This window comes from Anas acuta, chromosome 1, assembly GCF_963932015.1.
Source record: "Anas acuta chromosome 1, bAnaAcu1.1, whole genome shotgun sequence".
Lineage (NCBI taxonomy): Eukaryota > Metazoa > Chordata > Aves > Anseriformes > Anatidae > Anas > Anas acuta.
In genome coordinates this window covers 204,593,808-204,874,538 of record NC_088979.1, presented here as the reverse complement: position 1 = coordinate 204,874,538, position 280,731 = coordinate 204,593,808, and the positions used below count along the sequence as shown (strand labels likewise).

General features: G+C 50.2%; 9 protein-coding genes and 2 long non-coding RNA genes across 26 annotated transcripts in view; 4 read left to right on the top strand and 7 right to left on the bottom strand.

Moving 5' to 3' along the window:
• Positions 1-32,414: 32,414 nt before the first annotated feature.
• LOC137850017 (uncharacterized) lies at positions 32,415-35,404 on the bottom strand. The gene is made up of 2 exons (XR_011092221.1): positions 33,724-35,404; positions 32,415-32,839 (listed from the first exon to the last, which is right to left on the bottom strand). It is a non-coding gene; the product is annotated as an uncharacterized lncRNA (long non-coding RNA).
• An 83-nt stretch (positions 35,405-35,487) lies between these two features.
• LOC137850016 (uncharacterized) lies at positions 35,488-38,712 on the bottom strand. The gene is made up of 2 exons (XR_011092220.1): positions 38,651-38,712; positions 35,488-38,490 (listed from the first exon to the last, which is right to left on the bottom strand). It is a non-coding gene; the product is annotated as an uncharacterized lncRNA (long non-coding RNA).
• A 14,895-nt stretch (positions 38,713-53,607) lies between these two features.
• Positions 53,608-59,551, bottom strand: LOC137850347 (guanylyl cyclase-activating protein 1-like). Its single transcript, XM_068670376.1, has 4 exons — positions 59,354-59,551; positions 56,966-57,115; positions 55,474-55,564; positions 53,608-54,451 (listed from the first exon to the last, which is right to left on the bottom strand). Exons 1-4 carry the CDS (start codon positions 59,549-59,551, stop codon positions 54,324-54,326), a joined length of 567 nt encoding a protein of 188 aa, XP_068526477.1. The 3' UTR covers positions 53,608-54,323.
• Positions 59,552-64,263: 4,712 nt separating this feature from the next.
• Positions 64,264-125,961, top strand: GOLGB1 (golgin B1). 7 transcript variants are annotated; one of them, XM_068670249.1, is made up of 24 exons: positions 64,264-64,515; positions 69,143-69,289; positions 74,386-74,482; positions 75,078-75,230; positions 75,681-75,833; positions 79,206-79,358; positions 81,456-81,578; positions 82,031-82,144; positions 87,540-87,948; positions 88,146-88,237; positions 88,536-88,635; positions 93,883-93,956; positions 96,108-96,198; positions 97,764-97,831; positions 99,189-104,224; positions 108,327-110,277; positions 112,364-112,542; positions 114,263-114,428; positions 115,557-115,688; positions 117,251-117,409; positions 117,538-117,632; positions 118,291-118,425; positions 123,233-123,338; positions 124,591-125,961. In XM_068670249.1, the coding sequence occupies exons 3-24, from the start codon at positions 74,393-74,395 to the stop codon at positions 124,723-124,725; spliced, it is 9,714 nt and encodes a 3,237-aa protein (XP_068526350.1). In that variant the 5' UTR covers positions 64,264-64,515; positions 69,143-69,289; positions 74,386-74,392; the 3' UTR covers positions 124,726-125,961. The 7 variants fall into 7 exon arrangements, with proteins under 7 accessions (XP_068526350.1, XP_068526346.1, XP_068526352.1 ...); XM_068670245.1 differs by lacking the exon at positions 64,264-64,515 and adding an exon at positions 64,532-64,635; XM_068670246.1 differs by lacking the exon at positions 64,264-64,515 and adding an exon at positions 64,546-64,639.
• Positions 125,962-127,629: 1,668 nt separating this feature from the next.
• LOC137850014 (hematopoietic lineage cell-specific protein-like) lies at positions 127,630-142,732 on the top strand. Of its 4 annotated transcripts, none has more exons than XM_068670254.1 (15): positions 127,631-127,785; positions 129,974-130,057; positions 131,546-131,619; positions 132,679-132,808; positions 133,562-133,672; positions 134,356-134,410; positions 136,225-136,335; positions 136,723-136,833; positions 137,547-137,602; positions 138,603-138,672; positions 139,121-139,254; positions 139,874-139,984; positions 140,475-140,778; positions 141,562-141,633; positions 142,020-142,732. In XM_068670254.1, exons 2-15 carry the CDS (start codon positions 129,974-129,976, stop codon positions 142,154-142,156), a joined length of 1,560 nt encoding a protein of 519 aa, XP_068526355.1. In that variant the 5' UTR covers positions 127,631-127,785; the 3' UTR covers positions 142,157-142,732. The 4 variants fall into 4 exon arrangements, with proteins under 4 accessions (XP_068526357.1, XP_068526355.1, XP_068526356.1 ...); XM_068670255.1 differs by having other exon boundaries at positions 139,118-139,254; positions 139,877-139,984; XM_068670253.1 differs by having other exon boundaries at positions 139,118-139,254.
• Positions 142,733-145,024: 2,292 nt separating this feature from the next.
• On the bottom strand, positions 145,025-148,062 carry LOC137850015 (olfactory receptor 5AP2-like). Its single transcript, XM_068670258.1, has one exon. It carries the CDS (start codon positions 146,263-146,265, stop codon positions 145,276-145,278), a length of 990 nt encoding a protein of 329 aa, XP_068526359.1. The 5' UTR covers positions 146,266-148,062; the 3' UTR covers positions 145,025-145,275.
• A 19,576-nt stretch (positions 148,063-167,638) lies between these two features.
• NME6 (NME/NM23 nucleoside diphosphate kinase 6) lies at positions 167,639-170,999 on the bottom strand. 2 transcript variants are annotated; one of them, XM_068670244.1, is made up of 6 exons: positions 170,829-170,998; positions 170,634-170,736; positions 170,503-170,542; positions 169,919-170,079; positions 169,476-169,653; positions 167,639-167,926 (listed from the first exon to the last, which is right to left on the bottom strand). In XM_068670244.1, exons 1-5 carry the CDS (start codon positions 170,916-170,918, stop codon positions 169,487-169,489), a joined length of 561 nt encoding a protein of 186 aa, XP_068526345.1. In that variant the 5' UTR covers positions 170,919-170,998; the 3' UTR covers positions 167,639-167,926; positions 169,476-169,486. The 2 variants fall into 2 exon arrangements, with proteins under 2 accessions (XP_068526345.1, XP_068526344.1); XM_068670243.1 differs by having other exon boundaries at positions 167,639-169,653; positions 170,829-170,999.
• RABL2B (RAB, member of RAS oncogene family like 2B) lies at positions 170,962-180,848 on the top strand. 2 transcript variants are annotated; one of them, XM_068670241.1, is made up of 8 exons: positions 170,962-171,168; positions 171,260-171,289; positions 171,503-171,582; positions 176,573-176,652; positions 177,623-177,734; positions 179,667-179,764; positions 180,027-180,110; positions 180,404-180,848. In XM_068670241.1, the coding sequence occupies exons 1-8, from the start codon at positions 171,062-171,064 to the stop codon at positions 180,482-180,484; spliced, it is 672 nt and encodes a 223-aa protein (XP_068526342.1). In that variant the 5' UTR covers positions 170,962-171,061; the 3' UTR covers positions 180,485-180,848. The 2 variants fall into 2 exon arrangements, with proteins under 2 accessions (XP_068526342.1, XP_068526343.1); XM_068670242.1 differs by having other exon boundaries at positions 170,992-171,158.
• A 1,115-nt stretch (positions 180,849-181,963) lies between these two features.
• On the bottom strand, positions 181,964-199,797 carry ACR (acrosin). Its single transcript, XM_068670352.1, has 10 exons — positions 199,213-199,797; positions 198,715-198,912; positions 198,185-198,450; positions 197,756-197,901; positions 196,934-197,287; positions 184,417-184,892; positions 183,912-184,109; positions 183,377-183,642; positions 182,952-183,097; positions 181,964-182,497 (listed from the first exon to the last, which is right to left on the bottom strand). Exons 1-10 carry the CDS (start codon positions 199,587-199,589, stop codon positions 182,153-182,155), a joined length of 2,772 nt encoding a protein of 923 aa, XP_068526453.1. The 5' UTR covers positions 199,590-199,797; the 3' UTR covers positions 181,964-182,152.
• Positions 188,104-192,750, bottom strand: ARSA (arylsulfatase A). The gene is made up of 8 exons (XM_068670240.1): positions 192,491-192,750; positions 191,973-192,213; positions 191,262-191,480; positions 190,598-190,767; positions 190,025-190,149; positions 189,721-189,848; positions 189,194-189,296; positions 188,104-189,098 (listed from the first exon to the last, which is right to left on the bottom strand). Exons 1-8 carry the CDS (start codon positions 192,727-192,729, stop codon positions 188,797-188,799), a joined length of 1,527 nt encoding a protein of 508 aa, XP_068526341.1. The 5' UTR covers positions 192,730-192,750; the 3' UTR covers positions 188,104-188,796.
• Positions 199,798-220,676: 20,879 nt separating the features above from the next.
• The window catches only part of SHANK3 (SH3 and multiple ankyrin repeat domains 3), a 371,832-nt gene continuing 311,777 nt past the window's right edge, over positions 220,677-280,731 (top strand). For 2 of the 5 annotated variants that reach the window (XM_068670236.1, XM_068670235.1), the window contains exons 1-2: positions 237,286-237,348; positions 243,647-243,946. In XM_068670236.1, the coding sequence (XP_068526337.1) occupies positions 237,301-237,348; positions 243,647-243,946 (348 nt within the window). In that variant the 5' untranslated portion in view covers positions 237,286-237,300. Of the gene's footprint in view, positions 220,898-221,724; positions 221,851-223,318; positions 223,339-230,368; positions 230,419-237,285; positions 237,349-243,646; positions 243,947-280,731 lie in introns of those variants that run through there. The other 3 variants (XM_068670237.1, XM_068670238.1, XM_068670239.1) reach the window with 3 other exon arrangements.

Here is a 280,731-nt window from a genome sequence, read left to right as displayed (position 1 = left end):
GCCGCCTGCAGTACTCGTTTTCCACCAGCAGGTGGCGGCAGAGGGGCGCCCTCGGGCGTCACCGGGCATGAGCTCCCCTCGGCCGCCTGCAGTACCCCTTTTCCACCAGCAGGTGGCGGCAGAGGAGCGCCCTCGGGCGGCACCGGGCATGAGCTCCCCTCGGCCGCCTGCAGTACTCGTTTTCCACCAGCAGGTGGCGGCAGAGGGGCGCCCTCGGGCGTCACCGGGCATGAGCACCCTCGGCCGCCTGCAGTACCCCTTTTCCACCAGCAGGTGGCGGCAGAGGGGCGCCTTTGGGCGTCACTTGGCATGAGCTCTCCTCGGCCGCCTGCAGTACCCCTTTTCCACCAGCAGGTGGCGGCAGAGGGGCGCCCTCAGGCGTCACCGGGCATGAGCTCCCCTCGGCCGCCTGCAGTATCCCTTTTCCACCAGCAGGTGGCGGCAGAGGGGCGCCCTCGGGCGGCACCGGGCATGAGCTCCCCTCGGCCGCCTGCAGTACCCCTTTTCCACCAGCAGGTGGCGGCAGAGGGGCGCCCTCGGGCGCCACCGGGCATGAGCTCCCCTCGGCCGCCTGCAGTACCCCTTTTCCACCAGCAGGGGGCGGCCTAACCCTAACCCTAACCTAACCCGAACCCCAACTCCAACCCCAACCCTTACCCTAATGGCGTCCCCCCGGCAACCGCACCCCGCACACTTGGTTCCCCCCTCATTTTAGTTCCCCCCGGTGCGCCCCACAAAAGTGTCCCCCCAGAACCCGCACCCCGCACACTTGTTTCCCCCCTCCTTTTGGTTCCCCCTGGTGCGCCCCGCAAATTTGTCCCCCCGGAACCCGAACCCCACACACTTGGTTCCCCCCTCATTTTGGTTCCCCCCCCGGTGCGCCCCGCAAATGTGTCCCCCCGGAACCCGAACCCCGCACACTTGGTTCCCCCCTCACTTTGGTTCCCCCCCCGGTGCGCCTGGCAACTGTGTCCCCCCGGAATCCGCACCCCGCACACTTGGTTCCCCCCTCATTTTGGTTCCCCCCCCCTTGGGGTCCCCCCAAGCCCCATGGACCCCCCCCCCTTGGTGCCCCACCCCCCGTCCTACCCGTGCCCGCAGCAGCCGCTCGCGCTCCGCCAGCGCCTCCCGCACCCGACGCTGCATCTCGGCCAGGTGGAGGCAGGCGCTGGGGGGGGGGAATAAATTGGAGGGGGGTCTGGGGGCGCATTTAGGGGGCGGAGGGGACTGGTTCTCACCTGTAGAACTCGGCGTCGAGCCCCCCCGGGGGCAGCTGCAGGGCCAGGATGCCTGGGGGGGTGCGGGGAGGACATGTTAGCACCGGGCATGAGCTCCCCTCGGCCGCCTGCAGTACCCCTTTTCCACCAGCAGGTGGCGGCAGAGGGGCGCCCTCGGGCGGCACCGGGCATGAGCTCCCCTCAGCCGCCTGCAGTACCCCTTTTCCACCAGCAGGTGGCGGCAGAGGGGCGCCCTCTGGCGTCACCAGGCATGAGCTCCCCTCGGCCCCCTGCAGTACTCGTTTTCCACCAGCAGGTGGCGGCAGAGGGGCGCCCTCGGGCGGCACCGGGCATGAGCTCCCCTCGGCCGCCTGCAGTACCCCTTTTCCACCAGCAGGTGGCGGCAGAGGGGCGCCCTCGGGCGTCACCGGGCATGAGCTCCCCTCGGCCGCCTGCAGTACCCCTTTTCCACCAGCAGGGGGCGGCCTAACCCTAACCCTAACCTAACCCGAACCCCAACTCCAACCCCAACCCTAACCCTAATGGCGTCCCCCCGGCAACCGCACCCCGCACACTTGGTTCCCCCCTCATTTTAGTTCCCCCCGGTGCGCCCCACAAAAGTGTCCCCCCAGAACCCGCACCCCGCACACTTGGTTCCCCCCTCCTTTTGGTTCCCCCTGGTGCGCCCCGCAAATTTGTCCCCCCGGAACCCGAACCCCACACACTTGGTTCCCCCCTCATTTTGGTTCCCCCCCCCGGTGCGCCCCGCAAATGTGTCCCCCCGGAACCCGAACCCCGCACACTTGGTTCCCCCCTCATTTTGGTTCCCCCCCCCTTGGGGTCCCATCAAGCCCCATGGACCCCCCCCCCTTGGTGCCCCACCCCCCGTCCTACCCGTGCCCGCAGAAGCCACTCGCGCTCCGCCAGCGCCTCCCGCACCCGACGCTGCATCTCGGCCAGGTGGAGGCAGGCGCTGGGGGGGGGGAATAAATTGGGGGGGGTCTGGGGGCGCATTTAGGGGGCGGAGGGGACTGGTTCTCACCTGTAGAACTCGGCGTCGAGCCCCCCCGGGGGCAGCTGCAGGGCCAGGATGCCTGGGGGGGTGCGGGGGGGACATGTTAGCACCGGGCATGAGCTCCCCTCGGCCGCCTGCAGTACCCCTTTTCCACCAGCAGGTGGCGGCAGAGGGGCGCCCTCGGGCGTCACCGGGCATGAGCTCCCCTCGGCCGCCTGCAGTACCCCTTTTCCACCAGCAGGTGGCGGCAGAGGGGCGCCCTCGGGCGTCACCGGGCATGAGCTCCCCTCGGCCGCCTGCAGTACCCCTTTTCCACCAGCAGGTGGCGGCAGAGGGGCGCCCTCGGGCGTCACCGGGCATGAGCTCCCCTCGGCCGCCTGCAGTACCCCTTTTCCACCAGCAGGTGGCGGCAGAGGGGCGCCCTCGGGCGTCACCGGGCATGAGCTCCCCTCGGCCGCCTGCAGTACCCCTTTTCCACCAGCAGGTGGCGGCAGAGGGGCGCCTTCGGGCGTCACCGGGCATGAGCTCCCCTCGGCCGCCTGCAGTACTCGTTTTCCACCAGCAGGTGGCGGCAGAGGGGCGCCCTCGGGCGGCACCGGGCATGAGCTCCCCTCGGCCGCCTGCAGTACCCGTTTTCCACCAGCAGGTGGCGGCAGAGGGGCGCCATCGGGCGTCACCGGGCATGAGCTCCCCTCGGCCGCCTGCAGTACCCCTTTTCCACCAGCAGGTGGCGGCAGAGGGGCGCCCTCGGGCGTCACCGGGCATGAGCTCCCCTCGGCCGCCTGCAGTACTCGTTTTCCACCAGCAGGTGGCGGAAGAGGGGCGCCCTCGGGCGTCACCGGGCATGAGCTCCCCTCGGCCGCCTGCAGTACCCCTTTTCCACCAGCAGGTGGCGGCAGAGGGGCGCCCTCGGGCGTCACCGGGCATGAGCTCCCCTCGGCCGCCTGCAGGACCCCTTTTCCACCAGCAGGTGGCGGCAGAGGGGCGCCCTCGGGCGTCACCGGGCATGAGCTCCCCTCGGCCGCCTGCAGTACCCCTTTTCCACCAGCAGGTGGCGGCAGAGGGGCGCCCTCGGGCGGCACCGGGCATGAGCTCCCCTCGGCCGCCTGCAGTACCCCTTTTCCACCAGCAGGTGGCGGCAGAGGGGCGCCCTCGGGCGTCACCGGGCATGAGCTCCCCTCGGCCGCCTGCAGGACCCCTTTTCCACCAGCAGGTGGCGGCAGAGGGGCGCCCTCGGGCGTTACCGGGCATGAGCTCCTCCCGGCCGCCTGCAGTACCCCTTTTCCACCAGCAGGGGGCGGCCTAACCCTAACCCTAACCTAACCCGAACCCCAACTCCAACCCCAACCCGAACCCTAATGGCGTCCCCCCGGCAACCGCACCCCGCACACTTGGTTCTCCCGTCATTTTAGTTCCCCCCGGTGCGCCCCACAAAAGTGTCCCCCCAGAACCCGCACCCCGCACACTTGGTTCCCCCCTCCTTTTGGTTCCCCCTGGTGCGCCCCGCAAATTTGTCCCCCCGGAACCCGAACCCCGCACACTTGGTTCCCCCCTCATTTTGGTTCCCCCCCGGTGCGCCCCGCAAATGTGTCCCCCCGGAACCCGAACCCCGCACACTTGGTTCCCCCCTCACTTTGGTTCCCCCCCGGTGCGCCTGGCAAGTGTGTCCCCCCGGAACCCGCACCCCTCACACTTGGTTCCCCCCTCATTTTGGTTCCCCCCCCCCTTGGGGTCCCCCCAAGCCCCATGGACCCCCCCCCCTTGGTGCCCCACCCCCCGTCCTACCCGTGCCCGCAGCAGCCGCTCGCGCTCCGCCAGCGCCTCCCGCACCCGACGCTGCATCTCGGCCAGGTGGAGGCAGGCGCTGGGGGGGGGGAATAAATTGGAGGGGGGTCTGGGGGCGCATTTAGGGGGCGGAGGGGACTGGTTCTCACCTGTAGAACTCGGCGTCGAGCCCCCCCGGGGGCAGCTGCAGGGCCAGGATGCCTGGGGGGGTGCGGGGAGGACATGTTAGCACCGGGCATGAGCTCCCCTCGGCCGCCTGCAGTACCCCTTTTCCACCAGCAGGTGGCGGCAGAGGGGCACCCTCGGGCGTCACCGGGCATGAGCTCCCCTCGGCCGCCTGCAGTACCCCTTTTCCACCAGCAGGTGGCGGCAGAGGGGCGCCCTCGGGCGTCAGCGGGCATGAGCTCCCCTCGGCCGCCTGCAGTACTCGTGTTCCACCAGCAGGTGGCGGCAGAGGGGCGCCTTCGGGCGTCACCGGGCATGAGCTCCCCTCGGCCGCCTGCAGTACTCGTTTTCCACCAGCAGGTGGCGGCAGAGGGGCGCCCTCGGGCGGCACCGGGCATGAGCTCCCCTCGGCCGCCTGCAGTACCCCTTTTCCACCAGCAGGTGGCGGCAGAGGGGCGCCTTCGGGCGTCACCGGGCATGAGCTCCCCTCGGCCGCCTGCAGTACTCGTTTTCCACCAGCAGGTGGCGGCAGAGGGGCGCCCTCGGGCGTCACTGGTCATGAGCTCCCCTCGGCCGCCTGCAGTACCCCTTTTCCACCAGCAGGTGGCGGCAGAGGGGCGCCCTCGGGCGTCACCGGGCATGAGCTCCCCTCGGCCGCCTGCAGTACCCCTTTTCCACCAGCAGGTGGCGGCAGAGGGGCGCCTTTGGGCGTCACTTGGCATGAGCTCCCCTCGGCCGCCTGCAGTACCCCTTTTCCACCAGCAGGTGGCGGCAGAGGGGCGCCCTCAGGCGTCACCGGGCATGAGCTCCCCTCGGCCGCCTGCAGTACCCCTTTTCCACCAGCAGGTGGCGGCAGAGGGGCGCCCTCGGGCGTCACCGGACATGAGCTCCCCTCGGCCGCCTGCAGTACCCCTTTTCCACCAGCAGGTGGCGGCAGAGGGGCGCCCTCGGGCGGCACCGGGCATGAGCTCCCCTCGGCCGCCTGCAGTACCCCTTTTCCACCAGCAGATGGCGGCAGAGAGGCGCCTTCGGGCGTCACCGGGCATGAGCTCCCCTCGGCCGCCTGTAGTACTCGTTTTCCACCAGCAGGTGGCGGCAGAGGGGCGCCCTCGAGCGTCAGCGGGCATGAGCTCCCCTCGGCCGCCTGAAGTACCCCTTTTCCACCAGCAGGTGGCGGCAGAGGGGCGCCCTCGGGCGGCACCGGGCATGAGCTCCCCTCGGCCGCCTGCAGAACCCCTTTTCCACCAGCAGGGGGCGGCAGAGGGGCGCCCTCGGGCGGCAAAGGGCATGAGCTCCCCTCGGCCGCCTGCGGTACCCCTTTTCCACCAGCAGGTGGCGGCAGAGGGGCGCCCTCGGGCGTCACCGGGCATGAGCCCCCCTCGGCCGCCTGCAGTAACCCTTTTCCACCAGCAGGTGGCGGCAGAGGGGCGCCCTCGGGCGTCACCGGGCATGAGCTCCCCTCGGCCGCCTGCAGTACCCCTTTTCCACTAGCAGGTGGCGGCAGAGGGGCGCCCTCGGGCGTCACCGGGCATGAGCTCCCCTCGGCCGCCTGCGGTACCCCTTTTCCACCAGCAGGTGGCGGCAGAGGGGCGCCCTCGGGCGTCACCGGGCATGAGCTCCCCTCGGCCGCCTGCAGTACCCCTTTTCCACCAGCAGGTGGCGGCAGAGGGGCGCCCTCGGGCGTCACCGGGCATGAGCTCCCCTCGGCCGCCTGCAGGACCCCTTTTCCACCAGCAGGTGGCGGCAGAGGGGCGCCCTCGGGCGTCACCGGGCATGAGCTCCCCTCGGCCGCCTGCAGTACCCCTTTTCCACCAGCAGGTGGCGGCAGAGGGGCGCCCTCGGGCGTCACCGGGCATGAGCTCCCCTCGGCCGCCTGCAGTACCCCTTTTCCACCAGCAGGTGGCGGCAGAGGGGCGCCCTCGGGTGTCACCGGGCATGAGCTCCCCTCGGCCGCCTGCAGGACCCCTTTTCCACCAGCAGGTGGCGGCAGAGGGGTGCCCTCGGGCGTTACCGGGCATGAGCTCCTCCCGGCCGCCTGCAGTACCCCTTTTCCACCAGCAGGGGGCGGCCTAACCCTAACCCTAACCTAACCCGAACCCCAACTCCAACCCCAACCCGAACCCTAATGGCGTCCCCCCGGCAACCGCACCCCGCACACTTGGTTCTCCCCTCATTTTAGTTCCCCCCGGTGCGCCCCACAAAAGTGTCCCCCCAGAACCCGCACCCCGCACACTTGGTTCCCCCCTCCTTTTGGTTCCCCCTGGTGCGCCCCGCAAATTTGTCCCCCCGGAACCCGAACCCCGCACACTTGGTTCCCCCCTCATTTTGGTTCCCCCCCCGGTGCGCCCCGCAAATGTGTCCCCCCGGAACCCGAACCCCGCACACTTGGTTCCCCCCTCACTTTGGTTCCCCCCCCCGGTGCGCCTGGCAAGTGTGTCCCCCCGGAACCCGCACCCCTCACACTTGGTTCCCCCCTCATTTTGGTTCCCCCCCCCCTTGGGGTCCCCCCAAGCCCCATGGACCCCCCCCCCTTGGTGCCCCACCCCCCGTCCTACCCGTGCCCGCAGCAGCCGCTCGCGCTCCGCCAGCGCCTCCCGCACCCGACGCTGCATCTCGGCCAGGTGGAGGCAGGCGCTGGGGGGGGGGAATAAATTGGAGGGGGGTCTGGGGGCGCATTTAGGGGGCGGAGGGGACTGGTTCTCACCTGTAGAACTCGGCGTCGAGCCCCCCCGGGGGCAGCTGCAGGGCCAGGATGCCTGGGGGGGTGCGGGGAGGACATGTTAGCACCGGGCATGAGCTCCCCTCGGCCGCCTGCGGTACCCCTTTTCAACCAGCAGGTGGCGGCAGAGGGGCGCCTTCGGGCGTCACCGGGCATGAGCTCCCCTCGGCCGCCTGTAGTACTCGTTTTCCACCAGCAGGTGGCGGCAGAGGGGCGCCCTCGGGCGTCACCGGGCATGAGCTCCCCTCGGCCGCCTGCAGTACCCCTTTTCCACCAGCAGCTGGCGGCAGAGGGGCGCCTTTGGGCGTCACTTGGCATGAGCTAACCTCGTCCGCCTGCAGTACTCGTTTTCCACCAGCAGGTGCCGGCAGAGGGGCGCCCTCGGGCGTCACCGGGCATGAGCTCCCCTCGGCCGCCTGCAGTACCCCTTTTCCACCAGCAGGTGGCGGCAGAGGGGCGCCTTTGGGCGTCACTTGGCATGAGCTCCCCTCGGCCGCCTGCAGTACCCCTTTTCCACCAGCAGGTGGCGGCAGAGGGGCGCCCTCAGGCGTCACCGGGCATGAGCTCCCCTCGGCCGCCTGCAGTACCCCTTTTCCAGCAGCAGGTGGCGGCAGAGGGGCGCCCTCGGGCGTCACCGGGCATGAGCTCCCCTCGGCCGCCTGCAGTACCCCTTTTCCACCAGCAGGTGGCGGCAGAGGGGCGCCCTCGGGCGGCACCGGGCATGAGCTCCCCTCGGCCGCCTGCAGTACCCCTTTTCCACCAGCAGATGGCGGCAGAGAGGCGCCTTCGGGCGTCACCGGGCATGAGCTCCCCTCGGCCGCCTGTAGTACTCGTTTTCCACCAGCAGGTGGCGGCAGAGGGGCGCCCTCGAGCGTCAGCGGGCATGAGCTCCCCTCGGCCGCCTGAAGTACCCCTTTTCCACCAGCAGGTGGCGGCAGAGGGGCGCCCTCGGGCGGCACCGGGCATGAGCTTCCCTCGGCCGCCTGCAGAACCCCTTTTCCACCAGCAGGGGGCGGCAGAGGGGCGCCCTCGGGCGTCACCGGGCATGAGCTCCCCTCGGCCGCCTGCAGTAACCCTTTTCCACCAGCAGGTGGCGGCAGAGGGGCGCCCTCGGGCGTCACCGGGCATGAGCTCCCCTCGGCCGCCTGCAGTACCCCTTTTCCACTAGCAGGTGGCGGCAGAGGGGCGCCCTCGGGCGTCACCGGGCATGAGCTCCCCTCGGCCGCCTGCGGTACCCCTTTTCCACCATCAGGTGGCGGCAGAGGGGCGCCCTCGGGCGGCACCGGGCATGAGCTCCCCTCGGCCGCCTGCAGTACCCCTTTTCCACCAGCAGGTGGCGGCAGAGGGGCGCCCTCGGGCGTCACCGGGCATGAGCTCCCCTCGGCCGCCTGCAGGACCCCTTTTCCACCAGCAGGTGGCGGCAGAGGGGCGCCCTCGGGCGGCACCGGGCATGAGCTCCCCTCGGCCGCCTGCAGTACCCCTTTTCCACCAGCAGGTGGCGGCAGAGGGGCGCCCTCGGACGTCACCGGGCATGAGCTCCCCTCGGCCGCCTGCAGTACCCCTTTTCCACCAGCAGGGGGCGGCCTAACCCTAACCCTAACCTAACCCGAACCCCAACTCCAACCCCAACCCGAACCCTAATGGCGTCCCCCCGGCAACCGCACCCCGCACACTTGGTTCTCCCCTCATTTTTGTTCCCCCCGGTGCGCCCCACAAAAGTGTCCCCCCAGAACCCGCACCCCGCACACTTGGTTCCCCCCTCCTTTTGGTTCCCACTGGTGCGCCCCGCAAATTTGTCCCCCCGGAACCCGAACCCCGCACACTTGGTTCCCCCCTCATTTTGGTTCCCCCCCCGGTGCGCCCCGCAAATGTGTCCCCCCGGAACCCGAACCCCGCACACTTGGTTCCCCCCTCACTTTGGTTCCCCCCCCCGGTGCGCCTGGCAAGTGTGTCCCCCCGGAACCCGCACCCCTCACACTTGGTTCCCCCCTCATTTTGGTTCCCCCCCCCCTTGGGGTCCCCCCAAGCCCCATGGACCCCCCCCCCTTGGTGCCCCACCCCCCGTCCTACCCGTGCCCGCAGCAGCCGCTCGCGCTCCGCCAGCGCCTCCCGCACCCGACGCTGCATCTCGGCCAGGTGGAGGCAGGCGCTGGGGGGGGGGAATAAATTGGAGGGGGGTCTGGGGGCGCATTTAGGGGGCGGAGGGGACTGGTTCTCACCTGTAGAACTCGGCGTCGAGCCCCCCCGGGGGCAGCTGCAGGGCCAGGATGCCTGGGGGGGTGCGGGGAGGACATGTTAGCACCGGGCATGAGCTCCCCTCGGCCGCCTGCAGTACCCCTTTTCCACCAGCAGGTGGCGGCAGAGGGGCACCCTCGGGCGTCACCGGGCATGAGCTCCCCTCGGCCGCCTGCAGTACCCCTTTTCCACCAGCAGGTGGCGGCAGAGGGGCGCCCTCGGGCCTCACCGGGCATGAGCTCCCCTCGGCCGCCTGCAGTACCCCTTTTCCACCAGCAGGTGGCGGCAGAGGGGCGCCCTCGGGCGTCACCGGGCATGAGCTCCCCTCGGCCGCCTGCAGTACTCGTGTTCCACCAGCAGGTGGCGGCAGAGGGGCGCCTTCGGGCGTCACCGGGCATGAGCTCCCCTCGGCCGCCTGCAGTACCCCTTTTCCACCAGCAGGTGGCGGCAGAGGGGCGCCTTCGGGCGTCACCGGGCATGAGCTCCCCTCAGCCGCCTGCAGTACTCGTTTTCCACCAGCAGGTGGCGGCAGAGGGGCGCCCTCGGGCGGCACCGGGCAGGAGCTCCCCTCGGCCGCCTGCAGTACCCCTTTTCCACCAGCAGGTGGCGGCAGAGGGGCGCCCTCGGGCGGCACCGGGCATGAGCTCCCCTCGGCCGCCTGCAGTACCCCTTTTCCACCAGCAGCTGGCGGCAGAGGGGCGCCTTCGGGCGTCACCGGGCATGAGCTCCCCTCGGCCGCCTGCAGTACTCGTTTTCCACCAGCAGGTGGCGGCAGAGGGGCGCCCTCGGGCGTCACCGGGCATGAGCTCCCCTCGGCCGCCTGCAGTACTCGTTTTCCACCAGCAGGTGGCGGCAGAGGGGCGCCTTCGGGCGTCACCGGGCATGAGCTCCCCTCGGCCGCCTGCAGTACCCCTTTTCCACCAGCAGGTGGCGGCAGAGGGGCGCCCTCGGGCGTCACCGGGCATGAGCTCCCCTCGGCCGCCTGCAGTACCCCTTTTCCACCAGCAGGTGGCGGCAGAGGGGCTCCCTCGGGCGTCACCGGGCATGAGCTCCCCTCGGCCGCCTGCAGTACTCGTTTTCCACCAGCAGGTGGCGGCAGAGGGGCGCCCTCGGGCGTCACCGGGCATGAGCTCCCCTCGGCCGCCTGCAGTTACCCTTTTCCACCAGCAGGTGGCAGCAGAGGGGCGCCCTCGGGCGGCACAGAGCATGAGCTCCCCTCGGCCAGCTGCAGTACCCCTTTTCCACCAACAGGTGTCGGCAGAGGGGCGCCCTCGGGCGTCACCGGTCATGAGCTCCCCTCGGCCGCCTGCAGTACCCCTTTTCCACCAGCAGGTGGCGGCAGAGGGGCGCCCTCGGGCGTCACCGGGCAGGAGCTCCCCTCGGCCGCCTGCAGTACCCGTTTTCCACCAGCAGGTGGCGGCAGAGGGGGCCCTCGGGCGTCACCGGGCATGAGCTTTCCTCGGCCGCCTGCAGTACCCCTTTTCCACCAGCAGGTGGCGGCAGAGGGGCGCCCTCGGGCGTCACCGGGCATGAGCTCCCCTCGGCCGCCTGCAGTACCACTTTTCCACCAGCAGGTGGCGGCAGAGGGGCGCCCTCGGGCGTCACCGGGCATGAGCTCCCCCCTGGCCGCCTGCAGTACCCGTTTTCCACCAGCAGGTGGCGGCAGAGGGGCGCCCTCGGGCGTCACCGGGCATGAGCTCCCCTCGGCCGCCTGCAGTACCCCTTTTCCACCAGCAGGTGGCGGCAGAGGGGCGCCCTCGGGCGTCACCGGGCATGAGCTCCCCTCGGCCGCCTGCAGTACCCCTTTTCCACCAGCAGGTGGCGGCAGAGGGGCGCCCTCGGGCGTCACCGGGCATGAGCTCCCCTCGGCCGCCTGCAGTACCCCTTTTCCACCAGCAGGTGGCGGCAGAGGGGCGCCCTCGGGCGTCACCGGGCATGAGCTCCCCTCGGCCGCCTGCAGTACCCCTTTTCCACCAGCAGGTGGCGGCAGAGGGGCGCCCTCGGGCGTCACCGGGCATGAGCTCCCCTCGGCCGCCTGCAGTACCACTTTTCCACCAGCAGGTGGCGGCAGAGGGGCGCCCTCGGGCGTCACCGGGCATGAGCTCCCCTCGGCCGCCTGCAGTACCCCTTTTCCACCAGCAGGTGGTGGCAGAGGGGCGCCCTCGGGCGTCACCGGGCATGAGCTCCCCTCGGCCGCCTGCAGTACTCGTTTTCCACCAGCAGGTGGCGGCAGAGGGGCGCCCTCGGGCGGCACCGGGCATGAGCTCCCCTCGGCCGCCTGCAGTACCCCTTTTCCACCAGCAGGTGGCGGCAGAGGGGCGCCCTCGGGCGTCACCGGGCATGAGCTCCCCTCGGCCGCCTGCAGGACCCCTTTTCCACCAGCAGGTGGCGGCAGAGGGGCGCCCTCGGGCGTCACCGGGCATGAGCTCCCCCCTGGCCGCCTGCAGTACCCCTTTTCCACCAGCAGGTGGCGGCAGAGGGGCGCCATCGGGCGTCACCGGGCATGAGCTCCCCTCGGCCGCCTGCAGTACCCCTTTTCCACCAGCAGGTGGCGGCAGAGGGGCGCCCTCGGGCGTCACCGGGCATGAGCTCCCCTCGGCCGCCTGCAGTACCCCTTTTCCACCAGCAGGTGGCGGCAGAGGGGCGCCCTCGGGCGTCACCGGGCATGAGCTCCCCTCGGCCGCCTGCAGTACCCCTTTTCCACCAGCAGGTGGCGGCAGAGGGGCGCCCTCGGGCGTCACCGGGCATGAGCTCCCCTCGGCCGCCTGCAGTACTCGTTTTCCACCAGCAGGTGGCGGCAGAGGGGCGCCCTCGGGCGTCACCGGGCATGAGCTCCCCTCGGCCGCCTGCAGTACCCCTTTTCCACCAGCAGGTGGCGGCAGAGGGGCGCCTTCGGGCGTCACCGGGCATGAGCTCCCCTCGGCCGCCTGCAGTACCCTTTTTCCACCAGCAGGTGGCGGCAGAGGGGCGCCCTCGGGCGTCACCGGGCATGAGCTCCCCTCGGCCGCCTGCAGTACCCCTTTTCCACCAGCAGGTGGCGGCAGAGGGGCGCCTTCGGGCGTCACCGGGCATGAGCTCCCCTCGGCCGCCTGCAGTACTCGTTTTACACCAGCAGGTGGCGGCAGAGGGGCGCCCTCGGGCGTCACCAGGCATGAGCTCCCCTCGGCCGCCTGCAGTACCCCTTTTCCACCAGCAGGTGGCGGCAGAGGGGCGCCCTCGGGCGTCACCGGGCATGAGCTCCCCTCGGCCGCCTGCAGTACCCCTTTTCCACCAGCAGGTGGCGGCAGAGGGGCGCCCTCGGGCGTCACCGGGCATGAGCTCCCCTCGGCCGCCTGCAGAACCCCTTTTCCACCAGCAGGTGGCGGCAGAGGGGCGCCCTCGGGCGTCACCGGGCATGAGCTCCCCTCGGCCGCCTGCAGTACCCCTTTTCCACCAGCAGGTGGCGGCAGAGGGGCGCCCTCGGGCGTCACCGGGCATGAGCTCCCCTCGGCCGCCTGCAGTACCCCTTTTCCACCAGCAGGTGGCGGCAGAGGGGCGCCCTCGGGCGGCACCGGGCATGAGCTCCCCTCGGCCGCCTGCAGTAACCCTTTACCACCAGCAGGTGGCGGCAGAGGGGCGCCCTCGGGCATCACCGGGCATGAGCTCCCCTCGGCCGCCTGCAGGACCCCTTTTCCACCAGCAGGTGGCGGCAGAGGGGCGCCCTCGGGCGTCACCGGGCATGAGCTCCCCCCTGGCCGCCTGCAGTACCCCTTTTCCACCAGCAGGTGGCGGCAGAGGGGCGCCCTCGGGCGTCACCGGGCATGAGCTCCCCCCGGCCGCCTGCAGTACCCCTTTTTCTACCAGCAGGTGGCGGCAGAGGGGAGCCCTCGGGCGTCACCGGGCATGAGCTCCCCTCGGCCGCCTGCAGTACCCCTTTTCCACCAGCAGGTGGCGGCAGAGGGGCGCCCTCGGGCGTCACCGGGCATGAGCTCCCCTCGGCCGCCTGCAGTACTCGTTTTCCACCAGCAGGTGGCGGCAGAGGGGCGCCTTCGGGCGTCACCGGGCATGAGCTCCCCTCGGCCGCCTGCAGTACCCCTTTCCCACCAGCAGGTGGCGGCAGAGGGGCGCCCTCGGGCGTCACCGGGCATGAGCTCCCCTCGGCCGCCTGCAGTACCCCTTTTCCACCAGCAGGTGGCGGCAGAGGGGCGCCCTCGGGCGTCACCGGGCATGAGCTCCCCTCGGCCGCCTGCAGTACCCCTTTTCCACCAGCAGGTGGCGGCAGAGGGGCGCCCTCGGGCGTCACCGGGCATGAGCTCCCCTCGGCCGCCTGCAGTACCCCTTTTCCACCAGCAGGTGGCGGCAGAGGGGCGCCCTCGGGCGTCACCGGGCATGAGCTCCCCTCGGCCAGCTGCAGTACCCCTTTTCCACCAGCAGGTGGCGGCAGAGGGGCGCCCTCGGGCGTCACCGGGCATGAGCTCCCCTCGGCCGCCTGCAGTACCCCTTTTCCACCAGCAGGTGGCGGCAGAGGGGCGCCCTCGGGCGTCACCGGGCATGAGCTCCCCTCGGCCGCCTGCAGTACCCGTTTTCCACCAGCAGGTGGCGCAGAGGGGGCCCTCGGGCGTCACCGGGCATGAGCTTTCCTCGGCCGCCTGCAGTACCACTTTTCCACCAGCAGGTGGCGGCAGAGGGGCGCCCTCGGGCGTCACCGGGCATGAGCTCCCCTCGGCCGCCTGCAGTACCCCTTTTCCACCAGCAGGTGGCGGCAGAGGGGCGCCTTCGGGCGTCACCGGGCATGAGCTCCCCTCGGCCGCCTGCAGTACCCCTTTTCCACCAGCAGGTGGCGGCAGAGGGGCGCCCTCGGGCGGCACCGGGCATGAGCTCCCCTCGGCCGCCTGCAGTACCCCTTTTCCACCAGCAGGTGGCGGCAGAGGGGCGCCCTCGGGCGTCACCGGGCATGAGCTCCCCCCTGGCCACCTGCAGTACCCGTTTTCCACCAGCAGGTGGCGGCAGAGGGGCGCCCTCGGGCGTCACCGGGCATGAGCTCCCCTCGGCCGCCTGCAGTACTCGTTTTCCACCAGCAGGTGGCGGCAGAGGGGCGCCTTCGGGCGTCACCGGGCATGAGCTCCACTCGGCCGCCTGCAGTACCCCTTTTCCACCAGCAGGTGGCGGCAGAGGGGCGCCCTCGGGCGGCACCGGGCATGAGCTCCCCTCGGCCGCCTGCAGTACCACTTTTCCACCAGCAGGTGGCGGCAGAGGGGCGCCCTCGGACGTCACCGGGCATGAGCTCCCCTCGGCCGCCTGCAGTACCCCTTTTCCACCAGCAGGTGGCGGCAGAGGGGCGCCCTCGGGCGTTACCGGGCATGAGCTCCTCCCGGCCGCCTGCAGTACCCCTTTTCCACCAGCAGGGGGCGGCCTAACCCTAACCCTAACCTAACCCGAACCCCAACTCCAACCCCAACCCTAACCCTAATGGCGTCCCCCCGGCAACCGCACCCCGCACACTTGGTTCCCCCCTCATTTTAGTTCCCCCCGGTGCGCCCCACAAAAGTGTCCCCCCAGAACCCGCACCCCGCACACTTGGTTCCCCCCTCCTTTTGGTTCCCCCTGGTGCGCCCCGCAAATGTGTCCCACCGGAACCCGAACCCCGCACACTTGGTTCCCCCCTCACTTTGGTTCCCCCCCCCGGTGCGCCTGGCAAGTGTGTCCCCCCGGAACCCGCACCCCTCACACTTGGTTCCCCCCTCATTTTGGTTCCCCCCCCCCTTGGGGTCCCCCCAAGCCCCATGGACCCCCCCCCCTTGGTGCCCCACCCCCCGTCCTACCCGTGCCCGCAGCAGCCGCTCGCGCTCCGCCAGCGCCTCCCGCACCCGACGCTGCATCTCGGCCAGGTGGAGGCAGGCGCTGGGGGGGGGGAATAAATTGGAGGGGGGTCTGGGGGCGCATTTAGGGGGCGGAGGGGACTGGTTCTCACCTGTAGAACTCGGCGTCGAGCCCCCCCGGGGGCAGCTGCAGGGCCAGGATGCCTGGGGGGGTGCGGGGAGGACATGTTAGCACCGGGCATGAGCTCCCCTCGGCCGCCTGCAGTACCCCTTTTCCACCAGCAGGTGGCGGCAGAGGGGCACCCTCGGGCGTCACCGGGCATGAGCTCCCCTCGGCCGCCTGCAGTACCCCTTTTCCACCAGCAGGTGGCGGCAGAGGGGCGCCCTCGGGCGTCACCGGGCATGAGCTCCCCTCGGCCGCCTGCAGTACCCGTTTTCCACCAGCAGGTGGCGGCAGAGGGGCGCCCTCGGGCGTCACCGGGCATGAGCTCCCCTCGGCCGCCTGCAGTACTCGTGTTCCACCAGCAGGTGGCGGCAGAGGGGCGCCTTCGGGCGTCACCGGGCATGAGCTCCCCTCGGCCGCCTGCAGTACTCGTTTTCCACCAGCAGGTGGCGGCAGAGGGGCGCCCTCGGGCGGCACCGGGCATGAGCTCCCCTCGGCCGCCTGCAGTACCCCTTTTCCACCAGCAGGTGGCGGCAGAGGGGCGCACTCGGGCGGCACCGGGCATGAGCTCCCCTCGGCCGCCAGCAGTACCCCTTTTCCACCAGCAGCTGGCGGCAGAGGGGCGCCTTCGGGCGTCACCGGGCATGAGCTCCCCTCGGCCGCCTGCAGTACTCGTTTTCCACCAGCAGGTGGCGGCAGAGGGGCGCCCTCGGGCGTCACCGGGCATGAGCTCCCCTCGGCCGCCTGCAGTACCCCTTTCCCACCAGCAGGTGGCGGCAGAGGGGAGCCCTCGGGCGGCACCGGGCATGAGCTCCCCTCGGCCGCCTGCAGTACCCCTTTTCCACCAGCAGCTGGCGGCAGAGGGGCGCCCTCGGGCATCACCGGGCATGAGCTCCCCTCGGCCGCCTGCAGTACCCCTTTTCCACCAGCAGGTGGCGGCAGAGGGGCGCCCTCGGGCGTCACCGGGCATGAGCTCCCCTCGGCCGCCTGCAGTACCCCTTTTCCACCAGCAGGTGGCGGCAGAGGGGCGCCCTCGGGCCTCACCGGGCATGAGCTCCCCTCGGCCGCCTGCAGTACTCGTGTTCCACCAGCAGGTGGCGGCAGAGGGGCGCCTTCGGGCGTCACCGGGCATGAGCTCCCCTCGGCCGCCTGCAGTACTCGTTTTCCACCAGCAGGTGGCGGCAGAGGGGCGCCCTCGGGCGGCACCGGGCATGAGCTCCCCTCGGCCGCCTGCAGTACCCCTTTTCCACCAGCAGGTGGCGGCAGAGGGGCGCCCTCGGGCGGCACCGGGCATGAGCTCCCCTCGGCCGCCTGCAGTACCCCTTTTCCACCAGCAGCTGGCGGCAGAGGGGCGCCTTCGGGCGTCACCGGGCATGAGCTCCCCTCGGCCGCCTGCAGTACTCGTTTTCCACCAGCAGGTGGCTGCAGAGGGGCGCCCTCGGGCGGCACCGGGCATGAGCTCCCCTCGGCCGCCTGCAGTACCCCTTTCCCACCAGCAGGTGGCGGCAGAGGGGAGCCCTCGGGCGGCACCGGGCATGAGCTCCCCTCGGCCGCCTGCAGTACCCCTTTTCCACCAGCAGGTGGCGGCAGAGGGGCGCCCTCGGGCATCACCGGGCATGAGCTCCCCTCGGCCGCCTGCAGTACCCCTTTTCCACCAGCAGGTGGCGGCAGAGGGGCGCCCTCGGGCGTCACCGGGCATGAGCTCCCCTCGGCCGCCTGCAGTACCCCTTTTCCACCAGCAGGTGGCGGCAGAGGGGCGCCCTCGGGCGTCACCGGGCATGAGCTCCCCTCGGCCGCCTGCAGTACCCCTTTTCCACCAGCAGGTGGCGGCAGAGGGGCGCCCTCGGGCGTCACCGGGCATGAGCTCCCCTCGGCCGCCTGCAGTACCCCTTTTCCACCAGCAGGTGGCGGCAGAGGGGCGCCTTGGGGCGTCACCGGGCATGAGCTCCCCTCGGCCGCCTGCAGTACTCGTTTTCCACCAGCAGGTGGCGGCAGAGGGGCGCCTTGGGGCGTCACCGGGCATGAGCTCCCCTCGGCCGCCTGCAGTACTCGTTTTCCACCAGCAGGTGGCGGCAGAGGGGCGCCCTCGGGCGTCACCGAGCATGAGCTCCCCTCGGACGCCTGCAGTACTCGTTTTCCACCAGCAGGTGGCGGCAGAGGGGCGCCCTCGGGCGGCACCGGGCATGAGCTCCCCTCGGCCGCCTGCAGTACTCGTTTTCCACCAGCAGGTGGCGGCAGAGGGGCGCCCTCGGGCGGCACCGGGCATGAGCTCCCCCCGGCCGCCTGCAGTACCCCTTTTCCACCAGCAGGGGGCGGCCTAACACTAACCCTAACCTAACCCGAACCCCAACTCCAACCCCAACCCTAACCCTAATGGCGTCCCCCCGGCAACCGCACCCCGCACACTTGGTTCCCCCCTCATTTTAGTTCCCCCCGGTGCGCCCCACAAAAGTGTTCCCCCAGAACCCGCACCCCGCACACTTGGTTCCCCCCTCCTTTTGGTTCCCCCTGGTGCGCCCCGCAAATTTGTCCCCCCGGAACCCGAACCCCGCACACTTGGTTCCCCCCTCATTTTGGTTCCCCCCCCGGTGCGCCCCGCAAATGTGTCCCACCGGAACCCGAACCCCGCACACTTGGTTCCCCCCTCACTTTGGTTCCCCCCCCGGTGCGCCTGGCAAGTGTGTCCCCCCGGAACCCGCACCCCGCACACTTGGTTCCCCCCTCATTTTGGTTCCCCCCCCCTTGGGGTCCCCCCAAGCCGCATGGACCCTCCCCCGTTGGTGCCCCACCCCCCGTCCTACCCGTGCCCGCAGCAGCCGCTCGCGCTCCGCCAGCGCCTCCCGCACCCGACACTGAATCTCGGCCAGGTGGAGGCAGGCGCTGGGGGGGGGGAATAAATTGGGGGGGGGTCTGGGGGTGCATTTAGGGGGCGGAGGGGACTGGTTCTCACCTGTAGAACTCGGCGTCGAGCCCCCCCGGGGGCACCTGCAGGGCCAGGATGCCTGGGGGGGTGCGGGGGGGACATGTTAGCACCGGGCATGAGCTCCCCTCGGCCGCCTGCAGTACCCCTTTTCCACCAGCAGGTGGCGGCAGAGGGGCGCCCTCGGGCGTCACCGGGCATGAGCTCCCCTCGGCCGCCTGCAGTACCCCTTTTCCACCAGCAGGTGGCGGCAGAGGGGCGCCCTCGGGCGTCACCGGGCATGAGCTCCCCTCGGCCGCCTGCAGTACCCCTTTTCCACCAGCAGGTGGCGGCAGAGGGGCGCCTTCGGGCGTCACCGGGCATGAGCTCCCCTCGGCCGCCTGCAGTACCCCTTTTCCACCAGCAGGTGGCGGCAGAGGGGCGCCCTCGGGCGTCACCGGGCATGAGCTCCCCTCGGCCGCTTGCAGTACTCGTTTTCCACCAGCAGGTGGCGGCAGAGGGGCGCCCTCGGGCGGCACCGGGCATGAGCTCCCCTCGGCCGCCTGCAGTACCCCTTTTCCACCAGCAGGTGGCGGCAGAGGGGCGCCCTCGGGCGTCACCGGGCATGAGCTCCCCTCGGCCGCCTGCAGTACCCCTTTTCCACCAGCAGGTGGCGGCAGAGGGGCGCCCCTGGGCGTCACCGGTCAAGAGCTCCCCTCGGCCGCCTGCAGTACTCGTTTTCCACCAGCAGGTGGCGGCAGAGGGGCGCCCTCGGGCGTCACCGGGCATGAGCTCCCCTCGGCCGCCTGCAGTACTCGTTGTCCACCAGCAGGTGGCGGCAGAGGGGCGCCCTCCGGCGTCACCGGGCATGAGCTCCCCTCGGCCGCCTGCAGTACCCCTTTTCCACCAGCAGGTCGCGGCAGAGGGGCGCCCTCGGGCGTCACCGGGCATGAGCTCCCCTCGGCCGCCTGCAGTACTCGTTTTCCACCTGCAGGTGGCGACAGAGTGGCGCCCTCGGGCGTCACCGGGCATGAGCTCCCCTCGGCCGCCTGCAGTACCCCTTTTCCACCAGCAGCTGGCGGCAGAGGGGCGCCCTCGGGCGTCACCGGGCATGAGCTCCCCTCGGCCGCCTGCAGTACCCCTTTTCCACCAGCAGGTGGCGGCAGAGGGGCGCCCCCGGGCGTCACCGGTCAAGAGCTCCCCTCGGCCGCCTGCAGTACTCGTTTTCCACCAGCAGGTGGCGGCAGAGGGGCGCCCTCGGGCGTCACCGGGCATGAGCTCCCCTCGGCCGCCTGCAGTACTCGTTTTCCACCAGCAGGTGGCGGCAGAGGGGCGCCCTCGGGCGTCACCGGGCATGAGCTCCCCTCGGCCGCCCGCAGTACCCCTTTTCCACCAGCAGGTCGCGGCAGAGGGGCGCCCTCGGGCGGCACCGGGCATGAGCTCCCCTCGGCCGCCTGCAGTACTCGTTTTCCACCAGCAGGTGGCGGCAGAGGGGCGCCCTCGGGGGGCACCGGGCATAAGCTCCCCTCGGCCGCCTGCAGTACCCCTTTTCCACCAGCAGGTGGCGGCAGAGGGGCGCCCTCGGGCGGCACCGGGCATGAGCTCCCCTCGGCCGCCTGCAGTACCCCTTTTCCACCAGCAGGTGGAGGCAGATGGGCGCCCTCGGGCGGCACCGGGCATGAGCTCCCCTCGGCCGCCTGCAGTACCCATTTTCCACCAGCAGGTGGCGGCAGAGGGGCGCCCTCGGGCGTCACCGGGCATGAGCTCCCCTCGGCCGCCTGCAGTACCCCTTTTCCACCAGCAGGTGGCGGCAGAGGGGCGCCCTCGGGCGTCACCGGGCATGAGCTCCCCTCGGCCGCCTGCAGTACCCCTTTTCCACCAGCAGGTGGCGGCAGAGCGGCGCCCTCGGGCATCACCGGTCAAGAGATCCCCTAGGCCGCCTGCAGTACTCGTTTTCCACCAGCAGGTGGCGGCAGAGGGGCGCCCTCGGGCGTCACCAGGCATGAGCTCCCCTCGGCCGCCTGCAATACCCCTTTTCCACCAGCAGGTGGCGGCAGAGGGGCGCCTTCGGTCGTCACCGGGCATGAGCTCCCCTCGGCCGCCCGCAGTACCCCTTTTCCACCAGCAGGTGGCGGCAGAGGGGCGCCCTCGGGCGTCACCGGGCATGAGCTCCCCTCGGCCGCCTGCAGTACTCGTTTTCCACCAGCAGGTGGCGGCAGAGGGGCGCCCTCGGGCGTCACCGGGCATGAGCTCCCCCCGGCCGCCTGCAGTACCCCTTTTCCACCAGCAGGTGGCGGCAGAGGGGCGCCCTCGGGCGTCACCGGGCATGAGCTCCCCTCGGCCACCTGCAGTACCCCTTTTCCACCAGCATGTGGCGGCAGAGGGGCGCCCTCGGGCGGCACCGGGCATGAGCTCCCCTCGGCCGCCTGCAGTACCCCTTTTCCACCAGCAGGTGGCGGCAGAGGGGCGCCTTTGGGCGTCACCGGGCATGAGCTCCCCTCGGCCGCCTGCAGTACTCGTTTTGCACCAGCAGGTGGCGGCAGAGGGGCGCCCTCGGGCGTCACCGGGCATGAGCTCCCCTCGGCCGCCTGCAGTACCCCTTTTCCACCAGCAGGTGGCGGCAGAGGGGCGCCCTCGGGCGTCACCGGGCATGAGCTCCCCTCGGCCGCCTGCAGTACTCGTTTTCCACCAGCAGGTGGCGGCAGAGGGGCGCCCTCGGGCGTCACCGGGCATGAGCTCCCCTCGGCCGCCTGCAGTACCCCTTTTCCACCAGCAGGTGGCGGCAGAGGGGCGCCTTGGGTCGTCACCGGGCATGAGCTCCCCTCGGCCGCCTGCAGTACCCCTTTTCCACCAGCAGGTGGCGGCAGAGGGGCGCCCTCGGGCGGCACCGGGCATGAGCTCCCCTCGGCCGCCTGCAGTACCCCTTTTCCACCAGCAGGTGGCGGCAGAGGGGCGCCCTCGGGCGGCACCGGGCATGAGCTCCCCTCGGCCGCCTGCAGTACTCGTTTTCCACCAGCAGGTGGCGGAAGAGGGGCGCCCTCGGGCGGCACCGGGCATGAGCTCCCCCCGGCCGCCTGCAGTACCCCTTTTCCACCAGCAGGGGGCGGCCTAACCCTAACCCTAACCTAACCCGAACCCCAACTCCAACCCCAACCCTAACCCTAATGGCTTCCCCCCGGCAACCGCACCCCGCAAACTTGGTTCCCCCCTCATTTTAGTTCCCCCCGGTGCGCCCCACAAAAGTGTCCCCCCAGAACCCGCACCCCGCACACTTGGTTCCCCCCTCCTTTTGGTTCCCCCTGGTGCGCCCCGCAAATTTGTCCCCCCGGAACCCTAACCCCGCACACTTGGTTCCCCCCTCATTTTGGTTCCCCCTGGTGCGCCCCGCAAATTTGTCCCCCCGGAACCCTAACCCCGCACACTTGGTTCCCCCCACATTTTGGTTCCCCCCCCGGTGCGCCCCGCAAATGTGTCCCCCCGGAACCCGAACCCCGCACACTTGGTTCCCCCCTCACTTTGGTTCCCCCCCCGGTGCGCCTGGCAAGTGTGTCCCCCCAGAACACGCACCCCGCACACTTGGTTCCCCCCTCATTTTGGTTCCCCCCCCCCTTGAGGTCCACCCAAGCCCCATGGACCCCCCCCCCTTGGTGCCCCACCCCCCGTCCTACCCGTGCCCGCAGCAGCCGCTCGCGCTCCGCCAGCGCCTCCCGCACCCGACGCTGCATCTCGGACAGGTGGAGGCAGGCGCTGGGGGGGGGGAATAAATTGGGGGGGGATCTCGGGGTGCATTTAGGGGGCGGAGGGGACTGGTTCTCACCTGTAGAACTCGGCGTCGAGCCCCCCCGGGGGCAGCTGCAGGGCCAGGATGCCTGGGGGGGTGCGGGGAGGACATGTTAGCACCGGGCATGAGCTCCCCTCGGCCGCCTGCAGTACCCCTTTTCCACCAGCAGGTGGCGGCAGAGGGGCGCCCTCGGGCGTCACCGGGCATGAGCTCCCCTCGGCCGCCTGCAGTACCCCTTTTCCACCAGCAGGTGGCGGCAGAGGGGCGCCCTCGGGCGTCACCGGGCATGAGCTCCCCTCGGCCTCCTGCAATACCCCTTTTCCACCAGCAGGTGGCGGCAGAGGGGCGCCCTCGGGCGTCACCGGGCATGAGCTCCCCTCGGCCGCCTGCAGTACCCCTTTTCCACCAGCAGGTGGCGGCAGAGGGGCGCCTTGGGGCGTCACCGGGCATGAGCTCCCCTCGGCCGCCTGCAGTACCCCTTTTCCACCAGCAGGTGGCGGCAGAGGGGCGCCCTCGGGCGGCACCGGGCATGAGCTCCCCTCGGCCGCCTGCAGTACCCCTTTTCCACCAGCAGGTGGCGGCAGAGGGGCGCCCTCGGGCGGCACCGGGCATGAGCTCCCCTCGGCCGCCTGCAGTACTCGTTTTCCACCAGCAGGTGGCGGCAGAGGGGCGCCCTCGGGCGGCACCGGGCATGAGCTCCCCCCGGCCGCCTGCAGTACCCCTTTTCCACCAGCAGGTGGCGGCAGAGGGGCGCCCTCGGGCGTCACCGGGCATGAGCTCCCCTCGGCCACCTGCAGTACCCCTTTTCCACCAGCATGTGGCGGCAGAGGGGCGCCCTCGGGCGGCACCGGGCATGAGCTCCCCTCGGCCGCCTGCAGTACCCCTTTTCCACCAGCAGGTGGCGGCAGAGGGGCGCCTTTGGGCGTCACCGGGCATGAGCTCCCCTCGGCCGCCTGCAGTACTCGTCTTCCACCAGGAGGTGGCGGCAGAGGGGCGCCCTCGGGCGTCACCGGGCATGAGCTCCCCTCGGCCTCCTGCAATACCCCTTTTCCACCAGCAGGTGGCGGCAGAGGGGCGCCCTCGGGCGTCACCGGGCATGAGCTCCCCTCGGCCGCCTGCAGTACCCCTTTTACACCAGCAGGTGGCGGCAGAGGGGCGCCTTGGGGCGTCACCGGGCATGAGCTCCCCTCGGCCGCCTGCAGTACCCCTTTTCCACCAGCAGTGGCGGCAGAGGGGCGCCCTCGGGCGGCACCGGGCATGAGCTCCCCTCGGCCGCCTGCAGTACCCCTTTTCCACCAGCAGGTGGCGGCAGAGGGGGCCCTCGGGCGGCACCGGGCATGAGCTCCCCTCGGCCGCCTGCAGTACTCGTTTCCACCAGCAGGTGGCGGCAGAGGGGCGCCTCGGGCGGCACCGGGCATGAGCTCCCCCCGGCCGCCTGCAGTACCCCTTTTCCACCAGCAGGGGGCGGCCTAACCCTAACCCTAACCTAACCCGAACCCCAACTCCAACCCCAACCCTAACCCTAATGCGTCCCCCCGGCAAACCGCACCCCGCAAACTTGGTTCCCCCCTCATTTTAGTTCCCCCGGTGCGCCCCACAAAAGTGTCCCCCCAGAACCCGCACCCCGCACACTTGGTTCCCCCCTCCTTTTGGTTCCCCCTGGTGCGCCCTGCAAATTTGTCCCCCGGAACCCTAACCCGCACACTTGGTTCCCCCCTCATTTTGGTTCCCCCTGGTGCGCCCCGCAAATTTGTCCCCCCGGAACCCTAACCCCGCACACTTGGTTCCCCCACATTTTGGTTCCCCCCCCGGTGCGCCCCGCAAATGTGTCCCCCCGGAACCCGAACCCCGCACCACTTGGTTCCCCCCTCACTTTGGTTCCCCCCCGGTGCGCCTGGCAAGTGTGTCCCCCAGAACACGCACCCCGCACACTTGGTTCCCCCTCATTTTGGTTCCCCCCCCCTTGAGGTCCACCCAAGCCCCATGGACCCCCCCCCCCTTGGTGCCCACCCCCCGTCCTACCGTGCCCGCAGCAGCCGCTCGCCGCTCCGCCAGCGCCTCCCGCACCCGACGCTGCATCTCGGACAGGTGGAGGCAGGCGCTGGGGGGGGGGAATAAATTGGGGGGGGATCTCGGGGTGCATTTAGGGGGCGGAGGGGACTGGTTCTCACCTGTAGAACTCGGCGTCGAGCCCCCCCGGGGGCAGCTGCAGGGCCAGGATGCCTGGGGGGGTGGCGGGTGGGACATGTTAGCACCGGGCATGAGCTCCCCTCGGCCGCCTGCAGTACCCCTTTTTTCCACCAGCAGGTGGCGGCAGAGGGGCGCCCTCGGGCGTCACCGGGCATGAGCTCCCCTCGGCCGCCTGCAGTACCCCTTTTACACCAGCAGGTGGCGGCAGAGGGGCGCCCTCGGGCGTCACCGGTCAAGAGCTCCCCTCGGCCGCCTGCAGTACCCCTTTTCCACCAGCAGGTGGCGGCAGAGGGGCGCCCTCGGGCGGCACCGGGCATGAGCTCCCCTCGGCCGCCTGCAGTACCCCTTTTCCACCAGCAGGTGGCGGCAGAGGGGCGCCCTCGGGCGGCACCGGGCATGAGCTCCCCTCGGCCGCCTGCAGTACCCCTTTTCCACCAGCAGGTCGCGGCAGAGAGGCGCCTTCGGGCGTCACCGGGCATGAGCTCCCCTCGGCCGCCTGCAGTACTCGTTTTCCACCAGCAGGTGGCGGCAGAGGGGTGCCCTCGGGCGTCACCGGGCATGAGCTCCCCTCGGCCGCCTGCAGGACTCGTTTTCCACCAGCAGGTGGCGGCAGAGGGGCGCCCTCGGGCGACACCGGGCATGAGCTCCCCTCGGCCGCCTGCAGTACTCGTTTTCCACCAGCAGGTGGCGGCAGAGGGGCGCCCTCGGGCGTCACCGGGCATGAGCTCCCCCCGGCCGCCTGCAGTACCCCTTTTCCACCAGCAGGTGGCGGCCTAACTCTAACCCTAACCTAACCCGAACCCCAACTCCAAACCCAACCCTAACCCTAATGGCGTCCCCCCGGCAACCGCACCCCGCACACTTGGTTCCCCCCTCATTTTAGTTCCCCCCGGTGCGCCCCACAAAAGTGTCCCCCCAGAACCCGCACCCCGCACACTTGGTTCCCCCCTCCTTTTGGTTCCCCCTGGTGCGCCCCGCAAATTTGTCCCCCCGGAACCCGATCCCCGCACACTTGGTTCCCCCCTCATTTTGGTTCCCCCCCCCGGTGCGCCCCGCAAATGTGTCCCCCCGGAACCCGAACCCCGCACACTTGGTTCCCCCCTCACTTTGGTTCCCCCCCCCGGTGCGCCTGGCAAGTGTGTCCCCCGGGAACCCGCACCCCGCACACTTGGTTCCCCCCTCATTTTGGTTCCCCCCCCCTTGGGGTCCCCCCAAGCCGCATGGACCCTCCCCCCTTGGTGCCCCACCCCCCCTCCTACCCGTGCCCGCAGCAGCCGCTCGCGCTCCGCCAGCGCCTCCCGCACCCGACGCTGCATCTCGGCCAGGTGGAGGCAGGCGCTGGGGGGGGGGAATAAATTGGGGGGGGGTCTGGGGGTGCATTTAGGGGGCGGAGGGGACTGGTTCTCACCTGTAGAACTCGGCGTCGAGCCCCCCCGGGGGCAGCTGCAGGGCCAGGATGCCTGGGGGGGTGCGGGGGGGACATGTTAGCACCGGCATGAGCTCCCCTCGGCCGCCTGCAGTACCCCTTTTCCACCAGCAGGTGGCGGCAGAGGGGCGCCCTCGGGGCGTCACCCGGGCATGAGCTCCCCTCGGCCTCCTGCAATACCCCTTTTCCACCAGCAGGTGGCGGCAGAGGGGCGCCCTCGGGCGTCACCGGGCATGAGCTCCCCTCGGCCGCCTGCAGTACCCCTTTTCCACCAGCAGGTGGCGGCAGAGGGGCGCCTTGGGGCGTCACCGGGCATGAGCTCCCCTCGGCCGCCTGCAGTACCCCTTTTCCACCAGCAGGTGGCGGCAGAGGGGCGCCCTCGGGCGGCACCGGGCATGAGCTCCCCTCGGCCGCCTGCAGTACTCGTTTTCCACCAGCAGGTGGCGGCAGAGGGGCGCCCTCGGGCGTCACCGGGCATGAGCTCCCCCCGGCCGCCTGCAGTACCCCTTTTCCACCAGCAGGGGGCGGCCTAACCCTAACCCTAACCTAACCCGAACCCCAACTCCAACCCCAACCCTAACCCTAATGGCTTCCCCCCGGCAACCGCACCTTGCACACTTGGTTCCCCCCTCATTTTAGTTCCCCCCGGTGCGCCCCACAAAAGTGTCCCCCTAGAACCCGCACCCCGCACACTTGGTTCCCCCCTCCTTTTGGTTCCCCCTGGTGCGCCCCGCAAATTTGTCCCCCCGGAACCCTAACCCCGCACACTTGGTTCCCCCCTCATTTTGGTTCCCCCTGGTGCGCCCCGCAAATTTGTCCCCCCGGAACCCGAACCCCGCACACTTGGTTCCCCCCTCATTTTGGTTCCCCCCCGGTGCGCCCCGCAAATGTGTCCCCCCGGAACCCGAACCCCGCACACTTGGTTCCCCCCTCACTTTGGTTCCGCCCCCGGTGCGCCTGGCAAGTGTGTCCCCCCAGAACACGCACCCCGCACACTTGGTTCCCCCCTCATTTTGGTTCCCCCCCCCCTTGAGGTCCACCCAAGCCCCATGGACCCCCCCCCCTTGGTGCCCCACCCCCCGTCCTACCCGTGCCCGCAGCAGCCGCTCGCGCTCCGCCAGCGCCTCCCGCACCCGACGCTGCATCTCGGACAGGTGGAGGCAGGCGCTGGGGGGGGGGAATAAATTGGGGGGGGATCTCGGGGTGCATTTAGGGGGCGGAGGGGACTGGTTCTCACCTGTAGAACTCGGCGTCGAGCCCCCCCAGGGGCAGCTGCAGGGCCAGGATGCCTGGGGGGGTACGGGTGGGACATGTTAGCACCGGGCATGAGCTCCCCTCGGCCGCCTGCAGTACCCCTTTTCCACCAGCAGGTGGCGGCAGAGGGGCGCCCTCGGGCGTCACCGGGCATGAGCTCCCCTCGGCCGCCTGCAGTACCCCTTTTACACCAGCAGGTGGCGGCAGAGGGGCGCCCTCGGGCGTCACCGGTCAAGAGCTCCCCTCGGCCGCCTGCAGTACCCCTTTTCCACCAGCAGGTGGCGGCAGAGGGGCGCCCTCGGGCGGCACCGGGCATGAGTTCCCCTCGGCCGCCTGCAGTACCCCTTTTCCACCAGCAGGTGGCGGCAGAGGGGCGCCCTCGGGCGGCACCGGGCATGAGCTCCCCTCGGCCGCCTGCAGTACCCCTTTTCCACCAGCAGGTCGCGGCAGAGAGGCGCCTTCGGGCGTCACCGGGCATGAGCTCCCCTCGGCCGCCTGCAGTACTCGTTTTCCACCAGCAGGTGGCGGCAGAGGGGCGCCTTCGGGCATCACCGGGCATGAGCTCCCCTCGGCCGCCTGCAGGACTCGTTTTCCACCAGCAGGTGGCGGCAGAGGGGCGCCCTCGGGCGGCACCGGGCATGAGCTCCCCTCGGCCGCCTGCAGTACTCGTTTTCCACCAGCAGGTGGCGGCAGAGGGGCGCCCTCGGGCGTCACCGGGCATGAGCTCCCCCCGGCCGCCTGCAGTACTCGTTTTCCACCAGCAGGTGGCGGCCTAACCCTAACCCTAACCTAACCCGAACCCCAACTCCAAACCCAACCCTAACCCTAATGGCGTCCCCCCGGCAACCGCACCCCGCACACTTGGTTCCCCCCTCATTTTAGTTCCCCCCGGTGCGCCCCACAAAAGTGTCCCCCCAGAACCCGCACCCCGCACACTTGGTTCCCCCCTCATTTTGGTTCCCCCTGGTGCGCCCCGCAAATTTGTCCCCCCGGAACCCGAACCCCGCACACTTGGTTCCCCCCTCATTTTGGTTCCCCCCCCGGTGCGCCCCGCAAATGTGTCCCCCCGGAACCCGAACCCCGCACACTTGGTTCCCCCCTCACTTTGGTTCCGCCCCCGGTGCGCCTGGCAAGTGTGTCCCCCGGGAACCCGCACCCCGCACACTTGGTTCCCCCCTCATTTTGGTTCCCCCCCCCTTGGGGTCCCCCCAAGCCGCATGGACCCTCCCCCCTTGGTGCCCCACCCCCCGTCCTACCCGTGCCCGCAGCAGCCGCTCGCGCTCCGCCAGCGCCTCCCGCACCCGACGCTGCATCTCGGCCAGGTGGAGGCAGGCGCTGGGGGGGGGGAATAAATTGGGGGGGGGTCTGGGGGTGCATTTAGGGGGCGGAGGGGACTGGTTCTCACCTGTAGAACTCGGCGTCGAGTCCCCCCGGGGGCAGCTGCAGGGCCAGGATGCCTGGGGGGGTGCGGGGTGGACATGTTAGCACCTGGCATGAGCTCCCCTCGGCCGCCTGCAGTACCCCTTTTCCACCAGCAGGTGGCGGCAGAGGGGCGCCCTCGGGCGTCACCGGGCATGAGCTCCCCTCGGCCGCCTGCAGTACTCGTCTTCCACCAGCAGGTGGCGGCAGAGGGGCGCCTTCGGGCGGCACCGGGCATGAGCTCCCCTCGGCCGCCTGCAGTACTCGTCTTCCACCAGCAGGTGGCGGCAGAGTTGCGCCCTCGGGCGTCACCGGGCATGAGCTCCCCTCGGCCGCCTGCAGTACCCCTTTTCCACCAGCAGGTGGCGGCAGAGGGGCGCCCTCGTGGGGCTCCGGGCATGAGCTCCCCTCGGCCGCCTGCAGTACCCCTTTTCCACCAGCAGGTGGCGGCAGAGGGGCGCCCTCGGGCGGCACCGGGCATGAGCTCCCCTCGGCCGCCTGCAGTACCCCTTTTCCACCAGCAGCTGGCGGCAGAGGGGCGCCCTCGGGCGGCACCGGGCATGAGCTCCCCTCGGCCGCCTGCAGTACCCCTTTTCCACCAGCAGGTGGCGGCAGATGGGCGCCCTCGGGCGTCACCGGGCATGAGCTCCCCTCGGCCGCCTGCAGTACCCCTTTTCCACCAGCAGGTGGCGGCAGAGGGGCGCCCTCGGGCGTCACCGGTCAAGAGCTCCCCTCGGCCGCCTGCAGTACTCGTTTTCCACTAGCAGGTGGCGGCAGAGGGGCGCCCTCGGGCGGCACCGGGCATGAGCTCCCCTCGGCCGCCTGCAGTACCCCTTTTCCACCAGCAGGTCGCGGCAGATGGGCGCCCTCGGGCGTCACCGGGCATGAGCTCCCCTCGCCCGCCTGCAGTACTCCTTTTCCACCAGCAGGTGGCGGCAGAGGGGCGCCTTCGGGCGTCACCGGGCATGAGCTCCCCTCGGCCGCCTGCAGTACCCCTTTTCCACCAGCAGGTGGCGGCAGAGGGGCGCCCTCGGGCGGCACCGGGCATGAGCTCCCCTCGGCCGCCTGCAGTACCCCTTTTCCACCAGCAGGTGGCGGCAGAGGGGCGCCCTCGGGCGTCACCGGGCATGAGCTCCCCTCGGCCGCCTGCAGTACCCCTTTTCCACCAGCAGGTGGCGGCAGAGGGGCGCCCTCGGGCGTCACCGGGCATGAGCTCCCCTCGGCCGCCTGCAGTACCCCTTTTCCACCAGCAGGTGGCGGCAGAGGGGCGCCCTCGGGCGTCACCGGGCATGAGCTCCCCTCGGCCGCCTGCAGTACCCCTTTTCCACCAGCAGATGGCGGCAGAGGGGCGCCCTCGGGCGTCACCGGGCATGAGCTCCCCTCGGCCGCCTGCAGTACTCGTTTTCCACCAGCAGGTGGCGGCAGAGGGGCGCCCTCGGGCGGCACCGGGCATGAGCTCCCCTCGGCCGCCTGCAGTACCCCTTTTCCACCAGCAGGTGGCGGCAGAGGAGCGCCCTCGGGCGTCACCGGGCATGAGCTCCCCTCGGCCGCCTGCAGTACCCCTTTTCCACCAGCAGGTGGCGGCAGAGGGGCGCCCTCGGGCGTCACCGGGCATGAGCTCCCCTCGGCCGCCTGCAGTACCCCTTTTCCACCAGCAGGTGGCGGCAGAGGGGCGCCCACGGGCGTCACCGGTCAAGAGCTCCCATCGGACGCCTGCAGTACCCCTTTTCCACCAGCAGGTCGCGGCAGAGAGGCGCCTTCGGGCGTCACCGGGCATGAGCTCCCCTCGGCCGCCTGCAGTACCCCTTTTCCACCAGCAGGTGGCGGCAGAGGGGCGCCCTCGGGCGGCACCGGGCATGAGCTCCCCTCGGCCGCCTGCAGTACCCCTTTTCCACCAGCAGGTGGCGGCAGAGGGGCGCCCTCGGGCGGCACCGGGCATGAGCTCCCCTCGGCCGCCTGCAGTACCCCTTTTCCACCAGGAGGGGGCGGCCTATCCCTAACCCTAACCTAACCCGAACCCCAACCCCAACCCTAACCCTAATGGCATCCCCCCGACAACCTCACCCTGCACATATGGTTCCCCCCTCATTTTGGTTACCCCCGGTGCGCCCCGCAAATGCGTCTCCCCAGAACCCGCACCCCGCACATTTGGTTCCCCCCTTCTTTTTGTTCCCTCCGGTGCGCCCCGCAAATTTGTCCCCCCGGAAACCGAACCCCACACACTTGGTTCCCCCCTCATTTTAGTTCCCCCCCCCGGTGCGCCCCACAAAAGTGTCTCCCCAGAACCCGCACCCCGCACATTTGGTTCCCCCCTTCTTTTGGTTCCCCCCGGTGCACCCCGCAAATTTGTCCCCCCGGCACCCAAACCCCGCACACTTGGTTCCCCCCTCATTTTGGATCCCCCCCCCGGTGCGCCCCGCAAGTGTGTCCCCCCGGAACACGCACCCCGCACATATGGTTCCCCCCTCATTTTGGTTCCCCCACCCGGTGCACCCCGCATATGCGTCCCCCCGGCAAACGCACCCCGCACACTTGGTTCCCCCCTCATTTTGGTCCCCCCCCCCTTGGGGTCCCCCCAAGCCCAATGGACCCCCCCCCCCTCTTGGCGCCCCCCCCCCCCCCCCCGTCCTACCCATGCCCGCAGCAGCCGCTCGCGCTCCGCCAGCGCCTCCCGCACCCGACGCTGCATCTCGGCCAGGTGGAGGCAGGCGCTGGGGGGGGGGAATAAATTGGGGGGGGGTCAATTTGGGGGGGTCTGGGGGCGCATTTAGGGGGCAAAGGGGACTGGTTCTCACCTGTAGAACTCGGCGTCGAGCCCCCCCGGGGGCAGCTGCAGGGCCAGGATGCCTGGGGGGGGTGCGGGGGGGGACATGTCAGCACCCCCCAGACCGAAACCCCAAAACCGCCGCCGTTGACCCCAAGGTGGCCGCTGGTGACACTGGTAGGGCCACCGGGCGCCCCGCGGGCCACTGGGAGCGGAAGACGGGCATGAAGCTGCCGGTGGACGGCGGCCACGCTAAAATGCTAGGTCAGCCGCGGGTTGGGGCTCTGGGGGGGGCACCCCATAGGGTCACAACCCCCCCAAAACCCCCCGGCCCCACAGAGACCCCCCCCCCCCAGCCACACAGATCCCACCCCAAACCCTGTAGGTGCTCCCCCAAACCCTACAGGCACCTTCTCCAGATGTTCCCCACAACCTCCCAGCCCCACAAGTACCCCCCCCTTGGCCCCATACAGCCCCCCCCGGCCCCATATGGCCCCCCCACCTTGCAGGCCGCCCGCCCGTGGTCGTAGTACACCTCCTCTATGGCCTGGAAGTAGAGGACGCCCTTCAGCTTCGTCTCCTCCTTGTCTGGGGGGGGGGACAGAGATAGGGGGGTCACCCCATGGAACCACCTAACCCCCGACCACCCAACCCTGACCCCCCAACCCTAACAGATATAACCCCCACCTTAACCCCCGACCCCCTTACCCCCCAACCCCCACCCGGCATGCTCTGGGCACCAAACATGGCCTCCCGGAAGCCCAGTGCCAGAAAACTATGCCTACCAGCATTCCCCAGGCAGCTGGCTTGACCAATCACAGGCCCAGTGTTCGAGAAATACATTTACCAGCACTCACTGGAACCCAAGCACTTACTGCCCTTTCAAAATAGACTCAAGCCCTAACACTAAAAAACTTCGAAACCCCTACAGGCCTAATCCAAACTGTTTACCACACTAAACCCCTGAAGTCCTATGCCTAAAAGCCCTTAGGACACTTAGGACGCTCAAAACCCAAACCCAAAACAATAGGATTCTCAAAGCCCTAAACAACAAGATTAGGACGCTTAAAGCCGTAACCCCAAAATTAAGATGCTCAAAACACAAAGCCAACCCAAAACACTAGGATGCTCAAAACCCTTACTCAAAACATCAGGACGCGCAAAACTCTAACCCAAAAATTCAGATGCTTAACACCCAAAGCCCTAACACAAAACATTAGGACGCTCAACACCGTAACCCAAAAAATTAGGACGCTCGAAACTCTAACCCTGGAGAACCTAACCTGAAAAAAAAAAAAAAAAAAAGGATCTTAACACACTAACCCTAAATAACTGACCAAAAATAAAACCCTAGGACCCTAACCCTAAAAAACATAGCGACACTCCATCCCAAAAAAAACTCTAAAACCCTAACACGCTAACCCTGAAACCCTTAAAACCCTGTTAAAACTCCAACCCAGTTATACACCAGTTACCTCCCTTAAAGGATATAGAGGAGCTCTCTCAGATACGGCAGTCCTACTTCTCATGAATGCATCCTTTAGGTGAGGAGGGGGAGAAGTAAAGCAAAGAACAACTCACGGGTTGAGATCAGGATAATTTAATTAAATGGAAATAATTATAATAATTAAATAAAGACTACCATGAACTAAACAATTTAACTAAGGGGAAATAAAAAGGGAAAGGGGAAAAGGGAAAATAAAAAGAAGGGACGAAAACAAATAAACAAAATAAATGACAGCTATATGGAAGTGCAGAGGAAAGAAATTGCTCTCTACTTCCCACAAATGAGCGATGATTGACCACGTCCTTGATGCAAGGCCTCAACGCACGCAGCCGGTGTTCGAGAGGAGGACCGACGTCTTCTCAACGAGAGCCCACCCCTCCCCTCTTCTTCCTGTTTCCACCTTTTATTGCTGAGTGTGACATCCCATGGTATGGAATATCCCTTGGATTGGTTTAGGTCAGCTGCCCTAGTGATGTTTCTCTCCTCGCTTTTTGCCCATCCCCTAGGAGGGTTAGAGAAAGGCCCAATGCTGTGCCACTGCTGCTCAGCAGTAGACACAACACTGGTGTGATAACACTGCTGTTCCAGCTACAACTGCAGAGTACGGCACTGTATGGGCTGCTGCTGGGAAAGTTAACATTCCAGCCAGACCCAGCACACCACCAGAGGTGGATTGTTACGATATGGAGATGGTAGGTTATCCAACGGCTCCCGTTTATTATCTTTTTATTTTTCCTGTTCTTCTTCTTCTTCAAAATTTCTTACCTGCTTTTAGTGTAAATATTAAGGCTGTAAAAGGACATGAAGTCCTCCTGATCCATAATCCTGCATCATCACTTTCTTCCCGGCAGAAAGGTTCCTCCGAATTAACATGTGTATTTAAGGCCTGACAAATACAGTCTTCAAAGGATCCAAAAACGGGCCCAAAGACATGCGGTCTTAAAGGCTCCTTTGGCCATTCTATCACACAAGACTGAACCATTTTTTATTTACTTTTTACGTTACTGGGGCCTCTCTCGTTCCAGTTTCTAACTGTTATTCCTAATGGACTTTCTGGTGGTATGTCTGGTAATTTGCTCCCTTTCTTCTGGTCCCTGGTCTTCGGTTTTGTCTCACCCATCTAGGAATGTTACTCTGGCAATTCCCACAGCCCTTGGTTACCTTAATAAGAGTGTCTTAAAGAGGATTTAAGATCTATCACCCACCCACAAATCCTTTGGGAATCCCTTCGGTCCTTCACCGGCCAAGTCCCTCGCGGGAGATTGGAACCGTGGTAAAGAAGACCTCCACAATCGCTTCGGAACTAAATTCCGTCTCAGTCACACTCTTACACACACAGGCAACCAAACCCCATCCAACAGAACAGTATACGCTTTAAACACTTACGACTCCGTTGTCTTCATTCAGATCTTCACACGCAGAATTACGGGCAAAATATACTGCTGCAGCCAGCAAGGGAGCTGAAAAAAAATCAAAACCTTAGCTTACCTGTATTCAGGTTCGAGATGCCATTAGTCCCGACCAGACTCGAACAGCAACCACCAAATGCTGGGGCACCTCTCCTACATCAAATAAGATTCCAAGAACCAAAGCCCTCCTGGACAAGCCCCCTGGTGTCATACATGACTGGGTCCCAAACTGGATTGCAATTAAATTTTACAGTTTTTTAAATAAATAGAGGTAAACGAGAAGTTGCTCGCAAACAGATATACTGTGCCAGATGTCCTTCAGCAAGTGCCCAGAGGCAGACCGGATGTCTTTGCCAACACAGTCCCATCAATGTATTAGTACACCCATGCACTGCCACGTTAACTGCCATCACTAACTGCCAGGCAGGACAGCTCCAGACCAAACACATACACACACAGGCACGCCACAAACACTACAAACAAAACACACAACACAAGGCACAAGAAAAAGTGACCCCCAAAAAGAAAGCCCTACAGCAACAGCAAGTCAGAACAGGTGCTCTGCACCAGACCCTACGAGAGACTAAAATGTCACGACACGTGACTGGAAGCAACTGCCAGAACTGGGATGATGGAGGCCTAAAAAGCCTGCCTTCAAGACAAGAGACCAGAAGGATGGGGACTGAAAACCCCCTAAGACAACTCTCAGGAAATCAATTCCCAAGCAAGAACTCCTGATGCGGCCCAGATGACTTCTGCAAGAGTGAGGATGGAAACAGACGCGATCTCAAACCGAGTATGATACACAAGACCTGAAACAGATCTGTATTTCAAGCAGCGACTGCAATACAAGAAGTGCTCGGATCAGAGTCATGATGACAAAACAAGCATTGAGGCCCTTCAGCACAGCTACCGAGTCGCCTGCCTGGTCAGTCCAGTGTCAAAAGCCAGGAGGATATCAAGACCCGAGAAGCACAGAACAGACACTGCAGAAGCAACACTACAGGACAGACAAACTGAAGGAAACTGTCCTGCCTGGCACACGCACTCACGCTACAAAATAATCCCGCTGCTCCTGTTAGCCTGGTGACCCAGCCACAAGCAGCCTGAACGTGACTCAGCCTCAACCACCCTCACAGTGGCACCAAGTCTATTCAGCCAGCAGGCACCACGCTGCTCTGGCTCACAGCTCCCATTAGCCACCCCAGATATGCAAATACCAGGTGCCCCCCAACTTAGCTCTCAGGTTGCTGCATGGTAAAGTCCCTCTGCCTCAAGAAATACACAGGCACCGATTGTCATCTTAGTCAACTGAAGGCTCATCATCAGCTGCAAAAACAGAGTACCAGCATTCACTAGCACACCGGCCACGATGCCCACCTTCTCCACGATGCTGACTACTGCTGATGCAACATACAGTTCTGCTCACCTCTTCCTCTCCGAATCCAAGCTCCAACAGTGCAGCCAGTATCATCCACACCACCTGGGAAAACAAAGGGATTAAATGTTCGTTGCATTCACAACAAGTCTACCAATGGTGTTTTATTTTGTTCTTCATTTGTGTGTGTGTGTGTTTGTTTTTTTTTTTTTTGTTTACCTGTTTCTTTTTTTTGGGGGGATCTGCTTTAGCTCAACAGAATGCAGAGTGCAGATGAGACCTGAGGTGTTTCTAAAAGCAACAGTCCCCATGCTTTCGCTGAAGCTTTGAATATTAAAAGGACAATACAACCCAGCAAGTAACTGAAACTTTCTTAACTGGAATTAGCTCAAATTTTATTATTTTTTTTAAACTTAGAAAGAAAAATCCAAGAGCAGAACAGATTATACACCAACAAAATCAATTCCATTCCATCCCCAGAAAAAAATCACATACTCTCATCCCCTCCTGTACCTCAGCCGCTTGCCTGCCCCACGTGGCACATGCTTCCATCTCTTCTCCTTACCCACTTATAGCACCTCTAAAAGGCAAACTGGAGTTTTACTCTATTGGATGTAGGAAAATAACTGCAGTGACAACCACACCCCAAAAACAACAGTTACCTCTGCTCATCACACACCAGAGTCACTGCAGAGGCAGCTTGGGTCGAGACGTCCTGCACTGCGAACTGCACGCTGCATTTCAGCCTGAACAAGGGAAAGACACAGTGTCGTGGTTTAACTCGGCCGGCAGCTAAACACCACGCAGCCGTTCGCTCACCCTCCCCCCTCCCTCTCTGGGACGGGGGAGAGAAATGGAAAGTGAAGCCCGTGAGTTGAGATAAAGACAGTTTAATAAGACAGGAAAATAATAATAACAAAAATAATAATAACAATAATAATAATAATGATACAATAGTGATAATATGAAAGTGATAATAGTATGTACAAACAAGTGATGCACAATGCAATTGCTCACCACCCGCTGACCGATGATGCCCAGCCTAACCCCGAGCAGTCCGGCCCCCTCCCCCCGGCTAGCCACCCCTATATATTGTTTAGCATGACGTCAGATGGTATGGAATACCCCTTTGGCTAGTTTGGGTCACCTGTCCTGGGTCTGTCCCCTCCCAGCTCTTACTGCACCCCCAGCCTGCCCATTGGCAGGACAGAGCAAAAGGCTGAAATGTCCTTGGCTTAGTATAAGCACTGCTCTGCAACAATTAAAGCATTGGGGTGTTATCAGCACTCTTCTCATCCTAAGCCAAAACACAGCATTCCACCAGCTACTAGGAAGAAAATTAATTCTGTTCTAACTGAAACCAGGACATCTATCCACCCCTTATTCCATACCATTTATGTCATGCTCAGGTTACACTCTTTTCCATACATTCTAATTAGTCACCTATAGTAATCATGGTAGTGATAACATATAGTATAATATACTAATTAACATGGTACAATTCAGTTCATGGGCTATTCTCACCCAGTATTAAATCTCCTTGAGGTACACACCGGACCTCTCCGTTCTTTTGCATCACCCACCAAGTGTATCCAGGTCCCTGAGCGAAAACAATTCCACGAATAGGTTTGCCTTTTCCTGAGGCAGGAGAAGCCCAGACTGTTTTACCCAGCATATTTTTTACATGCACTACAGGAACTTTATCCCCATCTACAGTACGTAACAGGTTTGATTGTGCAGGTCCAGCTCGGTTGGTAGATCCCCTAGTATTGACTAACCAGGTGGCCTTTGCCAAATGCGTATCCCAGTTTTTGAGGATTTTGCCATTGTTCAGGGGTGAATTTCCAACACACTGGGGGTGCCAACTGCTCTAGATGCCTGCCCATATCCACCCATACTCCCTGCCACCCACAACTATACTGCCTCCGGGCAGATCTCCGGATGAGCTTCCCAAGTAGTTGTTTAACTTTAAGCAGAACCTGAAGTGCATTCATGAGGCAGAACAACAAGACTATGGTATTCTGAGTATTCCAAAAATATTCAATATCTTGGAGAGCTATTGTGACAAGCTCAGGGGATAAGAGGGTGGTGAAGGAGGAAGGCAGAGTGATCCAGGAGGATACAGGGGTGGTGAAGGAGAAAGGGAGAGTAAGCAAGTAAGGAAAAATATCTTCCCCTTTCCCCTCCACAGATTGACTCTCTAACGGAGAAAAACAATAGGTATAATTGCTAATAGTTCCCAAGATACTGTTTCCAAAGTACAGAGTCCACGATGTTACTGAGTACAAATACCAAGTTAGAGTCATGACCAGATATCTTATCGTCTCATAGGCCATTGCTATAACACTCAGTACCATAATGATCTGAAACCAGGGCCCGGAGAGGATAAACAACACTACAGAGAGCAAATACGGAAAATAATGTACTATAATACTTAATTTGGAAAACAGGCGCAGCAGAGTTGAGATTAAAGCAATCAGCATCATGACAGGTGACTATTAAGCAGGTCTAATCCTTACACCAATTTTAGTTTAACACACTCTGATCAGATCTGCCGTTATCTCAACCTTTCTTGCCCCACGTTGGGCGCCAAAAAGGACTGTCGTGGTTTAACCCGGCCGGCAGCTAAACACCACGCAGCCGTTCGCTCACCCTCCCCCCTCCCTCTCTGGGACGGGGGAGAGAAATGGAAAGTGAAGCCCGTGAGTTGAGATAAAGACAGTTTAATAAGACAGGAAAATAATAATAACAAAAATAATAATAACAATAATAATAATAATGATACAATAGTGATAATATGAAAGTGATAATAGTATGTACAAACAAGTGATGCACAATGCAATTGCTCACCACCCGCTGACCGATGATGCCCAGCCTAACCCCGAGCAGTCCGGCCCCCTCCCCCCGGCTAGCCACCCCTATATATTGTTTAGCATGACGTCAGATGGTATGGAATACCCCTTTGGCTAGTTTGGGTCACCTGTCCTGGGTCTGTCCCCTCCCAGCTCTTACTGCACCCCCAGCCTGCCCATTGGCAGGACAGAGCAAAAGGCTGAAATGTCCTTGGCTTAGTATAAGCACTGCTCTGCAACAATTAAAGCATTGGGGTGTTATCAGCACTCTTCTCATCCTAAGCCAAAACACAGCATTCCACCAGCTACTAGGAAGAAAATTAATTCTGTTCTAACTGAAACCAGGACACACAGGCAGAAGATAAACATTCAGCTGCCAGCAGTAGCACCCATCCCTCAACAACATAAGCAACCCCATCTTTACTTTTATCCTTTCAAAACAGCACTCCACTTGCCTCTGGACCTGCAAATTAGGTCCAAGCTTGAAAGGAGCGGCCAGCATCACCCACGCCACCTGGGAACACAAAAGGATACAATGACAACTGTGCTTGCAAGAACCCACCTGCCACACTGCTCCTCTATCCCAATCAGCCTCACCTCGGACCCTCACAGGGAAACACCTGAGCGTCTTCCCTTTGCTTCGGATAAGGCATGACCAGGCTGACACCACTCACCTTCCCTCAGAACTTCCTGACATGAAGATTTCCCTTCCCTCTCCACAACTGCACAAAGCACCTGCAGAGACAAGGGAAAAGCACACTCTGAGGCGCCTCACAGCCACAGCGTACCTGCTGCAAGACCTCTCTCTTCCCAGCTCCGGTACTTCAGCTGCTCACCAGCTCTGAGATTGTTCACTCACAAGACCACAGCAAGCTGCACCCGGGCCACACAACACACACTACACAAGCTACATTGCTTAAGACATATGAGCTGGAACGTTCCCACCCAACAATCAGTCGCATCACACAGGAAGGATGCCGCACACTCCTAGAAACCAAACCTACCAGTCCTGAGCAGCTCCCCACCTCCTCCTGCCAACCACGCTCAGCACACACACTATTTACTGCTCAGAAAAACAGAAAGTTAAAACATACACACAAAAAAAAAAAAACAACCGAGCTCCACAAATGCCAAAAAGACATGCACACACAGCAGCCTCGGCAGGGGTAGTCGCAGACTTACCCTTTGCAGATGAAAGAGGTGACTCTGATACAACTCTGCTCAGTGTCTTGGTAACGCTGCATCTACGCTGCCAAGCCATATGTAGCATTCAATCAAGCTGGTTTTAGTCCTCTGGAGAGTTACACAAGTGGGTTTATACATCTAGAGATTAAAACATAGCTCAAAAACAGAAGAGTATCCCACCATCCCAAAAAAAAACAGTGAGCCAGCAGCCCCTACTAAACATCCCGCTACTGAGTGAATTCCAAGCACTTAAAATCCAGAAATCCATAGGCTCCAGTCTGCCTAGAGAACCCTGCAACTGACTGAAGGAAAACCAAAGCACTTACCCCAAAGAGCAGCCCAAGCACAAGGAGCTCTCTGATAGCATGCCTGGGGCTCATATAGCATTCAGCCCCGCCCAGCACCCAAACCCAATCACCTGGGAAAGGGGAGGGGCAAAGCACAAGAAAGTAGGAAGAGAGCAAAAGAAGCAGCTGTGTTTTTTTTTTTTCCTTTGTTTTTTAAAATCTGGTTTATCTCAAAAACATTCCGAGAGCAGACAAGAGACCTGTGGTGTTTCTAGAAGCAAAACTCCCCTTTTGCTTTTGCTGCAGCTTTTAATGTTGAACTGATAATGTCACCAAGCAAGTAACTGAAACTTCTTCAACTGGAATTAGTTTACACACGCTCACCGTCATCTGCAAACACAGAGAACCAGCATTCACTAGCCCTAACCCCAACCCTCACCCTAAGCTCTAACCCTAGCCCCAGCCCTAGTCCCCGAGAACTGCATTTCCCGGTGTGCTCTGGGCACCCAACATGGCCTCCCGGAAGTTCGGAGTCCCAGAACTACATTTCCCGGTATGCTCTGGGCACCCAACATGGCCTCCCGGAAGTCCGGAGTCCCAGAACTACATTTCCCGGCATGCTCATGGCACTCAACGCAGCCTACTGGAAGCCTTGTGCCGGAAAACTACACCTACCAGCATTCCCTGGGCAGCCGGCACGGCCAATCAGAGGCCGAGTTGTCGAGAACTCCATTTAACAGCACTCCCTGGAACCCTAGCCCTTACCGCCCTTACACAAAAAAGCCGCAAGCCCTAACCCTAAAAATCCTCGAAACCCCTACAGACCTAACCCAAACCATCCACCACACTAAACCCCTGAAGTCCTATGCCTAAAAGCCCTAACCCAAACACTTAAGACGCTCAAATCCCACACCCACAAAATTAAGATGCTCAAATCCCAAACCCCAAAAAATAGGACGCTCAAATCCCAAACCCCCTTCCGAAAAAGAAAATAAGAAAAATAAATCAAACAAAACAAAAACAACAAAAGGGGTAGACCTGGTGGCATCTGCCCTATAACCCTGCAAAAAGCATGAGGGACATAGAACAACAAAGCAAACACACAAAATAACATTGACATCCTATCCATAAAAGTGCTATAACAATTAATCACCTCCAAAGAGCTTCATGCAATAAATGCACGCACTACTAGATTGGTTTCCTCTAAAATATCGTACAAGACTCTGACCCACGAAAAGAACCCTGCATGTAGCTAACAGAAGAATAAACAAAGCTCCGACCCCAAAGAGCAGCCCACGCAGAAGGAGCTCTCTGATAGAACGCCTAGGGCTCGTATAACATTTGGCCCCGCCCAGCACCCAAACCCAATCACCTGGGAAAGAGGAGGGGGCAAAGCACAAGAAAGAGAGCAGAAGCAGCAGCTGTGTTCATTTATTTATTTTTTTATTTATTTGTCACCTATCCCTAGTTTACAGCATGCGGAGTGCAGACAAAAGAACTGCGGTGTTTCTAGAAGCAAAATTTACCCTATTTTTGCCTCAGCTTTGAACATAGAAAGGACAATACAACCAAGAAAGTAAATGAAATATTTTCAACGGGAATTAGCACGAACCTTTCATTTACATATGAAGAAAAATCTAGGAGCGTAGGAAATTACACATCAAAAAAAAAAAAAGACGTAATAAGCAACGCGCGTGCACGGCCCCTGGCCGCCTACAGTACTCGTTTTCCACCAGCAGGTGGCGGCAGAGGGGCGCCCTCGGGCGTCACCGGGCATGAGCTCCCCTCGGCCGCCTGCAGTACCCCTTTTCCACCAGCAGGTGGCGGCAGAGGTCGCATGCGGGGAAAGCACAAAAAAGCAAAAAGAGGAGCAGCAGCAGCTCTGGTTTATTTACTTATTTATAAGGCTTAGCTCAACAGCATGCAGAGTGCAGACAGGAGAACTGGGGTGTTTCTAGAAGCAAAACTCCCCTTTTGCTTTTGCTGCAGCTTTTAATGTTGAACTGATAATGTCACCAAGCAAGTAACTGAAACTTCTTCAACTGGAATTAGTTTACACACGCTCACCGTCATCTGCAAACACAGAGAACCAGCATTCACTAGCCCTAACCCTAACCCCAACCCTCACCCTAAGCTCTAACCCTAGCCCCAGCCCTAGTCCCCGAGAACTGCATTTCCCGGTGTGCTCTGGGCACCCAACATGGCCTCCCGGAAGTTCGGAGTCCCAGAACTACATTTCCCGGTATGCTCTGGGCACCCAACATGGCCTCCCGGAAGTCCGGAGTCCCAGAACTACATTTCCCGGCATGCTCTGGGCACTCAACGCGGCCTACCGGAAAGCCTTGTGCCGGAAAACTACACCTACCAGCATTCCCTGGGCAGCCGGCACGGCCAATCAGAGGCCGAGTTGTCGAGAACTCCATTTAACAGCACTCCCTGGAACCCTAGCCCTTACCGCCCTTACACAAAAAAGCCGCAAGCCCTAACCCTAAAAATCCTCGAAACCCCTACAGACCTAACCCAAACTATCCACCACACTAAACCCCTGAAGACCTATGCCTAAAAGCCCTATCCCAAACACTTAAGACGCTCACAACGCCCAAGCCCACAAAATTAAGACGCTCAAATCCCAAACCCCCCAAAAATAGGACGCTCAAATCCCAAACCCAAACCCAAAATATTAAGACGCTCAAAACCCTAACCCAGGAGATCCTAACCTGAAAAAAAAATAAGATCTTAAAACCCTAACCGTAAATAACTGACCAAAAATAAAACCCAAAGAACCTAACCCTAAAAAAACTATCAACACTACAACCCAAAAAACTCTAAAACCCTAACACGCTAACCCTGAAACCCTTAAAACCCTAACCCTCAAATCCCTAAAATCCTAACCGTTAAAACTCCAACCCTAAAACTAAAAACCTTAAAATCCTAAACATAAACCCTGAGAACGCTTACCCTGAAACCTTAAAACCGTGAATCAATCTTTGGGAAATAACATAGGCTCAGGAGAGGATCTCAATACAGTAGCATTTTTATTTGAGATTACAATGGCGGGTGTCCCGCGAGCAGGAGGGCACCTACCGATTCCATACACAGTTTATATACCTTTTTTTTTTTTTTCCCCTCCCAAGGACCAGGACCCTCCCGTTTCCCCATTAACTGTGCAATCCAGGTTCATACTCTACCTGGTGCTTCACCGAAAACACACAGCTGCTGGCCTGTTACAAGTCACATTTCTTTTGAGGCGGTAATGTTTCTTACACCGTGATTTCCACTTAATTGTTGTAAGGATTCTGGTTGTCTGCATTTTACAAGGTTGTCTGTTGTAATAAATGACTAAGTCCCAAATAGGATTACAATCAAAGTTTATAATTTATTAAATGAATAGAGGTAAGCAAACAGCACTGGGTGCGCCGGGAGTCTCTGCTCCACCGAGACGCACACAAGTCACAGCAGGCGGCTGGTTTTTATGCTCCTAGGCTAATACATATTCATTACTACTTCTAGAAAAGGCAAGGTTATTATAACTAGTTCCTGGAATCCGAACCCGCCCACTGGCGCATGTGTTATCAGTCTCTGGTGGTCCCTCTGCGGGTCTCTCATACCGAAGGCTCACAGTCTTCCTCCCAGGCTTTTCCCTTGTCCTTCTCCTTTGTCCATCTTGGCTGGATGTCAGAGACTTGCATAGTGCCCCATGCAATAGTCATAACAGTTAGCAGTTATTCCGAAACCCCTTTGTTCTCTTGTCCCCTATTAACCCGAATTGCTGGACCATTCCTCTGCAAGATGAGAAGAGGTAAAGAGAGCAGGAGGAACAGCAGCCCTGTTTTTGGTCTGGCTTAGTTCAACAGGGTGCAGCACAAGCAACCAGGCTGTTTCTCTTTAAAGACTTGCCTTAGCATTAGTGAAGGAAACTGACCCGGCTGACAACCCTCTTACCTGTGGAGGAATGGGTAAGTGAAGTAGGTCATGTGGATGTTGAGCAGCTAGGAGGCCGCGAGTTAACAAAGTATCGAACACAGCTCAAATGAGCCTGAGAAAATACGTAAATGCAGCCTGGGAAGGAATGTAAGTTCTGGGAGGTTTTAGGGAGGTTTCAGGGAGGTTTCAGGTACAAGAACGTGATATCTGTTGGTATGCTGGGAAAGTACTAACTGTGTTATTTTGGTGGGAAACTAGCTGATAGAATAGAGAAATGCACTAACCAATCATGAGCTTAGCTTTTGCAATATGTATGAGCTAATTATATTGAATTAGATAAAAGACGACTGAGCTATCCAATAAATCGAAGTTCACTGATCACTCATATTGAGCGTCTGTGTCTTCCTTCCATCGACAACAAATGGTTTCGCAACACTTACCTTTTTGCACCACTCCACACCATGGGGACTTCATCTCTCCAAGGCTGCACGAGGGAAGGGCGGAAACGAGAAAAAAAGCACATCCTGAGGCACCTCATAACCACAGCCTACCTACTGCAATACTTGTGTCTCTCTTCCCAGCTGCTTCATCTCTGTGGCTCTCCATCTCCAAACCACATTCTTTTTAACTGCCATGCAGAGTGGCAGTCCTCCGGGCGCCATAGAGCAGCACCATATTCTTTATTTTTTTTATTAGTATTTTTTAATTTCAAAACAGCAGTCCGCTTCCCTCTGGAGATGGACAGTAGGTCCAGCCAGTCACCGAGTTGCCAACACAGAGCGTCACAGTTCCAGAAGGCGCTCTTTCCTTTGACCGATTTCTTATAAATGTTATCTACCACTGGCAAAAGCAATAAACAGACTGCAAACATGCACTGCCATCTTTGACAAACTTTATGTTTTCAATTTTATTATTTCAAAGAGAGCAGTCTACTTGCCTCTCCATCTGTGAAGTAGATCAAACCAGTCACTACGTTGCCGAACAAGAACTTGACGGTTCCAGAAAGCGCTGTTACCTTTGACCGGTTCCTCCTAATGTTTACCTACTGCTGGTTTATACATTTAGAGATTAAAATATAGCTCAAAAACAGAAGAGCAACCCACCATCCCAAAAAACAGTGAGCCAGAAACCTCTATTAAACATCCCTCTCCTAAGTGAATTCCAAGCACTTAAAAAATTCTAGAAATCTATAAACTCCAGCCTGCCTAGAGAACCCTGCAACTGACTAAAGGAAAAACAAAGCACTTACCCCAAGGAGCAGCCCAGGCAGAAGGAGCTCTCTGATAGCATGCCTGGGGCTCATATACCATTCGGCCCCGCCCAGCACCCAAACCCAATCACCTGGAAAAGGGGAGGGGCAAAGCACAAGGAAGTAGAAAGAAAGCAGGAGCAGCAGCAGCAGCTGTTTTTTATTTTTTTTTCATTATTATTTTATTTTAAGATCTGCTTTACTTGAAAAACACGCAGAGAGCAGACAGGTGACCTGTGGTGTTTCTAGAAGCAACAATCCCCATGCTTTTGCTGCAGCTTTTAACATTGAAAGGACGACACGACCAGGCCAGTAACTGGAACTTTTTCAAATGGAATTACGTCAAACAGGTTCATCATCACTTGCAAAAACAGAGAACCAGCATTCACTAGCACGCCAGCCCTGACACCCACCTCCTCCGCAACGCTGACTACTACTGATGCAACATGCTACTGTGCAATACCTCTCTGTTCCCAGCTCCTTTACCTCAGCTGCTCACTACATTTACCTGAGAAGTGTGCCCGAACAGACTCATTCTGCAGAGATGAAGAAGGTGGTCCTGCTCACTCTCTTGGCACTACTGCACTTATGCACTCAAGGAACCATACCCCACAGTTTCCCAAGAACAACGTACCTGGCAACCCCTCATAAACGTACTTCTAGTACGTAAATTCAAGGACATAAAGCCTAGAAGGCTTTATGGTCTAAAGACTCGACAGACAGAAAACACACAGGCAAAAGCTCCAGAAATATAACAAACTGTCCCTAAACTTGAAACAGACTACCCCTTACGTGCCCACTGCTGCCATTTTCAGACACATGCTCACACAGGGAGCTTCCATGATACATTTCAACTAAACCCTGCTCCATCACTTTAACAGCAAGGTTGTAACTTTGATAAGATTTGACATACAGGCAAAGAATCACAAAAAGCCCCGTAATTCTGCAAAAATCAGAAGGGACCCAGAACCACAAAGCAAACACACAAAGTAACATCACCATACCATCCGTAAAACTGCCATAACAACTACTCACCTGAGGAAGAGCTGCGTGCAATACAGGCACCTACTACTAGATTGCTTTACAGTGACAGATCCTACCAGTTACCAACTCAAAAAGATATGCGTACCGGTTTCTACTGGAAAACGCATCAGTCCATAGACTCTGACCCACCTAAAGAACCCTGCAACCGACTGAAGGAAAAACAAAGCGCTTACCCCAAAAAGCAGCCCAGGCAGAATGAGCTCTGTCATGGAATACCTGCAACTCAGTCACCACTAGGTCCCACCTGGAACCTGAAGCTAATCACCTGGGAAAGTGCAAGGGGGAAAGCACAAAAAAAAAAAAAATCAGAAAGGAGCAGTAGCTGTGGTTTCTTTACTCATTTATATGGCTTAGCTCAACAGCATGCAGAGTGCAGACAGGAGAGCTAGGGTGTTTCTAGAAACAAAAATCCCCATGCTTTTGCTGCAGCTTTGAATATTAAAAGGACAAACCGACCAAGAAAGTAACTGATTTTTTTTTCCATCTGGAATTAGCTCAATCTTTTATTTACATGAAAAGAAAAATCTAGGAGCAGAACTGACTACACGCCAAAAAAAATAAAAAAAATTCATTCCATTCCACTCGCAGGAAAAATCACTTACTTCAGTAAGCTACCTGAGAACCAAAAGGCTATGCTGATGGGTCAAAACACACTACAGGACACTGGGGCCAGGCCCTCCACTGCACCCACTTAAAACCCATCCCTACACTCACCAAGGTGCAACCCCAACACAAAAAAAAACAGACACAGCATTTCAGCACCTGCTTTGTTCCGATTCTAAAGACTAACATCACAGCCCACATTGCCTGGGACACCTGATAAACAGAAGAGAAAGCAGCCATACCGTTTTCAAGCCATCCCTGCACGTGTCGCTCCTTGATCATCTGCAACCTCTTCTCCAATCCTCAACCGCTTCTGCGGAGAGCCTGCCATGGCACCTGCAAAGCAAGATGGATACCCTTCGCACTCACCTCGTGCTACTCGGCAGTTCTGCTCCAATCCAGCTCACAACCAGCCCGCCCTTCTCGTGCTGCTCTTCAGAGTGCAGCTTGGCCCCACTCAGCCTGTGTGAGACAAATGTGAAACAAAAAGAAAAGCACAGGCTGAAGCAGCATCCAAAGACACAGCACAGCTGGGACAGTTACTCTCATCTGCTGCCTTACCTCCGTGCCCTCCCCTCCCCTCGAGGCAGACGCTTCCATCTGCTCTCTTAGGCCAGCTACAACACCCCTGAAATATAAACAGGATTTTTACTGTACTTTGTGTAGTTAAGTAACTGCAGTGACAACTGCACCCCTAAATTACCTTCTATATCTGTTCATCGCTCACCTTGCCAAAAGCAGGTCTGGTCGTCAAGTCCCGTGTTGTACACTGTGTTTCAGCTTTAACAAATGAAAACAGTCACAAGAGAATCAATCATTCAGCTGCCAGCATTAGCACCCATCCCTCAACAACACAAAAGGGACCCCATTTACAATACTATCCTTTCAAAACAGCAGCCCCCTTGCCTCAGCACCTCAGAAGTAGATCAAGCCAGTCACCGAGTTGCCTACCGAGTGCTGAACAGTTCCAGAAGGAGCTCTTTCCTGTGACAGGTTCCTCCAAAGGTTTTCGCTCTACTGGGGACAGGAAAGAAATAAAAATAAAAAATTCAAAACCCCATATCTGTAAGCTTTCAAGATTCGACAGACCTCCTCAAGCACACCGTTCGAGTGCTATGCGAGCAGTTGCTCGCAAGCAGCTCAACTCTCCCCCCTCCAGTATGCCAAACACCACAGAGATGACTGTGCCAGCTGCCCTTCAGTACGTGCCCAGAGGCAGACTGGATATCTTTACCAAAACAGTCCAGACGATGTATTAGTACACCCATGCACTGCCACGTTAGCTGTCATCACTAACTGCCAGGCAGGACAGCTCCAGACCAAACACGTACACACACACAGGCACGCCACAAACACTACAAACAAAACACGCAACACAAGGCACAAGAAAAAGTGACCCCCAAAAAGAAAGCCCTACAGCAACAGCAAGTCAGAACAGGTGCTCTGCACCAGACCCTACGAGAGACTCAAATGTCACGACACGTGACTGGAAGCAACTGCCAGAACTGGGATGATGGAGGCCTAAAAAGCCTGCCTTCAAGACAAGAGACCAGAAGGATGGGGACTGAAAACCCCCTAAGACAACTCTCAGGAAATCAATTCCCAAGCAAGAGCTCCTGATGCGGCCCAGATGACTTCTGCAAGAGTGAGGATGGAAACAGACGCGATCTCAAACCGAATATGATGCACAAGACCTGAAACAGATCTGCACCCATGCTTTTGCTGCATTTTTTTTAATATTAAAAAGGACGATACTTGCTGGGTCGTAACTGGAACATTCCTAACTGGAATTGGCTCAAACTTTTATTTACAATGAATGAAAGATCTAGGAGCAAAACAGACTATACAGCAAAACAATCAATTCCATTCCACCCCCAGGAAAAAATCACATACTCTCATCCCCTCCTGTACCTCAGCCGCTTGCCTGCCCCACGTGGCACATGCTTCCATCTCTTCTCTTTACCCACTTATAGCACCTCTAAAAGGCAAACTGGAATTTTACTCTACTGGATGTAGGAAAATAACTGCAGTGACAACCACACCCCCAAAATTAACAGCTACCTCTGCTCATCACGTACCAGAGTCACTGCAGAGGCAGCTGGTTGAGACATCCTGCACTGCACACTGCATTTCAGCCTAATGAAAGGCAAAACCCAGGCAGAAGATAAACATTCAGTTGCCAGCAGTAGCACCCATCCCTCAACAACATAAGCGACCCCAGCTTTACTTTTATCCTTTCAAAACAGCACTCCACTTGCCTCTGGACCTGCAAATTAGGTCCAAGCTTGAAAGGAGCGGCCAGCATCATCCACACCACCGGGGAACACAAAAGGACAAAAGAACCACTGTGCTTGCAAGCACCCACCTGCCACGCTGCTCCTCTATCCCAATCAGCCTCACCTCGGACCCTCTGAGGGAAACACCTGAGTGTCTTCCCTTCGCTTCAGATAAGGGATGACCAGGCTGACAACACTCACCTTCCCTCACTGATGCATGACATGTGGATTTGCCTTCCCTGTCCACGACTGCACACAAAGCACCTGCAGAGACAAGAAAAAAGCACACTCAGAGACACCTCACAGCCACAGCGTACCTGCTGCAAGACCTCTCTCTTCCCAGCTCCGTTACTTCAGCTGCTCACCAACTCTAACTGAGATTCTTCACTCACAGTGCCACAGCAAACTATGCCTGCACCACACAACACACACTACATAGGCTACATTGTTTAAGACACATGAGCTGGAATATTCCTGCCCAATAATCAGTCGCATCACACAGGAAGGATGCCACACACTCCTAGAAACCAAACCTAGCAGTCCTGAGCAGCTCCCCACCTCCTCCTGCCAACCACGCTCAGCACACACACTATTTGCCCCTCAAAAAAACAAAGTTAGAACATACACACACACACACCAAAAAAAAAAAACAAAAAAAAACTGAGCTCTGCACATGCACACACAGCAGCCTCAGCACAGGTAATCCATGACTTACCCTTTGCAGATGAAAGGGGTAAATTGGTGAAAAGTGGTGGAGTTGAACTAAGTGAGATGGTTTAGTGGAGGACTTGTTAGTGTTAGGTCAGAGGTTGGGCTTGATGATCACAGAATCACAGAATTGTCTAGGTTGAAAGAGACCTCAAGATCGAGTCCAACCTCTGACCTAACACTATCGCTAAGTTCAACATTTAAACATCTTTTAAAGACCTCCAGGGATGGTGACTCCACCACTTCCCTGGGCAGCCCATTCCAATGCCTCACAACCCTCTCAGTAAAGAAGTTCTTCCTAATATCCAACCTAAACCTCCCCTGGCACAATTTTAGCCTGTTCCCCCTTGTCCTGTCATCAGGCACATGGAAGAACCCCCACCTCACTACAGCCTCCTTTAATGTACTTATAAAGAACAATAAGGTCGCCCCTGAGCCTCCTTTTCTCCAGGCTGAACAAACCCAGCTCCCTCAGCCACTCCTCGTAGGACTTGTTCTCCAGACCCCTCACCAGCTTCGTCGCCCTTCTCTGGACTCTCTCGAGCACCTCCATGTCCTTCTTGTAGCGAGGGGCCCAAAACTGAACACAGTACTCGAGGTGCGGCCTCACCAGAGCTGAGTACAAGGGGACAATCACTTCCCTAGCCCTGCTGGCCACACTGCTTCTTATACAAGTCAGGATGCTGTTGTCCTTCTTGGCCACCCGAGCACACTGCTGGCTCCTATTCAGCCGACTGTCCACCATCACTCCCAGGTCCTTCTCCGCCAGGCAGCTTTCCAACCACTCATCTCCCAGCCTGTAGCTCTGCTTGGGGTTATTGCGCCCCAGGTGCAGGACCCGGCACTTCGCCTTGTTGAACTTCATACAGTTGACCTCAGCCCATCGTCCAGCCTATCCAGATCCTCCTGCAGAGCCTTCCTACCCTCGAGCAGATCAACACACGCACCTAACTTGGTGTCATCTGTAAGCTTACTAAGGTTGCACTCAATACCTCATCCAGAACATTGATAAAGATATTAAAGAGGACTGGCCCCAGTATCAAGCCCTGGGGAACGCCACTAGTGACTGGCCTCCAACTGAATTTGACTCCATTCACCACAACTATTTGGGCCCAGCCATCCACCTCAGACTGCTTCTTCCGAGCTCAAGATCAGAGCATCCCAACCCGTAGGAAGTCAAGAAAGGGAGCCAGGAGACCTGCATGGTTAAACAGGGAACTGTTGGGCAAAGTCCAGTGCTTCTTTGTCTCTGTCTATACTGCTGGAGGCTTTCCTAAAGAGCCCCAAACCCCTGAGTCCCCAGAGGTAGCCAGGATAAAGGAGGAGTTTGCCTTGGTTGATGAGGACCAATTAAGTAATCTGGGCTTCCATAAATCCATGGTCCTGATAGGATGCACCTGTAGTTGCTGAGGGAGATGGCAGAAGTCATTGTTAGGCCACTCTCCATCATCTTTGGTAAGTCATAGGGAATGGGAGAGGTGCCTGAGTACTGGAGGAAAGCAAATGTCACTCTTTTCAGTCTTCAAAAAGGGCAAGAAGGAGGACTCAGGTAACTATAGACCAGACAGCCTCACTTCTATCCCTGGAAAGATGATGGAATAACTTATCCTTGGCACTGTCTTTAGACATATCAAGGATAGAGGGTCATTATGGGCAGTCAACATGACTTCACCAAGGGGAAGTCATACTTAACCAACCTGAGCACCTTTTATGAAGACATAACCAGGTGGATAGATGATGGTAAAGCAATGGGTGTGGTCTATCTTGATTTCAGTAAAGCATTTGATGCCACCTCCCATAGCATCCTCTCACCTAAACTGAGGAAGCATGGTCTGGACGATCGGGTGGTGAGGTGGACTGTGAACTGGCTGAAGGAAAGAAAACAGAGAGTTGTGATCAGTAGAATAGAGTCTAGTTGTAGGCCTGTATCTAGTGGAGTCCCTCAAGGGTCAGTACGGGAACGAGTACTATTCAATATATTCATCAACAACTTGGATGAGGGAATAGAGCTCACTGTCAGCAAGTTTGCTGATGACACTAAACTGGGAGGAGTGGCCGACACACCAGAAGGTTGCACTGCCATCCAGCGAGACCTAGACAGGCTGGAAAAGTGGGCAAGGAGAAATTTAATGAAATACAACAAGGGCAAGTGTAGAGTCCTGCATCTGGGAAAGAACAACCCCAGATATCAGTATAAGTTAAGGACTGACCTTAGGGAAAAGGGACCTGGGGGTCCTGGTGGACAGCAGGATGACCACGAGCCAGCACGCACCCTTGTGGCCAAGAAGGCCAGTGGCTTCCTGGGGTGTATCAGAAGGGCTATGGTTAGTAGGTTGAGAGAGGTTCTTCTCCCCCTCTACTGTGCCCTGCTGAGACCACATCTAGAATATTGTGTCCAGTTCTGGGACCCTCAGTTCAAGAAGTACAGGGAACTGCTTGAGAGAATCCAGCGCAGAGCCACAAGGATGATTAAGGGAGTGAAGCATCTCCCTTACGAGGAAAGGCTGAGGGAACTGGGTCTCTAGATTGGAGAAGAGGAGGCTGAGGGGTGACATCATCAATGATTATAAATACATAAATGTGAGTGTCAGAAGAATGGATCCAAGCTCTTCTCAGTGATATGCAATGATAAGACAAGGGGCAATGGGTTCAAGCTGGAACATAGGCAGTTCCACTTAAATAAGAGAAGAAACTTCTTCTCAGTGAGGGTGACAGAACACTGGAACAGGCTGCCCAGAGAAGTTGTGGAGTCTCTTTCTCTGGAGATATTCAAAACCCATCTGGATGCATTCCTGTGTGACCTGATCTAGGTATTCCTGCTCTGGCAGGGGGATTGGACTAGATGATCTTTTCAAGGTCCCTTTCAATCCCTAACCTTCTGTGATTTTGTGATTCTGCAATTCTGTGATTCTATTCTTCTAACAAAGGTAACAGTTCCAAGATAGATTTATTGTTGTGGGTTTTTTTGTTTGTTTGTTTGGTTGGTTGGTTTTTTTAATCCTTTATATACAAAGAAAGACAAATAGGTTAGAAAACAACCGTCGTCCCCTTTACAGAGATTTCCTCTCTCCCACACCCTCAGTTTTCTTCCCTGTAGGTTCTGACAAAGGCACATACACTGTCAGAATTGTCTCACAAAAAAATATGCTTGCTGCAAAGCCAAAAATAAGTGAAATCATCCAGTAACAGAAGGACATAAAAACCGAGAAATTGAGAACACAGTGCATGTCTGCAGCTGAGTGTAATGATAACATATTGGACATTTTTTTGTGTCTATTACAAATAAACTTACAAAAATTCTTTTCTTTCCTAAGAACTAAAATTAGATTTTTTTTCTGTATGTCAGATGATACTAAAAATGCAGTTTTACATGTAGCTAAGTGACAAAGGTACAATAGAGCGAGTAATTGTAACAGGTACAGGACATGTTTAATAGAGGTGCTTTTTTTTCTTTCTTTTTTTTAAAAAAAAAAAAAAAAAGTCTGCCTTTCTTAGTACAAAGGGACAGCAGAATCCAACAGCATATGTTCATAATAATCCTCTGGACAACTGAACAATGTTTGCCAATATGCAGGTTGTGATTCTTCTCAGCAGTTCTAAGACTGCAGATGGGTACATGCCACTGGGACCCAGAGTGTGAGCCCCCTTGGCAAAATATTGGCACGTAGGCTAAAAATGATCAGTCACACTCTCAAGCTCTAATGACAATACTGACTAAATCTTCCTTGACTCAGGTGAAAGCTTAGACACTTTGCTCAGTATATATCGGTACATCACGGAAGCTAAAATATATGCAAGATGAATCCCCCTCCTAATGTCTAAAGACTTCTTGTTATAGATCTGCAACTTCTTCCTTCTGCACAGGAATCACATAAACAACTGTGGCATAGGCACTCTGCTGAACTTTTCCTGCATTCTCTTACCTTCTATCTCTCTCTCCAGATTCAAAGGAGCCTCTGATTCTGACCTTACCTAACATTAGTGAACAGGAAAGAGTTGGCTCAGTTTCTATCCATGCTACATGGCTCAGCTTCTATCCATGCTACATTACTCATCCCACCATCTACAAAGACACATAGTCATTCGTGGCAACACTGATCTATAGTATGAACTTCAACAATTGCATGAACAGCAGAATTCACAAGTCACCTTACCGAGTTGCCTTTTGCTTCTCAGGTTTTCTCCCCAAGAATAAAAAAAAAATGACCGATAAGGATGTGTGAAGGAACAATACTTAGGATCATCTTCACATACTTCATTTATTCAGTTGTACGAGAGAAGAGTAGTAGGAATTACAAGGAATGCAAAAAATGATCTGATATCTCAGGTAATTCTTTTTCTCTGAGAACATAACTGCCATGTTTTCTCTGATTACTGAAGTTGCTCCTAAACGATTGACTAGTTTGGTAAAGAGTACTTTTATCAAAAAAAGCTGCAAATGGCAGCATTACTGACAGTGCAGCTGGGAACAGAATAGTCATTATGAGCCTTAAAGACTGATGTTTCTTCCAGCTGTCAAGCTCTTATTAATAAAGCTACCAAGGCTATCAGAGACTACCAAATATGAGCAAATCCAGAACAGACAAGCCTGCTGGTGTTTATGATCTAATATCATGACAAGAACAGGGGATGTTACAATGTATTGACAGTTCTTTCCATTGACAACAATTTGTAGCTCTTGTTTTGTATACATCTGATTTTTCACAGCCCATCACTCCTTTCTCCCAGTGCTCTTTGCAAATTTAGGATTACCTTTAGTCCATTGCAAAGTGACAATCTGGGGCACAGAAGGAAGTAATTTGTGTCTTGAAACTTGCCCTTTAGCATTTAGGAAGTCATGTTGAATACTGCTACACAGACCCAGTTTTTCTGAACCTCCCCTGCATATGTGTGTCTGTTTCAACACTTGTCCAAGAACATGGACTCAGGTACACACATATAACAGTTTCTTTCTGTTCCTACTTCCATATGTATGCTTATGGAAATTTTGTTTGTTTTTTAAAAACTTCTGTCCTTCCTGGTGTGTGTACACTCTTCAGTCTATTGGCACACCATTTTCTCCCAGATTGATTTATACACTATGCCGACGGTTGTTGATCATGGCCACAATGTGTGACAGATCCAAACTTTTCATCATAACCTCCATGAACTCCTCGTCTTTCCTTGCTCCTTCCACAAATTCATCCAGAGAAAGTTCACCTGTGTCAGGCACAAACAGAAGACCTCAGAATCATGCCGATCCACATTTGAACAGTAAAAAAAAGTACAGTAATCTGACATTAGGGACAACATGGTATACATACACTGTTCTCAAGCACCAAGAGGCCTGAGAGTCATTTTAATTTTATTTGAAACTTAGCCAATATCCAGGAACTCCAACTCTCACGTTTGTCCCTTCCAAGGGAAATATTTTGTACATTCAAGGGAATAATTTTATACATTACAAGAAATACAAGAAGTCTATGGCTAAGGAACAGGGTCATAGATTCCTATTTATAAGGCTGGATTAGTATACTTCTTTTTGGTGTAACCTGTCATACTGCTAAACCTGTCCCATAATTGCTGTTTTTCATGAAAAAGTGAAGTGACAGTAGGAAATTGTGCCAGTCAGAAATAGGTTTTCTGCCCTAGACCAATAAGACCTTGTTAAGGGAAGCAGCTCAGCAGAATTCTTCTGGAATAACAAGAACATATGATAAGATAAGCACATGAAGTAGCAAGGAAAGAAGTACCTCTCAGAGACATGCAACGATTACAGTGCCACTGAGTATCTTTTGGCTGACTGGTCCATAGCACTTAAAGTACTTGCTGTACAGCCTGTAACAGTCTCAGGGAAGGAATTCAGAACTTCAACATTAAATTCCAGTTCTTCCTTCTCCTGTTGCTGAAAGAGTTAGGAGCAGCTGGGAACACCTGATAGCCCAGCCCACTTCTACTTCTGACATAAGTTACACAGAAATGTACAAAAAGGAAAGAAAAAACAAACCCTACAAAACTATTGTGGAGAAAATGTAGCTAAGAATTAGTACCAGGGAACAAATTCTATAGTAGTGATTATGTATGATTCAAGGAGAAAAGTGTCTTAGCAAAATTCATGAAAACTGGATTAATGTAACAAGCAAATATAAAATGAAGAACCATAAAGTTCAAGAAAGAAAACATGGATCTCTCTCTTTAGCACTGAGACTATCTAAGTAGGATGACAGACATAGCATTCTCACCATCTCCGTTCACATCAATTTTGTTGAAGACTCTGTTGGTGAACTCTTCTGCACTAGTTTCATGGTCACCACCATTGATAGCCCGAATAGCCTAAAAGAAAAAAGCAAGAATGGGAAGCTGCCTATTGACTCCCAGAACAATAGACTACTTCATTGCAGCCTGTCGGCATAGATTCAGAACAAGGTAGTCATGCATGGTACCTTTCCATGCCATAATCATAGGAAAAACACAGCAGAAATCATTTGGCCTTATGGTTTGCACTGAAGGGTATGAAAGAAGAGTGCTTCTGGAGCATGTAATGAGCAGTTAAAACCAGAGGACTGCCCTAAATCTGCTTAGGTAGAGCTTAGGCACTGCAGATATGGCAGAATCAGGATCACGGCCACTTACCCAGACACACCTAACTTAAGCCACCTATATTCACAGATATAAGATGACCATCTGTGCTACCTCTCAACAAAATAAGAATATTGATAGACACATTTCTGGAGACCAATTTACTCTGTACTGAGAACTATTAGATGGATATCGTGAATGTCTCTCTACAGATGCCCATTTCAATGCATCCACTGCAGCCAAACCGTGCCAGATCTAAAACTAGATTATCATTTTTCAGGTGTGAAGTGAAGATGGAATAAATTACCCCTTCAGAATCTGACAGGTTAAAAGCAAAACATTCAAATCTATCTGTGAAGCACTGGATATAAAAAGATCACTCGCAGCCCTTTGGGATTTCATACTCCACACAGAAAATCTTGCTAACAGTTCATATTATCTAGTATCATTGCGAATGCTATGCATTTTTTAAGTATTCCACACATTAATTGATTGAGAAAAAGCATGAAAATACTCTATTTTCTGTGTGAATCTTCCTAGATTCCTCTGTAGTTAAACATGATACAAAGACACAATTTAACTTCCTTACATGCCTTGTTCTTTTGATAATCCACCTTCTAGTACCCTATGGTGCACTAAGCTCAATAAACACTGTCAAACATTCTTTGCATTTGACATTCTGAAATTCTTTACTATGAGGGCAGTAAGAGAGGTTGCCCAGAGAAGTTGTGGATGCCCTGCCTCTGGAAGTATTTATGTCCAGGTTGGATGGGCCTTTGAGCAATCTGGTCTGGTGGAAGGTGTCCCTGGCCATGGCAGGGGGGTTGAAATTTGATGATCTTTAAAGTCCCTTCCAAACCAAGACATTCTATGATGCTATGCAGTAATGTGGTAAAGAAGACTGCTAAGTCTGCTTATTGGACTATGAGATTGTAGGGAAATCTGCTAAAAAAATGCTTTTATAGAAGATGTCAACCATGATCATCCATGTGAGGAATGTCAGAAGTCCTACTTGTGTGGTGGAACTTCTCTTGGAGGGGAAGGGAGGGGAGGGGAGGGGAGGGGAGGGAAGGGGAGGGGAGGGGAGGGGAGGGGAGGGGAGGGGAGGGGAGGGGAGGGGAGGGGAGGGGAGGGGAGGGACCGCTGGAGACTCACCTTAATGATGTTCAGCAATTCATGTCGATCAATGCAGCCATTGCCATCTACATCATACAGTTTGAAATACCACCGCAATTTCTGTTCCATCTTCCCACGGAGAACAAGGCTGAGGGCAGCCACATATTCCATGAAGTCAATATATCCATCCTGTGGCAAAACAAAAACCAAGTTGTGACAGGAACAGGGGGAGTTGTGTCTCTGGAGCTGCTTTACCTTATTCCTGTGTAGATTTACAGCTAAAAGAGAATAACAAATGTCACAGAAACGCATATGTATGTACAAGCTTTAGAACAAGTATATGTACACACACTTATTTTCTGGTCGCCTTTAAGATGTCCTAAACATCTGGATTCCTGTACTTATGATCTATTACATGTCTAGGATACTCTGTCATCACCAATTGCAGATAGAACATGTCATTCCTTGTGGCCAGTGCTCTTTTTACAGTAAGGGTTCGTAATCCCTAGATTTTACACTGACTAAAATTTATATTAGTTAAGACAGAAAAAAATAAAGTGCATATGTTCCTCAGTTCTGAGTAACTACTTCAACACATTGCAAAAGAAAAAAATGAAACTTTTATTTACTGAGGTATTTAGGCAAAGTCAGATGCCTTTCTGGAATACATGTAAATATATGTAAAATGCAAATGTAGGTAGACTAGCAGAGCACTACTGTTTTACAGCAAGGACCACAATATTTTAGAATATTCATTCAGGATCATTGCCATATACCCATTACATGAGTTTTTCATAACTTCATTGAGCAAAATAACAGAAAACACAGATAACCAACTTTCAATATGGGAAGGAGAGGATAATTGTAATTTACAAAATAGCTCAGTTGAAAATTTTTATTCTTTGCCCTCAGCAGAGTTCTCAGAATCTGAATGTCCATGTAGGTGATTTCATCCAGTGTCGATATCTGTATTACTGCAGGGTGGCTCTTCCCCTGGGTGCTTTTGTTCCTTGACATTGATTATAAAATGAAGTTAGATTAAAAGGCTTTTAACAAGCTAAGATTAACTGATTTAGGTCCATCCCCCCTGGTTGTCACACTCCTATTTCATTCCCCTTGAAATCATTTTCTTCGGATGATAGCTCTTTATCTTGATATGATCTCATTTGAATTTGAAACTTTTATTAAAACATTGTTCAGTGCCTAACTTGGAGCTCATGAGGAACTTTGAACAGTGCAACATTTTTGAACAAATATTCAAATCCTTAAACTTCTCAAGAAATGACAGAGGTAAAGGGAAAAGCTTGTGCAAGAACTGTAAATGTGTTGGTTTAGTTTATAAAACTGCTTCTCATCACTATCCTGGGCACTGAGAACATTAGAATGAGAAAGAATATTATTTGATGTCTGCAGTCACTTGCAGTCATTACATCCACCACAATATCTCAGCAATCCTAATGGAGTCTAGCTGCTCCTCTCTTACCTTTCTGTAGTAATTTTCCAATATTCTTTAGCATTCCTTAACTCCATATGCCTTCTTACATTGTCCAAACTGCCATTCCTTCCTCAGTCCCCAGCCTTTCCTTCTTCAAAATTTACCCTGAGATTTACCACCTGTTTCACATGTCTCAGCACCCAGTTCCTCCTTGATTTGGGCTATTTCAGAATGTTGGAACAAGGAGCAGAGCTGAATTTTCCTGTGTTGCTGTATGAGCAAATTTATCTGCCATTGAGATTGCAGGCCTGCAAGCACAGGATGAAGTACATACAGATAAAAAAAAAAAAAAAGGCAAAAATAAGGGACATTTAATGATTAAAGACATTATGGGAGCTACTGTTTTTTACATGAGACAGCCAGAGGTCACCTGTCACAGTGAGAAATTCTACCTGCCTCCTAGCTGCTGCTATGTGCTCTACCTCCTACTGCTGAGGAGAGCCATTGAGACAGATTGTCTCCCCGTGCAAGACTTATTTCATCTGTGAAATAACTGGAAATTACTTCCTCTACAAATGTTATAAAGATTTCTATTGTCTTTGAATCATGTAGTCTCTACTATCTAACATGCATATTTTTGAAGAATAGTAAAAGGCTTTAAAAGCTCTAGATTTCAGCATCATCTCTTTCTATTAGCATTTTGCTAGTCAAACAAGGCCAAACCAATTAAAACACTATAAGGAATTCTTAAAATTCAAAGGTGAACTTGAACAAGGCAGTTAGATAATGCGGTGCTATTACCTATGGTTGTTATCTATGCCATTATCTATACATGTTAACTTGCCCCTTACATTCTGCTACTTTACATTGACATCCCTCAGCAGTTTTGAAAAAATAAAAAATAAAAAAAAACACAGGGACTCCCAAAATTTGCAGGACTTGCTTTACTTTAATCAGTACAAGGCATTTCATTTTCTTGCTATGTAACTCACCTTATTCATATCAAATGTGCGAAACATCTGCTCAATGTATTCATTGGCCTGTGGATCCAGCCCTCGAAGCCCAAAGAACTGTTTAAATTCATGCTCTGTCAGCTGTCCAGAAGGACACTCCGTCATGAACTTTTTGTACCAGTGGTGGATCTCAACAGCCTGCAGATCATCCACTGTGGAGCTGCTATTGTTCCCCATATGTACGTGTGTTCAGAAGAATGGATGTTATAGGAATGATCCTCTTCGTCCTGTAGCTCTCACAGCAATGCCCGTTTGCTCCTTTCCACATTCAACATTAGACTTAGATAAGTAAAGATCTAACCTTCCCCAAGCCAATTATAAATGTTAATCTTCTTAAATGCTGATTTACAAACCTGAAAGTTTCAATGATACAAACAGTCTTCTTAGAATGGAAAGAAGGTGTGAGATAATCTAGTAAATCACTGCTATTTCAGGAGACAAATCAGAAGGGGTGAGAAGGTTAAGCAGATACATCAGGAGCTATACTGGTTTTGTACACTACCCTATTTTTAACATTAATATAAGTACACATGAAGATGAGAGGAAAAAGCTACAAGATGGGGGGTTTGATGTGAAGATCTGCTCCTCTAAGTGAATTTGAGAGTCTTCTCAGCTAGAGAACTTGAATAATTTAGAGTATAGGACCAAAACAATTCACATAAATGTCTCCTCATAAGAATTAGGCTATGTGGGAAAAATAACTCATCTCCACACACATGAAGGGGCACAGAAGAACAACAGCAGGTGAGGGAACCAAAATAATCTGATCTGGCTAGCCCCAGAAACACTACAGAGCGGCAATCAACCCATAAAAGACTCAACTGCACAAACAAGAAGGAGCAAAATGAGACAATAACAGGGAGGGAACCCCATTAACCTAGTAAGAGAAAATAAGCCCCTGCCTCAGCTTCTCCTAAGGCTGTCATAGGGTTCCCATCAGTCCCATCAGCCTGAAGGTGACACCCCTCACCATGAGTCAATTGTCAGAGTACCTTGCTGACTGGAGAGTTACTGCACAGGAGCATAGAAAACATTGTGGGTTGCATGGCAAGCACACTGGGGGGATTGCACAAGACTATGAGATGGTTAGGGGAGGAACCAAGGGTAGGGAAAGGGATGGGTCTAGGTGGTCTGGGAAGGAACAAGCATGGCAAAATAGTAGGAAAATGGACTAAAGGGGCTGGTTGAATGTAAACATTGCTGTTTAGTATGCATGCCCTGCACCAGATCAGCACAGTCTTTCCTGACTTCTTATTGAACTCTAGAGTTCTAGGGATGCTTGAAGACTCTTGTCTTCTAATTAAACATTCAGGGATCTTGGAGTGCTAGCTGACAGCAGGCTCAACATGAGCAAGCAGAGTGCTCTGGCAGCCAGAGCACTCAGTTGGGCCTAGGAGCATGGAGCTGTAGCAGCCTCACTTCTATCAGGACAGGAGATCTGACAGCTCCTAGCAATAGCACAGAAGAATCAGAGACAATTACCTGCTTTACTTAGGAATGGTTGCAATTCCAAGTTTTTTCCTCAAAAACTGGTTTCTGTTAAAACACAGTAATAGTTTATTTTTATAGTGTAATTTCCTAACAAACAACTCCTCAAACATAAAGACTTTTTAATAAAACACAGAGAAGTAATTTTAGATGATGAAACAATTAACAGTACTAAACAATCCATGTACTTATCTTTTATGGCTAGTATTGTATAACAATGTAAGTAGTACATAAATTCACTTTCTCAGTGTAGTGGGTTTACGTGGCAAGGTTTTGGTAGCAGGGGGCCATAGGGGTGGTTTCTGTGAGAAGGATCTAGAAGCTGCCCCATGTTTGGGAAGGGCCCCACTGTTTTCCAGAGCTGAGCCAATAAGCGATGTTGTTTCGTGCCTCTGTGAGAGCATATTTAAGACAGGGAAAAAAAAAACGCTGCGCCACACAGCAGATGGGAGAGTGAAAGTGAGGAACGGCCTTGCAGGCACCAAGGTCAGTGTAGAAGGAGGGGGAGAGGTGCTCCAGGAGCCGGAGCAGAAGTCCCCTGCGGCCTGTGGTGAGGACCATGGTGAAGCAGGATGTCCCCCTGCAGCCCATGGAGTACCACGATGGAGCAGGGTTCCACGCTGCAGCCCGTGGAGGAGACCACGGTGGAGCAGGTGGCCCTGCACCGATGGAGGCTGCCGCCTGCGGAAGACCCCTGCCGGAGCAGATTCCAGGCCGGACCTGTAGCCCGTGGGGAGGAGACCACGCAGGAGCAGGTGACCTGGCAGGAGCTGCTGCCCGTAGGGGAGCCAGGTTGGAGCAGTTTTCTCCTGAGGGATGGACCCTGTTATAAGTTGCCCCCTTAATTAATTTTCAGAGAGCATTGCATTAATAATAGAAAGGAATTTATTGAGTAAGCAACAGCAAGCAAAACAGCGCTGGGCGGCCGGGGAGTCTCGGCTCCGCCAACGGCGCGCACCTCACCCCCGCCAGGGTCCCTTTTTATATCTTGGTAATTCCAGGATTATGCAGCACATCCTGGTATATTCTGCGACTGCGCGCGCTGTTGCTATGGGGTCGTCTCAGTCCCTCTGGTGGTCGTGAAGATGAAGGCCATAGTCTTCCTCGGCGTTGTGGTTCAACTTCTTTTTTTTATTTGGTCATGTTGGCCCAGCGTGAGACAGGAAGGCAGGATGTTGATACACTAGGTTAGCAACTTATCAGGAGATGGTTACATGAGCTTTGCAGCAGTGTCTTTAAACAAAAGAGGCAACTGAGATGCAGAAGGAGAAAAGAGGGGGCGGTTCTCTTTTTTGTTACATTAAGCAAAAGAATTTTCATAGTGTCTAGCCAAGCATTATACAGCTCCTTACTTCAGCAGGGAGTTTTCACAACTCCTCTTCCTCAAACAGAACTCCTTGTTTTTATAATACAAAAGACAATGAACAAACATTTATTGTGTATTACAGACCCCGTGGTACGAACCCATATCTGGAGCAGTTCTGGAAGAGCTGCTGCCTGTGGGAAGCCCATGCAGGATCAGTTCATCAAGGACTGCATCCCGTGGGTGGGACCCCACAGCACAGGGGACGAGAGTGACCGAGAAGGAGTGTCAGAGAAGTGCTGTAGACTGACCATAACCCCCATTCCCCTGTTCCCCTGCACCACTTGGGGGGAGGAGATGGAAGAGGGTGGATGGGGGGGGGGGGAAGGTGCTTTTGGTTTCTTTCCTTTGTTTCTCACTTCTCTAGCTTGTTAGTAATACACAATAAATCTTACTATCTCCTTATGCCAAGTCTGTTTTGCCCATTACAATAATTACTGCATGATTTTCTCGTCCTTATCTCAACCTTTGAGCCCTTTTCACTTATTTTCTCCCCATTCCTCATTGAGGAGGGGGAGTGAGAGAGCAGCTGTGGTGGAGCTTGGCTGCCCACTCGAGCGGAACCACAACACTCAGGAGCGTATTAAATCAATGCAACAAAACTATGCATAACAAATGTTTCAGTTATTTACACTGAAGCATTATATAATTAAAAAAAAAGAAAAACACCACAACATCATTGTGACCGTTCAAAAATGTTGGTGTTAGTGAATGTAGCGAGATACTATTGGAACTGAGCCCTGAAAAATATCAATGGTAATTCATGTAAGACAAACATAAGTACATGAAGAAGATAGCTTCTGTCTCTGTTAGAAAACATTACTAAACATTCTTAAACTTAGACTGCAGTGTCACATTCAAAATCTTGTTTATGGGCAAAGAGGAAGAACACTTTATGTAAGTATGTAAAGCCAATAATTTATTATTAGTGTAATGGAAATTTTAATAGTTTAATTCAAGAATCGTCGTAACTCTAGATCTAAATACAGAAAAAAAATAATATAATGTTTGAGTACTTATACTCAGGTAAAAGTTGTACTAATAGCAATGATACAATCAATATTGCAAAACACACATATGGTTTCAACAATATTTCTGGTTTTACATTCACCAGACCACTGCTCTGGGTCCTAAGGTCTGCGGTTCACTGTAGTGTTAGCGGTGGGGAGGTGTCATGGTCAGTTGTCAGCATCTTGAGCCCTTCACTGGGAGGAATATGATATCCTTGTTGATGGTTTCCTTCACCTTTTTTCCCTTTCTTCTCTTTCCTTCCCCTTAGGCTTACTTATCTACATTTTGGAACCTACATTACACCTTTCTTCACTGATCCACAGCTCCACTACATCTGAATTTATTTGGTATGGTGCCCTGCACACGTATCAAAACCTGTTTTGTCCAGCTGTACATTTTTAAACTAATCATTAGTTACTTGTTTATAGACAAGGAGTCTCCAGCACTGGAGCCTGAGCCATACCTCTTGTTATCCTGCACCTGTTCTCTACACCAAATACTGTCTCTACTTCTCAAGACCTCAGCTGGTGTACCAGACCTGTATTTCTCTACTCTGCATCTAACGTTAAGAGTTTTAAATATCTTTCTAGAATAACTGCTTGTTATTACTACCTATATGAAACTATAATTATAACCCACAAAGACAAACAAAAGTAAAACAAATTAGCCACAGACACCTGATAATTATAGAAATTGCTCTCACATCTTAACAAAGTGAAACAAAACCAAAGGCAGACCGCAAAGGTTCAGACAAGCCTCAGTCCTGCAGCCTGATGAGCTCAATACAGAGCCTGTGCTCTGTTCCTAGCTATAGCAATGCCCTGTTACATCGTGGTCACATCGGCAGCAGAAACACCAGCGTGTTCGAGCGTCTCCCCTAACACAGCCGGCAATCAGCGCCGAGCCTGAGCCGCCCCTCAGCGGTCAGAGCGGGGCTGGCCGGGGGCGGGGCCGCCTGAGGGGGCAGGCCGGGCGCACGGCTGGCCGGGAGCGGCCGGGGTCGGCCGGGGACCGGGCGTCCAAGCGTCGGGGTGGCCCCGCCCCCGCGCGCGGACGAGACGCACAGCCCCGCCCGCCGTCCCACCGCACCCCTCGGCACGCCTCAGAAAGCCCTGGCTAACGGGTTGCTTCCTCGTTACCGGGCGGGCCCGCGAGGCCTCCTCGGGATTGGTGGGTTTGTGCTGTGTGTCAGCGCAACCGCGGCGCCGAGGCGGATCCTTCGCAGCGATTGGCTGAGCGATGTCCTGCGCCCCGCAGCCGATTGGCTGTTCTCCGGCGGGTAGGCGGGGCCGGCCGGGAGGCGGAAGCCACGTCGGAGCGTTCCGGTGCTGAGGTGGCTGGGGGCGGGATCGGTGCTGTGGCGGCTCGGCTGTTCGGGCTCGCTGCGTGCTGGTTGCCGGTAGGTCGGTGCCTTCTGTCTTCTGGTGCCGTCCTGCGGTTGTGTGAGGTCTCGTGGGGCTGTCGCGCGGCTCCCGGTGGCGGACCTGGGCCGGTCACGGCCCGCTGTGCGGCGCTGGGCACCGCTGCCGGCTCTGGCGGGAGCGACCCCGCTGGTGTGTGGGGGGAATTGGGGCGGGATCGCGGCTCCTTGGGGTCCGGGGCAGTGAGGAACGGCCGGGTGGGCTGGGCCGGCGGCCGTCTCCGCCTTCACCGGGCTCTGTGGTCAGGCCCGGTCTCGGTACGCTGGTGCCTGCTCTACGACCGAGCCTCTTTTGTTGGGGGTCTGAGCTCAGTGCCCAGCTTTAACCAGCAGCGGAGCCCTTTCTGGGAAGGTTTCTGCCCTGTGAGCCCCGCCGGAGGCATAGCGGTCACCGTGTCCTCGCCAGTAAGTGCGGGACTGACGGGGCAGCCGGGAGCTCCTGTAGCTGCACCATCGTTGGGGCGCACGGGCGAACCGGCTGGCAGGGGTTGCTGCCGGCTCCTTGATACCTGGAGCTGTGGGCAGGCGGTGGTGGTTGGTGTCTGTTGCAGTCCTTCATTCCATGTTCCTTTTAGGGACCCTCAGCTCAGTGTGAGAGGTTTGTCCCAGGGCTTCTGTACAGCAACAGTGCTTTCAATGCCTGTTTGATTCCCAAAGGAGGGGAAAAAAAAAAAGAAGAATTAAACTTAATTTACATATAATACAGTTACAGTTGAATAAATCAGTTACAAATACTATCAAGGCTTTCATCGTTAGTTGATATGTAGAGGTAGAAATGGATACAACTATGCCTAATATATTGCAAAAATGGAAATCCAAGTCAGTGTGATACCAGAAGAGCAATATGTTTGTCTCTGCCAGCTGTACTGTTTACTTATGTGGGTGAGGCAGTGGAGCACAGAATAACCTGTGTACTTTTGTGCTTGTCTACTGTTTATAAGGAAATTGGCCAGCACTATGTAATGCTTTACTGCTATAAGCCCAGCTTTAGCAAATCATTTGATACAGTTTCCCACAGCATTCTCCTGGAGAAGCTGGTTGTTCATGGCTTGAACAGATGTACTGTTCTCTGGGTAAAAAAAAAAAAAAAATACTGTCTGGATGTCTGGGTCCAAAGGGTCCTTGTGAATGAAGTTAAATCTAGTTGGTGTCTGGTTTTAAGTGGTGTTCTGTTGTGCTCAGTATTGAGGTCAGTTCTGTTTAACATTTTTATTAATGATCTTGATGAAGAGATTGAGTACACCCTCAGCAAATTTGCAGATGATGCCAAGTTGGGTGGGTGTATTGATCTACCTGAGAAAAGGAAGGCTTTGCAGGGGGATCTGGATAGATGAATGCCATACAGTTGGATGTGGCCCAACAAGGCTGAGTACCAGCTGCTGTACGTAGGTCATAGCAACACCAATGCAGCAGTACAGGCTTAGAGAAGAGTGACTGGGAAGCTGTCCAGTAAAAAAGGAACCTGGGGGTGCTGTTCAACAGATGGCTGAACAGGAGCCATTGGTGTGTCCAATAAGGCCAGTGCCATCCTGGCCTGTATCAAAAATGGTGTTGCCAGCAGGACTAGGGAACTAGGGAGGGAAGGAATTGTCCTTCAGGACACAGGACAAGCAAGACTGCATTTCAAGTATTGTATCCAGTTTTGGGCACTTCACTGCAAGAAGGTTATTGTTGAGTCTAGAGTAAAGGCAGCTGAGAGAAAATGTCATCATACAACTACCTGAAAGGTTGCAGCAAAGAGGGTGTCGATCTCTTTTCTCAGATAATAAGTGATAGGACGTGAGGAAACAGTCTTGAGTTGCAGCAAGGAGGTTTAGATGGATACTGGGAAGAATTTCTTCATGGAAGGAGTATTTAGGTATTGGAACAGGCTGCCTGGGGGAGTGGTGGAGTTGCCATCCCTAGAGGTACTTAAGGACATGGTTTAATATGGTTTAATGTTAAGGGACTTCTCCAACCTCAACTATTACATGATTCTAAGTAAATGTGAAGTGTGAGCACCAGGCTATTTCTGCTACAAGTCCGTTGGGCTAACGTAAAGGACAGCTACCAGCTTGTCTGCTGCCTCTTGGCTTTGGGATGGTATTTAACGGTGTTATACTTATTCTTGGATTTAACCACAGGGAGAGAGCGAAGAGGATGAAGCCAAGCTCTCCAGTGGTGAGCAGTGACAGGATAAGAAGCAGAAGGCACAAACTGAAACACAGGAGATTATCTCTGAACATCTGGAAACACTTTTTTTTTTAACTGCATGGGTGACAAAGCAGTAGCACAGGTTTCAAAGACAGACTGCGGAGTTTACCTCCTTGGGAAGTCAACTGGGCATAGTCTGGAGCAATTTTTTCTGAGTGGCCCTGCTTTAGCATTGGAGTTGGACAAGATGACCCTTGGAGGTCCTTTCCAACCTCAGCCATTCTGTGAAAAAGATCCTCCTCTGCTCACTGTTCTCTTAGTTGCTGTATTTGGTCCATCAAGTTCACAGCTTTCTTGTACTGGGGAGACCAGAACTGGACACAGTACTCCAGTTACGGCTCTGCCAGTACTGAGTGGGGGGTAAGGGTAACACCTCACTCCTGGTGACACTCCTGATGCAGCCCAGAATGCTGTTTGTCTTTGTCATGAGGCTACGTTGCTGGCTTATGGTCAACCTGTTGTCCACCATGACCCCCAGGTCCTTCTTTGCAGAGCTGCTTTCCAGCTGGGTGGTCCCTAGCATGTGCCTGCAGTTCTTCCTCCCCAGGTGCAGGACTTTGCATTTCTGTTGGTTGAACTTCATGAGGTTCCTGTCAATGTGTTTCTTCAGCCTTTCCAGATCCCTTTGGATGGCAGCATGACCCTCTGGTATATCAGCACCTCTTCCCCATTGTGTGTTGTGAAAATTTGCTGAGGGTACACTCTGCAGTAGTATCGGCCAGATCATTTTGCACTTGTGGGTACGTTCTTGTGGACTTGTGTATGACCAGTTTGTGCTCCCTAACTTGGTCCTCTTCTGAGTGTAAATCTGCATTGCTCCAGACTTTCAGGCTGTTGTCAGGGGACTGGGATTCCTGAAGGTCTTACCTGTAAATGCCGAGGGGAAGAGGGCATTGAGTACCTCAGCATTTTCCGTGCACTTTGTCATCAGGACATCTGCCACATTTAGCAGTGGGCCCATGTTTTACCTAGGCTTCCTTTTGCTGTTCATGTATTTGCAGAATCCCTTCTTGTTGCTCTTTGCATCCCTTGCCATATTCAACTCGCCTGAGAAAATTATTTAAAAGTGAGTTCAAAAGACATGAATCTTTAAGACTTGAGCTCAGGTTATTAAACTCCGTGTCTATGCAAATAGGTACCAGCTCCTCTGTTTGCATTTTGAGTAGCCCGGTTTTGAGCCAAGTCTGGCAAGGCATATTACCTGTAGTTCAGTATCAGGTTATTTCAGTCAGTCTGGGCATAGGCCAGGGAATATTAAGTTTCTCCTCAAAGTCCATGTACAGATGCTTGAAATTGTAATTCCTGTAGACTGCAGATATGTGTTGAGCCCTGTAACACATTCTGCTTACAACAAATGCCTGCAGATGCCTAGATTTTATGTATTTTCCCCATGTATCTAATAGCACTTCTAATAATTCCTCTTTCAGGTAGCATTTAAGTTCTATCAATCCTGAATCATGTTATATGTTATTTCATGTAACCTCTCAGCTGCATATTGTGTGTTTGTGATTTTGGGATGTGGCTTAATGGTTAGTAGGAAAATCAGAGTCATCCTCTTCAACTATTGGTGATTGTCACCAATAGGCATTTCTGCCTTTGGCTGACATTTTAGAAATATGCTTTTACCGCTGCCAAGAGAGTAGGGCGTGTTCCTCAATGGAGGACGGTGGGGGTGGTGATTTACAAACCACCTTTATTATTTTTATTCTTTAATAGTTTATTGTTCTTATGAACCATCAGTTTCAGGTCTTTAAATGAGTCTTTTGTATTACTGACTTGGTGACCAGTTAATGCTGAAGGAAGAAATGTCTCGGGTAGAAATTATATAGCCTATATTACTTTGGAGTTCTATGACTTAGACTCATGCAGAGCCAGCTAAGATGTGTGCAAAATGCTAGTACTTTTTTTCACTGACTATCATATTGATACAGAACATGTGCAACATATCTTTATGATGATGGTGTCCTTCTCCAGCAGCAGTGCCATCTCCAGAATTCTTTGCAGGAAAGACTGTCTGAGGCCTGGCTCTTTTTTTTTCTTTTTTTTTTTTCTTCAATAACTGCTTCTTAAGTATTTTATTCTGTAGGCTGCAGAGATTAAGTTCATGCCATTAAGCATTAGGAATCAGTGTGTGTTTGCAAGAATGGGAGAAATTGTGTTTTATGAATAAGGAAGACTTTTCACTTCTTACGTTTATTCCAAATGAGTGATTGTAATAATCCAAGAGTGTGCTGTGTAGGATGAATAATGTGCTTATTTCCTTACTGTTAAATTGTTTTCTTCTCTCCCCAAGAATCTTGGCTCCTGCGACCTGTCAGTATCCAAGAGATTTAAAAAAAAAAGATTGGTGTGAAGGACCTGTGCGTGATGAATAGTACTGTCTGGAAGTCTCTTCACTACTGAATAAGCATACCTCCGAGCTACTCAGTGCATGGAAGAGGTTGGTGTTTTTTCTGCAACTGATACTGAAATGTGCATTATTACTTTTTCTGCAACTGATACTGAAATGTGCATTATTACAATGATTCTATGATTTTCTACTTCTGTAAAATCAGGTAATTAAAAGGTGTGACTGCCACAAAAAGTGTCCTTTCAACTGTCAGTATTTCCATGCTTTAAGTGGCAATGTAATATGAAAGATAAGCTTACAAAGATAAATGGGGGCAAGAATGAGTAGATCATTGTAGCCAGCTTTAGAAGCCTACCTCTAGGTAAAACATCTTGTCAAACTAAAAGGTTCTCTATGGTGGAAATAATTATTCTAATATAAACTAGAGTTTATATCTAATGTGATACTCATATGTCTTACAGTTGGTACAGACAGTTTGTGGTTTTTTTTTTTTGAGAGAGAGAAATGTCAGATGTCCCATGTGGCCTGGTTTTCATAGTATGTTAGAATAATTTATGTCATAAGGGACCTTGGGAGTTCATTTGGTTCAACCCTCTGTTTTTAGCCTGGCTAACTTTAAAGTTAGATCAGGTTGCTGTAAGCCTATTCCAGTGTGGTTTTGTGTGTTTTGTTTTCTTTTGTCACCTTTTGCTGTTTGTTTTTTTTTTTTTCTCTGATTGAAATTTCATATACTGCAACTTGTGTGCACTGACTCGTATCCTTTTGCTGTGCACCTTTTAGAAGTGTCTGGCTCTGTCTTCAACTACCTGATGGATAGAAAACACCATTCTGTGAAAATCATAAAATATCCTGAGTTGGAAGGTACCCACAAGGATCATTGAGTCCAACATTTGGCTCTACATAGGACTAACTAAAATCTAAATCATATGTCTGAGAGTGTTGATCAAACAGTTCTTGAACTCCAGCAGGCTTGGTGCTGTGGCCACTTCTCTGGGGAGGCTGTTCCAGTGAGTGATCACCCTATCAGTAAAGAACCTTTTCCTAATACCCAATATGCACCTCACCTGATGTAGCTTCTTGCTGTTCCTTTGGTCCTTTTCTCTTAAAGGGAAGACAATTATCATATGTCCCTTTTTACCCTCTGTTCTCAAAGCTGAACAAACCAGCATTCTCAGCCTCTCTGTGTCTTGAAATCCAGAACCTGATATTCATGGGAGCTTTCTGCTGTGCTTGCTCCACTTCCTTCCTGACCTTTTTTGTGTACCAAGGAGCCTGAAAGTGGACTCTGTACTTTAAATGTAGTCTTACAAGTGCTGAACAGAAAGGATGAATTGCTTCCCTCAGCCTACTTGGTACAGTCTTACTAATACAAATCAGTATGTACTTGGTCTTCTTTACTGCAAGGGCATACTGCTGATTTACCTTAAACTTATCTGCCGGCATCCCCAGTTTGTCTTCTACAGCACAGTTTTACAGCCGGTTGGCCCCTATTTTGTGCTTCTGCATATGTTTATTCTACCCTGTGTGTAGGATTCTATTTGAAGTTGCTGAACTTCATGAGGTCTATTCTTCTGAACTTCATCAGTCTGTTTCTCTAGCGTGCTGACATTCTTCTGATTGTCAGCTCTGTACTCTGGCTTATCAACTGCTCCTCACAATTTGGAGAATTTTTTTGTGGGTGGATTGCATCCCCTTTTCAGGTTATTAATGAAGATCATATTCCGCCACTTATCCCAAGATGGCAGATTGTGTTGCTGGGTGTTACAGCTGCCGTTTTCTCATTCTTCAGCCCCATTTTTGCTTCTGAGTTTCAAGGAAAGGAAAGAAGGTATACTAAGTGTCAGCCAGGGCATATATGCCCTCTCCAGTCTGTATCTCTCTGTCAAGGTCCTGTCATATATGTGTTATGCAAAGGTCTCCTCTTTCTCATGGGACATACCTTCATCAACTTAAACATCAAGACTGAGTTCACCATTCCCACTAATATAACTAGAAAGTTTGTTTTGAAGGTATTGTTGCCCGTATATATGCATGGCCTGGAAAGAAGTGTCTATTCATGTAAGAGTCAGTTATTCTTTTGAATAACTATAATTCAGTAAACTGGAGTTGGTCTCTCTTCAGTTGTGCCCATTCAGAGGACGAGAAGCTAACGGGCACAAACTGAAGCACAGGAAGTTCTGGCTGAATGAGAGGGCATTTCTTTACTGTGAGGGTGACAGAGAACTGGAACAGATTGCCCAGAGAGGTTGTGGAGTCTCCTTCTCTGGAGATATTCAAAACTCGCCTGGATACCATCCTGCACAATGTGCTCCAGGTGATCCTGCTCTGTGGGGGGTTGGACTAGATGATCTTCAGAGGTCTGTTCCAACCTTGTTGATTCTTTGTCTGTGGTTTTGTAATGACATTGTTAAGGAAGATCAAGAAATGAACTATGAGGGTAAATTGAAATCCTGTATAAATTGTATTTTGCAATAATGCATGTACAGTGGTAAAAATATCATCTTGTCTTAACAATACATCTGCTGATGTGTTTAAAGAATCTGTCTTTTCTTGGTTACGTGATCACTTATGTATTCCTGTGGTGGTCTAACACTGACAGCCAGACACCACAACACTGCTTCCTCACTCTCCCTCCTTGGAAGGACAGGCAGAAAAAATACAATGAAAGAAAGCTTGTGGGTTGAAGTGAGGACAGCGAAATTACCCACCAGTTACTGTCACGGGCAAGGCAGACTCAGCATAAGGGAGATGAATATCATTTATTGCCAATTAAAAATGGACTAGAGCAGTGAGAACTAAAAGCAAACTTAAATACTCCTTCACATCCACCTTCTTCTGCCTCCTCCCTCCAAGCAGCATAGGGGTGTGGGGAATGGAAATTATGGTCAGTTTATAAGGCTTCGTCGCTGCCACTCTTTCATCCTCATTCTTTTTCGCTGCTCCAGCATGGGGTCCCTCCCACAGAATGTAGTCCTTCCTGAACTGATTCTACATGGGCTTCCCACAGACTGCAGTTCTCCAGGAGCTGCTCCAACATGAGTCTATACCATGTGGTGCAGTCCTTCAGGATTTGACATACTCCAGCATGGGTCCTTCACAGGCTGCATCTCCTGCCAGACAATCTAGTACAGCATTGGCTTGTCTATAGAGGCTGCAGTTCTGGCCCAGAGTCTGCCTGCGTGGACTGTCCATGGGCTGCAACTTCCTTCAAGCCGTACCTACCTATTCCACTGTGGGCTGGTTCATGGATATTTGCTCTGCTGTGATACACCATGGGCTGCAGGGGGACAGCCTGCTCTACCATGGTTGTCTCTATGGGCTGCAGGTGATCAGTTCCAGTGCCTGGACCACCTACTCCCCCTCGTTCTTCACTGACCTCGGTGTTTCACCCAACATTTTCTCACTCATCTCTTTCAGCTGCTGTTGTACAGCATTTCTTAACCTTAAACATGCTTTCACATAGGTGCAACTAGTGTTGCTCATTGGCTTAGCTTTGGCCCATGGCGGGTCCCTTTTGGAGCTGGACCAGTTTGTTTGGAACTGGCTCTTACCTAACATGGGGAAGCTTCTGGACTTTTCTCACAGAGGCCACCCCTGCAGCCCCTCCCCCTGCTACCAAAACCTTGCCATGTAAACCCAACACAACTCCTGAGGCTTGGCTTTGGCTTTTCTCTCTGTTGTGGTTTAACCCCAGTTGGCAGCTAAGTACCACATAGTCTCTTGTTCACTCTCCCCATGTGGTATGGGGGAGAAAATTGGAAAGGTAAGTGTGACAACTCATGGTTGAGGTAAAGACAGCTTACTAAATAAAGCAAAACTTTTGTGCACAAGCAAAGTAGAACAAGAAATCAATTTGCTACTTTCCATCAGCATGTTCACCCACTTCCAGGAAAGCAGAGCTCATCACACAGGGAAAACAAACACCATCGCTCCAAACATCTCTGCTGTCCTCCTTGGACAGGCTGAAGAAGTGCGCCCATGAGAACCCAGTGAGGTTCAGCAAAGCCAGGTGCAAGGTGTTGCACTTGAGCTGGGGCAATCCAAGGTATTTATATAGACTGGGAGAAGAGGAACATGAGAGCAACCTTGCGGAGAAGGACTTGGGAGTCCTGATGGACGAGAAGCTGGACATGAGCTGGCAGTGCGCACTTGCAGCCCGAAAGGCCAACTGTGTCCTGGGCTGCATGAAAAAAGGGGTGGCCAGCAGGGAGAGGGAGGTGATTGTCCCCCTCTACTTTGTTCTTGTGAGATCCCACCTGGAATACTGTGTGCAGGCCTGGGGCCCCTAGCACAAGGATATGGAACTCTTGGAACGGGTCCAGAAGAGGGCCACTAAGATGATCAGAGGGCTGGATCACCTCTCCTATGCAGAAAGGTTGAGGGAACTGGGCTTGTGTAGCTTGGAGAAAAGAAGGCTCCAGGAAGACCTCATTGCGGCCTTCCAGTACTTGAAGGGAGCATATAAACAGGAGGGGGTACACCTGTTTACATGTGTTGGTAGTGATAGGACAAAGGGGAATGGTTTTAAACTAAGGCGGGAGATTTAGGTTGGAAATTAGGAGAAAGTTTTTTCATTAAGAGGGTGGTGAGGCCCTGGAACAGGTTGCCTAGGGAGGTTATAGATGCCCCGTCCCTGGAGGCATTCAAGGCCAGGCTTGATGCAACTCTGGGCAGCCTGCTCTAGTGGTTGGCAACCCTGCCCAGATCAGGGGGGTTGAAACTAGATGATCTTTAAGGTTCTTTTCAACCCAGGCCATTCTATGATTCTTTACTCTAGTTTTTATTGCTGAGCATGAAGTCATATAGTAAGGGATATTCCTTTGGTCGTTTCAGGTCAGTTGTCCTAGCTGCATCCTCTCCAGTCTCTTGTGTGCCTCCAGCCTTGTTGCTGGTAGGACAGCATAAGAAACAAGGTCCTTTACTCTATGTAAGCACTACTCTGCAACCATGAAAAGCATTGGTGTGTTACCACCGCTATTTTCATCAAAAATCCAAAACACATTCTCATAGAAGCCTGTACAAAGAAAATTAACTCTGTCCCATCCAAAACCCTCTCTTGGCAGATGAGATGTATTCTCTGTAAGACTGGTTTCCTCTGTAACACTGAAAATCAGCCTGGAGGGATACCTGCTTTATCCTAGTCAGTTTTGACTGCAACTGTATTCTGACTCTTTGTTTTGTTTCAGGCTGAAGATGCTGAGCCGTTTGTCAGGTTTAGCAAATACTGTTCTACAGGAGTTCTCAGGTGATGGTGGAGATGCGGTTACTGAATCCTCTGTGACTGTAAGTATGTTGTAGTGGAAAGGTTTTCACATCTTATTGAGAGTTAGTTGGGGAGTGTAAAGTATTTGGTTTCATTGAAAACCATTTCCTGTTTCTTTGCAGCTGAGTGCTAGACTGAACTGGCATTCCACTCTGTTTCCTGTATTTCTGACCTCTTAAGTCAACACTTCTGCGATGAAGACAATAATCTTAGTTTCAGCATCTCATCTAGAAAAAAAAACTTTCTGAGTGAAGAAAGACTTATAAGAGTGCTAAATATTCTGTATAGTATAAAAGGGAGCTCTGCATAATTGGGTTACAGTGGGAGGGTTGATCTACATGTTGCTCTCTGATACCTGAGACAGTGCAGAACATGCGAGGCATCTTCCCCAAACTGTTTCAGATTTGCTGTTGTGTTTAGCAATTTTTTTTTTCTTGTATATTTTTTGTCAAGGCTATCCCGAACTTTTCTTCTGGTTTCATGTAATTGCATACAGTTCTGTAGGCTGCATGAAAGAGTGCAGCGTTTAGGAATGGCACTGAAGATACCATTTGGATGCTATACTTCAGTCTCTTTAGACTTCTTTCCTCCAGAGCGCTCATTTCACTATTTCAGGTACAAACTTCAGAGTCAGGAGCAGAAAGCGTGGAGGAGGCACCTGGGGAGTTACTGGAGCGCCTAGCTCAAACAGAAAAACTAGTTGTCCAGCTGAAAGATTTGATCCGAGAAAAGGATGCCCTGCTCCAGCAAAAAGAAACCATACTCAAGGTATAATTTCTTTCAGTGGGGACTTGGGAACAAGAGTGAAATTCTGCATCACCTTTCTGTGCGAGTCAGTCTCTGTTTTCTTCCAAGCCTTAGAGATGTCTGCACTACTAAATGCATCAATTTCAGAGAATGATTGAATTCCAAAGAATGTGTGCTAACCAATGAGATGTAGGATTACACTTAGCTTAGGTGTAGTTGCCTTAGAGTAGACACACTGCATGCCATGTATTTTGTCTTGGAGCTCCTCTGTGCCCACATGGAGTCCTCATATATACTTTTATACTAGTATAAAAAAATACTAATGTCTCTTGTGATTTTTTTTTCCACTTCAGAATCTCTGAGACAGAATGGGCTGTATTGCAGCCATCCAGCGGTCCAGTGGTTTTATGGCATTTAACCAAAGATACGTATGTATTTTAAGCATAATCCCTTTGAATCCTTCTTTTACAGGAAGAGCGGGAGGCTGCAGATGCAAAACTGATGAAGCTGAAACTTCAGGCCAAAGCCAAACTGGCATCTCTGAACAAACGCATTGAGGAGTTGACAGAGAAAGGATCACCAATGCCTGCACAGACCTTATCAGAAGAGCAATTGTATTCTAAGGTTGGGAGAACAGCACTACTTAAAAGATGTTAGCCTCTAGATATAGTCTGGTATTCTCCTACGTCTTAGGTCCCAGTGATCTAGTAGGGCCTATCTCTGTTATTAGCAGGTCATTCATAGTTCCAGCAAAGATGTCTGTCCTGTAGGAAGCTGGTCTGTCCAGCTTTCTAGTACTACAGACATCCTTGGGGTGCACAGCTTGATGTCCTCAAGGGTATGGGCCAGTTTCACTTTGCATACCTTTCCCATATCTTTGGTAATCTGTTACAGTTAAGTTTTTCCCTGTAGAAATCACATCTGTGTCTAAGCTGTAAGTTTCAAAAGATTACCTGTCATGTAAGTACAGAAAAGGAAAGATGAGGCTGGCTGGAATACAAGAACAAGAAGGTCATTAAATTTGAAAGGCAGTAACTTAAATGTAAGAAGAAAATATTTCCAAGCCATGTAGCTTGCTGTGCTACCTCAAAGTTCTATGATTAACAAGACCTATTTATATAAAACTGGGTAAAAGTAGGGAGAAAGAGTGTAGAGAGAAATAAACTACAAGCTAGAAAGAAGCTATTAGCTACTAGCTAGAAATTATCATGGGAGTTGGCAATTTTTGAAAAATTTTGAAATCGTTCCGCTGACCACATACTTTTTTCTTTAAAATGTTAATATGACTAGGCAAGGGAAATGTGATAGAAGTCCAAACAGATCACAGGACATTGGAATCATAGAATCATTTAGGCTGGAAAAGACCTCTAAGATCATCAAGTCCAACTGTTAACCACGTACTGTCAAGTCTAGCTCTAAACCATGTCCCTGTACTGTGACGTGCCCATCTACACGTCTTTTGAAGACTTTCAGGGATAGTGACTCAACTACTTCCCTGAAAAATGTGTTCCAATGACTCCCAACCCTTTCAGTGAGGACTTTTTTTTTTTTTTTTTTTCCTAATATCCAGTTTAAACCTGCCCTGGTGCAAGTTAAGGCCATTTCATCTTGTTCTATTGCTTGTTGCCTGGGAGAAGAGACTGAAACCCCCCCCATCCTGCTACAGCCTCCTTTGAGGTAGTTGTAGAGAGCAATAAGGTCTTCTCTGAGCCTCCTTTTCTCTAGACTAAGTAAGCCCAGCTCCCTCAATGGTTCCTTATAAGATTTGTTCTCTAGACTCTTTACCAGCTTTGTTGCCCTTCTTTGGACATACTGCAGTACCTCTATGTCCTTGTTGTGTGTGAGAGACCCAAAACTGAACACAGTGTTTGAGGTGCAGCCTCACCAGAGCTGAGTACAGGGGTTCAATCACTTCCCTAGTCCTGGTGGCTATGCTATTGCTGATGTGAGTCAGGATGCTCTTGGCCTTCTTGACCAAGTGAGCACACTGCTGGCTTACGTTCAGCTGGCTATTGAGCAATACCTCCAGGTTCCTTTTCTGCCAGGCAGTTTTCCATGAACTCTACCCCCAGCCTGTAGTGTTATAGGGGGTTGTAGTGCCCCAAGTGCAGGATCTCACCTTGTTCAACCTCATACAGCTGGCCTCAGCCCATCAATTCAGTCTGTTCAGATCCCTCTGTAGAGCCTTCCTGCCCTCAGGAAGATCAATGCTGCCACCCAACTTGGTGTTGGCTGCAAATTTACTGAGGTTACACTTGATCCCCTTGTCCGTTTCATTGATAAAAATACTAAAGAGAACTGGCTGCAGATGGTGGCTTGATTACACTAGAGAAGATAAGGGCTAATAGAAACGTTGAAAAAAAGATCAAAAGATTATGGAAAATGTTAAAAGGTGAGTGTAAGTGATATTTAATGGTGAACTGTCAGGTAAAGAGTGGCTATTAATTGAAAATAACATGAAATACAATCCAGTCATTGGTCACAGCCAAAACAGATTCACTAGGAGAAGGACCCGTTTAACAAATGTAATTTCCTTTTATGACAAGGTACCCACCTAGCTGACCAAGGGAAGCCAGTTGATGTAATCTTTTTGGATTTCATTATTTGACTCAGAAATAACTTGCCAAATATTTTGTTTTAAGGCTATGCCTACTGAGAAGCTACAGATTCCTTTATAATTATTTACCTAAGAAGATGCTGCCTTGAGTAATGGTGATATTTCCAAGGCAGATATCCTGTTACTTGAAGGAAAAAAAAAAAAAACACATTCAGGTTAGGGTTGCATGTTGTGTTGAACATAAGTGGTTCAACTAGGAAATCATGAGGGATCTACACTGCAAAACTTTTTTTTTTTTTTTTTTTTTGTCTTTTTTCTCCTCTCCATGACAGGGGCTTTCTCCTCCCTGTAATAACCCCAGGCACCAGTACCTGCTGGGGCTACTCAGCTGGAAAGCAGATCTGCAGAAAAGGACCACGGACTTCTGGTAGACACCATAGACACCAAGTTGAACTTGAGTCAGCAATGTGCCCTTGCTTCTAAGAAGGCTAGTGGCTGCATTAGGCAAATTACCACCAGCAGGTCGAGAGAGGTGATCCTTACCCTGTACTCAGTACAAGAGAGACCTAGACATAAAATCACAGAATGGCTTGGGCTGGAAGGGACCTTAAAGAACATCTAGTTCCAAATGCCTGCCATGCACAGAGATGCTGCCCACTAGATGAGGCTGCCCAGGGCATCATCCAACCTGATGTCAAACACCTCCAGGGATGGGGTATGTACAGCTTGCAGATGCAGGACCTTGCGCTTGGCCTTATGAACCTGTACAAACCTTCATGAGGCTCTCAAGCCTCTCATGGTCCCTCTGGATGGCTTCCCTTCCCGCTAGCATGTTGACCACACCATACAGCTTGGTGGTATTGGCAGGCTTGCTTGTGCACTGTCCATTTCAGTGACAAAGAAACTGACACGTGAAGAACATCAGTCATTACTGATCTCCACTTGGACATTGAGCTGTTGACTGCAACACTTTGAGTGCAATCATCCAGCCAATTCATTACCCACCAAGCAGCTCATCTGTCAAATCCATAGCTCTCCAGTTTAGAGACAAGGATATCATGTGGGCCAGTATCCAATTCTTTGCACGAGTCCAGATAGATGATGTCAGTTGCTCTTCCCCTATCTGCTAATGCTGTAACCCAATTGTAGAAGGCCACCAGATTTGTCAATGCAAATACTTAGGAAACACTTCCCAATTAAAGACATCTTGTACATACCTATATAGAAACGAGGAAAAATGTTACTTTATGAAAACTAACTTCATTTTAATAAACAAAGAATAAGTAAAGAAACAAAAAATGATTTATGATTAGGAGTAAAGAGTGATGTAGCGTTTCATGTTCGTTTTCTTTTGTTTATTTTTAAAATTGAGCAGTAATACTAATCAGTTTTCTTTCTTGTGTTTTTTTCTTCTAAATTCTTTCTTCTTGCAATATCAGAGTAATCAAAATACAAATGAAGGGCATAGAGATGAAGCCAGAGGACTAATAGAGCAGCTCAGGACACAAGAGGATACTGTTCAGGATCTGAAGGAACAGCTGGCTCTAGCCAAGATGAATCTTAATGATGCTGAAATCAAGTATGCAACACAGGTACACAAAAAGGCTTTTATTTTTCTGTGTTTCTCACTCCACCACTGACGCTGGCATAATTTAGGATAGTTGTTCCAGAGGGCATGGTGCTGCTTAGGGTATATGGCCAAATATGGCAGTCTTGACAGAAGTGAGGTTACCGTAGCTCCATGATCCCAGGTCCAGCCTGAGAATGCAATTTCTGGCAGAAAATTCCTGACAGACTCGGACTCCCCTGGTCCCTCCAATTGCTAACTCTGTACCTGCCTTGGAGAGGTACAGGCATACTAATGGACATACATAACATACACTAATGCACACCCTGACCAGGACTCTTTTGGTCTTTCCAGTAGCCAGCTCCCTGTCGTCTCACCCTCAGAGACATGCAAATACACAAAGGCAGGTCTTGCTCTTAGAGAACCTCATCAGGACCCAGTGGTGACTCTGGTAGCTAGCTAAAGCTCCCCTGACCATCCAGTTGTCAAGGCTGCTTGTGGTCTTGTCTTTGGGCACCATATACCCTCTGTCCTGGCTCCCAGGCCTCTTCACCTACTTGCCAGATAGTCTGGCTTTGTATTAGCTAGTGAACATACGCTCATTTGCATGCTGACACTTGCTACAGTTGCTGGCACCACAGACACATGGGCCCTTTGACCCACAGTCTGATTCTAGTCACTGGTACTCAGACCTCAGACCTCTCTCCCCCAATACACACACGTGCACACTGGATAGAGGGTGCTTCCCACAGAAGAGAAAAAGAGAAATGGACTTTTATAAGAAGATGAAACAAACTGCTGATCAGGCACAGGGCATGGTGACCTGGTTTCAGTTAGAACAGAATTAATTTTCTTCCTAGTAGCTGGTGGAATGCTGTGTTTTGGCTTAGGATGAGAAGAGTGCTGATAACACCCCAATGCTTTAATTGTTGCAGAGCAGTGCTTATTACTAAGCCAAGGACATCTCAGCCTTTTGCTCTGTCCTGCCAACGGGCAGGCTGGGGGTGCAGTAAGAGTTGGGAGGGGACAGACCCGGGACAGGTGACCCAAACTAGCCAAAGGGGTATTCCATCCCATCTGACGTCATGCTAAACAATATATAGGGGTGGCTAGCCGGGGGGAGGTGGAGGCACCGCAGGTAAGGCGTGTGTGTAAACAGTACACACACAACTGATTTTTATTTTTATATACCTTTACTGCCCTTTTTTTTTCATGCTTGTTCCTCTCCAAATACCCTAGGTCCATCAATTTCCCTGCCCTTGCTTCCTCTTCTAAACATCCCATAATAAGTCTTGCACAATCCCAGAATTGCAGTCCTCTTTGGCTGCTTCCAGTAATACATCCTGTATCCCTAGGCAGTAACCACTGCTAACAGTGCTCTGCTGTTATGTCTCACGCTTGAATAATGGGAGTGATGGCTCTCTGAGGAGGAAGTACTACGGAAGCAGCCCTTGGAAGGGTGTCCCTTACTCTGAGTCAGAATTTGGTTTATTGTCTGCCTGCTGTTGTGCTTCTAGGCTTGTGTAGGTGGGCTTATTGTTGTCCTATGATGGGCTTTGGAGCAGCTGGGACACAGTATTATTTTTGACTCCCACACCTGCCATTGACTCTCTCTGCTCTGCCATGGATGCATAGATAAGCTTTTTATCACATAACTTAACAGCTGTTGCTGCTATTGTATTTATTTATAACATGATTTATGTTAATACTACCGATGTCAGTTTTAGGTTTTGGTGTGTGAAATAGACTGTGTCCTATGCAAATACAAAACCAGAAGTTTTATGAAGTTGCACTTATGTAGAAATTACATCTTTTATAATTCTGTGTAGTTGTAAATGAAAATTCTACATTTTCTGCTTTCTGGAATCTGAAATATCAGTTAATGTATATATATTAGAAGGTTAAAGATACCATGTAACCAAGGTGACATAAAGGATTACCAAGCTGAAGACATCATCACACATACATGTGGTGTTCTGGTGTTGAAAGCTGGCATGCACATTTGTTAAGTTCATAACTTTCTTGTTTGTTTTTGTTGTTGTGCAGGTTTTTGTTTGTTTTTGTCTTTTTTGTTGTTTGTTTATATATATATATATATATATATTGTGTCTTATGTTTTCAGCTGAGTCACTTGCAGAAAGTAATTGAGGAGAAGGAAGCTTTCCTAAAAGAGCAGGTTCAACAGCACCAAGCTGAATTGCTGAAGATAGCAGCTGAGTCAAATCTGGATGTAGAGATGCAGCAGGTATATTTGTCATAATAATCTTATGAAGGTGAAGAGAAAATAAAATAATTTTTATTAGTCTGAGGACTCACTGGGAAGGCAGTTCTCAGCAAAGTAAGTCAGAAGGGACGAGAAGGGGTTTGATTTGATTGTCTGCTTTTCTTGGTTGTTTATTTTTAGGATGCTATCTTTGACTTTCAGAGTTCCAGCTGCAATGTGCTGATTTGCTATAAAACCTTCCCTATCACAGTTAAGAAGTACTCATTTATTGTGCTCTGTTTCCCTATTTGTGAAACAGTGGTGTGCTCTTCTTACTGTACCATGGTTCCAGAATAAATGTCAATAAAGAACAAAGTTATTTAGGCTGTAAAATTAACTGTGTTATGAAAAGTAGGTCTATGGATGAAATAAGGGAATCTAGCCTTCTTATGTTAGCCTCTCAGATTACTGTTACAGTGCTGTCTCTCTTACAGAACCTGCATACACTTCAGAGAAAGCTACAGGAAAAGGAAACAGCTCTGCTAGAACAAACTCAGATGGTAGAATTTCTGCAGCAGGAATTGCATATGGCTGAACAACAAAAACAGGTACTTTTTCATGTTTTGCTTATTATTTGCTTTACTGTCATGTCTCTTTAGTGGAGTCATAGAATCATAGAATGGCTTGGGTTGGAAGGGACCTTAAAGATCATCTGGTTTGAACCGCCTGCCATGCACTGGGATGCCACCCCACTAGATCAAGCTGTCCAGGGCCACATCCACCTCCAGGGATGGGGCATCCACAGCTTCTTTGTGCAACTTGTTGCAGTGCCTCACCACGCTCTGAGTGAAGAATTTTCTCCTAACATCTAATATAATTCCTCCTCTTTTAGTTTAAAGCCATTCACCCTTATCCTATTAGTATCTGCCTGAGCAAAAAGATGCTCTCTACCTTTTTAATAAGCCTCCTTTAAGTATTGGAAAGCTGCAGTGAGGTCTCCTTAGAGCCTTCTCATCCTCAGTTTGAACAGACCTCATTCTCTCAGCCTTTCTTCATAGGGGAAGTGCTCCACTCCAGCCCTCTGATCATCTTTGTGGCCTTTCTCTGGACCTGCTCTAACAGGTGGACATCCTTTTTGTTGTGGGGGTCCCAGACGTGGATGCAGCACTCCAAGTGGGGCTTCAGACAGGCAGAGCAGAGAGGGCCAAATCACCTCCCTTGACCTGCTGGCCCCTCCTCTATTGATACAGCCCAGGATGCAGCTGTTCTGGGCTGCAAGCACACACTGCTGGCTCGTGTCAAACTTTTCGTGCACCAGACTGAACGCGGTGGACTGGACTTTTGTCAGTAGCCAGTTACCAGATCAGCTTATTTCTGACACCAAGTTTCCAGCATGAAATCAAGCTGGCAACTCCCTCAGCTCGGAGAGAAAAAATGTTAATTCTTGGATAAGAGGCAATTTAGTCTGAATGGGGAATCACGTGGTTGTTACCTCAAAATTAAGATACTCCTCCCTTTCAAAGAAGAGGACACATTATTTTTTGGTTCCGGAAAAGAAAACAAAATGATTACTACTATACAGAAAAGATTTCAAAATATTGCTATTAAAAATTACTATACACACTTTCTAACCTTACTTCTGGCTTTATGCTCAGCCTTGTACAGTCTCCCCAAAAGTTAATGGATTCTGCCTGGTTGAGGATAAGGGCTTACAGCAAGTTGACAGCATCACAAATCTCCAAACAGGAGGAATTTTGTGTCCGTGGCTTATTCCTCAATCCAGGATCCACTTGGAGTTATTTTTATGTTTGCTAAAATGGTTTTACACTTTGTTTTGTCTTCATTAGACAACAAGTTCATGCTGCATCTGATTTTACTATACGTGGTGTGTTTTATGTCGTAGAGATAAAATGATATTGTCTACATGTCATGCTTTATGTCATCAAATAGAGTTCTATTTCTTTGTCTATTTTGTTACTACTCTGTCCAATTTTCTCCAGTTCTCAGTGTGCATTTTTTCAACTGACCACTGGTGAAATGTTTATAGCCTTGGGGTCTCCAGTTCCAATGTGTGCCTCACCTTCTGTCATTCCCTGCCTTCACGTACTTCCCTGCATCCCATTCTGTGTTCCTGCTTCTCAATGCCTCTGCTGTCTCACCAGGCCTACACTTTTCTACTCTACACTGTTAGTCATACCTATTTCATTTTACAAAGAGTAGGTCTTTGTAGCTGCTATCTATTACAGAAAAAATAAAAAAGCTGCAATAATACCATATGAAGATAAGTAAAACAAATTTTGCTTATTTACATGGTAAGAAGAAAAATTTTTATAGCTAAACTAAGTAAAATCATTTCCAGGAATTTAAGGCATGGGCAGACAGCAGGCTTGATGAGCCTTGTTCCTGAGGACTTGTAAATACAATGTAAAGCTTTGAGCCCTGTTACTAGTAGTGTCAATGCTATATTATTGGACTACAAGGCTCTGTAACGATTAATCTTGGTCTGTTCTCCCACGTGCCTGGTGACAGGATGAGGGGGAATGGGCTTAAGTTGCGCCAGGGGAGTTTTAGGTTGGATCTTAGGAAGAACTTCTTTACCGAAAGGGTTGTTAGACATTGGACCAGGCTGCCCAGGGAAGTGGTGGAGTCACCATCCCTGTAAGTCTTTAAAAGACGTTTAGATGTAGAGCTTAGGGATATGGTTTAGTGGGGACTGTTAGTGTTAGGTCAGAGGTTGGACTCGATGATCTTGAGGTCTCTTCCAACCTAGAAATTCTGTGATTCTGTGTGATTCTGTGATTCTGTAATCTGGTTTTGTGGCTAGCTATAGATTTTCCAGGTGATAGTTTTTTAGGGGGCTCTAGCCACCACACTAACATGCGCATCTGCACTCAAATTGAACTTTTTCTAAGGCAGGTTTTAGAGCTACAGGTCTCTGTGCGTTGCTTACAGTTGGTCCAGCCAAGCAATAGGGCTAAAGATGCTTCGGAAGACCTCTCTAGCAGTGTCGTTTATGTGCATGTGAACAGGGACAAAATCTAACCACACTGTGCACTGCTGTCTCGTGCATTCAAAGCTGACAAATACACAGTGCTTCACCTAAGACAAAAGTACCTAGCATGGTGCTAATATAGCTACACTGTTCTGGACTACAGTGTCCTGGCCAGATCAAAGGCAGATGTTCTTTGGTGCAACTTCCTAAGGACTTGGTAGTATGACACAGCTTCTGCAATGGTATTGGCTCTTACCTAATCATTTTGGAGTGTGAATAAAATGAGATCAAGTCTCTGCATATATGACTATATATACATATGCCCCTTGAGATGAGATCCCTTAAAAGATTTGTTTGCAGATGTATGATGAGTACCTTTTTTTTCCCCCTCAATAACACAACTTCTGAAAATCTCCACCGTCCAGAATGACCTTCTGCTTTATCAGTCTCGTGGGAGAGTGGTGCAGTACATCAGTTGCGCTTCTGGTCAAACAAGCAGATATTTAACAAACTAATTTTTAAGCTCAAATGCTCATCGTTTCTACATACAAACAAAAGAGACCTCTACTGTTGTCACTGGTTGTGCTGTTCTCCAGTGTCCTTAGTTAATTCAAGCTTTGAACATTAATATTGTTCTTCCTGGAGAAATGATAGATTTTATTATAAATATCCTTGGTCTCAAAGCAATATCTAATTCTACCACCTCTCGTCCTTTATTTATTTATAATTATGCTCTATCAGAACACAACAGGTTGATCTACTTCCAGATCTGTTGGTCAGGCTTTGAAAGGTCTCAAGGTATTTGTAGGAAGCAAATGTGAGCTGATTCATTGTCTTGTACATTTGGAGAGAAGCAGAAAGAAATTGATTTCTAACCAAAATGCTGGAAACTTCTTGAATATTTTGGAAATAGTTTCTTCCTGTTTAGATCTTGAAGACAATGAACAAAGAAGCATGTTTATTTTGGTGATTCTTCTTGGTAATGTACATGTATTTTGTTATTATCATTATTATTACAGAATTTGCATAAGGTGTTTAGTGGATGAAATGTAGTTTTGATGAGGAGGCAAAAAAACACTTTTTGTTCCTTTCATGTATATTGGTTGAAGAGCTCTGATTTTCAATATGTTTTGTAAACGTAATTTGGAGCTCTTTCACAATGGCTTTCTTCTGACCCCTTATAGCCCAGTCCCCAGTGGTAGAGTAATGCTAGATTACAATACAGTTTACAAGTAAGCAAAATGCTATGGACCTCTTCTCATAGGAGTCACCATAATGAATCAGAATTGTAGCCTGCCCAATAATTCCTCCAGCAATGGCCAGGACTCCTGTCTTGCTTCAGTCACATGCCGAGAGAAAATATTTCCTACCTGATACCCAGATGTCCCTGATGGACATCTGTTTTGTAAGCCTTCATAGCTTCTACACACACACACTCCGCAAAGCCTGTCCAGTGCTGAGCCTCATTTTGGAAACTTTTTTCATTTCTTTAAAAGTTTTATGCAGCACTCTATTTTCTTGTTCATGTATCCCAACCAGGCACAGTGGTGGGACCTCTTACTATCAAGAAGAGGTGAGGAACCTCAGTGAACTGACTTGTACTCACTGTTGTTTTTACTGCTTGCCAGAGAGTTTTGTGGAGTGGTAGCATGGATACCTGTCGTGGTTTAACCCGGCCGGCAGCTAAACACCACGCAGCTGTTCGCTCACCCTCCCCCCTCCCTCTCTGGGACGGGGGAGAGAAATGGAAAGTGAAGCCCGTGAGTTGAGATAAAGACAGTTTAATAAGACAGGAAAATAATAATAATAATAATAATAATAATAATAATAATAATAATAATAATAATAATAATAATAATACAATGATGATAATAGTACTACTACTAATAATGTGTACAAACAAGTGATGCACAATGCAATTGCTCACCACTCGCTGACCGATGCCCAGCCTAACCCCGAGCAGTCCGGTGCCCCTCCCCCCAGCTAGCCACCCCTATATATTGTTTAGCATGACGTCAGATGGGATGGAATACCCCTTTGGCCAGTTTGGGTCACCTGTCCTGGGTCTGTCCCCTCTCAGCTCTTACTGCACCCCCAGCCTGCCCGTTGGCAGGACAGAGCAAAAGGCTGAGATGTCCTTGGCTTGTGTAAGCACTGCTCTGCAACAATTAAAACATCGGGGTGTTATCAGCACTCTTCTCATCCTAAGCCAAAACATAGCATTCTACCAACTACTAGGAAGAAAATTAACTCTGTTCTAACTGAAACCAGGACAATATCTTCATGGCACGGTTGTTAGGGTCTCCTGATTCCTCTTCCACGCTCTGAATCCCCTTGTGCCCATTATATGGTCATCAGGAGATCCAGGTATACCTACATCCTAAGGCCATGGGCCATGCGGTGGAAGCTTCTCTTCCTACCCATAGTGTAAAGGGAGCTCCTCATCAACCTCCTCCGGAAACTAAATATGTTGATCATCCATAGGCCCAGGAGAAGGAAATTTGGTGAACTTCCTTCTCTACGCTGGGCATTGTGTAGAGTGCTCTGTCACTTATGGTTTCCTTTTTCAGCATTTTTAACCCAATTTCACATGCACACTTTTGTTCCATTTGTTAATTGTCCTCCTTAATTCTCCTTTTTCTGTTGTCGTGCTTCTTCCCCTTTTTGGGAAGCTTTCTTTCCTCTAAAACAGAATTCATGGTAACCGTTCTACTGTTTTCTTCTTGTCTATTCCCCTGCAGTAAATTTAGATTTTTCTTTTCTTTAGTTTTGGGAGTTGAACTGAAATTGTGAGTTCATGTTTACCCCAGCTTTATGTCCTTTCAAGAAGGATGTAGTAGGGCAGGTTCTCTCTAAGAAACTGAGATTTCTCTCATGTTTATTTCATTTGTTCTGCTACTTAAATATCTGAGGAGGATATAATGGCAATTTTAAGATTTACTTCAGGTATTTTGCTTTGGTGCTGAATTGATCTAGATAAGAGTTAAATTAATTTCCATATCTTTTTACAGATGTTACAAGATCAATGCCAGAAGATGTCAGCGGATCTAAGCTCTCTGAAAGATGTGCTAGATGTAGAGAGACAAGAGTCTCAGAGTCTTAGAGAGAAAATGGAGATGGAACTAGCCGAGAGGAAGCTGTCCTGCCATCACTTGCAGGAGGAGGTACAGTGTCTCTCAGAACAGCTACAAGAGGCAAGAATGGCGCAAGTGGAATTAGAGAGATATAGAGGACTAGAGAAGAAACAAAGGCAGGAGGTGGAAGAGAAAAACCTACAGATCGGTTGTCTTAAGGTGGCTGAACAAGAGCTCCAGTCTAGCTATGCTGCCCTTGTAGCTGAAAATGATAAGCTGAAACAGGATGTTGACCAACTGTTGATGCTGTCTGCTGAAAACAGTACTACAATAAAGAAACTACAGGGTGAGTAAGCATGGTATTTTGGTGAAGCAGATTTTCAAGAACCGAAGGATATCTGGGTTGCCTTCTACTTGACTTTGCTTTTATGATGAGTCATAAGAAAATACAGAGATTCCATGTACTATAGTGCATACATGTAAACTGGGTATATTTCAGCAAAAAAGGTACACCTTAACTCCCTTTTTTCCTTCCTCCTTTAGATGAACTTATACAGAAATCTGAAGAATTTGTATGCTGTCAGAATAAGCTGAAATCCTGGCCAGTGTTGGAGGTCTCTGAATTGAAGAAAGAGGTATGGTATTTTCATAAGTCTTGTAAAATTTTCCCATATGTTGAGGAACTGAAACAGAGTGAAATGTTTAAAATTTCTTTTTAATGTGGTGTTGCTTCAGAAAGATTGTTTTGGGTTCTCTCAGCTCATGGGCAGACATGTTATGACTATAAGATGCTGGGCAAAACTAGGACACAATCTGACTAATTCAGAAGTTGCCAACTGATATGTTAAAGGGCTAACTGAAAAATCAAAGACTAATGCTTTTGTAAAAATTGTATGCAAACTTGTCTCTCTCCTCCATCCTATGTTTAAACAGGATGAAACAACTTCACAGGAAAAAATGATACAGAAGGAAGATGGGACTGAGACTTTACTACTATCCACAGAAAACTTGGAAAGACAGAAGACTGAAGAGGGTATAATTATCCTCCTTCTTATCTATTTTAGAAAAAAACATGTCCACAGTTACTGGTTCAATATGCTTTTGTTGACAAGATCTTAAAAAATGCTAATTCTTTCCGGTTGTTAAAAGTAGAATTTATTAACTCATATACTGAAGGGTTCAGGCAGCACCTCTAGCTAATAGAATTAGAACTAAGATGAATCATAGAATCACAGAATAATTTATGCCGGAAGTTATCTCAGGCAGACTGTAGTCAAGCTTCCTGTTCAAAGCAGGGTCAGCTATGAGATCAGACCAAGTTGCTGAGGCCTTTGTCTAGTCAGGTCTTGAAAACTTCCAGGATGATGACTATACAACCTCCTGGGCAGCCTCTTCTGACACTTCACTGTCCTCATGGAAGAAATGATTTTTATGATATCCAGTTGGAACCTATTTTGTTTCAGCATATGCCTGTTGTCTTACATCCTCGTAACTTGCACCACTCTAAAAACCCTGGCTTTGTCTTCTCAAGAACCTCTTCACAGGTGTTGGAAGGCTTCTTTTAGGTGTCTACAAAGCTGCATCTTATCCAAGCTAAATAAGCCCTGTTGCCTCAGCCTCTCCTCACATGACCATCTCAGTGGTCTTCTAAGCTTGCTTCGGTTTATGTTCTTTATTTCAGAGTGGTTAGGCATTGGAAGGGGTTGCCCAGGGAGGTGGTGAAGTCACCATCCCTGGGGGTGTTTAAGGAAAGGTTCAATGTGGTATTTAGGGACATGGTTTAGTGAGTAACTGAACTGAGTATTCAGTTTTGGGCCCCACTCTACAAGGACATTGGGGTGCTGGAGTGTGTCCAAAGGAGGGCAATGAAGCTGGTGAAGGGTCTAGAAAACAAGCCTTATTAGTAGTGGCTGAAGGAACTAGGGTTGTTTAGCCTAGAGAAAAGAAGGCTAAGGGGAGACCTTATCATACTCTACAATTACCTTAAAGGAGGTTGTAGCGAGGTGGGTATTGGGCACTTCTCCCAAGCACCAAGTGATTAGACAAGGGGAAATGGTCTCAAGTTGAAACAGAGGAGGTTTAGGTTGGATATTAGAATAAATTTATTTACTGAAGGGGTTGTGTGGCATTGGAATAGGCTGCCCAGGGAAGTAGTTGAGACACCACCTGTGAAGGTCTTCCAAAAACGTGTATATTTAGACCTTAGACATGTTTTAGTGGTGGACATTAGTACTAGGTGAACAGTTGGACTAGATGATCTTAGGTCTTTTCCAACCTGAATGATTCTATGATTCTTTCTACCAAGAGGATACATTTTGTGATTTTTCCAAGAGACCAAAGTAAGGCACACCAGCTTGCAGTTTTCCAGATCATCTTTTTGTTCCTTTGTTTGAAGTACTTTGAATGTTGTTTGAAAATACAACATTTGTATTTTTTCAGTTACTGTAGACCCCAGTTTCCATAACTGATCATTGCATCAGTGAACAAGGGAAGAACAACTGTTATCATCTACCTGGATTTCTATAATGCCTTTCTAGTCCCCCACAGCACTCTTGCTTCAAAATTGGGTAGCTAATGGTTTTGATGGACAAACTGATAGATGGATAAGGAATTGACTGGATGACAGCATCCAAGGAGTTACAGTCAATAACCCAGTGTTCAAATGGAAACCAGTAATGAGTGCTGTCTCTTAAGGGTCTGTACTGGGACCAATACAATATAACATTACTAATAAAATCAATAGTGAAATTGAGTGCAACCTCAAAAAGTTTGCGGATGACATCAGGCTGAATGGTGCGGTTGATACACTACTGGGAAGGGATGCCATCCAGAGGGACCTTGACAGGTGTGATAACTGTGCCTATATAAACCTCATGAAGTCCAACAAAGTCAAGTAGAAAGTCCTGCACCTGGATCACAGCAATCCCCAACATCAGCATGGAATGGATGATGAAATGATTGAGAGTAGCCCTGCAAAGAAGGACTTGGGGATACTGGTGTGTCGTGGTTTAACCCGGCCGGCAGCTAAACACCACGCAGCCGTTCGCTCACCCTCCCCCCTCCCTCTCTGGGACGGGGGAGAGAAATGGAAAGTGAAGCCCGTGAGTTGAGATAAAGACAGTTTAATAAGACAGGAAAATAATAATAACAAAATAATAATAAAATAATAACAATAATAATACAATGGTGATAATAGGAAAGTAATAATAGTATGTACAAACAAGTGATGCACAATGCAATTGCTCACCACTCGCTGACCGATGCCCAGCCTAACCCCGAGCAGTCCGGCCCCCTCCCCCCGGCTAGCCACCCCTATATATTGTTTAGCATGACGTCAGATGGTATGGAATACCCCTTTGGCTAGTTTGGGTCACCTGTCCTGGGTCTGTCCCCTCCCAGCTCTTACTGCACCCCCAGCCTGCCCGCTGGCAGGACAGAGCAAAAGGCTGAGATGTCCTTGGCTTAGTATAAGCACTGCTCTGCAACAATTAAAGCATCGGGGTGTTATCAGCACTCTTCTCATCCCAAGCCAAAACACAGCATTCCACCAGCTACTAGGAAGAAAATTAATTCTGTGCTAACTGAAACCAGGACATGGTGGATGAAAAATTGGATATGGGCTTGCAATGTGTGCTTGTAAATTGGAAAACCAGTCATATCCTGGGCTTTGCAAGAAGTGTGGCCAGAGGTCAAGGGTGATTCTCTCCTTCCACTCTGCTGGTGAGACCTCACCTGGAGTACTGTAACTAGCTCTGCAATCACCAGTACGAGGAAGATATGGACCTGTTAAATTAGGTCCAGAGCAGGGCTACTAAAATGTTCAGAGGGTTGGAACACCTCTTCTATGAAGAAAGCTTGACAAAGTTGGTGTTGTTCAACCTGGACAATAATAGAAGCCTCTGAGGAGACCTTTTTGAATTTGTAAAGGGGGCTGATAAAAAAGGCTTTTTTACTGGGGACTGTAGTGACAGGATGAGGGGCAAAGGTTTTAATCTGAAAGAGGGTAGATTTAGATTGGATATAAGGAAGAAATGTTTCATGATGAAGGTTGTGGAACAAGTTGCTCAGAGTAGTTGTGGATGCCCAGTCACTGGAAGTGTTCAAAGTCAGGTTGAATCGTGCTTAGAGTGATGTAATTGTAGTGAAAGACATCCTTGCCCTTGGCACAAGGGTTGGACTAGATGATCTTTAAAGGTGCCTTTCTACCCAAACCATTCTATGATTCTATATGGTACAGGACATGTTTTTGCCTTTCTTTTGCTTTTGAGTATCAGAATGTTTTGAGTATTGTAGAACGGTTAAGGTTGGAAGGGACCTTTGAAGGTAATCTTGTCCATCTCTCCTCCTCAAGAAGGATCACACAGAGCTGCTTATCCAGGACCATGTCCAGCTGTCTTTTAAATATCTCCAAGGGAAATTCCACAGCCTCTCTAGGCAACATGTACCACTGCTCCGTTACCTTCACAGTTAAAAAAAAAAAAAAAATAAAAGGCAGCAAAAAATGTTTTTTTCTGTGTTCAGACAGTGTTTCCTGTGTTTCAAATTTGTGTCCATTGCCTCATGTCTTGTCACTGGGCACCACTGGAAGGAGCCTGACTCCATCTTCTTTGACCCCTCCCCCCCTTCAGGTGTCTAGGCTAAAAAGTCTCAGTTTTCTCAGCCTTTCCTCACAGGAGACATGCTCTAACCCTTTAATCATCTTAGAGGCCTTTGGTGGTCTCCAGATGATTAAGGAAGAGGTTGAACAGCCTTGGACCCAGTATTGACACATTGGCTCTGTGGTTAGTTACTGGCTTCCAGGTAGACTTCATTCTGCTAAAAACCATCTTCTGGGCCTGGCCCATACCTCAAGAGCTTGTCTGTAGGGATTTTATGTTGCTCTGTGGCAGAAGCCTTACTGAAGTATGTGTAGACAATACTTATGCTCTCCCCTTATCTACCAATTCAGTCATTTCATCATATACAGTATAGTGACATACCTATCATGAATGGTGTTTACATGCCAGTTCTCAGAAATAAAAATAAAAATATCCTGAGTCAAACAGCAGATGAATTCTTGTACTGTTCTTGATTTGGACAGTGGCCCTCCAGTGTTTTTATTCTCTCCCAGCTTTGACAATTTCTCTTTCATTTTTATGCTAATGAAATTTGAAGCATTCTGCTACAATAATTCTTTCTTTCCCTTCCTTTTTAAGAATGATTTTCAAAACTTGAAGCTCTATCAGCTATCACAGAATCACAGAATTTCTAGGTTGGAAGAGACCTCAAGATCATCGAGTCCAACCTCTAACCTAACACTAACAGTCCCCACTAAACCATATCCCTAAGCTCTACATCTAAACGTCTTTTAAAGACCTCCAGGGATGGTGACTCCACCACTTCCCTGGGCAGCCTGTTCCAGTGCCTAACGACCCTTTCAGTAAAGAAGTTCTTCCTAACATCCAACCTAAAACTCCCCTGGCGCAACTTTAGCCCATTCCCCCTCGTCCTGTCACCAGGCACGTGGGAGAACAGGCCAACCCCCACCTCACTACAGCCTCCTTTAAGGTATCTGTAGAGAGCGATAAGGTCGCCCCTGAGCCTCCTCTTCTCCAGGCTGAACAAGCCCAGCTCCTTCAGCCGCTCCTCGTAGGACTTGTTCTCCAGGCCCCTCACCAGCTTCGTCGCCCTTCTTTGGACTTTAATTTCAATCTAAATAACAATAGAATAATTCAGTTGGAAAGGACCAACAAAGATCATCAAGTCCACCTGTCTGACCTCTTCAGGGCTAGACCAAAGTTTAAGCATATTATTAAGGACGTTATCCAAATGCCTCTTGAATGTTGACAGCCGTTAGTCGTCAACCACCTTGCTAAGAAGCCTGCTCCAGTGTTTGACCATCCCCACAGTAAAGAAATTTTTCCAAATATCTAGTCTGAATCTTCCCTGGTGCAGCTTTATACCATTCCCACACATTTTGTATCACTGGTTACCAGGGAGAAGAGACCATCACATCTCTCTCTATTTCCCCTCTTCAGGGGAAGGAGAAAGGGAAAAGAACAGCAAGTTTTCTTTTTTTTTTTAAATCATTAATTTATTTTGATAGTTTGTATCTTTCAGGGAAAAAAATCACTAACACATTATCCAATGACAATGTTATGTATCTTCAGTGCAGAAGTGCTGCTTAGAGCCACGTGTCCTGTTCTCTAAAGTTCCTGAAAGTATATCATGTCACTCTCTAAATGAGAGTTTCAATTTTCAAATAAATTGTTTCATGTGCATGCGTTCTTGAATGTTTCAGAGATACCACACTTGCAACTTGTTCTCCAGGAGCCTCAGCAGGAAGCTGCGATGGTTGCAGAAAATTCAAAGGAGGTAATGATTAAGCAGCAAAAATAAGCCAAAACTAAAACAGGTCAAGGACTGGCCTTAAAACAGCTAAGCTGTTATGGCCTTTTTTAACAATCCTCTTTGAAAGGTTATTATTAACCGGATTAATGGCGAAAGACAGAAATAGCTTCCAAATACTGCTTGTCCTGTGTTCTTATCAGACTGTATTTCCCTTTGCTGTCTGTGTGGAATTCTTGTGTCCTTCATTCACCCAATCCATATTCTTGCTATTTTATACCTCTTATGAGTTAGTTCTGCAGCTAAATCATAGGCTAAACTGAGGGAAGTCTCAGGAAACACGATTCCAAAGGTTCAATTGTCATTATAGGATACCTTTCAAACCCTATTTATCCCCGCTGCCCTTTTGGGGATCTGGCAGACTGACTGGAAGAAGCTGAGTTCTCTTTGTCAAACAGGAGACTAGACTATATATTCTTTCACTGTGAACAGGTTTAGGTACAGTTGCAGGTAATCCATTGGTGAGAAGAGTGCAGGATTGCCTGCCTTCTCCTTTGCTTTATACTCAGTCAGCCAGGTGATGGAGATAGCTGCCAATGTATATCTGTAATAAGAATTTGTTGTAGAATTGTTTGTCAGCTTAGGGCATGGTCTGGGCTCTTTCCAGACTGCTGCACTCTGTTCCAGTCTGCCTGCAGGGGGAAAGAAGATGATGCTGTGTTTTATCTAAAACAATCCTCTCCAACTGAGAGAGTTGGCAGTTTGAAGTTTCCAGCTTCTCTCCTTCTCCAGTAATTGTATAGTAAAAGATCAAGCTTCATACATGTATTTATTGAATTTTTTATTAGCTTTTGATTTAAAAATGAGGATGGAAGGTGTTACATATGAAAATGCCAAAGACTGTTTCCTTAAGTTTGTATTGCTATGGAGTAATTAGGGCAAAAGTTGACATTTGGGACTCATGCATTCTGAGTCAGTTCATCCTGCTTGACTTCAGAGCCTTACATTCCAATTGCCTATTTTTGAGGTCTAATCTAGTGGATCAACAGGTATATACACGTGTAAACGCATGCATGTGGTCTTTTCAAGGGCAGCTGTATGCCTCTGAGCTATTTTATAGAGCCCCTTTATAAGCATTGGTGAGACTAGGTGCTTTAGCATATGATTCACCTTGACCAAGGTGGGTGTTTAAAACAGTGGACGAATCCAACTCTGGAAGTGTCCATTTCAGTGCCTTCATACATATATATGCCTATATAAATAGTTTTTATCCAGTGTTCACATTTGGACAGCTGTATCCTGCAACTCACGCTCCTGACCCATTACTTTAGGCAAAGATTAATCCAATTCCAATACATGCAGTTTGTGTTGTGTACACAAATTACTTTAATGCAGCCCGTACATTTCATTTCAATGTGTGCCGCTTGCAAAGGCAAAAGTACTCTAGAACGTGGGTCTGGAGATTGCTTCCGTATGACTGGGTAACCTGTTAGCACCCCATGTACTTATGTTCTAGATAGTTACAGCAAGTGTTAATTCTATTCACTTCATTTTGTTTTATGTCCTTACATTACTGGGATGTTGTTTTTGTCTTTGTTTTTCAAGAGGAGAGAGGAGTAGATTTTTTTAAAGACGTTTTACTCTAGTGTTGCGGGTAAGGTATAGCAGTTAATAGATTCTTGTTGAGTAGTTAATTCATTTACGTTATGTAGCCTAGTATAACTTTCCTTGAGAGACTGCAGGTTCTTTATCTGCTCCAACAGTAAAGCATACAGTGACAAACACGTGATTTCTCACATGCACTGCTTGGGTGGTTCAGTGAAAAGTTAAAAATCTATTGTCAGTTGCTTTGAAGCACTGAAGATGAAAGAGTAAGCAAGGTGGAAAGGAGGTTAATTGCATTCAGTAATATCCTGAACTCATCCCCTAATTCTGATCGGATACCGTAACCTGATGTCTTAGTCTTAGTCTTTCATCTTAGAAAGATGTCTTAGTCTTCCGCTTACCATCATAAATAATCTATTTTTTTTTAATTTTATTTCTGTTAGGCATCAGAAATTGGTCTAAAGTAGGGAATGTCAGTTTTTACTCAAAGCTTGGCAGAACAGCAGCTCAGATAGCTATCTTCCAATGCAAAGATCGTAGCTCAAAACTAAGTATGTTTTCTTCCACCAATAGAACAAAAATGCTGGATCTGAGGTGAAAATGCAAGACTTGCAGACTCTGGAAGATCCAGCCTCTTATGTAGATTGCTCTCCTACACTGAGAGGTAAGGACATAGAATAAATTACATTGACCTTAAAACTGTGGAAATTCGAGAGTCGTCATGGAAAAATCCAAGGTGATTTGGAAAGCAGAGCTTTCAGGTCAGAATCTAAAGATACACAAGAATTAGCAAAGATACACAGGAGTTAGAAGAGAAAACACTATTGCAGGCAAGAAGTAATGCATCAGAAGAGAAGAAAAAAGTAGTCCCTACTACTGTCCCTAATACTGTGAGAAAGGGAGAACGTTTTGAAGGAGGCTATTTGTTGATGCAGAGACTGATGTGTAGTACGTGGAAGAGACTTAAGGTAAGATGAAAGATTGGGTTCCTGTCTTCAAACTAGCAAGTTTTTTTTTTTTTGTCTCTGGTACTACTGCCTTCCCTTCCCACCCTACCTCTAAATTATCAAAAACAAAACAAAACAAACAAAAAAAAAACCACCATTACCACCAACTAAAAATTGTTACCTGGATGGTTGCAGAGTAAGGCTTCTAAAAGTTAGTAATGCTATGATTAAATGCTCATATCTCTACCTTCTTGCACTTCATGAAGAGATGATCACTTGATTAATTGCTTGAAAGCTTAAGCTGTTGCCAACAATCATCGAATCATAGAATAATTAAGGTTGGAAAAGATGTCCAAGATCATCTGGTCCGCCCATCCCCCTGCTACCAATGTCACCCACTAAACCATGTCCATGAGCACCATGTCCAACCTTTCTGTAAACACACCAAGGGACAGTGACTCTATCACCTCCCTGGACAACCCATTCCAATGCCTGACTACTCTTTCTAAGAAGAAATTTCTCCTAATTTCCAACCTAAAGTAACCCTGGTGCAACTTAAGGCCATTCCCTGTAGTCCTGTCACTAGTTATCTGTGAGAAGAGGCTTAACCCCAGCTCCCCACAACTTCCTTTCAGGTAGTTGGAGAGAACAATATGAGCAAAATAGCAAAATCAAACCTGAATGGGCAACTACTATAATCTCTGGTGTTTCTTAGCATTTAAGAGCTTAGATTTACAACCTTGCTTTTCTTAATGCACATATTTATAATTTTCTAGGATTTTTTCGTTTTTGACAACAATAACAAACAAAACAACAAAAAAAAAGAAACAACGCAAAACAAAACAGAAAATGAGGTTTCAGAGGTTTTTTTTAATTGTAGTTCTAGCAGTGTGACAGAGCTAACTTAGCTATCAGAAAAAAAAGTAATTTTCTCAAAGAAGAGGTGTAATTGCAGGGTTCATAATAAAATCCTCTTTTTTTTTTTTTTTTTTTTAAGGGTGCAAGTGTACTGGTTCACTTTTCTCTTTGTCTCTTCATCCTTTTGTAGAGGTTAGATATACTGTAGACTTGGGTGATGCCAGCATGCAGTAAATGCAGTAGTTTTTGCATCTGCAGAGCTTGGGGATGTCTGGACCCAGTCCATAGCTTCAAACTATTGACCTTTTTTATTTCCTACCTTGGAAACTGGAGAAACTCCAGTCCTGTAAATTGTCTGTTTGATTACCTACTGAATTAATGTACAACTCATTTACTTATGGTGACATGTACATTTTATGACTAGGTGTGTCAGGATTGATGGTGAATTCAGAAGTGCAAAAGCCTTTTGATGATACTTCGGTGCTACCTGAGGTACAAATTTTACCCCATACTTTTTACTTTTCAATATTGTATGAATCCATGGATATGGTAACTACTTGTAATTTCAGAAGCCCCAAAGAACAGTTTTTGTTTTTGTTTTAGCATCCCATAATAACAACTAGTTGTTGCAATGGTGTAGTAATCATAATTTAATACATAGCTTTTTTTAATAGTTCCTCATAAATTATTTCTGCCCTCCAACCTGGTAGAATGGACAGTCTTTGTAATACGAGATACTGACTTATTTGTGTACTGGTGATCCATGCTTTATGGCCAGGATTTGTGACTGTTTTTGTCTTGTCATCTGTGTTGGGGGGTAAGAGGAAACTTTAATATTTGGAAAAATTCAAGCACTTTAGACGAGATGTTTTGTTTAGTCTTCATACGTTGGAGATAGACGCATACTGGAATATGTGTTTCTATATTATTTCTTAACCACATTAAATGGGCAAGTAGAATAGGGGACAAAACCTCCTGTTTCGGAGACTATGGATACGGTAGATAAGTCTAGTGGAATACATCTGAGAATCACAGGAGAACTGAGACATTTCAGAATCAGACTGTCCTGTAACCAAGAAAGAATGTGAAATAAGGTAACAGGAAGTTACATTTATGGTTTAATCCTCAAAACAGTCTTTCATGCTGCTGCTTCATAGGATCATAGAATGGCTTGGGTTGGAAGGGACCTTAAAGATCATCTAATTCCAACTCTCCCTCCCCACAATGGGCAAGGACACCTTCCACTAGACCAAGTTACTCAAAGCTCCATCCAACCTGGCCTTAAACAATTCCAGGGATGGGGCATCCACAAATTCTCTGGGCAACCTGTTCCAGTAAACAAATAATGTTTACTATTATCCTCATAGTAAGTAATTTCTTCCCAACACCAAATCTAAATCTACCCACTTTTAGTTTAAAGCCATTAGTCCTTGTCCTATCACTACATTCCCTGATAAAGAGTCCTTCCCCAGCTTTCCTGTAGGCTCTCTTTAAGTTCTGGAAGGCCCTTATAAGGTCTCCCCAGAGCCTTCTCTTCTCCAGGCTGAGCAACCCCACCTCCCTCAGCCTGTCTTCATAGGAAAGGCATGTTCCAGCCCTTTGATCATCCTTGTGGCCCTCCTCTGGACTTTCTCTAATACAACCGTGTCCTTCTTATATTGTCCTTATATATTCAGGAACTGAAATGACCTGAGGAGTCCTCCTGTTTTTAATAAGGGTATTGCACCTGATAGCACAAGAAAGGGTAACCTTAAACTGCAAAATGTGGAACGCAGATACTTTGAGAACAATGAAAAGTGTCCCTTTGACAGGATTCAAAGGAAAATTGAAACCTTTTGTTGTGTTTTAGGCAACAACAGATGGCTTTCCCAGGGGAAGTGAACAGTTTACTGGGGAAAAATGTATGTCTGGAATTCTAGAATATCTTGCTGCAGAGAAACAGAAGGAGCTGTCAGTTTTGCTGCTGGAACTGAAAGAAGCCCAAGAAGAAATAGCATTTCTGAAAGGGCAGCTCAAGGACCCAAACAGTCAAACTTCTACAGTAAATGAAGCAGGAGAAGAAGCTAACCAGCTGGAAGATAATTCCCAGATACAGCATCTTGACGGGGAAGAGCAAAAGGCTTCAGATGCACAAAATAAGTTGATCAATAGCTCATTACTGAGAAAAACAGAAATACAGCAAATTAGTGCACTTCAGGAAAACAAAACCAGTCTTCAAGAAGTGCCCCAGGGGAGTGCTGTTCATGACAGAAGGGAAATGGAAGAATCACAGGTAGTCTCTACAACAGTTTCAGAGCCTGGCACCTCTCAATGTGAAGATCTGATAAAGCTGCAAAATCAAGTTACAGAACTGCAAATAATTCTGCAGAAATCAGAAGAATCCTATAAGAAAGATCTGGGAGAAAGAGATGATGAAATAAATAGGCTAAACCAGTTGGCTGAGGAATACAGAAAAAAGATAGAGGATTCTGAGAGTGCATTTCGTGTTTTGGCTGAAGAAAGAGATCAGCTCCTTTGTCAGGCAAAGGACCTTTCTACCATAACAGAACTGAAGGAGCAAGTGAAGCAACTGGAGGAAAATCTAGCTCTTTCAGAAAAGCAGAGACTGTCAGACAGTCAGAACAGTCTTCTGAGAGAACAAATCCAAAGCCTAAAAAATGAATTTAAATCCAAAGAGATAAAAATTGAAGCTTTGCAAAAAGACTTGGATGAAGCACAACTTCAGCTTTCTGATCAGGACCTGCAACTAAAAGACATGAGAAGCCAGGTCCAGAACAAGGAATGTGAAGTACTTGACCTGGAACAACTTCTGAGGAAAAACACAGCTGAGATAGAAGAGCTTTCCCAAAGCTTAACCTTAAAGGGCCATGAAGCAGCAAGCCTAGAACAGCTTGTTGCTGAACATACCAGGTGTATAGAGACCCTGCAACAAACCTTGTTTGAGAAAGAACAACAGATGACAGAGATCAGTGTCAGCATGTCTGAGAAAATAGTACTGCTGAATGAAGAAAAATTTTCTCTAGAAACTGAGTTAAAGAGTCTCAAAGAGAAAACAAGCCTCTTATTAAAAGCCGAGGAGGAAAAAGACGAAAACATAAAAGCAAAAGATACATACCTGAGCTGTGAATCATCTGAGCAGCAGTATGGGACAGAAGCAGCATGTAAAGAAAGTGAGACATTAGTAAGTGAACTTGAACTTCTGAAAAAAGAAAATGAACAAGTAAAGCGGAAGTTGCAAGCAGCACTTGTTAACAGGAAGGAGCTCCTGAAGAAGGTTAGCAAATTGGAGAACGAATTAGTAGAGCTGAGAAGAGAGGCTGAATCAGAAAACTCAGTGGCTCAAGAAGCTGAAGGAGGAGAAAATATGACAGTTAGAATAAGCCAAGAAGTGAATCTTGAAAGCCAGCCCAGAGAGGAATATCTAATTCAACTGCTTTCTGAAAAGGAATCGGAGTTGCAGAGCATCCGGAAGGACCTGCTGGATAAAGAAACTGCTGAAGCACAGTTACACGCAGTGATTGAGGAAATGAAGCAAAGCTTGCAAGGAAAGACAAACATAGATTCGATTGAAGTTGAAATCATGAAAGGTCAGACAATTGCTGACAAACTAACTGAAACCAATAAAAGCCCAGAAGATTATGAAGAAAATGAAAAAAATTGTTCAGCAGCTACAAATCTTGAAGAAAACCAGAAGTCTGCTCTGGAAGAGAGGATTTCAACTCTTGAACAAGAAAAGGAACAACTTCAAAAAAAACTTCAGGAAGCACTGGTGTCTCGCAAAGACACTATAAAGAAGGCTCAAGAGAAAGACAGGCATCACAGAGAACAGCTTAAACAGCAGAAAGATGATTACAACATCTTACAAGAACAATTTGATATGCAAAGCAAAGAGAAGGAAAGCATCCAAGCTCAGCTCAGACAACTCCAAGAACAGAGAGGATCAAGAGAGAGTATTCCTGAGAATCAAGGTTGGTTGGATTCTTCGTGCTTGGAAGCAGAAAATACTACAAACAGCAAGCTTATACAAGTTGCAGGTGTTTCTGAGGAAGAGTATAAGACAAAAATTGAGAAATTGCAGATGGAAAAAGAGGAATTGGAACATCAGGTCAGCCATATGGAAAGTGAACTAGCTTGCAAATCAGAATTAGTCTTTCGTTTGCAAGAACGCATAGCACAGTTGTTTCCGGAGACAGGACTGACTAGAACCTCCGACCAAGCTGAAGCTGACACAGCAAGACTTCAGATAGAATTGGAGGAAAGTCAAGTAAAAGTTTCTAGAGAAGACAATCTGGAAGACCTGAAAACACTTATGCATCAAAAGGATGAAGAAATTGAATTCCTTAATTTGCAGTTAAGGCAGAAAAGTGAAGCTCTCATTAACGCAGAGGCACAGTTGCTGGAAAAAGAAGATTCGATCAAGAGACTCTGTAGTCAGTTTGAAACTCAAGCTCAGGTACATGAAGAACAAAGCGAGAGATCTCAAACTGAGCAGCCTGAAATTCAGCACAAGCAAGATGACAATGCAGAAGCAGCTAAACAGAAGAATCAAATGCAGAGAAAGTTGCAAGCTGCACTTATTTCTAGAAAAGAAGCATTAAAGGAGAGCAAATCTCTGAAAGAGGAACTGGCAAATGCCAAAACTATTATTGAGAATCTTTCTGTCAAGTTGACAAATATGGAAAGTGAAATATGTGGCCATGTTAAAGAAACAGATAGTTTAACAGAAAAGTTAGTGGGTCTCACTGAAGAGCGAGAAAAACTTATTGCAGAAGTTGATAAGGTAGTTAGAGAAAATCAGAATCTTGATGGATGCTGTAAAAACCTTAAATTGACTCTAGACAGAGTTGTTCTAGAGAAAGAGAAGCAGGAGAAGGAGATGGAATCCTTGAAATGTTTTCAAGCTGCTGAGAGTTCTGAGTGGCGTGAGAAATATAGGGAGCTTCAGAAAGAATATGAAACTCTCCTGCAATCGTATGAAAATGTGAGTAATGAGGCTGAGCGGATTCAGCGTGTTTTGGAAACTGTTAGACAGGAAAAGCAGGAAATTTTCATTAAGCTGAAAAGTGCTGAAGCAAAAAGAGAAGAAACAGATAAGCAGCTGCAGGAAGCTGGGCAGGAAATTGATGGAATGAAGGAGAAAATGAGGAAATTTGCAAAATCAAAGCAACAAAAGATCCTGGAACTAGAGGAGGAGAATGAGAGGCTTAGATCAGAGATACATTCTACAGATGAGGACCTACACAGGACCGGAGATGTATCTTTATTTACAAATATTAGCCTGAAAGAAGATCTGGAGAGCTCTAGGAGGGATTATCAGTCTCTTTCTACTCAGCTTGAAACAGTAATGGCTGAAAAAGAGTCTCTTACTCAAGAGATCACAGACTTAAAGCATCACTTGCAGTTAACAGAATCCAAGCTGAAGGAAAGCAGAGAACTGATAGACAAGTATGCTGCCCAGAAGACAACAGGAGAAGAAACAAATCAGGCAGTTGACATGCCACCACCTATGGAGAGGACTGAAAATCAAGTGGATTTAAGCTTTAGACCAAAATCTCCTAATGCAGAGCTGGAACAAAAAGGTTTTGAAGATAGTAGCTTATCTGAGGATCTTAATATCTATGTAAAAAAGATAGCTGAGCTCACAGAGCGAATCACAGAACTAGAAGATAATAGGAGGGCTTCAGAACAACAGCTGGGTGACATCCGCGTGTGTGTGGAGACTTTAGCAGGTGAGAAAAGGGCTTTAGAGACCCAAATGGAAGTGAAAGTCCATGAACTGAATATTCTCCAGGACACAGTAGCAAAGATGGAGCAAACAGTTCAAAACACAAAAGAAGACCTTATCAGGATGTCTGAACTGAAGGACACTCTAGAGGCTGAGAAGGATGATTTGGAAGAAAGGCTCATGAATCAGCTGGCAGAACTTAATGGGAGTATTGGAAACTATCAGCAAAATGCAACAGACTTCCAAATTGAAAATGAGCAACTGAAACGTGAGCTTCAGAGTTTGCAGAGAATGATACATGAAGTAGAGGAGGAGAAGTGTCAGATGGCAAAGGAGAATAGTAAAACAAGTTCAGAAAAACAAAAGGTAGAAAAGCTAAAGAACACGTGGAGGGGAGACAGTAGCACACATGTAAAGGAGCTTCAGGAATTGCTGAGGCAGAAACAGCAGGAGATTAAGCAGCTGCAGAAAGACTGTATTAAAAGCCAGGAAAAAATCAGTAGTTTAGAAAGAACTGTTAAAGCTCTGGAATTTGTCCAGAGTGAGTCTCAGAAAGATCTAGAAGCAGCCAAAGAGACTTTAGCAAAAGCACTTGAAGACACCAGTAAAGCCCAGAAAGAGCTTGCTCTCTGCAGAGTAGTATTGGATGACACACAGAGTGAGGCAGCAAGGGTTCTAGCAGAGAGTGTCAAAGTAAAAGAAGAGTTACGTGCAAACAAAGAGAATATTCAAATTCAAATGAAGAAAAAAGATGAGGACTTTGAAAGAAGACTGGAACAGGAAAAAAACAAGCACTCAAAGGAAATCAAGAACATGGAAGAAAAGCTGGCAACTTTGCAGAGAGAGAAAGACTATATGGAAACAACTGTTCGTGATGTTCAAGACTCCTTGACAACAAAGGATCAAGAAGCCAAGGAATTGGAAGGCAACCTAAACAAAACACTAGCCCAACTTGCAGCGTTCACCAGGAGCATGTCTTCCCTTCAGGATGACAGGGATAGAGTGATAGATGAATCCAAAACATGGGAGAAGAAATTCACAGAAACTATTCAAAAGAAGGAGGAAGAAATACGTTCAAAAGAGGAAACGTGTGTTATGCTAAAGGACCAGATGAAGCAGATGACTATACATGTGGAAGAACTTCAGATTCATATATCCAGGTAAAGAAGGTGATAATGACTAAGCTGGTATTAATGTATTTCCTTTTAAGAAGCAGCAACCAAAGGTAAGAAAGGACTTCCGCTTCCTTTTGCAACATACTGTAAAGAAAGAATTATGAATACATAAATATGCTAAATGTGACAATTGGCAAAAGTAATGAATGCCTAAGATGGAGAGAAGAATTATTCTTAAACAAAACAAACAAACAAACAAAAAAAAAATTAATTAGGCTTATCTCTTGGATCACTTGCATTTGAGTAGAAAAGAGGTTTGGAGTTAGGCTGCAGGGAGTTAGTATGTATTTGTTGAATGCACAAAGATACAGGGGAATTAACACTGTGAACTATTCCCCCTTCTCATCATGAGAGTACTCCTGTTAGATCTATTCCCTGTAACAGTCAGTAGCCAACTGAGTACTATCCTGAGTCTTTAGTAGTCTGAAATTCAAAATATTCTTTTGCATCAAATTGTTACTCCTAGAGATTAAATTTGGCAAGTCAATAGAGGGTTGGGATACATAATTCCAGTTTAATCCCACATTAGATTTTGAGGGAAAGATGGAGCAAGAGAAATATAATGAAAAGCTATCTTTTATCTTCCAAAATTAAAAACAAACCATTCTTTCATGAGTAAAATTGTTTTACAAAGTTCGCGATCAAAATGCTCTATTTTTGTATGCTGGAAAGTGAAATGAGTATCAAGCAACTGAGAACAGCAACTTCGCTAATTTATATTTCCCAGATAAAATGGGAGAGAAAAAGGAGTATTTTGATGAAAAAGGAGGTGATAATACTCAACATCTAACCTTCACCTTTTTTGACAATATTGACATAAAGATTTATTTCACTGAACACTGCAAAATAATCACAGAATGTTTGAGGTTGGAAAGCACATCTGGCATCTTGTTTTCGAGAAAACTGACTTTGGCTTTTTCAAGGATCTGCTTGGAAGAGTTCTATGGGATAAAGCTCTGGAAGAAAGAGTGGCCCAAGAAAGCTGAACGATATTCAAGGATCACCTCTTTTTGGCTCAAAAGCAGTCCACCCCAATGAATAGAAAGGCAAAAATGCCAGGAGGTGTGTCACGAGTAACCTGGGAAGAATACAGAGACATAGTGAGATGGTTTAGTGGAGGACTGGTTAGTGTTAGGCCAGAGGTTGGACTAGGTGATCTTGGAGGTCTCTTCCAGCATAGACAATTCTGTGATTCTGTGATTGTCTGAGCATGTAGGCATGAAGTCAGAAAAGCTAAAGCCCAAATGGAACTGAGTCTGGCCAAGATCTTTGAAAGGGCTTATATTAATACACCAGTAATAAAAGGAAGACTAAGGAAAATGTGGGTCTGCTGCTGTATGAAATGGGGTACCAGGGTACCGAGGACAGGGTAAAGGTACACAGGCTGAGGTACTCAGATGCATTCTTTGCCTCAGTCTTTACTGGCAAGACTGCCCTTCAGGAATCCCAGGTCCCAGAGACTAGAATGAAAGGCCAGAGCAAGGAAGATGGACCAAGAAAGAGGATCAGATTGTATCAGGTTTAAGCAAACTGGACATTCATGGGGCTCATTCACTGTGGGTCCTGATGGAATACACCTATGAGTGCTGAGGCAGCTGGCAGATGTCATGGCAAGGACACTCTTGATAAACCTTGATTGATCATGGTGAAATGAAGAAGTGCCTGAAGAGTGGAGGAAAGCAAGTATCACTCTTATCTTTAAAAAGAGCAGGGAGGAGGACTCAGGGAACAGGCCTGTCCAGCCTCACCTCAAACCCTAGGAAGATGATAAAGCAGCTAATCCTGGAAGCCATTTTCACGCACATGAGGGACAAGAAAATCATAGAATCATAGATTTGTTAAGGTTGAAAGAGACCTCCAAGATCATCTGGTCTGACCATCCCCCACCACCAATATTATCCATTAAACCACGTCCCAAAGTACCACATCAAACCTTTCCTTAAACACCTCCAGGGATGGTGACTCCACCACCTCCCTGGGCAACCCATTCCAATGCCTAACTATTTCTGAGAAGAAATTTCTCCTAATTTCCAAACTGAACCTTCCGTGGCACAACTTGAGGCCATTCCCTCTGGTCTTATCACTAGCTATCTGCAAGAAGAGGCCAACCCCCAGCTCCTCACACCTTCCTTGCAGGTAGTTGTAAAGAGGAATAAGGTCTCCTGTGAGCCTCTTCTGCTCCAGACTAAACACTTTCAGTTCCCTCGGCAAATCCTCATAGGACTTGCATTCCAGAGCCTTCACCAGTTTTGTAATCATCCTCTGGACATGCTTCAGGGCCTTGATGTCTTTCTTGTAGTGAGGGACCCAAAACTGAACACAGTACTCGAGATGTGGCCTCACCAGAGCAGAATACAAGGGGACGATCACCTCCCTGGTCCTGCTGGCTACACTATTCCTGATACAAGCCAGAATGCCATTAGCCTTCTTGGCCACGTGGGCACACTGTTGGCTCGTGTTCATGAGGAACACTTACCATGGATTTACCAAGGGGAATTCATACTTGACTGATTTTATAAGCTTCTACAAAGAAATGACCAGCCTGGTAGATGAGAGGAGAGCAATGGATATTGTCTACTTTGATTTCGGTAAGGCCTTTGACACTGTCTCCCATAAGATCCTTATAGACAAGCTCTTGATATACAGTCTGGATGAGCAGATAGTGAGGTGGGTTGAAAACTAGCTAAATGGCTGAGCCCAGAGAGTGATAAGCAGTGGCACAAAGTCCAGTTGGAGGACAGTAACTAGTGGTGTAGCGCAAGGGTCAATACTGGGTCCAGTCTTATTTAATATCTTTATTGATGTGCTAGATGATGGGGCAGAGTGTACACTCAACAAGTTTGCAGATGACACAAAACAGGGAGGAGTGGCTGATACTCCTTTTTATGGAGAAAACAAGGGTGTGGGGAGACCTCATTGTTCTCTAAAGCTACCAGAAAGGAGGTTGCAGCAAGGAGAGTGTCAGTCTCATTTATCAGGAGACAAGTGATAGGATGCAAGGAAATGGTCTCAAGTTGCACAAGCGTTAGGTTCTATATCAGGAAAAATTTCTTCATGGAAAAGGAGGCTATGCATTGGAACAGGCTGCCTAAGGAAGTGCTTAAGTAACCATCCCTGGAGGTATTTAAGAGACACATGGATGTGGCACTTAGGGACATGGTTTAGTGGTGGACTTGGTAGTGTTAGGTTGATGATTGGACTTGGTGATCTTAAGGGTCTCTTCCAACATAAATGACTCTAAATGATTCTGTAATTACATTAGCCAAGACACAATAGTCCTCTCTAGACCATGTAAATACTATTCCCTTTTCATTCCAAGCTACAGCTTGTTTCATCTTCAGTCTTTTATAGGAGAAATTCATTTCCATGTGCAGTGAGGCTCAGATTTTGTTTGCTACTTAAGGTGTGTAACATTCTATGATTATGTTTGTCAGAAGGTCATACCGCCATCCAGCAGGACCTGGACAGGCTGATAGAAACCTCATGAATTTCAACAAAGAAAAGTATAAAGTCCTGAACCCAGGCCAGAATGACTTCAGACACCAGAAGATGCTGGAGGGTGCCCAGTGACCGGACAAAAGGCAATGACCACAAACTGGAACACAGGAGGTGCCATCTAAACATCAGGAAACATTTTTTCACTGTGTGGGTGGCCAGGCATTGGCAAAAGCTGCCCAAAAAGGCTGTGGAGTCTCCAACCTTGAAGATCTTCAAAAGCCATCTGGAAATGGCCCTGGGCAATTTGGTCTGGGTGTCCCTGCTTGAGCAGAGGGGACATGAAAATCAAGAGTTGTGAGCTTCCTTTTCTCACCTCTTCCCTGCCCTCAGGATCCTTAATTCCACTGTCTCATGGTCACTGCAGTCAAGGCTGCCTTTGACCATCATATTCCCAACAAGCTGCTTGTTGGTGTGTATGAGGTCCAGAAGAGCGCCTGATAGTTTGAATTTTAGATTGAGGGAAGCTAATAATCTGGATATTTCTAGATAATTTTCTTACAGTAAAACTAATTGTGTATTTTTTCTGTGTGGTTTTGAATACTGAGATACTTCATTGATTTGTGACTGGTTTTCTTTTCTCTGTTTTCAGGCTGGAATGCAGTAAGAAAGACTGGGAATCTGAATATAAGAAAGAAATTCAGCATCATCAAAAGACATGCGAAATACTGCAGGCAGAAAAAAAGGAGCTTTTAACTGAGCTAGAAGGGTCTCAGAAACTGTTCAAGGAGTCTCAGAATGAACAGCAGAAACTGGAGTCAGAAATCCAGAGCCTGAGAGACCAACTTGCTGACTTGCAGAGTTCCTTTGCCAGATGTGAATTGGTCAGAGAAGAGCTGGAGAGTATGGTCAAGCAGCAAGAGACCAGTATCCAGAATTTTAAATTCAGCTGTGAACAGCTTGAGGCTGATCTGCGGGCTTCCAAGGACTTAACAAATAAGCTGCATGAAGAAACCAGTGCCAAAGATCAAAAGATCATTAGTTTGCTGTCTGCCAAGGAAGAAGCAGTTACAGCAGCTCTATCTGAATTACGGCAGCAATATTCTGAAGAAATGACATTGATGGAGGATAGGCTAACAAAGGAGGAAGAAGATAAAAAAGCATTGGAAAATGAGAAGAACAAATTTATTGACAAACTTGATCATCTCACTGAAAAAATTAAGATAATCAGAGAAGAAAATAAGCAGCAGAAGGCGCAATTGGAATCCTTCACCAAATCCATGTCATCTTTGCAAGATGATAGAGATCGTGTACTGAGAGACTACAAGCAACTTGAGGAACGTCATCTTGTTATAATATTGGAAAAAGACCAGCTAATTCAAGAGGCTGCAGCTGAAAATAATAAACTCAAGGAAGAAATCAGAAGTTTTCATAGCCAGATGGATGACCTCAACTCTGAGAATGCCAAGCTGAGTGCAGATTTGGTGCGGTACAGAGAAGATCTGAACCAAGTAATTTCAATAAAGGACTCCCAACAGAAACAACTTCTCAAAACACAGCTTCAGCGGATCCAGACTCTGGAAAAGGAGAAGGCAATAGTAGAAACACAGCTGAAGGAGTCTGAAAATGCTCAGGATAATCTCAGGAAGTGCATGGAAGTCTTGAGAGAGGATAAAGTCAGTATGTCTCAAGAGGTTGAAACCCTTACTTCCTCTCTGTCCCGGGTACAGAGTGAGATGGCATCATTATGTGAGGGGGGTCCTATCATGGAGTGTCAAGCACAACTGAAGGCCAGGGAGGAAGAGGCACAAGAACTCAGTCATAAGCTTGCCCTCTCACAGAAAAGAATAAGGGAACTTGAGGAAGAACTAGTATGTGTTCAAAGGGATGCAGCCAAAAGAGTGGGAGAGGTTGAAGACAGGCTTAAAAAGGAATTAAAGTACCTGCATCATGATGCAGGGATAATGAGGAATGAAACAGAAACAGCAGAGGAGAGAGTAGCAGAGTTGGCACGGGACCTGATGGAAATGGAACAGAAATTCCTTGCAGTTACAGATGAAAACAAAGATCTGAGAGCCCAAATTCAGTCCTTTGGGAAGTCCATGAGCTCTCTTCAAGATAGCAGGGACCAGGCCAATGAAGAGCTTCAAGTTTTGAAACAGAAATACTCCGCAGACTTGGAGGAACAACAGAGTCTAGTGCAGGAGCTTCAGAAAAAGATGGTTCAGTTACAAGAGGAGCAAAATTCTACTGCCAGGGACCGAGACACATTGAGATCTGAGCTGACAGAACTGCAGAAAGCCGCTGATGAAAGAGGTCTCTTGGCCCAGATTGAGAAACTTTATAAGAAGCTCAGAGCCAAAGATGATGAGCTTCTCCATTTGTCTTCAGAACTGGAGAGCTCTTCCAACCAAGTCAGATCTTTCTCCAAGGCTATGGCAAGTCTGCAGGATGAAAGAGACCGTCTGCTGAATGAATTGGACAGCACACGTAAGATTGAAGAAGTGAAGCAGCGAGCAGAAGGGAGCAGTTTGACCAGTCCTTCAGAAGTGCAGAGTCTTAAGAAGGCACTGTCCTCCTTGCAGAATGACAGAGACAGATTAGTACGTCCTTGTTTTCTCTTCTTGCTCTTATTTAAAGCTCCGTAGGAGATTAGGATCTTCAGAATTCATCACATTTAATCTGTCATTCACAGTGTTAAAAATGGATCATTGTCCTTGCAGAACTACAGTATCACTGAGGTTGGAAGGGACCTCTGGAAATCAAGTCCAACACCTCTGCTTAAAGAGGGTCAGCTAGAACAGGTTGCCCAAAACAGTGTCCACTTGAGTTTTGAGTATCTCCAGTGATGGATATTCCACAAGTCCACTGGACAACCTGTTCTTTCTTGTATCTGGAAATGGTTTCAAGGATTTTTTGCTTCATCACCTTCCTAGGGATTGAGGTGAGGGTGACCAGCCTGCAGTTTCCCATATCCTCCTCCTTGCCCTTCTTGAAGGTAGGGATGATACTTCTTCCAGTCTTGAGAAACCTCTGCTGATCACTATGATATTTCAAAGGTAATTGAGAATTGCCAATGACCTCATTGCTTGTGGGTGCACTCCATCGGATCCCATTAAATTAGTATGTGCCATCTATCTTACCCTTTCTGACACAGGGAAACTTATGATTTCATAGTTAACTTTGCAAAGTAATTTCTCTTATTAGTTTCTTTTAAAACATGGAACCATGGAAGTAAGGTATGTGTTCCCTGTTAGTCTTCCATCTGTGGAAGCTCGTGCATTTGTCTTTGCTATAGTCTGCTAGTAATCTAACACAAGAGTTGGTTTCTCCTCGTGATTTCTGATTCTCAAGACAGGTACAAGACATTGCAACTTCATTTTAACATCCTTGCTTGCATACTTATTGTGTCTGTTTTTGTGTATTCTCTGACACAATGCAGCTCGGTTAGACTTCTAGTTGCTGCTCAGATGACAGACTTTTACCATCGTTTTCGACTGATGCTTGGTCTTAGTTTTCTCTTTGTTCTGTTAATTCACCACATACATGTACTTTGTGATACTGTCTTAAACACTTTTTTTTATAGAACCGCAGAATGGCTCAGGTTGGAAGGGACCTTAAAGATCATCTAGTTCCAGCCACCTGCCATGAGCAGGGATGCCTTCCACTAGATCATGTTGCCCAGGGCCTTGTCCAACCTGGTCTTGAACACCTCCAGGGATGGGGCATCCACAACCTCTCTGGGCAACCTGTTCCAGTGCCTTACCACCTTCTGAGTGAAGAACTTCCTCCTAACCTCTAATCTAAATCTCCCCTCTTTTAGTTTAAAACCATTCTCCTTTGTCTTGCCATTATCTGAGCAAAAAGTTTTCCTCCATCTTTTTTATAAGCCCTCCTTAAGTACTGAAAAGCTGCAATGAGGTCAGCCCGGAGCCTTCTCTTCTTCTCTAGGCTGAACATCCCCAGCTCTCTCAGCTTGTCTTCTTTGGAGGAGAGGTGCTCCAGCCTTCTGATCGTCTTCAAGGATCCTCACAAATCCTCACAAAGGACCATTTTTGTCCATTTAATATCTCAGTTACTTGTAGATTTATTTCTCTTCTACTACTGTTTTGTTGAGCTTACATACCTGTGTAGCACTGCTAATACTAAGAGAGAGCCTTAGTAGAGAGATCTGGCTCATTAAGTACTTCTACATGTATGTCTCCAGACTCAGTCATGTCATCTAAACCTCAAAAACTGGTTGCAATGTAATGACAACTTATTCTAATTCCAGTCAGAGTAGACTGTTGGAAGGATTTTAGTTCCTCAGTGCCCTAGTTTATACTAAGTACCATCTTCAGGATTTTTTCTTCACCAGCTCCTTCTATCTCACTTTATGGTTTCCTCTGAATACGTACATTAATGTCATAGTCCAGGGTCTTTTTGTTGATGTGTGTCAAATCTTCATGAAAGGTCTCAAAACTCACTATGCTGTTATTCACAATAGAATTCTCTGATTTTTTATTTTTTTTTCTGAGCATTTCTTAGTAGCCTGTTGTAATCACTGCTGTCAATTTCTAGTTTATCTGTCATTTGAATGTGACTTTTTCTCCAGATGCCACAGTGACAAATGTTCTTAAACGCTTGGAAATAATAAACATAGCTGCTTGCTCAGTTGTCATGCACACTGATATTTCCCTTTAATTAAAGGTAAGAGAGCTGAAGAATCTGCAGCAGCAATACATACTAGTTGGGATAGAATCAGCTGAAAACTCTCGCTTAAAGGCACAAGTACAGGAATATCAGCAAGAAGCAGAAAAACAGCACCATCTCCAAGAGCAGCTGGAGCAAGAAAGTATTTTCTACCAGCAGGAGCTCCAGCAGCTTAGGTGAGAATTATCTTCTTACTGTCTCAGAGATGTTAATGTATCATTTCTTTCTTTCCAAATGCCATTGTGGGCAGAAGGCAAAGAGAGCATTGAGTTCCTCAGCCTTACATGTGTCTACTGCCACGAAATCACCTGCCCTATTCAGGAGTGGGCACACATTTCCCTTGTTCCGCATTTTACTTCAGGCTTAGGGTGGAGATTTACAACCTGACATACTGGAAGGAAGATCCTGTGTGAAATAGTTAATGGCCTTTTAATTTTTATTTCCTTCCTCCAGTGGTGGCCAATGTCATCTGCTTCAGAGGAAACTTAAGCTGTTTCTTATATTGGAATTTATTTATATATAATTATAGCACTCTCTGGTCAAAGCTGATAATAGAATGAACACTCTTTATTATCTTTCTGATATCATTGTATAGAAAATACTCATTCTGTATGACTAATCTTTTGTTTCACTTGCTTTACGTCTTGTATTAATGTCTATAATTTAAGTCTAGTAAGTTGTTGTCTCTCGTTGGACTAAAATTAATCAAATAGGCTCTGTGCTAAAAATGGGGAAAAAAAAGTTTCAGATACTTCAGTGATCCTGAAGAATGACTGCAGGAATGACTGAACCTGGAGTGAAAGGGGAAGGAGGGGGAGGAGCAGGGACAGTTTGTAGAAAGATGTATGGCTTATCTTTGTCCAAAGTTATATAACAGCTTTTAGTGCTCATTTTCCCTTCCCCGCAAATCTGACCTCCAAACTAAACAAATCTCATTAAGCGTGAAGCAGCTTACAAATTTTATGTATCACCTGATAGAAGAAAAGGGTTATTTCTTGGATAGCTTTTACAACACAAGTGATACTAAGGCCTCAAGTCTGCATGTTGTGATCCATGCTGTGGTTCTGGTGCATATGTGACTGAGGCAGTGCTAATGTTATAATGACAAGAGGCATTGTTAATAGCATCCTAGAAAAAAAACTCTTTGTTCAGCAAGAACAAGACAATGTCCTGGAATACGAAAACTATGAGCCTTGAACAATCTGCACTATTGAGCCAAATGGAGAACACTTCCTTAATCACGGAATCACAGAATCATCTAGGTTGGAAGTGACCTCCAAGATCACCAAGTCCAACCTCTGACTTAACACTAACCAGTCCTCCACTGAACCATATCACTGAGCTCTACATCTAAACGTCTTTTAAAGACATCCAGGGACGGTGACTCAGCCACCTCCCTGGGCAACCTATTCCAATGCCTAGCAACTCTTTCAGTAAAGAAGTTCTTCCTAATATCCAACCTAAACCTCCCCTGGTACAACTTTAGCCCATTCCCCCTCGTCCTGCCACGAGGCATGTGGGAGAATAGACCAACCCCCCACCTTGCTACAGCCTCCTTCAAGGTGCCTGTAGAGTGCGATAAGGTTGCCCCTGAGCCTTCTCTTTTCCAGGCTGAACAATCCCAGCTCCCTCAGCCACTCCTTCTAAGACTTGATCTCCAGGCCACTCACCAGCTTCATTGCCCTTCTCTGGACTCGCTTCAGCACTTGCTTTTAAGGTTCTTATACTTCAGTGGTTTTTGTTTCAGTTTGTCTTCATTATAAAACTTCCTATCTGGCATGTAATAGTGGTAGGAAATAGTTATAATCCTTCTTGTCTCATTCTAAGCTGGGTGTCTGGATGTCATAAGCAATACTAGGAACTTCCTGGTAATTTCCTTTGCATGGTGATTTGCAGACAAGAGAAGATTACTTGGGAAAAGCAGATCTGCAGCATCAAAGAGCAGTACCTGATGGTAATAGCAGAAAAAGACAAGCAGCTGAGCCATTTACAAAAGATCGTGCAAGAAATGAGGCTGCCCCTTACCAAGTTTCAAACTGTAGAGGAGCAGTACCAAAAGAAGGTAAGTAGAAATATACAGATTCTGTACTGCATGGAAATGTGAGGTTTGAAATTCAGCCAAAGTAGTGTGTGTTGCTTATATTTAGATCTTGGAGGTCAAACGTTTTCCAGACTATAGTATTGTATTTAGTTATGTGGCCTTCAAGGGCTATACCAATGTTGTAACTTGAATTGTTGAAAACTTTTAGAAAATACTCTTTTACTCTCTTTCTTGAAACATTAGGAAAAGTGAATAATAGGAAGAGCATATATGGTTATGTCAAAGAGATGGGGCTTCATAGGTACCTTTGTTCCCCTGAGCAGTTTGGATCTTCTCAGGTCTTTCAATCTGGCTATTTAGAGTTGCCTCTTGCACTGTTTTTGAGTCTGAAATCTTATTTTCTGTTTTAGTCCTTTGTAGTTTCACATTCTAATTTTTAAGTCTGTTACAGAATTTTTATTGTTGTTTATACTGTGACAGGAATCTACAATCCTTACTCAAGCCCAGAGAGGTTGAGGATTGAATGTTGCACTTTCTGCCTTCTTTTCTTCATATGGCAGTCCTAAGAGCGGAATAAGTTGACTGTTTTGCTTCGTTTAGAAAAAGAGACTTTCCTGCTGCATGTGCAGTACCTTAACATTATGAATAAGGAAACCACTCTCCTGACAATATCTGTAACGATCCAGTGAAAAGCTTTTCTGTTAGTGAAGTAGGGAGGAAACCTTCCTTATCCCTTTGACACACATGCATATATGCGAAGAAAAAGCTAGAACAATGTGCATGTGATTTTTTTTTTCCCCAGGAGAATGCTTCAGTGCTAACCTTTTAGTCTGTGCTGAATGAGAGTAGTCAGGTCATTGCTTTGTGGTTTTTCTTGTTTTCCTGTTCTCTTTCATATAATTTTTTTACTTCCTGTATTGTAGACAACCCTGAGACAGCTTTTGAGAAGGACTCATCCTATGTGCACGTAGAGTGATCGTTCCTAATTGTTTAGCTTTTCAGATGGCTTTTGGGTTATTTCTATTTATTTGCCATTTGCCATCAAGTTCCAGGCCTAGGAATAATGTAGGGCTTTAACCTTGAAGTAGTGAAGAGGACTAATATGAGAATGGATTGGCACAATGTTTTTCATTGTACTTTCCCTGGCAGATTTCTCCAGAAGCTCTGAGAGGGGACTTTTCAAGCCTAGAAACAGAGACAAAACATCTCCAGGCCCAGTTAAGTGACTGCCTGAAAGAACTGCACCAAAAAGAGCTCAGAATTCAGCATTTGAACAGTAAGGTACAAATAATATTTTCTATTCACAGAGTTTGGGCTGAGGAATGTGAGGAAGAGGGTGGGCTTGAATAAGGCTCAGAGAGCAAGAATAGATCTTTCTGGTTTTGTGGGCATTCACTGAAGCAAACACAGAATCAGAAATATTAGTTAGAAGAGACCTCTGGAGATGATCTAGTACACCCTTCTGGTGCTCAAAGCAGCACTGTCAGGAGCATTATATGAAGTCATCCATGCCCTTCCCTAGCCAAGTGGTGAAAACCACCAAGAACAGATATTCCAGAACCTCTCTCGGTCCTTGTCCAATGCTAATCTACAATTTTAATGAAAATGTTTTTTCTTAATGTCCAGCTTGACTTCTGTAAGCCACAGTCTATGGTCTGTTGTTATATTTTTTGCCACTACCAAAAAGAGTTTTGATCTGCCTGCTTTACAACTCCCTTTAAGGTAACTGTAAAAGACTGTAAAATCACCCTTTAGCCTCCTTTTACCATGATGAAGCAGCTCAGCTCTCACAGGCATCATATGCTTCAATCCTTTGACTGTCACTGTAGCCTTTTTCTGGACTTTCTGTCCATTTTGAAACAAGGACCCAACACTAATCACCATATTCCAGGTACAGTCTTACTGTTACCAAACAGATCAGGTAGTAGCATTTTTCAGGCTGCTGGCCTTACTTCTCCTAATGTAACCCAGGATACAATTTTCCTGGTCCGTAGTGAGAGTGTCCTCTTGGCTTGTATTCAGCTGGGCAGCTGCTGTAATTCCCTTGTCTTTCACAGCAGAGCTGTTGCCTTGACAGGCTCTTCCTATCCTGTATTGATGCATGGGTTTTGCCTCAGGTGCAGAAGTTTGCACTTCCCTTTATTGGACTAAAGATTTCTGTTGGTGCAAGGTCCCTCTAGATTGAAATTTCAGTCTTTGTTATGTCAGCCAATCCCACAAATTCAATATCGACTGCAAATTTCCTGATGCTATACTGTGTCAATTTATGTTGCTGTCAGTACTTAGCAATATGTACCTCAAGCAGGCCAGAGGAGTATTCTGTCCATTGCTGTCTGTCAAGCCATTGACCACTACCTTTGAGTCCAACCAATTTTGGGCCTATGTAGCAGTTCATTTGTCTAACTGATAGCTAGATGAAGGGTTAGGGGGGGAAGGGGAGAGGGAGTGAAGGGAAGCAGGGGAAGGAGGAAGAGTGAGAAAGGCAGCAATAAAGCTTCCATAGATTTGTCGGTGATAAAATGATGACTAGGGAAATTTCAGGCCCTCTCCAGAAGGAAACGGGAGACCTAGTTATCCAGCATACAGAGAAGGCGACCAAGGTACTCAATTACTTTTTTGCCTGTCTTCAGGCAAAGTTGCACCAAGTTGCAGAAAGTAAAGGTATGCTGGAAACTTTAGCCACAAGCTACTGTTGGAGATGATCACTGGTGTATGAACCTTAGAAATGTACAATGTGGTAATACCTATGTTCCCACTAGAATTATTAGCCTCAGTTACACAGAAAATTTCACTTTCACAAAAACATTTGAGTTCTTTACTCAACAGTTGTCTTCTCTTCTCAGCTCTCTCAGGTATTTGAAGAGAAAAATGCCCTCTCCCTCCAGCTGCGTGGTAGCAGTCGAAACATCAGTGATAGTCACCAGCACTACAATGAGGTTCTGAACCGCTGCTTGGTGCTTGAAAGGCAGCTCCAGGAGCTGCAGTCTGCAGACAAGAGCATGGTAAGGGTCTTCTCTGGGTGCAAGAGAGTGCAAAACTTACTGCAGATGGCTCCACTCAGCATGCAGCATTGTAGCTAGTTTCTATCATCTTTCAGTGCCCTATGCTATATATTCATGCTATCTCTCAGGAGTCTTTTACAACAGATGCTGCTCCTGGAGCACCCCAAGAAAAGAATGAGCCTGGAGGGAGTTACACACCTGAACTACAGGAGTTGCAGCTGAGGTAAGGAAAAGCTAAGAAACTTTGGGGCCAGGAAGAGTGTTAGTCCTGATGGAGATCTTCAGGCTGAAAAGAGCACAGTTGAGTTACATTTGTCAGAGCTTTCAAAAGCTCATTTCCACCCTAAGACTTTGTTGAAGTGGAGGTACTGTCACATGCTTGACAGCTGTATTTAGTTGTTTCTTTGCATAGAACTTCAAACAGTAAAGAGACAATGTTCAGTAGCAATTCTGGTTCACCATCAGCAGCCGAACTACCATCTTTGATTTGATGGGCTGGTTCCTCAGTAGCTGCCAAAGTATATTAATTTGGCCTGGTATCAGTGTTGTGAGTTGTTAGCCCGGTCTCACTGTTGTTGCTAGTATGTCTGGAGTTGAAACTTAGCACATGATTCATTGTGCCCTTTCAAAACAGCTAGCAGAAGGTGGGGTCATGGATGACAAAGCCAAGAAGCTCCTTCCAGATGTGACACAGAATCTTTAAGAGACTTACATTCTCACTCTTTATTTCCAAATAATTTAAATATATTCATGAAAAATACCCATCTTCTGTGTAAGTTGAAGGGAGTTGGAATCTGTTCACATACTGCATTATTGAATAGAAACAGAATAGTCTGTGAATTAGACCATTTTTTCACATGTGCTTGGTTATTTTCTGACAGGTTGTCTGAAACTGAAAATTTACACAGCAGCACAAAGCAAGATCTGAGGTATTTAGAGGAGCAACTGGAGGAAGAACGGGATCGTCGTATTGCTGTAGAGGAAGCACTCTCTGCAGCACAGGATCAGATCAGGAGGTGAGGGAGCTTGACCAAATGAGCAGTATTACCTGTATGGTGATCATAGCTCTTTGTTAATTTCTGCACTTCATTACATTCATGTGTTCAACATGACATTCAACAATGTTTTTAATGTATTTAATAATGTGACAGGTATAACAGATTTGGCATTGCCGTTGATAATTACACTTACTGCAATAGTGCTAATATATTATAATAGCACCAGCAAAATTCTATCCTGTTTATTCCTCAACAAAGGGTAAAGGCACAGAGCTTACCAAGAAGATGTCCCTGTCTTGGTGGAGGAGAAAGGTCACATCCTCTTCTACGTTTAGAATTTCTTCTCCCTCCCCCAGCTCTTCACTCTAACTTCATCTTTTCTTTTTTTTTTCTTTTTTCTTTTTTCTTCTCCTATACATGTACACTAACGTTTTCTTGCCCAGCTTCCTTCTTGCAAGACCCTGAACTCTGCTATCTCATGGTCACTGTAGCCAAGAGTGCCTCCAGCCTTCACATCTCCAACAAGCCCTTCTCTGTTTGTAAGCACAGTATTCAGCAGCGCACCTCTCCTTGTTGGCTCCTCGACCACCTGCATCAAAAAGTTACCATCAGTGCGCTGCAGGAACCTCCTGGACTGTTTGTGCCTCGCTGCATGGTCTTTTATACATACAGGGGGGATGGAGAGTTCTTGTACTCTGATAAAAACATCCTTAAAGTGTTGCCAGCTCTGTTCAGCTCTTTTGTCCCTAAGGACGGTGTTCCAGGGGATCTCATCCACTAGATCTTTACATAGCTCAAAGTTTGCTCTTCAGAGATTCAGGGTTCTGACTTTGCTCTTCTCCGGGCCCGTATTCCTCAAGATCACAAACTCAACCAGGGCATGGTCACTGCAGCCCAAACTGCCACCAGTGTTAACCTTTTTAATGAGTTCATCTGCATTGGTGAGCACCAGGTCCTGTAACACTTCTCTTCTGGTTGATTTGTCTAATACATCAACCAGGAAGTTATGCTCAATGCACTCTAGGAATCTCCTGGATTACTTACAGCCTGCTGTGTAGCTTTTCCAGCAGACATCCGAGTGGTTGAAGTCCCCCATCAGGATGAGAGTGTGTGAGCATGATGTTTCTTGTAGGTGAAGCAAGAAGTCCTCATCAACAGGCTCCCCTTGATCAGTTGGCTTGTAGTAGACCCCAGCCACAAGGTACTCTTTATTGGTCTGGTCCTTAACTTTGCCAAATCAATCCATTCCCTAACACAGAGGGCAAGACCCAATATTTCCAAGGGTTTTGTCTCTTCAGTAAGCACCGATCTGTCTTGGGCAAAACAAACTTGAGGAATTTCACTGAATTTGAATTTATAGCCAATGAACATAAACTTTGGGTATTGAGAAGCAGCTAATACAGGGTAAACACTTCTTCCTACCCTCAGCTCAACTTCAGTATAGACACTTCTCCCCCTTTCCTAGTCTTCACTCCTGTTTGCACCTTACATTATACTCATTCCCTTCAGTGAGGCAAAAGGCAGCACAAGAGGTTGGAGTCAGTATGCAATGATTTCTTTCTGCAGCTCCTTGCTTCTTACTTATTTCCTCTGCTCTGCTGCGGGTTCCTTTACTGACCTGTCGTGATCCAAAAGGAGAAGGAAACTGCCTGACCCAATGATCATAATGATCATAACAGTGAGTTTGTAGGATTCTGTGATACACAAGGACACACAGGCTTTATTCACTAAGGATTTCTATTTATTACTAATCAACGTGAATCACCACTATCAAGAATGCTATGATTAATCAGGCAAATACATATGGAATTGTATTTCTGACAAAACTGATTGATGTTCACTTTGGGGGAAAAAATAAATACGTCCTTCTCTAGTTGGACCTTCCCTTCTGTACTGAAGATACACTGTTGGTGTTCAAGAAGTGTTTGGACAATGTTCTTAAGGTATATGGTTTAACTGTTAGGTTGCCCTGTGTGGAGTCAGGATTTGGACTCAATGGTCCTCATGGGTCCCTTCCAGCTGAGGATATTCTGTGATTCTAAGATGAAAGATAGATACCAAACTATTACAGATATTACCAGGAAGCAAGCATGCATAGATATATATATATGCAACAGGTGTCAAGGATGTAGTACCAATTAATAGTAATATCACTTAGGAGTAGTAGAAATGCAATTTGAGGTAAGAAAATCAGTAATGTAACAGCAGATATGATTTGGGAGTAATTATAGGTTTTACAAAGTTATCAGTATTACTGTGACAGTGAAAATACTTATGACAAACTTATCAATACTTTGATAGCAAACAGATTTACGATAGGTTACCCTTATCAACTCCAGACTTATGACAGATTATATACATACATATTCATATAATTACCAGTACTGAATGCATCAAACAGATCCTAAAAGGGGACAAAGGAAGGGGCTGGTGGTAATGTCAATAAAACAGTTCCCAAGACTGACTACCAAACAGGTCAAAAACGAAACAATTTCCCAAAATACAGACAACCCTAAGGGGCCCAGAAAGGGAATAAAGTAACAGAGTCACACTTCAAAGTTGAAGTGTCACCACTTGAGGAGTATTAGGGGGTTTAGGAGTATACCTGGTCAAGTCGCAAAGTTAACCTAAAGTTCCAGTAAAGCTTCAACCTGTTTAAGGAGGGAAAAGGGAACAAAGGAAACAAAGAGAAGTTTCTCGAAGAGAAAAACTGTCTTGGGTGAAAATCAAGCCCATTTTATACTATTAAGGCATAAGAAGGAGTAGGACAGCATGGTTACGCAATCAACAGGTGCTGTTAGTAGTGGTCTTCTTCCTGAGAGAGTCAATAAATAAAATTTCTTGTTTCTGTTACTTTGCTTTAAACTAAAGCTTATTTCTCACATCAATTCGCACTTTCTCAGATGATAAGTTGTTCTCCTTTTCTTGTTTTGTACTGATCAACGCAGTGGTATCTCAGGATGCTTCCCCATTATGAGTTATTCAGCCACACTTCAAGAATGTTGGTTCCCAGGCTCATTTAATTAGGCCAAGAGACAAGTTCTTGGGCTTGGCTCTCAAGTTGTCAGACCTTTTGTTATTGCAGTCAGGTTACCCCCATTACTGCTCCCACCATGGCTGCAGGCTATTTAGGGGAGTACCTGCTCCAGTGTAGCTTCCTCCATAGGCCACTGTCCTTTTGGGGATGTAGCTACTCCAGCATGTTCCTGTCTTTGAGCCACAGTCCTAGACATACCTTCTCCAGCATAGAGTGTCTCCTTACAAGAGTGAATCTCCTTCTGTGTCGCCCAGAATGTTCCTTTCCACATACCACCTCCTGTATCTTCTTCTGTGCCCACATGTCCTCCTCCTGCCCCTATGAGCTACCACCCTTTCTTTATAAATAAGCAAACACACAGTATGTTCCTCTGATGTTTTGGCATGCAGTGAGGTATCATCAGCCATTGCCAAGCCAGATGAAAACATCTGTCAATGGCACAGGGCAATTCATGGCTTCCTACCACACAGTCTCCCTCTGCAGCTCCCTGTTACCAAAACCTTGCCGTTTATGCCCACTTTAGCTCAGGTTACTTGACAGGTACCATTACAGTCAGTAGAGAAAAGGAGTCTGACATAGACTAGATGTTAGGATTAGGCAGTGTGAGTCAAATGCCTGTTTCTTATCATTGACTATAAAAGTATTTTTTGTCACTTAACTTGTTTGTAGGTAGTGTTTTAGGTTAGATATTAGGAAGAACTTCTTTACTGAGAGGGTTGTGAGGCACTGGAATGGGCTGCCCAGGGAGGTGGTGGAGTCACCATCCCTGGAGGTGTTTAAAAAACGCTTAGATGGTGAACTTAGCAATATGGTTTAGTGGAGGACTTGTTAGTGTTAGGTCAGATGTTGGACTTGATGATCTTGAGGTCTCTTCCAACCTAGACAATTCTGTGATTTTGTGATTCTGTGATACTTGAGCTGCATGCATCTCCTAGAGGTTTATTTCATTTATCTCACTGTTGGAATCTTTTACAACAAAACATTGGCTTTCTTTCTGACACAAATGCTGATTCTGACAAAAAATAATGGTCTAAATAGAAGAATTCTGGATTAATTTTCCTGGTTGTTCCACAACTCAGATAACCTTTGCTATTTCTAGCATTGAAGTCTATGAAAGCCTCCTACAATTGATTTCACTTCACTAACACTAGCCCAAAGATTTGATGATGCTGCTTGTGCATTTCGTCCTTTAATAGTATCTTACCAGTCTTGAAGATCTGTTACTGGGAAATAGTTAGCAAGAACCAGCACTGTTGGGATCAAAGCTGGCTTCCAAAATATTTTCATGGAATTTAAGATAATTAAATCATATGCCCTGTCTTCTTTAAAATCACATGCTATTAAATTTCACTTGAAAGCCCCCATGCAGAACACAGACACCTCAGTTAAGTTAGAGATTGAAATTCACAAAGAGAAAAAGCAGCACCAAAAAGAAATCAAGAGTTCGGAATTTATAGGACATAAATTAGGAGAGAAAGGACTTCACTGCCAACAACTGAACTTCCCTCTACGGGTGAGGAATGGTAATCTGTGCATCATGCAATATGGAAATTTTCCATTTTTCTCTGACTTTGGACACAGAAAGAGGCTACACTGAGCAAGTGTAACAATTATGGATACAATAATACAATATACCAACTCTGTTACATTTTCACTAGCCTACAGAAAATCTGGCAATAATTTAATTTTGAAACCATATTTAATGAAATAAAAGAGGATTGCTGCTACTTGGATCACCCAATCCTTGTACTCATTGATTTAACATTTGTTTGTTTGTTTTTGTGGCAGGTTGCAGTCAAGTGAGTGGACATCTTCCTTAAGTGGTAGCATTGATATGACTCCAGGTCATGAGCATTCCTTGCTGATTGACTCCATGGATAATAGTTTCAGCAAAGTAAGAATTTTCATTCACAGCTGTCAATAATGTGAGCCTTGGCTGATGTAAGAAAAGGTGAACTGAAAACTGTGAATCAATAGCAGCTAAATCCTTCTGTAGGCATATTTAGGTCTGTAAAGGTCTGGTAGGTTTCTGCTCTTGGCTTGCTCTGCTTTCCATGCCAAAAGCCTCATACTGATTGTTTCTCTGCTACAATCTGCAGAAACAGAGTAAATTTCAGAAGCCACTGAAATGTAGAACAGCATTGTTTGTGCCCAGAATCTGGTCCCAGGTTCTTTGTGGCATAGTCAAGGCCCCAGTGGTGAGCAACAGGCAAAGTCTGTGCAAACATCTTACATACAAAGTATACATGTTACTGGCCCAGCATCTGCAATGTCTGGAGAGCCTGACCTTTTCTTTAGCAACCATCTCAGTTTTCCCTCAGTCACTATCTTTCAGCCTGTGTCAGGCTGGGATCCAAAGTGGAGAGATGCTTTTTCACTGTACTGGATAAGAGTCTGACAGCCACTTGTTCAGTTTTGCTAAGGAATAAGCCCTGCTGAAGAGCTTGGCCTCTTATCTCTTCAGCATTTGGGGTTGGTGCTCCCAAGAGCAGCATCGCTGGAAGTAGGGCAAGAGCCACAACTGGATGGAACCCTTTACTAATGCTGGAGGTTTGTCACTAGAATAGACAGTTTTCTCTTTGTTATGGAAATTTGCCAGCAGATGTTACATTGTCTGAGGATTCCTTGAAGGCCTCTGTAGTATAAGATCGCCGTAGGGCAGCGCATTCAACAGGATGCAAAGTCAGCTGCAAGGATGAAAGTTCTCATCAAATAAATAACCATTCTCTTATTTTAGCCCAGAGGATGGATGAATCAGGATTCCTAATAGTTTGAGTCTCTAGCAGAGAAGTACCATTGATCAATTTGTTTCTATTTCATGGGGAAGGGCTAGAAATTTGTAGAGAGAAAATGTTAGGGGGAAACATTCTGCATTCTGTTGTCCTTTCTTGTTTAAAATGAGAGAGAGAAAGGTCATGAGAAATCTGAAGAGAGCAGGTTTTCTGGGTAAACCTGAAAATGGGAAAGGGGAGTATTTCACTGAGGACTGGCTCTAGAGGTCGAATCTGACATTGGAATGGGTTTGGGAAAATTTGTGCTTATTTAGATTAAACAATCTTATCTTTGTGGTATGGAGAACTTTTGGTGAAGGTAGCTAGGGATTTAGCCATTCCTAATACTGATTGGTCTCTCTTTTTCTCTTCCAGACTCGGAATATTGTTGGACTACGACGCTTGTTACGCTCCCTTTTCCGTTCCCGGACCCACTTGCCTCTGCTAGTGGCCATGTATCTGCTTGCTCTCCATGTCCTGCTCTTCCTGTGCTTTACAGGCCACCTATGAACAGAACAACAGGCTTTTCTTGAGCCACGGTCCTCTGTGTAATCCCTGAGCCTGTACTCCCTATCCACCAGCTAGCTGTAACCAGCACACCTCCCAGAAGCCTTCCCTTTCCAAATCAGCCATTAAGGGGCAGCACCACCCAGCAACCTGAACACAAGTTGCTTGCTGTCTGAATAGGCAGCTATTTGAAATGCTAAGGAGGTGGTGGACACTTTAAGGAATATGAATTTCAAAATCATGCTTCCTGCTCAGTTGTATTGCCTATTGAACTAGGGACAAAATTAGTATGTTTGGACCTACTGAGCACTCAGTTTAAAAACAGTTCTATGTCTGCTCTGACAGGCTTGTAAAATAATGTCAGAGATGTAATTATTGAAAAGGAATAGGAGGAAGAAACTGTTTAGCTCCAAGTTAATAACCTTGCTGCTTATAGCATTAGTGTACGTCTTCCTGAAGAGAGAAAGTGCTTGCATACTTCTTGAAAAGAGAGCAGCCGTACTCTTGCATTCTGCTCCATTGTACCCTTGTCACAAGATTAAACCTGTAGAGGCTGTGTTGAAGGGTTCCATAATGTGGTATGTGGGTCCAAATCAAATGCAGAAGAACTTAACTATAACTGTTCCCCTATGTGCTGGGGAATGGAAGAGTTCTGAGGTCTTTGGCATCGTTGCTTTAAGAAAAGCGTGTAGAATGCTAATTGTGATCATTGGACTTGTTTGACTAAAGCAAACTGATGTAAATGGACTTGATTAAATAGGATACACGAAAAGCTGTGCTTTTCTAAAGAACTCCTGAAAATGTCCTGGAGTTGAGACAGTGCCCTCTTCCAAAGGGAGAATTTTGAATGCAAAGATAGTGCTAGTTCAGTTTCTTTTCAAAGACTAAGCCATCGCTCTGTTCAGAGTACTTGCCAGAAGGATTGTATCTGCCTTTTGCTGGACTATTCATGTTTGCATTTTTTCACATGGGAAATAGAGAGTTCTTTTGATATTGCTGGTAACCTAAGAGTCTCTAGTCACTGAATAAACCCTGTTTGAGGATGGATTGAATTCATCATTGTAGCTAAAATTATTAGATCTCTGGCAGAACACTGGCACAAAATAGCCATTTTTGCACTATCCTTGATGATTTGTGTGAATTTCCTCAATTACATAAAATTCCGTGACCAAATACTTTGCCTATAGCTTCCCAGGGCATGTGCTCCTGTATATAATAAAGATTATTTTTCAGATGGAAGTTGTGTAACGTTGTCATGTAAATGTCAGAGGTCTCCTGAGGGTGTAGTGCTGCTATAGAATGCCTTTTACAGGACCACCATGGAACTGTATGTCACTTTTTTTGTGCACTTGCTTGTGTGTTATTTACAGAACATATGTTTCTTCATATTATTTGAACATCCATGGAGATGACCTTTTCTGCTATCTCACTTACCAGCCTTTTTCCACTTTATCTGTAATGACCAAAGAAGGAAAGAGGCATTTAGTTTTGAAAGCAATTCCAATAAATCTGAAGATCTGCTTGGGCTTACTTCTGTTTATGCTTACGTAGATTTAACTGAGCTCTGCACCCTGTTAAGAGATGTACAACCCCCAAGAAAGTCAGGGGCATTAGCATCAGCAAGATGGAAATATGCCACTAACTTAAGTGGGACTAGTTAGAACATACTGTTCTTTTTCAGCTTTGTAGCCAAATACAGGTACAGTTGTTAATATTCACTACTATAATCTAACTACCATTAGAACAAAAGTTAGTAATAGGGTAAATAGGGTATTGTAAGACTGTATATGATATGTATGTGTATATGATGGTTCTGGTGCATTTAATAGGAGCAAGAATTACAAGTGAAATATGTTTCCTTAAAGTCCATGATGCACATGACTCAAATTCAGGACCTGCTTTTCTTGTAAACTGAAATAAAGCAACCTTTTGCTGGTTCGGGGACCTTAAATATCTTACACCTTCAGACGTAACAGTTAGAGCTTAAAATAAAAAAATAAAACCTCAGAAGAATCTCCTAATCTGATAATCATAGACAGACCTAATAGATTTGTGATTTGACCTAATGAAAGAGAGAATTTTACCTGATGATTCCTGTTTTGAATGTTTCAGCCTTTTGTTTCTTCCCATTGTGGATGCATGTGTCCCGACCACTCTTTTGATTAAGCAAAAAGCCCCAAGTATCTTGTAATTGTGTCAAGTAGAAATGACTGTGCAAGCACTTGCATCACTTGACACTTTGGAAAGGAGGTAGTTTTGGTTTGAGAAGTTTGGTGTTGAACCAGTGTAATTCGTGTTAGTCATTCCAAAATTGTGCACTTCCCACCACTGAGCAACATACTGAAGAGTTTGGTCTTTAAGTGCTTAGGATTCTTTAACTACATCCTTTCCATATTCCTATTTAAGAGTATTTACATTTTTTGACCTGGAAGAGCTTTCATTTATGTGTATGCATACATATATATGCACATACCTAATGAGGTTCAACAAGTCTAAGTGCAAGATGCTGCACTTGGGCCAGGGCAATCAGAGACATGAGTACAGACTGGGAGAAGAACTCATTGTGAGCAGCCCTGTGGAGAAGGACTTGGGGGTTCTGGTGGACGAAAAGCTTGACATGAGCACTTGCAGCCCAGAAGGCCAACTGCATCCTGGGCTGCATTAAAAGAAGAGTGTCCAGTAGGTTGAGGGAGGTGATTGTCCCCTTCTACTCTGCCCTTGTGAGGTCCCACCTGGAGTACTGTGTACAGCTTTGGGGCCCCCAGCACAAGAAGGGTTGATCTGCGTCCTTAAGCCCTACACATGGATGGAGCAATTTGTATCCTGTGTATACTCCTCGTCACCCTTCCAGAGCACAGGCAGCGTGTGAGGGAACTGCAGCACCCTAGAGCAGGTTTTGGTGCTCATTACTTGAGCAAGTTGGGGGCTGGGACACAGGAAGTGAAGTTAGCTGAAGTTAAAACAGGAACCCAGAACGCACGGAAGTCTAGAAGCTGTTAATAGCATCAGGTGCTGGGACAAAAAGAAGCACGTTTGCCAGCAGGAGCTAGTGGGCCTTTTAAGGTAAGACTGGCTTTTGGGAGTGGAAAGTGATCAACAACAAAAGTAGTACTTTGGTGGGCAGAGAGAGCAGATTTCTGACCCAGCAAGTGTGAGCTGATTATGCTCAGTATTTACGTCTCTGCTCCTTGGTCCTAGAATCATAGATTCATTGTCATCATTGTTGCTTTTGTGTTTGAGGCTTTAAAGAAACAAGTTTCCAAATCTGGTACAACTGTGCTAAGCGGTAGCCCTGTATTTGTGCTGTAGTGGATGCTTCTGGGGGAAGAATGGAACAAACTAGCAGACTGATGTTCTGCTCTTGGTAGTATGTCTCTTAGAGGTTGCCTGGAGTCCTGTGGTGTGATTACAGACTGTGGTTTGTTATGGTTCCCAAGATGCCTGGTGGGTGGCTTTGGAGAGTAAGTGGTCAAGAACCTTTTACAGCAGGATTTAAAACCCTAAACCACTTGCATTAGAGTTGGCTGATCATATTAGCTGCCCTGAGTTGAACAGCCCTGTGCTAATTTGTTATTGCTGCTGTTCTAACACAAACAAAAATGAGCCACAAACTTTAAAAGTCTTTGGAGTGAGAGATGCTAATAAATTAGGCAGAGGAAAAGGAGATGAAATATATTGTTAGATTGTGCTATGTTGGCCACATCAACCTTCCTTTTTCACCTGTTTGCTAGTAGCTATGTTCTGTCATAGGATTGTTGTCAGAGCACAGAAGCACAGAGTATGTCTCCAGGCCTCCTGTTTTCTGTTTTCTGGAGTATTACACTTTTTTTTTTTTTTTTTAAACTCTAGGTGCAACCTGGGGAAGGCCTAAAGTCAGATCTTCACAGTACCTACCTAAGTCCTAAATACTCTGCCTTAGCTTAGCCTGACTGGCTTTTTTTAACCAAATGAAAGATTCGTCCCTGCTCTGCTCTTTCATTTCCTGTTGTCTGCTCCCTGATCTCTCAGTGCTGTCCGGACAATTTAACTCAGGGCAATGAGCTGGGCTGGAAGGTTATTCATCCAGCTGTTGTGACTATACACTCCCAGTTCATGATAAACATTTTGCTTGCACAGAAAGCAACAGTCTTGGGCACATGGGGTCAGCTTGTGTACTAGTTTATTTTCTGTCCTCACAGTTCTCTTCCCTCCTGTTGGTTTGTTCACTATTTTATGGGATGTTTGCAGTGGTGTGAAACAGGGCTCACAGGCACAATGGTGCACATCCTGTTCAGTCTTTCTCTCTACCCTAATGAAAAGCTTCTTTGGGCTACCATAAGAACAATTCAGGGCTCCTCAACACCACAGGCAGAAATATAGGATGTGAGAAGTGAGAGCTCTGATGAAAATGAGCTGTTGTATACGGACCAGCAAGCCATGTAATCTTTCTTCTGTTTCTTATTTTGCAGACACTGTGTTTTTTGGGAGGGGCTTTTTCATCATCTTTTTTTTTTCAGTCACCTTGAAAATGAAATTCAGGAGTTTTAGCTTTCACATTAGTTTTTTTAACTTCCTCTTCCCGGGTATATCACTTCCTCCAGGCCTCTTCAGACAGCTTGTAAGAGCTGTACTGCTGTAGTTTCAGCCTTTCCCACCATGCACGCTTAATGCTTTTAGCCCTCATTTCCTGCTTTTACTCTATAGCTGACATAAACACCACACTCTACCAGCATTGTAAGACCAACATGCAACTTTTCTCTGAACTGTCTTTAGCACACTAAGCAGTGATTAAAAGTTTGAAAAACAGGAGACTTCAGGAGTTCAATCTCAATGTTTTGTATCGTGGTAGCAGAGGAAGCCATAGCCTCTACTGGGATGCTGTGACTGTGCTTAGCAAAAGGGAAGTTAATGCATGGAAGAACCTCACAGAGCACAGAAAATCAATATATGATAGGGAAAAAAAAAAAAAAAAGAATCTGATAGTTGGATGCTAGTGCTAATGTGCATTCATGCATTAAAATAAAGTGTACAGTTTAACTGTGAAGATGGTGGGCTAGAAGGCTGTGGTTTACTCTTAGATTCACTGCGTGTTTTGCTGAAAGAGGTGCTGGAGCTCAAGAGAAACTATTTTGGGGTGCCCTGTGCTGTATGAGGCACGAGCTCAATGAGGCAGGTAGCCTCCAAACGTCCATGTGATATGACAGGTCCATGGCAGCGAGCCAGCAGGGCCTGCATGCCAGGCCCCAGATGACAAAATGTATTCCCTGTGCAGATGTGGAAAGCAGTCGTGGGACATGATGTGTCGGTGAAGGTTGAGGCTCAGGGAGACGACTGGGACACTGACCCCGATTTTGTGGTGAGTGTGTGGTATAGAAAGTCATGTCACTGAGTCCCGCTGTGTCTGGACGCATGCTTGTCAGCTGTGCTTGAGGGCTTGGCGCAGGATTCCAACATTGTCCTTCTCTGTCTTTTCTCCTAATAGAAAAATCCCAGTATTTATTGTCACCCAGTACAAGTGCAGCTCCATGCTTCTAAATAGCTCTGTTCTCTCCTTGTATTTTTTGTAATTCTCTAGGTGAGATGGTGAGAGCGTAGAAGTGCTCAGCCTGTGAGAACCCTATGGATTCAGAAAATGTTATGACACTTACTTTCTTTTTAATTCTCTATTTCTTTCCCAATAAGTTACTCACACTTTGGCCTTTTGGCCAATTCCTTATTTGCTACTCTGCTACATAACTGCATGCAATTCCCTATTTCATACTCATTCCTGAATGAATATTTTGGAACCATCATTGTTCAGATACAGGATTGTTTTTTTCCATATGCTTTTAGTACTTATTAACACTAGCTTTCATTTACAATTTTATCACCTGTTGATATGGCATCACAAGATTTTTCTGCACTGCGTTGTCTCCTGTATTTGGTCAATGTAAACTATCTTCTCATGACTCAAGACAAAAACATCAATTCTTCATAATCTTTTTCTAAACCTTTTGGGAACATGAAAAGTTCTGCTCCTTGTGGTACTGAGTGCCAGCCATGCCTTACTATCACAAGTCTCTCTGAGCTATGTGAAATTTTCCTTTCCAAGAGAGCTTTTTGCTGGACAGTCTCCAGTGACACAACTAGTGCCCTCTGTGTTGAAGATTCAGTCTTGCCTAGTAATTTCCAATAAGAAATTCTAGCTTGGAATGAAAGAGAAAGTCCCCTTCTCACATGCCTCAAATTACTAATGTTAAAAAAAAAAAATAAAATCTGTGACATCAGAATTATTTTGTTTTACTTAATTCATCCATTTGTGAATATACTTAAAATAAGCCCAAACAGAATGAGACTCTGTATTCTATTTTGTATATACTTCTTTTAGCTTTACATTAGGAAAGAGCTTATTCATGCTTCAATTGATCAAATACAGTTTGACCTACAAAAAGGCAGAACAAGTGCTGTCATACAAGAATTGAAGCAGAACAGCCGACCTTGAGTAAAATGTCAATTTTGGCGTTTTTCTAATATTTTCTTAATCATTTGATTTCCACAGCAAATGCTTTATTTGCTAGGTCTTCCCTCAGAGGAGGGAAGGAATCTCCCGGCGTCCCCAGGCGCCGGCCCGGCAGGGCAGCAGACGACCTTCGCCCGCCCGCGCTATGCCTCGCCCGCTGCCCCGTTCTGTCCGTGCCCGGGAGCCTTCCGGGCCCCCTTTGCTCGCTCCAGCCCCGGTGGTCCGGTCTCGGGCGAAGCCAGGCCCGGCCCGGCGAGGCTGCAGCGAGCGCGGCCCTCCGGGAGGACAGCAGGCGGCGCGCGGGGAGCCGGGGGTTGGAGCTGACGGCTGCGGTTCGCTTTGCAGAACGACATCTCTGAGAAGGAGCAGCGCTGGGGGGCCAAGACCATCGCGGGCTCTGGACGCGCCGAGCACATCGAGTAAGCGCGGCCGGGCGGGTCGGGGAGCCTGCGGCGGGCTGTCAGCGCGGCCACGGCCGCTGAGGGGAAGCGGCCGCCGCGGGCCGAAAGCAGCCAAATAAGGGCTTGTACACAGCGGGGCCGCGGCGGGGTGGAGCGGAACCCAGGGCCTCCCCCGCTGCCCGCTCCGGGCTGTCTGCCAGGCCGATGGGTACAAGGGGGCCGAGAGAGGTTTCGCAGCGGCGTGAGGGGCCTGCCGGCTGCCGTGGAGCTGCGCTGCCACTCGCACCGGGCCGCCCTGCACTGCCGCCTGCCCGTCCAGGCTCGGCCGGCTGCAGCCAGGCTCTTGTTTTGAGGTGCTTGTGTTGCACCAGAAGCAAAATTCACAGCCTGCAGGTGATGCCATCGGGGGTTAACTGTGAAATACCTTCAGACCGAGGCTGTTCTGCTGTGGTAAAATCACAGAATCACAGAATTTCTAGGTTGGAAGAGATCTCAAGATCATCGAGTCCAACCTCTGACCTAATGCTAACAGTCCCCACTAAACCATATTCCTAAGCTCTACATCTAAACGTCTTTTAAAGACTTCCAGGGATGGTGACTCCACCACTTCCCTGGGCAGCCTGTTCCAATGTCTAACAACCCTTTCGGTAAAGAAGTTCTTCCTAAGATCCTAAAGACATCCTGCTCCTTCTATCTCCAAAGCCACCCCTATCTAGCAGCTCCCTTGGGACATTTGGTACTGCCTTGTGCATTGTGAAGTACTGCAGCACACAGAAGGAAAGCTTGGGTTCCTGTGAAAGTCCTGAATGGGACTGCAGGTTAGGGACTGGGTGCATCTACTGATCCTGCTTCTCTGGGTCCTTTGCCAGGCCCCACGGTAACATCACCTCCCGGCTACTGGGCAGTGGCTGCAGGTGTGACTGCCACACAGAGGGGCCCACTGAGGGCACATGGTGGCTGCTGACAGTGTGCTTATGTGCATGGGGCTCTGTGTGGCATAGTGGCACAGGGCTGCTCCAGCTGAATGCACAGGTCTGCAGAATCCCACAGTGACTTGCCTTGACACTGTCTTGCCAGCATCCACCAGCTGAGGAGCAAGGTGTCAGAGGAACATGAAGTCATCAAGAAGAAGGAGCTGGAGACTGGCCCCAAGGCCTCCTATGGCTATGGGGGCAAATTTGGAACAGAGCAGGACCGAATGGATAAGGTAACAGTTGTAGAGGACTTCCCTGGGCTTATTGGAAGAGGCTTTTTTGCATCAAGGAGACAGCATCCCTGTCTTCTGGCCTGACCCTGAAGGGAAGGAATGGAAAGCTGGCATGATTCACACATGTCCATCTAGCCCATAGTCTGTCTCCACAATGTGTTTGAACCTATTTGTATAATTTGTCTCTACAGCTTCCTTGCAACATTCCCCTTAGTTAACTACTCTGTGAAGAAGGACTTTATACTGCTTGTTTCAAAACTGCTGCATAACAATTAGGTGCTTTCCTACTTGTGCTTGGAGAAATAATGAATAATAATCCCCCACTCACATTCTCTGTTAGAGACCTCTCTCATACCTCCCCCAGATGAAGCCCTGGTCCATAGTCTTTGTTATCTTTGTTCTCATATCAAATGTTTTATGTTTTCTGCTAATCATCATCATAATTCTCTCTGTAGCTTTCAGCTTTTAATACCTTTTTGTCTGAAGTGAAATGATAAGACTGCAATAGTATTCAGTCTGTGGGGTCAATGTAGATTTGCATGGTACCAGGATGACAGGGTGAGAAGCGGAGTTTCCAGCAGGCCAAAAGGGAGCAGTCGTACCCGGACCTTCCTGCCTTGTGGTCAGTTTGGACCTGTCTCCTTATGGCCGCAAGCGTTTTGTCAGCAGGGCATAACAACTTGGTGCCCATGTCTCTGTTAGCCCACTGGACTGAGTGTCAAGGAACTCATGCCATGCTTTCTCTCTCCTTAGTGTGCCATGGGCCATGAGTATGTCGCTGATGTCGGGAAGCATTCCTCACAGACAGATGCAGCACAGGGCTTTGGTGGGAAGTTTGGAATCCAGCGGGACCGGATTGATAAGGTGTGCTGAATGGAGCAACTGAAGTATGGTTTTGCAACCTACGCTGAGTGCTGCTGCTAAAATTTGGATTACTACATTTAGAATTGTTGCTGCAGTTTTCAATGTGCTGATGGGAGTAGGTCTAGGTATGCTGTGCACCATGGTCTCCACTGTAACATAGCTCACCTCTTGTGTGCAGGACAATAGCTGATAACTTGCAGCGTACTTATGCAGATTGGCTCTCTGGTGTGTATTAATATGCCTGCAGTGTCCTATCCAGGCAGCACTATGTTTGTGTCATGGACATCGCTGCTCTTGTGAGCTGGGGGTGTTTCTCATCTCCAAACCCACAAGCTTTGCCATGGGCAGTGATTAGCCACAGCAGGACTGGCCAGTGACAGCAGGATGCCCTCCATCGTGTGCATATCCTGCAGACACTGCCCAGAGTCTTTGCCAGTTAACAGGGTGTGGGGTCAGGATTATGGCCCTTTTACCTGAGTTGCATTCCTGGGCATTCTGCCACAGGGACAATGGGAATACAAGTCTGAGGAGGTCTTTGCCAGACGAGGAGTGGCCATGTATCTGCATGTTGAGCACAGGACTGGGAGCAGGGTCCCAGGCAGGCCCCAGGGCGCTGGATGAGGGTGGATGAAATCTGGCTTGGCCCCCAGGATGACTGACATTCCTCCCTCTTCTTGTTCCAGTCAGCACTGGGTTTTGAATACAAGGGTGAGGTGGAGAAACACTCATCCCAGAAAGGCAAGTCCATGGGCATGTTTGGTCCCTTAATGCTTCACCCATTTTCTCTTCTCCTGATATCCTGTGCTGTCTGCTGTGGAACAACCTCCTTTATTATCCTCCTGTCTGCAGATTCCTATTCTCAGTCATTCAGCACTGTGGCTCCATTGCCTGCTGTCCTGTAACCACCTTTCTGCTGTATATCCCTCTTGCCTCTCTGTTATGCTTTGCTGTGTCCTGACTGAGCAGAGAGGACACCCCTACACACACCTGGTGACAAATGGCTGATTATCCCATTCCTTTAAAAGTCCTTCTGAGAAACTGCTACAGCGAGTACCCAATCGCTGTAGGATATAAGAAATGATTTCTGAAAAAATGGTATATAAGAAAAGGCACAACAATAGATAAGGAAACAAAAGCTTTTACAGCACTCAAACTCTTGCAGAGTTCTGGAGATCATTCAATCAAACTTTGACATATACATAAAAGCAGCTATATTCTGAAAGAATGTTGCAAGAACTGAAATGAAAGGTTAAATATTCTGCAGACAAGAGAAGAAGAGAGGACAAGGCCTGTTACTGTTTCACATAAATGTGGAGAATGCTGCATTACCAAGAAAAGAAGACTGTTGTAATTATTTTTCAGAGGAAATTATAAAAGAAGGAAAAAGATTTGAGGCATTCTTAGCTGATCTTAAAGTAATAACTCAAGCAAAATTGTGTTATATTAACACATTCTTGTATAAGAGGCCTCGTAGTAAATTGTAGGCATAAAACGTCAGGCAGTATAAAACCATAGAAATCACTCAGGACAAAATGAAAATGTTTGAAGCAAGGCAAGGAGAAGTTACACTGAACAGCTGTGTATTTGCTTTATTTTTCATAAAAATGTTTCAATGTTGAAAACTCTAGCATCAAGGTAACAGTCTTAAAATCTATATTTGCTGAAGACAACTTCCTAAAAGGTGTGTTTTATGATGGTCTAATCAGTAAATAATAGTTGAAGTGAGAGAAATTTAAGAAATTTCTCAGAATTACAGATTTTAATAATTACTTTATGGTCTTATTCAACCTTAAGTGACTGAGCTTCTATGAAATTGAGTGAATATTATTCTGAGAGCCATTCGTGAATCCAAAATGTTTTCATGCATGTTTCTCTAGGGCAAAATCTTCATGGATTGATAAGGCTGAATTTGCTAGGCTTCTCTAGAAGAGACAGAGACAGACTGAGAGGATCTGTAGCATGTCTCCAGAAATGTGGCTTTCGGCCTTTGCTGCAGCATCCAGACTCAGCGGTTTCCTTGTAGATGTTGAGACTACACTATGGCAAATATAAGCCATACAACAAAAGTTTGCCATTTCTTCTGTGATTTCAAAGGCTTACTCAAAGACCTGTTCAGGCAGACCACAAGTTGAGATGCTTGCTGTGCAGATGCATGAGTGAGTGGATACCCAGGCACTCAGGGCCCCTAAGTCATGTCTTGGCTTTGCATCTTCTGATGGCTGGAGCTCCTACTGCTTCCCCATCTGCATTTGGCATGTTACCTTCCTTCTTTGCCCTCTGTGCATGACATGTCTCCTGCTGCCCGTTGCTCTTGGGCTCTTGCTGGTATGACCCAGTCTTCACTCATACACCCATTCTTATGGACCCTCATCCTCAATGGCCCTCGGTACTCCCTGTCCTCCACTCTATTCTCTCTGAGTGCCTGCTGTTTCTAGTGTTGTCCACCATCTTTGCTACTTGTCCTTCTCCCTGATGCTCCTCTCCATCTTCAGTCTTTCCTTCACCAGTCCCATACCTGAAGTAGAATCTCAGTCATTTCCACCCCCTCCCAGATTACTCCAAGGGTTTTGGTGGCCGTTATGGTGTGGAGAAAGACAAGGTGGACAAAGCAGCAGTGGGGTTCGACTACAAGAGCCAGGTGGAGAAGCATGACTCTCAGAAAGGTGAGCTTGGGAAGCCAGTTGCAGCAGCCGTGTCAGGACTGGGGCTTGGGACTATCCCTGTTGGGGCCATGTAGTTCTGTACTTGGTGCTTGCAACCTGCTGTATGTGTGGTGGAATGCTAAGGGAACTGTTGCGTGTCCGATGCTGATTATGCTGAGATGCTGATTGCAGGTGTTGTGTCTCCAGGAGGAGGAAGGGTTACTGATGTATACACCAGTGGAGAGCTCTGGCCTTGCTCCCTGTCTGTCGTCATCTCTCTCCAAGTCCTGGGCAGGAAAAACTACTTGCTTCTGTGAGAACAGCCTGTGCTCACAGTTCTACCACTACTCTCTTTCCCTCCATTCTCTGTTCGCCTCCATTCCGTGGTCTGGATCCCCATGACTGAAGACTATTCTGCGGGCTTTGGTGGGAAGTTTGGGGTCCAGAGGGATCGACAGGACAAGAGTGCTCTTGGCTGGGACCATCAGGAGGAAGTACAACCCCATGCATCCCAAACAGGTATAGCAATGCTGCCAGAGGTGGCAGCATAATTTCCTTGAAGCACATGTAGGTGTAGAGCTACCTGTTCGTACTTGACAGAGATCCAGCTGATATAAACTGAATGTGTATAGCATATTGTGGAATTGCAGGCAGGTGGAGCAGCTGAGACACTGTGAACTCCCAAAGCACAAGGATAAACTCTGCCAGAGTAGGGTTTAGAGTGCAGCTTGTTTGGTTGGATCAGTGACAGATGTGAATACAAGTGCCTGAATCAGGCTTCTCCAACTGTGCTATGCTTTCTCTTGTCAGGTACAGTCCTGATTATAAGCTCATGAAAAAAAAATGAGCACATGGGAAGGAAATGGCTTGAATGCTTCTAGCACTGTATGTCTAACTTCAGTGAACAAGGCTACACTGCACTCAAATGGCATGACTGGCCCAGTCACTTGGAAGTGACCCAGTGACTTGGAAGGAGATTTGCCATCATACAGTAGTGAACAGCTGTGCACTTCACTGAAAGGAATGAAAAAATTAGTCTTAAAATCTTCCATGTAGAGCATTTTGCCTCATTTACATAGTTCCTTGTGTGATGAGATGCAGGTAGCTAGCTACCAGACATTGTGCCATTCAATTTAAGACAAAACTAACTTGTTTCACTAGTCACGGCATGCTGAAGTCAGAGGAGCCTATAAAATATAAAATATAAATTAGCCTCATTTTTTTCCATACAGACTATGCCAAAGGATTTGGAGGCCGCTATGGGGTCCAGAAGGACAGGGTAGATAAGGTAAGTCTCTGCATGCAGGAGTTTACTATTGCCTCCTGCTAGTCAGTGCTCTTTGCACTGCTGCAGGAGTTTAGAATTCCCAGATGGAGATGAGGTCCCACTGGTCACTGCACAACCATTGGACGCATGAGGGAACTGTAAATGCCAGAGGGCACAGAGGGATGCAGCCTGGGGAGACAGGGAGGAAGGGAAGAATATTTTCCATTCTCAGTTGCTTTTGAATCATTCCACTCTCAGACTGACCAGTCACACACCTGCTTTCTCTTGTGGCAGTATTTAGTGATGTGACTATGAGTAGAACCAGTGAAGAACTCTCTAAGAGAATTAAACTGTACATCTAATTAACAGTTTAGCCATCTCTTCACACCTCATAAAGCCATCAGGATCTCAGATAGTCACACACACATTTTTTCCTTAAAGTTTTCCAGCCCCAGCTGTTGCGTACATATACTGCAGGCAATGACCTGCTGAAGGGCAGTGCCATTTTCATGGTTGTGCAGCTGCGGTTGTGCATTCAACAGGGAAGTGCTTCCATGCCACATACCTCTGGGGGTGCAGGGGACTGGTTCACCACTTACCAGACCTCAGGAAGAGGTGGACTGTCAGGCATCACCCCAGTTGTTTGCAGCATTACATGTGAGTGTTCATGCCTTGAGTGCCCAGCCTTTCTGTCCCATACAGGAGTCCTCTTGCCACTGTTAAACCTCCTTGGCTTGGCTCCACATAGCCTTTAGAAGTTTTTGGAGCATTACCTCTCTATAGGAACAGCCCTTGCCTTTGCCTGGAGATCAGCAGATACTTCTGGCAGTGCAGGGAGGCACTGGAGAGCAGGACTGCAGTCAGCAGCCTCCCTTCCCACAGAGCTGTGGCAGTTTTACTGGTGAAGGCAGACATAGCTGGGAACAAAGCTGTGACTTGTTTGTGGTCACCAACAGCCAAACCCATCTGGTGGAATCTCAGTACTGGCCTTGCCTAACAAGCTGGACACTTCCTTTTGCAGAGTGCTGCTGGCTTTAACGAGATGGCAAGTCCAACTTCCTCATATGAGAAAACAAGACCAGTGGAGGCAGGTGAGATAATTGTGTACCAGTCCTGGGCTTGGTGGGAAGCTGTGAATCTCATGGTCCCTTTGTGGCAGCACACTGGCAGGCAGGGGCTGTGGTGGGCTGTGGATTTAGCCTGTGTTGAAAAACCAAAGAAGGTGACTGTATTGCAAGTTTCTCTGGCAGAGGCAGAGGTCCAGGTGTCCCCTGGGTGCTTGGGGTGGTGGAAAGGAATCACAGAATCACAGAATCACAGAATCACAGAATTTCTAGGTTGGAAGAGACCTCAAGATCATCGAGTCCAACCTCTGACCTAACACTAACAAGTCCTCCACTAAACCATATCCCTAAGCTCTACATCTAAACGTCTTTTAAAGACTTCCAGGGATGGTGACTCCACCACTTCCCTGGGCAGCCTGTTCCAATGTCTAACAAGCCATTGGGAAGGCCTGAGCAGCTGTCATCTCCACAGCAGCTTCCAGCAGCACCAGCAGCCTGCGGTCAAGATTTGAAAACCTGGCTAAATTGGCAGACGAGGAGAGCAAAAGGCAGGCAGAAGAAGACCGGGTGAGGCGTCAAGCTCGGGAGTGCCAGGCAGCTCGGCAGAAGGTGAGAAATGACCATCTTCCCATGTCCCCCAGTGCTTGTGAAACAGGCTTTTCCTCAGGACCACATAGGTCCATCTGCTTCTACCAAATCTTGTTACAGTGACCTCTTGCCTAAACAGCTTCCCTGTAACTGCCAGAGACTGCCATTGAATACCATGCTATTCAGTTTTTCCTGGTTCAGCACACAGATCAGGATGTGTGAGCACCCAACCATGTCACCCTGCAGTTTGGTCTAGTCTCCTTGCCTCTAGTGCCAGGCAAGCACAATGCAATATGCACCTTCTTGGTACTGCCATCCCAGCAGTATGTACTCAAGGTTTTCCAAACTGGAGATTGTACCCAAACCTTCATATTTAAAAGACCTCCTTCTGCATTGCGCTGTTGCTATGTTTGATGTGCAGATAAGGTTTCTTCAATAAAACACTCTCTAATGTATTTCCTCCTTGAGTCTGCTTCCTGCAGACCCAGTAGTAGTTACAGGCCTGCTGGTGTCCAGTCTGTACAGCAGGTTTATGGCAGCTGGAACAGATTTCAGTGTGAGAAAAATTGTCTTGAGAGTTGCTTGGTTGGGAATGGACCTGTTTGAAAGAGACTGAGGAGCTGTGATGACTTTTCTCCAGCAGGAAATCCCACAGAGAGAGAAGGACCACAGAGAGACAGTTCCTGCCACTGTGACAGCAAGGGTCCCTGAGAGAGCTGTCCAAGACAGGCCTGTGTCACAAGGAGAGCAGGTGCTGAGGCAGGCTGGGGGGAGCCAGAAAGGGGAGCAGAGGGGATCGAGCCTATGAGGGGACTGTGATTCACAGGTAGACATGCACAAAGAAGAAGGGTGCAGCCACATCATGGAAGAGGCTTTGCAAAGAGTAAGGGGGAAATATTGGGATAGTGATGGGACATGGCTGCACAGCACCTTTTACCATGCAAAACAGGCTCTTGGAGTGGGGTCACTGCAGCAGCAGTAGAGTGAACTGTAGCTATGCATGTGAGATAGGCTCAAAAACATGAGTCATCAAAGTGTGTTCAGCACTTCCAGGTTCTAGTTCAGCCCAGACCTAGTGGCTGAGTTCCTTTTGTGGATGATGTTCTATTTGTGTCATGGTAGTACTAAACACATGCAGCGGAGTGGGCTCGCTTGCGTTGGGTGCTGTGCAGTCATGGTAGAGCTGCCTGTAGTGAATGCTTTCCAGTTGACTTTCTTGTCACTTTCTTACCTCCTGGCAGGAGGCAAAAGGGGAGGATGAGGAAACACCCCCCACTTTGCCACCAAGGCCAGCAGATCTGGCTGAAGAGCTGTGCAAGTTTCCCAGCCAGGATCAACCCATCTACAGCGAGAGTTTGGATGTCAGTGGAGACTATGAGGAGCTGCTAGAGCACTCTGACTACTGTGATGGCATCAGTGCAAGTGCTGACTATGAGGAACTGCCAGCACCCTTGGGAAAGCCAGATACCATCATCAACCATGGAGAAGACGGAGGTGAGGACTATGAGGAGATCCTTCCTGAGGCGTCCAGCCAGCCCTGTGTGGGTGAGTACAGAGAAAAGAATCTTGGAGAGTGTATCTGTCTGATTGCATCAGAGGGTGTATGGGACAGACTCCAGAGGGCTTTTGTGTCCTGAAATCTTCTGTGGTCAAGTTAACAATCCATGCTGATAGAGACTTTATGTCTCCTAGCCCCTTGCCCTGCTCCTAGATGCAAAATCAGCTGCATGGGATGCTGTGTCAGGCAGCAGGTATCTTTGCTGAAGAAGGATTCAGGCAAGAGGGCAGGATGGCTGCCATGGGCTCTGAAGAAGCGGCACCTGGACTGACGCTCTTTAACTTGATGCAGTGTGTCTTGGCAATTGATTGCCAGTGCTATGTTGAGGATACGGGGATCCCTGTTTATTCACAGTTTGTCACTCAAAATGCTGGTGCTCATGAGACCTGATCTGGTCTCCTGGGTGTGAAGGGGGGAGGCAGCAAGGTAGACTTTCTCCAAGCACCTGAGCAAATTGCATAGGCTACTGTTGATATTTCCATCTCAAATTTACCGGTACTGTAAATGGCAAAGGAGGCAAACTGGAGTTACATCAGTTTTTGTTTTTTTTTTTTCGGAAGGAGGAACAGGAAGCATTATGATCCTCTCCTCTCCCATTCCAGAAGCGGAGGCAAATTGCACCATGTCTTGAGCCATAAAACACCTCTACCTGTTGATGGGGTTTGGATATGGTTCTCACCAAGGCTTACAGATGGGTGGAGGGTGGCACCGAACAGATCTTTTTGGTTGCTTTCAGCCTCTTTCTTATTTACCCATCCTGTCTTCTGCAGGGGAAATGGACAATGTTTATGAGGTGGAGAGCCCTGGGACCTGTGCTGTGGCTCTCTATGATTACCAAGGAGGTAGGTGTGCCATCCAGGATGTGGGAAAGGCAATCATCCTGACAGGAGAGGCACTGGGAGTTTGGCCAAGGTGGGGTGGGGAGATGGTTGTTCACACCATCAACAGTAGTAAAAGGATTTTGAGTTGGTTGTTTCAATTTCTTCCTCATGGAAAAATAGAATGAGACCTTACTTTGGAACATAGACACTTCATCTTTCATCTGTGAAGTCCTGCTCCTTCTCTGTTCTATCTGTGCTGTTTGTAGAAATAGATGGGATAAGATGAACTCCGGGATTTATCAACCTGCTTGTTCTGTATTCTGGGCAGAGTTAAGGGAGGGTTTAAAAACAGTTCACTCTGGGGTTATCTTTACACTGTGACTTTGTTTTCTGATCAATTCTTGCAGATGGAGATGATGAAATTTCTTTTGATCCTGATGACACAATCACACACATCGAGATGGTAGATGAAGGATGGTGGCGGGGTCAGTGCCGGGGAAAAGTAGGCCTCTTCCCAGCAAATTATGTGAAGCTTCTGCAGTGAGACCAGCATTGTCCAAGCTGCCTTATTCCAAACTTCTGCCTCTGTCTGCTTCAGCCTTCTACATATTGTTAGCTTAATTTGGCTCAGCCTGGCATGTCTACGTGCAAGAAGTACCAGTGAGCAAACTGGCAGTTTCTAACAAGATGTTTGGCCTGTGCCCAAGATGGATTCTGAATCACAATAAGGCCAAGGTTGGAAGGGACCTTTGAAGATCATCTAGTCCAACCCCCCACAGAGCAGGATCACCTGGAGCATATTGCGCAGGATGGTATCCAGGCGAGTTTTGAATATCTCCAGAGAAGGAGACTGCACAGCCTCTCTGGGCAACCTGTTCCAGTGTTGTCACCCTCACAGTAAAGAAGTGCTCCCTCATATTCAGCCAGAATCTCCTGTGCTTCAGTCTGTGCCCACTGCCTCCCGTCCTATTGCTGGGCACAACTGAAAAGAGACCAGCTTCATCCTCTTGACACCCACACTCAGATATTTATATTCTGTTTCCCATCCAGTCCTATATGGGACAGTTTTCAGAACATGTGGATGTGATATGACATCTTTTCTGTCTAGACTGTCCCATATTGGACTTGATGATCCTTAAGGGTCCCTTCCAACTCAGGATATTCTATGATTCTATGATTCTATGATATGTCAACTGGAAAGCTTGCAGGAGAAGTGTGTCCATTTCTGTTTCATCAGGGCGATTCACAGCAAGAAAAAATAACTAATCTTGTCAGGGCTGAAGGGACATTTTATTTTTGAATTGCCATTTGTCACCTCTATCTGACAGGCCTTCTTTCTTCATAGGACTAAGTCCAGAATACAGCTGTAGAAAAAGAGATACTGCCCTGAGCTATGGCCCTGGACTTCATCCTACCCAGTTGTCAAGGGAAAACAGCACAGTGAAGGCTGAACTTGCCTTTTTTCCCAAGAAGTTTCCACTTGCAAGACACAGTATGTTTGCAGTGCAGAGTATAGAAATGTGAGCTGGGGCTATCTGGGCAGATTCAGGGCTGGCACCTAGGAGCAGCTGATCCTCACAGTGAACACTGCTGAGTTTGTCTGCAAACAAACATAAGCTTCGATGTAATGAGCTGTTCCATTAAACAAGACAAGTGTGTGTTGGTCGATGAATATGAAGCATAATATTGCTAAGGTAGTAGATTACTTGTTTGTTTTTCCCCTGTGTGCCAAGAACATTGTTGGGAGCTATGTTATTTCTGGGGTAAACTTTGAAAAAGGAAATATAAAATTTAGATTATTTTCTGAGAACAATGACTTAGGTAAATATGTCTTGGAGCAACAGAAAAATACCAAAACGCTTCACTTAATAAGGAATATGTTAACTGTTTTGGTCACCATCCAGGCATTCCAGCAGAGGAATGTTCTTCTAGGGAGATCCTTTCCTTCTGGAAAATGAATCAGAATAAGTGCTGCTGGATACAGCCAATGGTATATTTTTGAGTTCCATTTTTCCTATTAACAGTTCTGACAGTATAAATAAGCACACATGTGCAGGATAAACAGACTCACAGCTTTTCTCTAGCCTAAAGACTAGCATGTTCTACAGTCAGTGATAAAGGTGAGTTCCTCCATCTAGTATTTGGTTCAGCTTCCCTGTACTGGTGGGTGGTTTGCCTCTCTGTGCTGAAGTCAGGCCACCACTTCCTACCATGGAAGTGAAATAGTTATTCCTCATAGGTCCTTGCAGGCCTCACTAGTTAAGGACTATTTGAAGCTAATTATCTCACCAGCCAGCATGATTTAATTAACAAGAGAGTGAATTATTCATGTACAGGCTAGGGGCATCTTTTGTTGCTATTTACCCTATCCTGCTTCGCTGGCACAGGTTGGAAAAGAACAAGTTGCATAACCTAAAGGTATATAAATTCTGTAACTGCCTCATTTGGATTAAGTTCATGTGAGCAGAGTCTGTCCTTCTGCTGCACTGCACTAATAATAAACTGCTTCTGTTCTGACATGATCAAATTTGTGTCCTGTTTTTCATGCCACCACATGTCAGGTGTCTGTTGTAGGCTCCATTCCTTACACAGTGAAAAGGGTCCTCCTTTCTAGCCCTCCTTTATTGCAGATATGAGGAAAAGGACGAGTGGATTGAAAGCGGGGTAAGAGGAAATGTGCATGACATTTATTTTTAATATTTAAAGCAGCATTCAGGTGACAACCTGATGCAAACTGAAGCCCTCCTCTAACCCAGTGTGTTCCAGGTTAGATGCTCAACATGCCACTATAGGAGTTGGCTGTTGATATGTGAGTACCATCACATCAGGAATAAATCAAGGACTTGCTGAGCCTTGCAGCCTGTGAGAAGCTGCAGAAACATATCCCAATACAGTGCCAAATGCCAGCAGCAGGGTTGTGGAGGACCCCATTATGGCACCTTTGGCATCCAGTATAGCTCACAGGTTTGTTGTGGCCCATCCTGCACCTGGACAAGAAAAAAAAACATGAGCTCCTGGAGGGCAGTACAGCATCCCTGCTTACTGTTTGAGACTGGAAAAAAATCACAGTCTCTGTCTGCCAATCATGGGAAAGACACACTATGTTTTAGGTGAGATGTCGTTTTTAATTCAAAATTTTGTTTGTTAATCTCTCCCCCCACACACACTCCACCCCAATTTTGCTGTGTCTGTTTGTTAACCAAGGTATAGATGATCATGTTTTGGTCTCTTCCAGCCACTGTGCACCTCTGTGGCACAGATGCAGAAGCATTGCCATGCCTGCAGGCATGCATCTGCATGTACAGCTTGTGACAGCTTCCCTCATCATGCAGACCTTGTGTAGGTGGCTGGAGGCCATGAGCAACCTGATCTAGTGGATGGCATCGCTGGCTATTGCAGGGTAGTTGGAACTAAATGATCCTTGAGGTCCCTTCCAACACAGGCCATTCTATGATTCTAAGATTCCATGATAATGTGGCTGCGGTGGGTCCTTCTCTGAGCTCAGCATGTGGTACATAATCCTGGAACCTGGATCCTATAGCCTTGATCCCGACTTGATTTTGCCTTTTTGTTATCAGTGATATGCCAAGGGTCAGACACATGATGACAGTATACCATAAGCACCCCCTGCTTTCCCAGGCAGTCCCAAGCCTACTGCTGCCATCACGGATTTCCTACAGCTAGCTGGTGAGGGGCCAACACCACACCAGCATTGCTGCCTGGGGAGCCCCACACACCCCATCCCCGCAGGGCTTTCTGCAGGGCCCTCTGCACCTCCTGGTTGCGGAGGCTGTAGATGAGAGGATTCAGCATGGGGGTGACGATGCAGTAGAGGGCAGAGACCACTGTGTCAGCCACTGGCGAGTAGCCAGTGCTCGGTCGGTTGTAGTTCAGGTTGGCTGTCACGAAGTACAGGGTGACCACAAGCAGGTGGGCAGAGCAAGTGGAGAAGGCTTTGTGCAGGCCAGAAGCCACAGGCATCCCAAGGACAGCAGCCAGTATGCGGAGGTAGGAGATGATGACAAACAGGAAGGGGCTGAGGCCCACAAAAACACTAGCAGCATGGAGTGCCACTTCAACAGGGTGGGTGTTGCTGCATGCTGCCCTCAGTAGCGGGGGAGCATCACAGAAGATGTGCTGGAGACGGGCAGCCCCGCAGAAGGACAGCTTAGAAGCCAGAAGTGTGTGCACAGCTGAATCCAGCATACCCCAGAGCCAGCAGCCCGCAGCGGCCACTGTGCAGACACCCCGGCTCATGGTGTGGGCATAGTGCAGGGGCTGGCATATCGCTGCATAGCGATCATAGGCCATGACAGCTAGGAGTGCACACTCGGCTCCTGCGCACGCCATCAGGAAGAACATTTGTGCCAGACACCCGCAGTAGGAGATGGTTGCCTGTGAGCGCAGCACATTTGACAAGATCTTGGGTACTGTCACTGATGAGTAGCAGATGTCCAAGAAGGACAGATGGCTGAGGAAGAAGTACATAGGGTTGTGGAGATGGGGATCCAGGGATACAAGGGCAAGTATTGCAAAATTCCCCAGAAGCGTGACCAGGTAAACAACCAGAAAAAGGACGAAGAGGAAGGGCTGGCCATGAGAAAAGCCCAGGAGCATGAACTCTGTCACCCGAGTCTGGTTCTCTCCTGCCATGGGGCCAGCTGGTTTGGTCTGCAGGCAGAAAAGAGCACTGGGAAGAGGTGGAGATTGTGAGCCACAGGACTGGGGCACACCCACCCACAAAGCAAGGCTTTCACTGGTATGATGGCTTTAGTCCTATCTCCGTAACGGTCGAAAGCCTCCCATACAGGTATTTCAGACAGTGGCATTTTACAGTCAATAGATGTGTTATTCAGTGTTGGTGACCTGACTGCAAGAGTCACACAGGAGAAACCATGACCACTGCACATCCTGACTAACCTACACTTCCTTAGTTCACCCACTGCATTGAAGAAGACCCAGCATGTCTTTCTTTTTCTCCTGTTTGCACTTATGGTGACCCCACAATTCCCTACTTCTTTAAGGTCCCTTACAACCTGAGCCAGTCTATGATATGATTCTATGTTAGTGCTCTATAATATTCTTGAATCAGAGAATAAGATAACTGGCCAGTGTAGCAACCATCACTGAGCATGTCTTTGCCAGGAACTCCAGCTGCTGCTGGGTTCTGGACTGGTTTTCACTGACAGTACCAGGTATGGCTGGAGTGCAAGGCGGGGTACTGCACATAATTGAACTCAAGGAAGTAGTTCTCTGCTATTATGACATGGAAACTGTACACTTCAAAACAAGACGCCATCATGTCTGCCTCCCTGCATCTGTACAGGGTATCTGTGAGAAGCTTTTCCTCATGGATAACAGTTCGATCTTCTCTGACAAATCTCCTGCGATCAGGATTCAGCAATGTCCCCAAGCTATCAGTCAGTTCCTGTCACTCTCAATTTAGTGAACATTAGAGAAATTTCCTGATGCTTATTCAGGGTTCCATTGCCATTATACAAGGCCAAAGTGAATATGCCACACACACACACAAAATCCATTTCTCTTCAAAGACATTTTTAGCAACTGATTACAATTGTCCTGTCTCTTCACTATAATAACATGATTAAATTATTTCAGGCATAATTCCTTGCTTAACATTCATTTATATGTTTTTAATTTCTCTGTCCAAAGCACATAACACAGAATCACAGAATGCTGAGTTTGGAAGGGACCTCTGGAGATCTTCTTGCCCAACTAGGGCCATCTATTCAACCAGGGCTACCCAGAGCTGCTTACCCAGGATCATGTACAAATAGCTTTTGAAGATCTCCAACAAGAGAGACTCCACAGTTTCTCTGGGCAACCTGTGCCTGGTCACCCACACAGTGAGAAAAAGTTTCTTGATGGCACCACCTGTGTTCCAGTTTACACCCATTTCCTCTTGTCCTGTCACTGGGCACCAATGGAAGGAGCTTGGCTCTGTCCTCTTTGCACCCTTCCTTCAGATATCCCCTTCCAGCCTTCTCTTCTCCAGGATGAACAGTCCCAGCTCTCTTAGAGTCTCCTCATAAGTGAAAGGTTCCAGTCCCTTCATCATCGTTGAGTCCTTTCATTAGACTCTCTCCAGCATGTCCATGTCTCTCTTGTACTGGGGAGCCCAGAACCAGACCCAGCACTCAAGGTGTGGCCTCCTCAGTGTTGAGTAGAGGAGCAGGATCACCTCCCTCGACCTTCTGGCAATACTTTGCCTAATGCAGCCCAATGATATTGTTAGCCTTCTTTGTGGCAAGTGCACATTGTTGGCTCATGTTTGACCTGTTGTCTACCACGATCCCCAGGTCCTTTACAGCTAAGTTGCTCTCCATTTGTGCACCCCCTGCCATATATTGCAGCATGATGTTAAAACAGTGAGCAATGGAGAATTTACTGCTTTTTCTTTGATTTTTTTTTCCTTATGCTTTCTAAGAAATTAAAAATATTGATAAATTTTTGTGTTTTGTTCTGATGGAATTGCTGGAATGTCAGCTCTGTCCCATTTATGCTTCTCAGGTCTTTCTCTTCCAGATTAGGTAGCCTCTAGTGTGATAGTATTTTCTCCTTGTTTTTACACTTGCACGCTGTAATCAGTCTTAGTGTTTGTTTCAATGTGCTAAGTAGACTAAGAGCTTTAATGTTTCCATGGTGAAGTTCACTACTTTTAGTTCTGTTTAATTTCTCTTACTCTCTATTTATTGTTTCTAATTTTAATACTGAAAGGAAAACTTGCAGTCAAAAGGTTAATTCACCATTATCTTGGAACCATTTAGGTTGGAAAAGACCCTTAATATTATCAAGCTCAAGCATCACCTAACACTACCAACTCCACCTCTAAACCATGTCCCTAAGCATCACTTCCATGTGTTTTAAATACCACAAGGCATGGGAACTCCACCACTTCCCTGGGCACCCTTTCCATGAAGAAATTCTTCCCAGTATCCAATCTAAACCTCTCTGGTGCAACTTGAGACTGTTTCCTCCCATCCTACCACTTATTACCTGAAAAAAAGAGACCAACACCCTGCCTGCTGCAACCTTTCAGGTAGTTGTACAGAGCCATGAGTTTTCTCCTCAGTCACCTTTATTCTAGACTCAACTGCCGCAGTTCCATCAGCCACTCCTCATGCGTCTTCTTTTCCAGTTCCTTCATCAGTGTTATTTCTCTTCTTTGAGCATGTTCCAGCAAATGAGTAACTTTCTTGCAGTGAGGGGCCCAAAACTGAACACAACACTTGAGATACAGTCTTGCTTGTGCTGAGCACAGAGGGATAATCACTCCCCTGTTCCCGCTGGCCATGGTATTTATGATGCAGGCCAGGATGGTATTAGCCTCATTGACTACCTGGGCACACAGCTAGCTCCTGTTCAGCCAGCTGTCGACCAGCAGCCCCAGGTTCCTTTTCTGACAGGCAGCTTCCAAACACTCTTCCCCAAGCCTGTACCACTCCATGTGGTTGTTACAGCTCAAGTGCAAGACCTCACACTTAGTCTTCTTGAAAGTTATGGAATTGGACTCATCCCATTGACGCAGCCTATCTAGATCCCTCTGTAGAACCTTCCTTCACTCAAGTAGATCAACATGCCCACCCAAGTTGGTGCCATCTGCAAACTCACTGAGGATGTACTCAATCCCCTCATAAAGATCATTGGCAAAGACATTAAACAAAACAGGCCCAAATACTGGGCCCTGGGGAACGCCACTTGTGACTGACTGACAGCTGGATTTAGCTCCATTCACAACAACCCTTTGAGCCTGGCCATCCAGATAGTTTTCTACACAGCAAACAGTAGATCTGTCCAAGCCATGAGAATGAGACTGCCTCCTTGATTCCCAAAGAATCAAGAACTCTATCATCTCGAGATCATTATGCCCGAGAGCCTCCAACCAACATATCAACCACATCAACCTTCCCTGTAAACAACAGGTCTAGTAGGACATCTTCCCAAGTCAGTTCTCTGACCACCTGTGTCAGGAAGTTACCGACACACATTCCAGGAATCGCTTAGTCTGTTTCTTCTCCTCTGTATTGTATTTCTAGAAGACAACTGGGAATCACAGAATCACAGAATAGCTGAGGTTGGAAGGGACCTTTGAAGATCATCTAGTCCAACCCCCCACAGAGCAGGATCACCTGGAGCACATTGCGCAGGATGGTATCCAGGCAAGTTTTGAATATCTCCAGAGAAGGAGACTGCACAGCCTCTCTGGGCAACCTGTTCCAGTGTTGTCACCCTCACAGTAAAGAAGTGCTCCCTCATATTCAGCCAGAACTTCCTGCACTTAAAGTTGAAGTCTCACATGGGAATGAGTGCTAGCAATTGCAAAACTTCTAGCTGCTTATAAAATATTTCATCCTGATTGGGTGGTCTATAACATCCTTCTACCACAATATCTCCCTTGTTGGCCTTTCTCCCGATTTACCCAAAGGCATTCAACCCTTTCATCACTATAAGTATGCTCCATAAAATCAAGACCTTCCCTCATGTGGAAGGCTACTCCACCTCTTTGCCTTCTCTGCCTACGGGTCCTGAAAAGTCTATACACATCCACCTTAGCACATTCAGTGACATAAAAACTTGATACTCCATCTTGAGTGGGGGTGCTGCAAGGCTGAGTGGAAACTGCTTGGCCAAGCTCTTCAGCAGTGTCCAAAGTCATCATATTCTTTAACAGTGTTTTTGTTGTTGTCTTAATTACTATTTCTGCATATGTTTGACAGGAACATAAGGACTATCATCCATTGGACTCCAATGGACTAATCATCGAGTATTCTGGAAATTAGGGATGATCTCTTCCTTCAAGTCAGCCCACAGCCAAAGCAATATGGATTTTGATGCAAGAATAGCACAGCTTGTTTGTCTCAGTGTTACTTTGGTCCTGAAAGCAACCAGGATCATGTTCCTGAGAGAGACAAGAGCTGGAACAGCACACAGCAGTGTTCCCCTGGAAACATCTCCTATCTCCATCTGTCACTGTCTGCAAAGCTGCATAATGTGCACATTTCTCTGTACAAGTTCAAAACTATGTATGCATGAACATGAACATGCACAGCACTGAGGCAGTCAGTTTTGGTAGGGCACAGATGCCTCCATGGTACAGGTGTGAGTGCATGCTCTGCTAAGGACCTTATCAGATGCTTTTACTACTGACCTGCTAGCCAGCAGCAGGAGTCTACTGACAAATTACAGTGGAGATGGCTCCAGTTAAGGTGGGGACCTCCCTGTTACACAGGAGGGATATGGGAATGTCAAGAAAAGGAGTGCTAAAAATAAGAATAAATTCAAAGTAGGAGATTAGGTATGTAAGGGCTAGTTATCTGTTATGTTATGAGCTCAACCCTTGAAAATCAGAGTAGGTGAGAAAGAGGTGAGTGAGCCCATCACATGATGTCAATGAGCCCTTGGGCTGATGCAAGTACACAGTGATGACGTGTCAGTCATGGTATTTCCAGCAACTGTGGGGAATTGTTAGTTCTGCTGCAGTAGTGACAGAGGGCTGGAGACCCGCAGATGATGTACTCCCCATACTGACAAATTCAGGCTGGATTAGGTGTTAAGGCACAGGACTACAGTGCAGACACAGAAGCTTCACAGAAGCTGAGCCTAATCTTTAACCATAGTATGGAGCAATGTAGCAGTCAGTGACACAGCCACAAGAAATGCCTGATTTAAATCTTTTGTCCTCAGACATCCTGTACACGATGAAATGGAAACATGGTAGGAAAATCTTACTTCCTCCTTCACACTGCACAGGATTGAGCCTCTTTCACTTGCACTGAAAGAGATTTCTCATGGTCACTAATGACCCCCATCTGTTTCCCAGCGAAACTACACCATTGTTCACTGCTGACCAGCCCCAAAAGGCTGTGTAGATGAGCAGAGAGGGAGCATTGTTGCTGTTAGTGCCGGGGAGGCAATTGGTTTCTCTCACTCCCTGTAGATGTAGGAAAGCACTGTTGATTGATGCGATAGTGATGCACTGGTTTGAGACCCAGCTTACCACTAGTGAAATGCCTAAAGAAGGTGCTTTGCATCATCTGAGTGCACTTCTGCATAGATCCAGCATTTTGGGGTGTTGTGTGTCACCCTACCTCCTACAGGAAGCCAAATATGCTGCGCGCCCACCCAAGGAAACTAGCTGCTCCTGAAGGAGAATGTGGCTTTCTTCCCCAAGCTATCATGGCCCATTTGAACCTAGCTGAGCAGACCAGATAACCTGGAGCAAGTAGCCATGGGAGGTAGAATTCTGAAACTTGGGTATGGTCCAGAACCAGTTTGAGGTGATGGCTGAACTAAGGAAGCCAGCAATAATGCAGAACTAATTTATTCTGAAAAAGACTTGATTGCATCACCAGCAGCCACAGCCTGCTTGCATGCCTGGAACACCTAGGAGTCCTGGGTGCCATACCGTGTGCTGACAGGGACCCCTGAGATGGTTCCACCATGAGTAAGACCCCTAAGAACATCCCACCGTAAACAAGACTGCTGTCCCGACCTTAGGCAATGGGCCTGCCCTTCCTGCACTCCCTTACCTCCATTTCCAACAGCAAACTGGCTGACATCCAGTGCTTGCTACAAGGGAAAAACTAACAATGTTCATGACTGCTGCCCACAGCATCTTACCTGCATGAGGAAGGGCCTCTGTGTCCGCTAGGCTTGTGAGCAGAGGAGCTGCTTTTAACCCCATGAGGACCCTGGGGGAGAGGCTTGCAGAGGTAGTTCTTGTTCATTGGCAAGGAGCAGAGACACATACCCCAGTCAGACTACACAAGCGGAATCTGAGCAATTGGGGTGAAGCCCTCCTGACACAGGACTCACTTTGACCCCACACACTGCTCCAGGCTGTGCTGAGGGCAACTCAGCCAGACCCTGTCTGAGAGAGCATTTTCAGGGAAGCTGGGTTGACAAGGTCGAAACACCATGACAAAAGGACTTTTTGACACAGTAATTTGCTTAGACTTCTAAAAGTTTTGCCTCCTGTGGCAATGATGAATATTTCCTTGTTCCACACAGAAATCCAGTGGCTTGGTATTCCCATATAATCTGGCTACTCTCTCAGGTTTTTAGACGAAGACGCATGCTGGCAGCACTTGGAGAAACCCCCTCCCACACTGATATTTGAAATAAGGCTTTCCTGAGACCATCCATATTTGGCAGAAATATTAAAATATACTGAAATCTTGTCAGATGCCAGAAACTTGGTATCTATTTCTGGCAATCCATGTCCATTTTTTTTGTAGTTCTTTCTTCAGGGCAGCCTTCATGAGGAGAAACTTCAATGTCGTATCCTCCTCTGTTCTACCAAGGCATATCAAGTCTATCCTTGGGTTGTGTAACCACAAGGTTTGGGCTCAGATCCTTTGAGTACTAAGCAGTTCTGGAAATCAGACTCAACTGGGTGCAGAGCTCTTTACTTGTTCAATTGTAAGTGCTGAGCTTTTCAAAAAACATACACTATTGTAAAAAACTGTGAACGTCTCTATGTTTCCCTGTTTGTTTTGACAGATGTATCTTTACCAGCTTAAGAATTCTTTCTCAGTCAAAAACCATCATCGCTTATATCAGCTTACTACAGCTGTAGTGCCTACTCAGTGTTCATGGACTGCACCTGGACACAAATGTTTCTTTTGGACACAGAGACAAGGAAAACAGTGCAATTCATGATGTTGTTCCAGGTGGCAGTAATCTGCCTGCATGGCCCACCCACTACCTAAAACACAACCAGCTCTATGGTCAGACAAGGCTGCTGTGGGTTGTAGTCAGTTAGGTCTGGAAACTCCCTTGAAGACAGAGATGCCACAGCCTCTCTGAGATGCTGACCAACTACCTCACAAGCTTCAGAGTCACTGTTGTTCCTAACATCCATTCAGAAGGAAGTATCTTGAACTTGAAATATCTTTGCCTGACTTTTGCCTACTGCTCTTGTCCTCTGTCCAAGCCCCATTGTGAAGAGCCTGGCATTATTTTCTTGATATCCTTCTTATATGTACAGTAAGGCTGCTAGGTGGTACCCACCAAAGCCGTTTCTTCTGCAGGCTGAACAAGCCTAGCACCCTCAGCCTCTGCTCACAAGGCAAATGCTCCAGTCCTGATCATCTTGGTGGCTCTCTACTGAAACTCTCCTCTAGTTTGTTGACATTGTTCTGGGGAGCCCAGCACTGGATCCAGTATCTGGATATGGTCTCAGGAGTAACAAATAGAGGGGCATAACCACTTGCTTCATTCTGTTTTCTTTGCTTCTCTTCACACAGCCCAGAATGCCCTTGGCCACCTATGCTGCCAGGGCAAACTGCTGCATCATATCCAGCTCACTGTCCAACAAAGGCTCCTAGGGCCTTTTCCACAGAGCTGCTACGTGGACAAGCATCCCCAGCCTGTCTTGTTCCCAGGTGCTTTGTCTTGCCAGGCATAGAACTTGGCAGTTGTTCTTGTCGAATTTCATGATGTTCTTGTTGGCCCATTCCTCCAGCCTGACCACGTCCCTCTGAAATGCAGCCCTTGAACATACACACCCTCAGTTTGGTGTCACCTGCAAATTTGACAAGAGTGCCATCTCTTCCATGTAACTAATGAAGATGCTAAATGATACAGGTCAGGTGGATAGATATCTGTGATGCTCTACTTGTCACTGGTATCCAGGCAGAGAATGACTTGTTAATCACCATTCTCTGAACCTGATGGTACAGATAATTTTATACCACTGCTTTCACTGATATTGCTTTGACATATGCAAGCTGAATGCATTTTTCTTCCTGTTCCCCTCCTCACCCTCTCCCCCCCCCCCCCCCTTTTTTTTAAAATACACTTCTATTGTATTCTTTCTGTGGCCACATCTGATTGAGGAGCTCAGTGCTTTGTTGATGGCGATGTTTCTTCCTGTTGTCTGCAGCAGGCTTGTGCTCTCTTTTTGTTTGTTTGTTTGTTTGTTTGTTTGTTTTTTCCTCAGTGATTTGGACTATCACTGATGTAGTTTTGATGGTGCTAAAACTGCTCTGCCAGATGTCAGCCAAACAGTAGTTCCAACAGTTTTAGTACAAACTGGCTCAGGCTTGTGTTCCCCTTTTCCTCTGAATATCCCTGTTTAGAAAGCTCCATGGGCAATATTTTTCATGATTTTCTTATAAATACCACAGTTGTAGCACTCAGACTTATTTGACAGAGATTGTAGGAAAATGCCCTCTTTTACTATAGCATCGATACAATTGAGCATACCAAACTTCCAGATCCCTTTTACAAGTCAGTCATGTCATACATTGCCCAGTGGGTTCTGTGGAGGCTCTGGGGCTGGAGCACAGGATGTATGCAGAGACGCTGACAGTTTGATTTGTTCAGCCTGAAGAGCAGAAGGTGAAGGGGAGACCTCATTGCAGTCTGCAGCTGCCTAATGGGAGCAGGAAGAGATGATGGAGACAGATTCTTCTCACAGGTGCATTGTGATGAGAAAGGGCAACAGGCCCTAGTTGTAATGAGCAACATCCCCCTCTGGGAAGAAAAATCCTTCAAGCACTGTATCTAAGCCCTGAGAAGCTATGGACTCTGTACTTGGAGATACTCAGCCCTCACCTGCCCACAGCCCTGAGCAACCTGTGCTAATGGGTCCTGCTCTGAGTGGGGTTGGACCTCTTTCCCACTAGCATGTCTGACCTCTGAAATTAAATTCTTATCAGGTTTTGTAAGAACAGTATTTCAGATTTCTCTCATTGCTTTTTTTCCAGTAAAGAGTTGAGTTTTCTTCAAGAAGTATATGTGTGTATATATATACGTATTTTTTAAATTATTTTTTTCAGATAAATTGCCTGGAATACTCTGCTAACTAGACCAGTCCATAAGCAAGACTAAGGAAAATCTGGCATTTCCAGTTCGGTCTGCCCAAGATAGGACAAAAGCCTCACTCTGTATCTTCTGAAAGTGGTAATGGAATACAAGGTGACATTTGTTTCTAAGACTTGCATTTATTTATTAATTTTCTGAAGAAAACTGCAGTGCCTCCAGCTACTCTGTAGCAGGGAACAGGCATAACTGGTTTGATACTGTGTAGTGAGGTGGGGGGGTGTTGATCTCTTCACCCAAGCAACAAGCAACAGGACAAGAGGAAATGACCTCAAGTTGGGTCAGAGGATATTTGGAAAATATTCTTCACTGAAAGGGATGTGAAGCTTTGGAACAGGCTGCCCAGGGAAGTGGTTGAGCCACCATCCCTGCAGATATTTAAAAGCTGTGTAGATGTGGTGCTTAGGGGCATGGTTTAGCAATAGACTTAGCAGTGCTAGGTTAATGGATGGAGTTGATGTTCTTAGAACTCTTTTTTCATGCTAAATGGTTCTATGATTTTCATTCAATTTAATTGACCGCTAGTATTTACTTTGTAGGAAAAATAAAAAAGTCAGTAATGGTTGCACCTACATAATCCATCTATAAAAAGGGCCAAAGCTGACCTGATTTATTTGTGTTTGCCAGGGGCTGAGAGTATGTATAAATGGATCAGGCAATGTAAAGCGACTTGTTGACCTGTGGCATCATCCCTGCATTGCAGGGTTTGGAGGAGGTGTAACAACTTCACAGGGCCCTGTCACCAGCTCCAGGGTCAGCTTTTCTTCCTGGCCAGCTTGTACTAGGAAAGGGATAGGTAAAGGCTGTCCTGTGACTAATGAGCAGCATTCAAAGGGAGCTTTTTGATGAAGCCTTCTTACTCCAACTACAAGAAGCATCACATTCACGGGTTCTCATTCTGCTGAGGGATTTCAATCACCCAGATGTCTGCCAGGAAAGCTACACATCAGGCAGTATGCAATCTAGGAGGCTCCTAGAGTGCATTGAAAACAACTTCCTGGTCCAGGTATTAGAAAAACCAACCAGAGGAGAAGCTTTTCTGGACCTGGTGCTCACCAGCGTGGATGACCTCATTAAAGAGGTTAAGATTGGAGGCAGTCTGGGTTGCAGTGACCATGCCCTAGTTGAGTTTGTGATCTTGAGGGATGTAGGCTTGGCAAAGGACAAAGTCAGGACCCTCAACTTTAGAAGAGCAAACTTCCAGTTATTCAAAGAATTAGTGGATGAGATCCCATGGGACACTGTCATTAGGGAAAGAAGACCTGATCAGAGCTGGCAACTCTAAGGGTATTTTTCTTAGAGCACAAGACCTCTCCATCCCCATGTGCAACAAATCAAACAGGGAAGGAAACCATCATGGCTGAGCAATGACCTTCTGGTCAAACTTAGGCAAAAGAAGGAACTGCACTGGCAGTGGAAACAGGGCTGTGTGTCCTGGGAAGAGTACAGAAACACTGTCTGGATGTGCAGGGATGGGATCAGGAAAGCCAAGGCACTGATAGAGCTAAACTTGGCAAGGGATGCAAAAAATAACAATAAAGGATTCTACAAGTACATTGGCCAGAAAAGAAAGACTAAGGAGAGCATACCACCTCTGAAAATTGTAGATGGAGGACTGCTAACAACAGACATGAAGAAGGCTGAGGTACTTCACAACTTCTTTGCCTTGGTTTTCACTGGCAGTCAGGCTTCCCACATCTCTCAAGTCTCCAAACCTCTAGGCGGGGGCTGGGGGAGCAGAGTCCATCCCACTGTAAGCGAAGAGCAGGTTTGGGACCTCTTGATGCATCTGAACAGCTACAAGTCTATGGGGTCTGGTGACATCCATCTCAGGGTTCTGAGGGAATTGGTTGGTGTAGCTGCCAAGCCACTCTCCATCATGTTTGAAAAGTCATGGCAGTCAGGTGAAGTCCCCAGTGATTGGAAAATGGAAACATCACTCCCATTTTTAAAAAGAGTAGAAAGGAAAACCTGGAGAACTACAGACTGGTGAGTCTCACCTCTGTGCCTGGCAAGATCATGGAACAGATCTGCCTGAAAGCAACGTTAAGGCACATGCAAGACAAGGAGGTGATCTGAGACAACCAGCATGGCTTCACGAAGGGCAAATTGTGCCTGACCAAGCTGGTGGCCCTCTGTGATGGAGTGACAGCATCAGTTGACAAAGGAAGGCCAACTGATGTCATCTACCTGGACTTCTGTAAGGCTTTTGACATGGTCCCAGGTGACATCCTGATTTCTAAATTGGAGAGATATAAATTTGAAGGGTGAACTATTCGGTGGGTAAGGAATTGGCTTGGAGGTTGCACCTAGAGAGTAGTGGTCAATGGCTCTATGTCCAGGTAGATGCTGGTGACACGCGGTGTCCCTCAGGGGTCCGTCTTGGGGCTGGTGCTTTTCAATATCTTCATCAATGACATAGATGATGGGATAGAGTGCACCCTCAGCAAGTTTGCAGATGACACAAAGCTGAGTGGTGTAGTTAATACAACAGAAGGGATGCCATCCAAAGGGACTTGGATAAGCTGGAGAAGTGGGCCCACGTGAACCAAATGAAGTTCAACAAGTCCAAGTGCAGGGTGCTGCACCTGGGATGGAGCAATCCCAGGCATGAATATAGACTGGGAGAAGAACCTATTGAGAGCAACCCTGCAGAGAGGGATTTCAGAGTTATGGTAGATGAGGAGCTCAACATGAGCCAGCAGCGTACACTTGCAGCCCAGAAGGCCAACTGTATCCTGGGCTGCATCAAGAGAGGCATGGGCAGCAGGTCAAAGGAGGGGATTGTCCCCCTCTGCTCTGCCCTTGTGAGACCCCATTTGGAGTTCTGTGTCCAGGTCTGGGGCCCCCAGTACAAGAGAGATGTCGACCTGTTATAACACAGGTCATTATTTTGTTAGACATTGGAACAGGCTGCCCAGGGAAGTGGTGGAGTCACCATCCCTGGAGGTCTTTAAAAGACGTTTAGATGTAGAGCTTAGGGATATGGTTTAGTGGGGACTGTTAGTGTTAGGTCAGAGGTTGGACTCAATGATCTTGAGGTCTCTTCCAACCTAGAAATTCTGTGATTCTGTGATTCTGTAACATGTCCAGAGGAGGGCCACAAAGATGATCAGAGGGCTGGAACATCTCTCCTATGAGGAAAGGCTGAAAGAGCTGGGAATGTTCAGCCTGGAGAAGAGAAGGCTCCGGGGAAACCTCATTGCAGCCTTTCAATAAAGGGTTCTTATAAAAAGAATAGAGGGGGACTCTTTACTCATGTAGATAATGATAGGACAAGGGGGGATGGTTTTAAACTGAACGAAGGGAGATTTAGGTTGGATGTTAGGAAGAAGTTCTTTACTCAGAGGGTGGTGAGGCACTGGATCAGGTTGCCCAGAGAAGCTGTGGATGCCCCATCCCTGGAGGTGTTCAAGAACAGGCTGGATGAGGCCCTGAGCAACCTGATCTAGTGGGTGGCATCCCTGGCTATAGCAGAGGGATTGAAACTAGATGATCTTTAAGGTCCCTTCCAATCCAAGCCATTCTATGATTCTATGATTCTTGCCTAATGATTATTTAATGGACAGCCATGGCAACTGCAGCCCTATCTCCATCCCTTTCTCATCCTTTCACCAGTCCCGTCCTCATGCTGCATGGGGCAGACCTCTAAGGCTTCTTACCCAGCCCTTGCCCAGACTTGGGCGCCAAGCCTGCCCCGGGGGCCAATTATTGCACTTCAAACAAGATGCTTTAAATAGAATGCTGAAGTTTGAGAGAAAAGTTAGTTTTCTTGCTTCCAGTTTGTCTGCTTGGTATACATTCCCTGCTGGCTCCCCTCCACAGAGAATATGCCACCAGGGTTTCAGTGCCAAGCAGTAAATGCCCAGAGCACTTCACTTTGCCACCTAGCATGTTTTTGTGAAACTTCCAAACAAGGCACACAGGGAGCTATTAGAAGTTTGATGTAGTCACTCATACAATAACTTTGAACCTGTTTACATCTGCTGTAATCAATTGCATCAGAATGTAGAAGAATGAAAAATGGAGAAAGAACACCTCCCCATCTTTGAAATGTTCACACTCTAGGCCAAAAAAAAAAGTACACACAGAGTTTTTGAAGTATCAAAAAGAGAAAAAGCTAAATAATCTAACAGTGTCTTATCAGTCATGATGAAATACCTGAATGTCAACAAACTTTGTGGAAAACATAAATTATTGCAACAGGAAATATGCAGTTGAAGTTCCGTAACCACTTGTACTATTGATTTTACCTTCTTGCTCAAATTCCTGCTCTACACAGAGGCAGTATGTCTAGCTATATACATACACTACAGCCATATCAGATATCCCAGTTGTTATAGTTAGGAAGGGCAGTTTGATATTCCTTCCTTTTACTGGGAGTAACAGGTTCCTGACACACATAGGGAGATAGATGTTTGCATTTAGCAACAAGACCCACTTCATGAGTGGTATGAGCCAGATCACAGCTGCACATGGGTGCTGGTCAGAGCTACAGTGTCTGCTGTAAGCACCTGAAGAATGGTCTCACCATGTGAAGCTAGGACAGAGAATCAGAAATGTATGTTTTAAAGTTTTAGAAATGGTTTCCTGCTTGAATAATTTAGCAAGAGTGTCTGTGGCAATGCAGGAGGCCGGAATGTAGCATGCCTTGAGCAAACAGAGGGAGCACAGCAAGAGCCCTTAAGAAAAGTTTTGCATAGAAAGACAGTGCTGCTGGTATGATAACCAAATTTAAAGACAATTCATTGATTTCTTGACGTGTTTAGAGTAGTAACTTAATGTAGCACAAAGATGACAAACTCACTGGCAGTAGTCATTCTGTGCTCTCTGCTCAACAATGGAGAGCAACGGGTGTTTTGGGGAGTGTTGTAATTTCACCCCACAGGCAGCTAAGTACCATGCAGCTGCTTGCTCACTCTTCCCAGATGGGATGGGGGAGAGAACCAGGAAGGTAAAAGTTTGAGAATGCAGGGGTTGAGATAAGGACAGGTAAAGCAAAAGCTGTGCATGCAAGCAAAGCAGAACAAAGAATTAATTTGCTACTTCTTATCAGGAGACAAGTGTTCAGCCACTTCCAGGAAAGCAGGGCTCATCACACATAACAGTTTCTTGGAAAGACAAATGACATTACTCCAAATCCCCACCCCCACCCTCCTTCTTTACCCCAGATTTTATTGCTGAGCATGTTGTCATACAGTAAGGAATATCCCTTTGGTCATCCTGGGTCAGCTGTCCTTGCTGCGTCCTTTTCCAACTTCTTGTACACCCCCAGCCTCCTCACTGTCAGGGTAGCACAAGGAGCAGAAAGGTTCTTAGATCTGTGTAAACACTGCTTTGTAACAACTAAAACAGTGGTGTGTTACCACTATTTTCTTCAAAAATCTGAAATACAGTATTGTGTGAGTCTCTAAGAAGAAAATTAACTCTATCCCAGCCAAAACCATGCCAGAAAGCAATTTGCCTGACCTGTCAGGCTGGAACAGTTCAGAATCATGTTCCTTCTGAAGACAAGTGCCAGGCATAACATAGTCTGAGCATCCTTGGAATCTGTTTCCAATAACCAGCATTTCTCACCTTTGGCATTTTCAAGCCAATTTTGCAGGTATGCACCACTTTCAATGCCAAGCATGGCACAAGCAATCCCATTTTCCAGAGAGCATTGCCATTGACTTCCTGATAGGGGAGATCGGGGAGGTGATGAGGAACACTCTCCACCAGACTTGATACTCACAAATAAGAAAGAGCTTTCAGGCATATGAAGGCTAGGGGCAGTCTTACATGCAGTAACCACAACATGGAGGAAGTCAGGAAACCGAGAGGAATGAGCAAGGCAAAAAGTATAAAGACCTGAGGGTACTAATATGCCTTAATATTGCTGACTATTCTCACCTGGGACCTCCACCCACTCTCTGCCCACAGTCCCAGGAGCCTGTCATCCCTGGACCCTAACATTCGCTATTATGGGCAAAACAATCTCAGCTTGAGGAATTTCACTTAAGTCACTGCCAATTAATGTACACTTTTAATTACCCATTCAGGTACTGAGGAAAAAACGAGATACCAAAAATAATAAAATAAAATAAAATAGAAACCTTTCCTCCCCTTTCCCAGGCTCAGCTTCAGCCTAACTCCTCTTCTCCCTGGTACCAACTCCCTTTGTTTTTCTTTTGTGTTATGCTCAGTTCTTCACAATTCTTTTGGTGAGATGAGACTGCAGGAGGCTGAGGTCAGCATGTTGTGCAATCTTTTGCCACTCCTTACTTCTTACTTATTTCTTCCAATACTTTTTCTTTCTTACTCGTTTTCTCTACTCAGCTGTGTTTCACCCATGATCTTCAGTTCCCTCAGGAGTGAATCTGCTCCAGTATGGGTCCTCCACAGGCTTCAGTTCCTTGGGGGCATTCCCGATCTGGCACGGTTCCTCCCTGGGCTTCATTTCCTTAAGGGAGAAATGGACCAATTTACTGAATCTCATGAAGTTCAGTAAAGAGAAATATTATATCCTCCAGCTGGGCAGGAATAATTCCATGTGACAATGCTCAGTACCTGGGTGTCCTGGTGACCAACAAGCTTACCATGACACTGGTCAGCAGCATTGCCAATAATGCACCCTTGTGGCAAAAAATGCCAACTGCATCGTCAGATGCATTAGCAAGAGCATTGCCAGCAAGTCAATGGAGATCTTTCACACTCTGTTTGGCACCTGTAAGGCTACTCTAGAGTACTCTCACTAGTTCTAGGCTCACCAAGACAAGACAGCCATAGGAAAACTGCAGTCCAGCAAAGGGCCGTGAATATGATGAAGGGACTTAAGCATCTGATAAGTGAGGAGAGGCCAAGAGACTGTTCAGTCTTGAGAAGCTCAGAAGGGTTTACCAGTGCACATAAATACCTGATAGGAGGCAGTAAACAGTGGTATCCAGTGAATAGATGACAGACAGCAGGTACAAACTGAAAGACTAAAAAATTCACTTAAACATAATAAAGTGTTTTTTTTTTATTATTTTTTTTATTTTACTTTTTACAGTAAGGGTAATGAGATAACCACCAAAGCAACCTGCTGTAGGAGACCCTGCTTTGAGTAGGGTTGTTAGTCTAGTCAGTCTCTATTGCTGTCTCTCAAACTCCATCTTTCTGTGATTCTGTGACCTGGGCAAAGGTGACACGTGTGGCACATGTGGTGGAGCCTGAGTATCACTGCTGAGAACTCCAGAGGGGGGCTGCAGTAGAGCTCAGCTGATGATGCAAAGTAGGCATGTGGGTACCTGAGTTACAGGTCAATCTCTCCCTCCTCCCATTCTGACAATAACCCAGACCGTACCCAGCTCAGGTGGTGTCCATTGCTGTTTAGTATTTCCTTTTACACATTTAATCTTATTCAGTAGCTAGTGTCCAGCTGTTGCCAGAATTGTGGAGAAGTAAAATGCTGATAACAAGAAAGACAAGATTTGCCTCTTTAAATCTAACTACACAAACAAGTTGACTCTCTTACAGGTGAATCTTACTTTCACAGAATCATAGAATGGTTTGTGCTGGAAGGAACTTTAAAGATCATCTAATTCCACCACCACCACCCACCTTCCTAATATCTAACCTATAGCCACCCTCTTTTAGTTTAAAATAATTCCCCCTTGTTCTATCACAACACTCCCTGATAGAGGGTCATTAATGAAGTGATGCCATGTTCTGCCACAATGCCACAGAACTTGCCTTTCCAGGCCCAAGGTGGTGTTTTGGGTGGTAGCATGGCTTACTGGATGTGTTTCCAGCCACCCGTTAGTTGTTTCTACCATGGCGAGTATGTAACATTTGCCTTGACAAGTTTGTGGGAGTGGTCCAGTCCAATATAGTCAATTTGCCTGGCCTCACCATATCAAAATCCTAGACACTGCCCCCTATTCCAGGGAGAATATTACTCTCATGGCTTGCCTCATCGCAGCTCACATGACTTGTGTGATGGCTTTAATGATCAGGTCCAGCCCTCAAACGTGAGCCCATCTGTGTGTGGCATCCCTCCCCAGATGTCCTGATGTTTCATGGGCCCATCGAGCTACAAGCATCTCACCTGTATGCCCAGGTCCATCTGAGACATTTTAACTTTCAAAGCTCAATCCACTTTTTCATTATTCTGATATTCTTTCATGGCATGACTCTTGAGCATGTGAGCATCTATGTGACACACCTTTATGGCCAGGTTCTCTACCCAGGCAGCAATACTTTGCCACAGAGCAGGTAAGTTTACCTCTGCGCACTACCAGCTGCTCTGTTTCCACTGCTGCAGCCACCCCCACAGGGCATTTGCCACCATCCATGAGTCAGCATAGAGATAGAATACTATCCACTTTTTTCTTTCAGCAATTTTTGGAGCCAGTTGGATGGCTTTCACTTCTGCATACTGACTCAACTCACTTTCCCCTTCCATGGCATCTACAGCTCATAGCGGGGGACTCCACACAGCAGCTTTCTACTTCAGATAGCTCCCAAACACACAACAGGATCGGTCAGTGAATAATACATACTTTCCATCTTCTGGCAACTCATTATATGGTGGTGTTTCTATGGCACAAGTTACACTTTGGTTGATACTCCAAGATTTCTGCCTTCTGGCCAGTCCATGTTCTCTTCCAGGATTCCTGGGCAGTTGGGTTTCCCCATTCAAGCCTGCTGCGGAATTAATGCTACCCACTTACTCCATGCAGTGTTGGTTGCATGACATATAGTGAGGATTCTCCTTTCAAACTTCCAGTGAAACACAGGTAGCTGTGATGGTACAGAAGCACAGCTCTGCTTGGCAACTTCTGAAGCAGCTTGAATACCCTCATATGCTGTTAGTATTTCCCTTTCACTTGGAGTGTAATTGGCTTCTGATCCTTGATAGCCCTAGCTCCAGAAACCCAGTGATTGACCTCGAGTTTTTATTTTTTGTTGCTGTTTGTTTGTTTTCCCCCCCCAGAGGCTCCAGGTGAGGCCATGTTCCCCAGCTGCAGCATACAGCATAAAATACATTTGCACAGTTGATCTTTTATGGACAGGACCAAGGGCTACCGCATGAGCTATTACTTCGTTTGATTTGTTCAAAGGCCTATTTTATCTTGGGGCTCCACTAAAAGTAGTTCCTCTTTTGACTCACTCGATACAGAGGACTCACAAGCTGTCTGTAGCCTGGAACATGCATTCTCCAGAATCCCACAAGGCCTAGGAAAGCTTATGCTTCCTTTTTGCTAGTTGACAGAGACAAAACAGTTATTTTGTTGATCACATCTGTTGGAACATGGCAACATCCGGACTGCCATTTTACCCCCAAGAACTGGATTTCCTCTAGAGGTCCCTTGACCTTACTGTATTTAATGGTAAAACCAGCTTTCAGGAAAATTTATATTATTTTCTTTCCTTTCTCAAAAACCTCTGCTGCTGTGTTGCCCCATTCAATGATGTCACTGATGTATTGCAGGCGTTCAAGAGCTTCCCCCTGTTCCAGTGTAGTCTGAATCAGTCCATGGCAAAGGGTACAGCAGTGTTTCCACCCCTGGGGCAGTCGATTCCAGGTGTACTAGATGCCCCACCTAGTGAAAGCAAACTGTGGCTTGCACAGTGCTGCCAAAGGGATGGAGAAAAACACATTGGAGATATCATTTGTAATATACCACTCGGCTGCCTTTGATTCAAGTTCATATTGAAGTTCAAGCGTGTCCAGCACTGCAGAAAGGAGATCTTGACCAAACTAAAACAGATAAAGAAGGCAGACAGAGGGTGGAAACAAAGGCATGGAGCCTAGGAGGGATAGAGATATTGTCTAATCAGCCAGGGATCAGGTTAGGAAAGCTAAAGTCCAATTTGAATTAAATTTAGACCTGAACATCAAGAACAGGAAAGGTTCCTATAGGCATATTGGTGACAAAAGGAAGACCGTCAGCGCCACATCTGCTTGGCAAGATCATGGAGCAGATCCTCCTGGAAAATATGCTAAAGGCACATGAAAAAAAAAAGGTAATTGGTGACAGCCAACATGGCTTCACTATGGGCAGATCATGCTTGACAAATCTGGTGGCCTTCTACAATGGGGTTACAGCATCGGCAGATCAGAGAAGAGCAACTGACATCATCTACCCCAGAGGGACTGGCTGGGTTGAGAGGTGGGCCCAAGTTAACACAATGAAGTTCAACAAGGCCAAGTGCAAGGTCCTGAATCTGGGTCAAGGCAACCTCAAGCATGAATACAGGCTGGGTGGTGAGTGGGTTGAAAACAGTCCTGTCAAAACGGGCTTAGGGGTGTTGGTTGATGAGAAGCTCAACAGTAGTCAGCAACATATGCTTGCAGACCAGAAAGCCAACTGTATCCTAGGCTGCATCAGAAGCATCACGGCCAGCAGGATGACAGAGGTGATTCTCCCCATCTACTCTGTTCTTGAGAGACTACATCTGGAGTACTGCATTCAGCTCTTAGGACTGAGCACAAGAAAGACATGGACCTGTTAGAATGAGTCCAGAGAGTGCCATGAGGATGATCAGAGGGATAGAGAAGCTCTCCTATGAAGACAAGCTGAAGGAATTGGGGCCTTCCATTACCTAAAGGGGGCCTACAAGAAAAAAGGAGGGACTCTCTGTCAGGGCATGTAGTGACAGGACAAGGACTGATGGTTTTAAACTGAAAGAGTGAAGATTTAGGTTAGATATTGGGAATAAATTCTTTACTCAGAGGCACTGGAACAGGTTGCCCAGAGAAGTTATGAATAACCCATCCCTGGAAGTGTTTAAGGCCAGGCTGGATGGGGCTTTAAGCAACCTGGTATAGTGGAAGGTGTCCCAGGCCATGGCAGGCAGCTGAAACTAGATGATCTTTAAATACCCTTCCAAACCTAGACATTCTGTGATTCTATGAAACAAAACCCGACTTCTACATTTTCCACAAAACACCTAAGAAAAGAGAAGTCAATTCTACAAGCTGTTGTTGAAGCTCCATACTTACATTAAAAATGACGGTAGTTATTTTTTTCCAGAGAAAAGAAATTATAGATAACTTTCAGAAATCTATCCCATATCCTTACTCCAAGAAGTATGGGAGCTAAGCAATTTGTTGGTCAAGTTATACTTAAAAGACTGCAGTATTTTTATGAAATACCAAAGCATCCCCTCCACAGTGAGCAAACTGGTTAAACATCTCAGTCTCATATTCAAGTACCACTAGGTGTTGAATACCTAATATTCAGATATATACTGTTATTCAGGCATGAATAAACAAGAGGCTGAAGGTGCTTAAGCCTTTTTAAGAAGTGGACAACAACAACAAACATACAATTGTCTACTGTGTGTCAGAACGTTGCAGCATGAAACATTGCAAAATTAAGCTAAACCAACATTCAGATAATTTGCCTGTAATATTTTAAACCAGAACATTTGGAGTTCAAATAAAGAAACTGAAAATCAGTATGGAAGAAGAAATAGCATATGCCAGGCATTACCAAGATTTCTTAAGAGGTGTTTGACTCAAGTGCAAAAAAAATATATAAAAAAATACAGCACAAGTTGAATTGATTATTCTTTAAAGATAGATTAAGGACGGGGAATGGGGGAGCAAGAAAAGAAGACTGAGAAAGGGTATAGGTTGTTTTGATTTAAAAATCACTGTAAGTTACAAAATCAAAGGTGACTCATCATCAGAGAACCAGAAGGCACCAGTGTACAATATAGATGCTAACTGTCACTAGAAAAGTAGTGGAAAAAAAATTAAAATCTCAAGCTCTTACAAGGAAGGGCGAAAAAGCAGAAAGGATGCCAATAGAGCCCTCAAAATAAGCATTTGCTGTCGTCTCAAATCCAAAGGCTACCTTAGACATTAAAAAAATATTTTTGACATTACCTCTTGTATCTAACATCTAATTAACATCTAATTTCAATATTAGCTCTCCTGATAAATTCCACAGAACATCTTTTGTTTTGCAAAACAAACACCTTGTCTGGGGAAATGGAACTTGACAGTTCTGACTACCTCTGCTTAAGTACAGTCTTGCTAGACCAAAGAAATGTTAATACTAACTTAACAACTGGCAGCTATCTAAGTACTAGTAAATGTTAGCTCTTAGTTATGCTGTGAAAACATCATGACAGTGTATCAGTTTCACCAAATGTAATAACCTTAAATGATTATGAAAAACAAACACAAAAAATGAACAGCAAAGAGATAGGAATTATCATTTAATGACATCCCAAATTAATAACCAATAAAGAAAACACATTGTAAAGAAGAAAGGTGAAAAAAAATGATTAATAGTTGCAAGAAAAAACACACACAACTTCAGTTTGGGGAACCAATAAAATATCAATTGTCAGTAGCATTCGGGACTGCATGATTTCAGGCTTGTATCAATTCTTACTCAGTCATGAACACATCCACCTTTGGATACTGCTAGTAAAAATAAAAGCAGCAAAAATGCAGAAATAGTCAGCAGATCCTTTTGATCTGTACCTGAAACAAAATAACAGCTGCATTTAATCTCATATAATAGTAAGGAAAGAAAAAAAAATGTTTGTATTCTTAAGCAAAGAAGCTCTGTGGCACCACTTTGAACAATTAACTTTTTTTGAACAAGTGCCAAAGATTTCACATAGCTTAAACTTAGTCTTAAACTACTCAAAGAGAAACTTGCTTTTGATCTGTGAGAAAATAACACACTAGTTAATTTGGAGTTCAGTCAACAGAGCTGTAGCAACTATTATCATTGACACTTGTCACGTTAAACTTCAGAAAAAGGCATCAAGCAAACAAGCTTGTTGTCCTAAGTACATTACAAACGTATCTTCAATGATACAGCACATCTGAAATTACATGAAAGAAATTTCACTCTGTATGACATGGCACCTTGATTAAAAAAAAAAATCTGCATCGGAAGAAGCTATTAAGGGACTGTTTAAATGCATTAAACATTCTCAAAATGCATTAGTACAAGAAGACAGATGTACTATGCAAGGTTCTGCCACGCTCATCAAAACCATACTCATGCACCACCATATAGTATTATTATCAATTATCAGGATGACTGAAAGATTTTGTCCATGTAATTTACAAAGGATATGAAACTCAGTGCTTCAGTGCATAGCAAACCCATAATCTTAGGGTATGCAATTAAGTCTTTGAGATGCCGTTAGATATTTTGTTACAAGGCTTAATGTAAAGAGCTCCAGGCAGAACTTCTACAGCTTCTGTGTACCCGCATTCAACTACCCTTTTTTAACCTTTATTATAGATTCACAATATTCACATCCTTAAGAGCCACTAACAAATTTCACCAGAAGTACTAACCTCATGGATCAGAAACTCTAAAAGCACAAAATATAAGATGCTTCACAGTCACCAGACTGTTCCACATCTTTCTGTAACTTCTACAGGATGTGCTGCAGGTTTGTTAGTCCAGACTAAACTCAACTGACAAAATACGCTGCTTTAATTTAGAAAACAGCTTCAAACCATGCCGTCTACCAGATTCTTACGATATGAATCGCAAGACTGAAGAAAATCTTTTCTTAGCTTGGATCCAGGAAAGCAATGACATAAGAGTTACTATTACACTGCTCACCATTGCATTTTTTCCTCCCTTTTCCCCTCTTCCTCCTTAAGGAACTGAGAGAACAGAGTAAATAAAAAGAATCTGGAGCCTAGTATAAGGCAGAGCTTATACCCTAGCTACCTATAATTGGAAATAGCAATCCCATTTCCAGCTAATCCTCTGAGGAACTCACCTGTACTGCTCATGCACAAAGTGCTTTAGGGATTGGTGAAGTGCATGGGTATGTATTTGTATCAACTTGTAATACTGCTCCAAGTACTGGACAAGCTTTTTCTGAAGCGTCCCAGAACCTGCACACTGCATGAACAACAATCCCAAGCAGCTCTGTGTAATGTGCACTAGGTCTTTCCTTCCCTTTCACTCCTCATGACATGTCATGGTTCTATAGCTTGTTATGGGGCTGACCCAAACAGAGTGGCTTGAAGCTACTTCCTGATCAGTAAGCCATACCCCCAGGTAACTCAGGTCAACTCTGTTTCTTCATCCTTGAATACACAGTGAACACGCTCCTCTGCATTGTAATACACCTGACCACAGCGTAGATGTGGCTCCTCCTGCTGGTACCAGAGCTCTTCATTGAACTCTGGGAAGAAGAAGGCAATTTCTCTGCTGGCTGATGCTGGTGAATCTGTTAGAATAGAGGAAAAAGATGAGAGATGATAGTCTTGCACCTCAAAGATGCACTACGTTTCAAACGAAAGGGCAGAATCTGAGGATGTAAAGAAAAGTGCCAGGCTTGGTTGTAACAGGCTAGGTGCACGTGGAATCTGCAAGAGAGATCAAATCATGAATTTTGACACTCCGAACAGAAAGTAAACAAAGGCAGACAGAACACCATCATTCACTCCTCACTGATCTCTAGTCCCACCCAGCACTCGGCCAAGAAAGCCTACCTGAGCCATGAGTGGTATTCCTGGTGTCAGTGAGGCCATAAGCTCCTCGGATGGAATCTGGGACACTGTGTCGGGCTCGGAATACCTTGGTGGGTCCCATCAGGGTTCTCCAGAGGGAGATAGCATTCTCATGGGCCAAGATATAAGCCCACATAGGGCCACTGAGAAAAGGACAAGGAAAGAGTAGAAATAGGTAAGGTTACAACAGGGTATAGCTTTCTCGTTCTTATAAATATGACAAGCTCCAAGAAGCGAAATAATGTAACTGCAGCGCAGTGTTCTCTGAGAAAAGACACAGATCCACCACAACACCAGCAAATAAGACCATGGCTTGGAAACAGACCGTGAGCTTGACCTCCTCCCGGGTGATGGCAACCCAAAACACCGGGGATGCCGTTCCTGCAGTTGATCCCTGCTATCTGCCCACCCCTCAGCACATCACAAGCGCCGTGTGAGACGCGTCCCACGCTGAGGTGGGCCCCTCGGGATGCAGGAATGCTCAGGCGAGACAGGGGCCCGCCTGCTACGCGACGCAAGCTCCCTCCTGGCGCCCCGCGCTGCCCGCCCGCAGCCGCAGCCGGTACCTGGCCATGAACTCCACCAGCCGCTGGTAGAAGAACCGCCCTGCGGGAGAAAGGCGCCTGGAGTCACGCGGCCCGGCCCAGCGCCCAGGCCCGCCGGCCCCGCAGCCGCGAGCCACCCGCGGGCCGCCTACCCGCGTGCTCCCGGTAGAAGCGGCCGCTCTCCTCCCGCCCGCAGCGCAGCTCCTTGGCGCGCACGATGAGGAACCGGTTGCTGAGGATGACCTCGTGCACGGCCTGTAAGGCAGGCAGAGGCGCGGCGGATGGGCGGGCGAGGCGGGCGAGGCGGCCCGGCGCGGGCGGCCCGGCCCGGCCCCCCCGGCCCTCACCTCCAGCACCAGCGGGTGAGCCACGGCGTCCGGCTTCAGCAGCGCCAGCGTCAGCTGCAGCGGCCTCGCGCAGCGCCCCGCCGCCGCCATCGCCTTCCGCCGCTACCGGGACCTCTGCGCGACCGCGTGACGGCTGCCGCGGGGGCGGGGCGGCGAGGCGGTGCCGGGCGGCGGGGCGGGCGGCGGGGCGGGCGGCCCGTGTCGCGTAGCAGCGGGGACGCGGAGGCGGCGCCATGGCGGAGGCGGCGGCGGCGGAGCAGGCCCGGGAGGAGGCCGCGGCCGGCGCCGAGGAGGCCGTGAAGATCATCTGCCTGGGCGACAGCGCCGTGGGCAAGTCCAAGTGTGTGGCCGCGCCGGTCCCCGCCGCCCGGCCGGGCCTCGCGGGTGGTGAGGGGGCCGCGGCCTCACCCTGCGCCGTTCTCTTTCCGCAGGCTGCTGGAGAGGTTCCTGCTCGACGGATTGTATCCACGCGCCGCGCCGCTCGGGACCCTCCATTCCCAGTCGTGCCGCCGGGGCCGCCCCTCAGCCGGCCGGGCTGTGGGGAGGGGCGGGGCGGGGCAGGGCGGCGGGCGGCGGGTCCGGGTCCGGCCCGGGGAGCTGCGGCGGCCCTGTGCCGGCGGTCGCTGCGCGGTGAGGGGATGTGCGCCTCCGTCGGCTCCTTAACGCGGTCGCAGCCGCCCCCAGCAGCTCTCCACCTTCGCCCTGACGCTGTACAAGCACCGCGCTCGCGTGGACGGGAAGCCGGTCCTAGTGGGTAAGCGGGGAGTGCCCTGGCCGGGGATCCGCGGGGACGGGGCGGTGCCGGCTCTGTGGAGGGAGGGGGACGCCGAGGGTGCTGCTGGCATACGCAGCGGTACGGAGACCCAAAAATACGGCAGGGGAGGTGCTTGCAATGGGCAAAGAGATGCCAAATGGCAATTTGTAGAAGTCAGGGAAATGGGAGAATGAAAGAATCAGAATCACAGAATTGCAGTGGTTTCACACTGATAAACAGGCAAGCTGCACTGTGCCCCTCTGTCACTCCCCCTTCTAACAGAAGTCCCTTCAAAGCACAGTTTGTGGTTCTGTGTAACAGGTTTACATTGCAAGGTTTTGGTAGCTGGGGGAAGGGATGGGACACAAAGGGGTGGCTTCTGTGGGAAGAGCTGAGAAGCTACCCCATGTTAGATAAGAGCCAGTTTCAGCTGGCTCCAAAAGGGACCTGCCGCTGGCCAGAGCTCAGCCAATGAGCAATGCTAGTTGTGCCTCTGGAAGAGCAGATTTAAGAAAGGAAAAAAAACTGCTGTGCTACAGCAGCTGGGAGAGAGGAGTGAGACAAAGTGAGAGAAACAGCCTTGCAGACACTAAGGTCAGTGAAGGAGGGGAAGAAGTGCTCCAGGTGCTGGGGCAGAAGATACTCGGAAGCTCATGGAGGACCATGGTGGAGCAGGCTGTCCCCCTGCAGCCTATGGTGTACTGATCTCCATGGTGTAGCAGATCTCCATGGTGGAGCAGACTCTAGGCTGGAACTGCAGCCTTCAGAGAAGAGCCCCCATTGGATCAGGAGGCCTGGTGGGAGCTGCTGCCCATGGTACAGACCCATACCGGACCAGTTCTTGAAGAACTGCAGGCTGCAGGAAGCCTAGGATCATTTCAAGAAGTATGCATCCCATGGGAGGGACCCCATGCTGGGGGACAGGGGAGGACAGTGAAGACAAAGGAATGGCAGAGAGGAAGTGTTATGGACTGAATGCAACCCCCACTCCCCCTTCCCCTGCACAGCTCAGGAGGAAGATGTAGAAGAGGGTGGATGGTGGGGGAACGTGTTTTTAATTTGGTTTTAGTTCTCACTGCTGTAATTTGTTAGCAGTAGGCAATAAGGTTACATTAATCTTCCCGTGGTGAGTCTGTTTTGCCCATGATGGTAATTGGTGAGCAAACTCCTTGTCCTTATCTGAACCCACAAGCCTTTTTTCATCACATTTTCTCCCCTTGTTCGTTTGAGGAAGGGAGTGAGAGAGTGGCATGGTAGAGCTTAGCTGTCCATTAGTATGAAAGCACTGAACTTCTGTACTGCTGCTTGTGTCACTACAATTTCTGCATTTTCAGAAACCACAGCTCTGAAAGGGACTGTGAGATGTCATCTAGCACATCTCTATACAGGGGAAATTCTTTACTTAATGACACTCTTCACGGATACTTACCTATTTCATTTAGTCAAAGACTTTTAACGATTAAGACTGCTCAGGTCATCTATTCCAATATACATGTCCTTACTGCTAGAAAGCTTCTTGACACTCAGTGTGAATCTTCTCTATCCAAGGTAAAACAGTTATTTTCTATGTTTCCTGGGCACTAAAAAAGTTTCTTCCCCTTTCTGCTTGCATCAGTTTTCCACATGTTTGAGTGTTGTAGCTTTTCCCTTTATTTCTTCTCTCTTTTAGGCTAAATAACCTCAGTTTATTCTGCCTTTTTCACAGGATAGATCTCTGATGATTCTTGATGCTTCCTCTGAATTCTGTTCAGTTGGTTCATGACTGAAATATGGTTTACAAAATTAGAGATGATCCTTCATCAGACTTGCTAGTGTATATCATTGCTTTGAGTTAGGAAATGCTGCAATTCTTACACAACCAGTATCTGTAGTATAAGACAGCACAAAGTTTCCTTTTTCTGTTTGAGTTTGGCCAGAACCTCCATGTACATCCATTTTTGCCTGATTTCCTCCTTGTTGGAATGCATTGCTTCTGAGCTTGGAGGAGGTGATCATTGAATATTAACCAGCTTTCTTGGGCTCCTCTTCTTTCCAGGACTTTCTCCCATAGTACTCTACGAAGCAGATCCCCGAAAAGGGCAAAGTCTGTTTCTCACAAAGTCCAGGGTAGCAAGCTTGCTGTGCTCCCTCCTTGCTGCTCTCTGGATCCAAAACTTCACCATTTCACAGTCACTGCAGCCAAGCCTGCCCTTGAGTTTCACATTCTCCACCAGCCCCTCCTTGTTGGTGAGAATGAAGTCTGGCAATGCACCTCTCCTCAGGGGCTCTTTTGTCACTTGGAGAAGGAAGTTGTCATCAATGCATTCCTAAAACCTCCTGGATTGCCTATGCCCTGCTGTGCTGTCCCTCCAACAGATAATGTGGCGGTTGAAGTCCCCCATGAGAACCAGGGCTTGTGAAAGTGAGGCTGCTTCTATCTGTCTATAGAGGACCTCATCTGCTTGGTCTTCCTGATCAGGTGGCCTGTAGCAGACTCCCTCTATAATGTCACCTGTCCCTGCCCTCCCTGTAATCCTGACCCATAAGCTCTCAGCTCCTCATTCATCCCCAGGCAGAGCTCCATCTCTCCAGCTGCTGATTGACATGGAGGGTGATGCCTCCCCCTTGCCTCCCCTGCCTGCCCTTCCTGAAGAGCCTGTATCCTTCTATTAACACTCCAGTCATGGGAGCCATCCCATGGTCTCCATAAAGCCAATGAAGTCATAGCCCTGAAGGTGTGCACTCTCCAGTGTTATTGGTCTCACTCCCTTCAGTGAGTGACAGTGAGGGAGTTTTGGGCTGTTTTGCTGTGTGCTGAGTCCCCTGCAGACTGTGCTAGGATCCAACTACCCAACTCCTCAGCCTCCCTGATGCTACGCAGCCTTCTCACTGCCTACTGCAGCTCAGCCAGCCGGTGCTGGAGGTCTTCCTACCTTTTGCAGGCAGTTCTGCCACCTGTGCCTGCCCCAAGGGAAAGATCTAGGCTTTTCATGCAGTCAGAAGTCTGCACTGCAGCCTCACCTTTCAGTAGCTCTGTCTTGGTGGAAGCATCATCCTCTGCTAGGGCAGACAGCACAGACTGCGCAGCCAGACCCACGGCCTTTGCCCTGAGACAAGTGCCCACCATTCTGCCCTGAGGATCAGGCAAGGTGAGCACCCGTGGCCTGTGCAGATGGGCAGGGAATAGAGCCTGACTGCAGGGTTAAGGTGTTCTCAATGCCTCCCACTCAGCCAGTGGAATGGGGCACCCTCCTGCGCCAACTGCCACACTGTGCTCCTGAGGGGCTGCTTATGGGGGTGTGAGGGGTGGCTGCTGTCACTGCTGGCCTGCCCACACCTTGGCAGCTGCTCTCACCCCAGCTGCTAGCCCCCAGCAGGTCTCTGTACTCCCCCGGGGCTTCCCTGGCTCAGGAAACACCCTTGTATGATGCATACAGAACATGCCTGCCTGGAGCTGATCGCCTAAGTGAGTGCAAGTGAGGATTCTGGAATGGCACATTGAAAGAATCAAGCAATTTTAGAAGCTAAGCAAAACTACCCATTCATTTGAATGAATGCAAATATAGTCTGTTGAATACTTGCCTATATTTTGGGCAGTTTAAGAAGTTACCATTCAGAAAGTCAGATACAGTATCTACTCAGAAACTAACCTGTCTTGCAATACAAAGTAGACACTAAGGTTCCCTTAGTGGAACCTTATTCCCAGTTACTGGCATAATAGTCTTTATGGAGACTGGTGTGCTTCAGTCTAGCTGACAGCATAACTACATCTAGTGGTTCTTACTTGAAGCTGCATAAATTTATACAACATATAAGACACAAATTTTAGCCCATAAATCCAGCAAAAGGAGGGTGAAAAATCTCTACTTGAGGCACACAAACAGAAAATGGCATTAAAATATTGATGACTGTTCAGGTATGCTTCATGATACCTAGTATACAAGGTACTTAATGAATTGGGACCCATCTGTCTCAGGCTAACTTCAAAATTTTAGAAGCAGTTGTGCCCTTGGAAGGAGCAGATTCAGACTGTCTGGGAGACAGTCAATGGAACATTTCATTTAGCAGGCACCTGGCTAACACAGATTTACACAGATGTAAGAAATCAAGCTGTCTCAAGACATTTGGATATTTTTTTCTATTGCCGTCTCTAGTGACAAAGTACCATACGTTGTTACTACTCTTTTCTCCTTTGACTAGCTTTATCTTATTGTTCTTATCTGATGACTTCTCTTTTGCTAGAATGTTTATACCAATGGTGCAGCTAAGAAAATATCCTAGTTTTGCATGATTTCTTGGTACTGGAATGTTTCAGATTAGTGAGGTGAAACCTAATGTGTGACCCTGAGTAGATAGGCAGGTCCCCCTGTACTCGGCTCTGGTGAGGCCGCACCTCGAGTACTGTGTTCAGTTTTGGGCCCCTCGCTACAAGAAGGACATCGAGGTGCATGAGCAAGTCCAGAGAAGGGCAGCGAAGCTGGTGAGGGGCCTGGAGAACAAGTCCTACGAGGAGCAGCTGAAGGAGCTGGGCTTGTTCAGCCTGGAGAAGAGGAGGCTCAGGGGCGACCTTATCGCTCTCTACAGGTACCTTAAAGGAGGCTGTAGTGAGGTGGGGGTTTGGTCTGTTCTCCCACGTGCCTGGTGACAGGACGAGGGGGAATGGGCTTAAGTTGCGCCAGGGGAGTTTTAGGTTAGATGTTAGGAAGAACTTCTTTACCGAAAGGGTTGTGAGACATTGGAATGGGCTGCCCAGGGAGGTGGTGGAGTCACCATCCCTGGAGGTCTTTAAAAGACATTTAGATGTAGAGCTTAGGGATATGGTTTCATGTTAGTGTTAGGTCAGAGGTTGGACTTGATGATCTTGAGGTCTCTTCCAACCTAGAAATTCTGCGATTCTGTGATTCTGTCTTTGCATCCTGGATTTAAGTCCTAAGGAAAACAGAACTTAGGGCATTGTATCATCCCCAGCTTGTTTTTTGTTTGTTTGTTTGTTTGTTTTTCTGTCTTATAGATTTCTGGGACACAGCTGGACAAGAGAGGTTCCAGAGTATGCATGCATCCTATTACCATAAAGCTCATGCTTGTATAATGGTAAGGGTAGTGTCCCAGCTGCGATCTCTTGGAATTTTGGCTGATGGTGTCCCAGTTGATACTTGACCTGTATGTTACTTTTTCCAATTGTACTGTCCTATATTTCTTGTCTCTTCCAGTTGTTTTAAAAAACTTTCCTACTTTGTTTCCTCTTCTCTCACCAGATAAAGCCAGTGTAGTTGTGTATGTTTACCTTTCTTGTATCTTTCCAGATAGCACTAATACTGCATTCCCTGGGTTTTCTTTCTTCTAAGTTTCCTTTCTTTCATCACTGCATTTCCAATAATGTGATATGTACAACTAAATGCATTTCTTTAGAAGCAGTTCTGTCAGGTGATGTGAAGGAAATGGCACTCTAATGTTGCTCTGCAATGTCACTTTTGAATTATGTAGTACAAAACTGTTTTAATATGTTCTGCAGGGGTACTACATAAGATATTCTTTTCTGGTCTTCTGCCGTTACTAGTTTCACATACTTTGAGCTTCCCATTTTTCTAGCTCAAATGAGCTTTTTTTTCTGACTCCTAACCCACTTAGATCTCTTGGTCTGTATTAGTGCTCTAACTTTTCACTATATCTCATCACTTGTGAGCATCAGTCAACTTTACTGATATTTTAATGTAATTGTTATATTAGAGAAGCCTCACATCTGACCCTATTGACTTAGCAGAACAGGTCTTTCCCAGTGATACGTCATGGGTGATAAAGTGTCATTGAATGAAATTGAATGAAATAAGCATGTAAAGGAAAATGGGGGACTGTTGCCTGCATCATGCAAAGAACGGGGCTGGCTGCATATTTCAAGGCTTGCTGCATGTTCTCCATATTCTCTTACATGCTTTCTAACAAAGGCCAGTTTCCCATGTTGATGTCCTCCTGGGAAAATTTTATGGATGCTGTACATATGTTTGGTGCAGTAGTTTTATCAGGAGCTGTTGGACCCATGATATAGCTGGTTCTTTTTTGGAAGGTGTTTGATGTGCAGCGAAAAGTCACCTACAAGAACCTGAGCAGCTGGTACAAGGAGCTGAGAGAATTCCGCCCAGAGATCCCTTGCATTGTGGTAGCCAATAAAATTGATGGTGAGTATATCTTCCTCTTTTAGCCTCCCAGAATTGTGAAGTTATTCTCTTCTTACCTATTTGTAAAAGAATGTCATTCATCTGTTGGATCCAGATAAGTTCTTGAATATTAGTCCCTCAAGGGCTGTCTTTTACCAAATAAATAGCTGGGTCCTCTTGTAGCCCTTCATGGTGTCTTATAAGCTCTTGTCCTTATTTTATTAGTAATGAAAATACAAATTTGATCCATTTAAAGTTTATTCAAGCGATGTCCTTCCAATTCTGTCCTTGCCATGCTGCCCATTTCATTCAGCAAGTACACAAAAGCTGGAGCAGTACTTAGTCAAAAATTATAGGATGTCTTGGTGGAAAAGGAGCACGATCTATTCTGCGGCTTTCCCTGATGCAGTCAGTAAATGCCTTTGCATTGCTAATTTAGTGTGCAGGTTTCCATGGGACTCTTCCATGCCACAGTATCTAAATATACCTGCTGGAAAACTTGTTCACCTTCTACTGCAGATGACTGGATGATTGCCTCCTCTTAGGAATGCTAGCTAGGCTTTCATAACTGCTGTTATTTAGGTTGTGATCTGTCTTCTGCATTCCGTGAGAGTGCATAACGCATTGGCTTTCTGCTCAGCATCTAAGAGAGAAGACATATCCATAGGTCCACAGTCTCCTTCTCTATTGTTTTTCTGTAAAGTACCATGTCAGACAGGGGCATCCTTGCTGACATTCATGGTGGAAAGTCATCACAGCTATGAATAGGTGTCTCCATCTGAATAAGGTGTCTGGGCTCCCACTGCAGTTTGTGGAAGTTCATTTGATTCAGTGGTGCGGTTTAGGCTATGATGATCTTACCTAAGAAAAGCCTTTCCTACAGGATGTGTCAAGTTAACCTTCAATCCATTGATTGCATGGACTGTACAGGAAGTCCAGACAAAAGAACTTGCTGTTGACAGTCATATTATAGATACTACTTCTGTGTAGATGAATCCTGCTCCTAGTGTTCTACATGAGAGTGGACACTGCTCCAAGAAAGTCTTCTCCCTTGCCTTTGCTGTATTCCATCAGGACAAGGAAACGATCATTCTTAACACAGACCCAGCCTGTGAAATGGTGGAGCCAGCTTCCTGCAAGGAGGTAGAGAGTGGCTACCTGGGCAGTGCTCACTGGCAGGTGTTTGGTCTGAACTACTTCAGCTGTTGCTTCTGTGAGAGAGGCAAGATTGTCTGGAGTCATCCTCCTTCTGTGCATACAAGCTGTCTGTTAGTCAAAACTTTGAGCTGTTACTGCTGTGTCAGCATGTTCTATAAATATGAAGTAAATTTATTCCAAAACTGAAAGCCTCTGGCCTACTGATGTTGGAGTAGCTGGACCTAATTGCCTGCTAAGTAAAAAAATATATATATACATATATAACAGTTGAGTCATTTGTACACTTGTACAAAATGTACATTATTCATTTGTGAGTTTGTCTTTGATTCACAGTAATATAGGTTACATAACATAAGGGCAGTGAGCAAGTACGGTTAAAACACCCAAACTGGAAGGAGAGGCATGGTTTGTGCTGCCAGTGGTATCCAGGTCTCATGGACACACAGCAAAATCACAGGGATGTACCTAGAAAATATTCATAGTTGCTGCAAAGCGAGTGAGCTGATATGTTCTGAGCTGCAAAACATTATGCATTTATAGCACATCAGAATCTATCTATAATGCAGTAAAACACCGTCGATAAAGCAACAAGAGCTCTTTCCTTTTTTTTGTCTTCTTGCCAATTGTCTGCTGTTGCTTTTAAAACCCTCTGGCTTCACCTGACCTTGTACTGCAGAGACCAGGCCATGACAGCTAAATCAGACTCTGGTCTCCATCTGTTCCATCATCCCTGCATATGTTGACATTCTGCCTACAGTGATACTTTAATGACCATTTTTCCTTTTTTTCCTCCAGCGGATATGAAGGTGACCCAGAAAAATTTCAACTTTGCTCGGAAGTTCAGTTTACCCTTTTACTTTGTGTCTGCTGCAGATGGCACTAATGTAGTGAAGGTAAAACACAGCTGTTTGGCTCAGTGTCTGTGAGACCTCTCTGTACAGTCCAAGGACATGGAGACTGCTGTAGGCACAGAGAATAGAAAATGTGCTAGTACTTCTGCTTGGCTACTCATGACAGTCATGATAACTAGAGGTAGCTGTAGAGTGTTTTTTTGTTTGTTTGTTTGTTTTTCCTTGGGGTATGGGTGCAGTTTCCACATATTAAAGAAACCCAGTGCCCTTTGCTTTGAGTGACAAGTGTTCTCCTTCTCATCAGCTCTTCAATGATGCTATCAAACTGGCAGTTGCTTATAAACAGAATTCAGGAGATTTCATGGATGAGGTCATGCGAGAACTGGAGGTAAGAAAGGCCCTACTTCCTGCACTCCTTCCTCTTTTAAATGGTTAGTAACTCTGCCCTTTTGCCCCTCAGTAAAAGCAGAATTTATACCAAAGGGTGAAACTTTGCAGGAAGGAGAGATATGCCTTATGCTGGTGACACCACTAGGCTTGTGTGCTGCTCGTATCTAGGTTGGAAGGGGCAAAGTAGCAACCTTCTGAAGAGCTCATGTTGCTCTAGACTGAGCTTGAAAGAATCACAGCAGAGTTTAGCTGTCATGATTTTCAGCATTTCCTTGTCCTACTTCTTTCCAGAGCTTTGACCTTGAGAAGAAGAGTGAGAATTTGTCGGATAAAGAAGAGAGCTTTCCTGAAGAGAAGCCCCCATCTGCCTAAGGACCAGACCCTGAGTCTATCATTTCTCTCTGCTCCAGTTGTCAGGGGCTAGTTAGAGCTGTCCTCCACAGAGAAAAGCAATTTTTCTCATGCCATGAGAACTCTGGTGATGGGCAGCTGGGCCTTTCTCCTTCTTGTGGGGGCCTGACCATGACCTTCGTTGACTGGGCCCTAACCTCCTGCACATCACGGTCAAGGAAAGGGTGAAGTATCCACACTGTTACGAGTTACTGCATGCTTCTTCAAGGCAAAGCTTGCTGGGAGAGCTAAGCCACTGCTGGACCTGCAGAGAAGGGACCTACCCAGATGCTTTAGTAGTATCTACTGGAGAAAACAAACACTAAAATTTTTTCAAAGGTTTGAACTTGGATTCTTCTTGCACTTTTTTTACAAGGCAGTCCAATTACTGTAGAGTTCAACTGCCAGCCCTCCCCATTCATTTCACAACCTAGCCAGTGCTGACTCTCAGTCCACCCTGTTAGCTCTGCTGCAGTTTCTTCGGGTTTCTCTTCCCCGTTCTGTTATGGGGCAACTAGATTGGTAGACTTTTTTCCATCCCAGGCTGATGGATGTGGCTGCTCCTGTATGCATAATGTAGTGTGCATTCCAAAGAGCCAGGTACAAGAACACAAATGGAGACATACATGTATACCATTAAAGCAGATGGCAAAACAGAATCACACAGTCACAGAATGGTGGAGGTTGGAAGGGACCTCTGAAGATCATCTAGTCCAACCCCTCTGCCGAGCAGGATCACCTAGAGCACATTGTGCAGGATGGCATCCAGGCAGGTTTTGAATATCTCCAGTGAAGGAGACTTCACAACATCTCTGGGCAACCTGCTGTAATGCTCTGTCACCCTCACAGTAAAGTGCCCCCTCATATTCAGATGGAAAACAGACTAACACCGGTAAAACAAGGTCCTTACCAGCACTCATGTAAACATAAACACCACTTACATGATCGTGAACACAAACACGTAATTTTCTGTCTCTAAAGTTATCAGGACTGGTGTTCAGTGGGGAAATACACATGCAGCTTCACTCAGAGCAGATTTATATAGCCTTCAAATAATAGCATGAGAATTAAGTCCATATACTAGCTGTGGCTGGATGTCAAGCTCCTCAGCCACTCACTGAGACAGGCCTTGGGTCTTTCCAGATCTGAGTTTCCTGGTGCATGAGCTAGTCCACCTTTAAGTTCACAGATGCATTGTGCACACACACGCACAGACACACACAGATCCCACCAGTAGCTGGCTCTGGGGATACTTGATGTTGCCAGCTGCTGTCCCTGAGATCTCTGGGCCAGTACTACCTGCATTCCCTTGTCCCTTTGCACCCTCCTCCCTCAGCAGGCATGGCTTCAGCCTTTTTGGGTGACACTTTCCCCTTTGTGGCCTACAGTGTGCATATTTTGCAAGTGCCAAGTATGGAAATCCTTGCCTTGCACAGGAGATTGAATTAGGATGAGGCATGGTTAGCTGTGAAAATAGGCAGCTTTATTTCTTGAACTAAGTAAAACTGAGTGTTTGTGTAGTCAGAGGAGGGTGGGCGAGACAGAGCAGGCCTTTGGCACTGGGGCTGCCTTTGGATTACCAGGCATTGCCCCTGAAGAAAATGGTTATAGTACGCTGCAGCCTGCACTGGATCATGCTCAGCCGGCTGCTCAAGCATTATTTCTCCTTAGAACCTGCAGGAGATCCTGCAACAAATTAAAGAATTCCGAGAGTTTCTGGCGTGGAAATGGACATGATCTAAATGGGCCTGATGATTGTGATGGTATTGGCTTGTGGACAGTGGTTGAGACAACGACTGGCTGTGGTGTTGAAGTAGCCTCTCCCACTGGACGCAGTCCCATCTGTACCAAGATCCAGTCGTAAAAGTCCTGAGTGGAAGTGTATACTCCAGGCCGATACATTCTACCGCAGCCTGTCCCCCAGCTGGTCACACCAACGAGCCAGAAGTAGTCAGCATTGTTATCTTTGCACACGAGAGGACCACCGCTGTCACCCTGCAGTGAAGGAGAGAAGCCTAAGCTGTTACTAGGTGTCCACTGTCAGCAGCAGAGCTGGCTCCTCTCTCCCAGCTCCTCCCAGAGCAGCATTCACAGCACAGAAAAGGTCTGCTTGGGTTCTGAGGCCTACAGTGGCTTTTCAGAGAGGAGGTTGTGGACATGGAAGGTAGGTCTCTCTGTCTCTCCCCTATCTCTTGTGCAACAATCCCAGCTGTGGGAAGAAGGGTGTTCCAGGTGTGGGTCTACCAGGCACCAAGAACATTGCATGGGCTCTCTGGGCAGAGTCTTGGGGATGTGGGACAAGGGGGGCCTGGGCAAGGACCTGCAGATGGGGAAGGGGAGGTGAGCTGTGGAAGTGGTGGGGACACACAGCTAGAAGGGTGGTTTACATGTGCTGGTGTTCATTTGGGCTACCCACGTAGCAGTGTGTTGACTTGCAGCATGCTCCTACCTGGCAGGTGTCGATGCCACCCTGCATATAACCAGCACACAAGTTGTGGGTCTTGATGGCCCCTCTATAAAACTGAGTGCTGTTGCAGATTTTGAGGTTGATGAGATTGACCATGGCCTCCTGCAGGATATCAGGAGATCGTCCAGCTGCAAGCAGATAAGAGGAATTGGCACGCGGCAACTCATTGCCAGTTCTTCCCCCCCGCCTAGGTGAACCCCTTCCCTAAGTCTTGGCTTTGTGTCTTGAGAGGCACTGTGCTGATGTATCCCTTCTGTCTTGCTTTGGGAAATGGGTCAGGCCCATCTCTCTGTAGGCGTACTTCCCCATGGCTTTATCCTGGGTTGTGCCTCTGCCATCAGGGAAGCCCAACCCGTCTCCCCAGCATGCTAAACTTTCACTCTGGACAACAGTTTTTGGGAACTCACATCTTTGCTCTGTGGAACCCCAACCACTGACGTAGCAGTCTGACAGATCCATCACTTTCAGCGAGGCATCAGGCACGCAGGCAAGTTGTATATATTGACTGCACTGGACAGGTTTGTCCAATTCCAGCAGTGCAATGTCATGCCCTGATTTGATACCTCTATAGTATTCATGCATCAGTAGCCGCTTAATATTGCGCACTTCAACCTCAGGGCCCAGCTGAGACAACCGGTTGGCACCGACCACCACACGCCACATGGTGACATAACTGGAAGGAGACAGAGAAAGGGGTCAGAGGAAGGCAGAGCCATGTCCTGTAGCAGCCCAGCAGTTCCTTGATTTCTGCTTTGTGGAGGAAAAAGGAAAGCAATGGTATGAGGGCCATGATAGCCCTTGTGTGCTTGGGCACAAGGAACATTGACGTGGAGGCTGCTAGGAAGCTTGGCGTGAACCAAGCCTTCTCACAAGCAGCTCCTCAGCTGGGTTTTGCAGTGCCCAGGCACTGGCCATATTGCAGGGAAACAGATGGGCCCTTACCTTGCATTTTCGAAGCAGTGTGCTGCTGTGAGGACCCACTGCGGGCTGATGAGGGACCCTCCACATACATGCCCAACACCTGAATACCAGGGATTCTGGATGCTGACGATCCAGGGCCAGGCTCCTGGCTGGGCATTCGTGCCGCCCACGACGCGCATCATGCCGTAGTGCCTGGCCATAGGGCGGAGCCCACAGGTCCTGTAATCAGAAACTCTTTAGTGCCTTGCTCGCCTTTCCTTTGCTCTGTTCATGCTGAACGTGAGCCACCTTCCCTCCCCAGGAGGCACAGTGTGGACAGCGGGGCCCCTGGGTCGTCTCTGGCCATGTCCATTTCTGCTTTAGCCCTGTGGATGAGTTGTGCCAGCAGCCTGGATGCTGGTGAGGAATCGAGCTTCCCCCATGGGGGCTTGGAAGCTCTGCTGTGGTACAGGGGACAAGGGGACATCCTCCAGTGAACTCCATAAGGGTCCCCCCAGGCTCCCTCCCAAAGCCTCAGACGACTCACCCACAGTTTCCTGACGTGCCTTGCACAAGCCAGCACATGGCCAGCAGCAGGAGGAAGGGCAGCACATTCATCATTCCCAATGGCAAGAGGCAGCTGCTCGTGCCCTGGGCTTGTTGCAACCAACACAGCAACCGATCGTGGTGTGGTGCCCGCGTTGCCCACGGAGCCCTCAGCGCCAACGCCGATGTCACAGAGCCCCGGGTTCCGGGTGCTGGGCACGGCTGTGCCGGTGCCACCTGGGTGGCTGCATAGGGGGGTTCCAGGCAGGAAAGGAGGTGGAAGCTGGGCTTGGGCTCAGCCCAGCCCCAGACAGACACCCTCTTAATGCTCTTCTGGTGGCACGAGCGTGTGCCGGCCACATGGCAGGCACAGCTCATGGCTCCAAGCACTGCCTGCTGACAGCTAGCAGGAGACACCAAAGCATGATTTTGTAACCTCAGTGGGAAGCTCACTGCCACCCTGTTCTCTGCAGCTGCTTACCAGCAGGTTCTCCCCAAAGACACACACCAGAGAACATAACTCCTGTAGACAGTATGCATGTCTGAGCACTGAGGAGCTAGGCTGGATACAGCTGTGGCAGTTGAGCAGTGATGTGTAAGCTGAATAAGCCAAGCATACCAAAGCAGGGTTAACCTTCCTACACAACTCAGTGGAAATGCACAGCTTACACACACTATGTCAGTCATAGTAACATCCTGTAGCAGGATTCACATACTCACCTCACATACTATCTCCACTCTTAATGAGTAATATTGTCATTCTTGGCCAAGTCTGGCGATATCTGTTGTGGAGTCTGGAATATGTGGCTAAACACACATAGTTGTATTGATATTCCTCCTCTCAGCTCTACATTCTCCATGGCTTTGCTAAATACTGCATCAGCCTCTTATCAGCTTGCTTCCTATTGCTATATGGGTGTATCTTGTTTGCATGCTGGAATGCTGGGAAGTTACAGGAGAAAGGCTGGAGCCAGCCACTTGGACTGCAACTTTTCCAAGCAGGACTGGGTCCCCAGAAAGAAGAGAGCAGTGACTTTACAGAATCACAGAATTGTAGGGGTTGGAAGGGACCTCAAGAGATCATCAGGTCCAACCCCCTGCCAAAGCAGGCTCCCTAGAGCAGATTGCCCAGGTAGGCATCCAGATGGGCCTTGAATATCTCCAGAGAAGGAGACTCCACAACCTCCCTGGGCAGCCTGTCCCAGTGAAGAAGTTCTTTTGCATGTTGGTGCGGAACTTCCCATGCTCCATCTTGTGGCCATTGCCCCTTGTCCTGTCCCCACAAACCACTGAAAAGAGGTTGGCCAAATTCCACTGTCCCCCACACTTAAGATATTTGTAAACGTTAATAAGATCCCCTCTCAGTCTCTTCTCCAGGCTGAACAGACCCAGGTCTCTCAGTATTTCCTCACAGGGAAGATGCTCCAGGCCCCGTATCATCTTTGTGGCCCTCCGCTGGACTCTTTCCAGGAGATCCCTGTCTTTTTTGTACCAGGGTGCACAGAACCGGACACAGTACTCCAGGTGAGGCCTGACCAGGGCAGAGTAGAGGGGGAGGATCACTTCCCTTGACCTGCTGGCCACGCTCCTTTTAATGCACACCACGATCCCATTGGCCCTCTTGGCCACCAGGGCACACTGCTGGCTCATGGCCAACCTGTCACCCACCAGGACCGCCAGGTCCTTCTCCACAGAGCTCTTCTCCAGCAGGTCATCCCCCAGCCTGTGCTGATATATGTGGTTGTTCCTTCCCACGTGCAGGACTCTACACTTGCTCTTGTTAAAGCTCATTTGGTTTCTTCCTGCCCAGCTCTCCAGCCTGTCACCCACCAGGACCCCCAGCTCCTTCTCCTCAGAGCTCTTCTCCATCAGGTCATCCCCCAGCCTGTGCTGATACATGCAGTAACAACTGCAGACTTGAAGAACAGCAGCTGTAAAGCTTGTGAGAGGTGGGGGAGTTTCCTACTGCTACCTATGCTTGTGCAGATGGATGTAAATGCAACCTGGTTCCTTCGATGACAGAGAAGCATAAGATTCAGCCTCTGGCTGAAAGTGGAATATCTGTTCTCAAGGCCCTTGACGCTGATCATGGCTTTATAGGCACCAGAACTGGGCTCCAAACAAACTGGACTCAAAACTGCTGTGTCTGAAAATTGACCTGAAGGTGGTGCCCCACATCTGCTTATAGTAGACAGAAGGCCTTAGAGAAGATTATTTCTTTTCTGTGGATACAAGGCCCAGGTACTTGTAATGCCATAAGGAATCACAGCTCCTCGGGAGCCAGCAATTGGAAACACCACATGTCTAGGGCCAGCTACTGGGGGGGATCACTGTGCACATGCATTTCACTAGTTAACTTGAAGCTGGCCTAGCTCATGAACAAGAGGAGACTCTTTCTGTTGTGTGCATGCAGCCCACCTGGTTGCAATCAGCTCCAGCATTCACAGACCTTACAGATGGACCAGGCCTGCCAACTGCCAGCCACATCTCCACCTCCTGGAGTCACGAGGTGTTTGTCACCATATAGACTTGTTTGAGCTGCATACCCTAAGCTGCCTCATAGAATCATATAATATCCCAAGTTGGAAGGGACCCACAAGGATCATGGAGTCCAACTCCTGGTACCACATAGGTCTACCCACAAATTTAGACCATATGACTAAGAGTATATTCCAAACGCTTCTTAAACTCCAGCAGGCTTGGTGTCATGACTATATTCCTGGGGAGCCTGTTCCAGTGTGTGACCAACCTCTCAATGAAGAATCTTTTCCAGATATCCAGCCTGAACCTCTCCTGTCACAGCTTGACTCCATTCCCTCGGGTCCTATTGCTGGTCACTAAAGAGAACAGATTGGCACCTGCTCCTCCACTCTCTCTCGTGAGGAAGCTGTAGGCTGCAATAAGGTCACCCCTCAGCCTCCTCTTTTCCAGGCTGAACAGACCAACTGACCTCAACCACTCCTTATACATCTTATACATCTTCCCCTCTAGGCCCTTCGCCATCCTTGTAGCCCTTCTCCGGACACTCTTCCAACAGTTTCACGTCCTTTTTGTACTGTGTTGCCCAAATCTGCCCACAGTACTCAAGGTAAGTACTCACACCAGCGCAGAGTAGAGCAAGACAATCCCTTCCCTCGACCAACTAGCAACACTGTGCTTGATGCACCCTGGGATATGGTTGGCCCTCCTGGCTGCCAGGGCACACTGCTGGCTCATATTTACCTTGCTATCAACCACAGCCCCCAGATCCCTCTCCACAGGGCTGCCCTCCAGTGTCTCATTGCCCAGTCTGTACACATAGCCAGGGTTGCCCCATCCCAGGTGCAGGACCCAGCACTTGCTCTTGTTAAACTTCATGAGGTTGGTGATCGCCCAGCTCTCCAATCTGTCCAGATCTCTCTGCAAGGCCTTTCCACCCTCAGAGTCAACAACTCCTCCCAGCTTAGTATCATCAGCAAATTTACTCAAAACACCCCTCTAGTCCTACATCCAAGTTGTTTATGAAAACAATGAAAAGAACTTGCCCTAAAATGGAACTGTCGAGGACCCCACTGGTGACTGGCCACCAGCCTGATGTAACCCCATTTACCATAACCCCCTGAGCCCTACCCATCAGCCAATTGTTCATCCATCATGTTTTTATCTAGCAGTATATGCTGGACATTTTGTCCAGTAGGATCCTAAGAGAAACGGTACTGAAAGCTTTACTGAAATCCAAAAAGATTACATCACCTGGCTTCCCTTGATCAACTAGATGGGTGATCTTATCTTAAAAGGAAATCAAATTCATTAAACAGGACCTACCCCTCATGAACCCATGTTGGCTGTGACCTATGACTGCATTGTCCCCCAGGTGCGTTTCAGTAACTCCCTAGGAGACTTCCCACCTAGACATATACCTTCTGCAGTATCTGTACAGAACCCTGCCCCATAAACTGCCAGGACCATCCATCTCATTGTTCATCTTGCATTGTTCCCTTAGCCATCAGAAAGTGATGATGCTGCAGCTCTCAGCTGTTCAGCATACTTCCAACAGAGTTGAGATCTCCACCGGGGCATGCCCTTTGCTTCATCTTAAAAATGGTCTAAAAGGAGCTGTGCTAGCTCTGGTGATGATGCTACATCCTGGTCCCTCCCCGATCAAGTCGGAGTTTCTGTCAAGAGACCTCAGCTTGAAGGTCCAACAAATACTTGCACATCCAGCAGGGTTGGTAACCTTCCAACCCTGCAGCTCACTATGCCAGCACTCTGTCAGACGTGTCACTGAGCCAAACTTCCACGGTAGCTCCAAGGCTAAGCTCGATTAGTTGCGGGGGAGGGTCTGGCGCATTTGGGATGGGCACCACTGTGAAGCAACAGAAGGGGATGGAGCAGCAAGAGGCTAGGAGCAGTGGCAGCAGGAGGGCTTGGGAGTACAGTTTGGTATGCAGCAGGGTTGCAGAGCAGGATCCCTGCCCTTCCTGATTTGACTTTCTCCAAACTCCATGTGCTGTTCAAAAAGCATCTTCTGCAGTTTGATGTCCTTCAGGACTTGCCAAATCTCTGGCCCTGCAGCACTCTGCAACAAATCATAGTTCTCAGCAGGGTCTGACTCCAAGTCAAAGAGCAGTGGTGGCACATGATGGGTCAGTGGGGTCAGTCCATGGCAGGCTTGGTCTGGGGTGGTATCACTGTGAAAAGAACCTGCAAAAGAGATGTCCAGCTGTTACTCATCTTTTGTCAGCAGAACCAGGCAGGACTTCACAAAGCTGCCCATGCAGAGGGGAGGCAGGACTAACCTTGTGTGAAGTAATGGGCCTTGTACTTCCCAAGTCTGACAGCAAACGGGCCATGCAGCGGATCAGGGGACGGTGGGTAGAAGAACATGGTCTGACGGGGACTCTGTGGGAAGCAACAGAAGTGATCTTGTCTGTGCAGCCATGAAGCTGGACAAGAGCCCAAGTACAAGACCATGCAGAGGCGCCAGGGAATCACAAAGAAGCCCTGACACTGCAGCCAGAAAATGGCCAGAAAATGGGGAAGCTAATGAGCAGCAGCATCCTGTTTGTTCCCTGCTCATTGCTACAGAGGCTCCTGTCCATCCACTGCAGCCACAGGGACTAGGCTTCACAAGATATCGTGGTTGTTACAGTGTGCCCCAGAGCAGACCAGGCAAGCCCATGGTATGGTCCAGACCAGACAAAATCTCCCAGCTCACGGGTTGCCCCCTGACCCCTCAGCTGGCACTGATCATCAAGCACATAGCTCAGGCCTCCTACCCAGCTTTCACATACCTCACCAGCCAGAACTGGCCTGCAGGACTCACCTTCCCTGATCCAAACAGCACTGGACTGAGGTCATAGCCATCCAGAGTAACACTGGGAAGATCCGCTCCAGCCAAGGCAGTCAGTGTTGGCAAGATGTCCAGGGTGCTTGCCAGCTCATGAGTCACTCCTGCCACCCACAACAGCAAGGCACAAAGAACGGTTCAAATGCTTGATTCCACTCTCATCCCTACCATCCTCACTTCTCTCCCCTCCTCTGCTTGTCCCAGGGCAACTGAGTTGCCATGACACCCCTGCCTTGGCTGGTGTAAGCACACAAAAGGCACAGGCAGTGCTGAGTCTCACCTGGAGTGATACGGCCTGGCCAATATGCTACTGCTGGTTCCCGCATGCCACCTTCATATGTTGTGCCCTTCCCGCATCTCAGAAGGCCAGAGCTTCCTCCACGTGCCATCCGCATGGTAGAAGGGCTGTGAGAGAGAAGAACCACCTATCATCAGTTTCACAGGTCCTCACGACCCTTTTCCTGCTTGCCAGTGGGACCATGACACGAAACACACGGTGCCAGTGACACTGACATCCTTTCCAGCCTTGTGAGGCAGGAGGCATGGGAGGGGTGAAGAAGCTGTGCAAGACACTTGAGCAGGGCACTAGAGATTGAGGCCACCCACACATGAAAGGAATCTGGGGATATTCAGGCTGCGTAGTCCTGGACCTAGCTGGTGCGGCTTCTGCTCGTGAGGAGTACAGCTGATTGATGGGAGCAAGGAGATCATGCAATAGGTCCTCACCAGAACATTGCCTCAGTTCAGGTCACTAGGATGTCACCTGGGACCTGCCACGCCATGTCAATGGGGCTCAATATCATGGTAGTACAATCTTATCAATTGATGAAGTCCCTCCAGTGAACCCACTCACCCATTGTCAGAGGTGAAAAACACCAAGGTTGTGTTCAAAAGACCATTCTCTTGCAGCGCTTGCAGCAGATGTCCCACTGAGCCATCGAACTCTGAAAGTGCATCACCAAATGGCCCACGCTGTGACTGTCCTGCATACTCCTGGCTTGCAAACTGGGGGTAGTGTGTATGCTGGAGAAAAGGCAGAGAGGGTTGCTACACAAACTCCCAGAGTTGCATTTCATTCCCAACTCACTCAGGGACAGCAAAAACCCCAGCTAGGCTGCAGATACGTGGCAATGCCCAAGACATAACAAGGGGCATGCCCCTAAGTTTCAGAAACACCTCTCAGAAAAGGTACAAAGAAGCTGAGTCCTGGGCAGGATGCGTAGACTCAGACAGTAGTAAGTTTTCCCAAATGGACTACTGGCCAGGGTAAACAGCCAACGCTCCAGAAAGCACCCACACAAGAATATCACCAGAATGGTGCTGCCACAGAACCTGGGCATGGGAACACTGACCCCAAATCAGCCAGGGGCGGGGAGTTCACCCATCCCTCATCCAAGTATTGACTGCTCAGCACAGCCCAAACACCACAGGAGCTGAGGTGCTTCCCAGCTCTCTAGAGCTAAACAAAGGCTTCCTCCCCCACCCTCAAACCTGGAATAGCCCTCCCCCTCTCGTACATGGGAGGCATAGTAGAGAAGGAAGGGCAGGCCTCTTTGTGCACAGTCAGCAATGAAGTCCCGAGAAAATTTGTTGTAGAGTGGCACCAGATCAGGGAAGGAGACTGGCTGTTGCACGATGCTTTGGTTCCAGAGCAGTGGGACTGGCACAAGGTTCTGGTCACAAGTCCCAAAACACTTGGTATCTGGTGGGAAGCAGGTGAGATTCTGACAGGGGCCCTGGAGAGAACAAACAACATTGCCTTTCACTTGTTCTGCAGCATAGTGAATGGAAGGGGACAAAGAGACTCACAGCAACCTACCATCAGGTCCTACAAGAACCTTTTGGACAACCACTCTCAGAAGCCCAGGGGTCTGTGTCCACCCTAGCACCATCCAAGGACCATGCTGCACCAGTATCACTTTCTGCTGACAGCAGTTCAGATATTTCTGTGCAGCCCAGAAGCTGACCTTCTGTCCTGCAATCCACTAAAGGGTGTATGTCCTCAGGCACAACTGCTACCTATGTTCTGCAGAACTGCTCTACCATATGAAAACCTCAGAGAAGGTCTTTCCCCACTAACATCCATTTCCCTGGCCTACGGCCACCCACACCCATCTACCCATGCAGGTACAAACTCAGCCTACACATCCTCAGACACAAGGTTCACCTTTGAGGCACTCCCCCCACCTGGTCCTGATGCACCCTCATGGGCTGCACCCATCTCTCACCTGGTCGTGGGAGTACGGCACTCCCAAGAAGTGGTCAAAGCCCTGGTGGGTGGGCAGGAAGGAGCCATTAACGCCCACACCAAGGTGCCATTTGCCAACCATGGCTGTCGCATAGCCCTTGGCCTTCAGCACCTCTGCAATAGTGACCTCAGACAGCGGCAGGCCGCCCCGGGACTCTGGGTCAAACACGCCAGGGTAAATCCCGGAGCGCATCTGGAACCGGCCTGTCAGCAGGGCTGCCCTGCAGAAGAGATCAGAGAGGCAGGAGACAGCCGTGAGTCCCGGCACAGCACAGTGCTCGCCCCGCATTGCTCGGCAGCCCTCACCTCTTCTCACAGCGGGCCCCTCACCCCTAGGGACCCAGAGCCCCGGCTCCCCGCCCTCACAGCCGCCGCTGCCAGCCCCCTGCCACAGGGCCGCCTCCCGCGGCGCCGGGGCTTCACCGCCCGCCCCTGCAGCACCGCGGGTCGCCCAGCGCCGCCTCGGTGCCTCCCCCGGGCCCGCAGCAGCTCCAGTACCGGGCCGGGCTGCACACCGGGGCGCTGCTGTAGAAGCTGGTGAACCGCAGCCCCCCAGAAGCCATCCGGTCCAGGTTGGGCGTGGCGGAAGAAGGGTGCCCGTAGCTCCCCAGATCCCCGAAGCCCAGGTCGTCTGCCAGCAGCACCACGAAGCTGGGGAGGGCGCCGGCCGCCCCGCGCAGCGCCGCCACCAGCAGCAGCAGCAGGGCCCGCAGCGGGACCCAGCCCCGCGGCCCCATGGCGCTGCCGCCGCCTCGCGCGGGCTGTGCCGGGCGGGCGCTCAGCTGACCCGCGCGGCCAGACACGTGACCCCGCGGGGCGGGCCGGGGCGGTGGCGGCCGGGGGGGGCTCGCGGCGCAGAGGGGGCCCGGCCCCGGCCTGGGGCCGCCGGGAGGCTGCTGGGGGGGCCGGTGGGCGCCTCGGAGCGAGGCAGCGAGCGGGGCCGGGCTGGGTGTGCCCTGGCCAGCGGGCCCGGCCTCTGCTCCGAGCTGCGTGCTCCCGGGTCGCTGCTGTCTGGAGGGAGGGAGAAGTGGCCGGGCTTCTCCCCGGCTGCCTGCAGGGCACAACATCAATAGAGCGAGCTTTGTTCAGGGCAGACTTGGCCCTGTGGGAGTCCTGGTGCTTCTCCAGTGGAGCGTGTCCAGCAGTGACAGAATTCCGTGCTTACCAACAGGGGCTGCTGGCACTGCTTGGCATGTAGAAGCCTGTATCCTTAGCAGTCAGTGACTTGCAGGCAGAATAAGGAAAGGAACATGCAAAGAGCAACAGCAGTTTTATGGTGGGAGTGCTGCACCTGAGAAGAATGCTGCTGTGCCTGATTTTGAGAAAGTTCAGAAGACAGGCACTGAAAATGAATTGGGGCCTAAGATCCTGAAGAGCACCATCTGTTTAGCATACCCAAAATGAGATTAAAGCAAGATCAGAGATCTTGTACAAACATGTACTGGTGGTGGGATGGGGTTAACCACACAGCAGGCAGAGGTGAGGACTTTCAGTCCAAAAACAAAGCAGGTGTAAAACTGGCTAAAGTCCTAGTCTGGATGTTGTCATGTGGATACAGCATATTTTGTATTCAGCCTGTGTAATCAGTCTGTTCTGGATTTTATCATTGTTACTAGTCAGCACTTCCTAAGACCCATCCCACTTTTACAACCACTTTACAATTTGCTCGGGAGCTCAGCTTCCCATCACTTCCTGGCCTCACCAGTTCAGACTGCTGATAGAGCTCCTGGCCTTCCCACCTGTCTCACCTTGTGCCTCCTGAAGGCCTGGCCCTGGCACAAGTAGGGTGCTCGGGCTGCTGCTTCTGCTGTGTTCACTGCCATCAATTATTCAGGGCTCAGAGGCAGAACGAGGGGGCTGTCACTGCAGCAGGAGGCAAAGCTGCTGTATAATTCATGTAGCCTACTTCATTCATAGGGCATTGCAGTGGTTGCCCTGTAGTGCCTGGCCATGGTGACTGTGGCACAAGGGGATGGTGGGCAGGATGCTGAGGGGAGGAGAATAACTGCAGTTCTGTGCTCTGGAAGGGCACAACATGAGGACAGTTTCAGGAACCAGACAAGGAACAGGGAAGGACGTGAGGGACTGTGTGCACTGGTGACATAGTTGTACGGAGCCAAGCAAGGCACTGTGTGACTGCCTCAAGCTGCACCAATGCCAGCAAGCAGGGGTAGAACATACAGATGAACAGTGTCCATGTGGCTGGGCATAGAAGGGAAGGTCCAAGTGACTGCTGCTTTGCTGTGGGAGCCCACTCTGCAAGGACACATGCAGGCACACTGTGGTTGGGAATGGTAAGGGTAGATTTTACAGGCTGAGTGCATGAGAGTGGATTGTGAGTTTGTGGGATGCTTGTTAGTTGTATGTTTGAGTGCAGCCCCACATATGCTGGGACTGTGCTCTGCATATGCATGTACCACTTTGGATGCACAGTGTGTGCGTGCATGCAGACAAGCGGGTGGGTGCACACTGTGCGTATGCATACTGGGTGTGCATACACTGTGTGTGTCTGCGTCTGGTCTCTGCATGTTGTGCTTGTGTGCACAAGAAACAATGCCTTTACCAGCACCCACATAGTACAAAAAACACAACCCAGAACTTTTCTGCCTCTCCAGTTATCAGGACTGGTGTTCAGTAGTGAAACATACATGCAGATTTACTCCCTTGATTCATAGGCAGAGCAGATTCACATATCCTTCAAATAATAGCATGGGAATTAAGTCCATGTAATAGCTGTGGCTGGATGTCAAGCTCCTCAGCCACTCACTGAGACAGGCCTTGGGTCTTTCCTGGTCTGGATCTCCTGGTGTGTGCGCTAGTCCACCTTTAAGTTCACTGGTGCATTGCATGCACACCCACACAAGGACCCCACCAGTAGCTGGCTCTAGAGACACTTGGTGTTGCCGGCTGCTGTTGCCATGTGCAGGGATGCCACCCACTAGATCAGGTTGCCCAGGGCCTCATCTAACCTGGTCTTGAACACCTCCAGGATTGGTGCCTCTACTACCTGAAAGGAAGTTGTGGGGAGCTGTTGGTCGGCCTCTCCTCACAGATAACTAGTGATAGGACTAGAGGGAATGGCCTCAAGTTGTGCCAGGGGAGGTTCAGGTTGGAAATTAGGAGACATTTCTTCTCAGAAAGAGCAGTCAGGCATTGTAACAGGTTGCCCAGCGAAGTGGTGGAGTCACTGTCCCTGGGGGTGTTTAAGGAAAGGTTGGATGTGGTGCTTAGCGACATGGTTCAGTGGGTGACATAGGTAGGATCAGACGGATCAGACGGTCTTGGAGGTCTCTTCCAACCTCAATGATTCTATAATTCTGTGCTTCTCTCTGGGCAACCTGTTCCAGTGTCTCACCACCCTTCCAGTCAAAAATTTCCTCCTAACCTCTAATCTAAATCTCCCCTCTTTTAGTTTAAAACTAGCTCCCCTTGTCCTGTCATTATCTGATTGAAGTTTCTCTCCATCTTTTTAATAAGATCCCTTTAAATACTGAAAAGCCACAATGAGGTCACCTTGGAGCCTTCCCTTCTTTAGGCTGAACGTCTCCAGCTCTCTCAGCCTATCTTCGTAGGAGAGGTGCTCCAAATCCTTGATCATCTGCGTGGCCCTCCACTGAACCTATTCTAACAGATCAACATCCTTCTTGTGCTGGGGGCCCCAGACCTGGATGCAGGACTCCAAGGGGGCCTGACAAGGGCAGAGTAGAGGGGGCCTATCACCTCCCCTCACCTGCTGGCCACTCCTCTGTTGATGCAGCCCAGGATGCAGTTGGCCTGGGCAGTAAGTGTGCACTGCTGGCTCACGCTGAATGCTCCTCAAGTCCTTCTCTGTAGGGCTGCCCTCACTGAGTTCTTCTCCCAGTCTGTACTCATACTTTCTGGGTGACACTTTCTGCTTTGTGACCCATGGTCTGCACACAGCCTCATATTGCAAGTGCCACATATGGAAATCACAGAATCACAGAATTTCTAGGTTGGAAGAGACCTCAAGATCATCGAGTCCAACCTCTAACCTAACACTAACAGTCCCCACTAAACCATATCCCTAAGCTCTACATCTAAACGTCTTTTGAAGACTTCCAGGGATGGTGACTCCACCACCTCCCTGGGCAGCCTGTTCCAATGCCTCACAACCCTTTCGGTAAAGAAGTTCTTCCTAACATCTAACCTAAAACTCCCCTGGCGCAACTTAAGCCCGTTCCCCCTCGTCCTGTCACCAGGCACGTGGGAGAACAGACCAACCCCCACCTCACTACAGCCTCCTTTAAGGTACCTGTAGAGAGCGATAAGGTCGCCCCTGAGCCTCCTCTTCTCCAGGCTGAACAAGCCCAGCTCCCTCAGCCGCTCCTCGTAGGACTTGTTCTCCAGGCCCCTCACCAGCTTCGCTGCCCTTCTCTGGACTTGCTCATGCACCTCGATGTCCTTCTTGTAGCGAGGGGCCCAAAACTGAACACAGTACTCGAGGTGCGGCCTCACCAGAGCCGAGTCCAGGGGGACGATCACCTCCCCAGCCCTGCTGGTCACAGTGTTTCTGATACAAGCCAGGATGCCGTTGGCCTTCTTGGCCACCTGAGCACACTGCTGGCTCATATTCAGCCGACTGTCCACCATCACTCCCAGGTCCTTCTCTGCCTGGCAGCTCTCCAACCACTCATCTCCCAGCCTGTAGCTCTGCTTGGGGTTATTGCGCCCCGGGAGCAAGGCAAATCCTTGCCTTGCACAGGAGATTGAATTAGGATGAGGCATGGTTAGCTGTGAAAATAGGCAGCTTTATTTCTTGAACTAAGTATATTTGAGTAAGTAAAACTAGAGGAGAGTGGGCAGGACGGAGCAGGCCTTTATCACTGGGGCTGCCTTTGGATTACCAGGCATTGCCCCTGAAGAAAATGGTTATAGTACACTGCAGCCTGCACTGGATCATGCTCAGCCTGCTGCTCAAGCATTATTTCCCTTTAGGGCATACAAGAGCTCCTGCACCCGACTAAAGAATTCTGTGAGTTTCTGAAGTGGAAATGGGCAGGAGTTAATCTTGCTTGCTTTTGTTGGCCTTGGCTTCGGCCTCTGGAAAGAAGTGGAGGCAGTCATAAAATGACTCCAATCCCGTGATGTTGGAGAGGTTCGTACTGATGTGTGCAGTCCCATCTGTACCAGGATCCATTCATAAAAGTGCTGAGTGGAGGTGTATACTCCAGGCCGGCGCATTCTAGCGCAGCCTGTCCCCCAGCTTGTCACGCCAACGAGCCAGAAGTAGTCAGCATTGTTATCTTTGCACACGAGAGGACCACCGCTGTCACCCTGCAGTAGAGGAGAGAAGCCTAAGCTGTTACTAGGTGTCCGCTGTCAGCAGCAGAGCTGGCTCCTCTCTCCCAGCTCCTCCCAGAGCAGCATTCACAGCACAGAAAAGGTCTGCTTGGGTTCTGAGGCCTACAGTGGCTTTTCTGGGAGGAGGTTGTGGGCATGGAAGGTAGGTCTCTCTGTCTCTCCCCTATCTCTTGTGCAACAATCCCAGCTGTGGGAAGAAGGGTGTTCCAGGTGTGGGTCTACCAGGCACCAAGAACATTGCATGGGCTCTCTGGGCAGAGTCTTGGGGATGTGGGATAAGGGGGGCCTGGGCAAGGACCTGCAGATGGGAAAGGGGAGGTGAGCTGTGGAAGTGGTGGGGACCCAGAGCAAGAAGGGTGGTTTACATGTGCTGGTGTTCATTTGGGCAGGAATGTCAGGGCTAAATACATGGCAGTGTGCTGGCTTGTAGCATGCTCCTACCTGGCAGGTGTCGATGCCACCCTGCATATAACCAGCACACAAATTGTGGGTCTTGATGGCTCCTCTATACCACCGGCTGCTGTTGCAGAGTTTGAGGTCGATGAGATTGACCATGGCCTCCTGCAGGATATCAGGAGATCGTCCAGCTGCAAGCAGATAAGAGGAATTGGCACCCGGCAACTCATTGCCAGTTCCTTCCCCCCCTGCCTAGGTGAACCCCTTCCCTAAGTCTTGGCTTTGTGTCTTGAGAGGCACTGTGCTGATGTATCCCTTCTGTCTTGCTTTGGGAAGTGGGTCAGGCCCATCTCTCTGTAGGCGTACTTCCCCATGGCTTTACCCTGGGTTGTGCCTCTGCCATCAGGGAAGCCCAACCCGTCTCCCCAGCATGCTAAACTTTCACTCTGGACAACAGTGTTTTTGGGAACTCACATCTTTCCAGTGTAGAACCCCAACCACTGATGTAGCAGTTTGACAGATCCATCACCCTCAGTGAGGCATCAGGCACGCAGGCAAGTTGTATATATTGACTGCACCAGACAGGTTGGTCCAATTCCAGCAGTGCAATGTCGTGCCCTGATTTGATACCTCTATAGTATTCATGCATCAGTAGCCGCTTAATATTGCGCACTTCAACCTCAGGGCCCAGCTGAGACAACCGGTTGGCACCGACCACCACACGCCACATGGTGACATAACTGGAAGGAGACAGAGAAAGGGGTCAGAGGAAGGCAGAGCCATGTCCTGTAGCAGCCCAGCAGTTCCCCTGCTTTGTGGAGGAAAAAGGAAAGCAATGGTATGAGGGCCGTGATAGCCCTTGTGTGCTTTGGGCACAAGGAACATTGACGTGGAGGCTGCTAGGAAGCTTGGCGTGAACCAAGCCTTCTCACAAGCAGCTCCTCAGCTGGGTTTTGCAGTGCCCAGGCACTGGCCATATTGCAGGGAAACAGATGGGCCCTTACCTTGCATTTTCGAAGCAGTGTGCTGCTGTGAGGACCCACTGCGGGCTGATGAGGGACCCTCCACATACATGCCCAACACCTGAATACCAGGGATTCTGGATGCTGACGATCCAGGGCCAGGCTCCTGGCTGGGCATTCGTGCCGCCCACGACGCGCATCATGCCGTAGTGATCAGCCATCGGGCGGAGCCCGCAGGTCCTGTAATCAGAAACTCTTTACTGCCTTGCTCACCTTTCCTTTGCTCTGTTCATGCTGAACGTGAGCCACCTTCCCTCCCCAGGAGGCACAGTGTGGACAGTGGGGCCCCTGGGTCGTGTCTGGCCATGCCCATTTCTGCTTTAGCCCTGTGGATGAGTTGTGCCAGCAGCCTGGATGCTGGTGAGGAATCGAGCTTCCCCCATGGGGTCTTGGAAGCTCTGCTGTGGTACAGGGGACAAGGGGACAGTGAACTCCGTAAGGGTCCCCCCAGGCTCCCTCCCAAAGCCTCAGACTACTCACACACAGTTGCTTGATGAGCCTTGCACAAGCCAGCCCATGGCCAGCAGCAGGAGGAAGGGCAGCACATTCATCATTCCCAATGGCAAGAGGCAGCTGCTCGTGCCCTGGGCTTGTTGCAACCAACACAGCAACCGATCGTGGTGTGGTGCCCGCGTTGCCCACGGAGCCCTCAGCGCCAACGCTGATGTCACAGAGCCCCTGGTTCCGGGTGCTGGGCACGGCTGTGCCGGTGCCACCTGGGTGGCTGCATAGGGGGGTTCCAGGCAGGAAAGGAGGTGGAAGCTGGGCTTGGGCTCAGCCCAGCCCCAGACAGACACCCTCTTAATGCTCTTCTGGTGGCACGAGCGTGTGCCGGCCACATGGCAGGCACAGCTCATGGCTCCAAGCACTGCCTGCTGACAGCTAGCAGGAGACACCAAAGCATGATTTTGTAACCTCTGTGGGAAGCTCACTGCCACCCTGTTCTCTGCAGCTGCTTACCAGCAGGTTCTCCCCAAAGACACACACCAGAGAACATAACTCCTGTAGACAGTATGCATGTCTGAGCACTGTGGAGCTAGGCTGGATACAGCTGTGGCAGATGAGCAGTGAGTGACACGCAGTTTCAATGAATCCTGTGATGCATGCCATGTCCATGCATGAGTACACAGATGTGTTGATTTGCCTTTTGGTGGTTTCCACTCTGATTGTGCACGTACCAGGCATGTTTGCACTCTGAATGGGTGCACTCTGTATCTATGTACACACATCGTGTGAGTGCACCTTGTACACATTCATTGTGGCATCGGTGATTTGTGTGTGCAGACTGTGAATATTCATTCTCAGATTAATGTGTGCATGCCATGTGTGCCTGCTTTCCATATTGTACAAGGGATTTGTATGTGCACTCTGTGCACATTAATTGGTTCTGGTGTGCAATGTGTATTGCTGTGTGTGTGCTGACGTGCAGTGTGTTTGTGCGTGTGTGTGCATTGGTGTGCAGAATGTGTGTGCATGTTAGTTTGAGGTCCTACTCTGTGTGTTGATGTGCAGTCGGGCTGTGTGTGTGTACATGTTGGCGTGTTGTCTGCACGTGCATGTGTGCAGCTATTGGTGTGCAGCATGTGATAGCGTGCAGAGTGTTTGTTATACACGCGTTGGTGTGCGGTCCATGTGCATTGCGTGTGCGTGTTGGTGTGCAGTCTGTGTACCTGTGGGGGTGCAACCTGTGTTTGCGGGGTGCGCTGTCCCCGTCGGGACCGTGCCGCCAGGGGTCGCCGCCGCCCGTCGCGGGGTCCCGGCCCCGAGGTGCGGGCGGGCCGTGGTCCTCTCCCCCCGCGGGCCGTGCCGGGGGTGGGGGCTGTCCCGCCTTGTGTCCCCATGCTGGGGGTGGGAAGTTGTCCTCCCGGGGACACCCCCACTGCCGGCGCGGCTCGGGACACTCCCGGGGCGGCGGGAGCGTGGGGGATGCGCATCGCGGGGAGCCGGAGCCGCCGCAGCTCCGGGCTTTGCGGGGGAACCAGACACCTCGTGTGTCCGGAGCTTTGATCTCAGGTCCTAGGGCCACTTGCCGTTTTGACGAGCCCTGTTTCCTCCTGGAACGAGGGGACGAGGGAGGTCCTCGCACCAGCTCCCTTTCGGGGTGGCAGTCTCACCGGGACTGCCAGGACCAGGCTGGGCTGGCAGGAGCTGCGGGGATCGCAGAGCAGAGGTGAGAACAGCATGGGCAATGCCCTTGGTACTTCTGATGCCGACAGGGCTCTGGACACCCCGGATTGCAATACTCCTCTTCTCCAGGGAACATGTCAATGCAGAGGAGGGGTGGGAGGTAAGGAGGGAGCTTCGCGGTGGGGGAGGTGGAGAGCACCAAGGAGTGGAGAGGACAACCTCGGGGTAGACGTGGGGTGTGGGCAGCACTCCTGTTCTGCACATGCACGGGAATAGCTCCCAGAGCTTGGGTTGCACCTCTGGAACAGCCTTCTTGCATCTCTCTCGTCCTCCACCTGCCAAGGCTGGTGGGCCTGGCAGCAGCTGCTGCTGATCCTCTTCAGCACTGTTTCACACCCTGCCTGTGCCTCCTTCCGCACAAAGCTGCCTCTGAGCCAGCCTGATGCTGCTCCCTCATAGCTGGGTCTCACCCATGCTGCACTGATGACAGGGGTGCTGTCATTGGTGTGTGACATTGGTGCTGAAGGGACAGGAGCGTGTCCCTGAGGCTGCCTGGTGCTGAGAAACAGGGGAAAACCTGCCGTAGAGTTTGAGGGCTGTGAACTGCAAGGACAAGGGTTTGCTAGGCAGAGCAGTAGGGTATGAGGGAAATTTGGACATCCACAGAAGAGAGGTGAGGCAACTGCTGCACCAATGACAGGCTCTGGTTCCTTCTCTGCCCACGCATCAGTGTTCATGTGGCACTATTGTGAAGCTGAGTGCAGCTACATGGACAGTCACATTTCATGAGAGAGCACTTGGAAATCTCTTGCGTAACAGCCAGCTCTCTTTGTGCTTCAAGATGCCTGTTTCTGAAGGTCTAGGAGTCTTTTGCTGGCGAAGCAGAGCAGCAAGAGGGTGCTGTAGAGTGGTGGATGGGATGCAGGGCTCATCATTAAGCTGGAGTGATGTTCAAGGTGCTGCAACTAGCAGAAGGGTGGGTGCTGTAAAATGGGGTCCCAGGGACATTGACTAGCTTGGGCTGTTTGGAGAACTTGCATGTGTTGTTTTGGTGTGCTGGTTATGCAAAGCACTGCAAAAACCCAGTGACTATAGACAGGGCTAGAAGCAAGCCAAGTCCTCTGTCCACAGGGGGCCAGGCCATGTAGATAAACAAGAAGTTAAGTGAGTTCCCAGAATGGGGACCAATGTGCCAACAGCACATGCAGCCACAGCCTGGAGTGCACAGGGCATGTGGATGATTGCTGCCTGAGCAACAGGGATGTGGAATCGCACAAGTGAGATATGTGTGTGGAGAGGCCATCATCGGGGGCATGGGAAGAGGGATGAAGTTCAGAAGAGTCTGTATCCCTCCCAGAAGAATGGCCAGAGTTACTGCTGCTTCCTGACGTGGGGAGCCCTGGTCCTAGACCAGTGCCCTGCTATGCCAGTGTGAGGACTTGTGGCAGAGATTGTCCCCAGCAGATGGCCTCACTGTTCCTGGACTGGGGGCGGTTCTGGGCAGACATCCTGCAGCTTTCAGGTGGCAGATGGATCTGGGATGTCCCTCTTCAGCCTAGTACCACCCCTCACATGCCAGCTGGAGTCTCCTGCTGGGTCTCTTCAATCCTGTTCCTGACATTATTTTCCATAGACCATGTCTGCTACTTTCTATCTGCATGCTTATGCCGTGGGCTGCGTGACAGAGATGATCTGTGTGGTGGAGAATGCTGCTGGGCAGCTGGTCATGCAGAACAAACTGTCTCAGGATGGAGCCCTTGTCTCTGCATGCATACTGCTTGCAGAGCAACAGCAAAGCAGTTATGCTGTGTTCTGTGATGAAAAACACAGCTGCCTGCCCCCAGGGCTAGAAAAATCTCTGAAGGACCGTTCCCTTGCATAGGTTTGTGGGACACCAGGAGTCATGGAGTGGCTGGCTCACCTTGGCAAGGAAGGACAGTGCTGTGAGAAGCTGTCACAAAATCAGAATGGTTGAAGTTGGAAGGGACCCATGGAAATTGTTGGAAGGGACCTCTGAAAGGACCCCAAACTGCTCAAGCAGGGCCACCCAGAGCAGGTTGCCTAGGACTGTGACCAGTCAGATTTTTTGTCTCCAAGGACAGACACTCCAAAACCTCTCTGGGAATCCTGTGCCATTGCCAAGTCACTCTCAAAGTAAAACAAGTGTTCTCTTGTGTTCAGATGGAAAAAACATGACTGTACCCAGTAGTGACCCCTGGGGTATGCCACTAGTTACTGGTCTCCAGCTGGACTTGATGCTGCTGTTTACCAACATCTGGGCTCAGCCTATCAGACAGTTTTCAGCCTACCTCATATTCCACTTTCCTAATCTATACTTTGTTAGCTTGCCTACAAGGGTGTTGGAAGACAGTATGAAAAACATTATTCAACTGAAGCTGAACAACATCCACTGCTATCCTTCATCCACCAAGGCAGTCATCTCATTGTACAAGGTTATCAGAATGGTTAAACACAATTTCCCCTATATAAATCCTTGCTCTTCCATCCTGCCCTGGCACCTAGCACCTGTCATCTACACCCATTTTAAGGCTGAATTTTTCTATAAGCTGTGCTGGGGAAGCCGATGCCTGCCAGAGCTGACAAGTGGGGTGCAGCTGGTTGAAACTATCCTGGGCTGCAGAGGGGAGCAGGAGGAGGCTCTGGCCACATTGCTGGCCTCTCACAGGCCAGTGGCACGTGGCCCAGTGAGTAGGTGCCTGCCTCCTACCCGTGTACATTGCCATGTCCCAGTGGACCAGGGACTCCAGGAGCCACTCTGAGCACTTGTTTCTTTGTCTTGTACCAGGATAATGGCTTGGAACCCAGCAGGGCTGTGGCTGCATCTGGCTTCCATGGAGGTAGGTGATGTTTCCTCTGTCCTGGGTGCTTCAGAATCAGCCCCATCCTGCCACCCCTCTGGGCTGCTTTTTAGAAGAGTGTCGCATTACTTGTTCTTGCATAGTCATGCTGGCAGGAAGCTGGGAAGTGAGTGGCAGAAAGGGCAAAGAAAACTCAACCTTGGGCTACAGCCCCACTCCTAGAGGGTTGTGCCACAGTAAAGAGCACCAAGGAGCGCTTCCCTGGACCACAGCATGAGACAGAATTAGCTGGACACCTTTCCAAGACAAAATAGTCTCATTATCTGAGACCAGTCCCACTAAGCCCATGTAAACCCACAGTGCTGAAGGAATGCTGCACCCCTTTGCAATCTCAAGAGGCCCCTCTCACCTTCCTTTGTTCCTACCCCCATGATTTGCATTCCAGTCTCAGTGCAAATGCAGCTCAGCTGCTGTCCCACAGTACCTCATTTTTCCTGTCCAGCCTCCCTGCCTGCACCCACAAAGGTCTGTGCTCCCAGTTGCTCCCTGGAATAAGTGGCTCCATTGCCAGGTGATGGGAAAGATGTGCTGCATGCAGTCCTTTGAACATGAAGTAAAGGCATTGGCTGGGACAAGGGCTCCTGCAGAAGTGGCTTGTGACTCATTTTAAATAAAGAAGGTGGCATGTGGTGCAAGAAGATGCTTTTCCTGCAGACCGTGAGTGCAGCTGAATGAGTAAGAGCAGAGGAAGCAGATCACAGGATGATGCTGGCTGCTTACAGCACCAGTGCCATGCCATGGGTTGCCAGGAGCAGAGGGGATATTCTCAGTGCCAGGCAAAGTGATGTGGAGGAAGCTGGTATTTTCCCAAATGGGAGCCAAATGCATTATTGTGTTGCAGGCACAGCAAGGGTCTGAAGCACAGCAAGGGGCTGTCTGAGATGAGTTCTGAGGCTATGCCTTGTGGGGTGATCCAAGCAGCTAGGATGGGAGTCAACAGACTGACGGGAGAGAAAGGGTTTAGGAAGAATGGCAGTCTGAGAAAGCCTTGGAGGATACAGCAGGATACTCTGGCTGAAGGGGAGTGGGTTCAGGAAAAAGTACTGCAGGGAAAGAAACTGCTTCTGGCAGCCCAGCTTTCCTCCTTTGCTCACCACCCTCTCAAAAACCTTGTGCTTACCTCCACCCACAGACAGCTCAGAGCTTGCCAGGTCATGTAGGACCTTTCATAACAGCTCCTCAGGGTCAGTGGTGGCTCTGGGAGTGCTGCTTGATGGTTTCTCTTGCTCTGTCTGGGGCAGGAAGGTGGTCCGTACCCAGGCAGTCCACCTGGCAGTGGATCTGAGAACATGTGAGGCCTTAAACAGCTCCAGGACTACAGCCAGAGTCATCCAGGCCTCCATTGCAAGTTCCCAAGGAAGATGCTGTGGCAGCCCTTGGGATCAGGGCTGGACCAGATGATGATTGAATCTGGGAGCTGAGGCAGTGGTCATGGGGTGGGACAGAGCTTGTGTGTCTGTCAGAGTGCATTTGAGGTGCTGAGTGTTGTGCTGGGGAAAACTGGGAGCGGGGAGTGCAGGGTGTGGTGGCAAGAAAGGAAAACTTGCAGGGTGGCCTGGATCCTACAGGTCTACCTGCCCTGTGCTGTGCTGTGCCCAGGACTTCTTGGCCCCGTGGGAAGGTTCTGTCCCTGCATGGCTCCACAGCTGTACTGCAGGGCTCCCACATTCCTGTTGAGGTTGACATCGCTGGAAGCAGTGAGGCCAGGCCTGCACCAGATCAATCTTTGCTTGGTACCAGATCTATGCTCATCTCTATCACTAAGCTGCTCTTCCACACCCTGCTGCTTCCCACAGCTTGTTTCTCCCCCACCTCCTGCAGCTACAAGAGGCTGCTGTGAGATAATGTTTCAGAAGGTGGAACAGACACATCTACAGCAGAGAGACTTCAAATGGGCTGGGAAGCTTGCAGCAGCTCTGCACAACGGAGATGGTGTGCAGTCAATCATTGGATTTCCCCATCCTGCACGCTGCATATTTAATGGCTCTTTGGGTCTCAATGTTTAAATCTATCTAATAAGCATTTAACTGCCACTCAATATTTAATGCTTCAGTGTTGAGTGTAATAATTCCATGTATCACCATGAGTGCTGGTCCATCATCCTGGGCGTGGGGAGAAGCATGCTGCAGGAGAGGCTCTGCCACAGGGCACACGGTGAGGGGAGAACTGCTCCATGACACAATTTGCATGGGTGTCAGGTTATCTCTACACTATGAGCTGAACCACAGGGCAACAGAAAACGGCCACAGGAGACTGGTGAAGAGCAAAGGGACATCAAAGGCAGGCAAAGCAGGACAGCCTCCACATCCAGCACTCCCTGCTCTCCCCCACAGTCCTCCTCCGTGAGTGCAGAGCATTTGCCATGTGGCTGGCCTGTGTGCAGGTGCACGTATCTCTCCCTGCACTGTGTTTGTGTGTGCACTTCAGTGAGCTTGCACATATCAGCTAGTTGTTCTGAGAAGGCTTTCACTCCCTTTGGGTCTGGTTCTACTTGCTGGGGCCTCTGCCACCTTGCAGAAAAGCTGAACCCCAAGGCATTTGTTTAGGAGCAGTTCCAGTAGCTCTGTACAGATGACTGTATCCGAGCTCACATACCCATGCAAAAGAATAAAATAGAACAGCTGGAAGGGCCTTTCAAAGATCATCTAGTCCAAATCCCTGACCTCTTCAGGGCTTACCAAGAGTTAAAGCATATTATTGAGGGCATTGCCCAAATGCCTCTTGAACACTGACAGAGATGGGGCATCAACCACCTCTTTAGGAAGCCTGTTCCAGCGTTTGACTACCCTCACAGTAGACATTTTTCCATTTTTGTCCAGTCTGACCCTCCCCAGTGCAGTTTTGTGCCATTCCCATGCATCCTGTCATCAATTACCAGGGAGAAGGGATTGGTGTTGTCCTCTTCACTTCCTCTCCTCAGGAAGTTGGAGGGAGTGATGAGGTTTCCTCTTAGCCTTCTGTTCTCAAGACTGGACAACCCAGGTGTCCTCAGCCTCTCCTTATAAGGCATGCCTTCCAGCCCTTTTATGAGTTTTGTTGCCCTTCTCTGATGCTTTCAAGGACCTTAACATTCTTTTTATATTGTGGAGACCAGAACCGCACACACCGATGTTAAATATAGTACGAGAATCACCTCTTTTGACCAGCTGTCTGTGCTGTGTTTAATGCATCCTAAAAAATGCAGTTTGCCCTTCTGGCTGCCAGAGCACTCTGCTTGCTCATGTTGATCCTGCTATCAGCCAGCACTCCCAGATCCATTTCTGCAGAGCTTCTCTCCAGCCACTTGTCTCCAGCTGTGTATTTGTGTCTGGCATTTCGGTGTCCCAGGTGCAGCACCCAGCATTTTGCTTTGTTGAACTTCATATTGTTGCTAATCACCTGGGGTTTCAGGGCTACTCTGTTGTGCTTGGCTTGCAGGTACTTCAGAATCACAGAATGGTGGAGCTTGGAAGAATCACAGAATTGTAGGGGTTGGAAGGGACCTCAAGAGATGATCAGGTCCAACCCCCTGCCAAAGCAGGCTCCCTAGAGCAGGTTGCCCAGGTAGGTGTCCAGATGGGCCTTGAATATCTCCAGAGAAGGAGACTCCACAACCTCCCTGGGCTGCCTGTCCCAGTGAAGAAGTTCTTTCACATGTTGGTGAGGAACTTCCCATGCTCCATCTTGTGGCCATTGCCCCTTGTCCTGTCCCCACAAACCACTGAAAAGAGGTTGGCCAAATTCCACTGTCTCCCACACTTAAGATATTTGTAAACGTTAATAAGATCCCCTCTCAGTCTTCTCTTCTCCAGGCTGAACAGCCCCAGGTCTCAGCATTTCCTCACAGGGAAGATGCTTCAGGCCCCATATCATCTTTGTGGCCCTCCGCTGGACTCTTTCCAGGAGATCCCTGTCTTTTTTGTACCGGGGAACCCAGAACTGGACACAGTACTCCAGGTGAGGCCTGACCAGGGCAGAGTAGAGGGGGAGGATCACTTCCCTTGACCTGCTGGCCACACTCCTTTTAATGCACACCACGATCCCATTGGCCCTCTTGGCCACCAGGGCACACTGCTGGCTCATGGCCAACCTGTCACCCACCAGGACTCCCAGATCCTTCTCCTCAGAGCTCTTCTCCAGCAGGTCATCCCCCAGCCTGTGCTGATATATGTGGTTGTTCCTTCCCAGGTGCAGGACTCTACACTTGCTCTTGTTAAAGCTCATTTGGTTTCTTCCTGCCCAGCTCTCCAGCCTGTCCATGTCTTGCTGAATGGCAGCACAGTCTTCTGGCTTGTTGGCTACTCCTCCCAGCTTTGTATCATTGGCATACTTGCTGAGGGTGGACACTATTCCCTCATCAAGGTCGTCGATGAAGGTGTTGAACAAGACCGGATCCAGCACCGACCCCTGGGGAACACCACTAGTCACAGGTCTCCAACTGGACTCTGCGCTGCTGATCTGAGCTCGGCCAGTCAGCCAGTTCTCAACCCACCTTACTGTCCACTCATCTATTCCATACTTTGTCAGCTTTGCTAGCAGGATGTTGTGGGAGACAGTATCAAAAGCCTTGCTAAAGTCAAGGTAGATGACATCCACTGCTCTCCCCAATCTACCCAGCTGGTGGTGCCATCATAGAAGGCAACAAGGTTGGTGTCATCTGTCAAGTGGTGCCATGGATTTGTGTGCGTTGATCCCACTCAGTCACTCCTGAACCACTCCCTCATCAACCAGGGTGGGGGGGGATTTCTCCATTTCCCAGACTCTTTCTTCTCCCTCCAGGGTCCAGGGGTCCCAGGGAGGAGTATGAAGCACAGACTGAAGCAAAGAAGGCATTCACTATCTCCACATTCTCAGCATCCCCCATTACCAGGACACCCCCCTCATTAAACAGGGGACCCACATTATCTCTAGTACTCCTTTTACTGTTTACGTACTTAAAACAGACAAACAAACAAACAAACAAACAACAACAACAACAAAACCTTCTTATCCTTTATCTCTTTTGCAAGCTTCATCTCCAGGTAACAGCAACAGGTACACAGATTCTTTGGATTGCTGGTGATAAATTCACTGTCTACAAAGAAAACTCAACAGCCAAAAGTATGAGTAACACAACCTGGCTATTAATGTGTTAAAAGGCACAAAGTCTCTGTAGAGATTTCTAAGTTTCTCAGGGAGGCACTTGGTATGACCAAGTGTTCAAATCTTACCCAAAGGCACCCCAATGGGGGGGGGGGGGAGGGAGAACAGAGGCTCAGCCCATCAACTGGTGTCACGATGGTATCTTCTCTCACATCCCCTCTCTCTTAAGTCAATTTATTTTATTTTCTATCTTTGAGGTGGAGCTTGAATAACTCTAGTCAGACATATCTTGGTTATGATTGGTAAAAAGTTTTCTTGCTTTCATTTAAAGGTGTAAGTTCCAAGAAATTCAGAGTGCGTGCTAAGTGAGGGGTGGTTGCACCATGGAGGCAGGGAGTTTTGGGGATGGAGGTGTGTTTTGGTGTTATAATGGTATTATAATGAGCAAAGTTTACTAGAGTACAGCATTTTGTCAAAAACATGACGGATTGTTGGCTCAAGGGTAGCAAATATGCAATTTATTGGTCTCGGTGTGCACAAGAACAATCGGGTCTCCATCTGGTCACAGAGCCCAGCCGCGGTGTCTCCACTCCGCTCTACACTCCGTACTGTTCCTTAGAGTCAGCACACCAGGTTCCCCCAGTGCGATAGCATCTAAGGCTGGAGACCTAGGGAACTTTTATATAGTGCAGCTATGCTCCACCCTGGAAGCTTCTTCAATGCTGTACATTTTCTTTAAAATGTGAATATCAGTTCAAGTCACCTTAGGCAATTATTCCACAGGGTGTTTAATGAAAAGTTGGATGTAGTACTTAGTGATGTGGTTTAGTGGGTAATATTGGTGTTAGGGGAATGGTTGGACTAGATAATCTTGGAGGCCTTTTCCAACCTTAATTATTCTATGATTCTATGATCATGTTTAGCAGTGGCTGTGGCATGTAAACCCCGCAGTCACTGCTTCTTGGGGGAAACTTAGAATGTCCTTGCAAATACCGTTGCTGTGGCTGTCACCCTGAGGTGAGCAGTTGTGGATCTTGCCCCACAGTTCAGAAGAGCTTTGATTTCTGAGGCATTTCACTTCTGTAACAGCTACATCCTCCCTGGATGACCCCACAGGTTTAGGACAGTGCCTTTGCCACATTGAAGTCCAGAGTGACTGCTCATCTTCCAACATGAGCCATGCCCACTCCCCAGCCACCTGCCTTGTGCCCTGCTGCCCTTTTGCAGCACAACCCAGCAGGCAGAGTCCTCCAGCCTCAAGGAAGGCTGCAGAGGTACCTGCCTCTTGTGTCTGCAGTGCTGGTGAGCCCAGGCATGTCTTTTCCCAGCATGTGCATGGGTGAAACACAGTCCCCTTCCTGCTCAGAAAGCTGCCTCCAGGCATGAGGATAACTGCTCCAGCCGTGGGATAGCTGTTCTCTCTGGTGCTGCCTGTGGCGGGTCACGCTGGACTGGCTCAGGAGGACTCCATGACTGCGAAAAGTGCCCGGTCTGGCCTGGGAGCCCCAGAGCTGTGCCCCAAACTGAGCACTAGCATACAGGGGCTGGACAAACCCAGCTGCTGTGTTAATACAGTCCTGTGATATCATTTTCTGCAGCAAACTTTACTTAGCTTTCCCTGAAACGTTTCCTTCCCTGCCTCATTCACCTGCCCTTTCTGGAATTGCCATCTCAATCCCTGTTCACAGCTAAAGACTCAGCCCCATCATCATCCCCACTGCAACCCCATCCTCATCCCTATTCTCATCCCTGTTCCCATCCCTGTCATCATCATGCTCCCCACTTCTGTTCATCTCTGTCCCTATCCAGACAGCTTCTTTCCTACCCTCTGGCTACTCCTGCAGATTGCTGTAACTGACTCCCAGGGATTTTGAGAAAGAGAGAAATACCTGATTAATCCCAGAGCGAGCTGTAATCACATGGCAATAACTACACGACTCGTGCTTATCTGAATGTGTAATCACAGCAATGAATAATACTCAGGGTTTAGCACCTTACCAATTAGCTTGGGAGAGGCTGCTGTTGGCTTTATGCAGCAGGTCTCATCCCTCTTGGGGTCAGGCTTTGCCTTGTGGGGACAAGGAGCCACTGTCCTTCCAGGACACAAGCGGAGTTAGCAGCTGCCTCCTCAGGGAGCCTGGCAATGACTGGGGAATTGTCCCATGTAATGCAGTGACTCCTGTCTTGTTGTGAGGTCCCCAGCTGCCTGTGCTCCAGGCAACAGCCATGCCCTGCTTGTTCCCTGTGTGCTTGTGGAGGACATGGAGGCAGGGCACTGTCCTCCGAATCTACTGTCCCTGATGATGGTTGTGGGGTGTCTGCATGGTGTGGAAACACTATGCTATGCCATGTTGTGCTGTGACAATGTGCCAGTGGCGACCCCAGAGAGATGCCCTGGTCCCTTGGCTGGCAAAGCTGCTGGCCATGCAGCCTCTTGTCTGCTTGCTGGCCTTTTCCACCCAGACTAGAAGGACAGAGTGCTTTGGTGCTGCAAGGAAGTGACAAACCACGGTCATCCTGGCCAAGGCCAGTCCCCTGCAGGACCATCTCTGGCTGCAGACTCCAGGTGCTATCAATACTGGGTAGCAGAGATGGGGCCTCACCAGCCTTGATGCCTTTGGGCTCATGGACCCAAAGGGAGCTGGATGCCTCTCTACCATGGTCAAGTGACAAAGCAAAGACCTGGGAGTGGAAACCACTGCCATGAGCCATTATTGTACCATCCAAACTATTCCTTCACAAGTGCCAAGAGAGACAGACTAAGAACTCTGCCTGTGCAAATCCCTCACAAGGTGCAAAGAATCAACACTCTCTGCATCTTTAACTCCCTTTGACAGGGAAAAGAGACCCTCATCTGTTCAGCCTGTAGACCTCAGCACTCCTATCATTCCCACAGACCTTCCGTAAAGGCCGTGGACTAACTGCAGAGGATCCTATGCTGCTGCCTCTTCTGACCACTTGCAGACAGCCCTCTGGGTGTGTCATGACTCTGACAGACTCCCTGCTGGCCAGACAGCTCTTCCCCTCACCTGGTCCCTGTCATGGTTGCCCCAAGGCTGATAGGACACAGACCAAAGACATCAGCCAGTCCTTCCCAGGTAAAGCAAGACTTAACATACACCAGAGACAAGCACATCCCAGAGTGAGCATTGAACGGACACACAGTCCAAACTGAACACTGCCCTCAAGGTAGGTAGTCCACTGCCTGTGTGCAAGCACATCCTGTGGTGAGCACTGCCAGTGCATGTGCACAGTCCCTGGTGAGCACTGCCTGCCTGTGTGCACACTTTGGCTGAGCCCTTGTTCACGTGTGCAGCCCTGCACGCTCTTGCTCCACAGTCAATGTGTCCCTGTAGCTTGCTCAGCTCTCTAACATCATGATAGCAGTGGGCAGTGGCAGCTGAGGTGGGGATGTATGCAGGCAGCTGCTTTCACCCTAGTCCTCTGTGGTGAGAGTCTGGGACTGTGGGGTCCTGTGGCTCAAGCACAGTCAGGGCACAAGGGCAGAAGACCGTGCCATGGCCAGGCTGGGGAAGGACATTCCTGCAGGCTGGCAGGCAGAGAATCATCCGCTGGGAATGTGCAGTGCCACCAAATTAAGGGCTTAATTAGCAGGCGTGTTTCCCTCAAGGAGCTGTCACCTCATTATCATAGAGAATGGTGATTAATCAGTGGGAAGGGGCAGGCGCTGCCAGCAGGACCCCAAGGAGACAGGCAGCAAGCACTTGTCCCTGCTGCAAGGCAGGCCGTGTGTCCAACATGTCCACATCTGACACTGTCCTCTTCTGCCAGTCTCCAGGGCCCCCTCCACCCCAATCTAAGACAGATCTGCCCTGATCACATCGCTCCACTGGTTCTATTTCTCTCCTTGCTCCCTACAAGCTCCCCATTCCATGGGCAAAAGTTCTCCATGATACAAACTTCTCTCCAGGTGGCTTTTCTGACTCAGTGATGTTGGGCTGCAGGAGGCCCATGGCACAGCACATGGGGGACGGTGCTGATGGGCCTTCCCTTCCCTTCCCTTCCCTTCCCTTCCCTTCCCTTCCCTTCCCTTCCCTTCCCTTCCCTTCCCTTCCCTTCCCTTCCCTTCCCTTCCCTTCCCTTCCCTTCCCTTCCCTTCCCTTCCCTTCCCTTCCCTTCCCTTCCCTTCCCTTCCCTTCCCTTCCCTTCCCTTCCCTTCCCTTCCCTTCCCTTCCCTTCCCTTCCCTTCCCTTCCCTTCCCTTCCCTTCCCTTCCCTTCCCTTCCCTTCCCTTCCCTTCCCTTCCCTTCCCTTCCCTTCCCTTCCCTTCCCTTCCCTTCCCTTCCCTTCCCTTCCCTTCCCTTTTTCCAGCACCATCTCTGTAGAAATACTCTTAGACATTTAAGTTCTCCAGTGCAACACAAAGTCTGTGCTATCACCAAGGAGAGAAGAGTTTTCCAGGGTGCAGATGGGAAACTTGTGAGGCCATTTGCAGCCACTGAGGGGGACTCTGTGAAGTTAAATGTCCTTACCCATCTGTACTGCCTATATTAATCAGGTCCAAAACCATGGGGATATCCCCACTTGAGGCCTCAGCCTCTGAGATGGCAAAAACAGCAAGAGCATGCACACCCTTGGCCTTGCATTAGCTGTACAGCTGCAACAGCCGGATGAGCTGACAAGAGAGCCCTGAGAAAAAACAAGTCCTGCACAAAAATGTGCACACACGCTGTTCCTTTACACACACAAGGAGAACACCCCCTGCAAAAAAAAAAAAAAAAAAAAAAAAATTGTACACAGGCACACGCAGAGTAGTTGTGTATTTGCAAAACCAGAGATATGCACAAATCCAGTTGTGTACATACCCACGTGCATTTGTGCACACACACACACACACACACACACTAAATTTCTGCTTTCTGAAGTGGAAGGATATAAGCATAGGAACACATACTTGGCTAATACATGCCCACAAATAATGTCAAGGCCAACCTGAACCTGACCCTGCTGCCTATGGGTATCCTTGCCCAGTGTGCACATCTGAAGATGCCACACGTATGCCCTGGCCTACGACACCTCCCTTGTGTGGGCTCACTGCCCTCTGGGGGCACAGATACGTGCCACAGCTGTATACCAGAGTGCCCTGACCCTGGGGCCACAGGGTGCTGCCAGAGGAGCTGGGCAGGCAGGGGCACAAGGCCAGCAGCAGTGCGGTGCTCTCTCCAGTCCCTCTCTGAAAGACTGCTGGGTCAAACCTGCAGTGTTACAGCCCAGCGTGTGCCTGTGTGTGCTGGTGGGGTCTGGACAGGACACAGCAGCCTCCAGCCCAGAGCTCCCAGAGCCAGGATGGCCACTGTCAGCAAGGGTCTGACCAGGGCCTACCTGCGGGTGCTGGGGGGCATGTGGTCAAGGCTGGTCCCTGGGCAACACCCTTCAGCTGAGGGTGGTCCGTACGGTCACAGGGACGGGTACCCTCCCCAGGGGTCGTGGCTGCTCCTGCCTGTACAGCCTGGTCCGTAGGGAGGGGGTGATGGTAAAACTGCCTAGGCTACGCCACATCAGACATGTCCCTTTGTCAAGGCAAGAGAGCTTCCAGGAGGCAGCACAAGCCCCAAGTGGAATACAGCAGAGGGCAAGGCCCTGGGCATATAGGGAACAGAACAGAGGCCATGGAAGTAATGGAGAACAAGGTGCACACTCACCAAAGCATGACCATGCTTACCTAATGTGACACCTGCAGTTGCTTGGAGTTTCTTGGTGGAAGGTATGCAGCATAAACCCGTCTGGATAGAGCTCCCGGCCATGCCAGGGTAGGTGGGGTAGGTGCAGGGTGTTGGGCTGCAGGAGGCTGCCTGAGCATGGTGCACTGCTGATGATTCTTGGGATGTCTGGTGGCCTGATTGCAGGTCAGCATAACTCATGGGGCAGTGTTGCCAATGCGAAGCATGGTAGCACACCCAGCTCCGTGATCAGGAGCAAACAAGAGGGCTTGGAGCCACCTGCAGGAGGAATGCAGGCAGGTACCAAATATTGTGTGGGCACTAACTACCACAGGGTCCAACAATGAGGCCATGGGGCACAGACAGAGAACCTCTCCTCATCGGGAAGACCAGCATGCTTTTCCAGTGGGGACTGGAAGAGTCTGGCTGTTTTGTGAATCCTTGGAGTACAAAAATTGTGCACCTTAGTGATGCCAATACTACCCTAGAGGACATCCCTTCCACAAGGAAGCTGCTTGGTGCCCTAATCAAAGGCCTGTTCCAGTTCTAGGAGGTGGTCTGCAATTTTAGGAGAAGCACAAGGATTGGCATCCAGAGAAAGAGTCCACATGTGAACCTGGAAAGATGTCAAGGGAGAGTTCAGTGTGCCAAGGTAGCACCAAAGCTAGCACCTCATCAGGAAAAGAACTACCTAGGGTAGAGACTGGAGTAAGGACTGTGTCCAAAAGCTGTCAGCGTACCGACAGCTGTGATCTGTGTAAAGGGAAAGAGATAACACTGCCTTATAGTGCAGAGAGCTGTAAATAAAGCTTTGATATGTCCCCTGTCTGTCTGATCCTGTTGATGGTTAGTCATCCTAGTAAGAGAGTTCTTAAATCTTACCATAGTGTTTGTCTTGTGTAGAGGGTAACGTGAGGCACATGCCAGGATTTCCCATTCAACAGGTGTAATCCAGTCAGGTGCCTAAGGGACAGGGTGTTTGCCATGCAGCAGGCTGGGCTGGAAAAGGATCTGATAACGCAGGACATTGTTGCAGAAGAGGTATCTTCACTAACAGGTGTTAGCCAGAGTCTCCTTGGCAGCAGGACCACAGGGACTGTGTCCAAAACTTAGCACAGGAAGTTTCCACGGGAGGATAATGATGCCAGTTGCTGTGCACAGGCTGTAGGTGGTGATGTTCTGGAGCTGGATCCCAGCAAGGCACAAGTAGCAAGGGCAGGAAATGTGGTAAGGTATATATATGATGTCTTGCATGCTGCTGTGACACAGTGGAACTGTGTGACGTGTGTTTTGAGAAACCATGGGCTGCAGCAAGTGGCCCAGGACTGCCACCTCGCTCCCCCTCACCATATGCCTGTGCTCTCTGCCCAGGTAGATTGCAGCCTGAATCAGGCACATGCACAATGGAGCGCATGCACTCATCAAAGCCTCTGCTGTAGGAAACAGAGGGCTAGGCATAGGGTGCCCTTAGCAGTGTGCTCAGAGGCTGCTGCTGGCAGAGCCCAAGGCTTATCTGTGTCAGCTAGGAAGATCTGATGCTTCTGAGTCCCGCAGCAGCTGCTCCTACACCATGAGCTCAGGGAAAAGAGACAGCTGCACCTTCTGTTTTCATCAGCGGTTGGAAAACACAAGACCTTATCCTGGATTTGTCCACCTTTGAGACCTGTTCCAGGACCTGCAGCTTTGGACTGAACATCCAGGAATGGCAACGAAGGGGAGAGGCTGCAAAGTGGGATCCAGCATGTGGGACATGGCACAGAGAAGGGGTCTTGGAAAAAATGCAGTTTGTTCTATAAGCATCTAGGTAGGACCCAGTGGAGAGGCAGAACCCTACTCAGAGATTCCAGGTGCAACCATATCCCAATGCAGCTATTGCACAAATGCCAGCAGTGTTGGTAGGCAAGCACAGCCACTGAGCACTCCCCTTGGGAAGGGCAATGTGGGGTTGAAGGCTGTACATCTGTGTCAGTATCTGGGCTGCTCTGCACCTGTGTTTGCAGAAATGACCCCAACAAAGAGTGGTAGTGCTGGGAAAAGGAGGTAGCAAGGCTGGGAGGTGAGCCTGGTGAGCTCTCAGCAAGCTGTCCCTCAGCTGACAGGTCTCACCCTGTCTGTGGACAAAGCTGCTGTGCCCGAGCACTGTGGTCAGCCTCAGCCCAGAGCCCCAGGTGCTGGTCCAGGCCATGGCACTCCTTGCAGACAAGGACCCAGACCTTGAACTAGGCTCACTGGTCAGAGGGATTTGGGGGCCAGCAGAGACCTGAGGCTTTGGCTGGGGTAGCCAGTGCTGCTGAGGAGCCACACTGCAATACTTCTGTATCATCTTAGATGGTGGGTGAAGTATCATCTCCAGCCAGAGGTTTCAGCACTCCAACTCTAATGAGTCTCTGAGCATTGGGTTCAGCAGGAATCACCCTCAAGAAGGGCTGCAGAGAGCAGTTGTGAAACAGCACTGCGCAGTGAAGCAGGCTCATCAGCATTCTCTGTCTACTACATTTGCCCTGTCCTTGCCTGTGCTTAGCTGGAGCCAATTGCTCCTCTTCCTGGAGCCAGTCCCCAGGCACTCAGGGCACCTCAGGAGAAGTGGTGTCACTGTATGATGAGAGACACTTTGCTGGCATGTGAGCCAATGCAGCCTGAGCAGCTCATGCAGATGTTACTATGTGCTAGAGAGGTGATGGCTGCAATGCTCTGTTCAGCTGGACCAGTCAGTTGGGTGCAGTTCTCCATCATCTTTCTCTGTCCACTTCTCTCCTGGGAGGACTGAGCTTACAACACATCTCTGGGCTCCCTGCTAAGCTCTGTTTTCACACTAACCACTGCCAGGGAGAAAGCCTCTTCAAGAACCACCCATTAATCCCCTGCCCATGTCCTGACCTTCCCAGAGACTGGACTTAGATGGAGGCTGAAGGAGATGGCCAGCTCAAGCATGATCCCCTCTGTGACCCTGACAGTCCTGGGAATGCTGCCTTCCCTGTGGCCCCACAGTGGCTCCCAGCTGGGCTCTGGCACAGGCTGGTGCCAGCTCTGCCCTTCTGTTTTTGTGTGCAGCTCATAGTGCATTGCAGAGGAGCAAGAGAGCAGCTGCCACATCCTTCCCTCCAAAGGGCAGCAGCCCAGGGGACTTCATCTGGCCTCCCAGCTTCCTGCCATCTCCTGCTGTACCTTGGGCCACTTAGTGCGGGAAAGGGCAAGTGTGAAATGATGGGGCACATAGGGGAATGTTGAGCTGAGCTGTTTGATGGATGCTGGGCCCTGCTGCCCAACAGTTTGCACTTGTCAGGGCATGGGATCTCAGCAAAACACATGTACAGATGTCTTGACAGGGGAAGGCAGTGCCCTGCATCATATGCAGCACAGTTCATGTGCTGAGTATAAGATTCACAGATATCATCTGCCTCTGCTGATGGAGTGATACCTCTGTCTTGAATATGGCAGAGCATCCCCATGTAGCCCACCTCAGTAGGTGGGCAAGAAGCGGAGTCCGCCAAGACCCTAAGTGAAGCCCCTAAGCTCTGCCTGGCTCTCTGCTTCTCAAGTCTTTCCATGGTCATGAGCCAGGAGCTACTTCCTTCTGTGCTATACCTCACTGCCCAGAGGAATGCCTCCAGGGTCCCCTTAGCTCCTTTGCCAGAAATGGTTTCCCAGCCTTGCTGGTGTGGGATGCCCTGGTATACCTGGGAGCAGGGATGGGCAACCCTGGCTGCCTTCCTTGTCTGCCCCTTCCCTGTCTCTCCTGGGTCGCCAGTGCACTATTTGCTATTCTCCTGGCTGCCAGACTGGAGGGACCAGATGGGCCCTGCCTCCGCCTGGCTCCTCACTCCTGCCTGGGAGACATTGCTTCCTGCTGCTTCCCACTCACCAGCATTTGCATTGCACTTATTCTCTGACCTTTGGAGAAATCAGCGCAGGCAGCAAGCTCAGTTCTACAGACCCAGGCTAGGACTCTAGGCAGCCCTCTTGTGCCTGGTGTCAGCTACCAGGGAGCAGTGTACCCGTATTCCCCAAGAGCCAACTGTGTGTGCACCACCATCAACCTTCCCTATGGCAGAGCCCCTGCCTGGGACTCCTACTTAACCACGCCAGAGCCTGTCTGTGATCTGGCCCAACCTCATAGACTGCATTCTAGCAGATTGACCTGCCTGATATGCTCACCCAAGTGTTACCACACTTACGTTCCTCACTGGAAGGTGAGGCTCAGGAGTGACTGGCACAGGCCTATTGTGCATGTTTGTGTATGCAAGCTCATCTCTGCATGCACACAAACATGGGTCCTCTCCACAGGACTGCTCTGGGACTTCCTGAGCAGGCAGGAGGAGGGATGGCTTCCCTCTCTTTGGGCTTGCCTGGCTCTCAGGAATGGGCAAGTTGCATGTACACAGGCATGGATTTCTCATCATCTGTGCTCATGTCCTGGCTGCTGCAGAGATACCCTGAGCTGAGCACACTTTTGGCTCTTCTTCCCTGAGCAACGTCTCTTCTCCCAGCTCATACCAGCTCTATTTCACACTTGGCTTGTTTCAAGGGGTGCTGCCACATTCAGTATGACAGATGCTATGCATTCTGAGCTGCCCCGTGTAACACAGTGGGGCTCAGGACTGGCCTGCTCCAGTGCAGCTGTGCCCTTCCTGGGGCTACTGGATAGAAGAAAGAGGTTCTGCCTCATACCACCTCATGAAAGCCTGTCCCTGGCCATTCAACTGCTCCCTGTGCCTTGCAATCAGGTTTGTCTCAATTGATTTCTGCCAGGACCTGTTCACAGGCCACTTGGACTGTATGGGGCTCCCAGGGCTGTGAGCCCCATACCACCCCACCGCCATGTGCCTAAGACTGGTCCCATCCCTATGACCCAACGAACAGTTCCCTCCTGTGCATATGGGAGCTGTTCTCAGTGCTGTGAGGCTGCAGAGCATATCACAGCTCCAGCTCTGAGCTGCTGCTGTGATCATCACAGTAATCTGAAAATGCCCGGAGTCATGGGACTGGGGGAATGTGTCAGCTGTGTGGGAACAGTGCGTTCTCGGCTCTCCAGGCTTGTGAAGGAAATCCGGGAAGTTTGCCTCCATGAGCTAAAAAATACCCAAAGAATTGCAACTAAACATCTCATGATCAAAACCAGGCCAAAGGCACAGACAGAGCCTGGACACTATTTCTGAGCCTCTGAGGTGGTAAAACTGCCCTGGGAAGTAGCAGGAAGACATCTCTTGGTCGATCCTGCTCCCCTTGGAGGGTGGAGGAGTGATGTGTAGGAGCTTGGCCAGTGAAGGTCTTAGGGCATGCTGGAAAGCGGTCGCTGTGGATGGAGAGAAGGGCCTCGTGAGGACTTGCAGATGGCTGGATGGCTCTGCCTCTTCTGCAGCACCCCTGTGCTGTGTGTGCCTGCTGTGGGGTGACTCATGCTGACCATAGGTGGGACAACTGTCAGGCAGAGAGAGAGCTGGCGCCTGGGGCAAGGCAGTAGTCTGTCCCTGGAAGGGTACATGCCGTTCAGGAGAGCTGTTTGTGTGTGGTTGTGCAGCTGCTGGGCGCAGGTCCCCATGCAACTCAGGTGTGCCTGACCTCCTTCCCATGCAGCCCACTCAAACGCATGTCCTCGTGCTGCACCCTGGCCATGTGCCACTGATACTTGCATAGAGGTTGCAGAACAGAGCCAGGGAAGGGGGCAGGCCAGGCTCAGCAGATGGGGGGCATGAGGGCCTGCCAGGCTGGGCAGGTGGGGGGCCCAAAGTGGAGGGGAGGGTTCCCACTGGGAGCTGCCGGGGTAGGGCAGGGTTCCCCTTGCTCGCTGGGCAAAGGGTAGGCTGGGCCGTAGTGCTGCTGTGCAGCTCCACCTGTGTTTGCTGGCCCAGCCCCACACTCTGACCCTCCCAAGCTCATCCCACCCATGTGTGGCCGGGGCAGACTCTGTGCCCAGCCTGTCCTCTAGGCTGGGCACCATCAGTCAGCCCATTGTCCATCTGTTCCTGCTGCCACTGCAGTGCTCTCAGGGTTTCCTCCCAGCCGTGGCGCTCCCGCAGGAAGGGAGAATCTCTGCTCCGGCAAGGTGTTTCCTGGTTCCCCAGATAGGATGCGGAGGCACATCCTGACCCCGGCGTGTGTGCACTGACCCTGAGCTGTGCACGGCGTCACCAAGCCCCGGCCACGCAAAACATCCCGCAGCACTCCAGCACAACCCCAGGACCATGCAGCCACGCATGTGCATGCAGGAGCCCATGGCCAGGCTGTGACCCAGGACGTGCGAGTGTGTCCCGCACCACTGTCCCGGCCCAGCTGGCAGCCGGCAGGACGCAGGGGCAGGGGTGTCCCCTTCCTGGCAGGAAAGGGGCTGAGCCGGCGGCTGCAGGTTTCCTGTAGGCTCAGGCTCTGAGGGCGTCAGGAGCCAGAGCAGCCTGAGCAGCACCACGCGGGCCCATGGCAGGTAATGGGGCTGGGCTGCAGGATCCTGGCTGCCGCAAGCATCGTGCGGCTGGGACACCTCTGATCCCTGCCAGAATATGGGGCTGGGGCAGCCCTGCCAAGGGAAGGTTCCGCTGGCAGCTCTGGTTTCTCACCCTGGGGTGCAGAATGGGGCCATCCCAAGGGCTTTGCTGTGGGGCCAGTGGGGCTGGGCTGGCAGCAAGGGCCGTGGGTCTTGGCTGTGCTCGGGCTAGGGCATTGTGCAGAGCTACAGGAGCGGGCCCTGAGCAGGTCTTCTGAGCGGCATGGGGCCGGGTCGTTGGGCAGGGCTGTGGGGCAGGGTCGTGCAGCTGTGCCTACGTTCGGTGCCCGCTGCCCCGCTCTCGGTTTGTCGCACCGCCGCCGTCCAGACGGCAACTCGGGGTCGCGGCCACGCTGCGGCGGGGAGCCCCCCGGCGGGCACCCCCCGGCTGCTCCCCGCTCACGTCGGCTGCCGCTGACCGCGGGCGCCTCCCGGGGGCCGCGGGCTCGGCGGGAGCGGCGTGGCCGGGCCGAAGGGCGCGGGGAGAGACCGGGGGTCCGGAGAGCCCGAGAGACGAGGAGTCGGGGAGAACGGGGAGGGAAGGGGGGGAACGCGGGGAGCTCCGGGGCTCGGGGGAGCCGGGCAGCTCCGGCCCGCGGCGGCCGTCGGAGCGCGGGGCGGAGACCCTCGGCGCCGTCCGTGAACTTTCCCTGCCGCCCTCCCCTCCCCGCGCACAGGCTCCCCGTCGCCATGACAACTCCTTAAACTAACGCCCCACCGCCGCCGGCGGGGGCCGACTTCGCGGAGGATCCGCCGCGCTCGCCGCGATCCTCCCCGCGCCCCGCCGCCCCCGCCCGCTCCGCGCTGCGGCTCTCCCGCTGCCGGCGGCCGCCGCTGCCCCCGGCCGCGCCGCGGCTATGGTGGCTCGGGCCCCGCCGCCCGCCGCCCCGCAGGTAAGAGCGGCCCCCGGGGCAGGGCCGGCGCCGGGGCGGGCGCGAGGCGGGCGGGCGGAGTGCCCGCGGCGGCGGCGGCGGCGGGGCTGGGGGGCAGCGGGCGCCGCTCGCGGACGCCGCTCGGCCCCCGGAGCGCGCCCCGGGGCGCGGGGCTGCGCGCTCCGGCCGAGGCTCGGCTCCTGGGGCACGCGCGGGGACGGCTCCGCGTGGCGGCGAGCGGCGGCCGGGCTGTCCGGCGGGCGCGGGCGACGGCGGCGGGGAGCCGCGGCCGGCAGCGGGTCCGTGGGCAGGCGGAGCCGCGGCTCCGGGGGCTTGTCCGGGGGCTGCGGGGCCGGGGGTCCGGGCGGACAGGGGCCGTGGCGGCAGCCACGGGGCGCCGTGCGGTGCGGGGAACCGGCGGCTGTGGTTTGCCTCCCTGTGCTGCCTCGTGGGGTCTGGGGATTGCGGTGGGGTTTGTGCCCTGGGAACGGGGCCGTGGGGTGCAGGCTGGTGCGTCTGCGCTGGTGAATCTGGGCCACGGTTTGTGGTTGGTTGTCCACGCTGGTGTTAGGGGCACTGGTGAGCAGTTGGACGAATGATTTGGGGAATGGGGCTGTGGCTCGCATTGGGTTGTATATTGGACATGTGGCTCGCACTGGGTTGTATGTTGGGACATGGAGTGGCAGTCGCGGTTTGCTGTGGCAGGTGTTGGGGGATAGGAATCACGAGCTGCACTGGGGTGCCAGCACTTAAGGACAGGAGCTGTGGTTGGCACTGGTGTGCCTGTGCTGGAGAGTGAGGGCTGCTGTGGGGTGTGCAGGTTGGAAAGAAGGGTCTGTGACTGTAGTGGGGGCGTATTTGAGGGGATAAGGGTTGTGATTTGCAGTGAATTGAATGTAGCTGGAGGTAGATGCCATGGTTTGCCGTGACACATGTGCTGGGAAGTAGGGGCCATGATTTATGGTTGGGTGTATGTGCTGGGCAACGGGAGCCCTGCTTTCTGGTATCATGCACACAGGTGTAGTGTGCATCAGAGAGTACGGACCATGATGCCTGTGGCATGGTCCAGAAGCATTTAAGTGGAGCAGGGTTACCTCACTCTGGTGAGGGCATGTCATTGATTTTGCAACACGTCTCTTTTTGATCTTTGTGTATCTGCGTATAACTGAGTGTATCCACACCCAGGGCTTTGCACATACCTGTGCATGATGCTCAGCACACCATTTTTCCATGTGTTCTGTTGTCAGTATGTAAGCACAATTTGTGTAGTCAGGCATCTCCAACCCAGTCTCTTCCGGATAATGTGCTGGCCTCTGGACTCAGGATGTGCTGTACAGTCCTGTGTGCAGGACTTACATGGCCGTGCTCCTGTGCTTGGGCCTCAGTTTGCAGTTTTGGCCTGCCCCCTGATGTCTTGGGGAACTGCTGGAAAAATGAGAGTCTGCCATTCTCCTCCTCTTCTAAAAATGGGTCAAGGAAGCAGGAAACTCCAGAGCTGGATTTGCGCAGGTACTGGTACACACGAGTGTCTGTGTTTGTGTGAATCAGGATGTGAGAATGAAGAGACGGTAGCCCTGGAAGCAAACAGGATTTAAACAGGATCTGTACCTTCTGTTTCTTGCCTTAATGCCTACGGACAGGGATCCTCAAAGGCTTCAGTGATGTAAGGGTTACATCTGTCAAGCATCTGTGAGAAACATAGTCAAACAGGAGGCTAGCTGTGTAACCATGCCTATAGCAAATGTCTTGCTGTGTTAGCATACCAGCTGCTCTTTTAGCTGTAGTGTGTTTGTGCCAAAGCCTTGGGTTTCAAGGAGAGGAGATGAGGGCTAGGGAATGACCTTGGCACAGTTCTGCTCTTGTCTTGGCCTAGGTGCCTCAGAAGGTGTCTTTGCCTGGGATGTGCAGTTGCTCTTGGCTGGTATCTTCTGGGCTGGCCAAGCAGTGCTTGCTGCAGCCCTTGCAAATGTGGATGTTGCACAAGACCCTGCACTCTGAGAGTGTGAGTGCGAGCTTGAATCTTTGGGATTGTATGGCTGCATGTGAGATGCAGCACGTTTTGCATGCATTGCTTGCATGCAGGCACTGAGGCTTGGGCCTGGGCTTGTATGGGAACTGAGTGGGAATAGGGATGGTTCCTACATGGGGCATGCTAGGGTCCTTTTCCACCAGAAATTCATAAATTTCATTCAACACTTTTGTTGTCATTCTCTCTCTATAGTGACATACAGGTAATGAAGACAACGCATGACAAGTTTCCATAGTTTATTTATTTTTAACTAACACTTAAATTCATTACAAAGTTCTTGTGCATGTGACAACAGAGGTTGAGAGGGGGAAAAGGGCACAAAGGAGAATATTACAAGGTTCTTTTTTTTTTAGATAATCTTTTTTTTTTTCAGCTTAGAACATGTAAATATTCATGTAACACCTAAGTATTCTTGACGTTTTAGTATTTTCTTGATAATGTATTATCTATACACTGTGTTTTGTACCACATCATTTAGTTAAACCACTGTTGTCTTATAGAAGTGAACATGTACAAGCAGCCCATTACAGAATATTCTGTTGAGATTTCAACCAGATAAAAATTGTTACTGCTGCTGTTTCCACACGGGAGGTGTGGGGCAGGGTGTGGGGCTGTGTGGGGTGCATGGGCAAGCAGGCTGAGGCTGGGTGAAGGGCTGGCAGGCTGGGCTCCCTTCCCTGTCGTGCGGAGAGCAGGAAGGTGTGTGTGGGTCTGGGGTGCCCAGTGGGGTGAGGTTCTCCGATGGCAGGACTACAGGGCCCTTGGGCTGGCAGCAGGCAGGTCCTGCCCTGCAGTGTGTCAGACAGCATCTCGCTGCTGTGGGACATTGCAGAGCCAGGCCAGCATCTGGCCATGGCATTTGGAGTAGCACTGGGCACATTGTTTTGCAAGCCGGGCAGGGGCATGTGTGGCTGTGATGGAGTTGAGCTGCTTCTGCTGGCTGCATTCAGGCCCTCAGAGTGGTGCAGGGACCAGCCACAGCCCAAGGCAATGTCATGAGCAGTGCTCTGGGCTCCTGCCTGGTGGTGCAGGAGGTAAGAAGGAGCTGAGAGGGGAACAAACGAGCTGGCACTGTCGGAGCTGGGATAGGATCGGTTGTGCCCTGCCCCAGTCTACCTGCCTCCTCCCAGCACTGCACCCAGCGCTGCCAGCTTGGATGCTGGGACCTGGTGGTCCAGTTCTGCCCTTGACACTGGGGGAAGTGGGGGCACAGCTGCCCCAGGAGCAGCAGAACTGTAGGGCAGGGATATCCTCTGCAATGGCAGACCTGTCGCAGGGGAGGCCACGGAGCTAAAACGAGCACAAAGAGTAAATTGCCATCCCACTCCTAAATGCAGCTGAGCTGCTGTAACTGTGACAACAGGCACAAGCGCTGGCTTCTGAGTGCCTTGGCTCCCATTGGTAGCGTAGGAAGGGGGAGTCAGCACTGGCTTTGTGGAAGTCTCTCAAGGCTCAGCCTAAACTTTTAGGGGATCAGGTGTCTGTGTCACTACTGAACAGCCAGACTGCCCATCTTCTTGTGGGGAGCAGAGTGGATGGAGACTTTTGTAACCCAAGAAGCAGGTCGATGGGGAGGATCATCTATCATTAAATATTGAAAGATCTTCTCTGGCTGCAACGTATTCTTCACTCCCTGGCAGCAGCTCTGTGAGTTTATGATTCTGGATTTTGTATGAAAACTCGTTTGTGGCTGCACAAGTGACTTTGGAGGGGCATGGGGCTGTGTGGTGCCTGGGATGGTGCAGGAGGCACCGCTGGTGCCAGTTCTCATTCCAGCACTTCCCCCCAGTCAGAGCTGGGCCTACCTGAGCCCCTGGAACGTGTGCGTGGTGTTCACCCCCTAAGTAGCCTCTTGCACCTCAACTTGCCATGAGCCTTTCAGTGTGGGGCTGGTGGTTGTGCTCCAGCCCAGCAGCATTTTGTATTTCAGTTGCTGCTTTGAGGTTCTGGTCCTTTGGAAGGAGGTGGCTCTTTGGGCTGCAGTTTCTTGGTAAAGTGGGTGGTTGTGTGAGCTCAAGAGCAACAGAGAAACGGGTGGGTTTGGCGGTTGGCTCGGACTTGTTTGCACAGAGAAACCCGAAGTGCAGTTAGGTTCAGGGCTGTGTTTTTCCTCAGGAGAGAACCGACTGGTCCTGGGCTGTGTCACACCTCCTTACAGTCCCCCCAGCTAGGGACCACGGGGCTCCACCACCCTGGGCGAGGCTGGTCTGTGTGGCTGATTTAAGGAGTGGTTTAAACTTCCTGGTCTGGATCCTTCTGCTTTTTATAGACATCCTCAGGGGAGTGCAAAGAATGGCAGGAAGAGCAGCAGCCCCGTATGCGCTCAGCCCCAGCGCTATTGTTCAGCGCTGGCCGGGACCTTCCCCACGGGAGGCTCAGGGCAAGGCTCAGTGACCTCACAGCCTGATGTAACGTTTCCTGGCCTTGGTGGAAAGGGACTACAGCTCCCGGCATGCTGCGGGGATACAGGGCATCACGCTGGGGTTCGGGCTGCAGGACATACCCCTTTGTCAACACTCCTGCTCTTCCGTTGGGTTGCGGATCCCTGGGGTTGTGACAAGAGCCTGCTGGGGCATGATGGTAGTGCTGTAGCTCGTCCTGCCTGTCTGCTGACCTCTTGCATGAGTCCTGCAGGCCCTTGGCGTGCCTGGAGCATCTGTGCTGCACCAGGCTGTGTTAGGCTGGGCTCTGGCACAGTGGCAGGTTTGGCTGTGGGTATGGCCGGAGCAGTGGCTGGGCTTAGGGCTTAAATGGAGATGTGCAGTGGTACCTGCTCGTGGCTCTTCATCTCCTGGCCCTGGGTTTGTTGCTGCCCACTGCTGGGGCAGGCTTTGCCAGCAGATCTTGTCTGGAGCAGATGGAGCAGAAGTTGTCAAGGATGACAAGGATGATGTGTCCTCAAGGATGCACGTGAGAGGGAATAAGTGGCATTGTCCCTCTGTGGGGCCAGGGCCCTGGGACGTCTCAGCAGGCAGAAATGGGCAGGTCTCCTCTGCATGAACTCTGATCACAGGCATCTCTGTAAGCCCCATTTGCCGTATCATAGCCCTATGGATGTCTCTCCATGCAGACACATTTCCACAGCCCTCCTGATACAGGAATCTCCAGATGCTTCCCAGTTCTGTCCTGGGGACAGTTTTACTTCTGCTAACTTCATTTCTGATCATGTTGTGCTCGTTAGGCTGCTGGGGACCAGCTGCTGTGATCACTGTGAGCTCTGTTATCTTTGAAAGGGAAGAAACTGAACGAAAAGCAGGAAGTCTGGACATACACAGTAAGAGTCAAACTTGGACTGGTGGAAGGCAGAATTGGCATTTGTGAGCAAGAACAACAACAGGACAGCCTCCCTGGTGCTCTGAACAAGGTCCCTCTGGCTGCACAGGCAGCAGACTCCTCAGGGACTGGGAGGGCTCAGATACTGGCAATGTACAAGCTACAGTCTAAACACATTGCAGATCATCTGCATAATTTATTCCTCTGTGAAGAGTTTAATTTATCAGGTCCAATAATAAACTCATAAATCTCCTTTGCCTGTTATCAGGGTTGGGAGGAGATGCTCATATTATAAGGATTTAATTTATCTCCCAAGCTGCTTCCTGTGCAAAATGGTGCTTTGACATTGCAGGATGCGTGCTCATGTGGCCAACATTGCACTGGGCCCTTGTCACAGAAGGACAGAAAGACAGTGCTTGAATGGCTGGTGTCAGGAGGAGTCCAGGAGATGGTCACACTGGCCTGGGTCTGCTCTGGAGGCTGGGTGGGCAGATGAGGGTGCAGAGGATATCTGGGAGGAAGAGCTGTCATGCTGGAGATGGAACAAGGTCCTTGTAAGTACTGAGCACCGCTCTGCAGCTAGGAACAGCCCTCTGGGGCCAGCCCTGCTGTCCTAGCCCATCTCTGACTCTGCCCGAGGCAGCAGAGGAGGCAGCAGAGGCTGTTGAGAAGGTGGAGACCAGCTGCCTCCATGTGAGACTTGATCCTGCTCAGCATCAGTGGGCCTCAGTGGAGCCCTGCAGAATGAGGTTTCACATCCATGCCAGATTTCCTGCCACTGATAGAGTTGCTGGTGTCATTGCCCATAGAAACATCTGGACCTGGTTGGAAACTTGCAAAGCTCTGGTCCTCAAGGGCTTCCTGTGGCAGTGAGTTGCACCGTCTTATTATGGGTGATGTGACAGAACGTTTCCTTTCTTAGTGTGAGGTTCCACTGTATTTTCCATTGCTCTTAAGCTGCAAGATGAAAAGAGCAGAAACGTTGTCTCCTTTCTGCAGACTGTTCAGGATGTTACAGCCTTTTATCTGGGTGCCTTCTTATTTGCCTCCTTTCTTAAGGCAGCCATCCCAGCTCTTTCCTTTCTCTTCTTATGGCACTTTTCCTAGTCCCTTGGCCACTCTTGCCTCCTGTTTGAGTCCCCTTGGCTTTGCAGTTTCCTGGGGAGCCCTGGTACCCACTTTGCACCCAGGACAGCTGTTCAGGTGCTCATTCCCCAAGCACTCTGTTGCCTGTCTTGCTCCCAGCCGTTGCCAGCAGTGCCCCAGTGTTCCTGGTCCCAGGGGAATGGTGGAAAAGTGCAGAGAGTGCTTGGCTCGGTGCAAATATGGAGCCCTGGGACCCCAGCATGGCTACTTGGGCTGTGCCCTGGCTGGGTAAGCAGCAGCCTCAACATGAGGCCTTGGTGTGGTCTTGCTGGAGAAGGCTCCCATGATCCAGACCACTGCCTATCCCTGGGTGGTTTGGTTAAGCGCCAGTCCAGTAACCATGTGGATGCCCAGAGGGTGTGGAGCTGGGCTGCCCAGTGTGACAGGTGTCGGGGTTGTGCTCCCCTTGGTGACTCGTAGCCATGCTGTATAGCTTCAGCCCAACTCCACTGTGTCCTGGGGCTGAGGCTGCCCAGAGGCAGCAGTGAGCTGGGGGCACGAGCTGCACAAAGTGTCTTTGGTGGGTGGTGAGCTCCTGCTCTGCAGCACCACACAACCCTTTGTCCAAGTGTCCTAATTGCAGCAAATGAGTCTCCCTGCAGTGTAGACAGCAGTGGTGCACAAGGATGGCGGCTGCTGTGTGCCCTTGAACCATGTTATGTGCTGCAGAGAGAGGTTTCAGATGGTACACAGTGGGCGGGAGGCTGTGTGGTGTCACCCCTCTGGCCCCAAGCCCTGCAAGGCTGGGCTCATCCAGGTTTGATGTTCCTATGGGCACGGCAGTCCACTGCCTCAGCATCTGCCTGTCCCAGCCTTGGTATTCCCAGTGCTCAAGGATGGGAGAGAAGCTTCTTTCACTGTGGCTGATGGATGTCCAAGTAGGACACGTGCATGCCCTGTGCTGCTTTGTCTAGGTTTGACATAAGCTGCTGCAGTAGGTTTCCTCTGTTTTAGCAGCACAGGTGTCCCATGAGCTTTTCTCAGGAGAGAGGGCAGCAGGGTGGTAACAGCTGTGTCCGGAGCATCTTGTGAAGGCCGCGTGGTGACCTCAGCAGCACCGCTTTACAGAGGCACACAATGGCTGCTGAGTTTTCCAGGTGAATCGCAGTGCCTGGGGTACCTCTGCCAGTTGAATGGAGTACATCTTGTAAAATGTTGAAAGCCTGGCGGCACCCAGCTGCCTGCGTGGTGCACCACACGTGCTTTGCAAAAATGGGATCCTTGTTGCCGCCCCTTCCCCCCCACAGCACCTTGCACTTGCCGACACCAGCTGCAGCACAACAAGCGTGCTCCGAGAAATCCCAAGTCATACATTTTTAATTTCCTACAACAGAGCAGCCATTTCAGCCACTCACCCAGAAAGGATCTTTAATGAGAAACAAGGATAGAGAGCATGCACATTTCCAGCACACAGGAGAGCAGAGGCACTATGGAAACACTCTGCTGTCTCCTGGCTGCCTGTCACCGTTTTGAGTTTAGCCTGGTGAACTTCCTGATCTTGTGAAGGTAGGCTCTGCAGGTGCCTTGGGGCTGGTGCCTGAAAAAGAGGAGCTGACTCTTGGCATAGCTGGTGTTGGTCTGGAGCCGGCCCCTGCTCTCAGGCTCAGCCCTGCTGAGGAGTGGGAGAGGCGTGTGGGAGAGAGTCCTGCTGGCCCATGGCTGTGCCAGCTCCCTGCTCTCCTGCCCGTGGTTTTCAGAAAGTTGCATTGCCCTCAGACACAACTTTGCCCCATGCTGCACTGTCAGCAGAGACGTGGAGCTGCCAGTTCCTTAGCGTGCCTGGGTGTGGAGGGAGCCCCTCAGGTCTCCTGCTGGCAATGTGGGCAGGAGGCCTGGGGCAGGGCGGCTCCAGTGCAGCAGGGCAGTTGGCATCGCTGCAAGCCATGGACAATGCTGCTGCTCTCCCTGCTGTCCTGTGGATTTGCTCTGGGATGTTCCTGTTCGCTGACTCAGGTCCTAGGAGGGTCTCCACATCTCCCTGCTGTCCTGAGGCTGCCCCAGCTCTCACTGGGCAGGTATGGGTGTAGTGTGCTTGGGGCGTTTCATGGGGTGCGTTGCACTGATAATGTCCTTGCTGTCTGTTATCTGCAGGTTGATGAAGAGGGAGTGCTGTGACCCCGTGCCCGCGCCAGTCTTTTCAGGTAAACGCTGTTTTTTTCTTCCCTTTTTTTGCCTTTGGAAATGCCCTGGGTCTCCCAACGGGAAGTGAGGCTGATGAGGGCCCTGCTGCCTCCACCTGGGAGGGCATGACCTGTCTGGGGCACTGGGGATGGAGACCTGGCCAGTGCTCTTGAGCAGCAGCATGGAGGACTGAGGGCAAAAATGGGGCTTGTGAGGGCTGGAAAAGGATGGCGGGTGTCAGGCTGAAGGGAACAGGGTGCATTCAGGCAGGTTGTAAGTGATGCAGAAGCAGTTATGAGTCAGGAGTAGGTCATCACATCATGTATGTGCCTTGAGGAGACACCAAGAGGAAAACACAAGGGGAGAAAGGGTCTGCCCAGACCCTTCCCTCTGGGATCCAGCATGCCATCTCTCATAGAAACCTCCCAGGTCCATCCAGCTGAGATCCAGCATCTCTGACTGGGGCAAGGACCACTGGTCTTGGAGGACAGGAGGCTCCTGGTCATCTCACTGTTGTGGGTACTTCTACCAGCCCTGGCTGCTCAGCTGCTGACTAATGCAATGGGGCTTTTTCCTGCCCTGCCCAAGGAAGCTGAACCCTTTGCAAGTGCTGCCTGTCCCCATAGCTGGTGTGGCTGGTGTGGGATCATGTCATCCTTCAGCTGTGTCTGAACTGGGTGCTGTGTGCATGCTGTGCTACAGGGCAGGACAAGATCTCAGTGGGAGCTCTGGGTGAGTATGCAACATGCTGTGAAGGGCATTTTCTTTGGACACACAGAGAAGTTTAGGCTTTTGATGCTGCTTCCATGGCTGCTGTCAGGCTGGCATGAGGGAGGCTGCGGAGCCGTGGTGTGAGGCCAGCCAGCACCATGTGTGCAGGGCTAACCTGCAGCACCACTGCTTATGGGTGCCAGAGCTCCTGTCCCTTAGGAGAATGAAAGCAGTGGTGGGTGCCCCTATCCCAGGATGCCAGGACAAGAGTCAGGGGTGCATGCTTTCTCCCAGGGCACTGAATGGATGCGGGCAGGGAAGAGAAGTAGCAGTGGCTTACTGTGACTCTGGTAGGGCAAGAACTTGGCACAGAGGTATATAAGGACAGGCAGAGCTACACCAGGGACAGGGAGGCACTACAGAAAGCACAGGGAGGAGTGCTGGAGAGCCCATGGCTGGTGGAGATGTGGCTTGAACTGTAAGACCCAGCTGGGAAAAGGCAGGGGAGAGATGTCCTTTAGGAATGGAAGACAGCAAATGACAAATACCTGCTCATGGTCTGGGGCTGACTCTCTCCGCTGCCTGCTGAACATTCTTTGCTTGGCAAGAGGCCCCATTTCCTGCCCTGGTCTCTGCCCTGCCCCTACTGTTTGCTCCTCTGAGCAGCCTTCTCACTCGCCTCTCCCATGGGGTCTCTTAATGCCCAGCACGGCTCTGCCCCTGTCTCCTGCCAACCCCATTCACTGCAGATATTTGCCATGCACACATCCCAGAAGTCCTGCCCTGGGGAAGGGGTAAGCTGAGTATTGCAGGACTCCAGTGCACACACACACCCCATGGACACCTTGGTGGGGCTGGGGCTCAGGAATTGCCAGGCTCACCCTGCCCCCTTGCCCTGTGCACTTGGGAGGCTGAGCTGTGGCGTGCAGCCTGCAGTGTGTAGGCTTCAGTGTAAAGGTTTGGAAACCAGAGAATGAAACAAACGAAAAGTAAAATGCTAAGGCACAAGAACACTGAGGTGCTTTTTCTGAGCATGGGTCTGGCTTCAGCAGGCTCTTTCACAGACTGCAGCTTCATTCCAGGACCCCTACAACATCACCTTGTAAATCCTGCAGATAATTCAGGCTGCCTGTGCAGGGCTGCCTGTGCTGCGTGGGCTGAGCTGCGTGGGCTGTGCTGCGTGTTTCCGTGCAGGGGTGGGCTGAGCTGCATGGGCTGTGCTGCGTGGGCCACACTACGTGCTTCCGTACAGGGGAGTTGCTGTGCCATGCCATGCTGTGTCGTGCTGTGACGTGCTGTGCTGCACCGCGCCGTGCTGTGCTGTGCCTTGCTGTGCTGTGCTGTGCTGTGCTGTGTAGTGCCGTGCTGCACTGTGCTGAGCCACGTTGTGCTGGGTGGCTCAAGGCTGAGGAGTGGCTGTGCCCTGAGTGGTGCTTTCCAGAAAAGCTGTAGGTCTGTGTGCGTTGCCTAAGCATTGGCTGCCTGTGCAGGGCAGGTGCAGTCTTGAAGTGTGTGCAGTGGGCTTGAACTGTGTTTGTATTGAAAGGTGGACGTTTTTCCAAGCTGTTCTTTTACTGGCTTATGAGTTCAATGAAGTCAGTTCTTCCTGCTCCAAGAGTGAATCCACAACTTGCTGGGCCCAAAGCTGAATGCTGTGGCAGCATCATTTCTGAACACTTCCAACAGATTGCTCCCCAGAAGGCAGCACTCTCATTTGGACCAAATTCCTCCTCCTTGCTAAGCAGCAACACAGCAGATTCCAGTGGGAGCAGGGCCCTGTGGAGCTGGGCTCGGCCAAGGCAAACCCCACTGCAGGGCTTTGTTCCTAACCCTAAATGAGCAAATTGTCCTCCCTAGCTACAGCAGGAGCCCATGCCTGGGGGACGCAGGGAGGCTGCCGTTGAGCCTGGAGCTCAGTCCTGCCTGGATCTGTCCTGGCATGGCTGCCTGGCCAGCTGCTGCTGGCTCCTGGGAGTGCAGCAGCTCTGCCCTGCACTGCTCTGAAGGATGGGATGGGGCTGGAGGCAGGGGTGTGGGGAGGGGAAGATGCCAAGGAGGCGATTAGCTTCTCAGTCCCAGACAAACAGATGGAGGCAACGTTATCCTATTACCGGAGCTAAGCAGGAGAAGCCGAGTAGTGAGTGCAGGCTGACTGATCAGTGTGCACGCTGGGCTCCTGCAGAGGCAGGATGGTTTTCTGGGGTGGCATCCTCCCCGACACCGGCTCTGGCTCTGGATAGCAGCTGCACCTGGGCAGCACGGAGTCCCTGGGAACAGGTCAGGTACACCCCCCATCCCAGACATGGGTGCAGCACCTCCAGCCCTGCACCCTGTGATCTGCCACTGGGGCCTGGAGTGTCACTGGGGGTGGGCAGGACACCGGCAAGTGTGGGGCGCCAGTGCAGCGTGGGGCTGTGCTGGGGCTAGGCCCAGGCCATAACCGGTGAGGCTGAGCCAGTAATGGTGATGGGCCTCCCTACTGGCAGTGAGGGGAGGGTGGGTCAGTCCTGCTAGCCGTGGGGCTGTCCAGGTTGCTTCAGGGATTGTGTAATTCCTGGAAGGTCTTGGTTTTCTTGTTTCCCACTGCCTTGTGCTGCTCCTGAGCTGGAGCCAGGAGAGTGGAGGAAGAGTGCATGATTGCAACAGGTACAGGGCAGCTGGGGTGTCTGTGCAGCCCTACATCTGTGCCTGCAGGGCAGGGCAGTGCTCAGTGCTGAGCTGGGTCAGCCTGGTCCATGGCATTGCCCACGTGCCCAGGAACTGGGTGTTTGCCTGGCTGTACAGCCATGGGTCTGTGCTGCTGCCCTTTCTGCAGGAATGCAGGGGTGCTTGCTGAGATGAGGGTGCTAGGTGTGGGGACCCAACACTCAGATTTACTTGTCCTTGGGCTGTACCACCTTTGTGAGCTGTTTTTATGTGCAGCTGTGCCCAGTGGTGGTGTGGGAAGATGGAGGGAGCAGCTGCATTTTCTGACAGTCTGTCTGTGGTGGGTCAGGCGCTGGGGTCTTGTCCCTCTCAGCTGCGTCCTCACATGAATCCAACCCAGGCATTTTCCTCTTCTGCACTGGGGGGGTGGGTGTGTGGGGTTGGTCCTTATGCTCTTGGCTCTGCCTTAGGAGCTGGTGGAGGCTCGGTGGCTTGTGGGACAGGAGGAGACACTGCTCTGTCCAGTGCACACCTCCAGGCAAAGGCATCTGTGGCCAAACTGGTCCAGAGGGTTCTGCAAGGGTCTGACTCCCTTCTCTGGTTGCGAGGGTGATTTCCCATCACTGTGAGGGTGGTGCAGTGCCACCAGTGGGGCTCTTGGCACACAGGTCCATCCCCGGTCCTGCTGGTGCTGTGCGGCTGCGTGACCTGCAGGCTGGGCAGGCTGCAGGCTGCTGTGTGGGTGCAGGACCGAGGGACCCCGACCGGGGTGCACAGGGCCCTGCACGTGCTTGTGAGAGCGTGGAGCTGTGGTTACCAAGGTGACTGTGTTAAGTGATGTTCCTATGGCTACGCACCGCTGGTGCTTGGAGTTACTGCATGGGGGGGGGGGGGGGCAAAACCCCCAGGATGCTGGTGTTTCTGGGTGAGGCTGTTCTCACTGCAGCAGTTGCCTGGCTCCAGCTCCAGAAGTGCCTTCCTGTGACGACTCTCACACACCAGGGGCTCTGTTGGGCTCTGCAGACCTGGAGGGCCCAGGCTGTACTGGCTGTGTACTGCCTATGCCCAGCTCTGTGCCCAGCAGGGAAGGAGACACCCCCTTGGGATGGGCTCAGAGCAGAGCCTGAATGGGGAGGGGGCCCTGGGGACACCTTCCCTGTTTGAGCAGCAGCCACTGCATCCCTGGTGCCCTGCGTGAGCAGTGCCAGCTCCCATGAGTTGCCCTCATGGCACAGAGAGTCTGCAGCTTCCAGCTGCATTACAGGGCAGTAGGTTCTGCAGGCTTTGAGGTCTTCAGCCACTGCTGCCCTCCTTCCGGCTCTGTCCCTCCCTCAGATCAGGAACACCCCATGTGTGCCACAGGGACAGGCTGGGACACTGCACCTGTGATGCTGACTGAGCAGGTGCTGCACTGCAAAAGGTGAGGGCAGCCAGGGAGGAAAGACAGCATCCCCTGATGCTTTGCTGGGAACTGGGACAGATATGGAAGGGGGCTGTGGGACAGGAAACAGTGGGGATGTGCCCCATCTCCTCTGATGGGGAAAAGCTTGGGGAGAGCAGATGGAGAGGGAGAGGTCACATCTGGGAGGTGGTTCTCCACTCTGTGTTATCCCAGACTGAGCCAGGCTGGAGGGGCTCAAGCGACTGTCCTCACGCGGGCTCTATCCTGGTGGTGCTGGCCATGGCTGGGGTAGCTGCTTACATCTGCTGCTGCTGTGGGAACCTGGAGTCCTGCAGAGAGACATTCTCCCTGGGGCTGTCAATGGTTCAGAGCCCAAGGATTGAGCCTGGGATGCTCTAAACCTCAAACTGCCTAAGGTTTAGCTGCTCTTGTGGCAGACCTGGACCTAGCTGGCTCAAAGAGGGTGGGGAAGTAGCAAGGGTGAAAGCAGCACACCCTGGAGACGTGTACCCCTGACGCAAGCCTGGGTTTCAGAGACCACACAGAGGCACGGACAAAGGTTTTGGTGCCTTTCTATGGGTGGGTGGCAGGGGACAGCAGGACAGCTATTAGGGACAACGTTTGGAAGCCATGGTACTGAAGCCTCTTGGCTCTGCAGAAGGGATCCCCCATGAATTGCCTTCCCCAGGCACTGCAGCTGCCTCCAACACCCACACAACTGTGTAAGGACAGTTCAGAGGTTCCCCTGCCCTGTGCTTGGCACTGAGGCACAGGTGAGCTCCGGTGTTCCTGTGCATGCACTGTATTGGTGCCAGATGCTGCTCCTTTTCTTTCTGCTCCTCACTGGGGTCTGCACCACACTGCCATTGCCCTGGGAAAGTCAGCACTGGTGCAGTAGGTCCAATCCCAGTTGTTGCGGGAGTCGCCCTTTAATCATCTGCACATTCCCAGTGACCCAGTAACCCTGGCAGGCTGAGAGAAGGAAAATCAATTGGCAGTAGAATTACCCATTGAGCCCTGTAGGACACAGGCCGTAGGCAGGCTGATCAATGAGCGTTGCTCCCCATGCCCTCTCCCCTCTGCCCTCTCCCTTCTCTCATTAAATCTGTGCATCTTAATGCTCCATCTGGGGCCACTGCAAGCACATAGTCCTTTGCTCCTGTCACCCAGCCAGGCGCTCTCCCTTGCTCAGCCCCTGAAGACCTCTCTCTGCTCCTTCTGGTGGCTGTCCCAGTCTTGTGCAGGCTGGCCTTCTGCTCTTGGTGCAGAAGATGCCATGAGAGCTCTCTTAGATGCACTGTCACCCCTTTGCTGGGCACAGGTGAAGAGCAAGTCCTAGTAGGCGAGGGCAGGGTGGCCAGCAATCCTCTGCTGTGCTAGAGACTGTGGGAACAGGTCAGAGGGGCTGTGATGGTATTGACCTCCCTGCCAGCTCTGCCAGTGAGGTAGATGGGAGCTGCACCCAGCAAGGGAGCACGGCTAGGTTTGCCACCCCACTTTGTTTGACCTGCCTGCCTGTGAGGGGGGAGCAGGCAGCCCTCCCAGCTGGTGTGCAAAGCCACTGCTGGGACACAGCACCTGCATGGCACTGATCCTGCACATGCTGTAGCCCAGCATGGGGTGGGTGCGGATGCAGCCAAACCTGTCACAGCATGGACTGAGGATGGGGCTGCATCCAGTGCCTGCCCCTGCACACGTGGGGCATGCTGGTGCTTGGGTCATTGCTGGAGGACACGGGCAACAGTGGTGAAGGACGAGGCTCGGCTGGTGCGGGCAGCTTTGTGCTGCCTGTCATGCGTGACTGGGACGGAGCCATGGCAAACAGCCCGTGCCCAGGCAAGCCATGAGGACGTCTCTGGCACTGCTGTGCCCTGCATCTGGGCAGGCCCTGCTCTGCAGCCCTGGGCACAGCGGCAGGTGACCAACCCAGGGTGGCCTGTGGGAGCCCCAGCATCCTGCACGCTGTGCTGCATTCAGCCCTGCAGCGGGGTTAGGCAGTGCTGTACCCCCGGCCCCATCCCCCCTGTGGAGGCCAAGCCTTCCGCAGCGCTTGCAGCCATCGACCGCACGCTCCAGCTGCAGCTGCAGCCGCCCCTGGTAAATCAGTAACTGGCTTGTGTGAGCGAACGGCACTGCTTGTCCCATGGGCATCGCCAGCCAGGCGCAAGCGGACGCTCCCCAATTCTTTGAGGTGAGGGCTGACTCGCTGCAGTGGTGTGGGAGGGCTGGGCTCTGGGTAGGACTCTGAAAGGTGACCCTGGGCTCCCCAGCTCTGGGGGGGCTAAGGGGTGACGAGGAGCTTGCACAGCACCTGCACCAGGCGTCGGGACTGGGCTGGGTACTGCTGCAGGAGCGGAGCCGGGGGAGCTGTGGCGGCTGCTGGAGCTGGTGCCAGCCGCAGGCTTTGGAGGGGTGAGCACAGCCTGGGGCGCTGTGGCTGTGCCACGGATCTGGCAGGGCAGGGTGAGTGTGGATCGACCTGGTACTCTGTTCCCAGTGCGGGTGGGTGGATGTGCTGCCCTGTCCTAGAGCAGCTTTCTGGGTGCTAACCTGAAGTGTGTACGTGTTGGGCCTTCTACAAGAAGCTCTCCCCTGCAACTGTGACAGCCCCAAGGCGTGGGGCCTCTTCCCAGTGCTGTGTGCTCCTCTCCACACCCACCCAGTAAGTGATCCCCTGGCAGGACACTGGGTCTCCCCCTAGCTCCTACTTGCAGTGGTGGTGCCCCCACTCACAAATCCCGTGCTGCAATGGGGGTCCTGGAGCACCAGGACCTGGTACAGCCTGTGCCCTGGTGTGTGGCCATGGGGCAGAGTTGGAATGTCCATGTCTCTCCCATAGACCAGCACCAAGAAGTCCCCATTCCCTGGGGTGCTGCATGAGCTGTCGCTCCTGCCATCTCCCCCAGGAAAGTGGCACTTGTGCTAGAAAGCAGCACCTGCAGCCTCCTGTGATCTGCCCCAGGCACAGGCAAGCCTATGGACATGGTGAGCCAGGTGCACCATACATGTCGTGTCTCTGAGACATATCTGCCCATTCCTCTAAGGGCCAGGCTTGCAGGAATCACAGTGTTGCTGGGCATGAGAGTGGAGGTGAAGCCTGAGCAGTGCTGAAAGCCTTGCTGTGCATGGGAAAGCAGGCACTGAAATGGGAGGAAATTTAACCATCATTCAGTCAGAGGGACCCTGCCCATCCCAGGCAGGCCTCATTGCTAGCTACAGGAGACTGGTGTTTGCAGGTTTCTGCCAGTCAGTTTGGCTGGGCAGAAGTTAATTCCTCCAGGTGTGTGGCCATGATTCCTGGATGGCCAACAAGCCCTGCAGAGGAAGGCTCAGGTGGTGTGCATTTCCACCTTGCCCCCATGCTGAGGCTTGTAAGTGCTCCCTTGGTGTAGAGAGATAGCTGCTGTTGCTGTTGAGATGTCAGCTGCTTTTATCCTGGTTTCATTTCTTGTGCTCCCTGGCAGACTGTTTGAATCTGTGGGGCTGCTGCATGGGCCGGAGCCGAGACCTCTCTGTGATGCCGGGGGGGGGAGGTGACCATGGCTTTGAAGCCCAGCAAGGCATGAGCCATGCAGAGGGCTCCTTTGGAGGTGTCCCTAAGTGTGACTCCAGCCAGTGACTGGTGCAGTCCCTAGGACTGGGACTCCACATGTGCTGGGGCCCCTCATGAATCTGCCATTGTCCCAAGTGCTGCAGCACAGTGTCTCTGGGTTAGGGGTCTGCCATGCAAGAGGAGACTGCATAAGCAGCACTTTTTTAGCCTGCAAACAGGCTAAAGTTGTAGTGTGGCTCTAATTGCTGTCTGTGATGTATATAAATACTTACATAAACAGAGGAGGGGAGAAGAGCTGTGCAGGCTAGCAGACAATGCTGACGCAGGAATAGGGTAAACTAGCCATGCTTGTGTGGGCTAGAAATTAGGCCATTGCTAACCGTAACAGCAATGAAAGGTCTGAAACAGCTTTCCAGGAAGAGGAGAGAGGGTGAGAGGAGGCCTGGAGGAAGGTGTTTGGAAAGAGGGTTTCAGAGCTGGTGCCTGTGTGTGCCAGCCCTAGCCCTGAGGACAGGGAGAGCCCTCCCTCAGCTGAGCACTGGGCAGCTGTGGCCCTGCAAGGAGCTGGGCTCTTGTCCTGGGCTGCAGGACCTGGTGCTGACTGACAGCGGGCAGGGGTCTTTGCAGCCCTCCCTGGGCTCCTCTGGCAACCACTGCTCACCCTGCCAGCTGGGCTGGGGGACAGCAACTGCCCGGCTCCCCAAAGGTGCCACTGGAGCAGCCCATTGCCCTATCCCAGGAGCAGTCTGGGCTGCACCCCTGCTGTCCTGTGCCCTGTTTTCCCATTCCTGCCCTTCACATGCCCTGAGGCTGCTTGTTTTCTTCAGTCCTTGCTGGGTCCCACTGCTGTGCCAAGGCTGGGCATTCTCCAGGGCCCTCCTTGGAGAGCAAGGGTGATGCAGAGATGCAGAGGGCCAGAGCTCTTGGGGGAGTAACAGTGACAATGTCAGAGTGGTGCTCAGCAGCACGGCCTGGGACAGTCCCTGTGGCATAGTTGCTCTCGGTGGTGGGATGTGTAAGTGGTGGCAGGGGTGGTACTTCAGATTTTGGCATTGGGAGCTATGGAGAGGGGCTGGTGATTAGGGAACACTGTTCCTCTCGGGAAAAGAGGTGAAGGTAGCTGTACTTCACAACCTCTTGTCAGGGCTGTTGCAGAGTATTTGGGAGTCCAAATAAAAGGCTCTGTTCTGAACGTCATCTTTGGTGCTCCTGGTGACACGTGGGAAGCTCTACTATGCTGGTGAGGCGTGACTTTTCTTTGACAGAAGCATTACTGATTTGTTCCTGTCACTATAAAATCTTCCTGAAAGATTTTATAACTCTCTTTGATGATTTTTCATCAATTTTTCCTGGTGTTGGAATAAGACTCTTTGGATTATAATTTCTAAGATACTAATACTAAGATACTAATTTGTATCTTTTTTTCAAGATAAGTGATTTTATTATTTTTTTTTCAGCAGAGAAGTTGGTTTAATAAGAGAAAATGAATGTGAATGACTCTGCAAGTCTGTAATGGAGTTCAGGGGTGGGGGTGGCCAACACATTTTTCCAGTCATTCACAGTTGTATCTGAAACATCATTGGGAACTAATGAGGTACCAGAAGATTGGAAAAAAAGCAAGAATAATCCTGACAATTACCATCTGGAGCATTTAATTTCTCCCTCTATTGAAATAACAAGACAGAAAAAGAGGAAAGAAATAAAATAATTGAACAGCAATAATCGAACAGAGCTATAGCAGCGAACGACAGGCACTGGCTGAGATGAGCACTGCTGCAGGGCAGGTGGAGGGAGATTTGCCACTGAGGGGCCACGAGCTGGAGCTGCTTGCTCTGTGTTCAGCCCTTGTTTGCATTCAGGCCTCACTGAGCTGCTGGCAGAGCCCGTCCGTCCCCTGCGTGCATCTGATGATGCTCTGCCCTGCTGGTGGCTGCTGGCCGCTGGCCTCAGGGGCAGTCCCAGGACAGGGATGCCTGATGCAGCCCCTCTGCTTGCCCATCCTGACCCTGCAAGTGGCACAGCCTCCTCTGTGCAGACCGGTGTCCCCCAGCCCCACTTCCCCTGCCACAGCTATCAAAGTCTTGGGCACTGTCTCTGGGCTGTTTGTGGGTTGTGCCGATTCCACCATGAGTCTGTGGAGTCCCTGTCCCTGCTGCTGCTTGGTGCCTGTCCTGCCCGGGACTTGTGCTGCAGGGCACTGAGCTCTGCCGGGACCAGCCATGCCCTGCATCTCCTGGACCTGCCGTGTCCCCTGCGCCGGGCAGCATGTGTGTGGGGACAGGCCAGGCCCTGGTGCTTTCCCCAAGGACGGAGACACTGCACAGGAGTGGGGCTGCTGGTGCCCAACCAGGAGCAGTGCTGTGGACCCATGCTTGCACGGTTGTAGGTTTCTTCTCCTGGCCTCCAGCTGCTCCTCAGTGCCTCTGCCATGTGCAGCCACAGCTGCTGGCTTCCCAGCTCTGGCTTCTCTGCTTCCTGCTCTGCCCTTTGTTCCACAGATAGTTTTGCCTGCTCCCTTCCTGGCCACTCTTACGCCTTTGTCTTCTGAGCTGCCAGAGATCTCAGCTGGGGCTTGCTTCTCAGCTGCTTGTGACTCATGGCCATTTCATCCACTTCCTCCCCTTGATAGCCCCACCTTGTCCCCTGTGACCCTCTGAAGAGCCTAGCCTGGAGCCCTTATTTTCCTCTGAAAAGCCTTTGTCCCAGACCCATGCTCTGCTCAGTGCTGGCATTTTCTCCAAAGCTCTGCAGTTTTGATGTGCCTTTACCCAGGGCCTGGACAGACCCCAGATGGGGAGCACAGGTGCTTTCCAGCACTCCAGCCCCCCCCTCTTGCCCCAGTTCCTTGTCAGGGTGCTGTTCCCAGACCCCAGGGAGCACACAGCAGGAGAGGTGCGGTTGCACAGGCAGTCCCCCTTGTGACTTTTTAGGCTTTCTGTGCTGCTGGGCAAGAACATGTTGTCACACCTTGAAAAGGGACTGGTTAGGAATGACTGAAACTTATGTTACTGTGTGCTCCCGTGCAGGTGCACAGGCTTGACACATGCCAGGGCAACACTGGAGTCCAGGGGTGAGGGGAGCTGTGACTGCAAGGGAAGCTGCTGACCCTCTGCTCCTTGTCCTGGCAGGCAGCAGCATACAGTCAGGACCTGCAGATCTCTTGCGCAGGTCTGCAGGTGTGGGAAGGAAAGAAGGAGCTCAGAGACTGGCCAGTTGCTCCTGGGATGCTCGTTTGTCATCATCCACCCATGATTTCAGTTTTGGGGTTAGTGCCATGGAGTTGCACAGGTCTGAAGATGCAGCCTTCTCTGCCTGTCTTGCTTTCTCTACTGGTGCAGGACATTTGCAGCAGATGCTGCTCCATCTGGGAGAGTTGCTTGAGGCCAGGCTGCCCTGTCAAGAGTCAGGCTCTCCCTGATGCCTGCCTCGTTGCAGTCCCTTGGCCTCAGGGTGAGAGGGCTGAAGGAAGCACCATTAGTCATTTCCTGGACAGATCCAGGCCGTACCGTAAATCTCTCCAGCTCTCAGTGGTTTGGGGGCTATTTCTGTTTGAGGATTGTCATGTAGATTAAAGCTTTGAATCCTGGCCAGTGATGGACCGGACATAGTCCCATGCACAGTCCTGCAGAGCTCAGCCCAGTATCCCATCTGCTCTTGGCAGGACGGTTACTGGCCTGTCCCTGCCTGGGAGCAAGGACTTGACCTGCCAGGCAGGCAGGGTTCTCCTGTCTCTAGTTCTCACTGGCAGGCGGACTGGCAAAAATAGCAGCCTGGGGCAGTGGCCAGTCATGCCTGTGCTCTGTGAGCTAACAGTAGCTGTGCCTGCCACCGCTCCACCACGTGCACGTGCTTCTCTGACTGAGGCAGGTTCCTGGGGGGGAACTGGCCATCCATACTCCCACTCCCAAAACCTTGGCACAAGGGCAATAGCACAAGAATCCTGTTGTCCAAATACAGTTTGGGGAGCCCCTGGCAGATGGCCCCTGTTCACCGCCTGATGAGCTGGTGGAGATGCTGCTGGAGGCTGAACCCCAAGGGCCAATCTGGCTGTTGGTGGGTGCACAGCCACATCATGGGTGGTGACAGCCTCTGAGCAGGAGTCTCAGAGACCTCAGAGAGGGCAGCATTTAAGCACCTGCAGGATGAAGTTTGCAGGGCAAGAACCAAGACCTTTCCCTATAAAACCCTGAGATGGGCAAAGTGCTGAGCCCTCCATGAGTTGCACCTGCTTGTTTTGCTGATGTGCAGCCTCCCTCATGACTCCCCCCTGGCGGAATGAGCCAGGCAGGCCCTCCAAATGTGCTGCATTCTGGGGCCTGGGCAGGGGGTGTGGTGGTAGTTGGCCCCTGCTGGGAGGAGGCCACCTGTGGGGATCCCTGCATGGGGTGCGGTATCTCTGTAGGGTCCATGAGATGGGGATTCCCATTTAGGGTGGGGGGTGGTCCTACGCAAGATCCTTGGCATGAAGATCTATGGTGGGGGGTGTCCCCATGAGGTCCCTGCAATGGAGCTACCTCTGTGGGGATGTGTCTGCAAGATTGCTGAGTGGTGGGTTGGGGTTTCCCCGGTACAGGTGTTCTTTAATAGGTCCCCGAGGGGGTGCCTGTGTGGAGCTTGGGGCACTTCTGCAAGGTCCCTGACACAAGGATTATTGCTGGGGGTGTCCCCACATGATTCCTGCATTGATGGGGTTGGTTCCCCAGGGGGGGCTTCGAGATGGGACTCCCTGTGTAGGGTGGGTGGGGGTCCCCGCATGGGGTGCCCGTGTTTGGTGACGGGGTCCCCTCCGGGATCCCTGTCGGGGAACGCACGAGGTCCCTTTGCGGAGGTTGGATGTGCTCTGCCGGAGGGTCCATGGGTGGTGGGGGGGCGCGAGGTCCCTCCGGGGGTGCCCTCGCGGTCCCCGCCGGCCGCGCTCACCGCTTGTCTCCCGCAGGGCCCCCGGTGCCGGTGCCGGCCGCCCCGCCGCGCCGCACGGAGCATGCCTCTGAGCCCCGCCGGCAGCAAGCATGAGAGCCCGGAGTCGCCGCCGCCAGAGCCGCCGCCGCCGCCGGAGCGACAGCCCCGCGCCGCCGCCGGGGAGCCGGGCGCCGGCCTGCGGGAGGAGACGCGGCTCGACCCGGCCCGGGGCCCCGGCGGGCCCCGCTCCCCCAAGCTGGCGGCCCCGGCGCGCATGGAGGAGCCCGCGCCCGGCGCCATCGTCGTCCGCATCGGCATCCCCGACCTCCAGCAGACGGTGAGTGCGAGCCCGGCCCCGGCCCGGCCCCGACCCGGCCCCGGCCGCCAGCCCAGCGCCCACCGGCCAGAGCCGCCGCCTCCGCGCCCCGGCGCCGCCCGGCACCGCCCGGCAAACTTCGCTATGCCGCGGGCGGGGGCTTGGCCGGCCACGGCTCCGGCAGGACGGCTCCCCGTGGCCCGGCTCCCCCCAGCCCCTGCTCCCGGTGCCCCGCAGAGCCCCCGCTGCCGGTGTCCCGCGGCGGGACTGCGGCGCTGCCTTTCGGGGCCCATCCCCGCCGGGGCGCTCCGGAGCGCCCGGGGCCGGCAGCGCAGCGGGGCCAGGCTGTGCTGTGCTGTGCTGCCTGCCCGGCCATGGGGGCACCGGGGCTGGGGGCAGAGCGGGGCACAGCGCAGGAGGCTGCAGCACCGGCACCGGTACCTGTACGGGCACCAGCTCCTGAACCAGCTCTGGCTCTGGCACCGCTGCTGGCTGGGCACCGCGGGAGCGTGGAGCTGCGGCGCAGTGCTGGGAAAGGTGATGGCTGCTGGTGAGCCAGCGGTGGGGGCAGTGTGCGTGTGCAGCGGGGCTGCAAGCCAGGTGTGAGTGTGCATGAGTGGTGAATGGACGTAGACATGACCGCAGCATGTTTCAGGTGTCCAGCGTGGGTGCAGTGCAGTGTGGTGTGTGCTGGGTGCCCCAGTGTGGGGACAGTGGTGCAGCGGTGATGGTGCCGCAGGCAGGACATGTGCCTGTTGCCTGCCAGGAGCTGATGTGTGACACAGGAGGGCACTGGGCATCGTGGCATGTCAGCTGGGGTGGCTGTGAAGTGGAGCAGCACACGGGGCACAGGCAGTAGTTGGCACACAGTGCATTTGGTGTCTGGCAGGCAGTGTGCCATGGGGGGTGGCTGTGACTGACCAGGGTGTTGGGGTCACCTGGGGGCAAGTGCTTGGAAGCTGAGCCTGGTCAGGGCAGGAAGAAAGTTCACTGAAGGACTTCAATATCACTGGTTCTGATGAAGGATGCTTGTTAGGGTGCTGTGCTGAAAGCAGTAGCTTGCCTGGGGAGGGATGGGAGGTGCAGGGAGCCCGAGCTCAGGGATGAGGTGCTGTGGGCAGGAGAAGGATGTCTTTGGGGATGAGGCTGTGGCTGGTAAGGAGGCAGAGGGGACTGGGGCAAGCAGAGCATTGCTGCATGTGTGTGCAGGTTACTAAGGGATGTGAGACTGCTCCTGTTTGGTGGGGAGAGTCCCCTTTTGGAGAGCAGTGTGGGGGTCATGCCTGAAGCTAGAGGGGCAGTGGCAGGGGCCAAGAAGCTCATTAGAGAGTGGTGGTGCTGTGGCTGGGGCCAAGTTGCTGACACGTTCGGCAGCACAGGCTCACAGGCGCTGAGGGGTGGCAGAGGCAGGTGAGGCCACACTGCTTGTAGTGTCGAATCTGCTCTGGAGGGGAGAGTCCTTGTGCTATGGGAGGGCTTCACTCTGCTTGCTACTTCCTCAGCCTTGCTGCAGCTGTGAGCAAGGCTGTCAGCGACATGAAGTTTGCCTCTTCCCTCCTCCACCATGTTAGCCCTGACACATCAGGACTTAGTACTTTGGCTCCATCCCCCCCATTCCCCAGCAGATGCAAGGACCCAGGTCCCATGCTGCTCCAGCCCTCACCGCAGACCTCATTGATGCAGCGTGGGACTGAGGACTGTCAGTGAGGACACACTCTGCAGTTTGCAGTGGTGTCCACCTCTCCACTTCTCTGTTTCTTGGGCACAGCTCCATACTTCCCTTCCCCATCTTGTTTTGTTTTATGAGTGTGTGTGTATGTTGGAAAGAGCTATGATGCTGGAGTCAGTATGATGTTATGCTGTAGCACTCTACCCCTTGCTCCTTACAAGTCCTCCCGTGCAGTCGGGATGGTTGCAGTGCCAAGGCGAGGCAGCTCTGCTGTGCCAGACCCAAGATCACCCGATGCTGTGGAGGGAGTGGGTCATTTCACGAAAAGCAGAGCATCTTTGCATGTATACATTTGCATGGAGGAATTTCCCTCGCAGATTTCCCTTCCCATTGGGACAGATGTCTGTCAGAGAGCTGATGAGAGAAAACATTTCTGAGCAGGGGGATGGGAGTCAGCAGAGCAGGAGCCCCTGAGGACACCTGTGTGCTGCCAGGGTCTTGGTCTGGGGGTTTGGGACATTGCTCTCTGGGATGGTGGAGCCTCACAGGGACATGGGGCAGGGCCTGCTGGGTGCAGATGGCAACATGCAGTGCTGGCATCCTGGCCAGCACAGCTCTGTGCTCCAGCATGGCAGTGCAAGCTCCAGGAGCTCACGAGCCAGCCGCCTGACCAGCCCTGCCCCAGGTGCCTGGCCAGGGCTGCCACCCATGGAGCTGCAAGCGCTGGGTTTCATGGATTTGGTAGGAGGCAGAGGCTGTGCTGTGTCACCGCTGTCCCAGCAGGCAGTGGATGCGGTTTGGACTATGAACTGGCAGGCTTGCTGCAGAGCAGAGACAGCCCTCACTGCACTGCCCTGGGGAGCAGGCAGGGAGGTGCGACCCTGCAGGCTCAGTGAGGCCCCCCAGACACCCCTACTGTGCCCTGCAGATGGCTCCCCTGTCATCACCAGCCCTGGGCTGGTGCTCGGGCTGGTGTCAGGGCAATCAGGGCCCTGTCAAGGGCTGTTACATTTACAGCTCAGGTGAGGGCTGCCAAATAGAAACTGCTTTGCAGGCTCCTCCTCTGGGCTAGCTGAGGTACCTTCACTTAAAAGAAAAGGGGCAGGAAAGACCTGGTTGGCGTAACACTATGTGTCCCTAAAAGCTGTATAGTGTCCAGTGACTGGCCCTGCACTTCCCTTCACTCCTGCATATGCCCATGCATGAGCTGTCTGATCTGGGCACTTGCAGTGATTATTTCTCCAGGCTTGGTCCTTGCCTGCAAGGTGACATCCAAGCACATCGGGGCTGATCATGGTGAAAAGAGATGAGCGGAAAACGAGAGATTTGTGTCTCCAAGAAGCTCACAAGAGAAGTGCTCTGGAGTTATGTGCATTCTATGTCACCTCCTCCCCTTTTATAGGGTTCGTGGCTGTACCCAGCTGCAAAGCAGCAGTGGCCCCACAGCCCCTCCTTAGCTGCTGTCCCATTTGGGTCATACTCCTCCCCATGGTTGGAGGGTGCTGCACTGGCAGTCGGCAGCTCACGCTCCTCCTGGTCATGAGAGGGCATTGCCACATGCTTTGTCTCCTGGCTTGGCCTCTCTCCAGGTCTCTGTGGCGCATGTGGTCAGTCAGTGGCGGTTCCTGACCTGGGTGCAGCAGCAATGTTGTGTACCCTGGCAATGCTACAGCAAAGGAAGATGAGACCTGAGGTGCAGGCGTCTTCTCACAGATGTCCTTCCCCAACTTGCTGTGTTCCGCCTGCCTGGCTCTACTGTGGCGCGGCCCTCCCTGCAGGCCTGGGTGCCAGCTGGCCTGGAGGCTAGCACCAGCCCTGTGTAGGTTTGCAGGGGGTCAGTGTCTGCATCCCTGAAGGACCTTGCAGCCTGGATGTAGAAACCAGGGCTTGGTGTAAGGAGAGGGGAGGGTGTCCTGCAGGCTGGGATGGGACACAGGATTTTGGTGGCACCTCTGGGAGGGGCAGCCAAGGACTGACCCTATGAAGGGGCCACTTCTGACCTCCTCTGACCTCCATCTCCTCCCTGGACCTCTACAGAGGCTGAGTTACACTGAGCCATGGGGCATTGGGGATCAACCAGAAAGGAGAGGTTTCCTTCCTTGGTTATTCAGGAGAGGGCAAATATGAGAAGGATAGGATGCTAGCAAGGATCACTGGTCTCTGCAGGACCATGGTGCTGACAGCAGGCTTGTGTGACAAAGGGGCTTTGCTGACTGACCTCCAGGCCTGAACACTCCAAGGTGACCCCATAGCCTCCTCGCACAGGAGCTTCGGGGCATGGGGTCTGGTGTGGCAGCCACAGCCTGTGGCTGATGAGCCATGGGCTTTTCAATAACAAGCTCTGCTCTAAGGTGGGGATTGTCTCTTTCAGGATCTTCAGTGCACAGCTTTTCAGTATCAAGTCAGACTCCATTAGCTGCCATTGTACTTCAGCCGGACAAAGTGCACTTTATAAAGTTCACATCTCTTGTCAAGGATGGAGCCTACAGGTGGGCTTTTAGACAGTGAAGTGGCTGACTTTTCAAGTCAAGCTTCCCAGCTTTCTTGGATTCATCTCCAATCCTCTTTTAGGTTCCTTTGCAACTCTATCACAATTGTTATTTGGCTGAAAACCTTTGAATTCACTGTTAGTGGTTTCCATTGTTAGGTGCAAATCTCCACCTGAGGTGGTGCTCTGGAAAGGTACTCTCTTCAGGCACATGGCTGTTTACTCCTAATGATGGGTCAGCACTTCAAGTTAAATAGTCTGAGCAAGCTGCACTAGCTCTGGGCTTGAGGAAGAGAGGTTAAGCTGCCCTATAACCATACAAACGGCTGGAGAAATGGACCCTGGGGGACAGGAGAGTCAGGACACTTTGTAAGATGTTCTCTGACTCTGCACAGACACAACCAACTGCAGAGAGCAGGTAGTGATGTGGCAGAGGGAAAGGTCCTCCTGCAGTACAGAAACCAGGGGAGCTGCACTGGGATGGAAAGGGAGAACATCTTAATTACTAAAAGGAGACTCCCCCTGTTGCAGTGCAGAAGAAGCTGGTGGCATTCCCTGCCATGCAGGAGAAGAACTCTGCTAGAGCTGTAAACAGGCAGTAAACCCCTCAGTGTGCTGACTGACAGAGTTTGCAAATGGCCCTGCTTTCTAAAGGGCAAAGATGCCACAGGGAGTTGCAAGTTTCCCAAATTCTGTGGGTATGGGACAGCCCTGCAAGTGTCAGGATGATGGGCTGCTGGGAATGGGGGAGAGGATGGTGCTCAGCACTGCCGACACCAGTGCTGAGCTCTGGGGAATGCCCGGGGCCCTGGTCAGGAGCTGGTCAGGCCTGGTCATGCTGGTCAGGCTTTGGCCATGTTGTGTGCTGCAGGAAGGTCCTCTGTCCTGCCCCTGGCAGGCAGCTTGCTGCTTTGCTGGGTATTTTTCATGGTGCCTCAAATTTCCAATCCCCTGTTCCTCTCTGTGCGGCAGCTGAGGCCCTCATGGCAAGTTTCTCAGGAAGGGAAGGTTCTGCAGGATGGGAGCATCTTGTTGCTTCAGGTTTGTGTCCTCGCCCCTTTCCCACCCTTCCCACTAGCAGTTTCCAAAGGACTTCCTAGCTTTGAGTTTCAGGGTCCCCTGTGCTGGGGGTTGAGTTCTTTGAGAAATGTCTCCCTCCTGCCCACCTCCTGATGGGTTCACCATGATGGGACCTTGGCTTCTGGTCCTCCTCCCACTGGGCTGTGGGTGCCATGATCCTGCAAACAGGCTTTGGGCACAGCAGCTGTGATGGGGGTGGCCAGTCTGATGGTACCCCTGGGGCAAGTGAATCCAGGTTATCTCATGTCACTGGCCTGACAGCAGGTAGCAAGAACAATTAACGCGGGGGCTCATGCTGAAGCATAGCCTGTGAGATGCTTGAGTACCTGTACCCTGTGGAAGGAAGTCCTGTAGGTGCCCAGGCAGCAGGGTCTGACGTGTCCTTGCTGTGCTGGCATCTGTCCTGCAGGAGGGCTCGTGCCTCGTGCAGGGCTTTGTGATATGTCAGGGACTGATGAGGAAAGGTCCCACAATAAAGAGCAGAAGGTGGCCTTGGAGATGTGGTGTCACCCAGCTCCAGTTGTAAGAGGCTGTTTGACAGGACAGGCGTCTCTTTTCTATGGAATGAAGTTGCTCGTTCTCCTCCATGGCTGCAGAGGAGGCTCTGCTCTGGTCCCACTTCGCAATTGCTCTATACTCAGGATAATATTTTCTGGCTTGTTATCTCCATGATGCAAATGAGGGAAGAGCCTGAAAAACTGCACAAAACATTGATTCTTCTGCTAAGCCACGGGAAACCAAGGGATAAATTTTCCTGTTATAAAAGAGAGAGAGACATTTTCCTGAACTTCTGCTTAGCCAAGACTGATGGTAAGAAGGAAGACTGTGAAGAGGTGGTGTGATGGGCCATTTGTTTGAGGTTTGATGTGAATTCACTGTGCCAGGAGCATGTGAGAGCGAATGCAGGCCATCCTGCAAGCATCACCAGCTGTGTTTCCACAGCCTGGTGAGGCAGGGATGTGGTGGCCCTGAGCTGCGGCTGGTTAAGCTGCCCACCACCCGACAGCAGCAAGGGACTGCGCAGCCCTGCCTGTGCCCGCAGGGAGGTTTGCTGCAGCCCTGCAGGGTGCGGTGCAGGGGCTGTGGGCACCTTTGCTATGGTCTGGACACTGCAGAGGGGCCATGTGACAAGGGACACTGGTTCTGACCAGGTGGTTTGCGAAGCAGGGTTGTTATGTCTTAAATAAATGGCCTTTTCTGTAGAATATGCCACTTGCTTCCTAAAAGAAAAGCAGAGGGATGGCAGGGGATGCAGGAAATACCAGTGGACACATTCGAGCCACCACTCCACTGCTGCGTGCCATGTCCCCTAGTGATTGCCTGTGGCACAGGTTGGACTAAGAGAGGTAGGTGAAGAGGTGCGGCCAGTTTCCCCAAACTGGCATGACAGCTACGGATGGACATTCAGCAGTTTGTGTGCAGTGGCTGTGGGGGCCATGGCAGTGCTGTGCTGGTGTGCACAGCAGCAGACCTGCCTGCAGCCTGCTCCAGTGTCCTGGACAAGCGCGTTCCCTCCTTGTGCTGCTTCCCTGCAGCTACCTGCAGGTGCCACATGCTAAGTGATGTGGTGCCAGCTGCAGGTGTTCAGAAGGAAGAACTACTGAGTTTGTGGAAGAAATTGGTACAAAAAGGATGAATGAAACCACTCTTAACACTTGTTGTGGGTTAGTCTTGTAGTCCCCAATCCAATAGTGAAAATCATAGTGAAAATCTGCTTCCATGTGTACATTATATAAACCACTGTCCTAAATCCATGTTGCTCCTGGTGTGTTGTCAGGTGTTGTCAGGACAATAAAGGCTTCCTGGGTCCAAGCTGGCAGGGGTCTAGGGCGGCATTGTGCTCTGAGGCATCCCAGTCACCTGCAGAGCACTCCTAGAACCAGGGCTATAGCAGTTAAAGTACAGACTTGGGTAGATCTGCTCTATATGCAATGTGATATGAATCCATGCAGGGTACCGCTCAGTTGGAAAGAATCCTTCCTCACCATCAGCTGCTGCTGCACAGGAAAATGCAAAAGGCTTCAGCCACATCCAAGGAGAAGGAAGAACTGCCTGGTTGGTGGTGCAGTCTTTGAGCAACAGTGTGCAGTGGTGTAATTAAGGACTGCATGGTGCTGTGCTCACGAGGTGGCAGAGCCAACACAGTCCACATGCAGTGAATGCCAGTAGACAGCTTGGCTCGCAAGTGCTACTGTCCTTGCCAGCACCAGAGACCATCTCCTGGTGGTCTGACACTTGTTGGGATGCTCAGGATGTTGCCAGCTGCCTGTTGAGTGCTATTCCTCTGTGGGGCTGTGACTGGGGAGCAGCCCTGCCCGAGGGGGAGCAGCCATGCCCACAGCATGGAGTGGGTGGGCAGGGGCAAGCAGGGTGCTGCAACCCAATGGGGCTTATCAGACCCACAGGAGTGTATGGCTGCTGCCCTGGTGCCGTGTGCTGTCGAGGGGATGCAGACAACCCCAGCATTTTGCTGTCCCAGTGCACACCTCCAGGTGCTGTCCCGCTTCCTGCTCAGCTGTGGTGGGGTGGTACAGCGTGAGAGTGGTACAGCGTGCTGGTTGCAGCAGTGTCTGGCATGGAGTTCCACATGCTCGTGGTCCGTGCTGTGATGGTGCTTCACCCCATGGACCCACTTCATATGGGCAGGGAACTGATATGTTTTGTGACGATTCCTGAGATAGTAATTTATTTGGAGTTTGATAACCAGGAGAGCTCCCTTCCTCCTTTCACCCTGCTCTGTGTGAGCTGCTGGTGCACACGGGTGCTGGCCCTTACATTGGCAGGGGGTGTAAGCAAGGGCAAAGCAATGAGGAGGCTGATGTGCAAGGCCCTGACGATCTTTTAAAATTGGTAGAGCTTCTCCTCCTCATCTGCTTGGTCCTGCATTCATCCTGTGGCTGCTTATACTCCAGGAACAGCCATTTCAACTCAGCTTTTGGCTGCGTATTGCTCTGTGGGAGAGAGTGGTGGAGACCCAGGATAAAATTATCCAAAACACCTACAAGATTTATGAGATTATAATCTATTTTTTAACGAGACAGAAGCATGCTCAAGCTGATTTTTTTTTCTTTTTTCCTGAAATAGATGTGAATTGCAGGTCTGTATCATAAAAACATGTTTGAAAACCATACTGATTGCCCTAGTATTGTGGTAGGAGTGCTTTGGATGTAAGTGCCAACCTCCTCTGGGGGCCCATAATACAGAAATAATCCTCGAAAAGTGCAGAAGTCCTCCAGCAGTCATCCAAGTCCCCTCTGTCTGTGGTGTGCACTGGTGCTGGTTGTTGGAAGGTGCCTGGGTACATCCTGTGGGAAAGTGTGTTCTGCTGCTGCCAGTGGGCAGTGCTGGCTACCCCCTGTGTGTCCAGTTGCTACCATTGTTGTCCATACGATGCGAAAAGGCACAGGTTTTCCACAACCATAGAACTGTAGAACATCTTGGATTGGAAGGGACCTTAAAGATCATCCAGTTCCAGCCCCCCTGCCATAGGCAGGGATGCCATCCACCGGATCGGGTTGCCCAGGGCCTTGTCCAACCTGGTCTTGAACACCTCCAGGGATGGGGCATCCACAACTTCTCTGGGCAGCCTGTTACAGTGCCTCACCATTTACATTTTCACTGGAAGCAAGGAAAACTTGTTCCAAGGAATCACAGCTCAGCACATCACATAAAAAATGTATATGTGGAGATAAGAGCCGCTTGCAGAAGAGTGGTACTTAGGAAGTGGCTAACTATCAGAGAGCTGAAGCTTATTGAAATAGCTCAGAAAAATCTGGAGGAATGGCAGTGTTCAGCTGATGAGGCTTCCACCTGGAGATTTCCAAGGGTTTTTCTTCTCCATTGTGTGCTGGGAACTCTCTTTCTGTCCCTTTTTAACTCATGTTAAAACCAGACCAAGGAGCTGCTGTAGGTTAAAATAACATTCTTTCTCCACTGGCTCTAGCCTGCAGCAGATTTCCATCGTCAGGTCCGTGTGCACTATTGGAGCCGAGGGAGGAGATGGCAGCAGCATTTTTGACTTTGACAAGTCTGCAAACTGTGTCCTTGGTGCAGAAAGTCCCTTCTCTGTCTTCTGGATAGTGTTCAGTTGGGTCTGGTGTATTGCCACTGTCAGAAACAGCCCCACAGTTGCTTTTGCTGCCCAGAGCTATGGGGCAGGTCTGGGGGCCAGGATGTGTGTGGCTGTGCTCAGGTCTTCATGCCGGCTGTGCAGCACCAGCAACGCCGTGTGAGCTCTTGGCAGCACGGATGGCATCGGCCGTGTGCTAATTAGCTATTTAAATATATACCCACCCACACCACACTCTATTTAGGTCCTTACTTGCTGTCACAAAGCAGGGATAAAAAGCACAAAATCAGGTTTGAGCATTGTAGATTCTCCCAGGTCATTTTTAACTGAAATAATGAAAAGGTCTTTCTTGACCTGAAAGGGACAACTCCCATCCCCTGAAGGGCTGAGGATTCATCTCGTGTGTCCCAAGGCCTCACAGGAGCCCTTTGCTGCGGTTTTCTTTGTGGTGTGGAGCTGGTGGAGATGGTCGGTGCATTGGCTGCTTTCGGCAGCTGATTGTTAGAGATGGAGAAGGAGAGGAAGAGAGGGCAAGGAAAGCAGGGCTGGCACTGCATCTGCTCCTGCCAGAGGGGTGAGAGTGTAGGTGGCCCTGGGCAGGAGCGTGGCCACCAGCCATGCAATGTGACCACGCCAGCCCCTGGCTCCTGGGCTCACAAGCTCATCTGCTCTGCCCTGTGCCTCGCTTCTCACTCCTCTCCCAATACCATGCAGCACCTAAAAATTCTTGTTTCCTTGCTCCATCTCAGCTATGTGAGCAGTGCAGGAAAAAAAAAAAAAAAGCTGAATTTTGATGTTGCAAAGGGAAGATCTGGAGGTCAGGAAGTGACCTCCTGAATGGCCTAAACCTGCACTTAAAACTTTGATCCTTGGCCAAAGCATCTGCTTTCTGCTGTTGTAAAAATCTCTAGATGTCAATAGTCATATTGGATTTTCAGCCCTTTTATGGAAGAATCAAACCACTTATGCACATGCTTTGAGATGCTTTTTGATTACAAGCTGCACATTGTTTTCCATAGGAACCCAGCTTCTTTCAGATCGGATTAATAGTGCTCAATGAATGAGACAGCTGTTCAGCTTTTATTAATCTTTCTTATTCACTCTGCAGCCCTATGCTTCACTCACTGTATGCTGCTGAATGCTGCACCAAACATGACATATTTTGAAATCTCCTTGTAGCTTTTTTTTTTGCATTTATTTCCCTAACACAAACATGAAAGCATTCTGCTAGTATCCAGACGGTAGGATTTACAGAGTGGACTGGGATTATCGGTGTAACAAACCATAAGGTTTTGTCCAGTGTTCTGTTATACCATGCTGAGTAGCTTGGGGTTTGCTATGGCATCGCAGCTGGCCAGCACATCTTCCAGTGCAGTGCTTGTGTGAGACAAGGAGCCCAGCTGCTCCCTTGGGATGTGCCAGGTTTCCCCAGGCACCAAGGGGAATGGGGAGCAGACAGGTGGTGGCCGATCCTGTACAATCATTAATACGGGTTGCATACCTCAGCAAGAGCACTGTGCTTCAGGCTGCAGTTTAGTAGTTAATACTAAACCCGTTGGCCCGGGCTGCTGGAGCTGACCTTGGAGCCTGCACGGGGAGCAGGGCAGAGTGCAGGTCCCTGTCCTGTGGGGCCGCCCCTACTTTGCCCATGGGACGTCCAGTGCGGTGGTGCCTGGGTGTAATGGGAAGGGGAGAAGTGGACCTGGGATGGGGTCAGCAGAGCCTGAAGTGGGGACTGCTGGCTGTGCTGCTGCAAGGGAAGCCGGCAGCCAGACTTCTCCTGCCCACAGGGACAGGCTGCGGGACAGTGGCTCATCTCCTCTGGCTGCTGCAGCTAGACAGTCCCCAAGCGAGGTGCCCGACCCACAGGGCAGTCAGCCAGTGCACATCAAAGGAGGGTTCTCAGAGAAGTCCTTAGCAGAGCGTATGAAACTAGTTTACTTACTAAACCAACCTTAACCATAAATCAGTGACCGTGTTTTATTCCTCCCGGCTCATGCAGCTGGATCAGTTCACACGGGAGCAGGTCCAAAAGTGAGGAACCAGGTGGAGGTTTAGCAAGCAGAGAACTTGCTTTTTTCCTCTAATCCAGAAATAAAAGTCCCTTTCAAGGGGGTGAGACCTACCAGCACTGAGATCTTGATGAATGTGAAGAAACAGTTCATTTAAGTAACTACAGATAAAAGTCCCTTTTTATGGCCATTGTTTGTAAGTGCAAGGGATATTTTGGTTACTTTCTGGCATTTCCAATGAATCCGCTACAGGTAGTGTAGGGTAGCTTATTTAATTTGTTAGTACTCAGAAATATTTTAAAATGCTAAATGAATATTTTATTGCCAGTTTTTACCATAGGCCACTTTGATTTAAATCACAAGTAAAAAATTACTCATCCTCTATTAAGTAAGAAAAATGCTTCTCACTCTTTTCTAAAATATTAGGATAAAATTAAAAAAAAAAAAAAAGAATGTATACTTTACATTGTAATTGCTTAAATAGATGCATGGAGTTACCATGTATCTACTTAGGAAGAAGCACTTCTGGTTGTAAAGTCTATATTAAATCGCAAATTAATCTAATGTAATGGCTATGAATTGATCTGACTCAGCTTTTCTTTAGGAAAATGGCTAAGGACAAAATGCAGAACAACATCAGACTCATTTATTTATAACCAGATTTTCTGCCAGCTGATTTATCATGGTTAAAATCGGTGATCACTTTGACTTAAATCAATCTACTTTACTTTATTATGTGTGTGGAGGGAGGCTTTTGCCTGAAGCAGGAGAGCTTTGGGTCACTGCTTTGTGGCTGTGGCTGTGGTTGGTTATTTTGGGGGCTGGGAAATTTAGCTGCCAAGCGTTGTGCAACAGCCTTTGGGACACTGTGGGTGAATTATTTAATGAGTTGTTTTGAGTAAATGCAATTTATTTGCATAAAACTCTTGAAACTTGATTTAAAGAAAGCCATGTAAATATGCATCCATTCACTAGAGCTACGAACTCAGCCCTTCTATCAGCAGGGCAGCAGTAAGCATTCCCTGTATCCTGTTCTGCAAACATTTCACGGCCCTGATGGAGGGCAGTGGGAAAGGGGAGCCTTCTCTAGGAGCAAAGGGGCATGCCAGGCTGTGTGGCCGGGTAAGTGCAGGCCCCTTGCTCTTGTGAAGCCAGCTGGCTATGGTGCAAAGCCTTCATCCTGTGTTTTGTCCTCAGTGGCAGGCATGGCTAGGGCAAGTGTGGTGAGGGCTGGTGGGCGCTGTGGTAGCTGGGCTGGCTCCCCCTATGACAGCCCCCATGCCATGGGTGTCCAAACCTCTGCTGCAGTGGCTGGAGAAGGATATGGGCCATGCAGAGCTGGGCAGGCACAAGGTGAGTACCCTTGTGCCATCGCTTACAGGGCAGCTCAGCAGAGCCAGTGCCATCCCTGGTGCTCCCCAACTATCTCTGCCATGCCAGTGGCTGCAGCTCAGATCCAGTCTTCCTCTCCAGTTAACTGCATCTCCCAGAATTGTTCAGAAAAGGTTTAAACACTGAAGTTACTAGCAAGACGTGCCTCCACCTTGTACATTCTGAGTCCTTCCCTTCAGTCAGAATGGGACTTACAGGTGGGAATGGTGCTGGTGGCATCCCAGCACAGCTGTGAGCTGATGCACTAGCAGTCCTCGTGTAACAATGCCACTACTGCACAGCAATGAGGAGGAGAGGACAAGGCAGGTGACTGGATCTCTTAGTACTGAGCATCACTGGTCACTGTGACACCCGTTTATTCCATTTCACCATGGGAGGATGTTGGGGCATGGGTGAAATGTTTTACTGGAACTGGGCATCCACATCTCATTCCTGTCTTCACTGATGCTCTTTAGCTATCAGAGAGCTTTTTTGTAAAATGGGTCAATAGTGGTTGCCTTACCCGAAGGTTTAGGATGTGCCCTTCACCATTAAAGAGCTGGTGCCAAAAGCAGTGTTAAGCATCATCAGTGCAGGAGCTGAGGCAAAGAGTCACAGCTCCCCGGAGGCAAAGAAACAGTGATGGTAGAGATGTTTCACAGTGGAGAGATTTCATTCTTGCATATTAGGATCACTCTGGGGTCTCCTACACTCTTGGATAATTTGGTGATGCTCCTCCCCATTCCTGTCCAACACCAAAGACAGCTTTGTGGAAGGCAAGATTATTTATCTGGCTACTCCTTTCCCAGCTCCCCACAGATAGGCTGTGAAAGCCTTTGCTGCTGGAGCAAGGCTGGAGGTGGGGAGGTGCAAGCGCTGCAGCCTGAGGGGCTGGGACAGGTTTTAGCAAGGGGCTTGACACAGCATGAGCTGCACCCCGCTCACAGACCAGCTGCACTGGCAGAGGTAGAAATGTTCTCACTGTTGCTTCTTCTGCTTAACAAGAGAAAAACTCCTTTCTTGCTATGTCTCTGCCTTTGGTCTGTTTGGCAACTGCTGCTTTGCTGGCTCCCTTTCCCGCATCTTTGCTTTCTGGGCAGAATGTGCCTGGAGAAGGAGCAGCTACCATGGCCCATGGGCTGATGCTGGGAGGCGTGGTGGGGCTGCTGGGGCTGGGGCTCGAGGCAAGGAGACCCAATGGGCTGGAAGGGTATGGGGCCTATGTACATTCTAGTGGAATGCATGAAGGAAAACTTGGAGCAAGCAAGTCACTGAGGATACAACAGGTACATTTAGCTTGGACTAAACTGTCAAAGTAGGGATTTCTGTTGTCTTTCTGAGCTCTGTCCCCTGAACAGTTGCACACTTGTAGTTGCCAGAGGTTTTGCAGCTTGAAGGTTCAGCCACAGCTTCATGCTGGGAGCTGAGGGTTTGTTCACATCGGACGCAGCGCAGGGCAGATTTCATGGATCCTCAGAGGTAAAGTGCTTGCAGAGCACCCTGCGCTGGGAGCATGATCCTGCTTGGGCATGTGATGAGGAACTCAGGAACAGGCACAAGCTTGCACTGTCTACTTTTGGAAAGAAGACAAGAGGGCAGCCTTCCCTCTCTCCTTGCCTGTGCTTAGAGGGCAAAGTGAACATAATTGAGCCATAATTCACGGTTACTGGTAAGAAAGCATGGGCCACAGTATTAGAAGCGGTATTGGAGCTTTATATTACAGCTATCTCCAAGGGAGATTATTTTTATTAAAATCTGGGTTGATGGAAAATTCTGAGATTAGCTTCATTTTTAATGTATAGTTCTTTGTGGATCAGCCCCAAAAAAGTCTTCCTGCTGTCTCCAGCTGTTGAGCTGTGTTCCTATTCCCAGAAGCATTGTGACCAGACACCCAGTGTGCTGAAGATGCCCAGTTCTAAATGAATGTCCAAAGCTATTTGTCAGCATTTCCAAGAAAAGTGGATATGAAATCTTAGGTGAAGAAAAACCCCACAAATTGTTGGAAGATTACAGTAAAAACGATCAATGCTGCAGACCCACTTATTTCCCAAACCTCTGCCACTTCTATTTGCATGCAAGGAAAATGTGCGCATCTGGCAGTACGAGCAGAGGAAGGGTGTCTGCCTGGAGGGATTTGTCACCATGCCGTGGGGCTGGCAGGGAAGCACCCCACAGCAGGGAGCACAGCCCCCTTCCCATGTGTCTGTTCTCCTCCTCATTCCTGCAGCAGCAACCCCTGACCGAGCCCTCTGTACGCCTCCAAGCAGCCCAGCTCTGTCCTGCTGTGGCAATGTGGTGCCCAGTGGCAGCAGTGCTGGAGGACTTGGTGCTCCCAGTCACAAGCTGGAGCCACGCTGTGTCTCTGCTGCTGCTGCTGCCTCTGGCCAGCATGCCTGAGCGTGCTCTGTCTCTCAGCACTGGCATGGTGCCTGTGGGGACCTCAAGAGTATCCCTAAATTTTTAAAGCACGTCTGAAAAATTTCCTGATATGCTCTCATACTTAGGGTTTTCCTCTGTTAATGGCTTGGTGTTGGCTGTTGATGACTGGATCTGCTAATGGATTCCTTCTAGGTTCATCTGAGCATATGTGTAGAGCAAATGGGGACTGGAGTTTGCTGCCCTTGGACCAGTTCCCTGGTCCCACTCACCATCTGCAAACACTGCACCCATGGGAGGGAGCACAGGGACACCCTCTCTCCTATCAGATTGGCTCACCCCACTGTGCAACCTCAGCTCCTTCTGTGCTGTTCATCCCCTCCCTTGCTGCCCTGATTGAATTGTAATAATAAATTTACACAGTAAAAATTTCATAAAGTACATGGTGTTACAGCTCTTTGTTGCCCACATTTCCCGGAGATTTGGTGTAGCACATTAGGGCATGCTGCTCATTTTCTGACTACAGTTTTATCAGGTGTGTTTGAGGTGACTTAAGGTGTTTTCTACCAGGGTTCTGGGGGAAGACAGGGATCCCTGCATGCAGCCAGCACTCTGTCCGCAGGCTGGCTCCAAATCCACCACCCTACTGTGCTATCGACACCTTCCCTCTGGTTCTAAATTGATTTCTTGCTGTCCCCTGCATTTCTCAAGCTGTGGTTAGAGTTTGTGAATCATATACCTTAAAATGCATATTCACACAGGTGCTGAAGGAACATAATTGAAATTAATTCTCTCTTTGTGTCATGTGGGGACTGAACACAGCAGAAGTTAACAAAAAAGGCTTTAAGAGGGAGGAATTGGATGATATCATCTACAGCAACACAAATGAGTTTGTTGCCCAACACCATGCTGACTATCTGTCGAAGTTTTATGCATTTAGTTAGCATATTTTCAGTGTTGTACACGGGTGTACGGATGGACAGACTGTGCAAGTCAGTTGGGTGAAGGTCCTTCCTGCTGTAGTGGTGGGATTTTGTCAATGGGCAGAGTTCAGCAGTACGTTATAATTGCAAATCTGTAGATGTTCAAATTTGGATTCACCAAATCTCTCATAGAGGCTGGTTCTAGATTGGGTTTCCTGCTTTTTCTCCAGCTCTTATTGTGCCTTGTCCCAGATATTTTTATGGCAACACAGGCTTTTTCTAGAACTTCTCTACTTCTCTTTTTTAGTACACTTCTCTACTATCCCCTTATTGTCACAGACAAAAGAGGGTTGTGAATCAGCATTATCCTTTGTTAAACATGTTAATAATCATTTATGGGGAAAAAAACTGTTAATATATAGAAAAAGTGGACAAAGCGTTCCCAGCCTGAAGAGCGACTGGTGGGCCTGAAACATCATCATTTTTCTTAGCTGTGTCAAATGATTTAGCAAAGGAGAGAATCTCTTGCTTTTACCTGGACTGTCAGTCCATAGAAGAGTAGGATTGCTCTAGGAGATGTTCTTCCTCACTATGGCTTCTAGCCATACAGCTGTGGAGCTCCAGCTGTGAGTGAGCTGTAAGTGTGAAAATCCAGTTTGTTCATTTGCTGTAGCCGTGGTGTCGGGATGGTGCCTGTATGCATGCCCAGGACATGTGAACTGCCTGTTGTTCCTCAGTGGTCCCAGGTGTCCCACAGCATCTTCTGCACCCCTGCAACCATGGGATGGCTTACGAGCAGGTGCTCTCCAAACCGTAACCAGTACTGCCAACTCCTTGGGGGCTGTGCTTGCAGAGACCACAGAGGATTTGTTCTCAACATAGTTTATGAAGATTTCTCATCCTTTAAGGAATGCTGTGGTTTTTGTTCATCCAAATCCGCTTCATATATGAAGCAAGCTCAGAGCTAGAACCAGAGGTTTATGCTAGGAGACAAAAATCTTAAATCCTAAATTACAAATGGAGCAGTGCAGTTACAAAAGAAATAACAGAGCACAGACTTAGAGTGCATCTTGCATTTACTGTTTTTTTTTTCATTATAGATACAGTCAGCTAAGTTTTCTGCCTAGCAGTATTCTGCCTCCAAGTTACTTACATGAGCACCCTCTGATGCAGAAAACTTAGTATCTGATTTATCCATTTTTTCTCAGTTAGCTTATAAGTATACAAAATTTCAGAGCTTGTCCTACACCCATTCTTTACTGATGGTGGGACGTAATGATATTGTTACCTTGCATTTAGTAGTGTTTCCTTGAAGAGAATCCCAACAGAAGCATGTTTGGGAGAAAGCATCTCTGAACATCAGAGCTTCTCCTGCTTCATCTCCCACCCTCTCATTTCTTTTTTCAGAGTCCCTGGAAATAGATCCATAAACTTGTAATTTGCAGATTACATATTAAAATGTTTTTGGCATTGTTTTCAGTTTAGCTTTCAGTTTCCTAGCAGTTTGTGAAGATTTGGTATTATGTGATATTACATACTGTTAGACCCAGGGACAGTGCCTCAGATTTGCTTTGCCTCAGAGCAGCATTCCCTTCTCAGGGATTCACAAATTGAGATCTTATCTTTCATTTAAGAAAAGAGACAGGCTACCTGTCTCTTTTTTTTCAGCTAAAAGACTACACAAGCTACAGGTCTCCCTATTTTCTTCAAGGTTTTCTTGTTGTTTTTTCCCAGCTTTGGGACTACACTGTCAGTACCCTGCCAGCACCTGGGGCTATGGACTAAGGAAGTTCTGCCAGGAAGGAAAACAGGATGGCTCACCGCAACCCTGAAAAACAGGGTTAAATGCAAGTTGTTGGGTGCCTTTTAGTCCCTGTTGCTGGCTCACGTTTGTGCTTAGTGAAGAGTCAAGCAAGATTTGAGATTTTCCATTGCTTTGAGATGGGACCTATAGACAGGCAGTGTAAGTGCTCTGGTCTGGGCTCATTCTGAGCCCGGTGTGATCCCAAGGGCTTCCATGGGACAGACACAGATCTGATTGTTGCTCCGATAGTGAATAAAATATGGAACTGAAGAGTAAGCACTTGCTGCTGGTAATTGAGTCCAAGGGGCCCTACTAATTTTTCCTGAAGCTTTGCAAGAACCCTAATTGGTCATACTGGCTTATGGATGCATAATTGTTAGAGATGCTGATACTTATTTATGATAATAGCCAGGGTCTCATTTGTGATTAGAGAGTCGATATGCTAGGTGTTGTATAAACACATGCAAAGACAAATTTTCCAGCCTGTAAATGTTCTTCTTATTTCTATTTCTCTTTCCTGGTTAAAGGTACATTTCAGTATATTGCTTTTTCCACAGTTTGCATTAAAAAGGATGTGTGGGAACATTGCTCTACTTTTACTAATAGAACTATAAATTATTTATCTTAGTGAGTGTACAACACTGTAGCAATCCATTAAAGTTATTGTTGTGTTTAATATTAGCTTTATTAATCTTTTCTTCTGTCAATCACTTCAGATTAACTAGTAAGTATGAGCTGTTTTCTAAATATTTTATTTTATTTTATTTTATTTTATTTTATTTTATTTTATTTTATTTTATTTTATTTTATTTTATTTTATTTTATTTTATTTTATTTTATTTTATTTTATTTTATTTTATTTTATTTTATTTTATTTTATTTTATTTTATTTTATATACCGAAGTGTCCTAAAATTAATGCATCATCTTAAACGCATTTAATTCTGTTGTAGTATGAAGTAATGCCTTTGCAATGTGGCTCAAAATCCCAGAACCATAACAATTAAAGGATCCAGTAAGCATTTTTCTAGCATAACTTGTCACACTGATATTTATTCTTAGTCCAGTCTAACTCAAATGTTCCAAGAAAGCAGGTTATTTGCTTACATGGAAGATCACAGTACACTTTGTTATCCCTGGCTGCTGAGAAAGTAGTATTTTCTGATGCTGTCTTTTTTTCATCACCCACTGTCTGCTTGATGTTTTCGTGTGGTACTAGCCACCGTGCCATGTTACTATGGGAAATTTGTACAGCAGTGAATGCATTGCATTTCTCAATTCAGCTTCTGGCTAAGGAGTTGACCTGGGTTCTCTGGTCCAGCATAACAAGCTGCATGCAACTTACCTCAGAGAGAATTAAGTGTAGGGCGCTCTGTTTGGATCTCCTTCCAACTTGTACCCTTTCCTGGGATAACCTGGAAAAGCCCCTCTGTCCCATTTATCCCAACAGCTGGAGCTGGGCGTTGAGCTGCCCTTGCACATTGGTAGGGTCTGCTGGCCCACTGCTCAACCCTCGTGGCTTGAGCTGCCCAAGGTGACCTTAAGGGTTCATGTGCTTGAGCTGCGGATAACTTTCCTGTGGCTGCCCATGGGCTGATGCCAGTGCCACGCTTGCTGGTCTCTGGAGAGGGATTTCTGCGTTCTCAGCTGCCATAGCCACCATGCAATTGTTGCTGCAGAAGGAAGCCATCTAGGTCCTCCAGGGCTTACTCTGGGCACATGCAGAGCTCCTGCAGGAGGGCCCTGTCTGTCCTTGTGCATCTGGAGTAGGGATGCCAGGTTGTACTTTTTTTCAGAAAGAACAGCAAAACAGATGAAGCTGGGAAATGGGGAGCAAAAGGGCTCTGTGATACCTACTTGGGCATTAGATGCTTTGGCATCCAGACCATCTGGCAAGACAAATTGGAGTAGCCCTGAATGTTCCCTTCTTTGCACAGAGCAGGAAGCTCAGCTCTAAGGGCTGGATCCCAGTCCTGGAGCCACTTGACCATAGCACAGCAGTGCCTGCTGACAGCATGGGGCTGCATGTCTAGAGGTGGCCTCCACCCCTCCCCTCTGTCCTCGCTTCATGCTGAGGCTCTGAGTACCTCCTTCCACTTGGGCAGAGTGGGAGGTGTGTCCTGCTCCCCTGCCCTCAGATGAGAGGGGAGCATGGTACCTGCAAATGCCCCTTCGCTTTGATTGTGCCCACTGGGGTGTGGCAGGTTATCATAAAATCATAGAATCATTAGGGTTAGAAAAGACATTCAAGATCATTTGGTCCAACCATCACCCTACTACCGGTGTCACCCACTAAACCATGTCCCTAACAGCCAGGTCCAACCTTTCCTTGAACACCTTATTGTACCTCTCATCTAGGGGAATGTCCCTGGGGAGCCTGGCTGTCCAGTGTAACAGTGTAAGGCGTGATGGAGGCATGCAGAGGTGCTCTCCATGGATCCTTTGCAGTGCTGTGGTTACAAACTGTGTGACCTCAGGGTAGGACCAGCCTATTGGCTTACACCAGGAGCAGCCACCTGCCAGTGCAGAGAATGAAGAAGCTGGATCCTTACTGTGGATGTTGTCTCCCAGGGGTTTATATACGTGGATTTGTGGCAGCGCTTTATCTTCAAGCTTTTGCCTCGGCACTAGCCTTGCACAGGCTTGAGCTGACCACTCACATTGGCTGTTTTTTGGTTTGTTTGTTTGTTTCCTCCTGAGATCACTGTGGGTGATTTCCAGCAGCTCAAGCCAAATTTTGTTTCTTCCCACTGCTCATGCTTGTTTGTTGAGGCACTGATCAATTTAGAAACCGGTGCTCCAAATTAAGCTGAGCTGGAGCTGGGTGGGGATAATCCATCTTCCCTTTTCTATGATCTAACAGAGGGTATTGTTCCACATTTCTTTTTCTCTCCTCCCCATTATTGCTGACAAATGTATTTCTAATTTTCTGTCTCATGTGTACATCATTATCAGGCATTGAAACTTGTATAGTTTTTCTTTTCTACTGAGTATGTGTGTGTAGAGTTTTACAAAACAGGATTAATCTTTGCTGAGTCTCATTGTCTGGAAACATGTCACATTTTGTGGTATACTTCCTGCTTATTTGGGATGCAATCATTATTAGCAACATCTTATTTCCTTTTAATGTCTTTGTTGTTTGATTGACCCCAGATGCCATTTAACCTCCTTCCTCTATTTAGGTCTTTGACCTTATTTATTGCTGTTGCTATACTGGCTGAGGGCTGAAGAACAGTATGGTAGTGGCATATCCAAGAAAAAATCGAGAAATTAAAATCATGCAAACAAGATGTCGTGAAGCAGTATTAGAATCATAGAATCACAGAATATACCGAGCTGGAAAGGACCCACAAGGATCATCATGTCTAACTCCTGGCACCACACAGGTCTACACAAAAATTCAGCCCGTATGACTAAGAGCACAGTCCAAAGGCTTAAACTCCAACAGGCTTGGTGTCGTGACTGCATCCCTAGGGAGTCTGTTCCAGTGCGGGACCACCCTCTTGGTGAAGAACCTCTTCCTGATATCCAGCCTGAACCTCCCCTGTCGCAGCTTGACTCCATTCCCTCGGGTTCTATTGCTGCTCACTAAAGAGAATAGATAGGTGAATATTAAACACTGCTTCTAAAATGTGCAATTTGCTCTATTTCCATGGTCCAGGAATTTTATAATTCTCAACATAAGGAAAACTTCTGTCAGTCTGCTAGAAGTCGTGTTTTTCCTGATACTGGTTTTAATAACACTGGCTTTATTAAAACAGTCCGTAACTGCCTTTGGCTTATAGCTCAGCTTTGCTGTAGACCACTGATTCCTAAATGTGTCCTGACTTTCACAGGTCATTGGCATCATTAATGGCTTGGTTGATTAATTAAACAGCCAGCTAACCTAACAAAATCCTACTCCCTGCTTCTGATTGGCTCTTCCTTCTTACTGGTTTATTGATGGAAAGTCATGCTTTGTTACATCACTGCTTTACAAAATTGACTTGCAGAACAAGTGGTGAGCTGTCGATGCAGGGGGCCAGGGAAAGGAGCAGTGCTGGAGGCCGCAGGCGCAAACAGCCACGTGTGCTTAGGACTGGACCACGTGCCCTGCATGGGGTCAGGAGGGGGGAGCCCATGTGGGTGACTGGGTACCAGAGGGGAGAGCGCAGCATCCACTGATGCATGGGTAGAGGTCATAGTGCAAATGCGTGGTGGGAGGTTGTGAGAGCAGCAGTACCAACTTAAGCAAAACAGGCATTGCATTTTTCCTTCTTTTCCCTTAGTAATGTCCTGCTGTTAATTTTCAGTATAAGGAGGTGAAGTAGTTGCAGGGAAAAAAGGGGAAAGCAGAATCAAGATTGTGCTGTGAGCTGTCCCAGGGATGTCAGGGCAAGCACGGAGGCTCTATAAACTGCCATGTAGTGCTCAGCTGAGCCACTTCAGTGCTGCTGGAGGCTGAGGGCCTCCGGATTCAGGCACAGATGCTAACCTTAACAGTAAATTAAGTGAATTGCTTGTGAAGACTCCCTTCAACACTCAGATGTTGCAATTTCTATATTATAGTCTTACCATTTTTAGTCTGCTACATTTTAGACTCTGGATAGGCTGGATCGATGGGCTGAGGCCAACTGTATGAAGTTCAACAAGGCCAAGTGCCGGGTCCTGCACCTGGGCCACAATAACCCCAAGCAGAGCTACAGGCTGGGATATGAGTGGTTGGAGAGCTGCCAGGCAGAGAAGGACCTGGGAGTGATGGTGGACAGTCGGCTGAATATGAGCCAGCAGTGTGCTCAGGTGGCCAAGAAGGCCAACAGCATCCTGGCTTGCATAAGAAGCAGTGTGGCCAGCAGGTCTAGGGAAGTGATTGTCCCCCTGTACTCGGCTCTGGTGAGGCCGCACCTCGAGTACTGTGTTCAGTTTTGGGCCCCTCGCTACAAGAAGGACATCGAGGTGCATGAGCGAGTCCAGAGAAGGGCGACGAAGCTGGTGAGGGGCCTGGAGAACAAGTCCTACGAGGAGCGGCTGAGGGAGCTGGGCTTGTTCAGCCTGGAGAAGAGGAGGCTCAGGGGTGACCTTATCGCTCTCTACAGGTACCTTAAAGGAGGCTGTAGTGAGGTGGGGGTTGGCCTGTTCTCCCACGTGCCTGGTGACAGGACGAGGGGGAATGGGCTAAAGTTACGCCAGGGGAGTTTTAGGTTAGATGTTAGGAAGAATTTCTTTACTGAAAGGGTTGTTAGGCACTGGAACAGGCTGCCCAGGGAAGTGGTGGAGTCACCATCCCTGGAGGTCTTTAAAAGACGTTTAGATGTAGAGCTTAGGGATATGGTTTCAGGGAGTGTCAGAGCCTATTCCTGCCATCGGCAGGAGGCAGAGACGCTGCGTGTGTTAGGTGTGAGCAAGTGGATGACCTGATCCGCATGGTGGCGGAGCTCAAGGAGGAGGTGGAGAGGCTGAGGGCCATCAGGGAGTGTGAGCGGGAGATAGACTTCTGGAGCAACTCCCTGCAGGGCCTCAAGGAGAGGTACCGGGGTGAGACACCCCAAATGGGGGTGGACACCCTGCCCAGTCGCCGTCGGGCAGAGGGAGGGGACCTGGGAGTTGAGGAGGAATGGAGACAGGTCCCTGCTCAACATCGCAGGCGATGCCCTCCTCTTCCGACCCCACCTTCCCAGGTGCCCTTACAAAACAGGTTTGAGGCCCTGGAGAATGAGAGATCAACAGCAACTGAGGAAGAGGTAGAAAGTGTTCCCAGGAGGATTCCTAGGGTGAGGAGGTCGACTCCACGCATCAGGACTGCCTCCACCAAGAACGAAAGAAGGGTGATTGTTGTGGGTGACTCTGTCCTTAGGGGAACAGAGGGCCCTATTTGTCGGCCTGACCCTACCCGTAGGGAGGTCTGCTGCCTCCCTGGGGCCAGGGTCAGGGACATTGCCAAGAAGGTCAAGCGCCTGGTACGGCCCACTGACTACTACCCGCTACTGGTCTTTCAGGCTGGTAGCGATGAAGTAGCAAAGAGAAGCCCGAAGGCGATCAAAAGAGACTTTAGGGATTTGGGGCGACAACTTAGAGGTTCAGGCGCACAGGTTGTGTTTGCCTCTGTCCTTCCGATAGGGGGGATCGAAGCTGAAAGGTGCGCTGTTCGCGTAAACTCGTGGCTTCGTGACTGGTGTGACCGGCACAACTTTGGGTTTTTTGATCACGGGAAGGTCTATGCTACACCGGGCCTGATGGCACCGGATGGGATGGGCCTCTCTCGGAGAGGGGTAAGGATCTTGGGTCAGGAGTTGGCAGGGCTGATAGATAGGGCTTTAAACTAGGTAAGAAGGGGGATAGGGGTGAAGCAAGGACTGTTGGGGCTGTGCCAGGGGGAACAATGGCAAGGCCGGAGGATAAGGTAAAGGCCCAGCTGAAGTGCATCTACACCAATGCACGCAGCATGGGTAATAAACAGGAGGAGCTGGAAGCCATCGTGCAGCGGGCAGGCTACGACTTGGTTGCCATCACGGAAACGTGGTGGGACCAGTCTCATGACTGGAGTGCTGCGATGCCTGGCTATAGGCTCTTCAGAAGGGACAGGCAGCACAGAAGGGGTGGCGGTGTGGCTCTCTATATTAGAGAGTCTTTCGATGTTGTAGAACTCGAGGCTAGGAATGACAAGATCGAGTCCCTTTGGGTTAGGATCGGCAGGGACAACAAGGCTAGCGTCCTGGTCGGGGTCTGCTATAGACCGCCGAACCAGGATGAGGAGACGGATGAGGAGTTCTACAGGCAGCTGACAGAAGTTGCGAAATCGTCGGCGCTTGTACTCGTGGGGGACTTCAACTTCCCTGACATATCCTGGAAGCACAACACAGCCCAGAGGAAGCAGTCTAGGAGGTTTCTGGAGAAAGTGGAAGATAGCTTCCTGACACAGCTGATTAGTGAACCTACCAGGGGTGGTGCCCTGCTAGACCTTCTCTTCACAAACAGAGAAGGACTGGTGGAGGATGTGATTGTCGGGAACAGTCTTGGGCAGAGTGACCACGAAATGGTGGAGTTCACTATTCTTGGCGGGGCCAGGAAGGGAACCAGTAAAACCACTGTATTGGACTTTCGGAGGGCTGACTTTGGGCTGCTCAGGACACTAGTTGGTGGAGTCCCATGGGAGGCGGTTCTGAAGGGCAGAGGGGTCCAGGAAGGCTGGGCGCTCTTTAAGAGGCAAATCCTAATGGTGCAGGAGCGGTCTATTCCCATGCGCCCAAAGATGAGCCAGCGGGGAAGAAGACCAGCCTGGCTCAACAGAGAATTGTGGCTTGAGCTTAGGAGAAAAAAGAGGGTTTATAAACTTTGGAAAATTGGGCAGGCCACTAAGGAGGACTATAAGGATGTAGCGAGGCTGTGCAGGGACAAGATTAGGAAGGCCAAAGCTCGTCTGGAGCTCAATCTGGCTACTGCCGTTAAAGATAATAAAAAACGCTTTTATAAATACATCAACACAAAAAGGAGGACGAAGGAGATTCTCCATCCTTTACTGGATGCAGGGGGAAACTTAGTTACAAGAGATGAGGAAAAGGCGGAGGTGCTCAATGCCTTCTTTGCCTCAGTCTTTAGCGGCAAAACCGGTTGCTCTCTGGATACCCAGTACCCAGAACTGGTGGAAGGGGACGGGGAGCAGGATGTGGCCCTCACCATCCACGAAGAACTGGTTGGTGACCTGCTACGGCACTTGGATGTCCACAAATCGATGGGGCCGGATGGGATCCACCCAAGGGTACTGAGAGAACTGGCAGATGAGCTGGCCAAGCCCCTATCCATCATTTATCAGCAGTCCTGGCTATCGGGGGAGGTCCCAGCTGACTGGCGGCTAGCAAATGTGACGCCCATCTACAAGAAGGGCCGGAGGGCAGACCCGGGGAACTACAGGCCGGTCAGTTTGACCTCAGTACCAGGGAAGCTCATGGAGCAGATCCTCTTGGGAGTCATCATGCGGCACTTGAAGGGCAAGCAGGCGATCAGGCCCAGCCAGCATGGGTTTATGGAAGGCAGGTCCTGCTTGACGAACCTGATCTCCTTCTACGACAAAGTGACGCGCTGGGTGGACGAGGGAAAGGCTGTGGATGTGGTCTACCTTGACTTCAGCAAGGCTTTTGACACCGTCTCCCACAGCATTCTCCTCAAGAAACTGGCTGCTCTTGGCTTGGACTGGCGCACGCTTCGTTGGGTTAGAAACTGGCTGGATAGCCGGGCCCAAAGAGTTGTGGTGAATGGAGCCAAGTCCAGTTGGAGGCCAGTCACTAGTGGCGTCCCCCAGGGCTCGGTGCTGGGGCCGGTCCTCTTTAACATCTTCATCAATGATCTGGATGACGGCATTGAGTGCACCCTCAGTAAGTTTGCAGATGACACCAAGCTAGGTGCGTGTGTCGATCTGCTCGAGGGTAGGAAGGCTCTGCAGGAGGATCTGGATAGGCTGCGCCGATGGGCTGAGGTCAACTGTATGAAGTTCAACAAGGCCAAGTGTCGGGTCCTGCACCTGGGGCGCAATAACCCCAAGCAGAACTACAGGCTGGGAGAGGAATGGTTGGAGAGCTGCCAGGCAGAGAAGGACCTGGGAGTGATGGTGGACAGTCGGCTGAATATGAGCCAGCAGTGTGCTCTGGTGGCCAAGAAGGCCAACGGCATCCTGGCTTGTATCAGAAACACTGTGACCAGCAGGGCTAGGGAGGTGATCGTCCCCCTGTACTCGGCTCTGGTGAGGCCGCACCTCGAGTACTGTGTTCAGTTTTGGGCCCCTCGCTACAAGAAGGACATCGAGGTGCTTGAGCGGGTCCAAAGAAGGGCGACGAAGCTGGTGAGGGGCCTGGAGAGCAAGTCCTACGAGGAGCGGCTGAAGGAGCTGGGCTTGTTCAGCCTGGAGAAGAGGAGGCTCAGGGGTGACCTTATTGCTCTGTATAAGTACATTAAAGGAGGCTGTAGCGAGGTGGGGGTTGGCCTGTTCTCCCATGTGCCTGGTGACAGGACGAGGGGGAATGGGCTAAAGTTACGCCAGGGGAGTTTTAGGTTAGATGTTAGGAAGAATTTCTTTACTGAAAGGGTTGTGAGGCATTGGAACGGGCTGCCCAGGGAGGTGGTGGAGTCACCATCCCTGGAAGTCTTCAAAAGACGTTTAGATGTAGAGCTTAGGGATATGGTTTAGTGGGGACTGTTAGTTTTAGGTCAGAGGTTGGACTCGATGATCTTGAGGTCTCTTCCAACCTAGAAAATTCTGTGATTCTGTGATATGGTTTAGTGGAGGACTTGTTAGTGTTAGGTCAGAGGTGACTCGATGATCTTGAGGTCTCTTCCAACCTAGACAATTCTGTGGTTCTGTGATTCCCAAATTCCTGTTTCAGCGATATGTTCAATTGTTGGGTTGCTTTGGATTTTTTTGTACTTTTTGAGCCATTGTGACCAAAGTAATTGCATTCTGCCTCAGGTTCTTTTTCTGTGGGAAGTATGATATACATTTCCTTATAGGTCCAAAGGAATCTCCAGTATATAAATACAGAGCCTGCGAACTCTGCAGCTGCTGATAGAAGAAAAATGCTATTTTTTTGTAACTGTGTAAAATATGGGAGTAAGGTAGTCAATGTAGGCCTTTCTAATACTATTTAACTTATTATTAACTTCAGTTTATTTGACAACTTGAAATTTCTTTCTACGGCAGAATTTTTATTGCAAACATGATAATATTGTAGAAGTTGCCATTTGTGAACCTCGAGGCCTCGGTTGCCTGGGAACAGTCAAGCATTTGGGCTGCTGTTGGGAGGCTGCCAATGCTCAGTGTGTTGGACAAATACTGGCTGAATTGATCATCAGAGGAGTGGTTAATAAATTTATCAACGTTGTCATTATTCTTTTTTAATTAAAAGCCATAGAGTAGAGGAGCGTGCCTCTTCCAGCATCAGCTCTTGCCTGCCAGCTGATGCTGCCATAAGTGCCACTGCTCACAGGGCACTCAGGATGCTTCCCTGCGAAGAGGCAGGAGGGCAGCTGGAGGTGGCAACCCTTTGACAAGTGCAGTTCAGCCATGGGAGTTTTGTGAGGGTCCCTGCAGAGACACTGCAGGGGTCTGCACCAGGACCCTGGGCACAGCAGCCCTGCACCTGATATCTCTGTAACAGAAGAGAGTGGGGCTGTGCCAGCCTGAGTACCGCCTATACCATTTTGTAGAGGTGCAGTCCCTCTGGAGCATCTGGAGCTCAGGGCAGAGCTGGGCAAGGAGTCAGTAGAAGAAGTGAAGAAACAAACTGAATCAACAGTGTAAAGTGTTGGGGATGTTTCACAAAAGAATGGATCAGCAGGTGAGTGCTGAAGCAAACTGATTAGAAAAAAACAACAAAACAGTAGGTAATTATTGAAGGAATTTTAAGTATGGAGCGGATGAGTAGGTAGTAATAATGTGTATTTTCACTCAAAACAGTTATTAAATCATGGAAAAGAGATTAGCAAGAAGGATTTGTTGACACTAAAGCTTTTGCTAAGGATGTCTTCAATGTGGAAAGTTAATGACCAATAAACTTATATGTGGTATAGTAGTTATACAGTTAATTGAAAACAGGAAAATTGAACAGCTGGAAAATAATTTCTGATAAGATTTAACCATTGCATTTTTAGAAGTTCATGTCTCTTTAATCTATTTTCATTCTTTAATAAGAAAGAATGGATGTGAGAGATGACTGAGAGGATTTATCAAGATTTCAAAGTAGCTTGATGAAAACACCTCTGAAATGTTTTTAGAAGTTGCACGTAGAAATAAGAGTTGTAGTGCCCTGAACACCAAGTGAAGAGATTGGCTTGGGAAAGCACAGAAGAAAAGGATGAATTCTTGTCTTCAGAGGAGTTTGGTGGGGTGCTGAGGGGCAGTAAGGAAAATACCTCAAATTTTGTTCAGTGTTAATAATTTGAAAAGGAACATAGCAAAGTGGGCAGCATGCAAGTTTTACTCTTCCAGAAAACTGTAGTATTATATTTTAAACTCTCTTAGTGCTTGCAGGCTTCTCCTCAGAGGGGCCTCCAGCAGCTGTAGGAATAGCCACAAGGACTGGCAGAGACAAGCACCAAGCCCTGACTATGGCCTCCAGCAATCCTGGGGGATGGAATGGGACAGGACCAGATGGGGTGACTGGATAGCAAATGGCTTTGCAGGAAAGCCCAGGGGACCCTAGGGGCCTTCAGAACCAGCACTGACAGAGCCCTTGGGCAGTGAAGGCTGAGCTCATCCTGGGTAGTGATGGCTGATGGCAGCCAGCAGGTGTGGGCAGGGATGGCTCCCCTCCACGCAGTACTGGTGAGATCCATCAAGATACTGGGGCCAGGCTGGGCTCACCAGCCCAGGCAGACATTGACACAATCCAGCAGGTTTGTGTCATGGAGGCCGCTGAGATGCTCAGGACTGAGGTGCAGGAGGTAGGAGGAGAGGCTGAGAGTGGAATTTTCTTAGACCAGGGAGAAGAGGAGACCTTGCTGCCATCTGTGAGTACCTAACAGGGTGGGGAGAGGCGGAAGAGCTGGGCTCCTCTGGGAGTGCCATGATGGGACAAGAGGCCCAAGATACAGCCAGAGATGTCATCCTTCCCTGTCAGGAAATGCCCTTCACTCAAAGAAGGTGGGACGTGGACTGGAGCCTTGAGAAGCCATGGGGATCTCTGTCCTTGGAGATGCTCAGCACTTGCCTGGCCAGCACTGTGCATCCTTTAACAGGTCACTTTGCTTGAGCAGGGCCAGCTTTTTCAGGACTCTTCCACTGACATAAGTCTGTGACTCCCTGCTGCAGGGCTCCACAGGTGAACATGTGTCAGGTTGTAGAGAAATAGCCATTCTGAGTCCAGCTTTGACTCTGCCAGTTTCTCTAATTACCCTCCCGAGTTTTGTTTTGAAAGACTTTACTGTTGGTTTGTGGAAGTTAGAGCAAGTTAACAGAACCAATGCGGTTGTAACTAACAAGGTGTATGTGCAAGAGTCTTGGAGTTTTAAGTATGAAGAAAAAGAAGCCACACATGAAACTGTGGATCTGGTCATTGAGATCTTTGTAAAACAAGTAGAGAGTGGTCCTAAACTAAACCAAGAGTAACTGTTGCAATTAGAGTCAGATCTGGGTAGGGTGTTTTGATTGGGTTAAGCTAAAGAACTGATGATACACCATGCTGATTTTTGGTTATGATTGTGTGAGTCGAGGTACCTGGGAGACCAGCTTGGAGTCAATTTCCAGAACCCTGCAGCATGCCATTGAAGGACCAGCACAAGTGTGTTTAATGAAGATTACCTATCTGTTTTCTTGTGTTGTTTGCATCAATTCCCAAGGAAATAATACCTGTTTATCTTTTCCATGCCACTTTTGGTGTTCTCATATTCCTTCTCAGTCTTCTTTTTCCCAGACTGAAGATTCTTGTCTGTTTAGTTGAGCTTCATTTGGATGCTGCTCCAGGCCAATGATCATCTTTCCCTCCCTTGTCGGCACCCTTGACCACTTCTGGTGTGGCCTTTCTGAAACAGGAGCCAGGACTGCGTGCAGTATGCACGATATGGGTCTTCTGATGCAATGGTGCTTTCAGCTCCTTTGGTAGTGGTCTCTGCTGTTCTGTTGGGCACCTGCTGAGTGGTGCTCTGGTGAGGACTGCTGGCCATAGTCAGGTGAGAGTCAGCTCAGAGCCTGTCCTCATCTGCACTTTTACCTGCACTATTCTTGAGCCATTGGGCTCTGAGGTCCTCCTGCTGGGTTTTGCTGTCAGCTCACAGTTTTGCCACACTGAGTGCATTAATTCTTGCCTCAAAATTTGCTTCCCCTTCACAGACCATCCCAGACCTGTGAGCAGCACAGGCAGTGGTCAAAACCTTGTGAGATGTTTCTGTGAAAACTGGGGTCAGTTTTCACACAGGAAAACACAGGATCAGTTTGGGAAGGACCCCACATGGAGCAGGGGCAGAGGGTGACTGAGAAGGAGCGGCGGAGACAAAGTGTTTTTTTGACTGACTGCAGCCCCCATTCCCCTGTCCTCTTGTGCCGCTTGGGGGGAGGAGGTGGAAGAGAGTAGAAGGGGGAAAGGGGTCTTTAGTTTGTTTTTGTTTCAAGGGCTGGAGCACCTCTCTTATGAAGAAAGGTTGAGAGAGCTGGGGATGTTCAGCCTGAAGAACAGAATGCTCTGAGGAGACCTCATTGTGCTTTCAGTGCTTAAAGGGGTCTTAAAGAAAGGATGGAGAGGAACTCTACTTGGGTAGATAATGATAAGACAAGGCGGAATGGTCTTTAAAAGAGGACAGATTTAGTTTACACATTAGGAAGAAATTCTTCACTGGAAGGGTAGTGAGGCACTGGAACAGGTTGCCCAGCTATGGATGCCCCATGTGAGAAACAAAATTGTGTTTTTGCAATAGAAGGTGTTTTTGCAGTAGAAATTCCCAGTAACCTTGCATATTCAAAAGTGATTTTGCAACATAGCTGTGGGGAGTATGTTAAGCAGATAAGGGGAAGGTCCTACTGTCCCAGAATAAGGAGAATAGCTAAGAAAAACAGGATGAGCAGTATGAAGTCAGTAAAAACAAAAATCATGGGCCCTCTAGTCATGATAGAAGAAGGAAAAAATAAAAAGGAGAAATTAACAGTCAAATAAAATTGTACATATGTGGTATAGAAGTGCGTCAATCAGATTGTTGACCTGTAGTACTCAGCCAGTGAGGAAACAGGGCAGAAATCAGGTGTTGGGTAATAAGGAATATAAGGTTATGATAAACCTTTACTGTGCGCTCCTGCTTGCAGGACGCCCGCCATTGCAATCACGAATAAAATAGCTTCACAGAGGTCCTGTCTGAAGAAAATTATTGAGATTTTTCTCACACCCCATACCTGGAGGTGTTCAAGGCCAGGTTGGATGGGGCCTTGGCCAACCTGATCTAGTGGGTGGCATCCCTGCCTATGGCAGCAGGGTTGGAACTAGATGATCTTTAAGATCCCTTCCAACCCAAGCCGTTTTATGATTCCATGACTCTATGATCTTTGTGCATCCCCTCTACCTCAGGATATTGTCTGATTCTATGAAATAAGAGACTGAACAGCTCCACTAGGCCAAACCAGTGGTCTTTCTGACCCTGTATCAGTCTCTAGTTGTGGCTAAAGGGTATCATATTTAGGGAACACATGAAGCCTTGTCTCTTTCTGCAGTCTGATCCCCCCACAATCTTGTTTTAACAAATACTGGTTTAGGATGTTATCCTATCAAAATAAATTATGTTTTAATTGATTCAAATGCACAATTTTACAGGTAACTAAGGACTAATGCCAGATCAATAAAACAAAGAGATATGTATTGGAAAGAATGTGGGGTTTGACTACTTGAAAGGGGTGGAGTGGTCAAAGTAAACTGAACCCAAACTGCCACATGCTTTATTGAAAACTGCTAATGTGATGCCTGGAGTTAGAAGCAAGTGGACAGTGAGTTGAAGTGAGGACGGTATTTTTTAGCTGTATATGACAGCTGTGAGACAGATGCTGGAATATTGCCTCTGGCTCTGCATTCTGCAATTTAAAAGGTATATTTAAAATTAAAGAGAGTGCTGAAAAGAGCAACAAAAATGATTTGAGATCTGGAGAAAATGCATTGTAATTTATACACACTAGTTTCTTCAGCTCACCCTGAACAAGACTAAAAGGTGACTATGTTAAACAGGGGTTGCCAGTACAGCAAGACACAGTACTAAACAGTTATTCAATATCACAGGTCACAAGATATATCACAAGATATAACAAGAAATAATGATTGAAAGTCAAAACCAAGGAAATCAAATGAGAATGAAGACTACCTTTTATCATTGAGGAGGAGTATTTGACTTATTAATTTATCCAAGGAAGGAGTGCCTTTTCTATCTTTTTTTTTTTTTTAATTTATTTTTAAGGGATTCTTTTCAGGAAACATAGCCAAATTGAAGTAATTCAGATGATCGTTGTAGTTAATGGTTGAAAATTGCAGGGTACTGGTATATTGCTCAGAATAAATGATTTAACAGGCTTTCTTGGCTTTACATTTGCTGAATCAGAAGGCATGTTGAATGTGTGCTGCAAAGGCAACTACCATATGCTATTTTCACTGGTTTCATCCATTCCCTAGTCAAATTTGATTTTGTTTACTCTTTATACTGAGAATTTATTTACCAGTTCTGCATGTGTTTATTAGGACCTTTCTGTTTGGGTACTGTTTCTCTATATTGATGCTGGATGAACAGAAGATCTTATTCACCCTTCTGTAGAAGAAGCTTTACTGTATGTGGCTTTTGTCTGCACCAAACAGAGCTAAAGCTTCTCAGATCTTCATTTTCCAACTGCTCACAAGTTAGACAGTAGTTTGTGGTGTTTTTTGTTTGTTATGTTAGTTTTGTTTGTTTTGTTTTGTTTTTCTGTGTGTGGTTGTGTGGTTGTGATTGTGGTTGTGATGGTGCAGTGAGCCAATCAGGAAAAAGTTCCAGGTCTCTAAAGGAAATACTCACCTCTTTAACCTATTTTGGGCTCTTTGGTTGGACCTATAAGTCAAGCTGATCCCAATTTTTTGTTGCATTTCCTTCGCACTGTCTTTTCTGTATGAAGAGTTCAGCAGTTGGATGAAATGGGCTGGTGATTTTGCTCTTCAGCAGCCCTTTCCTTGCAGGTGGTTAATAATAAAGCTGTTGTAGCTTTGTGTAAGAGGGAGCTTTTGCCTAAACCACTCACTTAGAGTTAATCAGGTGCTGGATCTCTTTAAACATTCATTTCAAGCTGTGTTTGTATCAGAGGCAGCTGCTTCTCTGAAAGCAGTGATGGAGGGACTATAGGATGGAGATGGTTGTCACTGTCAGCACAGCAGAGAGGTTGTAATATGGGGTCTCTTGGACTTTATTTTTTTTTAAAAGAAGTAACTGTGGATAGCTTCCTACCCACAAAGGATACCAGAGGATGATACAACAGTCAACAACATCCTTCCAGACTGGCTCATAAGCAGCAACCATTTTGCTGGAAAACTAAGTGAGCCAAAATACTTTATCTACAGCATGGAACTCTGCAAGAAGGGCTCATGCACCAGCCACCTTCCTGCTGGGAGCTGAGAACCTTCCTCCTACTCTTTATCTTGTTTCCTCTTGGTGGAGGCAGCTTCTCCTAGCATGGTGTTCCAGCACATCAGATGGCAGGGCCAGAGCTTTCCTCAGGAGGTGATCTAAGCCCCCAAATTCCTGTTGTTTTGCCAGCATACACATTGCTCTGTAAGCTGGTCCCAGTCTGTTCACCACCACCATCCAGCGCACAGGAAACTCGTGCTGGCTTCTCTTCTTCTCCACTAAAATGCAGGGTGGTTGTTGCTCTGCCCAGTCCCTGCAGAACCCAGCTTCTTCCTTGGCCTGTGTTGCTGAAGCAGAAAAGCTGCAATGGTGATGTCCATCCCGTCCCGCAGTTTCCTGGCCAGGGACTGTCTCAACCTCTGCCCATCTGTGAGTGGGGGCTGCTGCTGGCTCCCTGGCTGGTGGCAAGATGAGGCTGCCACTGGTGGCAGTGCCCCAGTGGCTCCAGTGGCAGTGCTGTCTTGTGGCTCTGATCCATCTCCTGTGAGCAAGGCCAGTAGGATCCTGCAGGAGAGCAAGAGGAGGCAGGGGATTAATAATCTCTGCCCCACATCACAGGAAGAATTCACTGCTGAAACTGCTGCTTAAATGGATAGGCTTTTAATAAATCAGAGGGAAAAAATCACTTATAATTGGAAAAACCAGGTATAGTCTTTTAAATAAAGGTCATAAAGATACCTGGGCTTGTTTGTTTTGTACCTGTTTTCTGTTCCTGTGACTTGGTCCCAGTCCCTGCATCAGATGGAGCCACTGCCCACTGGGTGCAAACCCTGGCTGTTGCAGTGGGGTGCTGTCTGCTCCTTTGGGATGTTTCACTTCTGGGTCTGGGCTCACGTCCACTGCACTTGTCCCCTGCAGACCACTCCATGCCTCCAGTCACCTTTGTCATCTTTACCTTTCCTGTTTCTGTTTTTTCCTGAAAAGACAGAGCGATCAGACCCACACGTGATGTAGAAGATCTGGATGTGCTGCCAATTTAAGTGTTGTAACAGCCTTCAGCCTACATCACTTCAGCTCACATCCCGGCATGTGCACATGACTCTGCTAATGAACACCTCCGTGTCAGGAAACCCGCCTGGTTAACCTTAACCTTTGTTTACCATCTTCCTTGTTGGTTATTCCAAAAGAATACTTCCTTGCTTTTGGCAGTCTTGTTTATGGCAGCAAGGGACATTGTTGAAAACGCTTTGGAAGTACGAGTGTGTATTGGGTAAAGCAGGCCAGCCTTGCTCTGGTAGCGTGGGTTCTCTCCAAGCTCTCCTCGCAGGTGGTAGGCATTTCTCTACAGAAAGTAAGCTGTTCTCTAAGCAGTGTGGATGCTTGTCCAAGTCCTGTCCGTTTCCCTGTCAGAGAGGTCAGTCCTGTGGGATCTCAGTGCTTCCTGCCTCAGCTCTGCTCCCACTCCAAAGACAGTTTGCACCACCCTGGTCAACACTGTTTCATCAGCCTGCTCTTGAACTTGTCATGCTCCTGTGCCTGCTGTGGAGTTTTTGTCACCTACCTATGAGTCTCTGCGTGTTGGCAGCTGTAGTGGCAGCAAGGAGCCTGTCCTGTTGCCCATCCTCACAGGAGGAGCCCAGGGACTCTTCCTGGGATGACTTCACACCTCCGTCACTTGCCAGCCTCACCCACTGTCCATCAGACTCCCCACTTCCTTTGCATTTGCTAGTTTTTAATGCCTTTGTTATCATTGTCTTTTTGTATGTGGTTTGTTCTGCTCTCATTCAGAGGTGACTCCATTTTCTAAAGGAAGTCTTTTACTTTCTATAGCTTTCCCTGCTCTGTGGTTTTGGCTACTCCGTCTTTCTCTGGGACCTCTTAGAGACCATTTTTCTATTTTTGCCATACATTCGTTCAGAGCTTCTAATGTGATATTATGAAATATATTCCCTGCTGCCTGCAAGCACGTTACCTTTTCAGCTGCTTCTTTTAATTTCCTTTCAACTCTTTCTCATTTTTGTGCATTTCGATGAAAAATTTTAGTCTTTTTTGCTGTTAAAGGACTGTCGAATATAAGTTCTTTATTGTCATTATTGCAGGGTGGTTCCTGAATAGATCTTGTCTGTCATCCTCTGTGGTGCTGAGGATTGAATCTGAAGCTGTGAGCTCTTTCTTCCTTCAGGAAGGAGTCATCCATGCTGTCTAACTTGCAAAGCTGCATCGTTTTCTTTCAGCAGTTGTTTCTAAGGCTTTGATTGTTGTATGACAAAAATTATTGCTAGTGACAGTGAACCAAACCGAGCAGCTTATTCTGAAAGCTTCCTCCAGCCTGTCCCCATCCAACCTGGTGCAGGGTCGGCTCTGCAGTGCCTCTGTGTGCTTGCCCGGGTTCCTCATGGGGACTGGTGCAAGAGCAGTGCTCAGCATCCTGTCAGGAGAGCCTGAGGAGCAAGAGGGTACAGACCTGCCCTTGGCCTACAAGCCTGGGACTGCATGAGACAACTGGTTTCCTGATTCCTTTTAACATTCTTGTTGGCTTGAGTGTCCCAGCCCTTAGGGCTGGAAGTTATTCCTGCCTGTGTAAGTGCTGTCTCAGGGCTGGATGTCCCTGTGCCTGCTGCGACAGGGCCCTGTGCTGTTTGAACTCAGCACCTCTTTCCTGATGGAGGTGGGGATCAGTGCTTGGTATGCTGCTTGTGGCTCAAGCAGATGAACATTTCCTGCTCTGTCTGGGATCAGCCAGGTACTGATTTGGGAGCTGCCATGGCTGTCCTGGCTGTGCTGGTGGAGATGGATGCGTTCCCAGTGAAAGAGGAGTTGGAGGAGCCCTTGCTGCAGTGTCTGCCTGAGCAAACTGAACACGGAGCGGCTTTCTGCTGTGGATCCATGCAGACTTCAGAGTTAAGGCTGTGCAGAGAGATCCTTTGCAACCATTTGGCAGGGGTTGGTGGGATATTGCTCCTGGAGCGTCTGTGCTGCATCATGGAGTGGAATA

Excerpts from the sequence above, each read along its gene's own strand:
- LOC137850347 (XM_068670376.1), bottom strand. The coding sequence starts at position 59,551 with ATGGGGAACAATAGCAGCTCCACAGTGGATGATCTGCAGGCTGTTGAG. Across the intron at positions 57,116-59,353 it reads GCACATTTGATATGAATAAG|GATGGATATATTGACTTCAT; the intron begins GTGAGTTACATA and ends GTTTTGCCACAG. Across the intron at positions 55,565-56,965 it reads AATTGCTGAACATCATTAAG|GCTATTCGGGCTATCAATGG; the intron begins GTGAGTCTCCAG and ends TTTTTCTTTTAG.
- GOLGB1 (XM_068670249.1), top strand. The coding sequence starts at position 74,393 with ATGCTGAGCCGTTTGTCAGGTTTAGCAAATACTGTTCTACAGGAGTTC. Across the intron at positions 93,957-96,107 it reads TTGCAGAAAATTCAAAGGAG|AACAAAAATGCTGGATCTGA; the intron begins GTAATGATTAAG and ends TTCCACCAATAG. Across the intron at positions 117,410-117,537 it reads AGTCTGCAGACAAGAGCATG|GAGTCTTTTACAACAGATGC; the intron begins GTAAGGGTCTTC and ends GCTATCTCTCAG.
- LOC137850014 (XM_068670253.1), top strand. The coding sequence starts at position 129,974 with ATGTGGAAAGCAGTCGTGGGACATGATGTGTCGGTGAAGGTTGAGGCT. Across the intron at positions 133,673-134,355 it reads AGCGGGACCGGATTGATAAG|TCAGCACTGGGTTTTGAATA; the intron begins GTGTGCTGAATG and ends TTCTTGTTCCAG. Across the intron at positions 140,779-141,561 it reads GTCCAGCCAGCCCTGTGTGG|GGGAAATGGACAATGTTTAT; the intron begins GTGAGTACAGAG and ends TGTCTTCTGCAG.
- LOC137850015 (XM_068670258.1), bottom strand. The coding sequence starts at position 146,265 with ATGGCAGGAGAGAACCAGACTCGGGTGACAGAGTTCATGCTCCTGGGC.
- NME6 (XM_068670243.1), bottom strand. The coding sequence starts at position 170,918 with ATGGCGGCGGCGGGGCGCTGCGCGAGGCCGCTGCAGCTGACGCTGGCG. Across the intron at positions 170,737-170,828 it reads CTCACCCGCTGGTGCTGGAG|GCCGTGCACGAGGTCATCCT; the intron begins GTGAGGGCCGGG and ends CCTGCCTTACAG. Across the intron at positions 169,654-169,918 it reads GAATACCACTCATGGCTCAG|ATTCACCAGCATCAGCCAGC; the intron begins GTAGGCTTTCTT and ends CTATTCTAACAG.
- RABL2B (XM_068670241.1), top strand. The coding sequence starts at position 171,062 with ATGGCGGAGGCGGCGGCGGCGGAGCAGGCCCGGGAGGAGGCCGCGGCC. Across the intron at positions 171,583-176,572 it reads CGGGAAGCCGGTCCTAGTGG|ATTTCTGGGACACAGCTGGA; the intron begins GTAAGCGGGGAG and ends TCTGTCTTATAG. Across the intron at positions 180,111-180,403 it reads AGGTCATGCGAGAACTGGAG|AGCTTTGACCTTGAGAAGAA; the intron begins GTAAGAAAGGCC and ends ACTTCTTTCCAG.
- ARSA (XM_068670240.1), bottom strand. The coding sequence starts at position 192,729 with ATGGGGCCGCGGGGCTGGGTCCCGCTGCGGGCCCTGCTGCTGCTGCTG. Across the intron at positions 192,214-192,490 it reads CCGGTGTGCAGCCCGGCCCG|GGCAGCCCTGCTGACAGGCC; the intron begins GTACTGGAGCTG and ends TCTCTTCTGCAG. Across the intron at positions 191,481-191,972 it reads TGCCGTACTCCCACGACCAG|GGCCCCTGTCAGAATCTCAC; the intron begins GTGAGAGATGGG and ends TGTTCTCTCCAG.
- ACR (XM_068670352.1), bottom strand. The coding sequence starts at position 199,589 with ATGAGCTGTGCCTGCCATGTGGCCGGCACACGCTCGTGCCACCAGAAG. Across the intron at positions 198,451-198,714 it reads CACTGCTTCGAAAATGCAAG|TTATGTCACCATGTGGCGTG; the intron begins GTAAGGGCCCAT and ends GTCTCCTTCCAG. Across the intron at positions 183,098-183,376 it reads GGGTTCCACAGAGCAAAGAT|CTGGACGATCTCCTGATATC; the intron begins GTGAGTTCCCAA and ends ATCTGCTTGCAG.